Source organism: Prionailurus bengalensis, chromosome E4 (assembly GCF_016509475.1).
Source record: "Prionailurus bengalensis isolate Pbe53 chromosome E4, Fcat_Pben_1.1_paternal_pri, whole genome shotgun sequence".
Classification (NCBI taxonomy): domain Eukaryota; kingdom Metazoa; phylum Chordata; class Mammalia; order Carnivora; family Felidae; genus Prionailurus; species Prionailurus bengalensis.
In genome coordinates, this window is record NC_057360.1 from 56,037,987 (window position 1) to 56,326,344 (window position 288,358).

Sequence of the window (288,358 nt, forward strand, 5' to 3'; positions counted from 1 at the left end):
AAAAACCAGAGGAGTCCACATGTTATGGGTTGAACTGTACCCTCCACCCCCGCCCCCGCAAAGATATGTCCTAACCCTGAGAACCTCAGAATGTGAACTTATTTGGAAATAGGATCATTGCATATGTAGTTAATTAGGATAAGGTCACACTGGAGGGTGTATGTGGGGGGGGAGACTTTAATCCAACATAACTAGTGTCCTTGTAATAAAAGGAGAAGGGAAACACACAGAGAGAAGTGTTATGTGTGGATCCAGACACACACAGGGAGAAGACAGCCAAATGACAATAGATATAGATATTGGAGTGATGCATCTACGAACTGAAGAACACTAAGGATTTCTGGTAAATACCAGAAGATAGGAAGAGGCAAGGAAGGTATCTACAGTTTCAGCCAGAACAGGGCCTTAACAACACCTTGATTTCAGACTTCTAGATTCCAGAACTATGAGAAAGAATTTCTGTTGTTTTAAGTCACCCAGTTGTGGTACTTTGTTATGCAAGCTAATATACTATGGGTGTGGGAATGAACAACAGCACCGTGTGTAGAATGTCCCCAGGCTTCTCTAGATCCACTATGAATAGCTAGTCATGGATGTCAAACCACTGTAATTAGAGGTGACCTGAAGGGGCCAACTGGTTCACCATGAGAAATGGAAATGGTAGTTAACTAACGTGCATTGAGGGCACACATTACCTACACTAGGTCCATTTAATCCTAAACAACCTTTTGAGAAAAATACTATTTTTATCTTTATTCTGGAAAAGAGAAAACTGAGGTTCCCACAGATCAAGTAACTTGTCCAGTATTGCTCCAATAATGAAAAAAAGAGCCAGGAATTGAATGTGGTTGTATATAACCCTAAACCCCCTGCTCTTGAGAGGAAACACTTGGTGAGCCCAGTGATGCCACCAGGGCAACTTTCTGTAACAGTCAGAGGGCCTCCTTAAGCCCGCCGAGCTGCAAGAGTGAAGAGTTGTGGCTCTGGTGTGACAAACACAGGAGTTTGGCATCCAGCTCTCGCAGCTGCCAGAAAGAATTAAACGAAGTGAATGAAAGCAAAGGAAAGGCAATAACAAAAATACCAGCAGCAGCAGCAGCAGGAGGGAGGGCCCAATTACTACTGGTTGAAGTGTGAGGAAAATTAAAGTTGGTGATGGTTCAAGGTTATGTTGAAATTCCAAAGCAGTGGGCTTGCATAACCATGAAACATGGAAATTAAAGTATTACTGATGTTCACGCTGTTTATTTCAGGACTTCACTTTCCGCCTCACTTGTCTCAACGAGTCTCAGTTCAGTCATGCGCTAACCACCACAGAAAAGGGAAAAAAGATGAGAATGTGTGTGGATATGTGTGTGGAAGTGTGCGTGTGTGTGTGTGTGTGTGCGCGCGTGCGTGCATGTGTATACCGTAAATTAGTAAATTAATCAGGAATAGGGAAAACTACAATAAAGTCTAATTTACTTTGCTTCTGGCTATGCCCATTCGTGTTCTGTGAAATAAAGCAAAATGCTACCATTATTCGGTCCCAGCAACTCCAAAATATTTTTTAGGCAAAAGCTTTCTGAATTCACCTACCAAACCACTGATTACTTTTGAGTCCTCACCAATAACAATCATTAGGTTTATTTAGCATTTCCTATGTTCCAGACACAGATGTAATTAATCCCTAGAATAGCCTTTACCAAGAAAGCATGGTTATCACCATTCTGGAGGAGGCAGAGCTTACAAAAGTGGAATCATTGCCCCCCAGTAACAAAGGTACCATGAGGAAGAAGCAAGGTCTGAACCCAGGGCTGACTGTCTGACATGCAGTTTTTCTCCTGCTGTCCTTCCACTCTTTGGCTGATATTGTCTACCCTGTCAACATTTACACAGGAAGTATGCCTATTTTTCTCTATTTTTTGTCTTTTTTTATTTTATTGATTATTTTTTTTACCGTTATACTTATTTCCTTCTTTCTACCTATTTCGGATTTGCATTGTTTTTCTTTTTCTTTCTCAGCTTCCTAAGGTAGAAAGGTCTTATGAATGTCTTGTTCATAAAATATTAGATCCTTCTTTTTAAATATAAGCATTTAATGTTCCATATGCCCTTTTTAGCAAAGTGCAGTTGTTTTTTAGTATTTTATGAATTATGAATTCATAATTGTAGTATTTTATGAATACCAATCAGATCAAGTTGTTGATGGCATTGTTCATTGAAATCTTCTAAATCTTTAATTTTGTTTTCTCAAGTTGTTCTATCTATTGCTTAGAGAAGAGTGTTAAAAGCTTCAACTATAGCTGTGGATTTTTTTTATTTCTCCCTTTAATTCTGTCAATTTTCATTTCATGGATTTTGAAGTTCTTTTACTGGGTACATGTATATATCCTCCTGATGCCTTGACCCTTCTACCATTGCAAAATATACATTTTATATTCCAAAACATATCTGGGAATCTCTTTGTCTTGGCATATTCTTTGTCTGATATTAATACAGATACTCAAGCCTTTTTATCTGCTTTCAACTTACTTGTGTCTTTATAATGAAAGTACATGTCTTATAGATAGAATGTAGTTAAGTCTTGCTTTCTAAAAATCCAATCTGGCAATGTCTCTTTTTTTTTTAAGGAGAGGGAGAGAGAGAGAGAGAGAGAGAGAGAGAGAGAGAACCACAAGCAGGCTCAACACTGTAAACACAGAGCCCTACATGGGGCTTAATCTCATGAACCACAAGATTATAACCTGCGTAGAAGCCAAGAGTCAGACTCCTAACTGACTGAGCCGCCCAGACACCCTTATCAATGCTTTTTAATTGCAGTCTTTAGAACATCTACACTTAATATCAGTTTTGAGACAGCTGGACTTAGGTCTATCATTTTACTGTTGATTTCTGGTTTTCTCCTCAATTTTTGTTCCTCGGTTCCTTCTCTGCCTTCTTTTAGATTAACTGAATATTTTTCTTAGAACTCAATTTCATCTGTTGGATTTTTAGTAATACCTCTCTACATTAATCTTAGTGGTTAAGAAATTATAATACATATCCTTGACTTTTTAGAGTCTAATTAGTGTTAATATTGCATTACTTCCTGTAAAATAGAAGAAGCTTGCAACTATATATGGCTACTTACCCCTTTCTTTGTCTATTACACTGAATTTGTCACATGTATCACATCTATATTTATTATAAAACTCAATAATAAATTATTGTAATTTTTACTTAAAAACTATATGTAATTTTTTTTTTATTTAAGAGGAAAACATCATCTTTTAAACTTGCCCTAAATTTATGATTCCAGCCAGGGCTCTTAAGTCCTTCTTGGAGATCTGAGTTTCCACCTGACATCATTTGTCTCAGCCTAAAGAACTCCTTTTAGCACTCTTCATAGTGTAGGTTTGCTGGTGACAAATTCCCCAACTTGTTTCTTGGCTGAAATGTCTTTGTTCTGATTTTATTCTTTTTTCACCCAGCTTTATTGAAGTATAGTTCATTTTTAAAGAATATTTTTACCCGATATAAAATTCTGTGTTGAGACTATTTTCTATTTAGACCTTAAAAATATTGTTCCACTCTTTTTCTGGCCTTCATTGTGACTAATGAAAACTCACACATAGTTTTAATCAAATTGCTATTCCTCTATATATAATGTCTTTTTTCTTCTGCCTGCTTTCAATCATTTTCTCTTAATCTTCTTTGGAGGAGTTTTCTATAACGTGCAGAGTTGATTTTCTTTATGTTTACGTATTTCTCATTCATAGAATTTTTTGAATCTAAAATTTTTTTTTTCATTTTTTAAATGTTTATTTATTTTCGAGAAAGAGAGAAACAGCGAGAGCAAGGGAAGGGCACAGAGAGAGAGAGAGAGAGATTGAGAGAGAGAGAGAGAGAGAAAGAGAGAGAGAGAGAGAGAGAGAGAGAGGATCCAAAGCAGGCTCTGTGCTGAGAGCACAGAGCCAGATGCGGGGTTTAAGATCAGGTCATGAGATCATAACCTGAGCTGAAGTTGGATGCTTAACTGACTGAACCACCCAGGCACCCCAATTTTTTTCATTTTTATTAATTTAAGTAATTTCAGCAGTTGTTTCCTAAATTTTTATAAATCTTTCTCTACTTACAGGACTACAATTACATATATGATAGATCTTTTGAAATTGTTCCACTAATCCCTAAGACTTTGTTCATTCTTTTGCAAACTTCCTTTTCCTTTGCTTTTTAGATTGGATAATTTTAATTAACCTATTTCCATGTGTACTGTCTTTTTGTTCTATCATTTTCACTTACTAGGCCTATCTAGTAATTTTTCCATTCCCAATATTTTATTCTTCAGTTCTAGAATTTATACTGATTTTTAAAACACTGTATATTTCTCTGTAAGGATTTCACACTTATCACTGATTATGAATATAGTTTTCTTTATTTTTTTATCATATTTGTAATAGCTGCTTAAAAATTCTTGCCTGCTAGCTTCAAATTTGGGATTTTTTTCCCCCCAGGATATTGTGAATGTTTTATTGTGGAGACTCTGGATTCTGTTATTTCCTTCAAAGAGTACTAATCATTTCATGGCAGACAGTTAAATTGGGTAGAATTCAAACCACAAATTTTTTCCCCTGAACTTGACAACAGCAGAATCTCAATTCCCTTCTTTTAGCCTTTGCTGTGCTACATGGAAACCACCCAGTCTGATGGCTTTCTATGTGACTTTCAGCCCTGTAGAACCTAGACTGGGGCTTGCCATGAGGCTAAGATTCCTTAAACATTTGGAAACCACACAGTGTTGTTCCTTCTTCTAATTGTTGACTTCTCTCTAGTATTTCCCTAGTTGGTCACTTTCAAGGGCCTTCAGGCATTTGTTATTTATATTTTATCCAGTGTTTACAAGTATTACCTGGTATTGGGTTAGTCCAGTAGGAGCTCTTTGAGTATTAGGAAAAGCAAAATCTACCATCAGTGAGCTTTGTATGGTCACCCACTGGTACTGATGAGGTTTTTAGGGTGATAGTGGGGTTCGCAGGGTCCAGAGCCAATGGCCAAGAAAGAATTCTTGAAGACATCTTCAGTGCAAAAAGGTGATTCTATTAAAGCACAGGGAAAGGACCCGTGGGCAGGAGGAGCTGCCCTGGGACCATGAGGAGAGACTGGTTATCTACTATGGAGTTAGGGGGAGGTAAAGTCCAGGGGAAGTTTCCAGTGAGATTTTCATGTACCAAAGAAGACTCACAGGATACTGGATGCCTAGCTATGGTCAAGCTAAGGTTGACAGCAAAGCATTAACATTAAGACAGTAGGGAGTTTCTGGAGAAATGTTTTACTCTGCCACCTCAAGTCATCTGTCAATGGGCTGCAGGTTATAAGGAAATTGAGTTCGAACTGCCATTTCCTTCAGCCTTTGTTTCCCACATCACTATGGAGGGGTGATGTTGGGGCTCCAGGAAACGGAGTGTATAGGTTTCTGGAGATTAGGCTATTGATAACATTGCCTTTTTCTTGTGATTTACTAAGATATTTGTAAACAGATGGAGACTCAGGTCCTGCAGTCTGTTAACCTATCTGCTAACCATTTGTTTTTCCCCTTTCCTTTGTCCTCGGACAGCCAGGAGTGCCAGAGGGATATCACACACATCCCACCTGGGGGTGTTTGCGGCCTTCAGCTTGCCTTATGCTCCATCATCACTACTAGGAAGTGATTTGTAGTACAGCATGATTTAGGCTATCTTGATTAATACAAGGTACCAACTGCAGTATTTTTGTTTTGATTTTAAAATACTTGGTTTATTTTGGAAGCAGAGCTTCCTCAGGTTTTAGATTTAAGGTGTTTAAAAATATAATGCCATTTTTATTGGCTTTCATAAGTTTTCTGTGAGGCATTGATCTTGCAAAATAAAATATGTCAGGGTACTTTTCAGAAAGGTAACCCCTGCAGAGTGTGAAAGATTATTTTATTCATCACTGATTTCCCTAGTATTAGTATCATACCTTCCTGCCCATTAAGATCCCTTTGAGACATTCTAAATTTTTTTCCACATGATGTAAATTTTTCTAGACATTTTGTATTTCCCCATTTTATGTGATATTTAAAACTTTTGAACAAATCAGTTAATTCTTTTTATAAGCATTTTGTCTCATAAAAGCATGGTGCCTGTCTGCTTTTCCCTTTCTATAATCTATGTATACTTCCTCCAATTGGAGGAGCGTAGACTGACAAAGCTGTATCAAACAATCCAATAGAATTATAGTAGTAATGAAACAGCTTTGCTTTGAACTTTTAATTATTTAACTTTAATTATTCACTGATAAATTAATGAGCCCCTACTATTGACAAATCCATTATTCTACTCCTATCTTTAATAGGCAAGGGTAGGGCTACCTGTGGTTCACATATTCAAACTGTTAGTAGACAACACACGCAGTTGTCTAGAACATTATATAACATTGTCCAGCTTTATACATTGGGATCATTTACTTTAACTTTAAAAAAATTCTCTAGACAAATGGGGATTTGGGTAATTGCCCAAATTCTTATAGATTCAAAACCTCAATTCCCCATCCTTAAATATCTTTCTGCCTTTTGAGATAAACAGAGCTTTACTCCCATTTATCTTTTATCCCTTCTTCCATTCTTTTATTTACTCTACATCCTTTTTGTTTCTCAGCCCTGTGGTCCCACCTTCCCTCACTGGCTCCAGTTCTGCTCCCCAGGGCTCCCCACTATAATGGCACAGGTTATTATAGGTTCTTCTTTTTATAGGAGAAGAGTAGAAAAGAAATCTATTCTGCCTTCAGGGTGTGGCATCTCACACTGCCGAGATTAATGATTCTATTGGCATTATACAAGAGAGTCTACACCTTTCTCAAAGTCTCACCTAGTACATGTTCAAACCTGATAGAAGAAAGGAGAAGGTGGAAAAAAAACCCAAAAAACATTGTGACACATACACCAGATATTGCAGTAGGTACAGCAGGTCAACCTGGATGAAAACAGCCTAGTGGGAAGTCAGGCATATACACAAATTATTTTAACACAATGTGGAACAGATCAGAGAAACATGATTTACAACATAATCAAATATCCGGAAAGAAGGCTGACTCTGCTACTTTGCCTGGAGGGTTTTAGGAAAGGATGTGACATTTGATTCACAGGAATCTTTGTGACCACATTGAAGACTAACTCTACCATTCTTTATCATAGGTTCTTCTTCATTTTCTTCCTAGACTTAATCACCTTCTTTATTATTGTATGGATTTTGTCATTAAAAAAAAAAGTTAACGTTTATTTATTTTTGAGAGAGAGAGAGAGACAGAGCATGAGTGGGGGAGGGGCAGAGAGACAGAGAGACACAGAATCCGAAGCAGGCTCCAGGCTTCAAGCTGTCGGCACAGAGCCCAACACGAGGCTTGAACTCACAACCCGCGAGATCTGACCTGAGCCCAAGTCAGACGCTTAACTGACTGAGCCCCCCAGGCACCCCGTCACTTTTTATATTCATTCATTTATTGCCCCTTCCCCCAACTTGAATGTAAGCTCCATGAGGGCAGGAATCTGAGTCTTACTCACTGTTAAATTCCTGGTGGCTAGCCTCATGTCTAGAATGTAGTAGATGCTGAATAAATATTTATAGGTTAAATGAATTATAATATAGTTATTTGTCTGTATGACTATCATCTCCATTAGATTGTGAAGCTCTAAGGAAAATCCCATTGTACTCATGTGGCACTTGCTTTTTTGTATGATAGTTACTCCTGTTCTCTCACACATGGTAGGTGCACAATAAGGTGTTTTTGCATCAATAAATAAACACACAAATAGTTATTTATTCTTCCTTTATCCACTGCTTTTATTGGAAGGAAGGTAAAGACATTCTTTTTTTTTTAAACTTATCAAAAAGTTTAAGGAAAAAATAAGCTAAGCTGATCCTACTCACACAAAATAGTTCTGCCACCTCCATCTCCTGGGAAGAAAAACAAAGAAACCCTTTGAGGCCACTTTCTACATTCGATTGGGGCAAAACTGTGACAGGATGAAATATTCAAGAATGCAGCTATTAAATAGAACCCTGTTGAAAAATGTTTTGGTTTTTATCCTTGGACATTTCTTAGGAGATTAGCAGTTTACCAGGTGACCAGAGATGACATTTCCTCCCCGCCAATGTTGGGTACATTCCCTTTGCCTCAAATGTGGAAAACATCTCAAATCTATTCTTTGATGTCCCAATTTTAAGATAACTTCATGAGGCCCTTCACATGGCAAAACGACCAGCATGCGGATGAATCAGAGTCAATAAAAGTATAAACTATTAAGATCAAACACTTTCTGGTTCAAAAAGAAAAAAAAAAATCTTATACTTGGTCACAATCAAACTGTTTTGTTTTTGTTTGTTTTATGCCTTAATAGAACTTTTTAAAGTCTAGTACCCATTTCCCATCATAATAACCTTGGAGTCTTTCACCAGGGTTAAGGAAACTTCTAGAAAGGTCAATCGAATGATCATGAAATATTTGACCATAACCTGTGCTGTGAGTCAATGTTCACAAGGAACAAATGTTGAACACCTACTACGTGCACTGCCAGAATCAGATATTGCATAACCCTGGCTTCCTCACTGTGTGCAACCTAGTAGGAGACTCGGACATCAAAGCAGGCGATAGCAATTCTGCGTGATGAGTACGAGAGCAGGACACACATGTGGTGCCTCGACAGCTCTTAGGAGGGGCCCTAACCCACATGTGACCAGGAAGAGCTTTCCACAGCCACAGATCAAATGCTATAAAAGCTATCCTGATTCTGGTGGAAATCTTGCGTGAGCTGAAGAATAAGAAGTAGAGCGTTTCAGGCTCCAACCAAGAAACATAGTTTACTTATTTAGGATGGAATTTTATTTGCACATCAAGATCTATCCAGCCTGGATTAGGGCCATGTGAGAAAGAGAAAAAAAGGAAAGAAAAAAAAGTCCCAACCACCACAACACTGGCAAAAAAATGCATTTTCACAGGTTAGAATAAAGCAAAACATTTTTCATTCCTGCCTCAAATTTTTGGCACCACCAGGGGACAATTTGCTAAAGTAAAAGGGAAAAGCAAAGAGGAGAACGGCAATGTGCGAGTGGAGTAACCATAAACATCGGAAAAGGATGAGAGTTGTTCGCGGCTGCTCAGAGGCCTGAGTTTTTGAGGAGCCTGTAAGCAGGCTTTCTTGCTCACTTGCTTTGTGTGTCTGTTTCTTTCCTTCCTTTTTATGGAAAGGCATATTTTCCTATCCATTAAGCTTTATAGTTTTCTGCCAACTACTTCACTGGAACAAGTTTTCCCTTTAATTTAACAATGCACATATTAGGCTGTAATGGGCCTGTAAAACCTGCTTCTCAGATAGTGCTTACAAAACGCATTTCTTTAAGACTCATGATGAACAGAAATACAGTATATGCAATCTGGAACCAAGCAGCTCCCACTTATCTTTTAGGTGAGTATGTTGGTGTCACCATCATTTCACCAGAAGGTCAAACTCAATGAGTTAAACATCCCCAGGTTCTGACAACCACATAATCGAACGTGTTTTGGAGGAAGATAGAATTGTCACTGATTTTTCAAGCCCATGTGATCTTCTGTATGGCTTACTCATTAGCTGGGCTCCAAGAAGTATTCATCGTCATTTCCCCATTATTGCCAGACCCAGGGACTTTGTGGCATTTGCTGTAGCACATTAAAAAATGAAGGCTTAAAAAGGGATTTAGAAAGAGAGAAAATTTCTTAATCATGCTTTCATAACTGTTGGTGAACAGTTGGTTTAAATTTCCAAATAACTCTTTTCAAAAGGATAATATCAAAACACATGCAAAAAATAAAAGTCTAAATAAAGCACAATAAATTATTTCACTGCTAAGGTATTAGATTTCAAAGACAGAAGAGAGTACACATAAGGATATTAGAGTGGACTATATTGGATCTTTGGGAATTGCTGTCAGATATTGATGAAAACAGAGAGACTGTAGGAGATCAGATAAAAGAGAGAAATGATTACATTTGGAAGAACAATGTGAAATACGTGGCCAACAGAGATTTCAAATGTAAGCTAATAGCAATCCACGAAAGAACAAAGTTGGGGCAAGTCCCACATCTTTAACCACATTTACAATCATTCAGCATCTGTAAAAATTTTTACATAGCATTCTTCTTCATTTCAAAATTTGCAAAATACATATTTAATAGGTTTAGCATGTCAGCCGGTAATTTCGTCCACAGGCAGTGAAAAGGACTTGTGTTTTCAAAAAAAATGAGTTGGGTTTTGGTGCTTCTGCCCTTTCGAGTCTGCCCAGCCAGCTGCAATCCCTGCTGTTTCCCAGCCCAGAGACGCTGTAAACAATGTGTTCTGTACATTTCAGCATCCACGTTGGCGAGAAAACCATCGTCTAAACCTTTTCTTTCTCCCAAGCTTCACACTCCGTCCACTTGGAACAGAGTGAGTCCATTTTCAGACTGACCACTGTCCTCCTTACCTTACCAAAATCACCAAAGAGAAAGACAGGTGGGAAAGGTTTTTCCAGAACATGTTTTCCTATCTGATAAGAATATTAGCCATTACATCCAAAATGATTGATGATTACTCGAACCGGAAAAAAATTTGAGAAACAAATAATTTAAAAGCCAGATGGGATAGTAACTGGGAAGCTGAGCTGGATCAGCCAGTCCCCCCACAGGCAGGGCTGTTGAATATACCTGGTACTCCAAGCCCCTTCTGTGATGATCTCACTGAAGTCACAGCACAAGTAGCCGTCTGGTTCATTTCAGTTGTATAGATGTTACTTCACTACATAAGGCAAGCTTTTCAAATTGCCCCCACTTGCACTCTGTCCTTTTTTCCTGACCCTAGGTTGTCTGCATTTGGACAATTTAAATTAAAAAAAAGAAGATAGTAGACATCAAAGGCATGCTAGCAGGCCATCCCTAACTGATTAATTAAGAGCACAGCTCTTGCTTCAGGATGGAGCATGAACACCTCGATCAGTAACCATTTGTTTGGGGATTAGAAACCTTTTCTATCTCTGTGAGCAATGAAAAAGCAATACAAAAGGAAATTTGTAGGTGAAAACCTCCCAGGTGCTACCCAAATTTTACTATCATTTATAAGCCCTTGAACTGATTTGATATCAAAACTTTGTTTGGTGTTGTATAAATACAAGTTCAGAAAGCGTTTCCACTCAGCTGATGTTATTTTCTATCTGTAATAACTCCATATTTCCTCCACATTTATGTGATTCTATATTCCAGAGCTTCATAAAAGAATTCTGTGCCTTGCAGTGCAATTACAAAAGGAATCATGCATGTATGGTCTGACATGGAGAGTCTTAGTAGAGACAGTTTGGTTCAGGGGCTTATTCTCTTAATTTGCTTTCTTCAGATATAAAGTCCTCTTAATTTCACTAGCTAACAGTAGTACTGCATTATTAGAGAATTTATAGTAGTGCTTTCCAACGATATCCCTGGGACAGATTTTTGAATTTGTTTCAATCTTGATTACAGTGTACACAATGAACAAAACATATTTTTACACAATGGCAAATCCTAATCGAAAATAATATTGTTTTAGTTTGAAAAAAAAATATTTTTTGAGTAAAGCCTTAAACTTGGTATTCTGAAGGGAAAAAAGGGGGGTACTAAAGAGAACCAGTGTCTTCCTCAAAACAAGTTACATTTTTGTATGAGGTGAGTTAGGTGATATGATGGCAAAGATATAGTCAAAATAACCATGTAGTTAAAATGGCTTCCAATTCCATAATGGATTGATGTCACTGCTCTTGGGGTGGTTTCCTTCCCTGGAAATGTCTCATCACATTCTAGTTTCTGGATTATGGTGCTCTAGCATTGTGAGTAAGTGAAGCGGCTCTGGGGTGAGACAGCTTGGACCTGCGTCCTCAATCAATCCCTCAGCAACTGTGACCTGAGCAAGTTACTCAACCGGAACTGAGCCTCAGTCTCCTTATCTATAAAATAGTGGCAGTATTTCGCCCATCATAAAATTGTTGTGAAATTGAGACAATGTGTATAAACTGCTTCAGTTGCTGCCAAGGATATGGTAATTGCACTATATTTAATATTAAATTGGCAAAGTTTTGATAATAAGAGAGTGATTTTCTGCCGCTTTTAGCAATCTGGCTAAGAAAGATTATAAGCCTTGTAAAATGTGGAAACCCTTTTGTCCTTCCCCCAGGAGAAGACCCTCAGCCTTTCAGCATGTGCTTACCGCTCATGACCTCTTCTTACACCCAGACTATGTGTATTACTATGTTTTTAAGTCAGTTTGACCTTCTCTCCTCTTATACCCATGCATCCCTCAGTGGTCTGAGTGCTCCATACCTTCATGGGCAGGACTTTGCCCCACTGTTTTTATTTAATTTTCACTCTACCTTAATGACCACTCCTCAAATCCAAGTTTATGTACTGTGGAACTATTTTTGTTGTAAATCAAATCCCCAAGAAAAACAATATCAGTAGATTTCTTTCATTTAATATATTATCGAACAATATAAAACATAAGTCTAACCAAACACGTGATCTCAATCTGTAAAGAAATGCCCGTAGATTGACCTGCAAATTTGGTTTCATATCACTGACTCCTCTAAGAAAAAGAAACAAAATAAGAACAGAGTGTCCCTAATGATTACCTTTGAAGAACCTCCCTCATGTGATGATGATATATTCCTCTGTTAGAGGTTTTTCAAATGGATATTTTTAGTTGGTTTCTTATTAAATTGTCTGGTTTTATTCACTTTGAAAGTGAGACAGAGGGAAATATGCAGCTTTCAAAAGGTCACAGATATCAGTTATCTGTTGTGATATAAAAGAGTACCCCAAATGTAGTGACTTAAAGCAGTGACCATTTTCTCTGCTCATTATTCAATGGGTCAGCTGTTTGGGCTGGGCTCAGCTGGGAAATTCTTCTGCTTGTGTTAGCTAGGGTCACTTATAAAGCTGCATTCATCCAGTGACTAAGCTAGGGCTTTATGGGCTAAGTCAGCCTCACTGCCATCTCTGGAGATTGGTTCGGCCATGTCTCCAGCTGCATAGTCTTAGCAGGTGACTAGCTTCCAACAATGCAAAAACAGAAGCTGAAAGACCTGTTGAGACAGGTTCACACGCCATCACTTATGCTTCATTCTGTTGGTCAAGGAAAGTCATGTGACCAAGACCAGGATCATGCATACACAGAGAGGAATTATAGCAGCCATGTTGCAAATAATCTATCATACCACATAAAACATAAACCTTTATAAGAATAAATCAAGTTATGTTTGTTTTCTACTCATTTTCCTGATTTGTTTAGCTGATTTTTTTTACATTTTTTAATGTTTATTTATTTTTGAGAGAGAGAGAGAGAGAAAGAAAGAGAGAGAGCAGGGGAGGGGCAGAGAAAAAGAGGGAGACAAAGAATCCAAAGGAGGCTCCAGGCCCTGACTGTCATTGCAGAGCCTGATGAGGGGTTCAAACTCATGGACTAAGAGATCATGACCTGAGCCGAATTTGGACACCCAACTGACTGAGCCACCTAGGCACCCCTTTAGCTGACTTGTTAAAAAACTATTTATTATATGCTGGCTGTTGATGATACAAAAGGGTATATACATCTCTTGTTCTAAGGGATTTTATTTCTGCCAGAGAAAAAGAAAGAAAGAAAGAAAGAAAGAAAGAAAGAAAGAAAGAAAGAAAGAAAGAAAGAAAGTTATCAGACTTCCTGGATAGTGAGTATCTTACTGACTACATGATCGTGGTTAGTTGTATTCACTGAACTGCTGAACCTGTCCAGGCATTCCAGAGATGTGTGCCATTCAGCACAAAATGGACTGAACAAGAAAGTTTACACGTGTTGTTTATAAACCCAACCTCATTACAGCAAAATAATGGAATCAAGCAAGTCATGAAATATTTTTTGCTGAGATTGAGTCAATTACATTGTCATCACACTTAAATGACTGTACAGGTTTTTGATCCCCATTTGAGGCAGAGTAGAGTGATGATTAAGAACTTAGCTATGCAAAAATAATAACAATAATCGTAACAATATAACACCCTCACTGTAAAATAGAGGCTATAAGCTACCTTACACAATTAAGGTGTAGAATAGAGAATAGGACACAAAGTTTAAAAATCTGTATCTTCATATGTAATAGTATTATTCTATAATTAATAAATGAAAAGGACTCTCTTTCAGAAAGGGCTGAGTAAAGACTCAAAATTTAAATTTACATACGTGTCCATGATTTCTCCCCTTTACCCTCTGCTCATCAAGGATCTTGGAAAACCAGATAAAAATTAATAGAAAGTTGTAGATGTGGCATACTGGTTTGAATTAGGAATCCACCTTCTTTTCTTTTTTTTAAAAAAATTTTTTTTTTCAATGTTTATTTATTTTGGGACAGAGAGAGACAGAGCATGAATGGGGGAGGGGCAGAGAGAGAGGGAGACACAGAATGGGAAACAGTCTCCAGGCTCTGAGCCATCAGCCCAGAGCCTGACGCGGGGCTCGAACTCACGGACCGCGAGATCGTGACCTGGCTGAAGTCGGACGCTTAACCGACTGCGCCACCCAGGCGCCCCTCCACCTTCTTTTCTTGAAACACTTTTTTACTAGAAAAAAAAGTATGTGTGTATTTAATACTGATGATGGCAAATGACTCCTGATTTTTTTATTATTATTTGTGATAGAAACTGTGCTTCTTTATAATGGATGTTGTTTGTTTGTTTGTTTGTTTGTTTTTAATCCCTAAATTCCCAAGAGGTATTGAGTATGGGATAATAGGAAAAAAGAACATTTACTTGACATACCCCAGATTCATTCCAGGGTAAAGCTCTGCCAATCCAGAGACAGGCATCAAAATTTATGGTGTAAGGAGGAAGGTCATATTTCATTGTTTTCATTAAAAATATGGCAGAAGCCTGGTAATGAGGGCCAAATTTCCAATTTAAGAAATGAGTTTTCGTCTATGCAAAAGTTGTGATGCAGTACCAATTAAATAATAGAACATCTCTCTTCACTTAAGGACCCTACCAACCAATGCCAGAAAAGTCTTGCCGCTAACAATGCCTGACTCTAGGTTGTGATTGTTGGACTTTGGTTAGTTATGTCATCACTTGAGCATTATTTAAATATGTTTCTCCTTTTAATTCAATTTCCTGTTGTGTTTTCTCAAAACCATAAATTGTCTCTTAAGAAATTTTACAAAATGCATATTGTTGTCCCGTGAGACCTGGGCTATTCCTCAGCGGGGCACTGCCTGCCAAATGACATTTTTTTGAAAAGTTTTCCCTTTATTGGTTTTGCATAATGATTGCAACAATTCTCATGTAATGAAAAAGAATGAAGAATGCGTGCCCTATTCCAGCACATAGCCGCAATGTTAATGTTAAAACAAAGCAAAGCAAAACAAAACAAAACAAAAACCCACCCTAAAAGTGGTCTTGGACACCCAGTTGTCCTCCTCTCAGCTCCCAGTTTTGGATTCAAGATGTTTTCTGTATTTTTTCCTCTTGTTCAAAATAAACTATTTATGCTCAAGAAAAATCTGTCATGTAGGACATCTGTGGAAAGTTGTTGCGGTCTGGGTTGGACCCCAGCTCCAGTACCAACCCGCATAGAATTCATGGGGGATATGGCTTAACCTCTCTGGGTCCATATCATCTCTTTTGTAAATTAGGAATAATGGAGTTTACTACACTGGATGGTTCTGGAGAGTAAAGATAAGGCCTGTGAGAATGCCTCACACAGTGTGAGCTGAAGCTAAATATAATTCTGTTATCTTGTTCGGGGATGAAACCACCATTTTCTACCCTCAAAGCACAGAGGGTCAATGCAGTCCAGGGGAAGGGCACTGGCCATGGGTGGTGATGAAAGGCAAGCATGCTGGGAGACACTCTGACAGAGATGACCCGATCCCACCCTGCCAGACGCCAGAAAAAGATAACACATATGCATTAAACTGAGTCTTAATTCATTTTTGTATCTACCGTGACACACAATAGGCACCAATTACTGTCTGCTGAATTTTTTTATTGTCCACATATGTATCACTGTGCACAGTAATTTATGACAGAAGTCAGTAAACTATGGCTTGTGGGCCAAATCTGTCCCTCAGTATATTTTTGTAAAGTTTTATTGGGACAAAACCACATCCATTTGTTTAAGCATTGTTTATGCTGCTTTTGTGCTACTATGGGGAGTTAAACATTTGCTACAGAGACCACTTATGGTCCTCAAACCCAAAAATAGTTACTATCTTGCCCAGATTCTGTACAGAAATTTTACCAATCTTTGGCCTATGGAACTGAGTTACCTATTCACTCCTGACTGAATAGAGGGTCTCCTGACAAACCCCCTAATTCGGGTGCCATGTACTCCTTTGAGGATTATGTTTTAATGTAATTGCTTCATTTTCCCATGGGAATTACTGGCTTACTGATTTTTTAAAGGAGATTATAATTTTATCAAAAAAGAGAGAGAGAGACAGTGCCTAGAATTTGCAGTCATTATACAAGGCAGAGTAGACACCTTGAAAAGATGAATGAACAATGCCATAAGGCAGAGGATGGACCAGGGGTCCTGGTGTCAGCCTTTCCATGCTGACTATCAAAATAATGACAACACTTGGGTCACCACAAGATAATAAATAAATATCACTGACTTCATTTTCATTCCCAGCCTTTCTCTGGGTCTGTGAGTCTATTCTATAATGTCACCACATAAAGACACTGGACAACAATGTGACAAAAGAGACACATTCATGGAAACCTGACTTGTACATAGAGTCCTGGTTCTACTATTCATTCTACACCTCTGCTTTGGCAGAATATTGTGTACTGTGCCCCTAATACTCCATGGTCATGTTCTGGGTGTTGGAATATGTGCAGCTGTGGTTGGCTGACCCTCAAGAGGAGCTCAAGTAATCAATAATGGACTTGGGGTCCTCTCTTCTCTATCTGGCAGCTACTTTATACTGTACTTACTGTACAAAGGAAGCCAAGTTGGCATGGCTTTTTGACTATCTCTGCAAAATCCATTTGGATCCATTTCTTTTACTACCATCAACCTGGGGAGGCAAAGGAAAAATCAGCCCTAGGAGTGTGAAAACCACTGTACTTAAAACTATATCCTTTGCTTATTTATTTCAAGTAGGAGGCCACACAGACACAGAAAAACAGCAGGCTCATGAAATGAGATTTAAGGTCCATTCTGGTCACAGGGTCCTCCCTGATGTTCAATCCTACAGGCGGTACTCCTCAACCCTGAAGATTTTCCAAACCTTCCAAGCCCAGGAGAGTTTCTCATGTTGAAAGACTGCAGGATGGGACCCCATAACAATCCCCAGAAAGTTCAGGCAGAAATTACATTCAGGCCAAGTCTGTATGGTACACTCCTCTGTAATTGTTGGGTCTCTTCCAGAAGGCTCTCAACACATGGGACTCCGATGAAGTTCAGCATGTGGAAAGGGCTGAAGCCTGAAGCCTGTGTGTTTGTAATGGAAACACAGCAGTGACCCCGTGATCCATGTCTGTATCTGTGCCGCCATAAAATGTGTTTCTCTAAACAGAGTAGCAGAAGTGCCCGTGATGGGTGGGGGAAGGGAGGTTCTGTTAAAGGTTCCCCAGGTAGGGAGGTAGGAGGGCCTCTTAATAAGAAAACCATGCATTTAAGGAAGCTTTATAGTTTGCAAATGTACTTTCACATTTAAGATTATCAGGATGAGCCTCTGAAGTGGGTAAGGCAAGCATTCCTTTCCTCCTTTTATATATGAAGCAACTGTAATGGAGACGTCCAAAGACTTCCTCAAAATTCATTAGAGACTCTGCCAGAATCAGAGCTAATGTCCTTTGATACCTAGTTCAATATTCTTCCTAATGAATTATTCTCTGATATTTGTTTCTCTGTAACTATCTAAAACTAGCACAGACATTCAAATACAATACCTGTCCTTAAATGAATCCAATGCAAATTCTCTCAAAGAGTGGGCCAACTTGAGAATCAGAGTGAGAAAAGTACAGAAAATAATTGATAATCTTAATTCTTATATTAATAAATGCCTTGAGATGATAAAATTTCTTTTATGGAATAAAATGTCATATAACTTAAAGTCTGAAATGGTCCTTTCATCCTTAAATGGGGATGATTTTATCTTTACTGATGAGTAGGAAAGACAGCTCATCAGGCACTGCTAACCAGTAGTTCTGCCATAACCATCAGCCAGGGTTCGAAGAACTCTGTTACCTCAAAGGACCCACAAACAGCCATGAAGACATCAGTGAGCAGAATAAGGTGAAGACCGAAAATGTGGCCCGCGGGAAAGGTTATTTGGATAGAAGCACACAAATGGCTCTCATCTTGGCACACACACAACCACTGAGTCCTACGATAATCAAGCAAGAAAGCCTTTTAGCTTGCTCCTCATTGCCGAGCCCATCAAACATGCAGTGCGTTCTGCTGCCATCTCCTCCTCACTGCCCAGGTGGCACGTGCACCCCCTAGGTCTCCTTTGTGTCTGCCCAACAGCCTCCATGTTCTCTTTGTCCAAAGCTATGGAAGATGAAATTGGAGGGATCTAGAATATCGTTTCCATGAGGACTTACCAAGTGTTTGGGACTACATGATCCTGAAAAACAAAGTCTATTCAAATCATAAGTAAAAGAGACTTGATAGGAGTCAGTAGCCAAGAAAATTCACTTTATTTTTAAAATGTCTTTTTTAATTTTTATTTAAAATTTGTTTTTCATGTTTATTATTTTTGAGAGAAAGAGACAGGGTGCATGTCGGGGGAGGGCAGAGAGAGACACAGAATAGGAAGCAGGCTCCAGGTTCTGAGCTGTCAGCACAGAGCCTGATAGGGGGCTCGAACTCACAGAATGTGAGATCATGACCTAAGCTAAAGTTAGATGCTTAACCAACTGAACCACCCAGACACCCCTTAAATGTCTTTCTTTAATGTTTATTTACTTTTCAGAGAGAGAGAGAGAGAGAGACTATGTGAGTAGGAGGGGCAGAGAGAGAGGGAGACACAGAATCCAAAGCAGGCTCCAGGCTCTGAACTGTCAGTACAGAGCCTGATGCAGGGCTTGAACCCACGAACCGTGAGATCATGACCTGAGCTGAAGTTGGAAGGTTAACCAACTGAGCCACCCAGGTGCCCCAAAGAAATTCACTTTGAATTAAGTGAACTCAGTGGCCAAACCCTAGCTCCAGGTTGGCTAGGTATTGTTAACTAGTCTCAGGAGCATTCTTTCCATAGATACGTGTGTAATCACAGTGTTCCAGGTACATATCTCCCTTAGAGAGCAAGAATAGGAACATTTTTATTGCATTTCTTTTTGTACTTTTAATATGAAAAAAGCTCTAATTCATATAACATTAATTAAAAATAAATATAGGGGTGCCTGGGTGGCTCAGTTGGTTGAGTGTCTGACTTTGGCTCAGGTCATGATCTCATGGTTTGTGAGTTTGAGCCCCTCATGGGGCTCTGTGCTGACAGTTCAGAGCCTGGAGCCTGCTTTGGATTCTGTGTCTCCCTCTCTCTCTACTCCTCCCCGGCTTGTGCTCTGTCTCTTTCTCTCAGAAATGAATAAACATTAAAAAAAAATTTTAATAATAAATATAGAATTTTTCAGTCTCCCAAATAAAAGCATATCAAAAAATGTTTTGATACAGGCATACGGAAACAGAAGTTATACTAGGCTAGCCAGAAACTTTTTTTTAAAGTTATGTGTTTAAAGAAAAGGAGGACCTAATGGCATAGCTTGGTTTTTAAAGATGATTTAATTCATTCAAAGCATCAGCCTTCTATAAAATATGAACACCCAAAACTGTTCATCAGAGCCATGGTTCATCCAGGTCAATGAACTGGCACAGAGGCTTCATGGATGAAGATGATGGTTGCCTTCTATTTTACCACTTTTCATCATCACGTTCTACATAGAAGTAGAAGGCATCAAGATCCCTGCCACTCTGGATCCTTATGTAGGTTGTACCCTGCATAAAAGGGCCTGAACTGGAGGCTGAAATCTGGCCTGCACTCAAGGAATTCACCTTGCACCTACCTGGAAGAAAGGCACATATCATAGATCAAAGGCACTCATTGAGTCTGCTGGGGTGGGTGTGGGGGGGGTGGGGTGGGGAGTGGTTGTTGGCCATCAGCAAAGTCACCTTTGAATGCAACAAAAGCAGATCAAGAAACGTACTGTCAAAGTCTTCCTTTAGGAAGAGGGTAGTAAGGGGCATTGTAAGAGAATTAGAGGTAAAGAGACTTTATGTCTGATTTAGTATGCAGAGTTGATGAGCATTACCATTGTCACCATAGGTGGCATTAAATTACTATTATCAGCTATGTAAGAATGGTAACTTTTACGTTGTGATAGCACCAAAAATTATTAGAGTCAGTATCTTTGGGTTTTCTCTTTCTCAACTTCTCCCTCCCTTCCTGTCTCTCTGCATACATCACCCATCTGTTCTGAACGCTTTACCCATTAGAGCGCTTAGCAGATTGATCATCATTGTTTAAAATTCTCCGTCTGATAATTCCAACATTCCTGCCATACCTGGCTCCGTTACTTGCTCTGCCTCTTCAAATGGCGTTTTTGTCTTTTGGTATGCCTTGTAATTTTTTCTTGCTAGCAAGAAATAAAGGACTGGGCAAGGGAACTGCTGTAAATAGGCATTAGTAACTTGGTGTTAACATGGGAGGGAAAGTGTTCTAGTCCTATGATTAGGTCTCTGTCCTCTAGTGAGCCTCGCCTCTGAACTGTGAACTTAGGTGGCACAGGATGGCCAGAGTGGGCTAGAGTTGGGCATTCCTCTTCTCTGTGTCAGTTAGCCTCTGATAATACCCCAGCAGGTTAGGCTCTGGTTAACTAGTTTCCCTTAAGGGGAAAATAGAGTGCACGGGTATATTTCAGAATGGTTCTTTTCTCCTCCACCTGTGGATGTACTAGGAGATTCTTCTTTTGTATTTATTGTGGGAATCTGGTGGAGCCCCGGGAGGTAAATCTTAACAATATTGTGGGCCCTCCTGTGACTAGAAGCCGTTTTTAACTCTCAAAGGTGTCCACACCAAGTCTCTGGCAATTCGTCAATGACCATTCAGGTTTCTGGTTCCTGAAGTGGTTTCTGTTCTGAGAAGCCAAGGCACCCTGTATTTGCCCATCTGTCTCTCCAACCGTGGGGACAAGTGGTTTGCCCTGTGTCCTCCCCTCTCTTATGAATCTAAAAAAAAATGTTGATTTTCAGTCTGTTTGGCTTTTTACTTGTTAGAATGGTGACTTCCAAGCTTCTTATGTGCAAACTAAAACCTGGAATTTCCCATCCACTTTCTAAAAAGGAAGGATTCTGGATTGCTGTGACATCTTTTCTGCTTTTTGTCACATAAAATCTGAAAGACAGGTTGCTTCTCCAGATAGTCAGTGGGAAGCAGAATGGAAAATTTATTTTCTGGCATCTAGACTCAGAAAAGCAGAGACAGGACAACTAAGAAACAAAAAGCAGAGAGGATTATTTGAAGAAGAACAACTGTGGTAAATATTTTTAGGGGCCACTATGAGTATGGAATTTTGGGGAAAGGGAAAAATAGCCAAAGAGAATTTCTAAGAAGCTTTCCTCATGTTGTTCAGAGTAAAATCCTGCCTTAAATCCCTTAAGGAAAACTATAGGACAAATCTGCATTATTTCTCAAGGCTTCTCTGAAGTGACTCAATGCAAGAAGTCATACGGGGACTCAGAAATATTTATTCGGGTTATTCCTCTTAGAATTTGGGGCTAATAAAAAGACATTCAAGTATGGACTGCTTGTCACCATGACATTTGAAGGTTAGCAAGCTTGAAAATAGAAAAATTCAACTGCACAAATTAAATTATTTGAAGGCAAAATATTAAAGTTCTTAAAACAACATTTTATTGAATGTAGTGAGTGGGATTCATTTTAAAAATTAAGCCACAAAAGAAAAAAAAACAACAGAAAAGAACCGGCATGGGGTAGAGAAGTGCTTCCTAAGCATAAAGCAAAAACCATAAAGGAAAACAATATATTTTGGAGGAAAAGAAGTTACAATTATCTCTATACTTAAAACACTATAAATAATATCCCGAGGGTGCAGTATTTGCAAAATATATGGTAGACAAAGGGTTACTATCCCTAATTCATTTAAAGAGAAGTTTCTTTATATCAACAGGAAAAAGAGGAGTACTTCATTGAAAAACTAGGCAAAGGACACAAAGAGGCAAATTACAAAAGAAAAATAAACACATGAGTTTATGTTCAACTTTACCAGAATCGCACAATGAGTTCCATTTTTGGCTATCAAATTGGCAAAGGTTGAAAACCAAAATGGATTTGCTGTGATGGTAAGATTATGGGAAACAGGCCCTCGTCTACACTGCCAGTTCAACAGTATTTCTATGTAGTGGATACAACAGTGACTAAGACAGGCAGACCGGCTCCCATTGATGGCCCAGGTCTGTGGGGAACACACTGAAAACAGAGATAGGCATCAAATAGTCAAAACACTTGAAGGCTTTAAGGGTAGTTGCCGGGTACAGTACAAATACGTGATCTACTCCACACCTAACCCTGTGGCAGGGACATGGCTGGCAAGGCTGAAATCCAATCTTTTTGGGGTGGCTGTGACATATAAGTCACAGTTCTGTGTGAAGATGTAATATCTACACAGCAGAACACCCCCAGAGGTGGGGAGGGGACAAGGGTCGGAGAATGGAGCACTTTTTCTCTTACTGCATGTTACGAAGAAACAAAGAAACAAACAAGTAGGAAACTATATTTGCTTCTGAAAAGGAAACTATAAATTCATATGATTTAATACAAAGGCTGACCCGACACGTTGAATGTTTTCATTTCGGCATCCCAAGGCAACTCTTATTTTTAAAAATCATCTCCTTCCCACCCCCTGTTAGCTAGCAATTCCCTCCTCTGGTGCATAAGGGGATTCTCCTCTCTCTGAGGGTCTCCAAGCACAGCCAGAAATGCTTGAATAGCAATTAAATGGTTTCCAGGCCTTGGGGGTCTTTATTTCTAACTTAGTTCAAGAGCATATCCTGGGATGGTTATTGTACTCCGGAAAATGACTCTGTCAAATGCAAACGGATAGGAGGTCCCTGCCTTGTGTTCCATTTTCTTCAGAAATTGTATCATGAAGGAGTTGTCAGCTCTGGTAACTGTCAAACTTGATTTCTGCCATCTGCAAAACTGAGGTGGGAAGATTTTTCCTTTGTAGTATTTCAATCATTCTTTCTGAACAGCAAAAAAAACTCTGTAAGAACTTATTATTAGAGTTTTGTTTCCTCTTCAGGTCTGAATATGAAGTACAGAGGCATGTAGAAATTGAGGCAGAATCTCCAGGAGTTTTTCTCTTCAATGTACTTGGCATGGGTAGGGAGAATTTGGGTTTATTCAACAAGGATGGGTGCATTAGCAGATATAGTCTTCCAAGAGGAAAATGAAAGCGGTTAATATGTGTAAGTATCTTTAAACTGTCTACGTATTGACCCTGTAATTCTAATTCTGGAATTTAGGCTAATAAAGTTAATTAATGAGATGGTCAAAATTTCCTGTACAAAAATGACCTTCTCGGTATCATAATAGTAAAATTCTAAACTAAAATACCATACAACAGTCTGAAGATTACTTAATAAAAGATTACTAGGAAATTAAATACTTGTTTTCTAAGAGGTTTCTGACACAGAAAACTTCTCTGAGCATCATTTAAATGAAAAAGTTAGTTTATAAAGTGCTATGTTTACTATCTCCAAATTTTTAAAACTCATGTAAGGATGAAAATGAGCAAAAGCATATACATTAAAATATTAATAGTAATTTTCCCTGGGTGGTAAAAATATATGTTTTGGCTTATACTTTGAAATTTTCTATACTCTATGAAATTTTTACAGGAATAATTAGAGAAAGTGGATAGTCACTTTAAGCATGACTTCTTGGATTTATACATGTCATTTTATTTCTCAGAATGATGAAAGGGACAAATGATTAGAATCTTTTTGTAACCGTAGGTTATCAGGAAATAATTGTTAAGATTTCACTCTTTCAAAAAAAATAGTCTTTAGATTCTTGGTAGAAAATTGCAACCTGACTGTAGTAGTTCCTGTTATTTTCATTTAGAGAAGATAAAAGAGTAGAATTATATCCCAGAACTGTAAGAAATGATCCACATTTTAGTGTTTAAGTAAGTTATTCCCAGGTGTGGTTTTGTGATGTCCCATCCTGTTATTTCCAATGAATACTTCTGGTATTATTTCATATTTCTCAAAGAATTATCAAAATCTGTGAACCATCTTTTGCCTCACCCAGTCTTTAATGTTTCATATGTAATCTGATGGAAATTCTCTTGGGTGCCTCTTTCCAAGATAATACGGTTATTCTGAATAATTTTTTATAACACATACTACATTTTTAAATTTAAATTATTTTTAATGGCAAAAGCAGTGCCTATTCAGTATGGGGAAATTAGAAAATACAGGTAATATTCAAAAAAGGAAAAGTCTGAATTTCATAAACCCATAGCCCAGAGATCACTCTAAATCCCATGGCCTATCTTTTCTCAGATCTTTTCACATGCATAGATTTTCACGTACACATCACACACACAAACACATTTTTACAAAAACAGGATGAAATCATAGGTACATTTTTGTTGTTCAGTCTTTTTAAGATATGGCAAGCTTTTTTCCAATTCAATAAAAATGTATCTATTATATAATTTCAAAGTATAAAACATACTCAATTATATAATGCTTCTCATCCATTTAATTAGTCCCATATGATAAACGTTTAAATTGTTTCTATTAGTTACCACTCTTCAGAGCACCACAATGGACATCCTCACAGTTCAATCAGAATAAATCATCTCGATCACACTACATTAATTACATAAATGTTGGTGATACGGTCCTGATGCTAACTAACAAAATTACCAAAGAAAATTAATATTTCTCTCCTCTCCATGTGATGGATATTTTAAATTAATGTTTCCTGAATTTGAGAAACGTGTGAACCTCTTTCAAAGGAAAATGTTTCTGCGGAACTCAATTTGGATTTAAGTTATTTTTATCAAGTGCTTCCTTAATACAAACATTAAGTAGATATAAATTACTAGTGCTACAGTAGTACACAGCTATAAAATCAGAACTAACTTAATCAGTAGAACTTCAGGACCAGTACAATTCAAATGAACAGCTTATTTAATGTGCCAAATAGTGTTGCTTTGCTGAAATTAAATTCCATGGCACAGGTTACTTTCTTGTAAGCATAGATGGAAGGCTGTGAGTCTCCTGGGAAGGCTTTGTTCTCTCCCAGCCCCTCTCTTTCAGCCTGAAGTACTGAAAAATGTCCCTTCCTACAGGTCACCTTTATAACATTGAGCCTTCATTTGCTAGTACCCTCATATGAGTGCTGGTTGTCACTCATTACCACCCTCCCCATTCTGTGAGCTCAACAATAAAGCAGCCCCGCTTGGCTTACATGCCATGATAACCCTAGACATAAACGCTCATGGAGGCACTGAAATCACAAGGAGATCAAACAACCCAGGATATGGTTAAAAAAAAAAAAAAAAAAAAGATAGCACTCAAACAAAAATGTAAAATTTGCAAGTTTTTATAGAGAACTCCCCAAATCCCAAAAATACTCTCAGTGATAAAAGCAAAGAAATTGGGTATCACTGATTCACAACAGATTTCCTTCACTCTGTGTGTAAAGAAGGAACTTTAGACTTTCTTCGGAGAGGACAGAATGCTCTAGAATACCAGGGAGTGATTAAGGAAGACAGACGTGCTTGCAATCCTGAACACGTTAAACATAACATACAATTTAGGCACATTAAAGGGCTTGACAAAATCCTGGAAACAGAGTTTCCCAGTGGTTACCTGAACAACACGATTTGGAGACAACCAGATTGAGGATATAATCTGGATCTGACTCTCGTATTTTGTACTTTGGGGTATGTTCCTTACATTCTCCAAGCCTATTTCTCCCCTTTTGAAACTACAAATATACTAACACCTTTCAGGTTTGCTGTGACAGTGAAATGAAGTTTTATGTGTAAAGGAACTGTGATGTAGTATAAAGTCCAAACTCACTGCTAGGGCCCATGAGTCACTGTCTATCTGATAACCATCTCCTCCCATTGTTTTTATAATTTATGCTGGAATTCATTCAACTCTTTGAACATTCCAAACTCCTTTCTGCCTCAAGAACTTTACAAGGGCTGCTCCCTTGCCCCCAGGCCATCCTTCCACCAGAATTCACAGAACCTACTCTTCTATTTCTCCAGTCTCTGCTCAGACAACTTCTGCCTAAAACAATCCCCTTCCCTCACAAAATGAGTCCTTCTCCTCTTAACTCTGTTTTATTTTTTCCCCATAGACGTGATTACTCCCTGAAATTATGTTACGTGTGTATTTCCTTACTTACTCCTTGGGTGTCTCCCTAGTGGTTGCACATAAGTGTCCTGACAGAATAAACTTTTTGTTTCCTACCATACCTCTAACCACAACTGTGTTTTCCCACAGAGAGCACTCAACATTTGTCACTATGTGTGAAGTAAGGTTTGGTATCTTATGGAAGATTGGGATGTACTGTTTCAACACCTAGATCCGGAAAAATATAAATCTTCCATATGAAAAGTTATAAGATACATTAATGTCAACTAAATTTTTACATGCTTAGCTCTGTGATAAGAGCCCTGAAGAATGGGCTCTTATTGCAGCATATATATATATATATGTATATATATATATATATACACACACACGTATATATATATATATGTATGTACACACACACATATATATACACGTGTATATATATGTACACACATATGTATATGTATATATACACTATATGTATATATATGTACACACACACACGTATATATACACACACGTATATATATATACACGTGTATATATATACGTGTGTGTGTGTACATATATATATATACAGAGAGAGAGAGAGAGAGAGAGAGAGGGAGAGGAAAAAATAAATATAGATAGATAGATAGATAGATAGATAGATAGATAGATAGATAGATAGAATATAAATAACAGGTGGAAAGAAAAACATACAACCATAATGACAGTTTGGTATCTTACTCCTATGTGTTTTGCAGGTATTGGCTTAACTCAGTAACAGTTTGATGAGAGACTCTGTTGCATAGTCATTCAGGGACAAAATTTCCTTACGTCTGAGGGTCTGTCCTCCTCTATACTCTTGAATTTCTCCTCATTCAGCCAGTGAGTGAGCAAAAAAGCAAAAAGTGCATGTTTTATATGCACCGAACATGGAACTGTTAGGTATCACCTCTGCTCATATTCAACTGCTGGAACCCAGTCATGTAACCATACCCAAGGGCAGGGAGTCTGGAGCCCATGGTCAGGCTGTGCGACTAAAAGGACAATAATGTAGATTTGGGGACAAATGAAGTCTCTGTCACAGCATTAAAAATAATTGTAGGGGCGCCTGGGTGGCTCAGTCGGTTAAGCGTCCGACTTCGGCTCAGGTCAGGATCTCACGGTCCATGAGTTCAAGCCCCGCGTCGGACTCTGTGCTGACAGCTCAGAGCCTGGAGCCTGCTTCGGATTCTGTGTCTCCCTCTCTCTCTGCCCCTCCCCTGCTTGTGCTCTGTCTCTCTCTGTCTCTCAAAAATAAAGAAATGTTTAAAAAATTAAAATAATTATAATATTATTTAATAGAACTGTAAATCTGGAGATAAATTCTGTCTGAGAGAAGTTCCTGTCATACCAGTGATAAACGTGTCATATCACCAGTTCATTGTCCTAATAAGAAAAAGAACATTCAGTGAAACTGCTTTAGTTTCATCTTTGTTCAGGTACAACAATAAAAGGCATTACCAGGCTGTCTGTTCTCTTTTGGGTCAGTTTAGTCATTCGTGATCTCGCCACATAAATTATTGTTACAGCTCTTGAGATGACAGTCGGTTAGTGCTGGTTTGAGTCTTGTAGGGTGATCTGCCAAGCCCTTTTATAATATTATCCCCAACCCCTGTTTTGAGTCCCCATTTTCACTTACAGCAGCGTTAAGACACATTGTAAGGAAAATCTTGAAAATGTTCATGAGCAGTTTATTTTCAAACCCTTGTATATCTGATATTTTTCTATTGTTTTCACATATGACAGATCCCTTGGCTGTGGATGAAAGGTTGATAAAAACTTGCCCCCCTCAAACATTGTAAACATAGCAGAAGAGTTAATTTTTCTGTTTCTTCAAGTTGTCTTATATTTTTATCCACATAAATGCAAATTGTTTTTTTAATTAATTATGCCAGAATGTATGAGGCTTTTGGATTTCGCAGGCAAACATGCTTTAGCTCCACAAAATTTTCTTTATTTATGTTATTTCTTCTGGTCCAATTAATTTGACTTCTTGTCCTGGGATACCCAGAGTCCTTACATCGGATTCCTATTCTCTGTCCTTCACATCTTTCATATACTTTCATCACTTTTACCTGTTTTTCCTTTTCCTTTCTATTTTTGGAAAGCCTCTCATGTTGACCTGATCCTAGTTTTCATGGAATTATGGAAAATAAAGACACAACAGGGGCACAGAAAGTACAATGTGATGTGCACTGTGATGGAGCTCTGTCTCACACTGAGCGGACCCACAACAGTGGCCATATTTAATTCCTCCTGAAGTGCAAGTCTGGGAAGCCTTCAGAAAGAAGACACAAGTGACAGAGATCTGGAAGGATCAGTACATTTTCATCAGCTGAACAAAGCAGCAAAGGTCAGTAGTAGGCAAAAGAAAGAACTTACTTAAGGACATCATGTGTGATTGCATAATGCGATGTTTTCAGGTGCCAGAGGGAGGTCCGGTGGGGTTGAAGCATAAGCTCTGTAGAAAGGCTGTGGGGCAGGAAGCTGTAATGTTTGTCATGAGGTCAGACTGCAGTCCGTTTCGTGAGATACAGGTGTATCTGAGCTCCAGGCGGGGTTGGAGCAAGGCAGTGGGTGAAAGCCATCGGAGAAAGAAAGAAGACTCCAGCATGCTAGCTTCAAAGACTGGTTGGATGTTTTCTACATTCATGAAGAGAAGTAAAGATAGAGGAGCATATTTGCTGGAAGGTAACTGGCTCCATCTTAAAGGGTTAAGTTTGAATGTCTGAAGGCATTTGGGTCACAGTGTCAGTATGCATCTAGAACCGTGAGCAGTGAACCGAGACAGCAATGAGGACAGGGATGCAGATTTGCGAGGAGATGAGGTAGTTACATCTCAGTGTTTGAGATTACCCAGAGTAAGCATTTCAGTGGGGAAAAGAACCAGTGTGGGACCTCTCAAGAATACCTCTCTTAATTCAAGGAAGTCAAAAAGGAGTTCACGAAGGAGGGAGCCATCAATGGCACAAGTGACTCAGAGTGGTCAAGCAAGACATAGAATAAAAGTTGTCATCCCTCCCATCTTGACATACAGGTGTGACAGCATCAACGGCTCCTGAGGTTTGCAGAAGCCCAAGTGCATTGAACAGAGCCAGGAAGGAGAGGCTAGGAGGAGACAATGAAGCTCTTCCTTGGCCTTGACAAAGCCTGACACATCTTCCCTGATGTATCGTCACCATTCCAGACACCGAGTATTTTTACTTCCAGCAATGTGTTTGCATAAAGACCACTGTCATTTTTTGTTGATGAACTGCAGTGCTGCCCATGAGGGAATAAAGGTGCCCATTTCCCCAGTTCCATCCACACATACAAACTCCTGCCTGGGTATCATGTTAAACTTCCAAGCAGGGCAAAGAAGTACAACAGTGTGTTTCCAATGCAGTATCTAATGTTTTAGAAAAACACTAATAGAGACTGTTTGGCAAACCACTTTATGTACAACAAATGGACTAATACTGTAGTACATCCCCTAGGGCCACGGCCTCCAAAGACCTTTCTGTTGCTCTCATTCTGCCTCCAGATTTCCACTTTTCACTCCCATCTCTTCATCCCATTTCCCGACTCTACTAGGCTTGTTCCAACACTCAGCAAAGGACTCAGAGTTCCTAAAGAGCTGCTGATCCACCAGAGACACAGAGGTACCGATCCAAATCAAGCTACACAACATTTTTTCCCCAATCTCTTCTGCCCCTTACCTCTTCATCCTCCACTATAGCCCCTTGAGATTTCTCACACCTTCTTGTTTTCAAGAACTCTCCCTATTAATTTTAGTTGTCAAGACACAAAAGTCTCAAGTATAAAAATCTCCTCCTTCCCCCCACACACACTCCACACCATGAATTACAATCCACAGTTTGAGTAAATTGCTCTGTAGGAAAAGTATTTGTCCCCATCTAGCCTGTCTTTTTATTTATTTTATATCTTTTAAATCTTATTACAATGTAATAATGCTCACTGAGAAGACTGGAAAATATTTTTAGAAAGTATAACGAGGAAACAATTTGACAGTAATTCCACAAGGCAGAAAACTACAAATTAATAATTTGTTTTTTATTTTGGTGTGGGGCTTTCAACTTTGGCTTTTAAACTGCAAATATCATGCACAGAGAAAAATACACATATACTTTCAGTTAGCTTTTTAAAATTGCACAGATCAAGTACCAACTATACAAAAGAGTTACACATTGAAACTAAACCTTTTTCTCCTGTCCCACATCCCTGGTCCTGTTTCCCAGAGCAACCATTGTTCATAGTTTGTTCTATGCCCTTGCGCAATGTTTGTTCCCTGGAATACAGAAGCATGCAAGTTGTACAAATACATTCACTTCTAAATAAGCTTACTATTGGGGTGCCTGGGTGGCCTCAGTTGAGCGGCCAACTTCAGCTCAAGTCATGATCTCATGGTTCGTGTGTTCGAGCCCCATGTGAGGCTCTATGCTGACAGTTTAGAGCCTGGAGCCTGCTTCAGATTCTGTGTCTCCTTCTCTCTCTGCCCCTCCCCTGCTCACACTCTCTCTAAAAAAAATAAAACAGAACATTAAATAAGCTTACTATCATACTATCCTATAGCTTTTCCTACCTTTTTACTTAGTCTTTTTCTATTTCTCTTAAATATTTTCAGAAAAAATAACTTTTATTAATTGCATATTATTTCTGCATTCATCCAACAGATATTTATCGACCATCTATTATGTAACAAGCATTGTTCTTTGCACTTGCAATATTACAGTGAACAACCCAGAAACAATTCCTACCTCTGTAAGAGGAAAGTATAATTGAACATTTTAGGTTGTTTTCCAGCTTTCTACATTGTAACTATAAATCTTTGTGTGTTTATAATTAGTTAGGATCTATCTCTACAAACGCTTTTATCGCATAAACAGTAAGAACATTTTAAAGTTTTTTCAACAAAAACACCAAATTACCTTCCAAAAAGGCTTATAGAATTTATATCACATACTACCAATAAATAGGCATGGCCATTTCAACACTTCCTGACAAATGGTATCTTCCTCTCTTTCAATTAAGATGAAATTCACCTTTGACCAAGCTAGCAAAATAAAAGTACATGGGGTATTCCAGATGTGTATCCAAAAAAACCCAACCAACCAAAAATCTCTTAGTTTTCAGCCTCAGTACATTTGTATTCGGTATTAGAAATTTAAACCTACACTAATCATTTCTAAAGAGTATTCCTAAAAACGTCTGATACTCCTTATATACAAATACTTCATTAAAAAATAAAACAAAATAATAAGAAGGAAACAAAATATCTTGGCCAAAATTAAGTCATTCTCATATTTTGGGGAAAACAGAAACCTGGCTGCCTCCTACAAGCAGTGATTCATTAATACTAATTGGTGCTTTTTTTCCATGCAAGGGAGAAAACGGTTTTAGATCCTAATCACTCCTCATTACAGTAACAGCAGGCTGTATTTAATCTGCTACTCAACTTTTCAGTTACAGAATCAGTTGACCTATAATTAAAAGACATTTAGGTCTTAGGGGAAAAGAAAAACAATTCCTAATGACAAACAGATAGCCATGATTTAAAACCCTGCCTGCCTCGCCCCCGTCTGCCCACCCTCTGCAATCCGGCCGTCAAACCTGACTCAATTCTGTTCAGGGAAATGGAAAAACTGCTTCTTCTCTGCTCTAAAATTAAAGTATAAGAATGAGCATGTGGTGTTCAGAATTACACACATGTTATACTACAATTACACTTTTCATATTTGATATTAATTTTTTCTTAAATATAAAAGTTGTACGTATTATATTAGAATTTCTGGAAAACATAAAAGACACAGAAAGAAGTTACAAATCTCGCCACAGGAGACAACCATTATTACCAGTCCAGTATGTTTCCTTTCACTCTCCTTTCTATATTTACATTTATTTTTAGTAAACATGCACATATAGTTTTGCTGATGGCTAGAAAATTGACCAGAGACAGGGCTGAGAGTTGATACAAGCATGCAGCCTCCACCACAGCCAGATTGCCTGGGACAGAATCCCGCCTGTGCCTCATTCTACATGTGTGCCTTGGGGCAACTTACTTAACCTTGCTGAGCCTCACTTTCCTAACCCCAAAGCAGTGATAAAAACAGCACACAACTTCTTGAGGTAATTTTGGAGATTAAATAAGATAAGTAAGTATATGGCACGCAACAAGTATTAAATAAATGTCAGCTAGTAGGTCTCTTTAACCTATTTTTTTTTCATTTAAACTTCCTATCATTGTCTCTGTAACTAAAAAGTGTAAAAAACGTCACTTTAAATAGCTGTATGTATTCTATTACGTGGGTAGACAATGTTGAAGAATTCCCTTATTGTTAGGCATTGAGATAGTTTCCAACTTTTCACCATTGCGTATAGTACTGTTCTGAACTTCATTTGTTATTATCTTGGATTATTTCTAAGGAGACTTATTTAGACTGTTAAATACTGAGTTGAAAGGACTGAGCTCTTAAAGCTCCTTGGTACATAGTCTCTCAACTAAAAGTTCTAGAGGTTTCCCCCCACCCTAGCAGGGTGTGGTAGTCTCTGGTTAACAACACATTTACCATCACTGGTTACTATCATATTTTCAAAACGTTTATTAACTGGATATGTGAGAAAATGAATCCCACTGTTCCTTCAGTTAAAAATTATTTTATTAAAGAAGCTGAACATTTTAAATGACTTTAATGTCCATTTCTATCAACTATTTTGTGAATCGTTCATGCATATTTTTTGCCCATTTGGCGGGAGGTATTAAGTTTTATCTTACTGATTGGTAGGATCTATTTTAAAAGAATATCTGTTTTTTCATTAAATATTATAAATCTTTCTGTACTTTTTGTCTTTAAACTTTGATTTTAGTCTTTTTTGAGGTACTGAGTTTTTAATTTTCAGGCAGTTGAAACTTTCCACTTTTCCTTCATGGTTTCTTGTTATTTTTCATTTTTAATGGTTAGGTGGTTTTTTTCATCAAACTTTTCTAACCACTTGTCAAAAACAATCAACACAGTAAGTCAGTGCCATGTTGACTTGTATCTCACATAACAAGTATAACAGTGAAGAAATTCTCATTTCCATATAAACAAGAGAGTATATTTTTGTTAGTAGGTGGGCACTTGCCAAGGCTGATGCAGAATTTCTCTGATCACATTAGTATCTTCATGCTATAGACATATCATGGCAGCCAATTTGAGTACATTAAGCCAATTGCCAGAGATGAATTTCTTTGTAGAATTTCTGTTTTTGAGAATTTTTATAAGAAAGAGATCTAGTGATACAAATATATTTTTCCAATAGTGCTGGGGATGAAGTTGATAGATATGTGACTTAAAACAGATCATGAGGGAAAGAATAGCCTAGATTAAAAACAAAAGTCCAAACAAAAAAACCCAAAACACAAAGTCTACTTGTGAGCACCCAGAGATTTGTAGGAACTTCATGGAATGAAGTACTCAGTATATGTGCTTTGAGGCTTAGCAAGAGCTCAAAGGCAAAAATGACTATGACTGGTTGACTTATGAGGTCTGTCCAGGGGTATCAGTAAAGGAGCGATGAATGTACAGAATGGATGCCCTGGTACTGCTTCCTCTGAAAGTCTGTTCTATTTCCATGGCTTTATAAAGAAAGTTGTTTTGTTTTATATTTAACAAACTCATGCTTTTAAAAATCCTAGCCAAAACCAACCAAACAAACACATAAAAGTTTCTCAGGGAGCTACAAGCATCTCCTACCAGCCCTGGAATATGCAAAATGTGTCTTTGAGAGGGGAACCCACTTCACTAAGCTTCCTTACAAATTCTTTTCAGATTTTATTAAAATAGAAACTCTATTTACTTGGAGTGTTAAACTGTGTCAAACTGGCAAATGCAGTTTCTCAAATGACTTAGGGGCTGGTTAAGGAGTTGTTAGATTATAGATCATATGTCAAGATGATGCTATGTAGGTCTAGGGCACATTTACTTAAAAAATAGTTACAGACACATCCCTGGGTGAAGGGCAGTCAGGAAAAAATAGATTGTTGTTGAAAAGAGTCTTGAAATCATCAAGTCCAGCCAACCCAGGTAATTCTGAGGCTATATTTACAACACCTACATCAGGGGATGGTCTCACTGAAGCTTGAACACCACCATTCATGGGAGCTCTCATGCTGTCAGAGAACTTGCATTTACTGAGCACCTGCCAATTTTTAGGTACTATGCTTGACCCTTTGCACAGCAACCTTGTAAAAGTGATTTTTTTTTTCCTATTTACAGGTGGGAAAATCAGAGAAAGTCATTAAACATATAAGCCAGGATTTAAAATCACATATATATGATTTTCTTTCTATGATGTCATAGGTCTTAGCCTTACCACAAACCCAAACCTCAAAATTTATGAAAGAATAGACCTACTTGTTTAAGTACCATGTTTAATAAATCAAAATCAATTTCACTAATTCACATAAACTAAAGAGCAAATCAATAGTGTTTCATAAAAAGTATCATTTCTCCCCCAGAAGCTCAGGATGTGTCTCTATTTTATTCCCCAATATACTCATTTAATCTGTTAACACTGTAGCCAAACTGAAGTCTTAATTTGCTTACTTTAATGACTATTCTAGATTAATCTGAGTTGCTATTATGACTACCTACATAAAAACTGCTAAAAAAATTTTTAAACTATTTTGAATTTTTAAATAAATGAAATATCTCTAAAACTCACCTCAATCCTATTCTTTTAATTAATTACCATGGAAAGCTCTATAAAGACACAGAAAAAATCAGTTTCTTCGTATTTCTTCACAAACTAGAATTAAATCTTCTCCATCCTAACGTAGTTGATAAATTCATTCTGTAACATGCCCACATGGTTTGTCCCTCTCCTTTATACTTTCTGAAATATTACAGTTTGGCTCACAGCTAGATATGAGCAGAAGGAAATTGGGCAGTAAGGCTGGCAATTACCAGTTCTAAGATGTAACTGCTTATCTGTAGTTAGCAAATGAAGATTTCCTACAAGTGATTTAGGGCAAGATTTGCCAAGTTTAGAACCACTCAAATTTTGTTGGTTTCAAATTCTGAACCAAACTTTAGTCATTGGGTTTATATGGTTTTTTTCTTTCCTAGTATTGGCAAAATAGGACTTTCTGTTTCTAAGAAAACCAGTAATAAAAATCTTCTTGGACATTTAAATTGCTTTACAAAACATTTTGATGATTTAAGTATAAATGAAAAAGAAACATAAGGCTTACATTTCCCTTAAACACACAAGGGATTGTAAATAAAGGGAAAATGTTCATGGAAACATGCTTGGGAATATGCTCAAACTTTGAAAAATAGTTGGGGACATTTGGTGAGCCCAAGTACAGCTGGGTCTTGCTCATCCATGACTCTTTTTTAAAGGTAATGAATTATAAATAAAAACATATATTAATAATTCACATAAGGCCGATAGCAATAGAAAAGAAAAATCCCTCTGCATTAGTCATCCAGCTGGAAAAATTCTAAGACAGACTTGAAAAAATAAAACATGAGAAAACTGCAAAGTTTCATCTCTCACATAACACAGATGCTTTTCCTATGGAACACAACAGAATTACAAAATCCAGATGATTAAAATGTTCAGGATTAACTGACTATCAGGTATGACTGTCAAACTGAATTGGCTCCTATTCTCAAGTATCTGTATCTGAACACTAGAACTTTCCCCATTGGAATATATGAGAGTTCTTTCTCTCTCCCTTCCTCTCTCTCTCTCTCTCTCTCTCTCTCTCTCTCTCTCTCTCTCTCTCCCTCTCTCTCTCTCTCTCTCTCCCTTTCCCTCTCTCTCTCTCTCTCTCTCCCCCTTTCCCTCTCTCTCTCTCTCTCTCTCCCCCTTTCCCTCTCTCTTTCTCTCTCTCTCTCTCTCTCTCTCTCTCTCTCTCTCTCTCTCACACACACACACACACACACACACACATTTGTATCCAGATTTAAAAATCTTTAGGGAGAATGCAATTAAAAACTCTCAAAATGTACCTGTGTTATTAAAAAAGCAATAAAGAAAATAATGTTTGGATCTCATCCCAGATATTTTCTCACTTGACTCAAGGCAGGATTCGTGCTTTCATGTAACTGTAGGCTTAATAAGTTACAAAGAAAGATTTGACCAGAAGATCACATTGGTGTTTCTTAAATCAGGATTTCAGGGCCATGGGTTGTAGGGCTTTGGAGTGATCTGCACTTTTCGGAGGTCCATAAGGGAATTCAGTGAGTTAGCATTATCAAATATCATGTACAAAGGCTACTTCAAGTTCCTTCCTGCAATAAACCACAGCCTTACTAATTGGCACTAATGCAGCTCATTCACTCTTGCATTCACTACTTTAGTATATAATTATTGTACACTTACTACGGGTGCTAAGCACAATACTAGCTAGGCACTAAAGAAATACAAAGTATGTTCCCTGTGGTATAATAAAAAAATATATTTGGTCTTTGTCCCCAGTTCTTGGCACAGATCTCCTAAAACCCTTGGAATTTCCTTAAAGATAGGAGTATGCTTTGTTATTCATAATGAGCTCCTTTTTATCATACCTGAGTTTATGTGCTGAAAATTGACTGATGGTGGGCTTTTAGATAGTTTCCAGGGTGGGGCTGGCCACTGCAGAAATAATACCAAGCACCTGATTAGAGGTTGGATAAAAACTGAAATAATAAGGCTCCAGGAACCTTCATGGTGGTGGGCACATCAATGTGCCAGAAGGGTAGCCTGCCTGGAGAAGGCAGAGAAGCTCTGTACCCACCTCCATCTTCCATTTGGCTATATCTTTTATAATAAAACTACAATCATAGCTACAGAATTTCTGGTGAATTCTGTGATGGTTCTAGAGAACTATCAAACCAGAAGAGGGGGTCATGGGATCCTCTGAATATGTAGTCAAGACAATTGGTAAGAATTACAAATAGCCTGAGGACCCAGGACTTGAAGCTGGCATCTCCAATGGGGACAGTTTTGTGGGACACAGCCTCTTAACCCAGAGGGTCTGTGCTAACTCCAGGTAGCTGTATACAATATGATATTATTTTTAGAATCGAACTGATTTGTTGGATACCAAATTGGTGTCATATAATTGCTGTTGGAGAGTTTCCAGCTGAGTGGTGGAGACTGCCAGATGAAATGAAGTTTTTGTTTTGAAAATTATAACTTGCCCAAAGACTCTCCAGTTGAAACAGAAAGTTTATATAATATTAAACAATTATGAGAGATGAACAAGGAGTAAAGAACAGGCCCACAAGAATTCACAGGGAAATTCAATCTAACTTTTCAATAAAAGAAAATCTCAATTCTACTTAACTTCCAGAGTTGCAGAAGTTCCAGAGGATAGAAAATGAGAAGGAACTTCTGAATTCATTTTATAAAATAAAAATAACATTGATTTGAAAAATATGACAAAGGTTGCATTAAAAGAGAAAACTAGAAACCAATATCATGTGTGAATATCAATGCAAAAACCCAGCAAAAATATCAGCAAAGAGCAACAAGAAGTAATCAAAAATAACACATCATATTCTAGTATGCTCACTCCAGGAAAGCAAGAATGATTTGAAATAAGAGAATCCCTTAATGTAATCTGTTATACCAATAGAGATGGAGATCATATCCTTCAACAGAGAAAAGACACTTGACAAAAATTCAGTACTCATTCATATTAAAAACATTCAATTATTTGTCTATATATCAATGCAAGATACATAATGACTTTAACAAGCACTCATTCATATTAAAAAACATTCAATTATATACATAAATGTAATATATATAATATATACATATAAATGGAAGATATATGAATTTAACATGAATGAGTTAATTTGTATGTGTGTGTGTGTGTGCACTTCACAAAGATCAGCATCTTATTTAATAAAAAAACACTAGAACCTGTGCCTACAAAGTTAGGAAAAGATAACAATGTCTACTACATTGATTTCTATTGAATATTGTGTAGATGTAATAGCCAATGCAAATAGCCAAAAGAAGGCAGTTGGAAACATAAGGACTAGAAAGAAAAGATTATGTCTACCTCTAGGTGACATGACTACACATTTGGAAAACCTGAATCATGTGAAAATAAATGCAAACAAAAAAATGTAGTAAATCAGAGAGCTATAATGTTATAAAAATTAATAGACTTCATAGATTAAAACATAACCATGAAAGAAGATATAATGGAAGAGAAGCCCCATTTGCAATAGTAAAAATAAAAATAAATAAGATACTTAGGCATAAACTTAACAAGAAACATTTGAATTTTACATAGGTAATACACTGTAAAATACAATGGGTAACATGAAGTAGACTTGAAGAAATGGAAGAATTCAACACATTCTTGAATAATAGTAGTCAACATCATAAAGATAAAAGTTCTTCCTAAATTTATTAATTTAACATAATCTTAATAAACATACTGTCAGGTAGTTTTTTTTTCCTCTGGGGCTACAAAATCACAATACAAATTTTATTAGAAAGAATAAAAAAGCAAGAATAGCTAGGAAATCCTTGAAAAAGGAAAGCAAGAAATGAAGACTAGCCTAGCCAAACATGAAAAGATACCATAAAACCTCTATAGTGAAAATAGTGTGGTACTGGTACATAAATACACAGACCAGTATAACAGAAAGAACAATACATTGGTCCAATTATACATACAAGATTATTATATGATAAAGTTAGCACTGCAAATCACTGATTGTAAGAAATATTATTTCATATAAACTGTGTTGAGATCATGGATACTCCTATGGGAAAGATAAAATTAGATTTTTTTTAAGAAGGAAAAATATTTTATTTGTAGTGAACAATAATTCTAATTGGGTTAAGTGATATTACTATTGACCTTAGAAACAATAAAGGCTTTAAATGTTTCTCAGATGCACAATAGGTCCTCTAAGATGATTCTGGCTATTATGTGGGGAAAAGAAAGCATAAAAGAAAATACAAAGGAGAGTACTACACTAATCCAACTGAAAGCGGTACAGGATAAAGGGACTCAGAAGTGGACAGACGCCATTACACCTTGAAGTTAGAGCCAAAAGGATTTGACTTCGGTTTCTTCAGGATAACAGTATTTAAATTGGAGGATTTTTTGATATTTAAGTAAGCTAATGCTTGCAAAATTCTAGTGTTATGATCCATAAATGGCAGTATTACTGTTTGATTGTAGATCCTCTGAAATACCCAAAGGATCTTTGTGTATGACTACTGATGGATTAGCATATGAGAAATGTATTTTTCTTTATTTATTGGAAAAAATTGGTTTACCTAGATCTCCTTATAATTTTAGTTTCAGCTTAATTTTTAAATGTTTCATTTTATAACAGATTTACACTTTCAGAAGAATTCCAAAGATAGTACACAGGGTTCCTATGTACTGTACATCCTGTTTCACTTATTATTAACATTTTATGTTGTTGGGTATTTATTACAATTAATGAACCAGTATTAATACATTATTATTAACTGAAGTCTATACTTCTTTCAGTTTTCTTTTGTTGTGCCTGATGTTGTTCTTCTCTATTCCAGGATCCCAGGATACTACACTACATTTAGTTGTCATATTTCTTTAGGCTTCTGGAGTTTCTGAGACTTTCCCTGTTTTTTAATGACCTTGACAGTTTTGAGAAGTACTGGCCAGGTATTTGGAAAATGTCTCTCAATCAGGATTTGTCGAATGGTTTTCTCATGCTTAGACTGAGACTATGTAGTTTTGGGAGGAAGACCACAGAGGTGAAGTGCCTTTTTCATTATAGCATATCAAGGATACATACTGTTAACATATCTTGTCATTGTTGATATCAACTTTGGCCACCTGGCTGAGGTAAAGTTTCTCAGATTGCTTCACTGTAGTTAGTCTCTTTTGCTTCCTTTTCATTCTGTCCTTTTGGAAAGAAGTCACTAAGTGTGACCCACACCGAAGCAGTGAGGAGTTAAATTCAAAGTACATATATAAATTATTTGGAATTATTCTATATGTGAAATTCATTTAGTCTCTCCAATTTTGTATTACTTCATTCATTTATCAATATCAATACAGATATTTGGCTTATACTTTCAATATAATTCAATTATAGTTTATAATTATAATAATATTATAGTTCAATACTATTATAGTTCAATTATAGTTCAATACTACCTTATTTATGATGTTACTTAAATTGTTCCAGGTTTGGCCATTGGGACCTCTACCCATTGTCAACTGTGGTCCTTTGACACACCCCAACATTGTTGGATTTTTTTTAGCACTGCTTTATTTTCTGGCACTAAAGATGCTCCAGGTTTATCCTGTGTATTTTCTGCCCCAGTCCTAGAATCAGTCATTTCACCATGGAACTCTGGTCCCTTTTACTGAGAATGCTGTTAGAGAACAAGATATGCGTGCTAGGTGGTGTGCTGGTCGCTACTGAGGTGTCCTTGCTTCTAGGCTCTCACTGTTGACATTGTAAGAAAATATATGTGTGTGTATACCAACGTGTGTATCTACATACACCTATAAAAACTTCTATGTGTAAGCATTTGTATTTATCTTAAGCTAATACGAATTCATATCGATATCTCCAACTTTAATCCACTGCCTTATGGATGATTCTAACCCATCCCCTTGTTTATTTTTATATTCATACTGAAAAATCTGGCTCCTACCATCTGTCATCTAGTTAATAAATTTTCCAATTGCAAGTATACATGTATAACACTATTAGAACTGTTCATTTTTACCTCCATGGAATACAACTTTATTAACTAGGGTAAAGTGCTTTAAACAGGGTCTCTTTTGCCCTGTTCTTATGGACTTTTCTCATTTCCAAAGTTACTTAGGTCAGTATCTTTTTCCCCATCCACTTCCATGAGTTATATTGTATTTATAATACAACTCGATTGTTTTATCACATTCCACATTCCATTGTCAGATTCCTCCAACCTATCAAATGATTCTTTGAAAATCTTCATCCCGTGCCCTAAAAGAGCCCCTAAATTTTGCCCAGGTTTTGTGTCTGTCATTAATTTTGAAAAGTTTTCAGTTATTATTATGTCAAATATTAGGCAGATTATGCCTTTTGAAATTGTTCCACAATTCTTGGATGTTCTATTTTTCCTTTCTTTCCTTTTTTTTCCCCCTTTTTTCTTTCTTGCCTTTTCAATTTGGGAAGTGTCTATTGGCCAGTCTTCAAGGTCACTGATTCTTTTTTATGAGCTCATCAAAGGCATTCTTCATTTCTCTTAAAATGTTTTTGATTTCTTGCCTTTCCTTTTGGTCTTTTTCCTTAGGGTTTCCACTTTTCTGCTTAATAATATCCCTATCTGTTCTTGCATATTATCAACTTTTTCCATTAGATCTTTTAACCCATATTAATCATGTTATTTTATTACATTCTTGGAAACTCCAACATCTGTTTCATATTAAGTATGGCTACGATGCCTGCTTTCTCTTCAGATTGTTCTTCTTCCCTTTGGCATGATTATAACTGTTTTGAGAACTGGACATATTGTATGAAGTAATAGGGACTGAAACTTATAGGCCCTTAGTGTGAGGACTTATGTTAATCTGCCTAGGAGTTGGGCTGTTTAGTATTTGCTGAAGCTTTCCAGGGCTTCATATTTTTCTAATGTTCATGCTGTAGTCTTCTCTCTTGATTTTGGGCTTCCCTAAATACTCCTCTTCAGACAGAGTTTCTTCTTTGAAGCTATTTTAGCTATAATTGACTGTATTTTACTGCAGCTCTGTGGGTCGAGTGGTAAGATGTGGGGTAGGAGAAGTATGACATAGTTTTATGATCAGGTCTCAGTCTATTGGTAGACTTGTATCTGCACACTGTAACGAGAGTCTGCACAGATGTTACGCTAATGATGTAGCTTTTTATTTTTCCATTTAAGTGAGAGACCAATGAGTTGAGGAAGTCTGAATGGGAGGAATGCCCTTCAACAAGGTCAAATAAGATTTTAGTAAAGTACTGTCCTCTGAAGACTAGCTCTTTCTCATGGAGAACTCTCTGCACATTTTACAATAATTACTCTTCCCTTGCTTCAACAGAGCCATGAGGGGATCTTTTTGAAATCTTCAACATTAGAACACGGGGTGGGTTCCTGTAGGTATAAGTGACAACAGTGAGGAATTTAACAGTTCATCAAAATTACTATTTAAGTGTTCCTATCAGTTTATGGCTCTGCGGCTCCTTCTCCAAATAAGCAGACTTCAGGTGTGACTCTCTGGAATCCCCTGTCTTTCTAGAATATCCGGTGGCAGTTTTCCCTGAAACCAGTTCTCTGATGGATCCAAAAAGTCACTGATTTTCAATGTGTGTAACTTTTTTTATTGTAAGAATGGGAGTGATGACTTCCAAGTTCTTTATATGTTAAAGCTGAAACCAAAAGTCAGATTCATTTTTTATACCATATACAAGAACAAATTAAAAAAATGAAAGAGATTTTTATGTAAAAACTAAAACCAATATTTTAAAATCAATGATTGGTGAATTGTTCTGTACCTTTGAAGTAGGAAAAAGAATTCCAAACTATAAATCAAAATCTAGAAGCAATAAAAATAAAGTATGTAAATTTGACTACTTTTTTATATAAAGTGTCTTGCCATAGTCAAAGTAAAAATAAAATAATAAAATGACAAAAATATAAGTTATATCAAAGAGTTTACATTCCTAATACATAAAGAACTTTTGAAAATAGAAAACAAAAAATTCTCACTGCCCTATAGAATAAATTAGCTAGCAGGGAGACAACGCACATGAGGAAAAAAGAAGATATATAAACGGCTCTTAATAATAGGAAAAGGTAACTAATCTCATTCAAAATAAGAAAAACGCAAATTGAAACTATCCTGTGCTATTTCTCATCTAATTGGAAAAAAATCTAAAAATATGACAAAATAATTTGTGAGGCTGTGGGGACACATGAACTTTCAATATCACTGGGATGAATGTTAAATGATACATCTCCTGAGGTGGAGGGGATTTGGCATATTTAACAAATCACATACGTGTTTATCCGTTAATCTGAAAAAAATCCATGTTTTATAATCTTCATATTTAGAGACAAAACTATGAAAATATATATGAACAATGCTTATTGCTCCCTGAATTTCTGCTCTCTTTCAAAATAAATTACTTATGAAATTTTATCCCTGTTCCCAGCTTAACTCTCAGAATGTAATTGCTCAAGTGAGTGTCTTCCCAGTTGCTCTCTGACAGGTTAATGCTGAGACAGAGGAGGTAAAGAGAAGATTCTCTAATTGGCTGAAAAACTAGTGCCTCAAAAGAGAAACTGCTGCCCACTTTTCTGTTTAGTACAGACCTTAGTTAGGCCCTTTGTGGAAAAACCATGCAAAAATACTGTCATCTCAGGACCTCACAGAAAGAATGTACATAAATATCATTTAATAGAAAAAAAGAAGAAGCTTAATTTAAATAAAAACATTCACTATCATCCATTGGATTAAAGAAGACATGATATCTTAAAAAAAACAAACAAACAAAAAATCCATCAAGAGAAAATAAGATGGCAGCAACTGTATGTTTGGAGAGGAAAAAACTGTCCCTTCTGAAGGACCTTTCGTGAATGGCAATTAAAACTATTCCTAGCAAAAGAACATGAAAGGAGTCCTCTGGTAAGTGAATGATTCTCTTAGATCTTAGAAATAAACTGATGATCACTCCAAGAGTTTGATGTTAAGGAATTTTCTTATGTTTCTTATGTATTTTAGCAGAAATTTGGGGGAGGCTGAGTTGAAGACTGCCAGTTGACTATCTACTCCATAAACTTTCTCTTTTCATTCTAAATAGTATCTGCAGGTGAAATAAAATGGTTTGGTCCAGTGGGGGACATGCATAAGAATCAGGGTCAGTGGTATCTGACTTCTGGCTTCCTCTTTGACACCTTTATTGTCTACCAAGTTTAGATTGGGACCCTGAATCTGCAGATTCCAGCAACTTTGATAATAAAGAATTGGGATCTTTTTTTCCTCTTTGGGTTAGTAGGAAAAGCCCTGAGCAGAAGGAATGTTTGGTTAGCTTGTGTCTTGAGAACTGCATCTATGAAATTATAGTAGTACAACCCTTGCCATATCTATTGTCAAAGGCATTGGGAACACAAACTAAGATACTAATCACTTTGGGGAAAAAAGTGAGACACTAAGCATCTTTCTCTGGAACCTAGAATTTTGTGTTAAAGTCAACTGAAAAAAAAATCACATATAAAAAAATAGGATGTCGGGGAACATTTTTTTTCTCATAAATCTAAGTAATTCAATATTAAAATTCTGATCACTGGAGGAGAAAAACACATGCTGAATCAACTGTTTACTCTCATCAATGAGAAAAAAAAAATTAAACCCAAATTTTCTCTATTCTTGACTACTTTCCCATTGCTTAAATAACAGGTAGACTCTGGCTTTGTTTTGAGAATTTAATTATTCAGGACTCACTGTAAGAAAGGGAGTAAAGCACAAGGATTGTCAGACCAAAGCACGCAGCAAAAAAATCCACCTATTATATAACTATCTTGAACTTAGAACAGCTGCCAATATCAGTAAAAATATCTGAAGTTTCTGAATAAGATTTATTATTCTCACACATGTGATTTCATAACTTATTTGGTCTAATTGGGTAAAGTCAGCTGTTTTGATTTCTTTTCATTTTTAATTTTTATAATTATTTCCATGCTTTGACTCCAAAAAAATATTTTTAAGGTATGAGTAAATCCAACTATTCTTGCTGCCCTCAAAAAAATTAAAGTACTCATAATTCACATACATTCTTCAAACAGCATTAATTTATTAATTTTTTCTGACCTTTTCAGGAAACATAATTAGTTATCAGGAGTATCACCTATTATCAAAATGGAAACCTCAGTTCCAAGCAGTTACATTAATTCCATGATCACTTACTTATCAATATTTATTCAATAATTAAGTTAACATTCAGTCAAGGAGATAATAAATACTTCCATTTTAAGAGCTGAAGGCTATGAGATTTTCCCAAGGTGATATGATAATTTACTGACAAAATATGCCTGAATTTTTTAATGTGAATCATTCTTTGTCCCTTATCCATCTGCAATCACCGTATCTAAACTTAAGACAAGTTCATATAGCTATATTCCCCATATTTCTTTTTTTTTTTTCTCCTGATTTTCTCCTTTAGAATCCAGTTATAACATGTAGACTATATCTCATAGGTTTTTCTTGAATGGGATTCTTCAGTATTTCCATTTTTCTGGTTTAGTTTTTAAAGTAAGCCTTTAGGGGCACCTGGGTGGCTCAGTCAGTTGAGCATCTGACTTCCACTCAAGTCATTATCTCATGGTTCATGAGTTCCACCCTCAAGTCAGGCTCTGTGCTGACAGCTCGGAGCCTGGAGCCTGCTTTGGATTCTGTGTCTCCCTCTCTCTCTGCCCTTCCCCTGCTCATGCTCTTTCCTCTTTCTCAAAAATAAATAAATGTTAATAAATAAATAAAGACTTTAAATTTAATCATGTGCCAAATTATGTTTTAGTTCTTAACTGGTTTTTCCTTATAGTATACCGGGATTCTCTTTCAAAATCTACTTTTAAATTTTTACTTTGTTTTTATTGTTTTAATTTTGTTTCTACTGTGTGTATATGTGTGTTTCCTTTTAACCCTAGTAGAGGGGAAAAATGAGGTGTGAAGTTAAAATGCATGGTTGTGAAGGCATAGTTTATAGGGACATAGAGAAAGGGAGATTACTAATCAAGAGGGATAATATTTTTTAAAAGCTGTAGGCTCTCATATTTTCAAAACTAATGAATAAATCTAATGTTACCTAAATAGAAACTGGTGGGGATAGACTTAAAATCTCAGTGGTCAGAACAGTCCAGAGCTGGGCTCTCAAGTATACTGCTGCACTATCTCTAATTTGGGAAAGCAAGGTTGAATGAATACTGCAATTTTTTTTTACATAAAATGAGCCCAGTAGTGTGTTTGCCTCTATCTCTGGGCTCAAATGTGATATGTTTTCAGGGTGTAAGCCAATTTCCTTCTTGGTTATGAGGCAAATATTTTCTTGACTCCCTCCCAGCCCTTCTCATTGGAAACAAACATGCCTAGACATGGAGTGAGTGTGAAGGTAAAAGCAATGGGGATAATAATGTAACAAAATCACAGTCCCAAAGTTGAGAATTCCAGTGGCCTGTACAGGGACAAAAACCATCCACCATCAATTAGGCTCTTTGGAATCTAACTTTTTTTGCCTGGATCTGTAATATTATCACAACAATACCTATCTCAATGAAAATGAAAATAAAATATTAAGTACTGAGTAGACAAGCTGAAGAAATAAAATAAGCAGGTCTTCTGATCTGGTTTCTTTATATTGTATGGAGATCACCAGGAAAATAACTACTGCGGCTCTAGTAGAACTCGAAAGCTTGAGAGCTGAAGAGTAAGAGTGATAATGAACACTGCCTGCAAAACTGCTCAAAGTCAATTTAAGAAGATAGAAGCAACGTTTTGAAAAATTCAAGAAAATAATATGAACCTATAAAGAGTACAATGATCCCCTTAGATTTTTAAGTATTTTTAAAAAGTATTTATTCATGATTTATTTGACAACAACACTAGGTGCTTTACAAAAAGAATTGATTGAAGGTTTTACTCTATGCCTGAAACAGTAACGGCACACATAAGATATGAGAGGGCATGAAGACAGACAATTATCTCAGAAAAATATGCACAAAATAATAATGAATATTAAAAATCTCACTTCTGTTGCAACATCTCTTGGTACAAGATCTGTCCATGACTCCTCCTCATAGTCAAAAGGAATTGAAACCCTGTCTTCAAAGGAATTCCTTGTTGGTTGGCAAATATTCCATTTTCCAATTCACAAATAGCTCTCTTACTGTTTTTGTCCAAATTAGAATGGTCCTTATTAATTTTTCTGAGATCTTACCATCCTAAAGGATATGCAACATATGCTTTGCGTGAAAAGATACTATACCTAAATAAAGCCTTCATTAACAGCCTAGCAACTTAATTTCATTTCCTCCCCCTATACCAAAAGTTATAGTTATAAAAATTTAAAGTTCTCTAACTGAGTAAGTTTTCTTCCTAGTCACTGTTTACTTTGCACATAACCCGGAAAAGATTGTTGGCTGCAATTCTTGCGGTGTTACTAAAATATTTCTTTAACGTCCCAAGCTAATATAGTGTATATGAATAGATGACTAAGACAGAAGCTGAATTTTCATATTGTGCTTTATCCCATGGTATACAGGGATTCAAAATTTGGCAGGTTTTTGTAAACACTGAACACACTACAAGAGTGTAAGAGCTTTGGTTCCCTTTACCACTGCCCCCCCAACACACTTTCTCCACTGCTCCATATTTAATTAAATTTCCTAATTCAAGTTCATGTTTGTTCCAAACCATAGAATTCCATTTATAATTCACATATTTTGGTAAGAAAATAGAGCACATTATGTACAAGCATATTTTCCATCAATTGCATTTGTCAACAGAAAAAGATGCTATTGAATAATACTTAAGTATTCATTTATCTGACCCTGAAAATCTAACTCATTTCTACTGAAGCTCTTAGAAACTCCAGCTCTAAGTAATTATTCACTTTGTTTGGTCCAAGTCTACACCTTTAAGAAGTTCCAAAATATTTCTGAAGTAAAAGAATGACTTACAAAATTCATGTGGGAATTAGTCACTGGAGGCTTTTAATCATGTCAAGGTGTTATGCTTCAGTGAATAAGATAAGTCTTGAACAAGTATCTAAAATTTTGCTTCTGAGCTCAAGTAAATCTTACACTAATTTTCCATCACCAGTTCTCAAATTTTACAGTCTTTGAGTTGAGAAAATAAAAGTGTTTTTGAAAACCTAAAGCAAACACAGAGAACTGCAGCATAAATAACTCAAGGGATTATCTTTGGATGCAAAGACTTGTTTCCTTATGATAATTCTAAATAAGTTTTCAATAACTGTGCCTGATTCGCAACCTAAAAATGTCAATCTCTTTACCACATCCTAATGATGTACTCTACTGATTTAGAGTTTAGTCCACCCATTATACTTATGAGGAGAAAAAAAGAGGATATCTTAACAATCTAGACTCTTACAAATTTTATGTATGTAAAGTCAATTCCTAGTTAGCACTGCTATGCCTCATTCATAAAAGAGGCAATTGTTGTATATTCATTCAACAAATGCCCAACAGTGGCTGAACTACACAACCTCCATAGACATGTCCTGTATAGAAGCTTTCCTTCTGATAGGGGGAAAAGTCATACAACCAGGCAATAAATCAATAAATAATTAATTATTAATCTTAATTAATTCTCTGAGGGAACCCAAAAGGATCCTGAGGTTAAATAAATAAATAAATAAATAAATAAATAAATAAATAAATCATGGGGAAAGGGAGGAGGACCCACATATGTTGACTAAACAGGGATTTCTTCTCTGGTGAGGTGATCTGGAAGATGAATATCAGCCATGTGAAGAGCTTGAACAAGACTGTCTTAGGTAGAAGAAATTGTTTATTATGACTTTAAAGTAAGAAAGACCTTGACATGTTCAAGGCATTAAGAAGCATCAAAACATGTGGAAGAGCATGACGAGCTAGGCGTATGAAAAGTATGAAAATAATCTGTTAAATAGCACGTCAAAGGATGTCTTATAAAGATGGTGTATTGAATTCATGCTTTGACTCACTTCCTTCACCTCAAATACAAAGCAATAGCTCATAAGAAAGAAAAAAAAATGGGAGGAAAAAAACATAGGGTGGTTCAAAGGAAAGATAAACATCTTCATGGACTAGAAATGTTGGTGAGTTTAGGTGAAGCCACATACATTATGGACTCCAGGTCTATATGTTGGAAGTGGTGACTGAGAATTTGGCTTTTTGAAGTAAAGGAGACTCAAAAGTCTATTTGCAAGGTACAATTTCCATTTGTTCGTGGTTGATGTATGGGGAAATGATTGACTTTTGTACATGAATCTTGTATCCTGCAACTTTGTTATAACTTCCTATTAGTTCAAGGAGTGTTTTGTTGTTGTTACACCTTTCAGATTTTGTATATAGAAAATCATGCCGTTTGTAAAAAAAAAAGAAAAGAAAGTTTCATATCTCCATTTCCAAACTGCATATCTTTTATTTCCATTTCTTGTCTGACTGCATTAACTAGAACTTCCAGTACAATGTTGACAAGGAGTGTTAGATACAACAACCTTGCCTTCCCCATAATCTTAGTGGGAAAATTTCAAGTTTCTCACCATTAACAATGATATTAGCCACAGAGTTTGTTTGTTTGTTTGTTTGTTTGCTTTTGTAGGTATTCTTTATCAAATTGAGAAAGTTCCTTTCTATTCCTGGTTTGCTGCTAGCTTTTATTTATTTATTTATTTATTTTTTGTCATGAATAGGAGTTGAATATCACCAAGTATTTTTTCTTCACTTATTTATAAGATTTTGTGTATTATAATATTGATATTATATCATTAGTTTCTTCTCTAGCCTGATGATATGGAGGATTATATTAATTAATTTTAGAATTCTGAAAGTCTTATATATATCTACAATAAATTTCACTTGTTCATAATGTATAATTCATTGTATGTATTGTTTAATTTGATTTGCTAATGTTTTGTTGAAGAGTTTTGTATCATGTTCATGAGATATATTACTCTGTGGTTTCCTTTTCTTGTGATGTGTTTATTTGATCTTCTATCAGAGTGATGCTGGTCTCATAAATTAGTTAGGAAATGCTCCTTCTGCTTTTTATTCTGGAAGCTATTGTAGAGAACTGGTATAATGTCTTAAAAGTTTCATAGAACTCACAAGTGAACCCATCTGGGCCTGTGCTTTCTACTTTGGAAGGTTATTAATTTTTTATTCAATTTCTATAATAGATATGGGCTTATTCAGATAGTTCATTCTTTCTTGCATGAGTTTTGTCAGATTGTGTCTTTTCAGGAATTGGTTCATTTGATCTAGATTATCAATTTGTGGACATAGAATTATCCATAGTCTTCCATTATTATCCATTTAATATTCATGAGATCTATAATAATGTTCCTTTTATTTCTGATATTAGTATTTTGTGTCTTCTCTCTTTTTTTCATAATTATCTTGACTAGAGGCTTATAAATTTTATTCATCTTTTCAAAGAATTACACATTGTCTTGTTGACTCTCTCTATTGATTTCTTCTTTCCAAATTTATTGATTTCAGATATATTTTTTATTATTTCTTTTCTTGTTCATATTTTGCATTTAATTTGCCCTTCTTTTTCTAGTTTCCTAAGATAGAAGTTTAAATTATTGGTGTTCAATAGGTCTTCTTTTCCAATATATGTGCTCAATGCTATAAATTTCCTTTTAAGCACTGCTTTCACTTCATCCCATAAATGTTGATAAGTTGTATTTTTATTTTCATTTAGTTCAAAAATTTTTCAATTTATATTGTATTTTCTTCTCATAATTCTTATAATTAACCATGTATTATTTAGAAGTATGTTGGTTAATCTTCAAGTTGTTTGTTATTCTCCACTGTAGTCTGAGAACACACTTGGTATGATTTCACCTCTTTTGAATTTGTTAAGGTGTGTTTTATGGTCTAGAATGTGGTCTATGTTGGAGAATGTTCCATGTGAGCTTGAAATGAATGTGTAATTCTGCTGTTGTTGAGTGAAGTAGTGTACAGATGTCCATTACAGCCAATTGATTGATGGTACTACTGACTTTAACTATGTCCTTCCTGATTTTCTGCCTGCCAGATCTGCCCCTTTCCAGTAGAGTGATGTTGAAGTCTACAACTATGAGAGTGGATTCATATATCTCACTTTGCATTTCTATGAAGTTTTGCTTCCTGTATTCTGACTCTGCTGTTAGAAGTATACATATGAAAGGCTGTTTTTTATATCTTTTTGGAGACTTGTTCCCTTTTTCATTATGTAATGCTCCTCTTTATCTTTATTACTTTTCCTCAATCTGAAGCCTGTTCTGTCTGAAGTTAACATAGGTACTTCATCTTTACTCTGACTAATCTTAGTATGGTATACCTTTCATCATTTCATTAATACTTAAAAAAAATTTTTTTAATGTTTATTTTTGAGACAGAGAGAGACAGAGCCTGAGCAGGGGAGGGGCAGAGAGAGAGAGAGGGAGACACAGAATCTGAAGCAGGCTCCAGGCTCCAAGCTGTCAGCACAAAGCCTGACATGGGGCTCAAACTCACAGACTGTGAGATCATGACCTGAACTGAAGTCAGACGCTTACCTGACTGAGCCATCATCATCTCATTAATATTAATCTATATTTGTTTTTACATTTCAAGTGGGTTTCAGATAAACAACATTTAAGTGAGCCTTGTTTTTTGATCCACTCTGACAATGTTTTTTTAATTAGTGTATTTCAACCATTGACATTTAAACTGATTACTGATATAATCGGATTAATATCTACCATATTTGTTAGTTTTCTGTCCATTGTTCTTTCTCCCCATTTTTGTCCTTATTTCTTTCTCTGTCTTTTTTGATTTTCATTGAGCTTTTTATCTGATTCTATTTTCTTTCCCTTCTTAGAAGATCAGTTATACCTTTTTTTTAACTATACTTAGTGATTGCCTTAGAATTTGCAATTCACATTTACAACTAACTCAAGTCTTTCAAGTAACATCATCTCATCAATAGTACAAGTATCTTATAATAACACAATATTCCCAATTCCCTCTACCAATACTTATATCATTGCTTCCATTCATTTCACTTATACATGAACTATAATAATGCATATGACATAAAAGCACAAACTTATAATACAAAACCATACATAATTAAATGCATTATTGCTATTATCATTTGAATACACCATTATCTTTTAGAAAAATTAAGAATAAAGAACTTATTGATCCGTTAAGAATTTAAAAAACAAAGATTTTATTTACTTGTGCTTATTACCTTTTCTAATGTTCTTTGTTTATGTACATATGAGTTTCTGACCTTTATAATTCTCTTTCTCTCTGAGCAAATTCTTTTAAATTTTCTTGCAAAGCAAGTCTAATGGAAAAAATTCTCTCAATGTTTTAAGTAAGTCTTTATTTCTTCTTTTCTGAAAGATAATTTTATAGGGTATAGAATTCTGGGTTGGTGGGGTTTTTTTTCCTCAACATTTTAAATAGTTCACTGTACTAGTGCACCTGGGTGGCTGAGTTGATTAAGCATCCAACGCTTGGTTTCAGCTTGGGTCATGGTCTTGCAGGTTTGTGGGTTCTAGCCCCAAATTGGGCTCTGCATTAGCAGCTTGGGATTCTCTCTCTTTCCTCTCTCTGCCCCTCTCCCACTTGTGCTGTCTCTGTCTCTCTAAAAGTAAATAAATAAATTTAAAAAAAATGTTCACTATACTCTCTTCTTGTTTGCATGGTTTATAAGAAGTCATGTGGTAATGTGGGTTTTTTTTCCTCTGGCATCTTACAAGATTTTTTCCCTAACCTTTGATTTCTCTGTTTTGAATATGATATGCCTAGGTATTGGATTTTTTGGCATTAATTATGCTTTGGTTTCTCTGAGCTTCCCATGTCTATGGTCTTGTGTCTAACATTAACCAGAGGAAATTCTCATTATTGCTTCAAATATCTCTTCTCTTCTTTTTTTCTCTTCCTTCTCCTACTGATATTCCTATTATGTATATATGACACATTTTGGAATTGTGCCACTGTTCTTGAATCTATTGTTCCATTTTTTAGTCTTACTTTTTGCTTTTCTTTTTTTAAAATTTTTTAATGTTTATTCATATTTTGAGAGAGCACGAGCAGGGGAGGGGCAGAAAGAGAAGGAGACACAGAATCCAGGCTCCAGGCTCTGAGCTTTCAGCACAGAGCCCAATGTGGGGCTCAAACTCATGAACTTCAAGATCATGACCTGAGCTGAAGTTGGACACTTACCAACTGAGCCACCCAGTTGGTGGTAGCAAGTTATGCTGAAACGGAAAGTATTCTGTAGTGCTATGATTAAGTCAGTTTTGGTAAGCCTATGCCTCTGGACTATGAACTTTACCAGTGCTTCTCAGTCTCCCCCATTATTTGGTGGCACAGAGTGGCAGGGGCATCAGAAATGGATATCTCCCTTCTTCTATGTGGAACACTAGATAAAATAAAACCTGAGTATTTCCCTTCTTCTATCTGGAAGAATAGAACAGACTAGAGTTGGGTATTTCCCTTCCCCTGGTAGATTAGGCTCTGGTAGAATAATTTCTCTTGAGCACAGGCCCTGCTAAAATGAAGGGAATGCTCTGGCATATCTCAAAATGGTTACTTTCCCCCTCTCTCTACCTGTAGTATTGGGGGGGAGGGGGTTCTCTGATATTTATTGCGACAACTTGATTGAACTCCCAGAAGTACAGTTGGGGGATCCCTTTTAACTAGGCTTCCTTGCAGTTTTTAGCTCTCAGATTGTACACACAGAGCTTTCAGAAATTCATCAATTATAGTTCAGGTTTTCCTACCTCAATATTGGTTCCAGTTCAGTTTTCTGCTCGTGGGTTTCTGTTCAGGTAAGTTGTATATTTGCTTCTCTGTCTCTCTAATTTGGGGGCAGTGGTTTGTCCTGCGATCTCACTTCTCTGAGAGATGTAAGTAGAGTTGCTGATTTTTCAGACTTTTCAGCTTTTTACTTGTTAGAATAGATTTGCAACCTCTGAGATTCTTAAATGCTGCACCAACAAAAAGAAATTTCTCTCTTCCTCTTTTTCAATTTTTTTTTAACGTTTATTTATTTTTGAGACAGGGAGAGACAGAGCATGAACAGGGGAGGGTCAGAGAGAGAGAGAGAGACACAGAATCTGAAACAGGCTCCAGGCTCTGAGCTGTTAGCACAGAGCCTGACGCAGGGCTCGAACTCACAGACCGTGAGATCATGACCTGAGCCGAAGTCAGACGCTTAACCGACTGAGCCACCCAGGTGCCCCTCTCTTTTTCAATTTTAATGATTATAACTCACTTCCAAATTTCATATGAGTCCATGTTCATGGATAAGAAGCCTCCATATCATCAAAATATCAGTTCTTATCAAACCGAATCTATAAATTTAATTCAATCCGACTCCTAATACCAGCAAGTTACTTTGTTTTTATTGACAAACTGATTCTAAATTTATTTGGAGAAGCAAATTACTGCAGAATAATCAACACCATACTGAAGGAGAAGAACAAAGTCAGGACTGACACTACCCAATTTTAAGACTTACTTTTGATTCATCAAGAGGATAAAATAGTTACAAACCTAACAACAAAGCCCCAAGATACATGAAGCATATGCTAATAGAATTGAAAGGAGAAAGAAACAATTCAACAATAGTAGCTGGTGACTTCAATTGCCCACTTTCAATAATAGATAAACAATTAGACTGATGACCATAAGGATATAGGAGACGTGGCTGACACTGTAAACCAACTAGACATACCAGACATCTATAGAACACTCCAACAAACAATAGCAACATACATATTCTCAAATACACATGGAACATTTTCTAGGATAGGCTACTAAATCAGTCTTAACAAATTCAAATAATTGAAAACATACAAATCACACTCTCTCACCACAAGAGAATGAACTTAGAGATAAATAACAGAAGGAAATTTGACAAATTCAAAAATGTGGAAATTAAATAACACACTTCTAAGTAACCAATAGGTCAAAGAAGAAATCACAATGGAAAATAGAGAATACTTTGACAAATAGGAACAAACACACAGCATAATTTTGGGGATGAAATGAAAACACTATCCAGAAGGAAATTTACAGTTGTAAACACCTACATTAAAAACAGTAAAGACCTCAAATCAATAATCTAAACTTTCATATAGGAAACTAGAAAAAGAAGAGCAAATTAAACCCAAAGCAATCAGAAGGAAAAAAATAATAGATATTACAGTTTGAATGAGCAAAATAGAGAATAAGGAAACAACAGAGAAAAATCAATGAAACCAAATGTTGGTTCTTTGAAAAGATCAACAAATAGACAAGACTTTAGCCAGAATGACCAAGCAAAAAAAAAGGAGAGAAGAATTCAAATTATTAACACCAGAATGAAAGAAGGGACATTGCTCTTAACCTTACAAAAATAAAAAGAAGTATGAGGAAGTATTCTAAATTATTATAGGTCAACAAATTAGAAAATTTAGATGAAATGGATAAATCTATGAATATATATCAAGGATTATAAATCATGAGTTTGTGAGATTTATCCCAGGAATGCAAAAGTGTTTCAATATATAAAATTAATCAATGTAATGCACCATATTGAGAATAAAAGGGAAAAAACACATGATTATCTCATTGAATACTGAAAAATGACAAAATGTAACATTGTTTAATGATTTAAAACACTTAAGAAACTAAGAAAAAATGGGAACTTTCTCAACCAAATAAAGAGTATCTATAATAAAATTTAAAAACAGCATCAAAAAGAGGAATACTTAAAAATAATTTTATTTGTAAAATCTATGCTTTAAAAATCAAAATACCTTACAGAAAGAAATTAAGGAAGACCTAAATAAATAGTAGGTCATTCCATATTCACAATAGGAAAGCATGATGTCATTAAGATGGTGATATCACCAAATTGATCTATAGATTCAGCACAATCTCTATTAAAATTCTAACTGTATTATTTTAATAAATGGACAAGCTAATCCTAATTCATATGGAACTATAAGAGTCCCAATATAGCCAAAACAATCTTGAAAAGAACAATGTTGGAGTACTAATACTTCCTGTACTCATACAAAACCTATTACAAAACTACAATAATTAAGACAATGCGGTACTGGCATAAGGATAGACTTACAGGGCAATGGGATAGAATTGAAAGTCCAGAAATGAACACATACAGCTACAACTTTCAATGTTACGACCTTTACATGAGGAAAAATAGTTTTTTGTTTTGTTTTGTTTTAACAAATGGTGTTAGGAATACTGGATATCCACATGCAAAACAATGACTTTGGACCTATACTTCATGCCATACACAAATAATAACTCAAGATAGATCAATCTTAAGTTTAATAGCTAAAACTATAAAACTCTTAGAAGAAAACAATGGAGAAAATCTTTATGATATCGGATTTTGCAATTATTTCATGAATATGATTCAAAAGTACAGCTAAAAAAAGAAAATAAATTGAACTAAAATTCCCAAACTTGTGTGCTTCAAAGCACATTATCACAAAAGAAAATAACCCAAAGAATGAAAGAAGATATTTGCAAATCATGTGTCTAATCAGGGTTACATCCAGAATATATTTAAAAACTTCTAAATAACTCAATACTAAAAATTAAAAAAAAGAAAAGAAAAAGAAGCCAGTTTAAAAACATGCAAAGAACCTGGGTAGATGTTTCTTTAAAAAAAGATTTAAAAATGGCAAAGAAGGACATGGAAAAATGCTCAATATCATTATTCATCAGGGAAATACAAATCAAAACCACAATGAGATGCCACTTCACACATGCTCAGATGCCTTTAATTCTTTTAATGGAAGATAATAAATGTTGGTGAGAATGTGAAGAAATTGGAGCCCTCATGTATTGCTGCTAAAAATGTAAAATGGTATAGTCTCTTTGGAGAAAAGTTTGACAGTTCTTCAAAAATTTAAATGTTGACTTATAACCTAACCCAGCAATTCTACTCCATGTATATACATAAGAGAATTGAAAACATATGTTACTATAAAACTTAATACAAATGTTCATAGCAGCATTATTTATAATAGCCAAAATGCAGAAACAACCCAACTGTCCCTTCAACCAATGAATGGATACACAAAATTGATACATCCATGTGATGAAATATTATTCAGCCATAAAAAAGAATGTAGTGCTGTTATTATATGCTACAAGTTAGATGGACTTTGAAAATATTATGCTAAAGAAAATAGCCAAGTACAAAAGGCCCCATATTGTATGACTCCATTGATATGAAATGTCCAGAATAGGTAAATCCATAAAGATAGAAAGGAGATTAACTGTTAACAGCTAAAGGAAAGGGAAATGGAAAGTGACTGCCAACAAGCACAGGGTTTCCTCTGAAGGTTAGGAAAATCTTCTGGAATTAGTGTTATTTACCAACCTTGTGAATTCCCTAAAAACCATGAAATTGTACATTTTTAAAGGTTGCTTTTATGGTATATAAATTATATTTCAATTTTAAAAATGAAGAATCCAAATATAAATATCCATTAATATTATCAAGGAGATAAGGATAAATATATTGCATCTATAGAAATATCAAAGCTACTAGTATAAATAGAAATTGCCAGAGAACAAAATTTTAAAACCTTTCAAAAAGTAAAAATTGATATCAAATTAGAAAATAAAAACTCAGTAAAACACAGTGAAGATATAGTTAGCAATATTCACAGAAAATTGGAGCAAAAAAGACAGATGGGAAAATTAAAAAAAAAAAAAAAAAAGACCAGACCAGAGTATACCATACAGAGAAAACAAATAGAGAAAATTTGTTAGTAACCTCATTGTCAAAGATGATTCCAGAAAATTTCCCAGAACTGAAGAAGAGGGATTTTAAATCATAAAAATCCCACACTTAGACATGTTATCATCATTTTTCATTACATTGGGAGCAAAGAGTATATCTTATAAAGTTCTGTGTTGCAGATGGATAATATAATAATTCTTAAAATATTGGGAATCTGGCTTTTTTTCTATTTTTCATCAACATTAAAAACTAGAGATAATTGAATGAGGTTTCCAAAACTCTGAAGGAAAATAATGTCTAACCTATAATTCTAGACCTACTTTAGCTAAAAATAAAGTGTGACGGTAAAACAGAGATATTTTTAAAACAAGTAGGGTTTCAAAAATATTTTTCCCCTGTCACTTTTCTCAGGAATTTACCAAAGAATGTTATTTACTAAAATGAGAAAGTAAACCAAGAAGGAATACCAGGAAAGATAGAGGACAACTAGTCCATATTGGAGCAGATAAGAAAATTCTAGTTTCTTCAGGAAGATTGTGTTGGTAGAACAACTGACTTCTCCAAATGCATTGCAAAAAGACATAGGCAATTAGTAAAAGATGATGTAGTCATTTAAAAATACCTAGAAGAATAAGCAAATGAAAAAATAAGTTAATTTTTAATTATAGAAAAAGCAAATTTTACAGAAAAGAGAGTACTCAAAGTGTATTAAATGGTGCAGCCATGAAACACATTTGCACAGTCCTAAAAATGTTAACTTTATTTTATTTATTTGTTTGTTTATTTATTTATTTATTTATTGCCTATATGTTCTTAAATGTTAACAATATTTGTATCTGACCAAAATTATCATATAAGCCTAATGATAACAGAAGGATGGGAAGATTGGAAGAGTGCGTGGTAAGGTCAGTGTGTGATACATCAGCAAGGTCTTCAGCAGTAGATCATATTAGTACTCAGTAAATACTCACAATACTGATCTTCCAGGGGACATCATTGTGGACTTGGTTTAAGGTGTTAGCCTTGTGTTTGTTTTGGCCAATGAAGTTCATGCAGAAACAACATGAGCAGAGGCTAGCTACCTGCCTGTGTGGTGTGTCTTAGCCTCTCATGGGTATTTTCTCTCAAGAAGAGTATTCCTTGAATGGCCAATGATCCTAGAATGACCCATGGCCAGATCTGAATCTAATCCTCACCTCCTGAGGAAGGACTGCCTGAACCACTTACAGATGGATGACTGAGAAATAAACACTTGATTCCATATCAATTACAGTTTGAGAGTTCTTTGTTATGCAGCATTATTGTAGCAAAACTTGATAAGGAGCAGTCACCCAAATCCACCCTCTTGATTTTTAATTTTTTTTTTTATCATGGGATCACCATAGGTAATGATTAAATAATTTAAAATGAAATATATATATATATATATATATATATATATATATATGACATATAGCATTACATGACAAAAAGATTATCTAAAAGATGTGAAAGTTTATTTCTGGAAAAAGAAAAATGGGGCAAGGAGGGTGAATTTGGACGACCGTTTTTTTTGTTTTTTGTTTTTTTTAATAAACCTGGAGGAACTATTTGATCGTTTACACTGTATGAATGTATAACTGATAAAAATGTTTTTCCTTTTTAAACACAAAGATATAAATTTAAAAAAATAAAATATACACTCAATAGTCAATAACTACCACAATTAAAAGATAAAGTAATACATTATTCAAGAATTTCTCAGAACTGAATTGAAAAATGGCCTGAGTCCATGCTCATATTGAAAATCCAAATATCGAGCAACTAGTTTTTGTTTTTTGTTTTCATTGGTCTCCTTAAATTTTGTAGAACACCTAATTTCCCACCATTCCTTATTCTCAATATCTTTTGGCTCCTCATAACCTCAGACCAATCTCTTCTCCACTATATTCTTTTCGTCCTCTTTATTCTTCCTATTTAGTTTCCTTTGTCCTTTGTAGATTTCTCAAGGATGTTTCACATTGTATGTGACAAAGCACTTCCGGAAAGAACAATTAAATAGATTAGAGTTATTTAAAGGAAGAGTCAGGAGGATATGATAATTACATTTATATATCTCTCATAAACATTATTGATAACAACTAACGATGATTGATTATTGCAGTGCTATCTTCATGAAACAAAGCTATCAGAGTATTTTCAATACTTTAGGAGAAATATGAAACTTAGAATATTTAGGAGAAATATTCAGCTATGTTCTTTTCTCCATTTACATTAGCGACTTTCTCCCAATCCCAAATCCTCAGATATGTGCTCAGTAAAATCACAGCACCACATCTTGATTAAATACAGCTGTATAACTACCCAGAGCATAGGTTTAATAGCAATCTTCTTGTCATCACTCAAAGATATTTTAAGACCTTAATACAAAAGGTTACAAATTAATTATTTGTAATGTTCTAAATCCCTTTACTGAGTCTCTAAAGCTCCCACACTTTTTAAACCCTCACTTCCTAATAAGTACTTAAAAAAAGAATCCTAGAAACACATCACTAATTAGAATTCATGGCTTTGTTTTCTTTTCCTAGCTGATTTACACAGTCTCCTCTCTGCAATCTTCTTTTCCATGCTTTCCCTTAACCTTTCCTATTAGCCCTTTTTCCCTAAGATCCTTTGAAATGGAATGTTAACTAGAGCAGTGAGGAAGTGGAGCATTAGCCCGTCCCTGACCTCTCAGGAACAAACTAACTACTAAAGGCTCTGCTCTTCCGTTAGAACAGAATAATGCCATTGCCTGTAATCCCAATTACTTAATTTGTCTGTAAGAAAATTTTCTGGGATGCCAGGCTTTTGAGAACCAAGATAAAAAGCTTCCTAGAAACTGGTGAAGAAAAGAGAGCAACCCTGTTTTAAAGGACATCTTTTCTCAGCTTGGATTTCTGCCAGAGGTTCCTTCCTTTTGTAATGTCATTCAATTCAACATGGAAGAGAGCGTTTCTTAGAGCCTAATGCCTTAGTAATCAATTTAGGTTTGAATATTTCATAAATTTAGAGCTTCAGGTTTCTGTCCTGGGTGTCCCTTATAAAAGCTGGTTTTTAAGATAATTGGACCTGCTGACTTTCTGGACATTGCATAGTTTTTTATGAGGTATATGATGAGTTACCTATAAAAGCAGAAGGATTTACAGATTTGAAATCCTATTAAATGCACATCAGTTTTAAGAGGAGGACAGGATTAAGCTATACAATATGTATTTCAAATTTTACTGAGCCTAGATATTTGAAAACTGGTTTAAGGTGTTAGCCAAGCCAAAAATGTAGTAAAATTCAACCAATTCTGATTTATACCATGTATTTAAGCCCACTTCCCATTGGGTTCCTTCCCAGAGTGTGCATTATCTGTTGATTGCTTTAAAGTATAGAGCAAGTTCAGCAAAACATTATATAAATGGAAGAGAATTATTCTGCTCTTTTGTATCAAACGGAAATATAACCCAACACTTAATTTATACTACATTTTGTTGGCCTTGCTTTTTGATGTAGGTCAGAAACAAATGTCTTTTAAGTACATAAAAATCAATGAACTATTGTTTTGGATTATAATCACAACACTCATTGATCTGTACTTGGGAGAGATTTAAAGTTGTTCTCAATGCTCTTTTAATGTCTTTGACTTTATTTTCAAATTTCACATATTCCACATAAATATGTTGGTTTATTGAACATCAGACAAACATAGATTAACATAGTTTATTTTCTGTCACCTCTAACAAATATAATGATAGCAGAAAATCTACATATATTCTCCATTTCAACTTTATCATATAGAGCAGATATGAAAGGTTTGTTAACTAAATGCTTGGTGTGAATACCACTGTGGCCAATGTTCTCAAATAAGTTTTTAGTTTTTAGGAGATGAACTGTACTATATTATATTTGGTTTGGTTTAAATAACCACCCCCAAAGTTCAGATAAGTATCTGAACTTTATCCGAACTATCCAAACTTCCTTTAGTTTGTGATTCAAGTCTGAAAATCTCATGAGAACAGATGCTCTTGTAGCTTTCTCTTACTTCCTGCTTCATTGTGAGAACTAGGTTTCCAAAGAAATTCTTACACGCCTAAGAAGTCTGTATGCGTGATGCCCTGGGACTTTTTTCCCATTCAAATTAAAATGTTGTTGCTTTTATCCAGTTGAAATTTCAGTTCTTATCTTTCTTAGTACAGTAGTCCTTCCCCCTACTCCCACCCCCACCCCTCAGCCCAATCCCTGTCTTTGCTTTCCATGGTCAGTTACCTATGGTCAACCACAGTCCGGAAACAGAGGCTTCTCCTTCTAACTTAACATCAAAAGGTCAATAGTAGTCTAACCCTATGTCACAATGCCTGTGTCACTCACCTCACTTCATCTCATCACATAGGCATTTTATCATCTCACATCATCACAAAAGAAGGGTAAGTATAGATATTTTGGGAAAAAGAGAGAGAACACACTCACATAGCTTTTATTATAATAGATTGTTATAATTGTTCTATTTTACTATAATTGTTGTTAATCTCTTACTGTGCCTAATTTATAAATTAAACTTTATAATAGCTAGGCATGTATAAGGGAAAAAACGTAGTATACATAGGGTTCGCTACTGTTAGGTTACAGGGACCCCACTGGGAGTCTTGGAACATATCCACTGTGGATAAAAGGAGACTATTGTATCTCCAAGATGTTCTTGATAGCTTTGACCACTGTTTTCATCTTGAAGCTCTTTCCTCCTTACTCCTCCACGGTATTAGTTCCTCTTGATGCTCTATCTTTTTTTCTCATCACACCTTTTCAGTTTCTGCTTTGACCTTTGCCTAATCTGAATAGCCCCTTCTTGTTTGGTATTTTCCAGGCTCTTCATTAACACAGTAAATGTACACTGAACCCTGTCTGTATGCCTAACACTATCATAGGCACTGAGTTTATAGCAATAAACAAAGCAGGAAGAAACAAAATCCTGCTTTCATGGAATATTAACTTCTAATGGAGGTTAACAGATAAGCAAAACAAAAAAAGATATTAAAATACATAAGATATTTGATGGTTTTAAGTATTATAGAGAAAAAATAAAGCAGAAGGATAGGGGTAAGCCTGAGAGCAGACAAGGTATAAATAGGAGGAAGATCTCAAAGGAAAGATGACATTTGCACAAACACCTGAAGGGGTGAGAGTGAGATCATGGGCTATCTGGAGAGAGACCATTCCAGGCAGAGGAAAAGAGCCGGTGTAAAAGCTCAGAGACTGGCACATACCTGGTGTACCATTTGTCTTACTTTTCTCCTCACTCCGCACATTGTCTTTTCCCATGGACCAAGTTATCGACAAATAGGTTCATCACTCCCAAATCTGTTTCTCTATTACAAGTGCCATATCTCTAACTTCCAGCTGGACATCTCCATCTGAATGTCTTATGAGCATTTGAAACCCCATATATCCCCAAACCTAATGTGTTTTTCCCTCTGACACATATATTGCACTCTGCATTTCTCTTATACTGTTACAAACACTCACTGAGTGATCAAAGGCAGAAGCCTAGAATCCCTTTAAGTTCATCCTTTTCCCTTTCTGTCCACATCTGATTTGCTTTTCCATGTAACACAAATTACTGAGAAACTATTTTGTACTAGCCTCTGGGCTACACAGGCTGTGAGAGGAAGATTAATCAGTTCATTAACTACTTACTTAATTACCTAAAACTTGATATGAAAAAAAAGGAGTGTGAAAAGTTTAGGAAAAGCTGGGAAAATTTAAACCACATTTCCTTTTTGAGTATTATTAAGGAATTTATTGAAATTTATAATCAGCATAAAAATATTTAGAAACAACTTTTCTGATTTTCTGTTACAAATAAAGGAATTACAGATTCCCAACTACATATAACTACCTATAAGCACTCCCCTCAACTCACGTCTACTCTTCTGTCCACTAAGTATCTCAAAGTTAATATGTAAAACATAACTTTTTATTCCCCTTGCCACCTTCTCCCACACCTACCCCCCAAAAAATCCTTGTTCGAACACTCTTCCCTTTTCCTCTATCTTAGTGAATGGCACCATTGTGTTCCAAACTTCTCAGGCAAAACATTTAAGAGTAGTCTTATTTATTTATTTATTTATTCATTCATTCATTTATTTATTTAGAGAGCCACGTGCATGCACGTGCACACGCATGAGAGCAGGAGAGGTGAGAGTATGCTTCTTGCCTCACAGTTATAATGCGGTTGCTGTCATGCTATTCCTCACATCTGCATTCTAGTCAGGAAGAAGGGGGAGAGGAGAGAAGCTGCATCTGTCTTTTTATTAGGAAAGTAAAAGCTTCCCCCAAATTTCCCCTTATGTCTCATTACATAAGAGACAGACTTCTCTGTAAGTCTCCTGGCTTCCAAGTAGGTTAATGACCAACTCTGACAATAAGAGATATTGGGAAACCTCTTATCTAACTTTCAAGCCCTAATACTGGGGAGAGGCAGGGTAGAAAAGGATTGCTTCCTGGGTGAGTCAAATAATCTCTACCACACTGGCCTTCATTCTGTTCCATAAACATACCAAACTAAGTCCTTTGTTAAGGCCTTTGAATGAGCCAATCCCACTGCTAAGAATGTTTCTCTCCCATAACTTTTCACAACTTCTTCGTTTTTGTAATCCAGGTCTCACTCCAGATACCATTGACACCCTTTCTGATTACCCTGTCTGAAACTGTCCCCCAAAACCTGTCACTCTCTATGCCATTGTATGGTTATATTTTTAAAGCACTTAGAATAAGAAGCATGGCAGAATAGAGGAGTAACTTCTCCATCTTTGGAGGATGGAGAAGTAGAGAAAGGAAATCACACATTAGCTGAAAAAGAAAAATCAGAAAAAAAAATTTAAAAATAAAAAAGCTAGCTTCTCTTTCATCAAATATCCATACTGCACATGTTCATTAGCCTCCATATCCCCCTTCGTATTACCCAATTTCCCTTCTAGAGCTAGAAGTAACTGACTATTCTAGGGGTGTTGAGCAGATGACATAGAGATTGCCTGGAAAGGTGGTGCTGTGGGCTGACCCACTGCCAGGGAGTAATTGTTTCAAAAGGATAGCTTGCTTCTGGCATTATATGCTAAAATTGAGACTCTTGACTTTTCAGCCTCCAAAGCCTAAATGTTTGGCATGAATAGCAGAAATCTGGCATTTTCAATGCTCATATGTCCAAAATCTGGAAAACTAGAAAATGCTAAGAGTCTCAAATTGGTGTCCACTTTGGAATATTTGGCCCAGGAAAATGTATATTCTCATGCTGCAGGAAGTTGGTTTGCAAAATGAAGGCTGAATTGAGGCCAAAAAGCAAGAACCATTTGCCAGAGTGTAGATGAAATATGATAGTTTGCTGCACAAAGTTTCTTTTTAAAAGTTATTTGCAGCTGCCATGACACATCTTTAAAATTGTAATATGTAGAACTGTTATTTAGGAATTCCAATGGAGGGAAACAAATCTCAACTGTTTACATTTAAACATGATGTAGTAAGATACTAAGGAATAAATGTAAACATTATAGATTGGACAAAGTATTACAAGTGAAACATGCCTCAAATCAAAGCATAGACTTAAACGGTCCAAAGAAAAGCAGAAATTCTCATTTTCATAGAAAATCTGCATCACTATTATTCTACTGAGCAGACTTTCCTATGGTATGTTGAGAGAAAATACAATGTTTTAGAAAGTGTTTAAGTCAAAGTAATGCAATGATGGAACTCCGCTGCTTGTAAAAGAAAGAATTCTTAACAGATAATAGTACCCTTAATTCCATTTTCTATTTCCTTTGAAGAAAGGAGCATAACCATAGAAACTTGTTATGTGAAATTTACTGGTTAAAAAAACACAAAACATTTGACTTAAAAAGTTAGAAACTATATGTAACCAAGACTGGACTATTAAAATAGATCAAAATATGGCAAGCAGCTAGAAAACAGAGAGTGTTTGCAGAAATGGAGAGAAGAAAGAAAGAAAGAAAGAAAGAAAGAAAGAAAGAAAGAGAAAGAGAGAGAAAAAAAAGAAAGAAAAAGAAAAGGAGAGAGAGAGAAAGAAAGGAGGAAGGAAGGAAGGAAGGAAGGAAGGAAGGAAGGAAGGAAGGGAGAGAGAAAGGAAGAAAAATGAAAGAAAGAAAAAGAAAAGTTAAGAAGCAGTGAAATGCAGAAGGCAAAGGGGAGAGGTTTTTAATTTTACTTTTCAGTCTGTTCTATTGAAGAATAAATTCAAGAAAGTGCCAAGATACAATTTGCAATTCTAAATTTTCTATTCTCTGGAGACATCAGTAGGAATTTAAGGTACAAAGCATAGAGGAATAAAGTATGAAAGGAAATAGGAAATAGTTTATTCTAATAAAGAATATTTTGTGTTTCTCACTGAATTCACACTCTCATTCGGAGAGATGGCAGTTAATGGTAGAAACATCTTTTAAATTCTCCATTCCTTATCTAGTCACCACCCACACTACCATTTCCACTGATTTGTTACTGTTTTCAGGAGAGCCTGCTAATTGAGGAAATACAAGCTTTTAGTAAGAATATACCCATTGGCCTGGGCTGATTTGCCTTTTTGCCGACTTCAGATCATCCTTCACCTTAAAATGAAAAATGCAAAATACCTAACCTCCGTGTGGAGTAAGACTTTCTGGGTTCAGAACTGGCTCTCCCACTTATTCAACGTGTAACTTTAGATAAATCATTTAACATTTCTTGCTACAGTTTCCTCACCTGTATAATAGAAGTAACAGTCCTAACGCCTACCTATAAGGGTGTAGATAAGGGTTAAATAAGATCAAAAAGGTATAGTGCTTACAATGGTACCTGGAATTTCGTAAGTCCTCAGTAAGTCTTAGCTATTATTATGATTACCTTGTGCCATAAGTAACTAGTCGAAGAACAAATATGAGTAAACAAGCAAACATTAGTTAATATTAATGAATTAGCTTCTCTTGTACCCAAATAAACTAAGCACAACATTATCCTACTATCTGATTCTAATCTGTGTTGTACCGAGACATTTCATCCTTACCAAACAGTCCATACTATAGACCAAAAATATAGTCCTTAACATTTGCCAGCCTCCCTTGCAGTTAATTGGAACATATGGCTAATATCTGGCCAATGCACAGGAGAAAGTGATAGATACCTCTACCCATAAAAGCTCCAGCTCTTTCTTCCTCAATCATAGCAGCCTTAGAGGGCGGGCATGTGCTCCAGACGGTGAAGTTTTCAGATGAAGGACAGCATCCCAACATGCATCACACTTTTCATAAATGAGACATACACCTGTGTATATTAAACCACCAAGAATGTATGGTTTTTTGTTACCATAACATTGCCTAGCATAATCCTCACTACCATAGTGGTCAAAATGATGCATAGCTTCATAGTAAAGAAATTAAAAACAAAACAAACAACACAACATTATTCTAATCCCTTAATAATATCCAGGGAAGTCTGCTATCTCAATTAAAGAAGATTCAAAGCCTCCTTCTCCTCTTAATTTCCCAGGCTGGCACAGTGGCCAATTCTGATCCATAGTATTTTTATTTTATTTCCAACCTGGCATTCTTTATTTCACATCTAAGGGGCATATTTACTATGACCTTAACTCTCTGGGCTGTTTTCTGGAGCTAAATATCTAAACATAAACACAACTAGTGGATTTCTGCTGATTCCTTCCTTTGGAGAACACACAACATAAAACATCCATTTGGGATATTAGCTGTAATTCAGGTGGAAATGGTGATGCTAAAAGATGGTTCCTGCATCCCTCAGGGGCCCTTTCATCCATCCCCCTTAGGGTTGCCTCACTGGTTAACATTTATCTCTGTACTTCTTTCTTGTGTAATCATTAGGCAAGATATCATCCTATTATGTCATAGGTTTATTTGAGTTACTAGTGGATTTATGGTTAGTGAAAAGATAGATATACTGTGATAAAGCTAAATTGTTAACTTCATTTGAAAAGTTCTATAAGGATGTCTTGCTCTTTACAGGTCTAAAAAGTTGTGATAAAATACAAATACAAAGTTATCTCAAAAAGGCCAAAGATTTCCCGTGCCCTAGCCAAGAGGCTGAGCACATATTTAAAAACAAAACAAAACAGTGGGCTGGAAAATGAGAAGTCAAGGACTAAGGCTATAATGACGACATGAAGTTTGATTTGTATGTCCTGAGGTTTTTAAGGGCAGACATTGATAGATCAGAGATTTGCCTTAGGGACTACACTGGCCCTATAATCTAAAGTACAGGAACTCTTCTAGGGGAAGGACAAATATAAAAGGAATTAGCTTGAAAGACTCATTGGATAAGGTGTTTTTAGTGTTCAAGAGAAAATTTTTGAAAAAGAGTCTCTGGTACCAGGTTTATTTTTATGACACTAGTCAATGAAAACCTTTAAAAGCCATATTTGCAAAGTTATTTGGATCCAGGCAGCCAAGAGCCCTGGCTTTTGGTATTTTAGTGAAAGACCCAGGGAACAGTCATCATTATTCATGTAAAATTGTGAATTTTATAAACAGAAATAAAAAGAAAGGACAGAATATACTTTAAAAGAGTAAGGCATTCTGAATGATAAAAACACTGTACTTTGCTGTTCTAAGTATTCATCTTGCTTAATTGAAAATACATTACTGGAGAATTTTTACAGTCTTTTTCTACCTGAACAACAATAACCTCTTAAAAATGTGTGAAAAGAATTGCTTGTTTGCTTCTTTGTCCTTAGTTGAATTTGCTTTGGTAAAATACTGATAAACACATTAGCAAAACAAAGTGGAGGAATTGAGTGATTATCCAGATAATTTTGTCTTTATAAGAACTGTTTTCACCTAAACTATTGAAACTATTTGGTCTGTAACATTTTTCAATACTTTGTAAAATGAATTGTAGAGCTAGGTTAAGCAGTTACCTAGACAAGAGATATCTGTGTGGTGAGCTACCACAAACCTTAGGATAAAGGAATTTTTGTTGCTAGTATAAATTATCTAGTTTTCCTGCTGACATAGCTTCTTTTTATTTTACCTCTGAGGATGCAAGTTACAGGAAATTATAGCACTTTGGGGATATTCTAAGCACTGTGACTTTTTCATGAGGCATACTTTACTCACAAGTTTTCTCTGTTTAGGAATTTCTTATTCTTGGTAATCCCCCAGAAGGATAGCCTATACCAGGACATCCTTTGCAAAATCAGTAATTCATTTCATATTTGATTTGTCATCTACATGTGAACCTGGTGAAGAAAATTATCCTGAAGCTTCCTTGGGCACTGTGATGGTTAATTTCATGTGTCAAATCAGCTGGGTCATGGAGTACCCAGATGTTTGGGCAAATATTATTCTGAACATTTCTGTGAGGGTGTTTTTGGATGAAATTAACATTGAAATTGGTGGACTTTGCTTAAAGCAGATTGCCCTCCATAATGTGTGTGCACCTTATCCAGTCCGTTGAAGGCCTGAATAGAACAGAAAGACTGTCCTCTCCTGCGCAAGAGAGAATTCTATAGCATTGTCTCTCAGACTGGAATTGCAGCTTCAGCTATTCTGGATCTACAGTCTTCCACTCAACCTACAGATTCTGGACTTGCCAGTGTGTATAATCATGCAAGCCAATTTCTTTAATAAATTGACATATGCACACACACACACACACACACACACACACACACCCTACTGGTTCTGTTTCTCTGGGAAATCCCAACTAATACAGGTATAAGTATATATCTACAGAAAGATTATCCTGATCTACCCCTTGAGGGGAATATATTAATAGGACAATCCAGATAAGCATGACTCATGCTCAGCAGCCTCTCAGTGATATTATTATATTTTTATAAGAAAAACAAGACAGCCAAAACTATCTGTGATTTGAAAAATGTCATGAGGTCTTTTCACAAGGTGACTTGGATTATGCTTTCTTCTAACTATGGGGAACATTTCTTTGTTTTGTTTCTATCCAACCTACTGAAGAGAAAGATGAAGAAAGAACTTTCTATTCCAAATATCTGATCAACCATCATACTGTAAACTCCTAGAAGATCAAGATAACTCTTTTAGCACTCTTGGAAATGGCCCTCATCCACAATCACATGAGAGCAGATCCTTAATAGATGCTCCTAAAGACATGGACTTAAGAGCAAATACATACATACATACATACATACATACATACATACATATATACATAAAATAATAAAATAAAACCAAAACCTAACCAAAACAAAACAAAAAATATAAAAAACAAATCAACTAAATGTTCAACTTCACAGCATGCACTTTTCCTTCTATGCATCTCTTTAATAATGAAAAAAAAAAGGTGGAGGATGTAGGAGACAAGTTAGAATTAGAATTAGTTGAATGAAAAATGTAAAAATATTAGAGAATCATGGAATTTAGGCACATGCTATCTTGAAAAGCTTCAGAATGGCAATCAAAGGAATATTCCAAAGGTAGGACCTGAACCAATAAAAATCTTTAGGAAAGATTCATGAGACAGAATGAATGGAGTGGCTGAATATACCAGAAATGGAAGAAAAATCCTAGAGTTAATAGATGTATTTTTTTCATTCAACAGACATTTATTAAACACAGACTGTGTCAAGTGCTATGTTATTTGCTAAAGTACACCAGTTTTGAACTTGGATCAAGACACATAATGCTAGGCAAACATAGATGTAATTTTTCTCCTCATGTGCTACCAACAAATTCTCCAGTCACCACTAGTACCACATTTCAACCTTTAAATGCACATACTTTACCCAGATTCTCATAAGTAAGAATGAGTGATAGTTGTTTTAAAAGTATTTCTCCCATCTGAATTTTTGTTTCTAAAGGAACAATAACTTAAGCCAAAGAGAACAGTAGAAAAGAATAATAAGGTTACAGGAAGGAAAAAGGAGACAGAGAAATAGGAGACAGAGAAAGAACAAGATGGGGTAGAAAAAGATTATGGGGAAATACTCAGACCTTCTCATTCTCCTTAAACATACCCAGTACCAGCTATTCTACTGCAAAACACCAAGAGGCACAGGGACAGCCATCCTAACAAAGATTTATCTAAGAATGTTTTTATTTTAATTTTTTGGGGTGTGTGTGTGTGTGTGTGTGTGTGTAGCAACTATATTCTGATTTTATTTGCAAGGGCTAAGATTTAACTTTGCTTGAAGATATCTAAGTCAAAAAACAATAGGACAATAATTTAATTCAAGTTGCTTTGAAACTTAGTTTTCTCCTAAAGAACTCTTTTTTTTTTTTTTTTTTTTTTTAAATTTTTTTTTTTTTTCCAACGTTTATTTATTTTTGGGACAGAGAGAGACAGAGCATGAACGGGGGAGGGGCAGAGAGAGAGGGAGACACAGAATCGGAAACAGGCTCCAGGCTCTGAGCCATCAGCCCAGAGCTCGACGCGGGGCTCGAACTCACGGACCGTGAGATCGTGACCTGGCTGAAGTCGGACGCTTAACCGACTGCGCCACCCAGGCGCCCCTCTCCTAAAGAACTCTTACATCAAGGACAAAATCAAAACAAATGGGAAATATTTAGAAAATGACAACAATAACAAACAAAAGACTGTTAGCACCTAACAATAATGGCTAATATTTTTCCCAATTAACCCACATATCTAAGAAGCTCAGTGAGTAACAAACATAATGAAAAAATAAAACACACACACACACACACACACACACACACACACACACACCCCAGAGAACATCACGATCAAATTGATGTAAAGTAGTAATAGACGCTAAATTCAAAAGGAGCCACAGAAGACACATTATGTACAGAATAAGAAAATTAAAAATGACAGCATACTTCTCATAAATAATGCAATCCATAAAAAAAGTATTAGGAAGAAAAATGCCAACCTAGAATTCTATACCCAGCAAATACCTTTATAAATAAAAGGTAAAATAAACCATTTTTTAGGCATCAGAAAGCTAAGGGTTCACGACCTGCAGATCTGCACTATAAGAAATGTCAAGGAATTTCTTCAAGTGAAAGAAGATTATAACAGTTGGTAACTTTCAATACACAAAGGATAGAAGTGTGCCAGAGATGATAACATATATGAGTAAATACAAAAGCCATTTTTCTCATGGTTTAGTCTCTTTAAAACACAAGTAACTACTTAATACAAAAGTAATAAAAAGTATCATGGATTTTAAAGTACATGGAAATAAAATACATCATAAAAATAGCACTCTAGAAAGGGGAGGGAAAATTGAAGTAACCTGTTGGAAATTTCTTACGCTATATATATGAAGTTGTATAATACTGTTTGAAGATAGACTATAAAAATTTAAAGATTTATATTATAAATCCTAGAGCAACAACTGAAAAACAAGCAAAGAGTTGTAGCTAATAAGCCAAAAGTGAAGATAAAACTTAATTATAAAAGAAACTCAATCATTCTAAAAGACTTAGAAAGAGGAAAAAAAGAAACAAATATCTGATATAATAAATAGAAAATAAATAGCAGGATGGCATATATAAACTTCACCATATCGAAAAGTATACTAAATACAATTTATCTGAACATGTTGATTAAAAGAGCAAAAAAAAATTCATTTCAAAATGAAAAATGAGTCAATTCAATACGAATGTATAGCAATCCTATGTCTATAGAGAACAATAGAACTTTAGAATATGAAGCAAAAAGTAAAAGTAGACAACCCCACAATTATAATTGCAAATTTTAACACTATTGACTCATAAGTGATAGAAAGAAGAGACAGAAAATTGGCAAATCATACAGAAAATCTGAATATCACTATCAAACAACTTGATCTCATTGACATTTATAGAACGTAGCATACAAAGACAGTGCAATGCCATTAATTTCAAAGAACATACAACATAGTCCATAATCTAAGGCATAAAACGAATTTTTAAGTAATTTTAAAAAGACTGAAATCAGATGACATCAGCAAGAGGGCAGAATAGGAAGCACCAGATATTCTCCCTCCAAGGAGATACCAATTCAACATCAATACATGGAACAATTCCCTTGATGAGAAATCCAAAAGCTAGGTAAGAGTCTCCTGCATTCCAGAGAGGCATGGAACCAGCCACATCAAAACTGCTAGAGAAGTGTATGTCACTCACTCACCAGAGCTCCTCACATCAGCACAGCATGGTGATTGAGGGGAAAATCCCAAGTCCTGCCTTCTCCCTGCGGAGAGAAAGAGAAGACTGAAACGTGCATTTAATGTGTAGACTTTTCAGGAGGCTACCTGAGGGACTAGTATTTGCTTTGCCTGAATCTGAGTGCTGGCAGAAAAGGGTCCCCAGTCAGGGGCCACTGACGGGGGAAAAAAAGTGACATTTTGCACTAGCACAGACTCTCTTGCCATAGTCCTTATCCAAGGCTCAGTGTGGAATGAGTGGGAGAAAACTCCCAACTCCTGGATTATCCCCGGGGAGGAAAAGAGTTGAAGCATCCATCCAATAGTCTAGCTTGGGATGCAAATGCTGCTCAAGGAACTGGCTTCTCTCTCACAAGTCTCAGAGAACTAAACTGGTATAAATGCCTGGGGGCACTAGGTGGCTTACTGCTGCTCCAAAGAGCACAGGGAACAACAAACAGGAAAATACAACTCAGCTGCTTTACTCACAGGGGGAAAAAGGGAAGAGTGGAGGGTTTGTCCAATATTCTGGATTTTAGGGTTGCTGCCTCAGGGACTGGTTTCTAATTTCTCCAACTCAGATTGTTGACAGGACCCAATGTACTCCAGATAACTGAGGACTTCTGAGAGCAAAAAATAGCTGGGCAACTTACAGCAACTCCAGAGAATCTACAGCACTACAAACAGATAACAGAGGGTGTAAGGATTTCTAAGCTTCAAGACAAATAAGTTTGTAAAACCTGTTTAACTGGGAATTTACACACACAAGGCTGGAGAGAACATATCCACAGAAAGCTTGGAGAAGTCCCCAGAATCCCTTGTGGGGCTGATTGGTAAAGATCTTTCTCTGTACTAAGACAGTCTATACAGACTGGAAGAGATGTTTGATCCTAATACAAAGTATAAGGCATACAAAGGAACGGTAAAACATGACCCAAACAAAGGAATTAATATATCTCCAGAAACTCACCCTGAAGAAACAGAGATATAGGAATTACATGACAAAGAATTAAAAGTAACTGTCATAAAGATGCTCAATGAGCTCAGCGAAACAAGGCATGAATAAAACTGGAATGTTAACAAAGAGAAAATATTTTTAAAAACCAAGGAAATTTTAGAACTGACCATACAATAATTGAATTGAAAAATTCGGTAGAGGGGTTCAGTAACAGACTTGATCAAACAGAAGAAAGAATCAGTGAACTCAAAAACAGATCATTTTAAATTATCCAGTCAGAGGGGCAAAAAGATAAAAGAATGAATAAAAGTTAAGACAGTCTAAGGGAATTATGGGACACCACCAGCCAGAACAATATACTAATTATGGGAGTCCTAAAAGGAGAAGAGAGAGAAAGAAAGGGGAAGAAATCTCATTTGCAGAAATAATGGCCCAAAAAACTTTCTATATCTGGGTAAGGAATGAGCATCTAGATCCAAGAAGGCCAACGGATTCCAAAGAGGATGAATTCAAAGAAGGATACACTGAAACACATTATAATCAAATTGTTAATAGTCAAAAACAAAGAGAGAATTTTGAAAGGAGCAAGAAAAAAGCAGCTTTGTCATGTATAAGGGACCCTCCATAACACTATAAGCAGACTTCTCGGTAGAAACCATGCAGGACAGAAGGGAGCAGGATGATGTATTCAAAGTACTAGAACAAAAACTAACCACAAAGAACACTATCTATCTATCTATCTATCTATCTATCTATCTATCTATAGCAAAACTGCCCTTGAAAATTGAAGGAGAAATAATAAAGACTTTCTCAGAAAAACAGAAGCATAGGGAATCCTCACCACTAGAACTGCCTTTCAAGAAATGCTAAAAGGAGTCCTTTGAGGTTAAATGAAAGGAGAATAGATAGCACCATGAAAATATATGAAAGGATGAAGCTTGCTGGTAAAGGCAAATAAAGAAACAAATACTGTAATACTATAATGGTGGTGAATCAATCACTTTTTTTATTAAAAATTTTCTAATGTTTATTTTATTTTATTTTTTTTTATTTTTTTTATTTTTTTTTTTAATTTTTTTTTCAACGTTTATTTATTTTGGGGACAGAGAGAGACAGAGCATGAACAGGGGAGGGGCAGAGAGAGAGGGAGACACAGAATCAGAAACAGGCTCCAGGCTATCAGCCCACAGCCTGACGCGGGGCTCGAACTCACGGACCGCAAGATCGTGACCTGGCTGAAGTCGGACACTTAACCAACTGCGCCACCCAGGCGCCCCTATTTTATTTTTTTTAGAGAGATAGACAGACAGAGTGTGAGTGGGGACGGGCAGAGAGAGAGGAAGACACAGAATCCAAAGCAGGCTCTAGGCTCTGAGCTGTCAGCAAAGAGCCTGACACAGGACTTAAACCCATGAACTGTGAGATCATGACCTGAGCCGAAGTTGGACACTTAACCGACTGAGTCACCCAGGCACCCCTACAAGACTCACTTTAGATTTGAAAACACACATAGGCTGAGGGATGGAATAAGATAGTCCATGCAAATGGTAAACAAAAGAGTTCAGGAATGGCCACACTTATAATAGACATAATAATCTTTAAACTCAAAGACTTTTACAGGAGACATAGAAGGGCATTATACAGTAATAAAAGGGTCAATTTACTAAAAATATATAACTGTAAACATATAGGAACCCAAATATATGAAGCAAAAATTGACAGAATTGAAGGTAGAAAGAGACAGCAACACAATACCAGTAGATTTCAATACCCTTTCAATAATAGAACAACTAGACAGAAGATAAATAAGGAGGCAGAAGACTGGAATAACACTATAGAAGAAATGGACCCAACAGAAACATACAGAGTATTTCACCCATTGGCAACAGAATTCACATTCTTCTCAAGTGTATTCAGAATATTTTCAAAGGTGTATTAGGGTCACAAAACACATCAACAAATTTAAGAAGACTGAAATGATACCACATAGATTTTTTTTTTCTGACCACATGGAATGAAACTAGAATCAAGGCAGAAGGGAAGCTCCAAAATTAACAACTATGTGGAAATGAAATAACGCATCCTGAGCAACCAATGAGTCAAAGAAGACATGAAAAGATAAATTAAAAAAATTTTGAGACAAAAACAAAAGTACAATATGACAAAAGATGGCATTCAGCAGAAGCATTACTAACAAGAAATTTATAATGGCAAATGCCCACATTTGAAAAAGAAGATCCCAAGTAAACAACCTAATTTTATATATCAAGGAACTAGAAAAAGAAGAATGAATGGATCCCAATAAAATCAGAAATGAAAGAGGAGACATTACAACTACTGATGCCAAAGGGGGAAAAAAAAGGATTATAAGAGACTACTGTGTGCAATTAAATGCCAAAAAATGGATAAATTTCTAGACATATAAAATGTACCAAGACTGAATCATGAAGAAATAGAAAAATCTGAGCAAACATATAACTAATAAGGAGATTGAAACACTAATAAAAATCCTCCCAACAAAGAAAAGCCCAGGATCAAACAGTTTTACTGCAGAATTCTATAAAACATCTATTTAGAATTAACATCAAGCCCTCTCAAACTCTTCCAAAAAATAGGAATGTTTCCAGACTCATTTTGTGAGGCTAGAATTATCCTGATACTAAAGCTAGACAAAGACATTATAAGAAAACTATAGACCAATACCTTTGATGAATACAGATAATACTTAACAAAGTATTAGTGAACTGAATTCAATGACACATTAAAAGGCTCAATAAGCTATGACCAAGTGGGATTTATCCCTGGGATGCCAGGATAAAAATTAATCAATGTGATACACGACATTACATAACAAAAAATAACAATCACATAATCATCTCAATAGATGCAGAGAAAGCATTTTACAAAATTCAATACCCTTTAACGATAAAAAAATAAAAGTCAACAAACTAGGAATAGAAGGCAATCATCTCCACACAATAAAGTTCACATATGTAAAGCCCACAGCTAACATCATACTCAATGGTAAAAAGGCAAAGGCTTTCCTCTAAGATCAGTAAAAAGATAAAGGTGCCCATTCACCTCATCTACTCAACATAATACTGGAAGTCCTATACAGAGAAATTAAGCAAGAAAAAGAAAAGCCACTCAAATTGGAAAGGAATAAGTAAAATTATCTCTCTTTATTGATGATATAATATTTTTTTAATGTTTACTTTTAAGAGAGAGACCTGGGGAGGGGAAGGAAGACAGAGGATCTGATGCAGGCTCCCTGCTGACAACAGAGACCATGATGTGGGGTTTGAACTCATGAATCCCGAGATCATGACCTGAGCTGAAGTCAAACACTTAACTGACTGAGCCACCCAGGCTCATAATCTTGGAGAACCCTAAAGGTTTCACCAAAAACAACAACAAGAAACCTCCCCCCAAAAAACACAGAAACACCTGTGAGAATAATCAAATTCAGCAATGTTGCAGGATACCATCAACACTCAAAAATCAGTTCCTTTTCTATACACTAACAATGAACAACCCAAAAAGGAAACCAAGAAAATGATACCCATTTACAATAACATCAAAAAGAATAAAATACTTGTGAATAAATTTAACCAAAGAGGTGAAGTGTATTTCAGCACACTGAAAACTATAAAACCATTGCTAAAAGAAATTAAAGAAGACACAAGTAAATGAAAAGACATCCTGTATTCATGAATTAAAGGACTTAGAATTATTAAAAAGCCCATACCTACCCAAGTGGATTCAATGCATACTCTGCCAAATGGCAATTTTTTTTCAGAAATAGAAAAACTATCTGAAATCCAAAAGTTCATATGGAAGCACAGTTTTCAGGCCAAACAATCATGAGAAAAAAGGACAAAACAATCTTGAGAAAGAAAAAAACTAGAGGCTTCACAGTTTCTGATTTAAAAACATTACAAACCTGCAGTAATCAAAACAATACGGTGCTGACAACAAGACAAACATATAAACCAAAAGAACAGAATAGAGAGCCCAGAAATAAATCCATTCATGGATAGTCAAATAATCTTTAATAAGAATGCGAAGACTACACATGGGGAAAGGACAGTCTCTTCAACAAATTGTATTGGCAGTATTGTATTATATTCACATGCAAAAATGAAATTGAACTTACTTTACATTGTATACAAAAATCAACTGAAAGTGAATTAAAGACTTAAACATGTATCTAAAACCATCAAACTCCTAGAAGAAAAAAATAAAGGGAACTCTCCATAACATTGATCTTACCAATGATTTCTTGGAAATGATGCCAAAAGCACAGGCAATAAAAACATAATAGACAAGTGTGGCTATATCAAACTAAAAACCTTCTGCACATCAAAGGAAATAATCAGTAGAGTGAAAATGCAACATAAAGAAAGGGAGAAAATACTTGCAAACCATATATTTGATAAGAGTCTAATATCCTAAATGCATATGGAACTCCTATAATTCAATAAAAAAATAATCAATTAAATAATGGTCAAAGGACTTGAATAGACATTTCTCTAAAGTAGACATACAAATGGCTAATTTGTGTGAGAAAAGATGCTCAACATCACTAATCATCATGTAAATGCAAATCAAAACTATAATGAGATATCACCCCTCCATTACCTATTAGGATGGTCATTAAAAAAAGAAATAAATAACAGAAAATAAATACAAGTTTTGGTGAGGATGTGGTGAAATTAGAGCCCTTGTATACTATTAGTAGGATTATAAAATGTTGTAGCTGCTATGTAAAACAGTATGGAAGTTCCTCAAAAAAGTAAGAAATAGAATACCATATGACCCAGCAGTCCCATTTCTGGGATTTATCTAAAAGAACTGAACACAGACTTTGAAGAGACATTTCTGCTCCCTTGTTCCTTGAAGCATTGCTCACAACAGTCAAGATATGGATACCACCTAAGTGTCTGTCAACAGATGAATGAATAAAGAAAATGTTTTAACATGATATATAGGTACAATAGAATGTTACTGAGCCATCAGAAGAAGGAAATCTTGCTGTTTGTGAGAACATGGATGAAACTGGAGGACATTATGCTATGTGAAATAAGCCAGACACAGAAGGACAAATACTGTATGATTCTATTTATTTATTTGTTTGTTTGTTTGTTTGTTTGTTTGTTTATGACAGTAAGTGAGCAGGAAAGGGACAGAGGGAGAAAGAGAGAGAAGAATCTTAAGCAGGCTCCACACTCAGCGTGGAGCCCAGTGCAAGGCTCAATCCCACAACCCTGGGATAATGACCTGAGCTGAAATCAAGAGTGGGACACTCAACCAGCTAAGCCACCCAGGCGCCCCTGCATGATTCCATTTATACAAGATGTCCACAGTAGATAAACTCAAGGAATAGAAAGTGGAAAGATGGTTGCCAGGGACTGAATGGGAGCGGGATATGGGGAATTTGGTATACAATAGACATAGAGTTTCAGTCATGCAAGATGAAAAAATTCTAGAGACTGGCTCCACAAAAATGTGCATATAGTTAACAATACTATAATATACACTTAATAATTTAATAAGTTAGATTTCATGTTGTATGTTTTTACTACAATAAAAAATATTGCAATCATATAAAGTATGATCTTTGTCTACAACAAAATTAAACTAGAATTCAATAACATGAAGTTATCCTGCAAATCCCATATACATGAAACTAAAACACCATACTTTTTAATACCCTTTTTGTCAAAGAAAAAATTACAAGGGAAATAAGAATATATTTCAAGCTGAAAGAAAATAAAGACACAAGGGTATTAGATCCAGTTCCAATCAGTAGCCAGAAATCACAACATACTGAATAGAGAAAATTTAATGCAAAGAATTATTAACTAGTAAGAGATGATTAACTGTAGAATATGAGACTAGCCAATGCAGAAACCATCTCCTATTTGTAAGCTGAGGGAGAATACACAGAGGAAGAGCTTAAAATTGGAAAGAAATCCACCTCCCCTAAAACTAGTATAAGTTTAAGACTTTGTTGGAGAGAATATAAATGCTATAGGAAGCTGCAACCTGCCTGTGGCAAACAAATTTGCAAGAGGTTGAATCCACAGCTAGTCAGTAAGAAGAGCCACTGAGTGTCTAAGAAGCTCAACAGAGAGTGCAGGTAGACTACAGCTATTCTATCAGGATTACCTGCATAAAGACAATAAAAGGAGTTGAATTAGTGTTGGCTGGCTAGAGCTGGTGCTAAGAAAGAGCTTATATGATGGCCAAGAAATTTACTGTAGAGTATTATGGGGCCAGAGTTGATCCACTATCAGCAGACCAAGAGAAGTTCACTGTAGCGATGGAGTATCTCATCTTCTTTGCAGAAAGTGTCCTCCATTGTGTGCTGGCAGTATGGAGTTGTTCCACTAGAAACAACCCACATGAATGCTGGAAAATTCACTGATGGTTGGCCATTGTCAGGCCTCCCTCATATCATTGGTTGCTATGGGAGAAAAATAAAATCATACCAGAATGAAGACTATTTCTTTTTTGTCTTTTAGTCTTCTACTAGAACCCACTACTGACAAAGCTAACACTGTGCCAACTCATCAAAGGTAAATTTTTACAGGGCTCATCTTCAGTTTCCCAAAAAAGAACAAAGAACAGTGGATACAAAATGAGAAACAATAAATTAATAAACAGCATAATATATCAAAATTTGTGGACTATAGCAAAAACCAGAATTTAAAAAGGTATTTACAATGAAAAAAGAGCATATATTAGAAAAGAGAGCAAGGTTTCAAATCAGTGATGTAATCTTCCATATTAAAAACAAGAGCAAGTTAGGGCACTTGGGTGGCTCAACACCCAAGCATCTGGCTCTTGACTTCAGCTCAGGTCATGATCTCATGGCTTGTGGGTTCAAGCCCCACATCCAACTCTCTGCTCTCAGTGCAGGACCAGCTCTGGATCCTCTGTCTCTCCCCCACTTGCACTCTCTGTCAAAAATAGATAAACATTTAAAAAAAGAGCAAATTAAACCAAAGTGAGCACAAAAAAGGGCACAAATAAAATAAGCATGGAAATCAGTGAAATAAAAAATAGAGATAAAATGGGAAAATTGATAAAACCAAAGATTATCTCTTTGTAAGTATCAATATAATTAATCAACTAGCCAGACTGAACACAAAAGAATATCAGAAATCAAAGAAGAACACTACTACATATCCTACAGAAATTAAAAAGATAATAAGAAAATATTATAAATACAGTCCTATATCTATAATAAAATATAATTCATAGTTCTAAAAACCTTCCACCAAGAAAACCCTACAACTAAATGATTTCACTGGTAAATTAAAAAAAAAATTTATTGACACCAAGAATTCTACACTAATGTTCAGAAAATGCTTGAAGAGAAGGGAATATTACCCAACTCATTTATGAGGTAATCAGCAACTTGATATCAAAAAATAACAAATACTTTACAAAAAAGAAAACCAAACCCGAATATCCCCCCTGAACATAGACACAACAATTATTAATTTAAGAAAAGCAAATTAAGAAACACACAATAAGGTAACATATCATAATCAACTAGCTTTATCTTGGCTTTATCCCAGGAAAGTAGGCTAGTTTTACATTTGAAACTCAATCCGTGTAACTATCTCATTGTTTATAAGAATTAAAAAAACAACAACACTATATGATCGTATCAATAGATGCAGAGGAAACATTTGACAAATTTCAACACCCATTCATGACAAAAACTCTCAGCAAAATAAAAGTAGAAAAAAATCTCCTCAAGTTAGAAGAGAACATTTAAATAGTTTTTACTATAGCTAATTTAATACTTACTGATGAAAAACTAAAAGCTTTCTCTCAAAGACCAGTACCCATTCATAATAAAAACTCTCAGCAAACTAAAAATTGAAAGAAACTTTGTCATTCTGAAAAGAACTACAAAAATCCTACTGCTGACCTTATACTGAATGGTAAAAGAGTAAAAGGCCATAAACAAGGCAAGCACTATGGCTCTCACCCATTCTTTTGAACACTGCACTGGTAGCTCTAGCCAGAGCCAAAGGCAAGGAAAAGAAACAAAAGACAAACAAAAGTAAAAACTTCTGTATTAACAGATGCCATAATTGTTTATGCTGAAAATCCTAAATAACCCACCAAAAACTTACTAGAATTAATATGTGAATTAGCAAGATCACAGTATAAGAGCAATAGTGAAAAACAAAACAAAGAAAACACACACACAAAAACACTTCTATCTTAAAAATCAAAATATTTCAAGAACATAAAATATAAATTATGGATTAAATTGAAGCAAATACTTGCACCTCCTCTGAAAATTATAAATAAATGCTGAGACAAATTAAAGAAAACTTAATAAATGGAGATATATGCTATGTTTATTGATTTAAAAAAAACATGATATTGCCCCCAGATTGATTCTACCAAAGTGTCTTCTCAAATTGATCAGTAGATTTATTTGTTGAAATTGACAATCTCAATCCAAATTCTAGTAGGTTTATTCAGTGAAATTGGCAATTTAATTCTAAATTTATGCAGAAATTCAAAAGAATCTTGAATAGTTAAAAACAATTTTGATAAAGAATAACAAATTTGGAAGACTTAAGCTATCTGATTTCAAGACTTACTTTACTTGTATAAAGGTAGACATACAGACCCATGGGCCAGAACGGAAAGAAGAGATATAAACACATATATAACCAACTGGTTTACAACAAATAGGTCAAGGTAATTCCAAGAGGAAAGGATAGTCTTTTCAACAAATGCTACACAAACAATTGGATATTTATATGCAAAACAAACAAACCAACCTTCCTTATCTCATACAATGTAGAAAAGTTAAATTCTAAATTCACACTACCTCTAAATAACAGAGCTAACTTCTAGAATGAAACAGAAAATCCTTGTGACCTTGAGTTAAAGATTTCTCAGATAGAAATAAAAAGCATAAATGTTTAAAAAATGCTAAATTGGACTTCACCAAAAATGTTAAAAATTGCTCTTCAGAGACATCATGTAAAAAATAAAAGGGCAGGTTACATACTGATAGTATTTTCAAAATATGTGTCTGATAAAGGACTTCCATATGGCATATATAAAGAATACTTTCAAATCTACAATTTAAAAAAATAAATTACAGCTGAAAAATGAGGAAAGATTGGACAAATTCATCAAAGGAGATATGCAAATGGAAGATAAGTATACATAAAGACACTTAACCGTCAATAATGATTAGGCAAATGGAAATTAAAAACACAATGACATATCACTATACACCCACTAAAAGACTGACAATTTCAAGTGCTGAAGAGGATATAAAGCAACTGAAAATTACATGTATTGCTAGTGGAAATGCAAAATACTCATCCACTTTAGAAAATACTGACAATTTCTCATGGACCAACTCCATGTCTCTACTCCTAGGTTTACTTCTATATATATAAATCCTTAAATCCTGATGGGGGTGGTAGTTAACCAACTGAATCTGTCAAAACTTATCAAATCATACTCTTAAAGTTGGTATATTTTTGTATGTATATTACATGTCAATAAAAGCTAATTAAGTTAAAAAATCAGAGCAGCCCAAAGCCTCATCACCTCCTATTTATTTTTATATTCCCAAAAGGAACCAAGTGAGAGGCATCCTTTTGATTCTTTTCCTCTTGAGTAATAAAGTTCTTGGTGTTCTGATGTTGGATTAATCTTAAGGTGTCTCTGACATGTTTCGATTAGACATTCTACTTCAAACTCCTGTGGCCTTACAGAAACAAAAGGAGCTGTTAGGGTACAAACAGACACTCAATAGTTAATATGATTATTATTTTTTTAATTTTTGTTTTAATTGTTTATTTTTGAGAGAGAGACAGAGTGTGAGAAGGGGAGGAGCAGAGAGAGAGGAAGATACAGAATCCAAAGCGGGCTACAGGCACTGAGTTGTCAGCACAGAGCCTGACGTGGGGCTTGAACTCACGGACTGTGAGAGAAAGTCTGATGCTTGTGACTGAGCCACCCAGGTGCCCCGATAGTTAATGTGATTTCTATTGTCTAGGGTAACGTTTCAAAATGAATGTTGCAAAGAAATGCTACAAACTGGTAGACTGAAAATGTATCATCATAAATAGTGTTTTAAAAAGTAATATCAATTGTTTCTTTGTTGGAATACATAATCGTCAGTCATTGGTTTCCTTGAAAAAGCATTAACTTTCAAGTTATTTTCACTCTTTTTCACTGGGGATGCTTGAAATTTTATTCTGTTGATTAACTGAGAAATCTAATCTCAATATCTACCAAAGCCTAGAATTGTTCATGCTAGAAAATCCTCCATATTACAGATATTTTTCCTGCCATGCTTATTAAGCATTATATTTAATTTGTTTTGTGTTTGTATAAGATTTCAAATCACGTACTGGTATTTGGATTTTCTGTGATTTGAAAATAACCTGTAATTAAATCACTTTTGAGTTTAAATAATAATCAGCAAGACTACATAGGATAAGCTATATAGAATTCAGTCTCTTAAAAATTGTGTTAAAATAAAATCACACAGAATTCATTAAAAAAAAACTAGAGTATATTACATCAGAAATTCTATTTCTGTCATTTTTCTAATATAAAAAGGGGAGTCATTCTGAGACTAACTGAAAATGCATACTGAATGAAAACACTTACCTATGAAATTAGGTATTTTCAATTCAGATCTCTATTTGGATAATATGCTTTCCATATTCACACACATTATAATCTTGTAAATATTTTGTGCCCAAGTTTGCGTCCTCATGATGAAAAACAATGAGTTATGAAGAGAAATAAAACAGATCTTATTACTCCCCGGTTTGGTGTTTCAACGATCAGCTTCTCTCTTCCTCTTAAATGTCTGGCTGCATTTTGGTATAGAAAGTTCAGTATCAAGGGAATATATGGGGCTAAAGCTGTACACAGATGTTCACATTTTAACTGTAGCTTGGTTCCCATACTAAGGGTCTTGTCCTCACTTTCCTACTTGCACACTAATTTGTTCAAATCCTGCCTTTTGAGCAGTATTATCTACATTCATCATGTTTATAGCCCCCTGACTGAGAAATCCTTCGTCACTGTACCCAGCCCTATTGCCATACTTGTACCTTGGCCTGACTTGCCATGTGGAACACCAGAGGTTCACTTCGGGAAGGGAGCTCATTGTTTGAATGGACCACATCAGACCCGAGAGAAAAGGATCCCTGTGACCATACAGAATTGGCTCATCAGAGGAAGAGCAGAGATGTGGAGCTGCATGAAAGAGAGAGAGAGAGCGAGAGAGAGAGAGAGAGAGAGAGAGATTGAGAGGAGAGGTGAATTATTTTGTAGTGGAAACAAAGCCAAATGGATTGACAGGGTTCAGGAGCCAGCAGGAAGGTATTGCTGAAGTACAAGCAAGTGATGTCTAAGATTGATGGTGTTGAATTGGGCAAAGCTGCCTGAAACAACAGTGATATTTTCTTTATTTCTCTTGGGGAGGTAACAGGGTCAAGACCTAAACATTGTATATGAACCATTTGGCCATTTTAAACAAATCAACACTCTCAAATCATATCCTGCCCTACCCTAAGGTTCATCTGCCCTGTGTAATCCTTCGGTTACAAAAAAGCACTTCAGAACAAAAACTCAGGCCAGTTGTGAAGACTTCTTTCACCAAGGCCCAGCCTCCAAGCTAAATGGGAGAGTTCTGCCAGCCATCAAACTTAACAGCCTTGAAACATATGCAACATTTCTCTAAGCAAATTGGTTCCTTAATATGGTAAAATGTGCGGCACCCAAGGGGAAATGCTGGTGATCTCATAGCCCAAAACTCATGGAGTCACAGCACTGTATTCCTGAAAAGCACTCATACTTTCCACTTTGATAAAACCAGAAGCAAATACGAGAGTCAGTAGGTTTTGACATCCATTGTTCATTCTCGCTGAACTTTTTCTCTTATATAGCAGAGCACAGTGGTTTAATTCATAGCTTATAAGATTTTAAAAATATAAACCATTCAAATTTTTTTCTATATTAATCAGTGGTTTCTAAAGATCCACAGGGATAAATAAACCTTGCAAGCTGGCAGGGTTTTTTTGTTTTTGTTTTTTTTGTGTGGCATAACCACTGGTAGTTATAAACAGTAAACAAAACATAGTAACCATTTTAAGCACAAGAGATTGCTGTATCACAGGGGGCATAAATCATTAGCTTAATAATTTCAGCAGCAGTGTCTCCAAAGCAAAATTAAGCCAACAGTTCCCCCTGTGGCAATAATGAAGTACTGTAATGTTAAAAGGGGGGGGGGGGGAGGGAAAAGCAACCAAGAGAAGGCATTATTGTGTCTTGGAAATGATTGAAAATCCAAGTTCGATAAATAACTGGAGAAGTCTTGTCTCTGTCCCGATCTTTTGAGAGATGGGAGAGGGGTTGCCTCCAAACCCCACATCTACTCTTGTAGACAGTTTGACAAGCACAAATGCACTTTCATTAAAGCCCCCAATGGCTAGGATGTGCTGTAGGTAGGGCATGAATGTGATGACATATTACCATTGAGAAGATGACAAATTTCTCTCAGTTGCATAGGCAGACATTATTCACAGACTTAGAGCCAAAAGAATGTGAGGCCCAGGATAGGACAGAGACATGACCAAGCTCCTCTCTCAGGGGCTCTCAAGCTACATACAAATAATCTGAAAGAAAACACCTTCCAATTCTGAGCTGGGCCACTGGACCTAGCCACAGAGTTAAGCCATCCTGCCCACCCCACCTCCCCATGAATTTTCCCAAGTGCCAAAGTTCATTTTTTTTAACTGGCTAATGATTTGTTCATTTTGGAAAAGTGTACTTGGCTATGGGACATTATCAGACAAGAGGGATCAAGAAGGTCTCTGTTGTGTTAATACTATAGAACCTTCATTTTTCACCTTGATTTTTTCATCCATTTTATGAAATTAGTATAATCTTGTCATTACCCTTAAAAAAGAAAGCTCTGATTGAAGACAGTTTTCTTTCCCTCAATAATACCATTTCTTTAAGGTAGCACTTTACCTACTAACAACATTCCCTATGTTTTTGGAGCACCTGTTATGGACACAATGATTTCTTAAGACTATATTTGGTTTTAAAAATTATATGATTTGGGGCGCCTGGGTGGCTCAGTCGGTTGAGCGTCCGACTTCGGCTCAGGTCACGATCTCACGGTTCGTGAGTTCGAGCCCTGCGTCCGGCTCTGGGCTGATGGCTCAGAGCCTGGAGCCTGCTTCTGATTCTGTGTCTCCCTCTCTCTCTGCCTCTCCCCCGTTCATGCTCTGTCTCTCTCTGTCCCAAAAATAAAATAAAAACGTTAAAAAAAATTTAAAAAAAATTATATGATTCACTCAAGCAGAAGCTGTATTATTTGCACAAAGTTAAGTACCAGGTTGACTATTTTACTCAGAGGATTGAGGTGGTGATTTGTTTGACAATATAGGGATATAGATTAAACTAGAGTGTATAGGGTCAGAGTCCCCTTTATGGGACGGACACACTGAAGCACTTTAGAAGTGCTTGATAAATGTTTTTTTTCCCCTCATTTTTGTTATACTTTGTTTTCAACTATGACACTTTAGACAAAGTCGTCTTAAAGAATCCAATGACTTTTTTCAGATTTATTTATAGATATACTTTACTTTGGATACCCACACTCTCTTTTATTAATCTGAAATGAGAAAACTGGAAGGAGTGATGGCTTCTCTGCAGCTATTGAAAAAAATATTTTTTTCACCTTTTAAATAAATTACTACATTTTTTCAGTTCTCTTTAAAAAAGAGAGAGAGAGAGAGAGAGAGAGACATCTAGCACAATCCCTATATCATATATTGTGTGACATTGTAAGTATGGCATGGAAGTAACCTTGAGTGCACAGTAGTGAATAGTGCATTTCACTAAAGGTCAAAAAGGTCAAAGCTGGATCCTAAGTAAAACTGTGAGAGAAATGTGTTTGTCTTTATTGTTCCTTTCTCCCTTTTCCAGGATCTCCCTTCTTAGCTCCTCAGTGTTCCACCTGACCTTTTCAAGCACTCCACTGATTAATGCCACCATTCTTATTTAAATTTGGTGGTTCCAAGGTTCTTCATACTTCAGGCTAATAATAGGATAAACACAAAAGGAGGATTTCACACACCTAACTCCAGTAGCCAGAGGTAAACCTATCTGACACAAAGTGCAAGAAAAAGCTAAGAAGGAACCTACCCAAAGTCAGCTAATCAGAATGGATTGCTAAAACTCTACTGTAATAGGCCACAAAGATCCCCCGACCTGAATAAGCATCAAAATTGACCAGCAGTATCCAGAGAGTGGAAGATCATATTTGAAATCGTGTCTGATAAGAATCTAGTATCCAAATATACAAAGAAATCTTACAACTCAACAATAAAAAAGCAATTAACCTAATTTAAAAATGGGCAAAGGATTTGAATAGACAGTTATCCAAAGCAGTTACACAATTTACAAATAAGCACTTGAAATGATGTTCAACATCGTTAGTCATTCGAAAATGATATGCAAATCTAGACCACAATGAGGTGCCACTTGACACCCACTAGGAAGGCAATAATCAAAAGATATACAGCAGCAAATGTTGAGGAGGGTGTGAAGAAATTTCAGTTTTCAAAACTTACTGGTGGGAATGTAAATGTTGCAACTGCTTTGGAAAAACTGTTTGGCTGTTTCTCAAAAAGTTAAACATAGAGTTACCATATGTCCCAGCAATTCCATTCCTAGATATATGTCCAACAAAAACTTGTACACAAATTTTCAGAGCACCATTATTCGTAATAAGTGAAGAGTGGAAACAAGTCAGATGTATATCAACTGATAAATGGATAAACAAAATATGGTGTATCTATGATGGAATAAAATCCAAAAATGGAAATGAAGCATTGGGACATGCCACAACATGGATGAACTTTAAGGCATGCTAAGTGAAAGAAATCATACATAGGACACCAAATAATGTATGTCCCATTTATGTGAATTGCTCAGGACAGGTGAATCCATAATGACAGAAAGTACATTAGTAGTTTCCAAGGGGCTGAAAGGAAGAGATAACACAGTGTGGCTGCTAACTGTACAGTTTCTTTTGGGGGTAATGAATTAACTGGGAATGACAGTTACATACCCTTATGGATATGCTTTAAAAAAAGTGAAATGTACACCTTTAAAAGATGAAATTTATGGTGGGTGCACTGTATCTCAATTTTGTTTAAGTAATAAAGGAAAAGTATTAGTTGCCATTTCTGTTTCAACCTACCTCCACAAAGCTAGTAATTCCCCTTTCCTCTTGCTCTGATTCAATGCAAGGGTTCTAATTAGATAATATCTTTATTTCCTGCTGTGTCTAGAAATGTCTCAGATCCCTAAAAAGTCAAATTGGCCATAGGTTCCTATAAAGAGATTACAGAAAACAATCTGAATGGTATGTACCCCTGTACTCAACCACCTATTCCTAATTTCAGTGGCCATCTTTCTGGGAATACACCCCAACAATCTCCCTTCTCTTACTCTCCTTGATTTTTCTTCAGAGGATTTATAAAAATGAGACAAATTTTTATTTCTTGTTTGTTGCTTGCAGCCTATCTTCTCCTCTAGAATGTAAGCCCTATAAACCAGGAAGTTGGTTTTGTTCACTGTTGTATCCCGACCACCTGGAACAATGCCTGGCACAGAGCAAGGAAAGCACTGAAGAAATGTTTTTGAATGAGATGATTGGAGTAAGTTTCTTTTTTCCTCATCAGATGATGAGGAAGAATAAAAATGGTAGAGGCATCCAATACTCAATGTCAAGAACATCAAGTCCTCCCTTAAGCCTACAGCTTCCCTTTCTCATGGTGATGGACCACATGGTCCATATCCCTGTGGACCTCACCACTGAGCTCTTAGGGACCCCTGTACCCTAGGGCTCCAAATGTCAGCATCCTTGCCTTCATCTTCTGCTTTCTGTGTCTGCTTCCCTCAAAGATAATCCTCAAGTGTTTCTGAACCTAATCTAAACACCTAACCCCTATTCCCAATTGAACTATTTGCTTGATAGTTTGTCTTGGGAATCTAAGGTCTGACCTGGAAATAAATTCTGACTGCTACTGTTCTTGTGGTCAAACCAAAAGGCCAAAGGTCTTTCCCCTTTTACTACTGTGCATTCAAAAGTCATATTTTGGCCAAACAAAACATTCTATTATGAAATATGAGGGGTATGTAAGTCATAGACTTTGGCCTTAGGAAGAAGCTAAACTTGTCACAGAGATCCTCTCAAAATAAAACAAAACTAAACAAAAACAAAACAAACAAAAAAACCCTCTTTGGCTTCATTTTTGATGGTACACTTGTTTTGCCCTAGTTTTATCTTAGGATTTATTTTTAAATGTGACATTGTACAGACCTATGTTGAATTATTCCAGATCATTCATTTCATTTATAGCTAGCTGCCTTTTTATACTTCCGCTGCCATGATGTATTAGGTAGAAGTCTTTACTTTCTTTCAGAAAGTAGGATTAAAAGTAAATTACACACATTTATTTCAAAAAATTAACTGTTCAATCATTTTTAACATACAATTCTCTCACTAGAATCTAACAAGTCAAAGCCCCTGATATTGCTCTCAGGGCCATTAAGACAAAGGGTGGGAACTGCTCCCACCTTTCCACCAGCTCCTTATAGGCTGACTATTCAGAGCTGTCATATGACTCGTTTCTAGTTTAAACTCCATTCCAGTATGATTTCAACTGAACAGAAATATTGGAGGGGAGTGTGGGCAGATTGATGTTTGCCCTCGTCACCCCTCCTCCCCCCGTGATGGCCCTGATGACAACACACATCTGGATGTTTTGAAGCATCTCAGTGATTGATTTGATTTTTCCACTCTTCACCTAGACTTTTGGCATTGCCTAGACAAAGCTATCTCACTTTGGGCTTTAGTCCCCAACTTGCTTCCAACTGCAGGCTACTACACTCTGCTTCACCTTTCTTCTTGGCTACACGCAGCCCGGCCTCAGTATGCCTTCTCCCCCCATATATCATCCCAGCCCAACTGAGCACCAAACTTCCCTCGGCTCCCTGTCCAAGACACACTTCTTCCATGAATCCTGCTCAGGGATTCGTAGTCACAAGTCGCTGCGTGTCTAATGACTCACGTAGAGCTTTACAGGCCATAGCAATGGGTGAAACTGGTATGATTAGAAATGCCAGCCCCCCATCCAGCAATCAACAAGCATTTATTGAGTGCTTCCTTTATGCTTAGCATGCAACCAGGTCCTGAGCATCTAAATTATGGAAATCCACTCTGTAATCTTACCTCCTCCCAGGGTGAGCCATGTGGAACAATCCCACTTCCTTTAGCCAATGCTGACTGGAATGTCTATGTCTTCAAAGGCTATTGTGAAGATGTGTTAGGGATTACAAGGATAAAAAGCATGCATCCCCTGCCCTCGGACCAGTTTCACAATACATATGAGATTCTAAATTATGAAAAAATTGAAATTGTGGGATTAAGGAAATGTTTATACCAATTTTGAACTGAGGAGACATTCCAATTTATTTAATTCTTGCAGAATTGCATAATTTGAAAACGGACTTAATTGCAATCTGTTTCTGTTATCACTATCACCTACAACACCAGTGAAAAGAAACACAAACCCTTCTTTGTCAGTATAATGAGAACCACTCTTGATTCCTTACATCGGAACTTCTAAGAGTGACTTTTGGTTCCATAATCTAAGCAAGCACTGTTATTATCATTTCAAATCTCATTTTCTGTATCTTTTCACAATGCTGTCCAAGTTCATTACATGGTGCTGCTAAAGCTAATGCTGAAAACAAACCCAAAACCAATAACTACTGAGTAGCAGTAAGATAGGATAAAGCACGACAGAGGAAAAAAAATCCACCAACATTCAATTAGGAAAGAGCCCTCAGTGATGTAAAAAGTAACTTCAAAGAAAATATACACTAAAATAATTATAAATTTGTAAGTAAGTTCCAAAGATGCATTCCCCCTTTGGGAAAGTTCGTTTTGAATTATTTGAGTTTTAAGTTGTACAAAGTCTCCAGGAATAACATTTCTCTCATATGAAAAGCAAGTACCCTGTACTTAAATTTTATTTCCCACTGATCTACCTTACAATCCCCACAGTTTAGTTAGAAAAATCCCTTTATTATTCCACACATCCTCTGCCAAGGAAACCAGTATTATTCCTTTCACTATTTCTTTTATTATGCTCCTCTTCCTGTTTTAAATATCTTCACTCTTCCTACCCACTAATCCAAATATACAGCCCAGCTTCAAAGGCCCACTCAAGCCCCACCTCATCTGCAAAGTTGCACCTAACTTAGTAGAGTCATAGGATTTTATATTTGGAATGGAACTTGGAGATTATCTAGTTCAAATATTTTCCAACTGCGCAACATAGAGACATTTAGGAGCCTTTTAAAAAGAGTCAGAAATGGGAAGAGAAGTGTAAGTGGGCAGCTGAGTCCTGGGGCTCTCACCCTCCGATCCAGCACTGCCTTCAGCATTGGGATTATTTTACCTTTCCAAGAAAGAGATTCCAGAGCTTTGCGGGGCAGGAAACTCCACAGTCTAACATGGTAAATGAAGAAACTAAGGCTGTAAATTGAATGTCTCATCCTGGCTTACAAATAGTCTAGGGGCAAAAACAGGCGAAAATCCAAGGATCTTTGGACTCCCAGCCCAGCTACAATGATCTATTTTCTTTCTCAAATTTCCTATTGATGGTTCTTCAGTGTCTTCTGCTAGTTACATATTTGTGTACTGTCTGCCCCATGTGTTGAGGCTCTAGCTGCCTCGTGTCGAGATGTAATTTGTACTCTTCTGTTCTTCTCTAAGCAGAGCACCAGGCTCAGAGAGTATGCTTGCTCTGTCCTTCCTTCCCAGAGGCATGGCCATTCCTGATTCATATATAAAATTGGACTAAGTAACGCTAAGAAATCAACCGTAGGGTATTGACTGAAATACCATAAACCCCGTCCTGGTAACAGAAACTCTCTCTTCGGGGAGCCTGGGTGGCTCAGTCAGTTGGACATCTGACTTTAGCTCAGGTCATGATCTCACAGTTCATGAGTTCAAGACCCGCATTGGGCTCTGTGCTGACAGCTGAGAGCCTGGAGCCTGCTTTGGATTGTGTGTTTCCCTCTCTCTCTGCCCCTCCCCTGCTCACACTGTCTATCTCTCTCTCTTTCAAAAATAAATAAACATTAAAACAAATCTTTACTAAAAACTCTTCTATTTCCAAACAATTCATTAAAGCTAGCATAAATGGTAGTTAGTACAGTCTTTTTTTTTTCATAAAAAATTTTATGAATGTATCTGGCCTCATTTATATTTTTACTGTCACTGTGTTTACAAATCTAGGCTCATCAGTTAAACTCCTTGTTCTAAGTGGCACTGTGTGTTTGACCTTGAGTCTCATTTTGGTGATCTTTTACAATTACAACAAGACACTTTAACAAGAAAAACTGGCCTCTACTACTCTTATAAAAAATTTTTTAAATAATTACAAACTTTCCTCAATTTTTCATCCTTTGTAAGCTTTTCATCCAGTTGCTGTTCTTATGATAAACGTCTTGAAAGGGTACAAGTGCAGATGTTACCTTTCTATCCTCTCCTCTCAGCTCCATCTTCAGTTTCTCTACTATTTACCCCTTAAACGAGGTTCTGCTGCCCCATCTCCCCATCTTCCAAGTTTCATGTGCTCTCTGCAACGTGTTAGACTCCAAATCGACTTTCCTAGAACTGTCTTCGCATCACTGCCTTTAGACCAGGGCAAGAGGAGCCCTCTTCTGGACTTCAGACTTTAGATACCTGCTCTGTCCTTTACAGGATGAGTAGTCTGCAGGCCCAGTAGGATGTGCTCACCTGGAGCCTGCGCCCTCCCATTTAAACTACACTCTGAGTACTCAGCACCACAAAATTCCTACCTAAATCTGGCTGAATCTGCCTCCAGGACCTGAGTGCCTTCTTGAATTTGGGCCTGCATTTCTGATGTATCCCAAGGTACTAGGGATGACCAAGGAATGGTTGTTTGTGAGAAGGGGGATGTAGGCAGTGAGGGTGTGGACAGGGCTTAAGCTTACAAGCTGGAGCTTCCCAGAGGTGCACCTGAAGCCCAGGCTATATGGATAGGGCCAGGGTGGCAAGAAACAGGTATGGAGGCTCTTCCTAAGCCACAGCCACCACATTTTAGCACAGAAAATCCTAACGCAAGCCTAGCCATCAAGGCAATTTTGTCACAAGGTAGTTATGTGGGTAAACTATGTTTAACAGTTTGTGGCTTGATTTATAACTTTTAAATATTTAACATATGGAGTGTGGTCTTCCGTTTTCACTCTTACCCGAGGACCTACCAATCTTAGAGGAAAATGAGTCTTGTCTATCCAAATCCAGATTTCTGAATTCATATTAGTCTTCTTTTTAAAGGTGCACATGCAACTTAGAATATCAAAAGCTAATTTAATGTTTTCCTTCTCATCTGAGACCTCTTATCCATGTTTGTATCTTTTCTTAGTTAATAGAATTAATTATCCGCTCAGTTACCAGCTAAAGGTCTTGGAGCCATCTTCAACTTTCTTCTTCTCCAACTTCAGGATTTAATCAGAGGTAAGATATATCTTATGGCTAAAACACCTGACTCCATCTTCTTGCCACTGATTCGTTATAATATCCATTCAACTGCCCTCTCTGTTTCTGTCCCTCCCTCCTTAATTCACTGACATTTCCACTAGAATGATCACATTCATTGCCTGTCCCCCATCCCTGCTCTATTTTCCATGGAGTAGAAAACAAATTCCTTTCCAGCTTCAAGTTCTTCACAATCCCAATCTACCCTTCCAACCTTATTTTCCATAATCATTCTTGTCTCTTAATCTTCCCACTCATCCACACAGCCATACACATATGCTTTATAATCTAGTCAATCCAGACTATTTGCTAATCCCAGATGATTGGCTAATTTACAAATCTGTCATAAACTTTCACAGAAATCCATATTTATTTAAGCTATTCCTTCCATCTGCACTGCTTTCTTTCTCCTTATACTTCTATAAAAATCCAATTAACTGCTCTATTGCCATCTATTCCATGAAGCTTTCCACAATTACTCTGCCAAAATTACTGTCTCTTATGCTCACATGGCATTTATTTATGCCACTATTACAATACTTACTTTTTTTGCAAGTTATGAATGGATACCTTTGTATCCCTTAAATACAAGTTCCTTTTATGTAGGAACTAGTCTATACTCATTTCTGTGTATTCCTCATGCTTTGCATACTGTCTCACACATAGTAAGCGCTTTGTAAATGTTTGTTTAATTTCTAACCCAAACTTAAAGAGACTGGTTTTAATAAAAAATAAAAAAAAAAACAAGTCACACACCATATTCACTCAGAGAAGACTATCAGAATGTCTTTGTTCTATTCCAACCCAGTGTGCGACCCTCATTTTCTCTATCAGGAAATTCTAAGATTTCTCTCTCCAAAATGGGTTTCACATCTCCTCTAAAAGCTGCAGTGGTGTGTCTGCAAAGCTTGTCAAGAAGCCCTGATAAAAGGCAGTGCGGAGCTGCAGGCACTATTACAAAGACAGGTAGAGTGTTCAATACAGAACCAGCCACCTGTGCGCCCTTGGTTTTCAGAGATGACTCACACATGCAGGCCACAGCTTCCCCCAAGTCACTTATCACCCTGTGCACAGTGCTCCTTGGATGGAGACCATCTGGGATCGCAGACTTTTCCAACCTTAGCTTGTCCAATTTTTCGATCACCTGCTCTGACATAAACCTGGTTTTGTTTCTCGTTTATAGCGTGTCTCCTGGGCAGTTTCTGGATCTGTTTCTGGCATTTTCCCTCAAATCATCTTGGGAATCACAGAATGAAGTTAGGGGAGCAAAAATAGAAGTTGCTGTTTAATTTTCTGTTCTGGGATTTCCATATCCTGTTGGTTTTTAGAACCAGTGACAATAAAATGCTGTCTTTCCTCAGTAAATAAGTAGACGAAAACAAGTTAAGCCTATCAAATATCTAGACAATAATGACAGTATTACAAACTACTTGACAGTTCAGAAGTGACTTTCATGTAATTAATCTAATTTAATTCTTATTATAATCCTGTGAGGTATGAGTCCTGTTTTATAGACCAAAAACAATGGTTCACAGATTTTTTTTTTTCTTTCTTGGGATCACAGAGCTAGTAAGGTATTGAAATAGGATACAAGTCTTCTAAGCCCAAATCCCATGATCTTAAGCATAGTATAACATATAGGAAATAGCCAAATAACTTAAAGAAACAATATCAGCTATCTTCCAAATAAATGATATGTTTTATTTATTTGAAGAGCTAAGAATTATTTAAAGCGTAGTAAACTCTCATTCACATATGTCACAAAGTGTGTTTGTGAAAAAGTACCAAAAAAGGGAAAGAAAAGTCCAAATTGCAGTATTTTAAAGCAGTTTTATTATTGATAAACATGGCGTGTATGATAAACTAAAATGTAAATGGATAATAAGTTAAATAAGGGTCAGTAAAAGAGCAAGGATAATTTGTACTAGGTCTTTATTATCACCTTCAGTTACTAAAGTCAGTATTATAACAATTATTTAAATTATTTAATACATTCTATGTAAAGATTGTCATGGATTTTATAAACGCTAAACAAAGCTTATTACAAGCTGTGCTGAGTTGTGCCTCACATAACAGGATGTTTGTCTTTCCTCAGCATAATTATTTATACTATTTCAAATATTGTTGCCCATTACGATGCACTAAACAAACTGGTCTTTTTACAAGTCAATCAATCAATCTTAAGCCCAATTTTTAAAGACCGAAGTAATTGTCATGGTATTGATAGCAGTAACAGCATCAATTTCTGGTATTACCCTCTTGACTTTGGGCAATAGTTTTGTCATTTTATGCTTGTTTTATTTTTGTACATGTAATATCCACCATGAAGTATGATTTCTTTCCCCTGTGGGTGATAAGGAAGATTGAGGAGGAATGGAAACTGACCAAGGTCAGTATATATATCCTCCGTTATTGCCTAAATTATCTGAGTAGCTATTGATGTCAATAATCTAATCAAATAGAGTGTTTTCACTTTCTTTCTACTTTATGGGAATTTACCCCATTTTAATTCTTGTTTTTTACACTTGAAGTTAATCTTAATTTATTTTCAGTACATCTTCTTTTCTAACATAAATACCTAAGGTTAAAATGGCCACTGATACATTGCGTTAGCAGCACGAAGTGTATTTGTTGGCATTCAGTATTAAATACTGTACAATTGCCCTTATGATTTATTTTTACCCATAAATTGTTTAGACTTGTGTCATCTAGTGTTTAAACACAGGTGGAGGGAATAGGCTATGTGTTTTTATTGATTTCTATTTTTATTTCATGATGATCAATGAACATCATCTACTAAAATACTGACTGGTATTTGTGGAGACTTCCCTTGTGTTCCAATACATGTTTAGTTTGTTTTGTTTTTTAATTTTTACTTTAACTTTCCAGGTTTGCTTTAAAAGACTGTGCATTGCCAAATTATACATGGTTCCGTATATGTTCATTAGATTGAGGTTGTTGTTCAAATACGTTCTAATTTTACTAATTTTTATTTGGTTTATCTATCAGTTTCTGAGAAAGTTGAGTTAAAATTTCTTACTATATTCCTTTTAATGGTCTTACCTGTATATATAAAACATATAAATATAAAATATATAAAAATATATTTTACTTATTTGTGTGTGTGTGTGTATATATATATATATGTGTGTGTGTGCATGTATATATATATATATTTAAATATTTATTTATTTTTGAGAGGTGGGGAGGCAGAGAGAGAAGGTGAGAGAATCCCAAGCAGGCTCCATGCTGCCAGCGCAGAAGCCAACACAGGGATCAAACTCATGAACTGTGAGAAAAAAACAAGAGTTGAACACTCAACTGACTGAGCCACCCAGGCACCCCTATTTATTTATATTTTTGAGACTATTTTCTAGATGTGTTGACATTGAAAATTATTCTATTTTCCTAGAGAAACATCACTTTTAACACTAAGTAATGAAAGAGAATGCCTTAAGCTTGGAAGTCTATTTATTTTGTCTGATATTTATATTGCTACACCAGCTTTCTTTTAATGAACATTTACCTGAGAGATTCTCTTTGTATCTTTCTACCTTCAGATTTTCTACACCATTATGCTTTAGAAATGTCTCCTTTAGAAAATATTTTTTGTTATTCATTCAAAATCAACATTTTTAAAAGGCAAGTTTAGATGATTTACATGTTTTGTACTCACTTATATTTTGGATGTATGTTCTTTTTCTTTGCTTTTTATTTTCTCTTTTCTACCTCTACTAATTCAATTTTAGTCATTTTCTTTCCTCCTGCTAATGGTTTATGTTAAATATTGTTTCCATTTTTTAGTTGTTGCTCTCAAAATTTTCACATGCATGCTTAAATTAAGTCTACATTAATATTAATTTTCTTGAACAATACAAAAAATATTTAATCTTTTACAAAATCTTTCCCCCTAAGTCTTCCATGTTTATGGTATTTAATTCTTTGGGTAAACACCTAGTAGTGCAATTGCTGGATTGTAGGGTAGTTCTATTTTTAACTTTTTGAGGAACCTCTATACTGTTCTCCAGAGTGGCTGCGGATGTTTGCATTCCTACCAACAGTGCAACAAGGTTCCCCTTTCTCCACATCCTCACCAACACCTGCTGTTTCGTGTGTTGCTGACTTTAGTCATTCTGACAGGGGTGAGGTGATAGCTCATTATAGTTTTGATTTGTATTTCCTTGACTATGAGTGATATTGAGCATCTTTTCATGTGTCTGTTAGCCATACGTATATCTTCTTTGGAAAAATGTCTATTCATGTCTTCTGCCCATCTTTTAATTGTGTTATTTATTTTTGGGGTACTGAATTTTATAAGTTCTTTATATTTTTTGGATAACAACCTTTTATTAGATATGTCACTTGCAAATATCTTCTCCCATTCCTGGAAACAGTGCAAGTGTCCACAGACTGATTAATGGATTGCAAATAACTTGTTCTGTGAATGTTCCATAAGACGAGCAAACATTTCTAATAAATTTTAACTTGATAAACAAGCAATGTCTTGCAATATGAGTAGTATGTAATGCCAAACATTACACGATCACATCTGAGCCAATGGTACTTCTTTCTCTCTCTCTTTCTCTCTCTCTCTCTCTCTCTCACTCGCTGCGTGATTGTGGATGATCATCTCCTATGGTCTGATTCTAGGTCTCAGGCCACAGTGTTTGACATAAATCAGTGATTTTTCAGAATGTTGGAAGGTGCCCACAACTGGCACTAGTGTATTTTTTGCCACTTTATGGACAGTCCTTTGTTTTTCCATACAAAAGTAAGCTTAGGAATGCTTTGCTTCATTATAGGTTATTGGATAGGTTCCTTGTTAAAGTTACACGAAAAGTACAAAATTCCATTGAGCCAATAGATAGCAGTGATTCCACTAGTGATAGTGGAAGCGATCCTACACAATGACCCTCCTCTCTTGTCTCCCTCACACCAGCCACAAAGATTTCCAAAGGTAAATTCAGGTTAATTTGTTTATTTTTCTTTATATTTTGTATCTTCTTTATTATTTTGTATTATTGTATTGTAATCATTTTTATATGAATATTTTTGGGTTGTGCAATGAATCATCTGAGTTTTCATGATTTGTTATGGGGAAATTCACTTTGATATACAAGTGCAAATACACACAAATACAAGATGATTCTGGAATAAATTATACTCCTAAACCAAGGTTTGGATAATTATATATAATTATATATACACACACACACACACACACACACACACACACACACACACTATGGACTATTACTCAGCCATGAAAAAGAATGCAATGGTGCCATTTGCAATGACATGGATGGAGCTAGAGAGTATTATGTTAAGTGAAATAAGTCCCTCAGAGAAAGACAAATACAATATGATTGCATTCATATGTGGAATTTAAGAAACAAAACAAACAATATTCTCAAGAGCAGGCAAACCATTTTACACCCTCAATTTACATTTACATCTACATTACATTTTACAAATTAGCAGTTTGCATTCCTACCACATCCTAACACTTGAAATTATCTGCCCTTTTGATTGCAGTCTCCGAATAGATGTGAAGTAGTAGCTCGTTTTGGTTTTGATTTGCATTTCCAAAATAAACAATATTTTTGAGCATCTTTTTCTGGTACTTATTAGTCATTTGTATATCTTCTTTGAAGAAATCTCTACCCTTTACCCATTTTAATTGGATTATGTTTCTATAATTCATTTTGAAAATGTCTTTATAAATTCTACATACAAGGTCTTCATTAAATATATGATTTGCAAATGTTTTCCCCATATTGTGGATTGTTTTCTCACTTTCTTGGTAGTATGCTTAAAACAAAAGTTTTTAATTTTGATGAAAACAAATTCACTTATTTTTAATTTTGTTTCTTGTGCTTTTGTGTCATATCTAAGCATTCATTGTCAAATACGAAGATAAGATTTACCTCTATATTTTCTTCTATGAGTTTTATAGTTTTAGCTTCTACATTTAGATCTTTGATCCATTTTGAATTAATTTGTATATACAATGTGAGGTGAGGGTCTAAATCCATTCTTTTGCATGTAGCTATCCAGTTATTATCATTTGTTGAAAAGACTTTTACATACATTGAATGGTCTTGAGATCCTATATGGAAATTAGTTGACCATAAATACATGGTTTAATGGTTTTATTTTACTTTTCACTCAATTCCATTTATCTATATGTCTATCCTTATGTTAATACCACACTCTCTTGATTAACATTACTTTATATTAAAGTACATTTTGAAACTGGGAAGTGTGAGTCCTCCTATTATGTTGTTCTTTTTCAAGATTGTTTTGACTATTCTGGGTCACTTCAATTTCCATATGAATTTTAGGATAACTTGTCAATTTTTTGTAAAGAAGCCAGATGGGAGTTTGACATGGATTGCATTCACTCCAGATATAGGTCATTTTGAAAGTATTGTTATCTAAAAACCATTGTCCTCCAACCCATGAGCATGGAATGTCTTACCATTTATTTAGGTGTTTTTTTTAACTTCTTTTATAGTTTTCTGAATGTAAATTATATCCTTCTTTTGTTTATTTATGCTCTTTGATTGTAATGCAAATTTTTAAAAAATTCATATTTGGATTGATCATTCCTATTGTATAAAAATACAAATTGATTTTTGTTTATTGATCTTAAACCCTGCAGTTTTGCTGAACTTGTTTATTAACTCTAATAGCATATTCCAGATTTGATGGTGTTTTCTATATACAAGCTAGTGTCATTTGCAAATAGAGACAGTTTTACTTCTTCCTTTCCCATCTGAGTGCCTTATATTTCTTTTTCTTTCCTAATTGCCATGGCTAGAACCTCCAGGACTGTGCTAAATAGAAGTGGTGAGAGTGGACATCCGTGTCTTATTCCTGATCTCTAGAGGAAAGCTTTCAGAGTTTCACCATCAAGCATAATGTTAGCTGAGGTTTTCATTGACACCCTTTACCAGGTTGAGGAAGTTCATTTCTGTTCCTCCTTTGTTGAATGTTTTTATCATGAAAGAGTGCTGAATTTTGTCAATTGCTTCTCTAACTTCTTTTTAAAACCCTCAAAATAATCACTATAATTTTAAGTGTTTCACAGTCAAGCATATTTATGTTCATCCACTTGTTTATAAACTTATAAACTCACCACTGCTTCTTGTATTGCATTCTTTTTCTTTGGGCTTAATCTTGATGGTACTAATGGAGAAGATCTTTTAACAAATCTCTGTGAGTTGCAAGCTTACTCATTCTTTATCTGAGAATTTTTCTCTTTTATTCCCTTTTACTCCTGAATAATAATTATTTAATTGGATATATAGAGAGCTCCAGGTTAACATTTTGTTTCCCTCAGAATTTAAAAAATATCTTTCCACTGTCTTTTTGCTCCTCTTATTACTTATGAGAAGTTGTCATCATTCTAATTGATAACTTTATTTTCCTTTTTTGTTGTTTTTTAAGATTTTATCTTTTAAGTTGATATTCTACACAAAATTAAACTATGCTATGTCTCTATGTGAATTGGTTTTGTTTGTCCTACTTGGGAAATAGTATGCTTCTGCAACCTGAGAATTAAAGTCTTTCTTCAATTCTAAATAATTTTGTCTTTATTTCTTGAAGATTGTCACTCCCCAAGTTCTCTTTATCTCTGTCCCATGCAAGTTCTTCCTAATAAAAGTATCTTGCAGCTTATCATGCTATTTCCCATGCCTCTTACCTTCTTTTTTTAAATTTTTAAATGTTTGTTTGTTTGTTTTTAAAATATAACTTATTGTCAGGTTGGCTAACATACAGCATATACAGTGGTTTTCAGGGTAGATTCCCGTGGTTCATCACTTACATACAACAGCCAGTGCTCATCCCAACAAGTGCCCTCCTCAATGCCCATCACCCATCTTCCCCTCTCACCCACCCCCCATCAACTTTCAGTTTGTTCTCTGTATTTAAGAGTCTCTTACGGTTTACCTCCCTCCCTCTCTCTTTGAAACTATTTTTCCCCTTCCCTTTCCCCCTGGTCTTAAGTTTCTCAAGTTCCACATATGAGTGAAAACATATGATAAATGTTTATTTATTTTTGAGAGAGAGAGAGAGAGAGAGTGTGTGAGAGAGTCCGGGGAGGGACAGAGAGAGAGGGAGACACAGAATCCAAATCAGGCTCCAGGCTCTGAGCTGTCAGCACAGAGCCCAATGCAGGGCTCAGACTTATGAACAATGAGATCATGACCTGAGTTGAAGTCAGGCACTTAACCAACTGAATCACTAAGGCGCCCTTCTCTAACTTCTTCATCATTTAAATTATTGATATCTATGCTTCATTCCAAGTGATTTCTTCAGAACTATAGTTACTAATTCTTTCTTCAGTTATATTCAGTTTTACATATCCATGGAAGGTATTGTTTTTGCAATCACTATATTTTTATTTCAGGTAGTCCCATTTTATTTTTCAACTATTCTTTGTTTCATCAGCATCTATGATCTGCCATTATATCAGATTCCTATTTCTTCTTCAACTATTTTAATATTATATTTAGAGAACCATACTTATTAATATCTTTCAAAGTATTCTATTAAACCATTTCTTAATATCTTAGAGTTATATTCTCTCACTTATCTTTAGTAAGTAATTTATTTCTTCCTTTCATAGTACTTATCAGCAACTGACACAGCAGTATCCATATACCTGGTTATGTGTTTATTGTCTGCCCTCTTACAGAATATACATAGATTCTAGAAGGACAAGTTTGGTTTCTTGGGGTTTTTTTTTGTTCTTTTGTTTGAGTATTTTTTTTTTAGTTTTTGGGTTTTTGTTGTTGTTGTTGTTGTTTTTGCTGCTGCTGTGTCCCTAGTGCCTAGAAACATAAAAAGAATTAATCTGAAAGGCTAAAAGAATACCATAATTTACACTTTTTCAAAAGTGAAAAAAACAGATGCATGTAAATAAAATTTGCTTATGTATACTATTTGAAGGATACATACACCCTCTATATTGGAATATATATTCAAATATAAATATATATTTATTTTACTTATACTATATATTTAATATATTAAATTTATATTAATCTACATTATAGATTTCAATATAAATGTGTATATACACACATAAAAATACACACATAGAGAGAGATAGGGAGGGAGGGGGGAGGGGAAGAGAGAGAGAGAGAGAGAGAGAAAGAGAGAGATCCATCAGCTCATTATCTGATCCAGAAGTATGGACTTATACATTTTATTGCTAAACATCTTAAGTCAAATATTAATGTAAGAAAAGTGGTCCTTCCTTTCAGTAATTTCTCCTAAGAACCTTCTATCTGCAGCCAATCCATAGAGGAAACACAAAGAGCCCTAAAAGAATCTCATTATCTGTGCCATTGCCAGTATCCTCTTAGAATATGGAAGACAGGGCTTGAGGGCAATGATCTCAGTGTAATCCCAGGGAAGAGAATGTAGAGAAAGAGAATGTTAATGCAGTAAATATTCTGATAAACTAGCCCATGCTGTGTATGTCTCAAAATAAGAATTCAAATGAACATCAGGTTTTTAAGTTACCTGGAGGTTTATGTAAAGTGTTGGTGGTTGAAGAAAATAAACATTATTATACCTTAATATATCTTTCAGCTATAAGGTATGATTAAATCTTAGAGAAAAATGTTTTTGAAATAACCAGTTGTACCACCAAAACATTAAAACTTAAAAAATAATAACAGCAGAAGGAAGAAGGAAATGTAGGGATAGAGTTATTTTTAAATGATTTATTTTTGAGAGTGAGCGCACAGGAGTGCAAGTGGGGGAGGACCAGAAAAAGGGGGAGAGAGAATCCTAGGCAGGCTCCACACTGAGCATGGCTCAATCCCACGACTGTGAGATCATGACCTGAGCTGATATCAAGAGGTGGACACTTAACTGACTAAGCCACCCAGGTGTCATGAGATAAAATTATTTTTAAATTTCTGATTGCTCCAAGAACATTACTTTTATTTAGCATTAATTAAGAATGGGTAATTTTGAATAAATGGTAGGTTTTTGAGAAAGTTAAAGAAAACTCAGAGAAGAGGCACATTTTGCTAATCAAGTCACCCGGTTCAGTCACGTGGATTATCAGTGGCATGTGGTGGAAAGAAGATGAAACATGGAAAAAACATTGGAGATGGAGGTCCACCATTTGCTAATTTGGGGGGTTTAGTTATAAATATGCCACATAATATATCAGATCAATGTACTCCGCTTGAATCATGAAACAAATTAGGTAGATACTTGTACCTTTCTTCTTGTTTCTTCTCTTTTCTTATTTTCCTATGAATATATCAGAAATCTTTGCTACTCCTCCTTCAGTTTGATTAACTTGGCTGCTGACATTAGCCAAAGAACAGCCAATCTATTGTTTCATTCATCTGCTATAACCAAAGTCTAAATCAGAGTAAAATAATGCTTAAGCAATCAGAGTCCCTTCAGAGGCCATGTTTAATGAACAAAAATCCCTTTTTTGCATATCTCCTTTTCTACTTCATTTCCTATACATTTAATTAAGATACATAAGCCACACTACAGTCAAATCACACAAATTGTCTCTAGTGTCTGAGAAAATAACAACAGAAACAGTCAGAATGAGGAGTTCTTGGTTTTCATCGCAAAATGGATTTCCCTAGGTCACTTCTGTGACACTTCTATTTCTACAGATTTGTATTTTGTGGCTTTGTGTATTTTCATGGCTTTCTAAGCCATGTGAAAAACACTAGTATTTTTACTAGAATAATTTAACTGGTATGTGACAGCTGAAATTAACAGTTCTCTCTGAGCCCTATAATCTCCTACTTATTTCAAAAAAAAGAAAGAAAGAAAGAAAGAAAGAAAGAAAGAAAGAAAGAAAGAAAGAAAGAAAAGAAAGAAAGAAAGAAAAGAAAAAAAAAGAAAAAGAATAAAACCATTCCTGATTACGGAGAAGAGTTTAATTTGATTTGTGCACCTGGATACTATTTGTGGGACCTTGTTTATTTCTGTCTTCTAATAGAATTTGAATTTCTGTGGCACAGACTATGTCTCATCTCCATTGGCAAGAAGAGACATGAATGCCAATAATTAGCACTTACCTACACTACTTCTTGTCATGGGTCCGCACAGCCTTATTCTACTTAACTGTGAGTGTACCACTTAAGGCACTGAAGTATTCTGCTAGTGGAAAGGCCAAGAAATAACTTTAAATGCTGGTAATTTGTGATTTGACACCAAACATATTTAAGATGAGGTTAAGAGCTATATACACACATGTGCATTATTGGTAGAGTAAACTTTCTACATCAACAAAAGAGCAGTTTTCCACTGCAAATTAATGGATTATAAAGTCAGTAGGCTTTTCATGAAAGCAAATTAAAAAAAATGGGAGCAGAAATAACTTCAATCTTTTAAGAATATTTTGCCCTTAAAACAACTTTCTGTAAAATCACCTAAAATAAAATATAAGCTAACTCTGATTCTATGAGTTCAGTGGAGTCAAATTTAACTTGAAAACATCTTTCATTTCTATAGCTACTTTATTATATTTATACAAGACTATAAAAAATTAATTGGGTGATTTAAGTGAGACAACTGTCACATATATTATGAGCTCTGCATGTGTGTGTTATGAAGCAATGTTGACTATGAGTTCAGCCTTTTACCAATTTATTTAGCCAAGGTTGCTAGAAGTTACTTAATGAGCATGAACACACAAACTGTCAATAAACCTACAGGAGGAAAAGTGGCCCATGACCTAAAAGGACCCCTCTGTTAGGCCAGGGAGATGATGAAGTATGTTAAGTCACCAGTCCCTCTGTGTGATGCTTGTTAATGCTGCCAAGGCACGTGTGGCAAATTTGCAGAGGTGGGGAAGGGGGGGGGGGGTAGGTGGGGAGGAGAAGGTCACACTCTAAAAATTCATCTCACAGAATGTATTAAATAAAAATCCTAAAAAAGTACTTTTTGCCAATTAAAATTTAAGATTGTCTGAATATGTGTAGCATCTAGTCTTTGACCTCTCAGTACCTAAGCTACTCCTTGATTAGACTTGGCAAACTATATTGATGCTTCCAGTTTACTGAAGATTATATTCAGGAAAAAAATCTTACAAGTTACCTATTGAATATATGGAAGGGTTACGAATAGCAGGTCAAGAATTGGGCAGAGCTGGCTTGCACCCTGGCTCCACCATTTACAAGCTGTGTGGCATTAGGCAAGCTGTTTAAACTCCCAAAGCCTGAGTCTCTTTATCTGCTATATGAGGAGAATAAATAATACCTACTGGGGAGGGAATTGTAAGACTATGTGAAATAAAACAAAAATTAATGTACTGTAATTGCCTCAGAAGTATTAACTTTTTATAGTTGTCAGGGTTCTCAGCTGTAAGCAATAGAGATTGACTTTAGTTAAATTAACTAAATAACTAAGTTATTGGCAAGACAGCATTAACGTAGAAAATCAACCAAAAGAGTGAAGAATGAGTCTCTGGCAGAAAACCAAGGGACACCAGTTATAAGAGCAAAGGACACAGGTACCGATATCGCTGGTATTGGATTCTTACTGCCATACCATTGGGTTTCCAACTCCTCCCTACTGGCTGGGGAAGATCTCTAACTGACCCCAATCCCACATCATTCAGAGCCAAAGACAAGGGAATCTTATTAGCTAAGCTTAAGATACACACCCTTATTTTACCAAAGAGTAAATAAGGGCCCCTACTGTTGCTAGAGTGGGAGATAGGGCTGGTCTCCCATCTTAAAAATGTTTCCATACAGGGAGAGGATGGGGTATGGGGCACATCCTCGGCTGTAAAACAAGTCTCAATAAATTTCGAAGGATCAATATCAAAAAGAAAGCATTCTCTGACCACAGTTCTGATTCCGATAAGTTAGAACTCAATAAATAAAGGATAAGTCTTTAAGACCCCATATATCTGTAAATTTTTTTAAGTACATTTGAAAAAGACTCAGCCAAAAAAAGAAATTATAATGGAAACTATGAAATACTTAGAAGTGGATAAGAATAAAAATATCAAAACATAGGATGCAGCAAAACTGGTATCTTGAGATAAAGTTATAGTCTTAAAGTGCTTATTTTAGAAAGAAATAAAGTCGCAAAATCAGTGACCAAACTGTCCAGTTAAGAAGTGACAAACAGAACCATGTTCGCCCACCTCTCTCCTTCTACTTCACCCTCCCTATTCCCTGAGACACAATACTGAAATGAGGCCAATTAGTAACCCTATAATGGCCTCTGAGTGTTTAAGTGAAAGGAAGAGTCACATGTCTCTCACTTTCAATCAAAAGCTAGAAATGATAAGCTTAGTGAGGAAGGCATGTTGAAAGCCAAGACAGGCCAAAAGCTAGTTCTCTTGCACCAAACAGTTAGCCAAGTTGTGAGTGCAAAGGAAAAGTCTTTGAAGGAACTTAAAAGTGCTACCCCAATGAACATGCAAGTGATGAGAAAGTGAAACAGCCTTATTGCTGATATAGGGAAAGGTTCAGTGGTCTGAGTAGACCAAACTAGCCACAACATTCCCTTAATTCAAAACCTAATTCAGAGAAAGGCCTTAAATCTCTTGAATTCTATGAAGGCTAAGAGAGGTGAAGAAGCTGAGAAAGAGAATTCTGAAGTTAGCAGAAATTGGCTTGTAAGATTTCAGAAAAGAAGCCATCCTTGTAACATAAAAGTTCAAGGTGAAGCAGTGAGTGCTAATGTAGAAGCTGTAGCAAGTTATCCAGAAGATGTAGCTAACATAATTCATGAAGGTGGCTATACTAAACAACAGACTTTCAATTTAGAAAAAATAGCCTTCTATTGGAAGAAGAAGCCATCTAGAACTTTCATAGCTAGAGAGGAGAAGTCAATGCCTGGCTTCAAAGCTCCAAAGGACAGGCTGACTCTCTTGTTAGGGGCTAATGCAGCTGGTGACTTGAAGTTGAAGCCAGTGCTCATTTAACATTCTGAACATTCTAGGGCCCTTAAGAATTACATTAGCCTTGGGGCGCCTGGGTGGCGCAGTCGGTTAAGCGTCCGACTTCAGCCAGGTCACGATCTCTCGGTCCGGGAGTTCGAGCCCCGTGTCAGGCTCTGGGCTGATGGCTCAGAGCCTGGAGCCTGTTTCCGATTCTGTGTCTCCCTCTCTCTCTGCCCCTCCCCCGTTCATGCTCTGTCTCTCTCTGTCCCAAAAATAAATAAATGTTGAAAAAAAAATTAAAAAAAAAAAGAATTACATTAGCCTGGGTGGCTCAGTCGGTTAAGCGTCTGACTTTGGCTCAGGTCATAGTTTCACAGTTTGTGGATTTAAACCCCACATCAGGCTCTGCACTAACAGCTCAGAGCCTGGAGCCTCCTTTGCATTCTGTGTCTCCTTCTCTCTTTGCCCCTCCCCCACACATACCTGTCCTCTCCCTTTTTCTCTCAAAAATAAATAAACATTAAAAAAAAAGAATTATGCTAAATCTGTTCTATGCTCTCTAAATGGAACAACAAAGCCTGGATGACAGCACATAGTTTACTGAATAGTTTATTTAGAACTACTGTTGAAACCTATTGCTTAGAAACAAATAATAACTTTCAAAATATGACTACACATTGTCAATGCACCTGGTCACCAAAGAACATTGTGGGAGATATTCAATGAGGTTAATGTTTTGAGGCCTGCTAAAACGATATCCATTCTGCAGCCCATGAATCAGGGAGTACTTTAGACTTTCAAATCGCATTATTTAAGAAATGTATTTGGTAAGTTTGTAGCTGCCCCAGGTAATGATTCCTCTGATGGATCTGGGCAAAGTAAATTGAAAACATTCTGGAAAAAATTCACCCTTCTAGATGGCATTAAGAACATTTGCGATTCATGGGAAGAGGTCAAAATATCAACATGAAGAGGAGCTTAGAAGAAGTTGATTGAAACCATGACTTTGAAGGGTTCAAGACTCTAGTAGGAAGGAGGAAGTTACTTCCAGGAGGAAGTAACTGCAGACATGGTGGAAAAAGCAAGAGAACTACAATTACAAGTGCAGCCAAAAGATGGGACTGAATCGTGTAGTCTCAGGATAAAACTTTCACAGATAAGAAGTTGCTTCTTAAGGATGAACAAAGAAAGTGGTTTCTTGAGATGACATCTACTCCTGGTGAAGAGGCTGTGGAGATTGTTGCAATAACAGCAAAGTATTTAGAATATTACATAAACTCAGCTGTAAAGCAGCAGTTGTAAAGGGTTTGAGAGGATTGACTCTAACTTCGAAAGATGTTCTACTGTGGGTAAAATGCTAGCAAACAGAATTGTATGGGACAGATAAATCGTTAGTGAAAGTCAGAGTCAATTGATGTGGCACACTTCATTGTTGTCCTATTTTAAGAAACTGCTCCAGCACGCCAGTCCTCGGCAACTGCCACCCTGATCAGGCAGCAACCATCAACATCAAGGTAAGACCAGAAAAAGATTATGGCTTGCTGAAAGCTCAGGTGATGGTTAGTATATTTTTTTAGCAATAGAGTATTTTTATTTTATTTTTAAATGTTTCATTTATTTATTTATTTTGAGAGAGAGAGAAAGAGAGAGGACAAGTGTGGGAGGGTCAGAAAGAGAGAGAGAGAGAGAGAGAGAGAGAGAGAGAGAGAGAGAATCCAAAGCAAGCTCCATGCTGTCAGCACAGAGGCTGACGTGGGGCTTGATCCCACAGACCATGAGATCATGACCTGAGCTGAAATCAAGAGCTGTATGCTTAACTGACTTAGCCACCTAGGTGTCCCTAGAGTATTTTTAAATTAAGGTATGTACATTGTTTTTTAGACATCATGCTACTGCACACATAATAAACTATAGTGTAAACATAACTTTCACGTGCACTAGGAAACCAATAAATTCATTTGACTCATGGGGTGCCTGGGTGGCTCAGTCGGTTAAGCACCTGACTTCATGGCTCAGGTTATGATCTCATGGCCTTGAGTTCAAGCCCCACATTGGGCTCTGTGCCAACAGCTCAGAGCCTAGAGCCTGCTTCAGATTCTGTGTCTCCTTTTCTCTCTGCTCCTCCTCCACTCACACTTTGTCTGTCTTCCTCAAAAATAAACATTAAAAAAAATTTTTTTTAATTCATTTGACTCACTTTATTGTGATATTCACTTTATTGTGGTGTCTGGAACCAAACCTGCAATATCTTCAAGGTATGCCTGAATTTATGAAACATTGATATATGAGAGATATATACTGTATATCAGCAGAGAAAGTTGGAAGTCAACAAATGGTACTATGACAACTCATCCAGAAAGAGGAAACATGGAAAGTAAGTCTAGGTAGGTCAAGAAATTCAACGTGAAAAGCAAAGCATTTAGTTGAAAACATAGGAGAATCTGGTTAAGGAAGGCTTTTTACATAAAACACAGAATCACCAATCTTAAAAGAAAAAATATATGATACAAATTAACTACATTAAAATAAAGAACATGTGTTCATCAACAGATATCATAGAACAGAAAAGAGAAGAAAAAACTAGCCACAAACTGAGAGAAAACATACATAAAATTCTTTCCTTGACAAAGAACTGGAGTCCAAAATGCATCCAGAAACTCCTACAAACCAATAATAAAGCACACAACTAGCAAGTCAGGAGAAAAAGTGATATGATCATACACTTCATAGAGTAGGAATGGCTAAATATATGAAACTATGCCTAATATCATTAACAATCAAAGAAATAAATAAGAAGAAACTTTATATCTAATAGATTGGCAAAAATTAGGAAATCTGACTATATCAGGTGCTGGAGAGGCTATTCCCATACACTGCTCGTGGGAGTGTAGATGGGAACGACAACCTTGGTGCCCTGTTTAGCATGTCTTGCAAAGTCAAGCGTTGCATACTCTACAACCTGGAGATTTCACCCCTGAGGATACACTCCAGAGACACTCTTGCTCACAAGCACCAGGTGACCGCAAGATGTGAACTGTTTACTAGCAGTCCTCTTTAGAGTACTGAGCACTGAAAGTCACCCAGTGTCCAAAAGAAAAAGAGATATAAAATGGTAACACAGTCACATAATTGATATCATACAATGGTAAAAATGAGGGAACTGCAATGACATGCAATAACATAGATGAATCCAAGAAGCATAATATTGCATAACAAAACCAAGCCCAGAAGATGACATACAGTATGAGAACTTGCTTGTAAAAATGAGAAACAGGTCAAAGAGACAGTTTGTCATCAAACAGTTTAGGCACACATGCTTATGTGATAAAACCATTTTTTTAGAAGAAAGGATAAATAGAAAATTCACAGGGATCATGGGGAAAGCTCAGATGCCATTAAGAAGACCCAGATAACAGTCAAGATCTGATTTAAAAGGCCTCATCGTGATTTCTCTAAATTAAGCTACACGATCCAGTAAACATATTTCATGATCAAACAATATTCTTATCATAGATTCTTCCCAGGCACCCTCGGTGTTCTCTTTCCCCTCTTCAGGCTCAAGCTGAACCAGGGAGCTGAGGCTGTGATAAGGTGAACATAATTTTAAATGCTAGAAAACAATAAACAAGAAACAGAGTTAAAAGAAAGAGTTGGCAAGTAAACCATTCAGCATTTGGCCAATTTTGGCAAATTGTCCTAGAGCTAGTTAGGAGCAGAATTAGGGCTATCAGTCAGGGGCTACTGAAATGTTCCAGGTGAGGGGTGAAGCCTAGAAGAGAATGTGGTGGAGCTGTTGCAATGTTAAACTTTCTTCTCCTCATGTTCTTTGATGTTTATCTGACTTTCCAGACACCTTGTTCTCAGTGTCTCCACTCTGTTCTGAAATGCTCAGGACTGCTGCTTCACAGTCAGCCCATAGGTGAGAACTATTCACTGAAACCTGGATCTCCCTTGCAAACTTGTAGGTAATGATTACTGATCCTTTCATGCCTTCATACTTCTGGATTATATTCTCTACTTTTTCCCCATTATCTCTTTGCAACCAGTACTCCCTGATCCTAAACTCCTTGCTCCCATGAGCCTCTCTCCATAGATTTCTTAGATGTGACATCAAAAGCATGATCCATACAAGAAAAAAAAATGAGAATATGAATTTCATCAAAATTTTAAATTTCTGCTCTTCCAAAGATACATTAAAACACAAGCCACAGAGTAGGAGAAAATATTTGGAAATCAAATATCTGATAAAGAACTTACATCATAATATAGAGAGATCTTTCAAAATTAAATAATATAGCAAAAAAACCAACTGGGTGGCTCAGTCAGTTGAGGGTTGAGCGTTGAGCATTAGACTCTTGATTTCGGCTCAGGTCATGATCTCATGGTTTGTGAGATCAAGCCCCACTTTGGGCTCCATGGTGACAGCATGGAGCCTGCTTGGGATTCTCTCTCTCCCTCTCTCTTTGCCCCTCCCCTACTCATGTTCTCTCATTCTCTCTCTCTCAAAATAAACTTAAAAGAATCAAATAAAATAAGCAAAAGATTTTTTTTTTAATTTTTTTTCAACGTTTTTATTTATTTTTGGGACAGAGAGAGACAGAGCATGAACGGGGGAGGGGCAGAGAGAGAGGGAGACACAGAATCAGAAACAGGCTCCAGGCTCTGAGCCATCAGCCCAGAGCCCGACGCGGGGCTCGAACTCACGGACCGCGAGATCGTGACCTGGCTGAAGTCGGACGCTTAACCGACTGCGCCACCCAGGTGCCCCCAAAAGATTTTAATAAATATTTCATCAAAGAAGATACACATTTGTCAAATAAAAACATAAAAATATACTCGACATCACTAGTCATTAGGAAAATTTGAATCAAACCCCCCATGAAATACTACTAAACACCTATTAAAATGGCTGAATTAAAAAGACAAAGCATTCCAAGTGTTGATGAGGATACCCAGAAACTTGTGGGTACAGAAACTAGACAATCATTTTGGAAAACAGTCTATTTCTTCAGAAGTTAAAACATGCACTTACTTGTGATCTAGCCATTTCACTCCTAGATACTTACTTGCCCATGAGAAAACAAGGCATATATCCATGCAAAAACAAGTACAAGTATATTTGTAGCAGCTTTACTCATATTAACCAAAAACCAGAAGCAACTAAAATAACTATCTGTTCATCAACAGGTGAATAAATAAAATATGGAATACTCATACAACTACATATTATTCATCAATAAGAAAGAATGCTTATCAGTACATGGAATGGCTTGGATGATTCTCTAAATAACAATGTTACATGGGAAAAACTAGAAAGAAAAAAAGGATACTGAACGTATGTGTGTGTGTGTGTGTGTGTGTGTGTGTGTGTGTGTGTGTAAGTGCAAACTAATTCACAGTGACAGGCAGCAGAGCAGTGGTTGCCTGGGGAGGGTGGGACAGAGATTACAAAGGGGCACATGGTGACATCTGGGATAACGGATGTTGTATTCACTGTTGTTTATGGTGAGGGTTTCATGGGTGTATACACATGTCAAACCTTATAAAATTGTGCCCTTTCAACCTCTTCCATTTACTGTGTTTTTATTATACTTCAGTGATGTTGTTTAAAATGGTAATTCTAAGAAAGAGAAAAGCAGCTCCATTCCAGACATTGGTCAAAGAAGATAACTTCAAATTCCAAGCCAATATCCTTTAAAACTCAGCGAGAGCAATGATGGCTGCATTTTTCATTCATTATTCATCCAGTCAGTCAAGAAATATTTCTTGAGCACCAAATATAGCACTGGAGATATAACAGTGAACAAAATAAATTCCCTGTCTCCAGGGAGCTCATATTCTAGTAGGGTAAATTTGATAACAAGTAAAGAAATAAGGATGTACAATGTCATATTGATAAATATGATAAATAAAAAAATAAAGCAGAATCCTTTTTTCCTGATGCACCAAATTTTCCTCTGAATTCACCTAAATGTATTCTTTTCATGCCCAGCTAGATTGTTTTTATTGAGTGGCACATTTGGAGGGATGTGACCAACATACAATGAATGATCCGTTAGGACCAGTTGCATAGGAGTCACACACAGAAAAAAAGATAACAGGCAAATTGCCTTCTAGTTGATTTTACATGATAAAAATTTTACTTAGCATATAATTTTATAGCACCTCCTACATGCCAGAAACCGTTCTACATGCTTTATAAAAATTTACTCATCTAATTCTCATAATGGCCTTACGAGATTGATACTATCATTATTCCCATTTTCAGGTGGGTAAGCTGAAGTGCAGAAAAATTTGAGTAACTTGTCCAAATCCCAAACAGGTAGTAAATGCTGGAGGCTAAAATACTTATTTTTTTTATTTAATGTTTTTTCAAATGTTTTATTTATTTTTGAGAGGAGGCAGGGGCAGACAGAAGGGAGGGACAGAGAGAGAAGGGGACAGAGGATTGGAAGCTGGCTCTGCACTGACAGTATGGAGCCTGCTTGGGATTCTGTCTCCCCTCTCTCTCTGTTCTTCTCCTGCTCATGCTCTCTCCCTTTCTCAAAATAAATAAACTTTTTTTTTAAGGTGCCTTCTTTGAAACAAGACTTTAATAGGGATGACTGCTTTTTCAATAGATTTGAGCAATGACAGGTAGAATAGGCATATTCCAGGAGAAGTGATAGGGAGGAATAATAAAGGTTAAGAAGAAAGAGTCTTGCATAGAGAAAGGGGGACAAAACAGATGGGTCACAAGCAAATCTAGCCACCGGACTGGGTCAGCTTCTCACACTTATGACACCTGCCTGGACTTTGAAAACATTATCTTCTCAGTTCCTGACCAGGAAGATCATAAGATGTTGGGAAGAGAGAGAGAAAGAAGACCCAGTCTCCGGACAAATAGCTCATTATATTTGTTCATTCATTCATTTGTTTTTCTATCTATCAAACTCATTACAAGTATCTATTATGTGCAGGGCCAGAAAAGGCACAGGGTTATACAGTAAACTAGATACACGGTCTCTGCCTTCCTGATGATTACATTTAACTTTCTAGGAGGAGATGCAAATGCTAAACTATGGATTTAATAATTAATTATTAACTTATATCTGTTATAAATTGTCATAAAGAGTAAGTTCAAGTGCTGAGGAGATATAAACACAATCACAATGTAGAGTTCAATACTAGAAGCGTTACACATAGAGGATTGACTGGTCATAGAAGAGAGTCTCCAAACCGATCTTTGCAACACTGGGGAGATGGGATGAATGGGGGAGGAACAGGTGGGAGTCAGGGAAAAATTTCAGAGAAGGAATCCATCTTGAATTGTTGAGATGAGAAAGAAGGACAGGGACTGTAACTTCCATTTCCTCTCTCCGTATAGGCTGCAGACACAATTAGAGAGAACATTTATCTTCTACCCCAAATTATTTTGCTTTACTGACACATAGGTTTGTCTCAATTTTAATATTCCATTCATCTCCATATGAATCCGGAAAGGCGTGCAGCTCAGTCTGCACTAATGGCGCCACCCTTGCACCATCTGTTTCTAATTAGGTAATTCAGGCTCTCCCTCGGTGAATGACTTAGCATGACTCTGCAGCCTATTTTTTTTTAAAGGAGCCTGATTATTTTATGACACAAACAAGTTACAGGAAACAAAGCTAACCCATGCCCTCCTGAACAAAAAATATATTTCTTACCCATGAACAGATAGGTTAAACCACTTGTGCAAAGTGCATGCACTGACAGCTGGATTTTAGATTTTTTTTTTATCTTTAAGACTGTGCTCTTTGATAAGTCTGAGTGTGCATTTTCTGAGGGCTCTTCCTGCAGAACAATTTCTTTCAGCAGCCTCCTTTGTTCATTTTTATGAGTTAAATCCAAGTTGCAAATAAATGGATCTGTCATCATTTCTCAGAATGTGTTGTTTTCAACATGACCTGCTGATTTTCCCAAGTGCTCACTGTTATTGCGGAGTCATGGTAGCATGGCCCAGCAACCCCTTGCGCTTGCTTTTTGGCCACTGAATCCCTTGCCTTTCCTTTGACCTCCACCCAAGTATACAGCCTTGCATCATTCTTTTCTCCAGATGTCTCTACTTTTTTTTTTTGATTCAAGTCCAAAGTATTTTAACTTGAATTTCTTGACTTATCCCAAGAATAAGAACAGCTGCTGGAAACAAGCCCAATCTTGCACAGTGAATTCTAGGTAGCAGGACTCCCTCACGTGCATAGCAACCTCACTGTCATATTTCTGAAAACAGCCCTTCCACTTTTCTTTTACTCCCTACAGTGTTGTTGAGAGACTCAAATGAGATCAAATACATGAAAGCGCTTTGTATACTGTAAAAATATGAGGGGAGATAACTGTTTTGTGCCTTTCTTCTTTATTTGAATTAGCTTTGTTAATCTGGTAAACAGTAAACTGAATGCATGATTTGTTGGACTGTGATGTAAACTGACTGATTGTGACACCTGCTCTATCTACTTCAAGGTTTCCTCAAGGGATCACTTCCTCCAGGAGCCTACTGTGAACTTCGATTCTCCACTTAGCTGCACAGTGGAGTCAGCAGGGAAGCTTTTCATGCCCAGGCCACATATCTCAGAATGATAACATTACTTGTTCTGGAAGCAGAAGCTAGGCATCAGTATTTTTTAAAGCATCGCAAGTGATTCCAGTGTGTGGTCAAGCATGAGAATTACTGGTCTGTTTCTAAACACTGTGTGCAGATCCCTGTCACAGCCCTTAGTATACTGTACCAAATCTGTGTGTCCATGTGTCCATCTCCCCTCCTGGAGGATAGCCTCCTTCTTTATTTTATTTATTTAATTTCACATCTAGAGTCTGGCACAATGACTAGTACTAAGTGTTCAATAAATGTTAAATTAAATAGAAAAAATTATAAATTGCTCCTGATTCCTCTGGATGATTTTTCCTACTGTACTGACCAGGAAAATGGCTCAAAAAGAAGACTGGGTAAAAGCTGAATTTTTGCTTGTTTTGAATATTTAAAACTATTGGTTGTGAATTTTAAAAGATAGTTGGAAAAACTATTAGAATTTTGTCTCTGAGAGAAAAGCAACATCTTTTTGATATGCAGTGTTTAGCTTTTAGAGTGAAAGTTATGGTGCCTAAAACTGGGTGGTAAATATATTAATAAATTTTAACAATTTTAAAAGAAATGTGTTAGAGTTCTCTAAAAATGATTTTATCCCAGTATTCTAAAACACTCATCCTAAGCACTTTAGTAGCTAATTGACCTTGCAATTTTGTTAAAAATTCAGGGTCCTGGCTGTTAGTACCAGAATTTCAGATTCAGGGAGGCTGGAATGGAACAGAGGCATTTGTGTAGGTAATTCTGTGTTGTTGTTATTGTTGTTGTTTCCTATGCCCAAGAAATTCTTATTCTGTATACAAATGTATACCATCTCAGGCTCTAATCAGTATGTTAGAGAGGCAATATCACAGATTGCCATTTTGAAAAATAAGACCTCACCATCGAAATGCTAGACCAACATCAAAATATCTCTATGGGAAAATATTTCAGGCTCAATATTCTAAATCACAATAAAGGCTTCATTTTCTGTGAAATAAATGGAAGGCAGCATCATTCTGAGGCTCAAATAATATTGTTGGCCATACAAAATTAAATCAATACAGTCAAAACTAGTTAGATCACTCTTCCTTTCAAAAGCACTTTCCTTCATGCCTGTGTTCTCGTCATACGATTTGGTTTGTTCCCAGTTGAAAATGGCTGCCAGTGTTGTCCATCCTACAAGAGCAATTATCAGATCTACTAATATTCTTACTTGTGATAATAGAATCTACTCTAGTTACTTTAAGAAGAAAGGGTTTTATGGGGCGCCTGGGTGGCGCAGTCGGTTAAGCGTCCGACTTCAGCCAGGTCACGATCTCGCGGTCCGTGAGTTCGAGCCCCGCATCGGGCTCTGGGCTGATGGCTCGGAGCCTGGACCCTGTTTCCGATTCTGTGTCTCCCTCTCTCTCTGCCCCTCCCCCGTTCATGCTCTGTCTCTCTCTGTCCCAAAAATAAATAAAAAACGTTGAAAAAAACAATTTAAAAAATAAAAAGAAGAAAGGGTTTTATTATGAGATTTGGGTGGCTCACAGAATCATCAAGAGGCCAAGGAAACAGATTTTAGGCTAAGTTCCAGGACCGACTCCCAGAATCACACTCCCAACTGGCCCACCCAGGAAGCTGACGCCTTTGCCAAAATAAGGAAGCTAGAGATTCAGGAAGCTGCTATTAACAGCTCTGCCACAGAACATTCTAAGAAATGGAGGCATCACATCCATTAGTTTTCTCTACATAATTCAGTTCCAAACTGAAGTCTTCCCCCAGATGCATCTGACTTCTCAAAACCAAATTAAATGGTTTTTCCCAGCAGAAAGGGAATCTACTGTGGAAAGTAGAATTAACTGCAGGAACTCTACAAGTGTAGAAATGGTATTCCAAAGTTTGTGGGTAGTTGATGCCCCTGTACTAAGAAAGTCATCACAACATTTAACTTTTTGCATCCTGAAGCATTCTTAAATGCTATTCCCTTTTTGTTAAATACCTTGAAATAAAACACAGAAATCCCAAGATCTTCCTGTAAGCATCATGGGTGCTTCAAAATCAATGATAGCAAATTTTTTTAGTTTCACTTGAAGTATTCATTCTCCCTTGGAGCTGTGTTTATTTTCTGGTTTTGTGCGGGTAGCAAAGTAGATTTTGATGGAAATATTTGAGTCAGAGACTCCATGCAGAGACTTCACCTCTGAAAGTAAATAGAATTGTTTTTTATCATTTTGTGAATTGAGAGTGTTTTTAAGTGTTTAAATGAAGTAGGGGACAAAATATTTGTCCACAGTGTGAAGTGGAAATAGAACTGCCAATACCCTTTAATTAAATTATGTATGCCTACAGCAAAAAGGGCAAAAAGATGTCAGATGTGACATGCTTACCAACACTGCCTTACATTCACTAGCACATAACTATGATCAATAATAATAATAATAATAGTAATAATAACAAAGAAAAAAAAAACAAAGAAAAGACCATTTGACTTAGTTTACACAAAGCTACCTGACTTTTGGGATGGATGCTAATTAAAGAAATAGACAAAATTCAGTCAAACTTGACAACTATATACAGCAGTATGGGTTTCCTTTAAACAAAAAGGGAGGTGGCTTGAAATTAATACTGGGCTTAGCTCATCGCCTCTCTCTTGTGTGAATTATCTAGTACAAATACAATGCATGTGAAGAACTTCTAGGAGTCCATTATCACTTGCTTTTGGAATCTCTGCATGTGCTCTTGATGAAAACTTTCCAAATCATTTCACGAAACTTAATCTGCCCAAGCTTCCTTTCCAGTGGAATGTTTTCCTTGCCTTATTGAATCACCTGGTCAAGACTTCGAAGTACCCAAAAACCTTTATTGTCGGTAACCTTAGTCTCGCTATCTGGGAACATAGTGAGCTCCTTTGCTCTTGCCTATGGAACCAAGATCTTTTATACAGCTACCTTGTCCCTCACTCCAGATGTATTACCTGATTTCATTCATGCTGAGAAGAAAATAACTGACAGCGTAAGGGTCATTATTTTACCAGAAACTAACAGAGCCAAGTCTTTAAAAAAAAATGGTGGTCCAGAGTATCACCCAATAAATAAAAGGATTTTAATATGGGTTTAGGAGAAATATGGGTACACACACATACAAGAATATATCTCTCCATTTATATGTGAAGCTGAATGTGTAGGCAAAAGAACACATGTAATGCAATTGCATTTTCAGAAAGTCTTAAGCTACACCTTTTTAAGAACTAATAATCCATAAAGGAATAAATTGGCATTTTCCCATTTCTAACTCCCATTGTCTAGGACTCAACTCAAACCATTACTACACAGCTTATAATAAGGCTAAAGCCTCCTGATGGGGTTCAAAGTTTCCAGGCCTTCCATATCACCTCCAGAGTCATCTTTAAAAAATAAATGTTACATTTGGTTACTTCTCAAAATTCTACAAAGGCTCCCAGTTACCCAATGGATAAAGCCCAGATATATCATGATGACATAGCAAACTCTTTAATCAATATAATCACAGCCTATTCAACCCCTACTCAGCCAAAGATTTTAAAATATTTTTACTCCAAAGACTCAGCACTGACCAAGTTTGGAATTAGTCCTGCATGAACCAGTTATACCTTTTGTGGGGGGATCACACCCTTAGGAACTAGTCTTGCTGCCTTAAGACTGGTAACTGGTATATCCTAATATAACCTTCAGCATGCACAAGCCCACCAAGGTTCAGCCTTCTCACTGACCTTCCAATATTTATCTCTTCTTTTTTACTGTGTTTAGACTTTAATTTCCTTGTTTACCTGTCACTGCTACCACCAGGACTCCAACACTATCCTGAAGGCCTACCTACTTAGATAGGTCTATAGAACCCATAACCCCAGGGCAAAAGCCATATGACTGGAGGTTCACCACTGGCTGGAGATATGACCCATGTTAGATAGTCACCTACAAAACACTTTGTTATCACCACCACCTTGAGACTCCTGTTGCCATGTTCTGTTCAATAGGCTAGATTCTTTTTTTTCTTTAATTTTTTAATGTTTATTTTTTGAGAGAGAGAGAGAGAAAGAGTGTGAGCAGGGGAGGGTCAGAGAGAAAGGGAGACACAGAATCCAAAGCAGGCTCCAAGCTCTGAGCTGTCAGCACAGAGCCCAATGTGGGACTTGAACTCATGAACCATGAGATCATGACCTGAGCCAAAGTCAGATGCTTAACCAACTGAGCACCCAGGTGCCCATTTATAGGCTAGGTTCTCTAGCACGTCACTGCCAACCCAGATAGCACCAAATGAGTCTTCTGAAGCCAACATCATGGTTCAATTCCTGAATCCTGGCCCTATCTGTTCCAGGATTACCCCATCTTTACTAGTTTGTACCTAAGAGGTCGCAACACGCATTTGGCACATCCCATCTAAGTTATGGCTCCACACTGTATCCCCTGATTCTTGAATGCAACATGATGCCCTTTTTACATCAGTCCTAGCCCATGTTATTTGCTCTTCTCAGGCTTTCTTTACCTTTTTCCAACCATCTAACTTTTACCAACATTTCAAATGCCATGCGTATGAAGTCTTCATTAAAACCCTAAAACTTGCTCCCACTTGGCATATGCCTTGATTATGGAACTTCTCAGATTGCATTGTAATTTTTTGTTCTCACATATGTTTACCCCAAAAACACTGAGACCTCCTTAAGCACTAGCTTAGTCCTTAACAGCTCCTTCCTCACTCACAGCTGAGACCATATGTGCCCTATAAAAATGTCCCTGGGGCTACTCCAACATTTCATGGAGTATGTCCAGGATCCACTCCCACTCTTTTGTCCAAATCCCATTTTAGTCTAGTGCTCACTTGCTCGTATCCAAATGCCTTATTCGTGGACAAATGGTGGATTCTGCCCCTCTGCCTTGCCCCTTAAGGTTGAGCCCTTAAAGGTTGGCTTTTGATTTTGGTTCCATCCTTGGACCTACTCGAGAAACTTGCTCTTACATCCACTGGCCAGAAACACTCCAGTCTGTGTCCAGCCTGGCCTGTACAGACCCTAACATAGGTCCTGTTTGTGCAGACAGAGACTTTGAACAAAATAAATAAACATACTTGAGATTTGTGAAGCTTTTCCTAATGAAAAAGAACAAAGCCTTCCCCTTCATAAAGAGTAGTTATTGATTTATGTCTTAAAAAGTAGGATGATAAGGGGTGCCTGGGTGGCTCAGTCAGTTAGGTGGCCAAATTCGGCTCAGGTCATGATCTCGTAGTTTGTGGGTTCGAGCCCGTGTCGGGCTCTGTGCTGGCAGATCAGAGCCTGGAGCCTGCTTCGGATTCTGTCTCTCTCTCTCTCTCTCTCTCTCTCTCTCTCTGCCCCTCCCCCTGCTTGCTCTCTGTCTCTTTCTCAAATAATAAACATTAAAAAGAATTTTTAAAAAAGTAGGATAAGATAGATATCTGCTCTGCAACCTATGATTTCAAGCCAAGCGAAGGGCTTTAGAACTTGGACAGATGAAACCCAAAGTGACAAAGGGTAAAAATGAAGACAATTTCAGGTATTAATATATTAATGTGAAAAAGACCATAATATGAATAGTCATGGAAATACTGTAATTATCACTTCATCCCTCATACTTCCCACCCCTTCATACTGACCTTTCTACATTCCTCAAACATGTCATGGCTTTCTCATGCTATTGAGCCTACTATAAACATCTCAAAAGAGTCTGGCTTCTACAGTTTTCCCCCTGATCATATAATTTTCATCTTTCATATTTCAGGTAAATATCATCTTTCCTTGGAATACATTTTTACTTCCTTATTGCACACAGTACTCTTCTCATTAAAGACATTTCTTCTTAATTTGTTGAAAACTCCTATTAGACTTTAAACTCAGTTAGGATAGGGATTGTGAGTCCAGATACCAGAGTATCTGGTACAGGGTGTGGCATTTAGTTCACGGTCAATAAATATTTGTTGAGTGAATGAACGGACAACAATCATTACTATCTCTTAAGTATGATGTGGCTGGTCACAGGAGGAATGACAGCATGTGTACAGATGGAGCTCAAGAGGCTGGATGTGTTTACTTTCGAGGAGGAACAATGGGAAAGTGGGGGAGAACAGACAAGGACTATGGATCCAGTGAGACACTGAGAAGAGACCTTGATGACTGGTAGATGTCATGGTCAGAAGAAAGTGTTGGTATCAAAAGACATAGCTGAGATCAGAGAAGATACTGGTAGATGAGAACACATTCATAAAGAACCTTTGATTAGGCAATGTTTATTAATAGAGGCAGGTAGTGAACCTCAGAGGTGTCTTTGGGAAAGCAACTAGTGAATAGTAACAAAGCTAGAGAGTCAGTACAACATTTCAATTATTTCATTAGAAGCCCACAGGTGTGATACAGAAAGGTTGGGGAATCACACCGTTCAGCAATGTCTGCATACCGTCACAGGAGGGGGCCAGGCAAATACCCCACTGTAAGAATCATGCCACAAAATAATGATTTGGTGTCAGGAGGAAGTTAGAAGTCCAGTTACTAGCGTTATATGGAGACAGCAGCATGGAAACTCATCTTCTGGCTTTTCCTCTTTCCTTGGTCAGTAGATACTACACACAGAAGCCTCAGCTCTCTTTAAAATCAGATTCCATTACTTTCCTAGCTAAAGGCCTTTAAAGGCTACCCATTACACCTAAAACAAAGTCCAAAAACTTATCATGGCTAAAAGGACCCTACTTGATCTGGCTACTGCTGGCTTCTCTAACTTTACCTTGTAATATACTTTTTCCTACAAACTCAGCTCCAGTCATTCTATCTTCCTCCTCTCCTCAAACACATCAAGTCTGTCCCAGCCTCAGGGCCTTTTAGATATTCTGTTTTCTCTACATGAAATCTTTTTTCCTTCATATATTTAGATGACTTCAAGTCAAGTCTTTAGGCAAATGTCATCTTCTCAGAGAAATCTAGCTAAACTAAGGATCATGGCACTACCTATTTTACTGCTTATCCCCCTAGCGTGCTCAATTGTTATGGTCCTTAGCATCTCTTAACATCATACTATGTGTCTATTTTATATCTGTTCTCTCAGTAGAACATAAGCCAGTGAGGGTACAGGCCTTGTCTACCTAGATGATTATTCTGTCTTCAGTGCCTTGTACATTGTAGGTACTCAATAAGTATTTAGTAAACAAGATAAAAATTTTCCTGCTTTTTCCATTGCCAATTTGGTTGTTTTCCATTTCTTCCAATGCTGCATCTGGAATGGAGTAATCAGAATTTTTTTTTTAAACTCCACACTTTAAAGGGATTCTAGGGGATAATAGCATCCTAAATCCAAATTGTCACACAAATCCATCTCAAAGTCTATTAGATAAAAAAAAAAAAAAAAAAGAAAAGCACAAATAAATCCACATGCAAGCTATGCTTTCAAACATAATAGGAGACAACAAAGACCATGAATTTGAAATCCCTATAAATAGAAAAATAAACTTGAAATTCCAACTGAACTTCTACCAGAGCTCCTATCACAGCTGCCAGGCTCTTGGTCTAAATACTAGCAGCAGGAGGTTTTATGAGACCTTGTAGAAAAGACAAGGGGACAAAGGTAAAACACAGGGAAAGAAAATCATTACCATAAAAAGAACAACTATCACTATGTACTAAACTGCAGGTCTGGATTTGGCTCCAACTGTAGGAAGGCATCTTAAAAGCGAGCAAGACCCAGAGGCATCAGTCCTGGACACGCAATGCTTCTAGGGCATAAGGACACAAAGACACAGGGTTGGTACCTTTGTACGAGTGACAGTAAGGGAAAAAGAAGGAAGGAAGAGGAAAATCAAGAATTCCAGAAAACGGGGACACCTGGGTGGCTCAGTCGGTTAAGCGTCCATCTCTTGATTTTTGGCTCAGGTCATGGTATCATGGTTCATGAGATCAAGCCCTGCGTCCAGCTCTTTGCTGGCAGTGTGGGATTCTCTCATCACCCTCTGTCTCTTCCCCTCCCCAGCTCACTCTCTCTTTCTCTCAAAATAAATAAGTAAACTTAAAAAAAAAAGGATTCTCTAAAACAAAAACAAGTCACAAAACACGCTAACCTCTACCCATTCCTACCACCAACAATATCTATTAAAGAAATTAGGCTTCGCTCTTCCAAGAGAAAGGTTGTTACTAAACTAGAACTTCTATCTACAATATTATTATAAGTAGAAAAAGGCAGTCAAACTCCATATAAAGCTACTTTTTGAAGAAAGCAGAAGTTGAGAAACACATTACTTTACCGAATGAAAATTTCTAAAACAAACAAATATGAATAATTATAATACAAACTGAATTAAATAAATGAAAACAAGCAATTAAGGACTTAAAACAATTGGAAATTTTAAAAGTAATGTCAAAATGGATAAAAATGTCAGGGAAAATAAAATGTCAGTTGACCGACACCTTAAGAGATATTAAAGTGAAAAACAAAACATTTCAGAAATTTAAAATAAAATTTTCAAGGTACCAGAGGAAGATCTGAATGAAATCTGAATGAAAATATAGCAAGGGACACAGAAGAAAAGCAAAACAAAGACAAGAGAATGAAAATGAAATAAAGTACAAAGTAAAAATAACTCAGTTATAAAGTGTTGAGCTGAAAGAATAAAGATTGAACATACATGTAACAAAAGCATGAACACAGTTAACATTTAATGCAATAATGTCAGAAAACTTTCCAGAAATAAGAGAGAACCTAAATCTATGTATTGAAAGGCTTAACCATGAGAATATCAGGAATAATTACCCAGAATGATCTATCTTTGAGACAGTGTAGTTATATAGTAAAACTAGACAACTTTAAAGGAAAAAACTTCTCAGGACCTTCAGGTAAAAGAAACAAATCATAAGGGCAATAAAATTAGATTGGTATAAGGCTTCTCTAAAGCAACATCAAAGCATAATAATAGGGACACAGCATTCTTAAGAAATTCAAGAAGAGATGATGTGAACTGAAGATTTTTTTACGTACAAAAGAACTTTTCCAGTTTCACAGAGATAGAAAAACAGTTTTAAATATGTAAGAGCTAACGTAATATTGTATTTACAAACTCTTTCTGAGCAATAATAAGAGAAGGAGCTTCAACTAACCAAAAGATGATTGGAGAAACTTTGGCAAAAGGACTCAAAGTGAACATCTAATATGTAAAATTGAAGATTTAGAATGAAATCAAGGATGAGTCTATGAGTCCCAGAAGAGTAAGAGACTGTTATATGTCCCTATAAAGTAGAAAAGAGAATATGATCATTAATTTTTCCATAAATACTGGAGGGAGTAAAAAGATCTAACTTAAAATTTATAAACCAGACAGAAAACAATAAAAGGGGAATTAAAGGCATTATTAAAGGTATGGATACAAAACTATTAGGACAACAAAACAAAAATGCTTTTTAGAAAGAGATTTTTTAAGAGAGACAAAAGAGACATCGATCATCAAGAAACATAGTATAATATAATGCATGTTAAATTAAAGTAAAATTATACTATATGATAAGAGTTGATGCCAAACAATTTCAGTAGAATCAATAAATATGAAAAAGATTAATTCATCTACTAAGAGAAAAATGTTTTCAAGTTGACTTATTAAGTAAAACTGAACTCTATGTACATAAAAGTGCACTTAATCCAAAAGGCCAAGGGATGAGAAAATTATAAAAGATGCAAGGAGAGATAGAAAGATAGACACACGCCACAGGAGATCTTACTAGATCACTACCAGGACATGGCAGGTCGGGTGAACACAAAATAAGACATGTAAACATCATAATTAATAAGGTAGATTTTATGATACATAAAGAATATATCTTCTTCTATGCCTCAATAATACAGATACCTCCTTCTTCTTAATGGCACAGGGAATATGTAAAAAACTGAGCATGTATTAGATGACAAAGAAAACATCTATAAATTCATAAAAAATCATATCACTAGTAACACTAATCATATTGAAATAAAAACATTGGAAACAAATTCAAAGTCAAAGGACATTCACCTTGAAATTTTAAAACCTACCAGGAAGGGAAATACAAACAGAAATTATAAAATTTCTGAAAAACAATGAGGATAAAATTACAATATAAAAAGTGATGAGAGCAAAATGTCTCACCTTAAACACGTATAACAACAGAATAGAAGAATAAACATAAATAAAATAAACTCTTTTTTAAAAGTTTATTTATTTATTTGGAGAGAGAGATGGTAGGGGAGGGGCAGAGAGGAAGAGAGAGAATCCCAAGTAGGATCCATGATGTCAATGCAGAGCCTGACATGGGGCTTGATACCACGACCACAAGATCATGATCTGAGCGGAAACCAAGAGTCTGACGCTTAACTGACTAAGTCACACAGGTTCCTCAAATGAAATAAACTCTTGTGGCACCTGGGTGGCTCAGTCGGTTCAGCGTCTGACTTCGGCTCAGGTCACGATCTCACAGTACATGAGTTCAAGCCCCTCATCAGGCTCTGTGCTGACAGCTCAGAGCCTGGAACCTGCTTTGGATTCTGTGTCTCCCTCTATCTCTGCCCCTCCCCCACTCATGCTCTGTCTCAAAAGTAAATGAACATTAAAAGTTTTTTAAAAAATAAAAATAAACACACAGAAATAGCCAAGAAAACATTAAAAAGATAGATGATGAAGAAATAGCTGTACCAGACCTTAGAACATACTACAAAGCCTTTTTAACAGTGCTGTCCAATACAGTAGTCATTAGCCACATGTGACTAAATGGAAATTGTCTATATCCACACTGTCCAAAATGGTAGCCACTGGGGCCAGATGGGGCTAAATGAACACTTAAAAGATAGCCAATGTAACTAAAGAACTGGATTTTTAATTTCATTTAATTAAACTAAATTTAAATTTAAATAGCCACATGTGGCTAATGACTACCATATTAAATAAGGATAGTTTTATAAGTAAGTATGGTACTGGTACATGAATTAACAGACCAATTAAGTGGATCATCATGTCTAGAAATAGGTTTGCTCATATAAAATGAATCCAATATTTCATATATATATGTACATATATACGTATATTACATACATATATATATACAGTAAAAGCTTGGATTGCAAGGAAGTTGTTCTGCGAATGTGCCACAAGACGGACAAAAATTTCTAATAAATTTTAACTTGATAAATGAGTGATGTCTTGCAATATGAGTAGTACCTGATGCCAAACATCACATGATCACAACTGAGCCAGTTGTTCTCTCTCTCTCTCTCTCTCTCTCTCTCTCTCTCTCTCTCTGCAGGATTGTGGGTGAACATCTCCCATGCACAGATGCTCAGATGCTCAGCAGAGATCAGTGATTTTTCAGAATGTTGGAAGGTGCCCACAACTGGCACTAGTATATTTTTTGTCACTTCAAAGCACCTATGGACAGTCCTTTGCTTTTCCATCCAAGAGTGAGCCTGGGAATGCTTTGCTTCATTCTAGGTCAGGCTGCCTGCAGACCCTTTCCTCTGCTGCCTTATTGCCAGTTACATTCAATACAGTCTATGAGAAGAGTTTATTAATCCTGTGCTGTAGTCAACATCTGTTAGTGATAGTGAAATTTGTCCTACACAATAACCCTCCTCTCTCTTGTCTCCCTCACACCAGCCACAAAGGTTTTCAAAGGCAAGTGCAGGTTAATTTGTTTATTTTTCTTTATATTTTGTAGTCTCTTTATTGTTTTGTATTATATTACCATATTATAATCATTTTTATATGAATATTTTTTGTTTGTGGAATGAATCAGCTGAGTTTCCATTATTTCTTATGGGGAAATTCACTTCGATATACAAGTGCTTTGGATGACAAGCATGTTTCTGCAACAAATTATGCTCACAAACCAAGGTTTTACTGCATATGAAAATTTGATATGTGAAAGCATTATCTCAAATCAATGGGCAAAGAAGAACTCTGTAAAAAATGGTGCTGAAACAAGTAGATAGTCATTCGGCAAAATGTAAAATGAGATTTATTCCTTACACCATAATCAAGAATGAACTGCAAATGTATCAGTGATCTAAATGTAACAACTGAAGCCATACAAGTATTAGATGGAAACATGGATGAATTCCTCTTTATTAACCTTGGGATAGAGGAAAACTTTCCTATTTTCAAAATCCAGATTCAATACAACACTGATAAATTTGACTATATAAAAATTTAAAAAAAACTTTTAAATAGGAAATCAAAATATCATCATAACCAAATGAAAGACAAATGACAGAAAAACATCAGAGGAAATATCATTTGCAAAAAGATTAGAGTAAAATATTAATATCCATCATATATATAAAGCTTTGAAAAATTGAGAAAGAGGGGTGCCTGGGTGGCTCAGTCGGTTAAGCATCCGACCATGGCTCAGGTCATGATATCAAGGTTCGTGAGTTCAAGCCCCGCGTCAGGCTCTCTGCTGACAGCTTGGAGCCTGGAGCCTGCTTCAGATTCTGTGTCTCCCTCTCTCTCTAACCCTCCCCCATTCATACTCTGTCTCTCTGTCTCTCTCTGTCTCTGTCTGTCTGTCTCTCTCAAAAATAAATAATAAAAACATTAAAAAAAGAAAAATTGAGAAAGAAAAGATTTTATAATCTATGGGAAATGAGCCAAACTATAAAAACATAACTGACCAAAAAGTGGCTTTTAAATGCATGAAATATGTTCCATTTTACTTATATGAAGAGAAATACACATTAAACCTCACTGTGATAACTTTTTTCAGCCATTGTACTGACAAAAAAAAACCTCAAAGGCTTACAATACATTGTTGGCAAGACCTGCTCACATACTGCTGATGGGAACGCAAAATGTCACAACTCTTGGGGGATGGAAGGGATTTGGCAATATTTAACGAAATTCTATATGTAGTTGTCTTTTGACACAGTAATTCCATTTTCTGGAATTTACCCTGAACAACATGAAAATATATGCAAGAGGTTATTCATTGCTTCATTATTTGTAATTGCAAAATATTGGAAACTACCTAAATGTTCAAACATAGGAGACTGGTTGAATATACTATGTTATATGCACACAGTGTAGCAGTTTAGTTTCATGTAGTTGCGAAATAGAGTGAGGAAGACCTCAGTGAGGCAATAAGGAGTTACTTCCAGAATATATTAAGTGAAAAGAGCAGAGTGTAAAAGCATATACTGTATCAATTGTACATTTCCCATATTTGACCATTCTAGCGTGACTATATGAGAAATATTTTTATTCATAGGAAACCCACAGAATATTAAAGAATGAAAGGGAATGATGTATGTAACCTACTGAGAAGTGGTTCAGAAAAGGTAGTGAGAAAGAGAAAGAAAAAAGAAAGGCAAATGTAACATAGTGTTAAAATTGGTGAATCTGGGTGATCTAAAGAAGTGCAGAGGAGAATCCGAATGACGTCTCTTGAGCACTCCCAGAACACCCTCTGTTAGCTTTCATCTCTGTTCATACACTGATTGTGAGTTGCTTAATTCCCATTCACCTTTGTACTCCCTTATTCCAGCAGGATGTGATAAATAGGAAGCTCTCAACTAAAGCATGAATGAATTAATGAATAATAAAGAGATTAGAAGACAGAGGTTATGTGGATTGATTTCTCGAGGGAGGATATCTCAGAGAAGGTAAAATATCTTAAAAATTGCCAAAACTGGAGAAAAAACAGAGTGAATATGGGCAATGAGGACAACTTAGCCAAGGCACAGAGGCAGGTGTGAATCCATAGGGCTGAAGACAGGGCCATTATGATAGAAGGCCTTGGAACAGAATTAGTGGGAAACACATTTAAAGAGCTGATGAAGAGAATCAGACCACAGAGACACTACAAATGGAGGCAAGAAGTTTGGGGAGACACCAGACATTCCCATAGGGTTCTTGGGTAATAATACATAGCTCTTTCTGTTGACCTATTCACGCTGGGGAAAATGGGCCAGTGGTGAAAACCCTCTGTTTCCCTCTCTGACATTGGTCACTGATTGGGCTTAGACTTCCCAGTTGCTCAGATCTTCCTTCTGAATTTTAAGACGAGAATCTACACAGATGGCAGCTTGGTTTCACCTCACCATTACATGGCCACAGGAAAATGTCACCATGTTGCGTTGTGTTTTGTTTTCTTTTCTTTGTTTATCCACCGCCCAAACCACATTGTTTCATGCTCAGAGAGTTTTTGTTCTGATAAGACAGTATGAAAAAAGAAAAAAAAAGATAATCTTAAATAGGTTTTAACTTTAAAGGACAGAAAACAAGAATTTCATCTCCCGTGATTAACTAGGCACAGTTTATGCTCCATGAAGTGCCAAACAAAGCTTAGCCTAAAAAATGTTGAATGCTTCAAGCTGTACAAGCATTTGTTTCCTTGAATGGGCAGAAGTGATTACCATGAACACGGACGAAACTTTAATTGAGGGATGTGCACAGCTGCCTTAGTTACGTAAGGGTTACCAGGTCCACAATTTTTTTTCAGTAATTTTATTTTTTCCTGGAAAGATCAATATTAAACCATGGTGGGTGTATGTCTATGGAAGATTCAACACATAAGAATATAATTATCAGATACAGATAGTGACCAGATTGACTTTAGCACCACATGACAAAGAGCAGAATGGGGAACCACTTAGAACTAAGAGACCAACCCTTTCCCCTGCAGGCCCAGCCAGGGAAGAAAGAACACAAGTGAAATTCAGAAAAAGAAATGGTCAGTCATTCTTTCATTTGATGTGTATGTATTATCATAAGAAGATGTTTATTTTTAAACATATCTATTCTAAACTTGTCTATATCCTCAAATTATTTATAAGTACCTCTTTCAAAATTCCCATACACTCAGTTGTCTACATGCCGATGTACTTGTAAATTACTTTAGTTAAATAACTCCTCATTCAAAAAATAGTTATTAAATATCTAAGAAGTGCCAAATACTACTCTGTGCACTGGGGATATAAGCAGAGAAAAAAAGTCAAAGACACAATCTCTGCCCTCAGGAGCTTACATTCCAGTAGGGAGTGATAAATCTGAAGGATGTATCTAAATATAAAATATGGTGTCCTGGTGATTGCATAGAGTGTGGAGAAAAATGAAGCATGGGGAAGATAGGAAGAGTTGAGGCAGCTGCAGTTTTAATTAAGGTTTTCAGAAAAGTCTCACTGAGAAGGTACTTGAGCAAAAACTTGAGGGATGTGATGGATGAGCCATGTAGACAACAGAGGAAAAGTGTGGGGAAAGAAAGGAGAGAGTGCCCAACACTCACCAGGTGATTTCTCAGAGAGCAAGGATGTGGGCCTAGGGCAGGGAGGGCTAGCGGAAGGGTGATGGAAAGAGTCAGCAAGGAGCCAAGCATGAGCCTTGGCCATTTCAGGTAAGGATGTTGGCTTTTATGCATAATAAACTGAGAAGCTAAGAAAGGATTCTGAGGTAAAAGAATGACAGCCTGACTTAGGTTTTAGAAAGTCACTCTGGTGGCAATGTAGAGAACAGATCACAGGGAAGGAAATCAGGGGCAAGGAGACCAGTACGAAGGTTACTAAATAATCCATAAAGGAGACAGTGCTATCTAGGTAAACGGACCTGCAGTAAAGTGGATGCATTTTGAAAGTAGAGAATTTTTTTTATGTTTATTCATTTATTTTGAGAGAGAGAAAGAGAGAGAGAGAGAGAGAGAGAGAGAGAGAACAAGCAGGGGATGAAGAGAGAAAGAGGGAAAAAGAGAATCCCAGGCAGGCTCCACACTGTCAACACAGGGTCCAATGTGGGGCTCGATCCCACAAACTGTGAGATCATGACCTGAGCTGAAATCAAGAGTTGGACGCTTAACTGACTGAGCCACCCAGGCTCCCCATCAGAGAATTGTTTTAAATCAATTTGCTTTCCTCTTAGAAGAAATCTTTACATTGAGGGAATAGGTGTTTTTTATGAAGGTCTGAAAGGAAGGAATGTGTGGACATAGAACAAACAAAACAAAAAAAAAAAAAGTCTCAGGCTGCCTAAAAGACACAACATGGAAAATCTAGAAGGGAAAGAAGGATACAGAGAAGTAGGAGCACTTCAAAGGGAAATGGGCCACTTTGTAGTTTTTCTTAGGGACTGTGTGAGAGAAATACCTGTTAGGCCACTGGGCTTTTCCCCAGTCCTTGGCTGTTAGTGCTCCATCTGAACCCCAGCTTAATGCCTCTGGGAGAGCAAAACTAAGTCTATCTCTGGGAGCTCTTATTAAAGTAACCAGGGAAAGAGTAAAAGGAGAGAGAACTGAAGACAAAAACAAAGAAGAAATCCAGGGAAAAGAAATAGAAGGAGGAGAGAGAAAGGAAAGAAAACCTTCAGGAAGAAAACAAAGACAGGCATGGACACTCTTCTAACAGGGTCACAAGCACTGGCCCCGGCTGCCACTCTGTGACACTCCTAGTCCCAGCGGCAAACATCTGATGGAAAGCACACAAGAGTATGGTTGAGCAGGGTGAAAAGATTTCTGCCTACCCTGATCTGACAAACTTTGTGCATCTAGGGGACAGACTGGTTATATTTCAAATATAATCATTGGCTTTTTCTGTAATAGCAGAATAAAGACTCAAATGCTTTATACCATCACTGCATTAACTCAAATTGTTTTAATTCCCTTTGATTGTACTGTTATTTTCAGCTAGAGATGTGGAAAATCATTGACTATAGAAATCAGAACTGGATGAGATTCAAACCAAAACTTCATTGGAACCTGGTTAACCTGATCAATTTAGACAGCTAAACTAGATAATTCAAGCTTCCAAGTGGATTTTATTGGATCAAGAAATCATACAAAAATGAGTAATCCAGTTTGGCTGTCGGAATTGATCAAGCAAATCAGATAATTGCAAAATCTCTCCCTTATTTGTGCTATGTAGATACAGTTCAACTGTAGAAAGGTAGCTTTGAGAAATCCTAATGGGATTACATTGGCCGCGGACTTTTAAATTCTCAGCTCTTCTCCTAGCGACTTGTTTGAATAGAAATATGGTTTGCAATCCAGCACTGAGGACAAATGGTGCTGGAGTGTTTATTATTATTTTGTGGGCTCTTTCAGCTTTTTATCACAGTTCATGTCCCTGTCATGATCCGAACGTCAGGTTGCTAGGTCATTACTTTTCTTCCTCCTCTTCTTGACACACATCTGGAAGCTCACCAGCCCTTTTTCTATCCAACCTCTGAGTAGGCCTATTTAGAAAGTCAGTGCCAAGCAGCAATTCTGAGTAACAGCCCTTCTCCCCACTCTGGAATTTCTCCCCTTCCCCTCCCCCAGCACAAACTTTGAACTCCTCTACCTGGCTCTACTTTGGGACTGACACAAGGGAGAGACCGCAAGGCAATGCAAAACAGCGTCACGAACAATGGTGCCTCTACACATCTGACTACATTATACTTGCTCCTTCTACCACCCCATCTCTATCTCTCATGAGTCATAGACCCTAAATCCCATTTGTTTTCCCCTCCCCATTATATAAGTAGTTGCCCTGTAAAATAACCAGCACAACAGTGCTTAATAAGTGCCAGGTACTGTGTTAGCCACAATATACGTATTATATATATTATATATATTAATTATATATTTAATCATTTAATCCCCATTCAAGTACTATGCACTTGACAAGTACTAAGAAGCTATTTTTGGCCACCATTTATAAATGAGGGAACAGAAGTACCACTAAGTAACTTGCTCAAGGTCACACTGCTCACAAGTAGGAACTCAAGGCCAGGTGATCTGGCTGCAAAGCCCATGTTTGTAACTGCTCTCCCTCAACTACATCTCAGCAGAGCCTACTACAGCTATGTGCACATCTCCTGGCCTAGCAAACGACAGAGTGGTTTTCTCTGCTGGTTTCTCTCCAGGAGGACAATAGACCTTCTCCACAGCATGCAGGGAACTTGGAGATTGCCTCTCTTCCCAAGGCCCAGGAGTCATAAGTGTACCCCATGGGGCTGTGAGGGCAGAATCAGGAGTAGTGCTGATATTGCTGGAGCCCCTGCTCCCCCTGAATTCCCCCTTCCTCTGTTCTCAAAGGCCGTGGAACCATTGGAGGCACTAATGAGCAACTGTAAAGTGCTTAATTCTCATTCCCATGGCCAAGAGTCACAGGTTAATGTGAGGCTGGAGATTCTGAGGTGTAGCTAAAAGGAAGCTTACAGGGCTGAAGATTAACTCAACTGTACTTTCTAAGGTGCCAGGCACTAGACCAGCTGTTGGTGTTCTCAGTACCCCTGTCTGTTTCATTCCATGACAATCATTAGCCTTTTCTTCTTTTACTCACCTTGTTTTATTCACTTATTCATTTGGCTTTTATTAAGTACTTATTGGGTATCATGAGATAATGTGCTGAGTTGGAGGATACAAAGTTAAAATATAATCTCTGGACTGCAGTTCCTCATATCAACTGAAGAGCCATTGCATGGTGACTCATACCATACTTGATATCCTTTTTTTGTGGTAATGCGTGTCTCTTTGTTCATACAGGCTCAAAAAAGTAACTCCCTGAGAACCAAACCCTTGACCATTAAGAAACCCTTTTAATACTAAACTGCAGCCAATACTTGCATAGTTTATCAGTTTAGGGCTTTCATTTCTTTGACTCTTGCAGAATTCTCCACTTACAAATTTTGCTGTTGTTGGATCAGAAGAGAGGATAGAGGGTATGTCAATATACATGTCTTAGTAATTGTTCCAAATCAGCTTCTTAGCAGAATCAGTTTGAGAAATTAATCTTTGAAGTCTTGATTTCCTCATTTGTAAAACTGGATAAGAATGTCTAATTTGAAGATTATAGTGAAGATTAAATGAAATCATTGTGTATAAGATGCCTATATAATAGATACTAAAATGGCAGTGGAGAAAGAGGAAAGGAAGTGGGGAGGAGAATTTATACCGTGTGATTTTTGCAGGCATAAACATACAGCAATAGAGTAAACCTCTATGACCAGTGAAGGACCAGGATGATGACTTTCTAAAATAAACAATGGGTTTTTTGGTTGTTTTTAAACTTCGGAGAACTTTGTATTGAAGTGCAGGAAACTTTTCTATATTTTAAGTTCTTTAATTATATTCGCTCTTGGCTTTCTTTTTTCTCTTAGCCTAAACCCAATTCCCACCACATTATTTGGAATGATATTTTCTGTAGTCATTGTTCTCCCAATTCTCTTATGGGAATACAGTGCTTTATTTTACATGTGGTGCTTTTTTTTCTCTTCACTTAAAAATATCTCTGGGACAAGAGATGAGCCCACATATTTCTGCTTTTTAATAAAAAGTCATTTCATAAAGCCATAGTGACAAGTAGATTGAGAAAACGCAAGATTCCTGGTTTCAAAGCCCACTTTTATATTACGTAAAAAGTATTTGAGGCCAAGAAACCACACAGAAAATGGGAAAGAGACATAAATATATTTTATCCGACTCTTAGGAAAATATACATAAGATGACTAAATATGAGTTCAATAGCCGGCTCAGAATACAATAGGAATAATTACAGAGCTGGCTTTGAAAGATAGACAAAAGCATCCTGATCTGGTTTCCTGGGGCTCATGGAAAGCTTACTGTAAGAGACAAAATATATTTAAGAAACTGCTAAAGATCCAGCAATTGAAAATGTTTCAAGTTAAAACCAACCAGTGTTAAGAATAATACAGGCCACTACAGTAAAGTGGGGAGAGGGTATAAAATTTTTACATGCAAAAAGTCTTCAAAAAATTATAGAAATCTAGTACAAGGGGCTTGGAGGCGCCATATGTAAAAATAAGTGGAAGTGAGGCCAGAGATTTTAGCTTTAGCAATGACCACAGGATTATATGCCAAACCACAGGAAAATATTTCAGTGGAAAATAATGGGCTCTTGAAATATATTTTCAGAATAAAGGAGAAAAGGTAAAAGCTGTTCTCCTGAAAAATATAGTGAGAAATTGAAGATGAGGGAGAAGAAATGACATGAATAGTAGTAACCCCAGAGGTTTTTACTTCTTTGAGGAGTACCAAGAGAAGGGGAGCAGGCCAACACTGGGAACCCATTGCCTGGAATAACCGGGAAATGTTTTCAAGTGAGATAGTAGAAATCAAAACCGCAGTGAAGGGGCGCCTGGGTGGCTCAGTCGGTTAAGCGTCCGACTTCAGCTCAGGTCACGATCTCACGGTCTGTGAGTTCGAGCCCCGCGTCGGGCTCCGGGCTGATGGCTCAGAGCCTGGAGCCTGTTTCCGATTCTGTGTCTCCCTCTCTCTCTGCCCCTCCCCCGTTCATGCTCTGTCTCTCTCTGTCTCAAAAATAAATAAAACATTAAAAAAAATTAAAAAAAAAAAAAAAAACCGCAGTGAAAAGGCAAAAAAACTGATAAGGTGAAATATACACCGGGTCTTAATAATATATCATTATTATCAGATTGATAGCATACTCTTCCACTATATCAAAACCTTTTGTAGTAAAGGGATCGTATAAAAAGATCAATAAAACAACTCTTTAAAACAATAAAGCAAACATATACCATATGTTTTAAAGGAAATGAAGAAAAAATAGTTAAGATGTAAGTCTGTTTAGGTCTCTTTTGCTAGATTAGATTAGTAAGAATTCAAAACAGAGGTAAACATTATGTTTCTAAAGGTTGGGAATTTAAAAGCAAAGGAGCCCAGGCAGTACGTACTGAAGATCTGGCAGCTTTCTGGTTAATTTGTTTAATATGCATAGCCTCCAAATCTTTTTTTAACTTGTACTAGTAAAAATTATCTTTCTATAATATTTAACTATGTATTGCCAAGTTTCCACTTTGTGCTTTATGAATATAGCATAAGATATTTCAGCAGTATGTGTACCAATAAATTATGAAATGGAATGCATATTACACAAATATACATTAAATTCTATGGACATGATGAAGAATAGACAGAAAATACTCACACATCTAAACCCTTTCCATATATATCAACTTACTTATTCCTTACAAAAAGGCTGTAAGGTAAATTCTGTTAGCATCCCCATCTTATAAGTAAGAACATAAAGGTTCCAAGATTAGACTGAATTGCCCAAAATTGCAGAGCCAGTAGCTTTTATTTGAATCTAGGTTGTCTGGTGTCCATGGTCTCCTACCTACTGTTATTCAGCCATCAAATAAACAGGGAGATACATACACTTATAAAATCTCTCTGTTCAAAGCATGAAAGCCATGGGATGAGGGCAAAGGAAGGTATATCTAATTGTGTGGTAAGAGTGAGGGAGGGTTAGGAAAGTCTTTGAAAGTTAAGTAGGAATTCATTTAGGTAAGGACAAGGACATTTCTTGCAGGCATAAACATGGCAGGAGAGAACACACATTTGGAGAATGGGAGATTACAAATAATTAAATGTTACTAGTATACAAACAAAAGCATGTAAATTAACTTTTTTGTTTTGCAAACTCGCTGCAAAGTGAGTTGTCCTATGCAAATTTATCCTTTTAATCTGAAGCCAAAAATGTATTCCCTTCAAGTGAAGCAGACTTTCACATTAACTCTAAGAGATTATAACTGATTGGTGTCCTGGAGGTAGATTAAATTTCATCAGGATAGCTGATCACTTCAAATTCCAAATATTTTGATTTTACCAAAAAGTAAAGAGATTAAATATTTGGCCAGTCTAAACTGCACAGAGACAGAAATTTCAAAAATCCAGGTTTCTTTTATATTCTATCTATGTAATCCAGCCTTAAAAATATTCTATCTGCCTACTGAACACCGTTCTCTTTGTTTCCATTAGCATGTATGTTCTTATAATCTGTTTTTAAGTTATTTGGTCATTTAAAAAATACCATATTATGGTCTATTTTCTCACAGAATCTTTAATGAAATAAATATGAATACAAATACAGACAGCAATATAATGAACTAACTCTACATTATTAAAATGGATTAGACTGCTAACTCCTAAATCCGTTAGTCTCTCATAGAGACTCAAAATCATTGGGGTCTTTTTTTCTTTACTTCTTAAACAATGATTCATATTCTCAATGAAATACTTTTCTTGAAATGCTTTAGAATTCCCTCTAAAAAGAGTTTATATTTAATGTTCTAGTGTATAACTGGTGTCCCAAATAAACAGAGCTGGACAATGAGTTTTGAGACTGATTCCAAATTAGTTTTGACCCAACTTCATGAAAAGCATGGAATGAGGACAGAGGAAGGCATAGCAAACTGCATGAGGGGAAGGAGAGAGGGTTAGGAACTTGTGTCATTTCTGCCCATGCTTTTTTGGGGTAATAGACTCTTCTCCACTTTAGAAGAGTTGCTTTATGAAGAAATTCTATAAAATTGCTTTAAGCTGTATAGTAAAAAACACCAATCTTCTGAGTTTATAATTTAGCATGGACTAAACTGAAGTCATGTACACTCCATGAGAGCATGATATATGTCTGTTTTACTTATATTTTACATTTGCCTGCCCAAAACATCTGTGGACACTACTTTAAACAATACTAAATACTGATGCATAAATCAAAATAGTTCATATACTTGAAAGAATTTAAATTCAATATATTGTATAACTTTAACTTCGCCATTCCACAATTTAGCTTCTTTGTAATTGGTCCAAATTCCCTATAGTTTTTTTTTTTTAAGTTTATTTAATTATTTTGAGAAAGAAAGAGAGAGAGAACACATGGAGGGGGAGAGAGAGAGAAAGAGAGAGAGAGAGAGAGAGAGAGAGTATCCTAAGTAGGTTCAGTGCTGCCAGGGCAAAGCTTGACTCAGGGCTCGACCCAACAAACTGCGAGATCATGACCTGAGCCAAAATCAAGAGTCCCTGTAGTTTTTAATAAATTTGAATTATGTCTAACTATGGCATCATTAGTTGAGATAAATTTCATTACTTGGTATTAATATAATGAGCAAGATTAGTAAATTCATTGCAATATATTATACTTATTTATGGATCTGTCACATCACATAAAAATGTAAGTTTAATACAACAGAGAAAATACACCATTAAAGGAGAATAAACTGGAACAGACTCACTAGAAAATGTTAAACTTTTTTGGTGGATTTTGGTTTTGTTAAATTCTTAAATATGTTTGGCCTAACACATTTCCCTTTAATTCCCTTAATATACCCTGTGGATTTCCAAAGAAATGTGAACCGTATGTTTCTGATTCATTTATACTTAACTCATCAACATGTTTGGTAAAAATGATTTGAAGCACAAAGCCCCATGAACAGTTTTTTGTGGGCTCTTTTATTTTAGTTAGTAAACAACTGGAATCTGAACCCAGAAATCTCGGGGCTTCATTTAACACTCAAATTCCATAAAGAATGACAGAGTTCTTAACTGGGTCAGGCACACTTTGCCTTTGACGGCACCTCGTTCCAAATCTTGCAGCTGAGAAGAATTATTTTGATAGTTTACTCTATTTCTTGTCACTTGTATTTTAGAGAATATAAACCTTTGATGGTGCAAAACGTGTCTGAGTCAAGACTAGATGACACCCCATCAGCTGTTTGCTTACTCAGGCCTAGGTAAGTGCAGTAAGTGCCCAGAGACCCTGCTCTTCAGCTGGAGTCCGAAAGGAAGGTTTTTCTCTCTCAGTAGTAAATTAAGAGTAGCAAGCAGTGTAATTCTGTAATCTGCCATGACCCACCCACTACAACTTGTTTATTTATGTGGAAAGAGAAAAAGAAATTTTTACCTGACCTTCTCCAGGATGTGGGGGAACAAGCATAAAATTATCTATTCAATGACTCTTTTCACCAACCTATTTACTCCTCAGTTTTCTAGTCTAACCCCAGCATCTTTGAGAAAGCATAGGAACACATCCATTCTCTTTCTCTACTTGGGAAAACATACACTAAAGTCTAGGTCTGAGTATTTAATAAAAAATGTGTAGTCCCAACATTCTGACTAGTTGCTCTCTGCCATTAGCTTATCACCCCGTGGGGTTTTATTTTTCTCTCTAAAATGGCTGACATCTTGTTTTTTGGAAATTAGCAACCACACCTCCTGTTCCTCCTCCTTCTTCACGGGCATTCCTCCAAGAGCTGTCAGATCCCAGTTACCCTGTGGTTTGTATTTATAAAGACCTTAACACTCTGTAAAACATTAGAGATAATCTGCTTACACTGATGTGTACTTTCCCTCCACCTACCCCCACTACCCCTCATTACCCAACCCCACACCTTCTCTGTTTCTTCTAAGGACTCCTTTGGAAACAAGATCTTAGGTCTAGAGGCATTCCTTTCCTTCTGCTACTCATTGCAAATTAGAAATAAGAATCCTCTGGCTTTGAGATATATGTGATTTCTGTAGAAGAAACTTAAAAACAGAGGATTAGCATGCCAAAATCAGAATAATCCGAAGGAAATGCCTAAGGAGAAGAACAGCTCCCTTTCATCAACTCGCTCTGGGATTAGAGGTAGATGAAGCAGATATGTGTGGTATTTGAAGGAAAAGAAATGTGCTTTTCAACACAGAGCATAAAATCTACCTTCTAAATTTCAGAAGCAAAAGTCCTGATCTTTTATCAAACTACAGGGGTTTAACTTATCGGGGGAAAAAATACAGTGAAAGAAAACTGTGGGGAAATAGGTCCTGAGCCACTGATTTAGAAACATTTCTGGACTGAGGTATTATAGAAAACAAGGCATTAGATGGAAGTGTGTGACCTGTCACTTATAATCATTAAGGACTTTTTTATTCCCCTGTTTGTATAAATTATTCTGCCTTATGAAGGTACAAAGTCTGCATGGCCTCACTCTCCAGGGGGGAAGGAAGAAATTCCTAGGACTTCTATATGCTTTTTTACTTTCAACCTCATCTTCTAAAGCTCTCTCTGAAAATATATTATACAATGTGAACAACACACTAGTTGTGTAGCACATATGTAGATTTTACAGATAAATACACAGATATTGAATGAACAGCCTCAATATGTCCTTTATTTTGTTTTGTTTGACTAGTGGGGATGCATAATCAAAATATGTTTGGAGCTGACTGACATAGAAGTGAATCCTGGACTGGTCATTCTGGAGCTGGGGCATAGGTCCAGACCTGTTACCACGTAGCTGCTTTCCCCTGGACAACTCACTTATGTCTCAGAATCTCCATGTAAAATCTCAATATTAAATTAGATACTGCCTGAGGCCCCTATTGGCAAAATGCTAGTCATGTGTTGTACACACGTTTGCTAAAACCAATAACTTGAAATTCATAGTGACTTGCAACCAAACAGGTTGTAAGGGTGAACAAGATTGTCACCAAGTATAACAGTAAAAAAAACAAATTGAAATCTATTCTCACTTTTATAACGAGGACACCAGTCAAAGCTCCAGTCTACTCTACTAAATGCTTATATGTTGGATACAACTCCATCTCCTTCTCAGGACTTGCCTGGTGGTAAGTTTATGGGCATAACTTATGCACACAGCATAAGAAAAGTTCTTAATGGTCATAAGTTGGGAGCAAATGAAGATTCACCTGTTGAAGATGAAGAAAAAACAACAACATAATTTAGAGCCAGCTTTGATAACTATTCTTCTAGGCCTTCCTTAGTTGCATCTTCATATTTCTACTATACAGAACTTTTTGGATTTTATGGTTTATTCAAAGCCATTTTCTTAAATTCTTACAATTCCTTTTCTTAAATAGAGATTCTTAAATGTATCCCTTGTGAGTTCAGAAAGCCGCTGCTTATGTTCAGTTGATCAAGGCCTATCCTCTAACTACACTGGTCAGCTATAAATAACATGGCATATATTTCATTCATTTCCTTTCAAAAGTAAAAGATCTTTATATGACATATTTCTCATACTATATCTTTCATTTCTTAAAAAGAAAATCAGTGTTAATTTTGAATTTATTTTGAAGTCTTTTTTTTTTATTTGAGAGAGAGATTGAGCACTGAGTATAGAGCCCAACGGAGGGTTTGATCCCACAACCCTGGGATCACGACCTGAGCAAAAATCCAGAGTTGGACACTCAACCAACTGAGCCACACACGTTCCCCAGTGTTTAATTCACCTTGGATCCTTCAAAGTGCCAATCATGATATTTTTCACAGAGCAGATGCTCAAAACATATACTGAATGAGTGAATGAATGTGCAAGAGGAGAGCAGTACCTTTCTAAAACCCAGAAGAGCTTTCCCAAAATGTAATCTGTGGACCATTTGAATCATTTGCTCTTTTGAGGACTTATTTAAATGTACTTTATTGGGCTCCACTTCAAACCTATTGAATCTCTCATTAATAAGCTCACCAAGAGATTGTGGGCATGCAACATTTGGGAACCACTGACCAAAAGCAATGTCGATGTAGTCATTTGACAGTAAGGATCTTAGTGTAGTGGTACAGGGTTAGGGACCAACTGAAATAGTGACTGTAATAATGGTTATAATGTATTGAGTACTTGTGACATGCCAGGTTTTGTTTAAAGCATGTTTTATATAAGTGTATTTATTTAATCTTCATATGAATCCTTATTTATTAGGTACCATCAACAGGTCCATTTTACTGATAAGATAACGGAGGCACAAAAAAGGGTAAGTAACTTGCCCATGATCACACAATGAGTAAATGGTAGAGCCTGGATTCAAACCCAGGCAATGCGGTTCTCAAGTCCACACACTTAACCAGTAGATTAAACTGCCTGACAGGAGAAGGTGGGGAGAACAAAGTTCTAAGGAGTTCAAGGGAGAAAGAGATCACTGTGTTGCCAGAAAAAGAAGTCTTCTATCAGAGAAAAAATTAATGATGTGCTTCTGTGACTGCGAGCTATTGAAACCCTCTGTGAAGATATGATTTGATGGCCTTTTCTTGAAGAGCAGTTGCTTAGCTATTCACATACCCAATACACTCCAATCACCAATGTCATTCTTGGGAGTTGATGGCCCCGGCCGATCTTAGTATGAGCTGTCACCCAGGGGACCTGGGTTCTCAGTGTGGGGAAAGTTTAAGAGGTATAGGGAAGTTCAGACAAAAGACCGGATATCTAAGTGGAATTAAAGATTCCATGTAGGGTATAAATAGAAGTGTAATTTTAGAAAAACATAAATTAATAGGGTGCCTAGGTGGCTCAGTTGGTTGCGCGTCTGACTTTGGCTCAGGTCATGATCTCACGGTTTTTGGGTTCAGGCCCTGCATCAGGCTCTGTGCTGACAGCTCAGAGCCTGGAGCCTGCTTCAGATTCTGTGTCTCCCCCTCTCTCTGCGCCTCCCTGCTCATGCTCTGTCTCTCTTTGTCTCTCAAAAATAAATAAACATAAAAAAAAAGAAAAACATGAATTAATATATTCTTCACTGTGGACACATTGAAAGTGAGAGCAAAGAATTTCTTGTATGCCTTGATGTTGGCCCAGGTTATATGAGATTTATCAAAATGAAAGGAATATGGAAATATTTCTCCAGACCAAGTCATTTCTCATGCAGTTTCCTGGAGGCTGGGAAAAGTCCCTGACTTGAGTCCCTGACTTGGGTTTAGGGTAGTTGTACAGCCAGAGGAGGTGCTGACAGGCTCTTCACACCTCAGTCCTCTCTGACAAGGAAAGGCTAAGACCCATTCACTTTCTTTTCTGCTCTGGTTGCAATTGTCATCAACAAGAGGGATATAATGCCAAATATGCACTTCTGAGGCAGCTTCACGGTGCTCTGTTTCCTTTCCATGAGATATGAGGAACTTTGATCTCGGTAGACAAGGGGAACAGGTATAGAAGAGAACTAAGACCCAGAATTATCTGTGTTGAGATGGACATACGCTTCTAGTCATCAAGCATTTTTTGAATGCCTACTATACGCGGGCATAATGTTAGTCTCCAGTAGGAGCATTTCCTGCAAGTGATGTGGAAAAGTATCTAATAGGGCAAGAAGTAATGGGAATAAGCCAGATTCTGCTCACTAGATCTGGTGAACAAACACAAGAAAGCACATAAAATAGATCATTCTTCTGAGGGATGCCCTTGGACACTGATTAGAGTCCCATGGTAAGGTTTTTAAAAAGAAAGAGAAAAAGTATTCTTTTTCCCTCAACAAGGTACGATTTTTTTTTTTTGAGGGAGAGATAGACAGAGAGCAGGGGAGGGTCACAGGGAAAGGGAGAGAAAGAATCTCAAGCAGGCTTCACGCCCAGTGTGGAGCCCAATGTGGGGCTCCATCTCACAATCGTGAGATCATGACATGAGCCAAAATCAAGAGTCAGGTGCTCAACAAACTGAGCCACCCAGGCGTCCCTAGGATGTTTTTTTTAAACCAAATACTAAACATAAACTTGACAAAGGGGAAAGGTCTTTGAAAAATATGCACCAAAAAGTAGCTTTCAGCATGAATACTTCAATATAACTCAGCATGCATTCAAAATGAAATGTGAATTATTCATTATCAAGGAAGTTCAAAGCCCTTCAACTGAATTTGTTTGACCTGTTTGGCAGCAAAATAAATGTGACGGGTGGTCGGGTTCAGGCACCTGTCCGAATCCAATCACACTACATTTTCTTTTTTTTTTTTTAATGTTTATTTATTTTTGAGACAGAGAGAGACAGAGCATGAACGGGGGAGGGTCAGAGAGAGAGGGTGACACAGAATCTGAAGCAGGCTCCGGGCTCTGAGCTGTCAGCACAGAGCCCGACGCGGGGCTTGAACTCACGGACGGTGAGATCATGACCTGAGCTGAAGTTGGATGCTTAACCAACTGAGCCGCCCAGGCGCCCCAACATTTTCACAGTATCAACATTTAAAAGCCCCACTCATGTTGCATCAACAATAGCACATGGGACCATCTCCTGAACATATGGCAACCAACACGTTACACAAACACGTTAGTTCCACAAGTTAGACTGTAGCTTTCCAGAAAATACAAGCCCAGCAAATGAAGAAGGGATTTGCATGTTGTGACCCAGAGCTCTACCACTTGAAATATATCACATGGGCTTCAGGAGTTAGGATGCATCTCGTTAACAGTTAGTACACTTTGCAAAGGCATGGACATCATTTCCCAGCTCAAATGGCAGAGAAGAGGCTAAAACACAGGTTTTCTGACTTTTAAATCAGTATATTTTCTATTACACTGGATGCTTGCCAGTTCAGTTTTCCATATCACTAAAGGCTGCTTACAGAGTTACCGCACATCGACCCCAACTTTTTTCCTCCTCTCCTTTAATATATAAAGTGTGCCCTCTAGGTCAAGGTAACCTAGATTTGAGTGCACAACTCTGCCATTAACTCTGTGTTCCCAAATAAGTCACCTGAGTTCCCTCAAATCCATTTTTTTCTAACTTGTAACTATATTGACTAAGTTGAAGGGGTTTTGAAAGGATTGTATGAAGATTCTTGAAAATTGCAAGCACCATGCAAGTATGTTAGTATCAATAACAATAATCATCTTTCTGAGGTTAAGGATCATAGACATACTTGTCCAACTGAAGTATCCTGTGTACAGTGGTAATAACTAGACATTATTAAACACTTGCTAGGCATTGGGCACTGTTCTAAACGTTTGTGTAAACTGATTTAATCTTTATCATATCTTTACCAAAGCCTATGAAAGAGTTGCTATTACTATTCCCATTCTACATACAGATATCTGAGGCTCAGAGAGGTCACTAGAGGAACTGAGATTCTAGGCCCAGAGACCCCACTTCATGGTCAGTAATGCATATAATGTATGATATAATTAATAGCAATGTAGCAGTAGTCAGCAAACCCTCACTCTGTGTCTGGTTTCAGAGACCTCATAGACAGAGCCTGGAACCAAACACATACTCGTGAAACACTCTGCTAAACTCATTGATGAGCAGCATGTTCTGTCACAAGTCTCTGAACCCGCCCGCCCCCCCTCCCCCGACAGATGTGTATGAACCTCAGGGAGAAAACACATTTTGTACAGGTGTAATGGGCCATTAGTGGTATCCATTAAGAAACAAATGCTATCCTCAAATAAATAGTTAATGTGGTTTGTTCTGCTCTTGCTTTACCCTTTCTGTGGTCTATTAGGTTTTGATATCAAAATATAACTTGCTGATTACTTTCCCATGAATATAAGAGGAGATGTGGCAAGATTGATGCAAGGCCATGAAGACTACTGTGGGTCTATCCAATAATTCTGCCATGTCACACAAGACCCAAGGAATGGCTCTACTGGCAGATCCTTTCCTTTGCCATCTGCTGAGGCCCCACATTTTTGGCCAGCCAGCAGGCACTCACCCTCTGTAGCTGGTCTGGGTAACAACTTTTAAGGTGTGAAACAATGCAAGCCTGAGACATTAGCGTTACCACCTGTAGCGGGTTGAATATTGTCCTTCTGGTATCTTTATTTGGAAATAGGATCTATGAAGATGTAATTAATTAAACATTCTGAGATGAAATTATCCTGGATTTAGAGTGGACATGAAATCCAATGAAGGGCGGTCCTTACCAAAGAAAAGAGAGGAAGATTTGGGCACAGAGACACCCAGGCACAGAGGAGACAGAGATACAGGCAAGGATGCCATGGGAAGATAGAGGCAGAGATTGGAGTGATGCAGAACAAATCAAGAAACACCAAGGATCACCAGGGCCATCAGGAGCTGTAAGATTCACAGAACAATTCTTCCCTAGACCCTTGGTAGGGGGGATGGCTCCCACTTTGATTTCAGACTTATGGCCGTCAAATTTGCGAGACAATAAATTTTGTCTTTTTAAGCAACCCAGTTTGTGGTGATTTGTTACAGTGGCCTTAGGGAATTAGGGCACCTCTCCTACTGCTTATTCTATAAAGAATTAGAAAAAGGCATTTCAATGACCTTAGAGTTCACTAAAGAATCAGAGATGCTAAATAAAGAACTAAGTTTAAAATTCTGTAAATCATACTCTGCGGAAAAAATTATGCTAATCATACTTCACATACAGAAAACACAAGCCGTTACTGGCAACATTTATTTTCACTTTTGATGGTCCAATAATGAGAACAAAATCTACTTACAGTCGAGAGACTTTTTTCCCTTGTGTAGCATACTTGTACATAATTATAAAACAGCATGCTCTTAAAAAAATATGTTCTACAAAAATAAACCTAAAGGAGATATTTTAGAAAAAAATTAATTCCAAGAATATAATGAAACACTGTCATATTTCTGCCATCAAACAACTATTTCAAGAAATATTTTCATTACTTTTGGTTACTACTGATCTATCTAGCCCTGTTTTAAATCTATTACACAGTAAAGTTCATTTAAAATATTCACTAATCCACATTTTTCCACAACCTAAACCATCAAAGATGATTTTTTTTAAACATATTTTAACTGGGTCCATTTATGCACTTTGGACTATTTTGTCCTGGATTATTACCCAAATGAAACATAGACGAGACCCCAAATTTTCACTTATTAGGAAAAAAAAGCCTGTAAAAATTTTACGCTTTGCAATCAAAGGTAGTGCTCCCAGCACGGTGCCTGCTACCCATGTGCAGCTGTGAATGAAAAAGTTCAAGGTGTGATTAAAAGGTCTTTTTCATATTATCCTCCCTTAAAGGTTTTTTAATTGGAACACAGCCATCATTAACAGAGCCTGTTCACCAGAAGTCTTTGCTCTAAGTGACGACAGGAGCCACCCAACTTCTGCTTCTTCTTGCCAGGTTGATGCCTGCTACTGACGTCTCTCAACAGTGTACCCACTCTGTCCCATGTCAGTTTTAATAAAGAAAGCAACATGAAAATAACTCTGTTTGTAAGCTTTTGACAGCCCGCGGCTTCATCAGAAATTTGGTTTTTCACGGCACAAACAGGAAGCATTGGGTGGATCTGCTCTCTCCTCTGTACAAATACCTCTCTCTCTCTCTCTCCCATCCTCACTCTGGCCCTCCTTTCCAGTTTCTCCACATCCCTCAGTAGCAGGATTGTGTTCTGGTGGCCTGGCCTGAAAACTTTAATGCTTCCTTCTGTGTGTTCCCTGCATCTAATGTGTCGTCAAAACTGAAACTGTGTCCATTTGTGTCACCGCTCTCAGATTTCCAGCTCTCAGATTTCCCATTTCCTGTCACCTGAGTGACACCCTTGGGCACAGACTCCTCCCTGCTGGAATCCCTCACATAGTCTCCTTCCACATAAATATTCCTGAAACATGAGTTTCTTCATGGCATTCCCCTGCTTACTATTTTGTTTGGGTTGCCAACTGTCCACTAGATAAAAGCACTAGTCCCACAATAAGTTTTCAGACCCCTCTACAATGTCGCTCAATTTATGTATCCATCTTTCTTGTAAACTCCAATAGAGCTACTGTTCCAGACAGGTCAGTATCCATACTGCTTCCTTTCTAGCTGTACCTCTTCCTTCTCCAGGCCTCACGGTTACTGTTTCAGCCTGTCCCAGGTTCCCCTTCGACTGTGGGCACAGAATGTCACTCCTCTTACCCAGTGTTAAAACTACCAACTCTTAAAGTCCTGCTCAGTCCTACTTCCTCAGGGAGTCTTCTTACACTACTCTACATAATAATATTCCACCTCTGAAATAATTAACCCCATCCTTTTTGTATACGTAACTTTCTCCCCTTCCTTTTCTCACATTTCCTCATGCTCAACTAAATTGGCTCAAAGACTGGGTTGGAGACCTGCAGGCTTTTTCCTCTCCTTATTTCTCCATCTATCTGCCCTTTCTGGACTTCTTTCCTTGCTCAGCCTATATGGTGTCACATCCTCATCAATATAATCAATAGTCCTGTCTCACCTTGACCTTCAGCCTTGCTATCTCTAATACTGATTAATAACTTGTTTATTTCTTCTGTTTCTTTTCTGTAGCTACTGGTACAAATTTGATGATGATGCAGATTAGCTCCTTTGAACTTTCTACATGCATGTATGGCTATTTAGTAATTCTTCCCCAATCTAATTCAGCTTCCTTTTTCTTTAAGCATTTATGGAGTTTCTTAAGTGCTTAACCTCTTCCCTATTCCTTTCATTCTTAGCAAATGGCCATTAGAAGGTATAATCTTGTTCAGTGTCACTATCACCACATTCACATTTTTTTGTTTATGTATTTATTTTGAGAGAGAGAGAGAACATGGGGAAGAGGCAGAGAGAGAGGGAGAGAGAAAATTCCAAGCAGGCTCCTCGCTGTCAGCACAGATCCCAACGTGGGGCTCGATCCCATGAACCATGAGATCATGACCTGAGATGAAACTAAGAGTCAGATGCTTAACTGACTGAACCACCCAGGTGCCCTCATCACATTCAGATTTGCCTAGATTTCTTTCGGGTCTTAGAGGAAGAGTGCCCCTATTCTCCAGGGCTCCCATTCCCTCCCCTTCCATCGTTTGGAGTTCCATTGTTCTAGTTCACCATTTCCCTTGGCTTCTTCTGTCAATTCATAACATGCTCAAAGCATCCCCATATTTTTAAGTGTCCTTTTTCTTTCCACCCTGTGCCCTTCTTGGCTTTACAAGTAAATTTGTTCAAGGAATAGCCATGTTCACTTTTTTACTCTCCATTCCCAAGCTGAGCCACTGCAATCTGACTCATACTCCACCGCTCTACCGAAACTGCTCTCAAAAACAAGCATATGTACACGATGGAATACTATCAAGCCACAAAAAAAAAAAAAAAAAAAAAAAAGGAATCCTGCTATTTGCAACCACATGGATGGACCTTGAGGGCATTATGCAAAGTGAAATAAGTCAGCCAGAGAAAGACAAATACTGCATGATCTCACTTATAAGTGGAATCTAAAAACAAACAAACTCATAGAAAAGCAGATTAGATTTGTGATTACCAGGGGTGGGGAATGGGGGAATTGGATGAAGGCTATCGAAAGGAGCAAACTTCCAGTTATAAGATAAATTAGTAGTGGGGATGTAATGCATGACATGATGCCTATAGATAACACTGCTGTATGGTATATTTAAAAGTTCCTAAGAGAGTAAATCCTAAAAGTTCTCATCACAAGAAAAAAGGGGGGATTTTTTTTGTACCTATATGAGATGATGGCTATTAACCAAACTTACTGTGGCAATCATTTCACAATAGATGTAAGTCAAGCCATTAGGCTGTATGCTTTAAACTTACACATTGCTGTACATCAATTGTATCTCAATAAAACTAAAAGAAAAAGAAAACCAAAAACATTGCTAGTCACCCCCCTGCTACCTGCCAAATCCAATAGTCTTATTTCATCCTCAGATAGCCCCTCACAGTTGTTTACCTACATTCTTGTTTTCATGACCACCTCCATGCTTCTTTCTACCTTCATGATTCCTCCTGATGGTTTTTCGCTGATCGCTCTTCCTTGGCCTAGCCTCTAAATGTCGGTCTTTTACAAAATTATTCCTACGTCCTCTTTCTTCCTATTACCACTTTTCTCTCAAAATGGTTTCTTTGCTTCCTCTGGATTTATCACAGGATAAGTCCTATGATTTATCTGATTTCTATACACTGATGATTCTAAAAATTTACTTCCACCCCCAATCTAAACTTCAGACATTTCTAGCAGTCACCAAATTTCTGCTGACATCTCAAATAGCTGGCAAGAAGTTGAACTCATTGTTTTCATTTGACACTTGCTCCTTCCTCTATATTCTTTATCTTTGTTAATAGCTGCATAGAACACTTGGAGATAGTCATTTGAGACTATTTCATATACTGCACATCCAGGTCTAGTGGGTAACCAGGTCTTAACCCATTCTACCTTTCCAATATGCCCTCATCCCCATCCTGACAACCTAAATTCAGGTGATTCTTGTATTTCCCTAGTCCATTGACAAAGACTTCTTACGAGTCCCTTTATAAGGAGTCCCTCCCTCTTTCAATCTACTCAATATGTCAGCCCTAAAATTATTTCTATGTTGCCAGAGCTACCTTCTTACATACATGACCATGTCACTTCTCTATTAAACAAAAAAAAAAATTAACTCTGATCTGAAATATGTTTTAAAAACTAGCCTGTCTTTTGTCTTCCAAAGGTAAAATAAGGTCTACATATAAAGTCTGGTTGAGAAGCCCAGTGTGTAACTTTTGCCCATGTGGTTTTTATTTGAGAGACGGTTCCCATTTTCTTCTATTGTTCAAAGGACCAGGTGCTATCTGTGAAACCAATTCTTCCTCTTTCCAGATGCAATTCCCTCTGCTCCAAAAAGGGTCTCTCCTCATCAGTGGTTACATACCAGCCTGACTGGCCTGCTGTGGCAGTTCAGTTGTATCTCACAGCCATGGTTAAAAGATGGAATTTGGGCGTCAGTAGGCTCTCTTAAAGATGCTTCATTTATTTCTACAGAAAAGTCCTTTCACTTGACAATAAAATTAATGTCACTTTTAAAATGCTCTCTGCAATGTCCAGGGTCCTGGCTTCCCATCTGGAATAAGATTATAAGGATTAAAGGAACTGACCTAATTGAAGATGGCCCTGGATTTTCAGGATTATTTTTGAAGATTTACAATTGTTGGTTTGCCTTTTACATGTGCAAACAAAACCATCAAGCCAATTAAAGCTGCTTCCAGTTTTCTCTGACAGCTCAAGAAGGTTCTTATTCACTGTCAGTGCCAGGCTGGGCATCGTGCAAGTCTTAACACATGGATCTCCCCTCCCACCATGGCTGGAAGAATCAAGCATTTTTTTTTTTTTCAAACCGTTGTTTAAGATTTGTAAAGGCTCTTCTGGCTTCCAACGTAAAGCATTACTTAGAAGACTGAAAGCCTGATTCAGGCTTTCTGATTTTTAAGCCTGTGTTGATTTTTAAGCCTTTCGCACAACATAAATATCAAGAGCTTTATCTGAGTTTACTTGTACTGTCTCACTCAAGATGGATCTTAAAAATGCTTTAAGAATCTTCCCCTGGTTTGTCATGTGTTAGGGTGTGTGTGAGAGCAGGAAAGAAGAAGCCAAGGATTAAGTTTGTTTATCTTAAAATTTTTAGCTTGTAGTCAATCACTTCATTTTAATGTGCTGCATCATCCCACAGTAATTGTTTTAACCCATTTCTGCCTTTCTGTGAAATCAGTTTACTTTGTTCTTTTGAAATTGCTCTTGAGAAAATGAGGGACATAAAGATGGGGGGCAATTGTACAAATAATTACATCAAAATCCAACTACTGAAGTAGAGTTTGAGCTTGCATTTTTCTCTACTGGCTCACCATTTCGAGCGTATTTGTCATGGAAGGCCCTGAGCTATCTATATTTTGCAGGATAGAAAAATACTTGGATTAAATGGGTCAATCAGATGATTAACTAATTAATTAACCTTCTGCTTCACTTCTCCTCTGACCTATCACTCTCCTCTGATCAGGGGAGCCAAACATGATATACTGATAGTCATTTTCATAAGACCTTATTCCATGTTATAGAAGTTTTGTGGAAACAAAAATCATAAAACTATAATGTCCTCTTAAAAAAAAAAAGACACCCTCCCCCACCTTAAAGAAAAGCTATAAATTTAGGCCAATATAAACTTGTCAGTGTTCTCCCTCTCGGTTTCACACCAGGGCGTGGTGCTACACAGCTGGGGAGCTGAGCTAATAAGTGTTGAAAAATGAAAAATGCTGCTTTATGGCATCACATAAACTGGCAAAAAGATTACTTTTACCTCCACCCCACTTTCGACAAACAAATGCCAAAATGGAGATGCTGTAAGAATAAGACTTTATGGGATTGGACCCATGGGGCAAACAGAATTGTCTTGTGGGATTTTCTTTTTATTGAATACTATATGTAATAAGAAGTGGCCTAACATTTATAAAATCTAATCACTTTTTGTTCCTTTTTGAACCTCAAAGGGGTCATTTCTAGGAAAGCTGTTGGAAACACTGCATAATGATCTATTTATCCAGTAGTGAAACAGGATTATCCCTTTTACAAGGAGACTGAGCTTTCCCCAACAGTATAAATACCGTAATATGAATGTACAGATTGAGCATTTTGAGGAACATCACATTCAATAAGTACTTATTTACTTATTTATTTATTTTTAAATGTTTATTTTTTTGAGAGAGAGAGAGACAGAGCATGAACAGGGGAGAGGCAGAGAGAGAGAGGGGAACATAGGATCCGAAGCAGACCCCAGGCTCTGAGCTGTCAGCACAGAGTCCAATGCAGGGCTTGAACTCATGAACCGTGAGATCATGACCTGAGCTGAAGTTGGATGCTTAACCAACTGAGCCACCCAGGTGCCCCATTATTAAATAACTATAATAAAGTTTAAAGAGTAATGTTAAGTGCTCTTCGGTAATTTACATTAAATAATATAATCAGAATCCAGTTGTTTTTCTTGGGCTGGTTTGTTTCCTAGCTGATGACCATTTACTCTCACTCACTCATCACTCACTTGCTATTCATTCAACACTCAATCACTAAACATCTATTGCAAATTTACCATTTCCAAGTCACATAGGTCTATTAAATCATGAAAACTCTGCCATTACAGTGAATATCCTAAATTTATCATGAGAAGAAATCCCTTTATTCAGGGCCTAAAAGTCAACTTGGTAGAGACAGAACAAGGTAAGTAAAAAAAGAGAGACAACAGGGTACCTTGTCAGGAACATTCTTTCCCTATAGAGAAACATATTGAACTTCAGTGAAAACAGGAGGAGAGAGCAGCTCAAGGCCTGATCTTCAGGCTTCTAGGTGTTAAGAGTCCAGTGGCTGGGAATTTCTGCTTGTAATATTTAAGGAGCAGTGGTTGTCTGTTCTGCTATGCCTTCCTGATTTTCCATACCTAGAAACATTCTCTCTCCTCTGACCTTGCTAAAATTTTACCTATAACCTTTTTATAATAGTTATTAGTATTTACCTTATAAGTATCCACCTTTTGTCTCTCTACTAAATGTGAGCTCCTTAAGGGTAGGACCAATGTCTTATGTATCTTTAATTTACCAACAGTATTTAGCATAGTACATTATACATAAGCAAATACAGCACCAAATAATATTTATTGTAGTCATAAGTAAAGAAAATTGAGAAAACAAAAAGGCATGCTTAACGTTTGGGAGAAGTCCCATTTCAGTTGATTAATAAATAATAGGGTGAAACGAGGGAATTCTGATTGCAGCTTTTAAAATGTGCAATTACGTGAAGAAGCCACAGAAAAGTGACCTTCTTCAAATCCCCAAAAGCATTTCAGTATATTTTGTAGCATAAATTTAAGACTACAATTACATGAGCTAAGTCATATTACCATTTTTTTGTTCCATAATATAATATAATGCATCACTGGAGTCTTTTCCTCACAAACAAATGCAAATTCTGCAAATGGCAGATGGTTTTCAAGAATGAATCTATTCCCCTGTCATTATTACTGCTGAATTACTAGTCAGTTTACAATTACATACACCAAAATGGTAAGAATAAGAAGGATTTTGGTTAACTACAGTGGGTTCTAACTACTGTCTAGCAAATGGCTATAAAATATATCTTTTTTCCTCATCATCCTGCTGCTATATACTCTGAGCTACAGAAAGGAAAATATAAGTTCTTTAAGAATACAAAACTGTCAATCTATCAGTTCTATTAGCATTTTATCTAATTTGGCTGAGTTTAATGAAAAGTTTCTACTACCAATCCTAAGGTAATAGGTACTAAGATTTTGGTATCTGATTGAACTTTCAGGATAACTAAATATGGGAAGGCAGTTCACCACATCTCCAGGTCACATCTAGGAAGGTAGCATTGATTCTGATTTCACTGTGGAAGAGAGATTATTAGTTTTGTTTGTTTGTTTGTTTTGTTTTTTTTAAGATTTGGACTGTTCAGATTTGGAAAGTGGTCAAGTTTGGACAATTTTACATTAACATGAGACATCTGGATATGTGAGTAATCACTGATTTTGTATCACTGACAATGAGATTTTTTTCATCCACTTGAATTCAAATGATGGTCACTGCAGTAAAACTTTGGGCTAGGCACAAAACACCCAAAAGGCTTACACGAGCTTAAAGTAAATCAACTGCAAACAGCAGGACCTGACAGAAGTGCTCATAGAGCTGCAAGGAAGCCCTTCTTCAAACAACGTGGGAGGTGGGCAAGAAACTTCAGCAGAAAAACTTGGAATGTAGTAATGTGGAATGTGGTGACATCGTTTGAGGAAAGGATTTAGTCAGCCACAGGTCAAAAAAGACAATAATTATAAACAATGACAACCTCTGAGAACAATAGCCATACCCACAAATTAAAGTTCTCTCTTCAAAGGACTTCATTTTAGGCTTCAGAGCCCAAAATAATTCCCATGATTAGCATAATCTTTGAACGTAAAGAATGCTCTTTCTTTTCTACCTTGTGATATAATTTAAAAGAAAAAAAATGGTTCTTTACACTATTTGTGTGTCCTTGTTTTCCTTTTGGAGCCCATACAAATCTTTTAATGAAATCCCTAGAGAAGCATCTTGGATTGACCTTACTGTAAAGATCTCAGAGATCTGTGGAACAGTTAAGAAATGGTTGCTGTTGGGGCACCTTGGTGGTTCAGTCAGTTAAGTGCCCAAATCTTACTTTCAGCTCAGGTCATGATCTCAGAGTTTGTGAGTTCGAGTCCCACATTGGTCTCTGTGCAGAGCTGCTTGGGGTTCTTCTCTCTCTCTCTCTCTTCCTCCCTCCCTCCCTCCCTCCCTCCCCCTGTCTCTGTATCTCTCTCTCTCCCTCAAAATAAATAAGTAAACTTAAAAAAAAAGATTGCTGTTGAGTACAAAGAATATGGCTGAGATTTTTTTTTTTTTAGAGAGAGAGAGAGCACATGTGCACAAGCAGGGGAGAGGAGCAGAGGGACAAAGAGAGAGAGAGAGAGAGAGAGAGAGAGAGAGAGAGAGAGAGAGAGAGATTGAGAGAATCTTAAGTAGGCTCAGCTCAGAGCCTGATTCGGGGCTCGATCCCAGGAACCTGGGATCACTGAGCCAAAATCAAGAGTTGGATGCTCAACTGACTGAGTTACCCAGGCGCCTCAGTGAACTTTTAATATCACACTCTGTATTTTCCTTCTCCTTCTTTCCTTACTCAGAAATGAACAAGTCTCCTTAGTGATGTTACGAGAGAAACTTGGTGCTTTACAAAGCACAACTTGGAAAAAATGTAAGCACCTTTTGTTTATAGCCAGCACCATGGGTCAAAATCAAAATTGTGTCCTGTGTGAACTGAAATAGTCAAGAGATTTCACTTGCTGTGCATTTTTATGTCTTCCGGAAGCTTGCTTTAAGACAAAGAACATATTTGTTGATACTTCAGTCTTTGCTGTGGTCTACTGAACGTCTTAAGACAATAATGACATTGGAGTCTATGTCTATGTGTGTGTGTGTGTGTGTGTGTGTATCAAAGGAGAATGGGATTTGCCTTCTCTACTTCCATTTTAGCATGTCTTCTCTGAATAAGCAACAAATTGATGGTAATTACTTCCCCGAGTGGCTTCCAGATTTTAACCATGTGACTAAACAGAACTCCTCTCTGAGGAAACTGGCAAGAGAGGGGAAACTGTTAGTATATGCAGTGATTTTAATAACTATGAAACACACTTTTTTGTCTATCAGTTCTACTTGCATGATGTAAAACACCTACATTAGGATACTTTTTTGTGCAGAAGGGACAGATTTAAATCTGTATGGCATATGTGGATCTATTCTTTTGTTACAAAAAAGAAGAAATAAGTAGATGAAAGCTGATTACTATTTATATTTTAATGCTTTACTTTTTTTATTTTAGATTTTAAGTCTTATATCCATGCTTTATAGAAAGGGATATACATTCTTATAGTCTGTTAAGTATGGCAAGCCCTTTTAACGTTTTACATAGTCTAGGTAAAAATTGGCTTAAATTGTTTTCAGCTAACATTGAACATTGATGCATTTTACATATCTTTTGTGTGAAGAAAAATAAATAATTCACACTTCTGCAAGTGAAGGTATGTACTATTTCTGACTTTCTTAAAATTATATTATTATTAGAAGTGTCAGCAGGCTTCATGGGTGGCATTTCTCACTGAGAAGCAAGACATGAGTCAATATTTTTATTAGAGTCAACCCACTTGTCTTCATAAACAAAATATTATTAATGTTTTTCCATTTAGACTTCAATGCTAGTAAGAAGAATATACAAATTGCTAGAAGAGAGAAATAAACCACCGTGATAAACAGGTTTTCAAAGACCGCCATGGGCGCAAATTGATGCAAGAAGTTGAGATTGTTAATTAAAGTTCCAAAAGCTGATGTTTAATGTTTTTTAAAAATGTAAAGTATTGAGTAGATTGCTCAGTCATCATGTACTTTTCCTATTGACACAGCTGTAGTTAATGAGATTTTTGAACATCCTCTGTCTATCATGCATTCTATAATGACCATGTAAATATAAACTAGTGGAGAATATGGGAAAAGAATTAAGTGAAAATTCTTTTACAAACACACCCATACATGCATATGCACGTGCACACACATGCATGCACACACACACACACGCACACCCTTTCAGCCTTGCCTTCAAGTGAGAAAATAATTGCAAAGAACTTAGCCCAGGGGCCACATTAAGTGGAGGCTCTTTATTTTTGTTAATACTGTTTTTAGGACCATAGTTTAGAGTGGGAAGTGGGAAAGACAGAAAAGTAAATGGTCAGTTGTGCAAATGCTACTTTTGTGGTGGCTGTGCTTACTGGAGGAGCAGGTGTAAAGGGCATTTGGGCTCAATGAAGACAAATCAAAGGAGGAGAAGATAGACTTAAGTTTTGGCAGGTAAGTAGGCAAGTAAAGGATGGGAGAGGGGAAAGTTACTCCTGGCCAAATGGGCAAAGGCACAGGGGCAAGAGGCAGCACAGCACATCTGGAGAATTCCTGGAGTTCAACATGATGAAGAAACAGAGCAGGAGGCTGGTTGTCGCTGGAAATAAACAGGGAACTGAACAGTTTTTTGAAAACTGGTTTTGTAAAGTCAAACCTTATATCAGATATCAAAAATATCTTTAAGAAACAATTCTGGGAAGAATCCTTTCATACAGTCTAGGCACTGGGAATATAATGATAAAAAAAATCCAGTTTGGCTTCAAGAAGATCAAAGAAATAGACACTCACTGAAATATAAATTATACCATATTTAATTTATCTTGGAAATTTAGACTTTGAGATGCATATCATACTATGATATATATACATATACAGATATACATCTATGCATCTATATATGCATATATAGATGCATATATAAAATGAGGCATTCCTATAAAAATGACCCCATTTGCTTGTTTCCAGGCTTGGATTTGCAAGAATTATCCTAAAGGACAGTGTTTTCTAAATAGGATAACTTTACTTCAAGAGTATGTAAGGCAAGACAATTCTTTGGAATGTAGAAAGAAAATATTAAAGCTTGTTGATATCTTGTTTTTATCCCACACTTTTAAATTTCTACTTTTGTTTATGTTTTGTGTCTGTATAGTTCATTCATATAATTTATAAATAAATAAATATGCACATATAAAATATGATAAAAAAGCTTTTTACTGATAGGGCATACATTGGAAATATTTTGGAGACAATTACCATATACTATACAAGTTAATTATTATTTTTCTCCTACCCACTAAACTGGATGACAAGGTAGCTAACACCAGGTAAACATAATTGTTTTGGTTTCATTGAGGGTATAAAGAAAAGGGGCATCTAAAAGCCTTGTTTAGGAGTGCCTGATTGGCTCAGGTGATTAACTGCCCGACTTCGGCCAGGTCATAATCTCATGGTTCATGAATTTGAGCCTGCGTTGGGCTCTGTGCTGACAGCTCAGAGCCTGGAGCCTGCTTCAGATTCTGTGTCTCCCTCTCTCTCTGCCCCTCTGCCACTTATGCTCTGTCCCTCTCTCTCAAAAAATGAATAAACACTTAAAAAAAAAATTGTAAAGCCTTTTTTGTTGGGAATTTGAATGAACCTGTGGCCATTAATCATACGTGATGTTGCTTTCAAAAACATACAAGCAAGAAGGAGGGTCACACCTGAGATCCATACATTTGTAGGGAATCCTTTAGTGAGTTCGCAATACCTCTAAAGTGCATTCAAAATGGTGTGTGTGTGTGTGCGTGTGTGTGTCTGTGTGTGTGTGTGCACGTGCATTGGTGTCCCTTTCTTTTGAAATGGTCCTTAACTTTAGCTGAATCTTAAAGGACACCATGAACATACCCTTACCATCCTCACCATCACTGAATTAATAGACTTACCATACAACAACATCCTTTCTTCGTGGGCTGGCTGACTGTAGTGCTCCAATCACACATGCCACATTTTAAGCAACTGGCTTTCCTGGATTATGGCTCTTTGTTTGCCTTGTCCTTTATGACCTAGCTCTTCTTTTCACTCAGTGTCATGTCAGTTTTGTCTGATTCCCACCACAAGATTTCTTGATAATGGGTTTTATTTTTTTCAAAGAATTCTGCTTCCTAAGGGAAGGTGGAAACCAGTCCTAATACTGTGATCCTGGCCCTGGCTTTGTTTCCTCCAAGTCTTGGCCCATCCACCCCTAGCTCTTCCTGGAGACTCCCAATATGGCCAATGACATTATGGCAGGTGTTGGAAGGAGTGTAGAATTTCACCCTTTATTCACTCTTTTTTCCTCTAAATATAACTCAATTAAAAGCATAATTTAATTCCAACATGTAATATTTACAATTCTTTTGTGGGTATTTCAGGAGAATACAAAGATCAATAAAACAGTTCTTGCCCTTAAGAAATTGAAACTTACTAGACCACAGGGTTAGCAGGATAAGTATTCAAACTTAGGTTTCTTACCTCAAATCTACTGCACCTTCCACCACAGAACACTCATAACTTTGTCTACAATCAGTTTAGAATTGTGTGTGGGTTTTCAGGTTTTCAACACAGAATATATATATATATATATATATATATATATATATATATATATCCTTAACATAGTCCACTTTGGAATAAATTGCATTTACTTTTTACATGGAAAGACTGATTTTGTATTATCTGATTATCTTTTTAAAAGATTCTTTTTAACTCTTTTTTTGCCTTTACTGGCCTTTACTAAACAACAAGAAAAAGTAGGAAGGGAGAGTAAGGTTGCTAAGTCAGTCTGTCATACAAGGAAGGAGGAAAATGATAATTGCTGATCTTTCTGATACTACTAAATAGGAGTTTGTGCAGTACAATTAAGAGTTTTGAGCCATAATTTTATGAGCAGAATTAAATAGAAGAGGTACATGTATAAAAATAGCAAGTGTTCCATATTTAAACTTTCATGATCCTAGAATCATAGAACTGGTAAGCTTATCAAGCCCTACTCCCTGATTTCACAGTTAGAGAAACACATTAAAGAGATTAAATGGCCTGTTTAATGTCACCTTGTTATTCCTAAAGCTGGAAGAACTCCTTAGTACCATTTCAATATTCTTTTCATTGTATACTGTTACGATTACATATATAGTTCATCTTCTCTTAACTGAATGTATCAGGATATAGATGTTCAGACTGTATTGATAGGGAAATTACTCTTTTTGCTTCACTTCCCTGTCTATGTAATAGATGTATGGAATCCAACAGTCCCCTCAGCAAATGGGAGAGTTTGAAGATTTAACCTTCAATGCCCTCAGGGAAACAGGATCTGGTTAGGAGTTGCTAATAGTTATTGTTCTGAATTTGAAGAGCTCTCAAGGTCTACTGAAGGAGAACAAAGAATGGATTCTAGAGTACACAGGCAATATGAAGATCAATGGAGGGACCCCAAGACTACTATAAGGACTTGGAGAAAGTTGATTAAGAAATATTTCCAGAGAGTAGCTTGGGAATATGAGAACTGGTCAGGGGAGGTGTTCAAAAGGGAGAAAATCCCTTTACTAAATAAGAGTCATATGGCAATGCAAATCACATGTTCCGGTGTCCAGGCGTTTATACTGACCACCCAGCCTATGTTCAAAGGAGGGACTTCCACAGTCCTCACCCTGGGCCTGCACACTGTTTTGGTGGGAATTACTTTGACTGTTAATAGTAAAGCCGAAGTGACAAATACCCATGCTCCAAAACCAAAACTGCATTTAGCCTATATTTGAGTGATTCATGGGTCCACCTTCCCAGTGCTGCCTCAGCCCAGCTCACAATGCCTCAGGTGACCCATCTATTCTAAAAAGACCCCATCTATGCCGTGCATATCTAGTAGGACTCGTGGGATGAAGTAGGGGGACTCCTCTCACCTGTACCTAAAAGGACTGTATCTAGAATGACAAATGCAAGTTGAAGCTCCCAAGAACTGAGGAGATGGCTATATTAAAGTTTATAAACTCATATAACTATTCCTTTCTAAGTTTAGTTTTACTGTTTTAGAAGATATTTATAAGATACTTAAGTTTTTTCTACTTTTTCTTCCATAAATGGATACAAAGGACCTTACTTGGTTAATTCACAAAATTTAACAAATTATCTACCACTGGGCCATTTCGTTTAACGTGTATGTATTATTTACGTTCATGTATTTCTCTGTCCCTTTAAATAATTCAACAGATAAAAAATGGAGGGGATACAACTTGATGCTCAAGATTGAGGAAAACAAGATGCGTAACTGTGCATTGTCTGCATGACTAATGTGAGCTTAACTGTAATCGTTTGAAAGTATCTAATATATTACTCTCAATGACTAATCTTGCAACCATTTTTTTAAAGCCAGCAAGTGTGCCCTAAAGAACTTCAAAGCTCACAGGAGGAGAGCAAACTAAATTCCGACCTTGCCATTTATATCTTTAGATTTCAGAAGATGTTGAAACCCTACAAAAAGGGAGATTATTTTTTGTTTTTATTTCGTTTACTAGATTTTCTTAGTTTAGACACTGAAGTTACCAAAAACAGGGTACATCAAATATAATGGGCAAATAGACTGTCTGAGAGCAAATGAGTAACAACAAAAAATTAAGAGCTACACAAAGAGTAAAAGAATGCCTGAATAAAAATCTTCGAGGGAGAACTTTTTCCCCAAGTTCAATAGGGCAAAAGATCCACCATAAAAGAAGCAAACAACCATCCTGAAACTTAATTACATTTCAAAGTAATGCAGTTACATGAAAGGAACAAAACGTTTTTGTTCAATAGTTTGCCTACCAGATGGCATTTCTAAATATAGTAATCTAAAACCTTCTGTTTGTTCTATAAATAAAGATGAAAGGAATAGCAATAATATCTAAGCATTTAAATCACTGGGAATAAAAGAGCACTTTGATTGGGTTTAGAAAAAATCTAGTTTATTCTAACAATGATCCCGAATCTGGGAAGACTCACGTTCTAGGTGAAACTCAGAATCCCAGCCTTCCGGTATTGCTCTTCCGTCTGCTCAAAATGGTTTTCATTCACATTAAGGAACAAACCAGGAACTAATACCAGGAGACCTGGGGAAATCTGAAAACATAAGAACTCCTAATCAGTAGAGACTCTAAAGGGCTACCGTCCAAATACCAGAAGTATTTTGGGGCTTGTGTGTTGGGGGTGGGGGAGGGTTTTTTGTTTTTGAATTAAAATAGCTGGGGTATATCCTGTCTTATTTTTGTGAGCTAATGTGTAAATGTGTAACGGTTAAGGACCTGGACTTTGGAGTCAGGCCTAATACGTGAGCCCAGGCTTTATGGATAACTGGCAGTATGCTCTTAAGCCGGGTCTTGACTTCTTTGAGCTTCACTGGCAGAAACAGATAGCAATAGTACAGACTTTTATGGGAATTTAGTTATGACAGCACTGGGCACCCTACTAAGTCCCAATGAATTTTGGCTGTTTAGTATCACTGTTAACAATAGTGATATAGCTATATTACATTAGCTATATTAGCTGTATTACTTTAGCAAATAATTACGCTCCTGATTTTCTGCTATCTCGAAGAACACGGTGATGTGCAGCCAGGTTCTCTGGCAGTAATAGAGTTCTAAGAGTAGAACTCAACGCCTTACCTGGCACATCTCCAAGTGGTTTCTCCCAGTGTAACACTGCCCTCTTCTCACTTTGCTCTTCAAAGTTATTGAGAATTCATGTGGGGAAGGCAGGCCTGAAGACAGAAGTATTTTTTTATTTTTTTTTTAATTTATTTTTTTTTAATTTTTTTTTCAACATTTATTTATTTTTGGGACAGAGAGAGACAGAGCATGAACGGGGGAAGGACAGAGAGAGAGGGAGACACAGAATCGGAAACAGGCTCCAGGCTCTGAGCCGTCAGCCCAGAGCCCGACGTGGGGCTCGAACTCACGGACCGCGAGATCGTGACCTGGCTGAAGTCGGACGCTTAACCGACTGCGCCACCCAGGTGCCCCCAGAAGTATTTTTTAAGAATTGGTTGTCAGAGGTCCATCCCAGTCTGTCCTTTCTAATGACTTCATTCTCAGTACTCTCAGCTGACAATCTATAGTCTTGAGTGAAATGACTCGAAGTTCCTTTTGCATCTGGTCAACTAAAAGCATGTAGGACCATTCCCATGGACAGCATTGGTCCAACACTGTGATAGCACAGAGCTTATCTTGGCAACTGGCTGATGATGTTAAGCAACTTAGCCACTTGGGAGTAGGGTGAGTACCATGAACAAATAAAAGGTAAGTTGTAATTGCTTAAATATGATGCCAACTACAATGAATGGAAGGCTGGTGTTTAATGGCACTTAAAGTTCCACTGGGTTGTTTGTTGAAGTTTACACAAAGAAAGAGCCACCTGCTGGGTCTACAGACTTCAGTGTTAGAAGATGTCTATGGTTAGGTCTTCAGATAGAAGGTAGTTCCATTTATTTTTAGTATTTTAAAAATTGTGACGGGGTGCCTGGGTGGCTCAGTCGGTTGGATGTCCAACTTTGGCTCAGGTCATGATATCGTGGCTCGTGGGTTCAAGTCCCTAATGGGGCTCTGTGCTGACAGCCCTGAGCCTGGAGCCTGCTTGGGATTCTATGCCACCCTTGTTCTCTGCCCCTCCCCCACTCATGCTCTGTCTCTTTCTCTCCTTTCAAAAATAAACCTTAAAAAATTTTTTTTAAATTGTGATAAAATGTACGTAACATACAATTTACCATTTCAACCATTTTTAACGTAGAGCTCAGTGACAGTAAGGACATTCACAATGTTGTGCAACCGTCATCACGATTTCCAGAAAATTTTTCATCATCACAAACAGAAACTCTACACCCATGAAACAACATATCCCCATTCCCCCTTCCCCTCTGCTTTTGGTAATCCCTCCTCTACTTTCCAGATACCTCATCTAAGTGGAATCATACAATATTTGTCTTTCTGTGTCTGACTTACTTCACGTGGCATACTGTTTTCAAGGTTCATGTATGTTGTAGCACGTATCAGAATTACATTCCTTTTTAAGGCTGAATAACATTCCATCACGGGGATTCCATCTTATGTGTATACATTTTGTTTACCATCCATCCCCTGAAGGACATTTGGGTTGCTTCCGCCTTTTGGCTTTTGTGAATAATGAACACTGGTGTACAAAATACTGGTTTGAGCTCATGCTTTCATTTCCTTTGCATATATACCAGAGTAGAATCACCAGCTCATATGGTAATTGTTTGACTTTTCGAGGAAAAACTAAACTGTTTCCACAGCTGCTGCGTCATTTTTACATTCCCATCAGCAATGCGCCAGGATTTCATCATCACCAACGTATATTTTGTTTTCCGAATAATAACCATCTTAATGGGTGTGAAACGGTACCTCCTTAGATTTGCTGTGTAAACTGTTTTTTTTTTTTAATTTTTTTTTCAACGTTTATTTATTTTTGGGACAGAGAGAGACAGAGCATGAACGGGGGAGGGGCAGAGAGAGAGGGAGACGCAGAATCAGAAACAGACTCCAGGCTCTGAGCCATCAGCCCAGAGCCTGACGCGGGGCTCGAACTCACGGACCGCGAGATCGTGACCCGGCTGAAGTCCGACGCTTAACCGACTGCGCCACCCAGGCGCCCCTGCAAACTGTTTTTTAAAACTACAGATTTATTATATAGCTGTCTTATTTTGCATATAAAAAGCCACACACATCCTGTTCAAGTCCCAAAGAAGGTGAAGTATGATTGTACCTGTTAAATTTTGAACAGAACAACACCCTTATTTCTCCAAATAAAAAGGCAATACTGACTTTTAGGATTGCAGCTAAAAATCCCACAGCAAACAAATATACCCATTAGGCTTAGAGAAGCTGTCACCTTTACAACACCACCCTCAGCAAAACCGAAAACTCTCACGGAAACAGGACCTGCCTCAGATTTGACCCAGAAGCCAGACAGCACCGCCCTACCGCGCAGGCGCGTCTTCGGGCGCGCGCCCTGCGTGCCTACGTGCGCGGGCCCGCGGGGCGGTGGAGGGGCGGGGCCCACGAAACTCCTCGGGCGGCAGCGATGGCGGCTGCGTCGGGTTCAATTCGCGTGCAGCGTTGCATGGTGTCGCCAGCTGGGAGGCACAGCGCCTCGCTGATCTTCCTGCACGGCTCAGGTGGATTACAGTTTCACGTCCTAGTTTTCTGCTTGGGAATCGTCCTCCCCTCGGGTCCCCCAGTGTTGCCCTAGTGGAGGAGGCGCTGGGCCCATTAGGGCTCGGTGGACTCGGAGAGGGCGACCCTCCTCCCTTCGCTAGCCCTGTGGCTGGGGACACACGGGCCTGGTAATCTGTTCCCAGGCTTCCCCACCGTGTGTTCCCTTTTTCTATCTTGTGGTCACTGGCCCACCGCCCTCGCTGATGTCCCCTGTGTCCCGCCCCTCGGCCATCCCTCCATCTACAATATACTCTTCTTTGCAACCCTTGCTACCCTCACCTACCCCCACCATTGTTCTCCCTCAAGTTTAAACAGAGCAAGTTAGTAAGGTAAGTTCTCTGCTAGAGACAAATAAATTATTTAGTACTTTCCAGGGTCAGCTATTAGTGATTTGGGTTTTCAACCGCATTGGATTGTTTGCCATTGCTTTTCTTTTTCCAGTCTCCCATACTACTGTAGACCTTTCAGACAGCTAACTTAATATTTATTAATACTTTCTGTGAGGCACTGCGCCAGGGCTGGAGTGCCTTTCTCCCTTTCCTCACTTTCCTGCTCCCCCTTCTTTCTTTTTCCTCTTTCCCTCTCTTGTCATTAAGCCCCCAAGATACAGCACCGAGTCAGCTCTCAGTCCCAGGGGTAGATCTTCTCCTTGTACTGCCCGCCTTTAGTGACATGTGCTTAATTCGGTATAGCATTTCTTCCACTCATCTGTAATTACTTACGTCTGTCTTTCTCACTTCACTTTCCCTTCTTCAAGAGTAAGGACCCTTGTTTTAATCTTTGCATCCCTAGTGCTTGGCCCAGAATAAGTTCTTGGGAAATATTTTTTTAAAGAAATGAGATGCAGCCGGTGTCCTCAGGGCGCCTACCTAAAGTTAAAAACAAAAACAATTCAATTAGTTTGAGTCAGCAGTGGACGGGAGATCACAAGATGGTACATGATTTACTGCCAAGAGAATTGTAAGGAAAAAACTGTGGTTAGGCATATTAAGGCATTTGGAAGATGAAGAGCTTGTCAGATTTGACCGAGAACGTGGGCTTTGAGCTGAGACTTTGGTAGGCGTAAAGAGATGGTGATTGGATAGTGAAGGGGATTGGAAAGGTACTGGGTGGAAACCTGGAAATGGGCTGTTGTGGGAAGTATTCTCGCTTTAAGAATGAGTCCCAATAGGCTGAAGTTTGCCCAAGGTCACTTGGCTATTACTGTGAGTGGTCATGGAATTAGGATTCGCACTCAGATCTCTCTGACTTCAGAAGGGGTATCGTGGAAAAAACTCTGAGCTAGGATGTATCACTTTGGAAATAGGAAGAAACTGGCCAAACGTGTTGAAAGGGAAATTTGGCTGCTGAGATATATTTAGAAGGTGAGGTGGGTTGTCTAAGATGACACCAGTGCTTTCCAATTAAGAGACTGTTACTGGTACTATTTTGGGCTCCAGGGGTGTTCATTTATACGCATCCAGAAATTCCCCAATTACCATAATCTTTTTAATAAATAAGTTAATTAGTTAATAATATTTTTAGGAAATACTCCTGGACGTTTCTTTTTTCCACGGGTCGCTTTGCTTAACGTCTATCCTTACTCTTTTCAATTTCAAATTACCGATGTTTCATAAATTGTAAATCCAGATTTGTACAATATAAAAATATTATTTTTTTTCTTTTTTACTTTGGAACAAAGAATTTATCCAAAGAATTCTGCTAATTATGCAAATGTAATGCAATTCCTATATAGTTAGAGCTCCATTGTAGTAAATAAGACCCTTATTGAAAGTATGATTTTATATTAGACTTAGACTTTACTATATGTGGTTATGTTATAGGAGATGTTTGAGTTCTGGTTACTCCAAATATGGTCAAAACAATTGTAACAATTTTACCTTGCTCTTAGAATAAAGTGCCAGCTTTTTAAAAGCAGACCTTGTGAATGGATGAATGGATGTTGCTTTGTGGCATTAAGTTTTGCTTTTTAAGATTGAAGAAGTGAATTTAGAAGCTTTTTTTTTTTTAATTTTAAAAGTCTGACCTTCTCTAGGATATGCCAGCAATAGAAGAATATAGGGGAATGTGAGTAGTACATAGCCAGCTTAATCTGACCGTGTCCTACTCCTAAAATACAAAAGTATCTTCTTTCAGGATGATAAACACAAGTAATAGTTTAATTAGCTTTGTTTAGTTTCCCGGCTTAGATTAATTCACTCTGTTGGATGCTCCTTTAATGGTATTCATATTTGTAATTACTTAATTTAAGGTCTGTATTCCACACTGTGCTATAAGGTTCACACAAACCATGCGTGCCTTGCTTTCTCCTCCTGTAGTAAGTGTCTGCGAACTGAGTTGGCTCTTAGTAAAGTCACCAGTAACCTGTGTGTTGCTAAATGTAATAAACATTTTTCAGTCATCCTCGTATCTCATTATTTCAACTGTTAGCAGCAGCATTCAGTATTCTTTTTTTTTTTTTTTTTTGAAGAGAAAGGCCAGTACAGGAAGCAACTATTAATGTGTTTTTAATGTCTATTTAGTTTTGAGAGAGAGAGAGAGACAGAGACAGGCAGGGGAAGGGCACAGAGAGAGGGAAAGACAGAATCCGAAGCAGGCTGCAGGCTCCAGGCTCTGAGCTATCAGCTCAGAACCCAGTGTGGGACTCGAACCCACCAATGTGAGATCATGACCTGAGCTGAAGTCTCAGAGGCTTAGCTGACTAAGCCACCCAGGGGCCCCATCAGCATTCATTGTTCTTGAAACACTTTCTTGATTCTTTCTACCTGTTTGTTCCTTTTGGTGTATTTTGCATTCTCTTCTATCCATTAATTTTGGGGTTCCTCAGAATTTGGTCCTATTTTTTTTTCATTTTGTTTTTTTTCTCCCCAGCTAATGTGCATATATGCCTAAGGATTCTGTTTTTTCTTCTGTATGGTGATATATATGTGTGTCTCTAAGTTTCCTTTGAGCTCTGGACGTGTTTTTCCAGTGGCCTAATAATCACTCATTCATTAACCCATTCATTCAAGAAATATCTATTATATGGCCACTGTGCAAGGCACTGTTCTAGGCTCCAGGCATATAGTAATGAACGAAACAAACACAATTCCCTTCTGTCGTGGAACTTACATTCTAGTGGAGGAAATATTATAGAGTGAGTGGATAGTAGTAAATTCTAAGGGCAAGGAGGATGGGAGGTATAGGGGGTGATAATTTTAGATAAGGTGGTCAGAGTAGGTCTCACTACAGTGGTGACACTTCAGAAGTTACACTTGAGTGAGGCAATCATGTAGGCTTTGGGCTAGACTGTTGCAGACAGGGAAAAGCCAGGAGAGAGGGTCTGAAGTAGGTTCTCCGACATGGAACAGCAGTCAGGCGTGTTTGTCTGGAGTGAGAGGAGTAGGCCAGGATATCCAAAAGGGTGCTGGCACAGGTGGTGTGGGGCAGGGGTTGGCAAACTTTCTGTAAAGGCTCAGATAGCAACCATTGTAGCTTTTGTGGGCCACGTAATGGCTTCTTTTCTGCTTCCCTCTTCTCCTTTCTTTTCCTTCATTTTTTTAAAATGATTCTTAAAAATTGGGGGAGCCTAGGTGGCCCAGCTGGTTATGTGTCCAACTCTTGCTTTCGGCTCAGGTCATGATCTCATGGTTCCTGAGATCGAGCCTTGTGTCAGGCTCTGCCCTGACAGCGTGGAACCTGCTTGGGATTCTGTCTCGCTCCCTCTGCCCCTCTCTCGCTTGTTCTGTCTCTTTCTCGCTCTCTCAAAATAAATAAAATAAACTTTAAAAACTGTTAAAGTCGTTCTTATGGTCTTTGTCTTCCAGCTGGCTATAGTTTGCTCAACCCCAGGTAGAGGACTTGTATGCATTCTGAAGAGTACCTCACACTCAGCGAGTATAAACCTGCTGATTCATGCATTTCCTATCTCAGTGTGTGTAGTTCCATTGCTCACTCAGTTATCCTGGCCAAAAACCCCACCATCGTCCTTGAAACCTTCCACCATTGACCCCTCATAACTAACCTATCGTCAATGTCTGTTAATTTGATCTCCTAAGTATCTCTGTACATTTCATTGCTAGAACCCTAACTTAAGCATCGGTCACCTGAACAGTAGCCTCCTTATTGATCTCCTCACGCCCACTTTTGTCCCTCCCTTCACACAGCTGCCAGAGTGCCCCTTAAAAGATGGCCACCTTTCTGCCAAAAAGCAGCTAGCTCCGGGCTCTGAGGATTTCTCTAGCCTCATCTTGCACTCCCTGCTCTTTCTCTCAATTCTTCGACGTCATGCTGCTCTTTCCAATGAAGGATCTTCGCATTCGCCATATCCTGTCCGAGATGCTCTTTCCTTGTGCCCTTCCCTTTTCACCAGCCCGTGGACCTTAAAACTTGGTGTCGGCTTGTGTCAGTTGTGCGCTAGGCCTTACGTGAACAAATAACTCAGGGGATAAAGTGCAAAGTGACCTTTGCTCTGCAGAGCTTACATTCGGGTAATGTTATCCCTGAACTCCTTTGCTGAGGCAGTTCTGAATACCATAAACCCTGGCAGCACCAAGGGTCTCATCGTTACAGTGGTTACATTTGCCTTTAATGTTTACGTATGGTTACTCGGCTACTGTCCACTCCTCACAATAAACCGTATACTCAGTGAGAGCAGGGACTCTTTTCTTCCTCATCTTGCCCTCACTGCCTGACACACTGATGTGCATTCATAGATATATTTTGAATTGATGTCTTAATGAACTGATTTAAAAGAAATTAAAAGTTGTCACCTTTAAAATTTCCTCTTCAGGACTACAGAAGATGGACCTATATTTTCTTCCATTTTTTTTAATGGAAATATCCATACCTTAATTCTTGCATGGATTTTGGTTACTTTTCAGCCTTCGGGCGTATAATCATTATTTTACATCATGTAAACAGGTTATCGAAATCAGACTTAGATTTCTTCAAGTTAAAAGTATGCTAACTATCCCTTTGGTAGATTTTATTGCTTTAACCAAGAAAAGTGTTTTAGGTTGTTCCAAGTACAAAAGTTTATATACACTTTAAAAATCTACTCTTTTTAAGGGTAAGATAAAAAATGGCAGTGTTTAAAATCAGATAAAGAATTTTTTTTTAGAAAAAATAATTTACTTCATGTATTTGTTGCTGTTGTACCCTTAAACAGAGGAGAAACTTAAAACTCATAAAGTGATCAGTGCTGAAGTTACGAGTAAAGTAATCTAAATTATTTTTGGCTGTTTATACCTGACCAGTTAATTCATGTTGATAAATTGGTTTCTGTGCAGTTATTTTTATTTATGGAATTTTTTTTTTATTCCCTGTTCCAGCCTCTGTGTGATATGAGAGTTATGGACTGCTTTTAAATACACTGTGTTGTCAAAATGTTTTATCTTAACCTAAATTTTGTGATCCATCAGGTGATTCTGGACAAGGATTGAGAACATGGATCAAGCAGGTTTTAAATCAAGATTTAACATTCCAGCACATAAAAATTATTTATCCAACAGCTCCTCCCAGGTATGCAGTAATTTATCTCACTGCTCAGTATAACTGTAGCATAAAATATATATAAATAGATGTACCAGCTAAATGTTCTTTAAACTTAATTTTGTATTTGAATTGGGGTACTTTTTTTCCAGAACTTTTTATTTTTTCAGTTTTATGATTCAGCCAAGTTTTGCTAGATGAATAACTTATTGCGTTTTTGTAAAGCATTCCCTGAAGCTTTTAACTTAAACTTTGTCCTAAAGAATAGTCTGCTGAACTCAGCTTCCTCTAACCCTGCAGATTGCTGTCTTTCAGATTCTCTTTTTCCCCAAAAAAGAAACTCCAAAAGAAACTTTTTTTTTTACCCCAAAAGAAACTCCAAGAAGCATAAACTTTCAAATAATTTAGTTATGCCACAATTGATAAACTCTGGAAAAAGGTTTTGTGGCATTGTTTCTACACTTAAAAAATTTTGGAAATAATATTAAGCTTTTTGAATCAGTAAACCAGAATAGGAATGTGGAATTGGCTACTTACTAAATAGATTATGCAACCTATAGATGTGTTTAACAAAATGCAGAGTCATGAGATTGATACAGTTTTGAAGTCAAACCGCTTTTTATAATTATTAAATTAGCATCTCCATAAGCTTTTATCCTGAGCACATGCTTTAAACTGGGGTTTCCAAATACTTTTTTGGGTAAGCAAAATAATGTGCTGAGCTGTACAATCCACTAATTTCTCATTATCTGTTCTTGGTTTATTCTTATTAATGACACTGTGTGCTTATGCAAATGTGATTTTTATTTTTCTATTAACTTAATATTAATCAGAACCAGAAGTTCAAGGACCCTTTTGAATGCAATTAAGGTTTTACTTACCTTAGTTGATAGAATTGAAAATGGTAGAACAAAATAATGATAATTTTGTCATAAAATTTAAGAGTCAAAAAAAGTTATTTTAATATAATTTTAGAAGAGTTTAGTAGTTTGGTAGGGCAAATGAAAGGCCTAATGACCAGGGCGCCTGGGTGGCTCAGTTGTTTGAGCAGCCTACTCTTGATTTCAGCTCAGGTCATGATCTTACATTTGTGAGATCAAGCCCCGCATTGGGCTCTGAACTGACAGCACAAAGTGTGCTTGGGATTCTCTCTCTCTCCCTCACTCTCCCTCAAAATGAATAAACATTTAAAAAAAAAAAAAAAGAAAAAAGACCTAATGACCAAGAGGTTATTTTTGTGCTGTAAGTTGAATGTCTTTGAAATGTCAGAAGAGCTTTATTATTTGCTATTGGTTTGTAGTGAAGTTGGGAAGAAGAAAGACAATGGTATTCCTACAGAGACAGAAAAGATAAGTTCATTTCAGCCTAAATATAAGCATAATTAATAAAATTGAATGGAAGATCATTGGAAACAGATTCTAGAGTCAGTACTTTTCAGTTCATGAATTTACATCATCACCAGTTTTGATATATGTTTACAGATAAGTGTATCTCAGACTTTAGGCTGGAGATAGTTCTAAGAATACAACAATCTAAGTATTGTTTGTGGGTGCTGTTGTGTTTAAGTAAAATCTAAAATCACTGAAATATTTCACTGAATGCATAATAACTTTTTGGTATTATATATCTTAATAGTCAGTACATATTTGGACAGATCAAACATTTTAGACCATGCTAACCATGAAATGTAATAGGAGTTACAAATGTAAATTTAAATTTTCTTGATACCACATTAAGAAAAGAAAAAAAGAAATAAGTAAATTAATTTTAATAACATATTTTATTCAACCCATTATATCCAGAGTATTATCATTTCAACACATAATGTATGTAAAATTATTAAAGTGATAATTTGCATTCTTTTATTCATTCTAAATCTTTCAAATCTGGTGTGTATTTTACATGTGTAACACATCTCAATTTGAATACTGATAAATTTACATTAAATAATTATTGACTCAAAACAAAAACACTAATTTGAGAAGATATATGTGCTTCTATGTTTATTATTGCAACATTATTTACAATAGTCAAGATATGGAAACAACCCAAGTGCCATCAATAGATTAGTGGATAAAGATGTGGTATGTGTGTACACACACACACACACACACACACACACACACACACAACCAGGAATATTACTCAGCCATAAAAAAGAACGAAATCATGCCATTTGCAACAACGTGGATGGACCTAGAGGGTATTATGCTAAGTGAAATAAGTCAGAGAAAGACAAATACCATACGATTTGACTTACATGTAGAATATAAAAAACAAACGGGGGGTGCCTGGGTGGCCCAGTCAGTTGACTAATATCAGCTCAGATTGTAACGATCTCATGGTTGTGGGATTGAGCCCAGTGTTGGGATTTGTGCTGAACATGGAACCTGGTTGGGATTCTCTCTCCCTGTCCCTCCCCCACAATATCTCCCACGTTTCTGCACACTTGCTTTCTTTCTCTCTCTCTCTCTCAAAATAAATAAATATTAAAAAAAAAAAAGAACAAAGAAACCAAAAAACAGACTCTTAAATACAGAGGGGAGGTGGGTGGAGGGTCTGTGACATAGATAAATGGGATTAAAAGGTACTAATTTCCAGTTATAAAATAAATAAGTCACAGAGATGAAAAGTACAACATAGGGAATATAGCCAATAGTGTAATAACATTTAATGACAGATGGTGACCGCACTTACCATGAGTAATGTATAGAATTGTTGAATCATGTTGCGTACCTGAAATGGATATAACACTGTATGTTATACTTAAATAAAACATTATATTAAATAAACGTAAAAGTTCAGTAACTGGTTACACTAGCTACATTTTTAAATGCTCTATAGGTATATGTGTCTAGGAGCTACCATTTTGGACAATGTAATTTTAGACTTTTAAAAGGAGTTCCCATACGTTTATGGGACAACTGCTAGGGGCAACTGTTCTAGATCAATTCATCATTTTTACCTAAATTTCTCATGACTGACAGTTCTTGAACTTGTAAGATTTCCTTTTTTTTAATGATGAGGTGATTTAAATTATTCATTCTCAAGCAAGGATGACTCTCCCTCAGAGAACATTTGCGATGTTGGGAGACGTTTTTTGGTGGTCACAGCTGGCGGGAGGAGCAGCATTAGAGGCTACTGGCATCTCCTGGGTAGAGGCCAGGGTTACTGCTATACACCTTCTACTGCATGGGACAGACCCCATGACAGAGCATTAGCCAGCCCCAAATCTCAGGGGTGCCTAGGTTGAGAAACCCTGCTTTAAATTACACCTCTGTCCCACTTATACTAGATGATTAGTATCCTGGTTCTCTGTTAGGAAAAAAAATAAAGTTGCAGTGTGATCAGCTGTTTATATTTTAGAAAAACAAATATCTGAGGTACTTAAAGTATGAATGGCATCATTGTCTTTGAATCAATACAAAAAGAAGTTGAGATTGTACCTAAGAACAGGTCTTTATGTACTAGGCTTTCTTTATTTTTAGATTTAATTACTCAAGGTCAGAAACATTAAATACAAAATTCCACTTTTCTTCAAAATTTACTCCTGATTGAGAGCATGGAATTGTGAAGTTTTGCTTCCTTGTTTTCACTAGTTCTAGGATTCCTAAGATGAAGAAGTAAAAACCTCACAATTAAATACAATTTGTAATTTCCTATTAAGGAATTAAGGAGCTTTTCAAACAATTTTCAGAAAGAATATATATGTCTGCATTGTGGAGTATTACATTTCAGACCCCTATTCATGATTAGAGGTATCAAATTAAACAGTGAAGTGAGACATATATAATTAAGGATAGTAATGCCATTTGATTTGCTATCAATTTAAAAATCAAGTAAGTTTGTAAAATATGTTTATTGCTTTCAGTCATAAATACCAGCACTCTCAACCAACCTAGCAAAGTTATTTTGTTTAAATATTTGGCAAGTTGTACATTCTGTAGCTCTGCTGTATTTCATTGGTCCTTTTCCGTATTGGAAATCCAATGTCACATGATCAAGGATTACCAATGGCTCCAAACCTTTTGACTTTGTGATCTTCTAAATGTTGGAAGGGCTCTTATAACAAGCAAGTATTACAAGCAAGAACTGGTTCAATATTTTATCATATTAGAAAATCTGTTTGAACATTACTGTGAAATCATTTTTCTTTTAGTCTATGATAGTGCAGATATCAGCAAGTTTTAATTCTAGTTGTCTCAGAAACCCAGAGCAATTAGAAACTTTATTCGTTTTAATAAATTTTATTTTTAAAGCATGAACCACATCTCTGTTGACTGAGGATTTTGCAATCTGAATTCATCTTACATCTTATTGCAGTTTGGGTTGGTGCCATTTTCCTTCTGTTTTAATGTATTTCAAGATTATTTTTACTGAAGTACATAGGTATTAAAGGCATTGTATTGAGGTAGTTAAGACATCAGATAGTGTTTACAATTCAATAATATTTTATTATCTTGTTGGATTGGAATTGGTGATGATGCTTTCTTAGTTTCATGGTGAATTAAAATGTAATACATTTTAAGGGTTTTCATACTTTTAGACTTACTCTTCTGTCACACGAATTATCATTTCTTAGTTTTTTCCCATGAAATTATATTTGGTAGTTATGTATTCTCTCCTATTCACAATCTGGCCTCTTTTTGGTATCCCTTTTCCACACTGTTCAGAATGTCCAGCCATAATGCCCTCAGATATTAGGACTATTAGTGGTGATTGTGTATAAATATAGTTAATAAAAATTTGTCCTAGAGGAACATTTTGGCCTTAAAGCCAATTCCTTTTTGTTTAGGGGATTAATTCTCCTAAATTGTATTCTAAGAATAGACAGTTTGCATCATTACCAGCAGTGTATCAGGATACCCATTTCAAATAACACTTGCAAGCATTCATTTATTTTAAAAACAGATTCTAATTTTATTACTGAGAGTCTCTAACGGTTAACAGCTATCCAATAAACAGTGCTTTCAATATCACTAATTCAGCTTAGCTGTTTACTCACCTAATGTGTTTAGATAAGAAGAGAGCTATGTGATTTTTTTCCCTTGTACACTTAAAATTCTTTTTTTTTCTCTTTATTTTTTTAAGTTTATTTATTTTGAGAGAGAGAGAAAGAGAGAGAGCGAGCACGAGCGAGGTGGAGCAGAGAGGAAGAGAGAGAATCCCAAGCAGGCTCTGTGCTGTCAGTGCAGAGCCCAGTGCAAGGCTGGATCTCATGAACCACAAGGTCATGACCTGAGCTGAAATCAAGAATCAGAGGCTCAATCAACTGAGCCACCCAGGTGCCCCCCAACTCAGAATTCTTTAAATATTTTTTCTTGATCACAAAATTGTTGTCTTTACAATGACATCTACTTATAATTTAACAGCCTCTTAAAAGGTAACAAACTAAAAAGAAAAACACAGAGAAGTATCAAAACAGGAACAGAGTACTAATCTGTCGATTGATTCTGAGGTTCATTAATGGATATAAGCTTTGGAAATATATGTATAGTCACATTTATTTTTTATTCATTTTTTGTGCCATTTATATTTAAATGTATTACATATTAATAAAAGTAAAGGTTATGTTACATTGAGTGACAAAAACAGTAATAAGTAAACAAGAAATCTGCTTGTTATTCCTTCTGATTGCTTTGAATTAACATTCTGATATGGGCTATATACAATGTGGAATCTTTGAGAAACCAATACTTCGGTTAAGGAGGAGAAGTGAAGACTTTTAGAAATATGTCATCTAGTGGTGCCTGGGTGGCTCGGTTAAGCATCTGACTTTGGCTCAGGTCATGATCTCGTGGTTCATGAGTTCGAGCTCCACATCGGGCTATGTGCTGACAGCTCACGGAGCCTAGAGCCTGCTTCGGAATCTGTGACTCCCCCTCTCTCTTTGTCCCCTCCCCAGCTCATGCTCTGTCCCTCAAAAAGTAAATAAACATTAACAAAATTAAAAAAAAATATGTCGGGGCGCCTGGGTGGCGCAGTCGGTTAAGCGTCCGACTTCAGCCAGGTCACGATCTTGCGGTCCGTGAGTTCGAGCCCCGCGTCAGGCTCTGGGCTGATGGCTCGGAGCCTGGAGCCTGTTTCCGATTCTGTGTCTCCCTCTCTCTCTGTCCCTCCCCCGTTCATGCTGTCTCTCTCTGTCCCAAAAATAAATAAAAACGTTGAAAAAAAAAATTAAAAAAAAAAATGTCATCTAATTCCTATTTAAAGTAAAATTGTTAAGGCTGTCATTGAAGAATTCATCAGTTCTGGGTCTTAATTTTCATAGGTCTAAAATGAACAGATTGGATTAGACTCTAAAATCCCTTACAGTCATTAACTTTTTGAATTTTAGTTCCCTTCAGATTTTATGCAGTGTAGATAAGAACGAGTAATGTAATACTCAGATTTTTTGCTGCAGTGTTAGACCAGTAGGTCAGAGAACTATCCAAAATGAGTAGCCTATTAAGGATAGATGGAATTACTGTGGTACAGTAGTTAAGAATCTGATCTTTGGATTAGGCAGACCTATGTTTGAATCTAGATTTCTCTACTTAATGCTCTAAGATCTTGAGCAAGGTATTTCACTTCTCTAATGGTGTCCCAATTTCCTGAAGTGCAAAATGGAGGTCAATTGTATCTACCTACCTCAAGGAGTCGTTGTGAGAATATATAATGTTATTGAATATGTATGTAAATTTCTCAACATGATGTCTGACATAAAATAAGCACTCAATGAATGTTATTAATAGTAGTCTATGATATCCTTGTGGCAGGATATAGAAATATCATCCAAAGAATTAATTACTGATAATCCTTGAAGAAATTTTCCAGACGTATGCTTCTGGGTTGTATTTTCAAGGACCATTTGAGTTAGTTTTATTTTCATACACGTGAGTTTTATTTTCGTACTGTTCAAATTTCCAGATGATGTAAAGCTGAGAAAAATAATGAATATATTGAATAACAAAGTGGAGATCTGAAATGATCTGATAGTCTAGAATAGAGTCAGCAAACTACAGCCTGTGGGTTAAATATGGCCAACCCCCTATTTTTATAAATAAAGTTTTATTGGAATACAGCCACACTCTCATTAACACGTTGTCGCTGGTTACTTTTGTACTATAAAGCAGAGTACAGTAGTTGCCAAAGAGACTGTATGATCCACAGAGCCTAAGGTATTTACTCCATGGCTTTTACAGGAAAAGTTTGCTGACCCCTGATCTAAAGGAATAGCTTTCAGAATTTTTTTTTTAATTAAAAAAATTGTTTAATGTTTATTCTTGAGAGAGACAGAGCATGAGCAGGGAGGCGCAGAGAGAGGGGGAGACACAGAATCTGAAGCAGGCTTCAGGCTCTGAGCTGTCAGCACAGAGCCTGATGCGGGGCTTGAACCCACGAACCGGGAGATCATGACCTAAGCTGACACTTAGGTGTCTTAGTGATCAAGACACTCAACTGACTGAGCCATCCAGGCACCCCTCAGAATTTTTAAACCCCAACTCACAATAGGTTATATATTTGACTTGATCCCGTACCTACATTTCAGCAATTAAAGTCTTACAGATGCTAGAGTGTGGAGTTGCCAGAATTATTTACCAAATATAGAAACAATATCTGGGACATACTTATACTGAAAAAGTATTTATTGTTTATCTGAAATTAAAATTTAATTGGTATCCTGTATTTTATCTGCAACTCCATCTGGTTGTTACCCCCGGAGAGTTTGATTTAATTGGTTTGGGATGTGGCCAAAGCAGAAAGATTTTTAAAAGCTTCATTTCTGATTCTCATATGCAGCCAAAGGTGAGATCCACTGGTCTAGCAATCATAAAAGTCTGAACAAGGTCACTGTGGGGGAAATGTAACACAAGCAGTCAATTCAAGAGAAATTCACAGAGCAGAGACTGGGAAATATTGAAAATTAGGGGAAGGGAGAAGGTGGTGATGTGAAGGTAGGGAATCTGAGAAAATTGTAGAGATTGAACATGCAAATGTGTTTTGTTTGGGGCATTTTAAATTTAGCATACTAGCCTGCTGTTCATGAGTTAGCACCCATTTAGAAGGATTTTTTTTTAACTCTACAGTTAAATTGAAAATTGGAAGTCTAAACTGGAAGGCAGTTGTTTTTAAAATACATTGTTCACGATAAGAATCATCTGGGCTGTTATTAAAATGTGGATTTTTAGGTTATGACTTTTTAGATTCGGATTGAGTAGGTAGGAGATAGAGATCGTAATTTGCATTTTAAGGAGCACCACTTTTGATGAGGTAGATTTAAAGTGTGTACCAGCCATCTGTACTCAAGTGTACTATCATATTTGTGGGGAAAAGAAAGATTATAGAATCTTCCTTCCCACTTCTGAAGACTGAAGCAAATTTTTGGGTGTGACCTGACTCTCTATAGTTTTTCTGCATCAGAATTTGAAAGCTATTACTTTGGAAAATGTGGGTTAAATTGAAATGCATTTTTAAAAACAGTTTTGCAAGACATAGCTTTTTAAAATATCTTTCTTACTTACGTGCTTGAGATTATTTGAGATACTATTTTTTTTTAAGTTTTGAAAAAAACACTAATTGAAAGGAAGTAAAAGGAGGGGAAAAGAGAGCTGAATACACAATAAACGTTGGGAAGGTTACATACTATATTATCATTAAATAAAGTATACTTCAAGACATTATCAGTTATAAAAATGAACATTTATAAGCGAAAAGTAGCTATTAAGGAGGAAGACAATAATCCTGCATGGGCATGTACTTAATAATATTGTTTATAACTGACAGAACTAAAGGAAGAAGTAGATTAATCTACAATCTTGGTTGCAGATTTTAATACCCATTCTTCAGGATCTAATAACAACTTAGAAAAATAATGGCTAAGTGGATATAAAATTTAATTGGTACTATAACCACCTTGAACATTGACATTATAGAACTCCACAAAAATGCTCGTAGGATAGTCACCAAGAGATTATATGGAAGACCATAATATAAGTACCAATAAGTATCAAAAGACTGAAATTGTACAGAATATTTTCTGTGACGGGAATGGGATGGAATTAGAAATCAGCAGCAATAAGATAACTATAATACTCCAAAACATTTGGATATTAACAAAATTGCTAAATATGAAATGAAATAAAGGATATCAATATAAATTCTGAAGGCAATGAAAGGAATTATCCTGAATAACTTTATGGCAGTAAAGTTGAACAATTAGAGAAAAGATACAAGTTCCATGAAAAACACAAATGATCAAAACTGAAACAAAAAGTCTGAATACTCTCATAAAAAAAAATTGAATTCATTATTAGAACCTTCACACAAGAAAACTTCAGGTCCAGATAATTCCACTAATAAATTTTATTGAACAATTGAAGGAAAAATAACACAAACTCAGGAAATGGGAACATTTGGTAACACATATTAAGAGACCATTATAGCCTGATAACAAAACTTTACAAATATGTTAAAGAAAAGAAAACTACAAATCAATATCCCTCATGAACATATAGAATTCCTTAATTTAACTTAACTTAAAATAACACTAGCAAATCAAATTCAGCTACGTATAAAATGGATAATACATTATGACCAGGTGGGGTTTATCACAGGAACATTTGAAAATCCATCAGTGTAATCACTGTGTTAACAAAATGAAAGATTAAACAACTGTGTTTATCTTAAAGGATACAGAAAAAACATGTAACCAATTCATAAAGAAAACCCTTAGCTAATTAGGCAAAGAATGAAATTTCCTCAACATAATAAAAGGTGCATAGAAAAACTCTTGCAACCATCATCATACTTAATGATGAAATACTGAATCCTTCCCTTCTAAGATTACACAGGAAGGAGGTCCTTGATTCTGTTCAACATTGTATGGGTGTTCAAACATGTACAATAAGGCAAGACAATGAAATAAAAAGAATAAAGGTTGAGAGAGAAAAGTAACACTGCCTTTATTCTCAGATAATATGGCTGTTTACACAAACATCACAAAGAATCTAAATAACTACTAGAAATAAGTGAATTTGAGAAGACAGTAGGATGCAAAAGCAAGATACTAAGATAAACTGTATTTTTATGTACTCACAACAAACAATATTATAATATGTATTTTTTTACCTTTGTATTACTTTTAACCAATCCATATTTAAAGTGGGTTTCCCACAGACATCATGTTTTTGAGCTTTGTTTTTTCTCTCTAACCAATGTGATAGTTTCTGTCTTTTAAGCGATTTGTTTAGACCATTTACATTTAATGTAATGATAATGTTTGAATTTAAGTCTATAGCTTTTGTTCCTCTTTTCCCCTGTGCTATCTTCTTTATAGATAATTTGAATTATTTTAATATTCCATTTTATTTATCTATTTTTATTTTTCCTGATTGCTCTAGGGATTACAAAATACATACCAAACTTCACCTGGTTAGATTCTTACCAGTTTATATGAAATGCAGGGAGCTTACAACCATATAGTTTCCTTTATCTCTCCTGCTTGTTATGCCTGTCATATGTATTTCATTTATGTACATTGAAAACTCTGTCAAAACATGGTTATAATTTTTGTTTTCAACAGTGATGCATATTTTAAAGAGCTTGAGAGGAGAACAATAGTCTATTATATTTACCAAGTTGTGGTCTATTACAGCATGTCAGTATGTTTTGATTAAATTGTAAATTGCCATTTGACTATAACATAGTCCTTCTCCTCAACCCTATTTAATAGATGTTTTTAATCAGCTAAGTTAGGGGCATATTAAGTAAAAGCCAGCAATTAACTTGCTGTGTTGATTTAAATGGAAAATATTGCTTCATTTTTTTTTTCATTATTAATTTGGACTCTGTTTAATTGAAGTGCTCAATAAAGATTTTTGTTTCTGTAACATACTTTAGTTGTATTTGTAATTAGAGGTTTTCTTGGTTTGGGGCTTACTATTAGAATTTCCATCTTAAAAATAATAGCAATTTTTTAACAAGCCAATTAATGACTTATATGATGATATAAATTGCTCTTGGTGTTTTGAAAAATTCTAAAAATAATAAGATTTGCATAGTGCTTCTACTTTTTGATTACTATTTTTTCCAATGAAGTGTATGTTTATATTTTTTATTAAATGTATTCCAAAACTAGTACTTTTGATTTAGGTGTAGATAACAGTAGATTCATTTTTACTCTATCACTTGGGATTCGATTCCTGTCTGAAGCCCAGTATGAAGATCACTCTCCTGATACCAGGAGATATGTAATTGAAGTACACTTTACTGATAAGGAACCCTACTCAAAACAGCTATTTTGAAGAAATAGTTTTACTTATTTGGTAATTATTTTCAACAGTACATTTAAATACCCATTAGTATGTAAAAGCTTTTTCTTAGAAACTCTTTTTTTTTTAAGCACCTAAAGAAAAATTTGACCTTTTACTAGAAATTGCAATATGGATTTTACAAGAATTAAAGTGAAAAGATATTCAGAGAAAAATAAACTGATTTTAGGTATTCTCTTATTTCTAGCTGACCCACATTATACCCTAGTGTCACAAATGATTATTGACATTCATCATTCAACAAATGCTTGTTCTTAGCACTGAGGGGGATTGCTGTGGAAAAGATAAATGGAAAATAAAAGAACAACTAAATCTATAAATTTCAAATAGTGATAAATTCTGTTAAGACCATTAAATAGGATAATGGGATAGAGGGAGACAGGGAGAGAGAGAGGGAGAGAGAGAGAGTGTGTGTGTGTGGGGGTGTGTGTTGTAGGGTAGAGGGGAGGTACACTTTAAATTGTAGGGTCAAAGAAGGCTTCCCTAAGGAGGGGACATTTGAGCTGAGACCTAAATGATCATTGGGAGCCCACCGTGCAGAAATGGGGCACAGAGTATTCCAGGTAGAGGGAATATCAGATGCAAAGCCTCTGGATCAATAATGAGGCTGTCCTTTCAGGAGAAAACTCAGAGGGAAATGTGACTGGTCCCGGTGATCCTGGTGATTGCTGCAGAAGTGCTGTGGCATGACACACAGGAAGACAGGACCAGGCAGTGTTATCTTAAAGGTTATGAATGACCGTCTTTTTTTTTTTTAAATGTTTATTTTTGAGACAGAGAGAGACAGAGCATGAATGGAGGAAGGTCAGAGAGGGAGGGAGACATAGAATCTCAAACAGGCTCCAGGCTCTGAGCTGTCAGCACAGAGCCGGACGTGGGGCTTGAACTCACGAACGAACCGCGAGATCATAACCTGAGCCGAAGTCGGACATTTAACCGACTGAGCCACCCAGGCGCCCCATGAATGACCTTTTGATTTTATGACTTTTAGAGACCACAGATCAAAACAGAACTTGGTATCAAGCTGAATGTCAGCTCTTTCGTTTTTTCACTTTGGACATTTTATTCCAGCTTCATATGTTACCAGTGTGTTTGATTGATTGATTGATTGATTGAAGGGCCACACAGATGTTCTTTGCCGAGCATATGTATTTATTGTGGTAATGTCTGAGCTGTCTTATACCAGCTAATAAAGTGATTTATTTGAGGGAAAAGGTGAATGAGTATAACATATGTGCCAGTTTGTTTAGCTGTTTTAAGAAACAATCTCTTATGCTTTATTTAAAAGTTATTCTAACATTAATAGAATTATGCATTTTTAGTAACGTTTTCTTAACAAAAAAGTTCTAAATTATTATTTATCTCATTAAATTTTCCCAATTATCTCCTTCAAACAAATTGCAATTTTCTTAGAGAATTGGGAGAATAAAAAACTACTGTATTGGTGAAATTTACGTTGGGAGTCCTCCTCCATGGAGCATCTATCTCTGATTAAGGAAGGCCCTGTCAAAGAGAAAAAGTTAAGTGAGTGTCATTTTTTTCTATTAATGGCTGAGTTCCCAGAATGATTCAGATTTTAGCCTATGATATCATCCTTATTTAAGTATTTAGACAGACAAATAAATACTTAGAGAAACAGCAGAATAAAATGAAAAGGGAAGTAGAAATAATTCCAAAGAGTAACAGTCTAACTCAAGCTTTAAAGTGAGTGTTGTGTATTCAGTTTTCATTCAGAACACTGATTTCAATGACAAATTGAATACAGTTTGGGATTTCATTTTGTCTTACACTGACATTAATACTAGTAGAAACCACCTGCTTTCATTTTCAGAGTACTTTAAGAAAGTTATTCTTAAATAACAGAAAGGGATTCTGGGAGGTGGGAGGCTTGAATGCTTTCTGTGTTCTCTTCCCTTCTGATTCCAATTTATTTACCTCTCTTGAGCCAAGCAGCTTCTGAGGTCAGAAGGCCTGCAGAATGAGGGCGGAGGTAGGTTCTATTGGAGTGCTAGTAGAAATGTGATGGAAAACTATCTCCTGTGCACCCGTTGAAAGCTTGGAGAACAATGCAGGAGAAGCCCTATATGAATGTGGCAATTCCTGGGAAGAGCTCAGTCTGCAAAAATCTTCCCTTATGTCAGATTTATGTCATCAAGTGTTAATTCCCATAGAATAATGCAATATTAATTAAAATCCCACAAGGACTTTTAAGGAGTATTTGAAATGATTTTAAAAATTGCTAAATATTTGATTAATTTCTTAGATAAGTGAGAAAGAATGGATGCCTGAGAAGAGGCAGGACAAGTCTGAAAAGGAGACTGGTTTTGATGATGATAGAGAGTAACTGCATTACTCAACTTCAGAACATCCTGTAAAGCCACTTCAATACGCTCAATAGGATCCTAACACAGGATGGGTAAATACATCAGTAGAACAAAATAGAGCCTTTCTCCACCAGGGTTCTTCACCTGAATCACAAAGCACAGGAAATGGTTTCAGTTATTGTTTTCTTGATTTCCCCAAGGATAATACAGAACTAGTACCATTCCAGATCCATTGAAGAGAAGTCCATTTATTATATATAGTACGTGTTAGACATCAGGACTTAACTCTCACAGAACCTAGTTTGAGAGATTAGATAAGTCAGAACTATAAAATTAAATATATGGAAAAAGTGGAATTTCACCTTTGTGAAAGATGTTTTTTCTTCTTTTAGTAGTAGTAGTACAGACGCAATTGATTATCCGTATGGGAGAAAATGAACTTGAACTCTTTTTTTTTTTAATTTTTTTTTAACGTTTATTTATTTTTTTGAGACAGAGAGACAGAGCATGAACGGAGGAGGGTCAGAGAGAGAGAGAGGGAGACACAGAATCCGAAACAGGCTCCAGGCTCTGAGCTGTTGGCACAGAGCCTGACACGGGGCTCGAACTCACAGACTGTGAGATCATGACCTGAGCCGGACGCTCAACCAACTGAGCCACCCAGGCGCCCCAAACTTGAACTCTTATGACACTTCATATATGAAATAAATTCCAGGAAATTTCAAGACTTAAATATAAAAGTGAAAACGAAAATCATAGAAGAAAATTTTGAATTCCATATGTAAACATGTATGGATTAGAAAAGAGCCCTCTTAAATCAGGAGACCTATAAATTTTAGTTGTTTTTTTGTTTCTTAAGGACAGACTATATCAAATGCAGTTACTTTTATCTGATTTTTAAAAAGACACCATAAATACATAATGTCAATATGTAAAAATAGATGTTAAAAAATACTTAAAGTACAAATGACAACTATTTAAGTGTCAATTATAGACCAAGTGCTCTTCTAAAGTAATAAAATCTAAACCACAGTAGAAAAAAATAGCAAATGATAAAAATAGGTAATTCCACTGATGTTGAGTTCTAGAACAGAAAACACTATTCTATCGTGATAAAAATCCCTCAGCATTTGCCTGGGAAGTAAATGGGAATTGCTGGCAAAGGACCATGATGGAATTTTCTGAGGTAAAGGGAATGTTCTGTGTCATTGTGGAGATGATTACATTGTTTGGTCTTTGACTTATATACTTAAACATGTACTTTTATGTATGTGAATTATACCTCAAGAAAGTTGATTTAAAACTGTAGCTGATACCCTTAAATATTTTAAAGGATGTCAGCACCTATTGCAGTTAGGGCTGTGGACAAAAGGATGTTCTCTTTTCTTGCATAAAGGTGAATTTTTTACAGCCTTAATGGGAGTAACTTTGAAACATCTAATAACATAAAAATTGTATCTTTCAATCCAGCAGCTCTGTTACTTGGACTTTTTCATAGGAATAAAAGTCCTAGTACATAAAAATATATATGCAAATATGTTTAATGCCGCACTGTTCTTAGTGGCTAAAACCTGAGGACCAAATGCCCATTAGTAGGGGAATGGCTGATGACACTGTGGAGCATCAGTATTAATTATACAGCCATTTAAAAGGATGAGTTCCAACTCTATCAGATGGAAGGATATCCATAAGGTCTTGTTAAGGGAGGAAGCATGATGCACATAAGAAAAGCCAATAGGCTATTTCATATTTGAAAAGAAAATAGTGCTGTAAAACATGTCCTATAAAGATATATGTTTTAATGTATGTGCAAGAAACACCTTCGGGGTTGTATATTCCAGATCTAAACATGGTTTACTTAGTGTGAAGGGCAGGATGTGGGGGAGGGGCAGTGGGGAGGTGGAGTGGCACACAGCATCAGTAAGATTTATATGAAAACCCTCAAAACAGCACACACATGTACTTTCCCATATTTGCAAAATATCATATACCTTCATAAACAAGGAGAAAATGTAGGTTTTTATGTACTGTCTTAGAGGGATACTCAAAATATACATTCAGATTTTATATAGTGTATTGCAAAGTAACATTTGTAACATTCATCTTTTTTTGTAAATAAACAAGGCCCTTTGTAGATGAGCTCTTGTTTTTAGATTGCTTTCAGTTTCTCTGAGAAACTTTCCAAATATAATCCTCTTGGTTTCCAGGTACCGAAAGTGGATGTCGGTTTATTTTGGAGTGGTATGATCAATATAGAGAAATGAGTTCTGTTGTCTTCAGTACCACCCATTGGTCCCAAAGAGTGGGTATTACCCAAGGACAGATCTGCAGAGACATTGGAGTCCTTTTGATCCAGTGGATAAGAAAATAAGGATTGAATCTAACTAGTTTTTAGGGTTTACTGAGGTTCCACTTGGTTTTTCACTAAAGAACATACAGGTCTCAGTGTCTTTCAGCCTTCCGTTTTGTTGTTGTTGTTCTTCTACCTGTATATTTCATACTTTTATTTCACTCGCTATGGAGGGTGAGAGTAAACAGCTAACTCTGAGTTGGGCAAAGTGGTAAATATAGGAGGAATTCTGCATCTGTGATCATTATTGGTTTAGATTTCTTGTTATTATGGGTGCTTGAATTATTTTTTTTTGAGTTTATTCTTGCGAGAGGGAGCACGCACGTGCATGCATGCCCTTGAACTGGAGAGGGGACAAATAGAGAGGGAAATGGAGAATCCAAGCAGGCTCCACACTGTCAGTGCAGAGTCCAACACAGGGCTCAAACTCAAAAACCGTGAGGTCATGACCTCAGCTGAAATCAAGAGTCAGATGCTTAACCAATTGAGCCACCCAGGAGTCCCTATGATGGGTAGGTTTAGCACTGGTTGTGTTTTCTAGGGCTTTCTTGCATGGAACATAAATCCTATTTTCACTGTCATGTAAGGGGAAAGAACAGTTGGCCAAGTGGAAAACAGTTTCTTGTATCAAATCCTCTTAACCCTCAACTTTGGAAAACCTTCGTTCTCCATGTTTATTCTTATAGATCCTTGGGTACCTCTGTGTTTATTTAGAGGAGCGTGTAAGATTGTTTTCATTTCCCTTCATTTACCTTTACCAACATAGGACATGAACACAGGAACCCTTAATCCCACTGTAATTGGTTAAAACAGAACATTTGGAATACCTTGACACAATGAATAAGATTCACTAATTATTGTAACCATCCCACCTTATACGTAAATATAAAGCATCATGTAAGATCAGTTTTATTCAGAGCACCCAACTAGAGTATCTTCTCACATAAAACGTGAGTCCAACGAGGCACCCAGCCTGAGACCCAAATGATGCAAACAGTATGGAATATCTGTATGATCATGTGCTTCCAAAGATTACTTGTACCCCCATTCAACTCTGATTTCAAGTTTCCTGATCAACTCTGATTTCAAGTTTCCTGAGAAGATAAAAATAAAAGTTCCAACTCTTGATTAAACAAAAATTTAGCCCCCATTCTAAGAATGATCTGGATGAGATCAAGAAAGCTCTTAAATTATGAACTCATCTTTCATACTTAAGTGCTACAAATTAACCACTTTTTAAAAGCATTTTGGTGAATGTTTTTTTCCACTCTTGAGGTATTAAACTTTTTGCAGAGAGAAAAATTATTCACTTAGCTATGAATACTAAAATATTGACCCTATATTTACAGGGGGACAAGAGGGTGAGAAAGGGCCTAAGGCAAATCAAAACAAATTTAAAAAAAATAGACCTGAATAATCAGTCATTTAAATTGAGCAGAAGAAAATATATGCATGCACACTATGTATTTATTAATTTTATAATTAATTTGTAAATATATATATTAATTTATATATACAATTCCTTTTTTCATGGGGATTTTCTGGAGAATTTATCAATATGAAAAGATGGAGAGAATAAGGAAAGATGATGAGTTAACTATTAGTAAATGTTAATGGAATCAATGTAATTATAGGCAAGTTAATGCAGTATGCCTGAGGCTGCTTTTAATATGAATTCTTTAACTTTTAAAACTTGGAGGAAAATGAAATTATTCAACACACTAGTATTTTAGAAATTGAAACATTCATTTTTAATAACATTCCCTTTTCCTTTTTTTTTTCTTCTTTTTTTTTCTGGTTTTAAACAGGCCATATACTCCTATGAAAGGAGGAATCTCCAATGTATGGTTTGACAGATTTAAAATATCTAATGACTGCCCAGAACACCTTGAATCAATCAATGTAATGTGTAAAGTGCTCACAGATTTGATTGATGATGAAGTAAAAAGTGGCATCAAGAAGAATAGAATATTAGTAGGTAAGACCTTTAAATATTAGTAAGTTTCTTTCACTTTTGCCTATTTCTATACATTGAACTTTACTTGGAATATTATTTAGAAACACCTGTATATCACTTGACCTGTTCATTGTTTCAAATATGAGTTTACATATTGAAGGTTTTAAAAATATTGAAATTAACAGCTCCTGAAACTTTAATTCATTTTCTTTAATAATAACTTAACTTGAGAATTCCATGTTTAATATTCAATTAAAAGATTATTCATTTCAGTTTTTAAAACATTTTATTTTAATTAGCTTGAGTTTTATAAATATGCTTAAACTACTGTTACCATGATTAAGGTAGAGTATACAATCAAAATATAATATAAAATTAATGAAAAGTATACCTTTCAGAGTTAGTGTCACAGGAATAAGGCATTTATAAACTTTTGTTAAACATGTCTTCAGCAATCTCTCTTCCCAAGGGGATATATATACCTTTATATAAGCTGTTTATTCTACTTAATGTCCTTTCCTTTTTCTGTAATCATCAAATACATAAACTATTAAAATCTCTATTTATATAATACATAGGAAAGTGAGATTGGCTGGGTAGAATGTGGAATGGTACAGAATATATTTTGGTGAATGAGTTTTATTTTCAAATACAACTATTCAATTTAAAATGACTTGCATTTAATGATGAAATTATAAAGCAAATTAGCTCTATCATATTCTAAATAACCATAAAATGCACATTGAGATCTTGTATAGACAGAATTTGGTAAATTAGCAAACTTCCTTTGTGTTTATTGAAGTACTGAACTAGTCATTGAGTTGAGAAGCAGTATAAAATGATGAGTAAAATCCATTGTCTTCTGCCTTGCCTTCAACTTCCACTTTTGTTAATTAAAAGCAGTGAGCCCTCCAGCCCAGTAACATCACCTTCCTGGTCCTCTGTTTCAGCATCTAAATACAAAACATAAGGGGGTGCCTGGGTGGCTCAGTCAGTTAAGCCTCCAGGTTGGGCTCAGGTCATGATCTTGTGATTCTTGAGATTGAGCCCAGCACAGAGCCTGCTTAGGCTCCTCTGTCTCCCTCTCTCTCTGTGCCTCCCTCACTTGCACTCACTCTCTCTCAAAAACAAAGTTTGTTTTAAAACATAATGGGAGTGCTGGGAAGACCATGAGGAAAGGCACGCAACTCAGTGTAGGGGTAAATTATAAAACAGTTACAAAACAGAATCCAAAATGTGGGAATGTATGACAAAGTCTGTCATTCAATCATTTAGCAAATATTTTCTAAGTTCCTACTGTGTGCCAGGCATGTTAGATGCTCAAAGGGACACACAGATCAATAAAAAAGGATCTGTCTCACAAATGTTAACAACCTGGAAGAGCCATTAGGTACTTACAGTGATTACTATAATGCCAGCAAGCCTGTGATAAGTGACCTAAAGCAATGTACCTGCTGGCTCTTCAAAGAGAATGATCACGTGCATTTATTACTTCTTCCCAGGACCCATCACAATTCCTGGCACAGAGCAAATGCTTAGGAAATTTATAATGAATGGCATGACCTGGTCAGTGAATTGCTGATTTAAGTAATTAAGTACCACAGGAAATGAAAGCAGAGATCATACCTTGAGGCTATTCAAGAATTAATAGGAAGGTAGCAGTGGCATTTGAGATTTAAGATGCACACATAAATAGTTTTATCTATTGTAGTGTGGAGGTCTAGGCATAAAGAATGATATGAACTAGAAAAAGTAGTGCTTGTTTTTATCTGTCTGGACGTTAGATGGCTTTAGCAGAAAGTCTGTTGTCCAAGGAAAATGCCTTGTTGACTCTGATAGCTGTGCTAAGAGACTGCAGAGCAGGATGGTATAGTGACAGATACAGGTTCAAATGTGACGTCTGCCTTGTTACCACCACATATTACCTACACTACTTTTCTGCTGCCTCACCTGTGTGGGAATAACAATACAACATCTGTTTTCCTGGGAGTTGGTGTTTGTAAAATACTTGGCTCATTCTAGGCTCTCGAATTCTTTCCGGTTCCCCTTCTGTCCTTTATTCTGTGGATGATTGGTGAGGGATGGTCAAAGAAGGTCTGTGAGTCATGCAGCTCGTTAGAACTGTGTGTCAGGAAAACTAATCGGGCAGGAGGGTTAAGTGAACAGATGCGAAGTGGTGTGTGGGGGAAACCAATTCAGTAATTGAACAATTCAGTAGTTGATTCCAAAGTGATTGATTCCGGAGATTCCAAAGTAATGTGATGACAGTGGGAAAACCAAAGATTAGGATAAGAATTTGCTTTAAGATAAAACTGCAAAATCTTTGTACGTAAAAAAGTAGAAAATATTCTGATTAGTACTCAATGTATATGAGCTAAATATTCTATCATGTTGACCGATAACTGCCATCTGCTCGTCTCCTTCCGTCCCCACCTCTTCCCTTCCCCACATCCATCAGCTACTTCGTATTACTCATCTCTGGAAAGAGGCCGTGGGGACTGTTGTAAGGTCAAAGAGCTAATAAGAGTTTTGAATTGGGGCACCTGGGCGCCTGGTCATGCTCCCGCGGTTCCTGCATTCGAGCCCCAGATCGGGCTCTGCACTGACAGTGCGTAGCCTGCTTGGGATTCTCTGTCTCTCCCTCTCTCTCTGCCCCTCCCCAACTCACTCTTTCACTCTATCTCGAAATAAATGAATAAACTGTAAAAAAAAAAAAAAAAAAAAAAAAAAAAAAAAAGCTGGAATTGAGGTTTACTTCATTTCAAAGCCCATGATTCTCCCATTCAATTTAAACATCTTTAAGACTTTTAATACATATTTTCGAATTCCTTTCACCAAAAAATTGTACCAGTTGGTACTTCTCCCACTCCTATTAGAATGTCGATCTTACTGCATCGTCACTGAATAATATTGCCTTGAAACATATTTGCTAAAAATAAGTAAATGGAAAGTCGTAATTAATTCATACTTATTTTGTTATTCTCCATCTACTTCTTTTTGTTGTATTTTAACACAGGAAGGCTTTTCTTAGTTGTCTGTTACTCTTTCCTTTTATGATTTTCTTTTCCCAAATAATGTCTTAGTGTGAGAAAGTCTCTAGAACTTGGATAAATATTCAAATAGGTTTTCTTTTTTTTTTTTTTTTTAATTTTTTTCAACGTTTATTTATTTTGGGACAGAGAGAGACAGCGCATGAACGGGGGAGGGGCAGAGAGAGAGGGAGACACAGAATCGGAAACAGGCTCCAGGCTCCGAGCCGTACAGCCCAGAGCCTGATGCGGGGCTCGAACTCACGGATCGTGACCTGGCTGAAGTCGGCTGCCCAACCGACTGCGCCACCCAGGTGCCCCTCAAATAGGTTTTCTACTGGTTTTCTAGATGTGATTTATTTTTTCCCTGTACTTCTTTGATTCATCTGGAATTTATTTTATTTGCTTTTTACCATATCATGGAGATTTTAATATTTTCTAAAGTACCAAGAGAACCTTGTTAAAGTATAGTCTTATTTAGGGGCTTTAGGTGGCTCAGTTGAGCATTCCACTCTTGATTTCAACTGAGGTTGTGACCCCAAGGGTTGTGGGGTCGAGCCCACATCAGGCTCTGTGCTGAGTGTGGAGCCTGCTTAAGATTTTCTCTCCCTCTCTCTCTCTCTCTGCCCCTCACCTCACTCATGCCCTCTATCTCTCTCTTAAACAAACAAACAAAAAAAGTCTTTTTATAAAGCCATCAGTAATATGGTCGGTATTTTATCAAAACACCATTGAATCTGTAACAACAAAATTTCTCTGTGGGAGCTTTGTAGATTATTACATTGCAAAATTTAAAAAATTGAAATTTATGGCAAAGCCATATTAACATGTTATATATAATAGTTATATATTATTTTTTGAATACAAAATGCTGGAAAAGGAAGATTTTTTTTTAGAATTTTTGAGATGAGATGATTAGCTTCAATAAAGCCTCTTTCTTAGCTTACAATGTGAAAGAGACCACAGAGCACAGACGCAGTGTGCTTTGTTCTTGTTACCTGTATTGTTATTTAACTAGTCAATGAACATAAATCTTCAATAACAGTCTATAACATTACATGTACCCCAAAACACACATGATTCTTGACCTCTTATACTATGACAAAACATTCATCATAATAACTCCCCTTTTTTGTTTGCCGTCTTCTTTACATGGGTTAGCTTCTAATCCTAGATTCACTACTTTGTAGGCATAGGATCTCCTTAACCTCTGTGCTTGGGCGATAATAATATACCTATCTTACAGATGTGATAGTTGAGTTAGTCAAAATACTTAGGAATGTGTCTGGCATGTAATTTTGAGACCGTTTTCTTCCTGTTATTAAACAGTCTTTATGCCATGGTCACTCCAAAGAGCAGAAGGGCCCTACTAAGGTCATGGCTGCCCCTGGGAGACCTTTAGACGGCTCACCACTTCTTCCCCATCATCTGTTTTCTTTCTCCTCAATGGTGTACATGCTGGATTTCTTGCTTTCTTTTTCATACATTATTTAAAAGGAAGTTACTGCTTAATAACTTCCAACTGGTTTTTGTGCTTTTGTAGTATCTATGATAGTACATTTTAAGTGGAGTAAGATTTAAGTGCTATTCGTAACATGTTAACGAAGGAGGGATTCTGTGGGAAGTCAAAGAAAAATGCATTTAAGATTCTGACCAATTTTTAGTACACACAAACACAGTGCACTACAGTGAGGTTGGGTTATTTTTAAAAATTCATTGTAAAAGGAAAATTTAGAAAATTTTAATATTGAAAAGGAAAAACATGGAGATAATAGGTAAAACATTTTTAATTGTTATCCTTATTGATTTTGTTTAACATGTGATAACATTTCTGACTTAGTATCATATAATATGTGCTCCTGGAGCCCTTATCTCTGAGATTATAACTGCAACCAGTGTAAGCTTTATAAAACAACACTGTTCTCTGTATTTGAGTGGGTGGGAGCCTGTTCTGTGTCTGTGGTTTTATTTTAATTAGTGGTATTTTATTAAGCTTAGTTTTAAAGACAATTGCTTTTATAATGTATGTTTTGCAACTATTTGGGGTTAGTCTATCTAGTTTGCTCAGGTCAAAAATGATAGTTCTCATACTAAATTTGATCTCCAAATTGTTAATAAAAATTTTAAGTCTTGGAGTACCGAGAAAACTATCAAAACGTTTATAGCCTGATGAGGAAGGTACAGAAGTAAGGTGTTTTAATACAGTGTATTGTAAAAGTGTATACAAGGTACAATGTGAGCAGTGAGGAAAGAACAAGTAAATCTTTTGGGAGGAGTTAGGGACTGCTTCTTAGAAGAGATGGCTCCAACTGAGTTTTAACGAATGAGTTAAAATATGACTGGTAAACAGAAAGGGAAAGAAAGCAAGGGGCACATCAGAATCTCTCAGAAAATACTAGTTTAGTATGCCATCCAGTCCCCTAGGATTATCAGATTAGATGCAGAGAATGATGTGATCAAGTGTACATTTCAGAAGGCTTATGCTGATAACGCCATAGACGGTTGGCCAGTCTGAAGGCCAGGAGAACAGCAATAGATGCAAGGGAATGATGGCAACTAACACACAGTTTCAGGATTTAGGGAACATGAAGATGAATAAGATTATACTTGAGGACATTATAGTCAACTGCAAATGTTAGCTATGAAAGCAAAATCTTGGTTTTCTAGTCATCGGTGGAAATATATTGCTTTCTTTTTATTTTAGTTTTATCTTAGAGAAAGAGCACGGGAATGCTGAGAGGGGAGAGGGGGGGGGGGGAATCCTGAGCAGACTCCATACTAGGGCAGAGTCTGCTCCAGATTCTCTCTCCCAGTCTCTCTCTGCCCCTCCCCCATGCTCGCTCACGCACTCTGGCTCGCTCTCTCTCTCTCTCTCTCTCTCTCTCCCTCCCTCCCTCCCTCCCTCAAAAATAAATAAATAAACTTTAAAAACATAGTTATTTATTTGATTTTATATATTTATACCACACATGATTCCACAGAGGGTATGACAAAAGTTAGGAGAAAGGCAGCAGAACAGTGACTTTAAATCACTTTCTGATTTTTGACAAGAGAGTTATTAATAAGCCCTGGGATCAAATCTTCTATGCTGAGAAAATTATTAGTAATGCTAGATCATCCTGTCTAATTCTTATTTTATTAACATATTAACATCTTATTTTATTAACATCTGTATCTCTGTTACTATCTGTCTTAAAACTCATTTCCTATGTTTCTGTATAATGTGAGAAATAAAAATGGAGAAAGGTATAAAATTTTTCCCATGTGTACTGTTGTGCTTTAAAAGTGTATATAGTAGTAATACTACTAAAATTGTTGGCATTTATATTACACTTGACAGTTTTTAAATTGCTGTTACTATACATCATAATGTTTTATTTTTAGATAGTGTTTAAATTATGAGGTTGTTTTCATGCACAATATCTCTTTTGAGCCTTGTGATAGGTAGAACAGGAAATTATTATTCTCATTTCAGATGTTAAACTAAAAATCAAACAGGTTACTAGCTAACATAAAATTGAGTTGGGACTAGAACCCAGACCCTTTGACTTGGTTCCTTTTGTACTAGGATGGGATTCCTTTTTTGGCCACTAGGTGGTGATAATTTGTTAAGACAAAACTGACAAAATTTAGGTTTAACTTCGATCTAGGATGTATAGAACCTAAAAACTGATATAACCAGATAATAAGAATTTTGATAATATGAGCATACTGTCAGAATTATGGAGCAGGGAGAATCAAGTGCTCCTGAAATTACACCTGAGTCATTTACATGGATGTTTTAAATGCCAACCATGAGGGAAATGGTTAAGGGAATTATGGTCTATTAATATAATTGAATATTATGTAACTATTAAATGCTATATGTACACATAGAAGGAACTTTGTAAGTATGTGTTCAATTAATAAAATAACGGATTTTATAATTCTGTTGAAAGACTTTCAAGTCAGTATGATACGAAAGAAAAAGCAAGGTACAAAAAATGGTACATGTAGAGGGTTTAACTGTTAAGTGAATTTTTAAAAACATGTTAAAATTATGTATGAAGAGTGAAACTTTGGATGACTCATTTCTGTCTGTAGGGTGAAAACACTTTGTATACTGGGTATATATCAATGTATTAATTTTACAATATTTAAAATAAAAATGAAGGGATAATTGGAATTACCAAGATGAAGATTAGCACCAGAATTTATAGGCTCCCTTTGGGCTGACCTTCTACAAGTTTCTTCTGAAGCTCTTTCTTGACCTAACACTTGGAGAATGATAGCAGTTTTCTATTTTCTTTTAGCATATATGTGTCTTAATTAAACAACTTGTGTTTCTTCAACAACAATTAGAACTTTAAAGGCTTGTAACTGCTGTTCTAACAGCTTTTTATGGAAGATGATAAGTATTCTGTTCACCCTGTAAATTTTGTATTGGAGGAAAATTACAAATAAATATATATTCCCCAATTCTTTGAGACTTTATCATAGCTCAGTCTGAATTACTATAATACATAAGTTTAAATGGAAGAGTTGTTGAAATTTGTAGGGAGGGTAGATTTTATTACATTTTAAAAATCCTATTCAATTGCTGGTAAACTTGAATTATAAGTATTTTTTTCCTCTGGATTTTGTTTTCAGATAGACTAGTTTTCCCAGTATAGTTTTTTATACATTGTTTCTGTTTTATTTTATTTAAAGAGTTCATAAAAGCTAGGTTTATTATTTTTTTAACATGTTTTATTCAGCTTGTTAATCTTAAATGGATGTTGAAATGTTAACTCTTGACGTTTTAATACCTTGCCAGCAACTATAAATATACATTATAACCATTACCTACAATGAGTTTACTATTTGGTATTTACTTATTGAACAGTATATTTTATATTGCATTTTAGTCATTTAGATGGAAATTGAATTCAAATAACTAGTCTTTTGTGTTAAATTTCCTTCTATTAGGAAAAAATACACAAAGTCCCTTTTCATAGTAAAATGTGATGCTAAAGGTGATTGTATTGTCAAAGATGGCTGGTGAGAAATTGCAGATTACCTCACAAGATTATAATTGGGTAAAGGACTTAGATTAAATCTTTCAATAATAAGATTTCAATGAGTACATTTATTTTCATTGTAAATTATGAGTATTAAACATGAGGTTAAATGTCTGCAGGATGCATTTATATTTCTTCATAATGATATATGTGAGAAAATGTTTTCTTTCTTACTTTTGGTTTTATTCTTACTAGACTGGTTTCATCTAGGGGGCTCTGAAACCACACAAAGTAATTAGGTTTCTCTGATCAATAAAAATGAAATGATGGAGGGGGAATTTAATCTGTAAAATTTTTTCAATAAAGTTGTTTTTGCTTATCATGTTCAAATTCTATCTTGTGATGTGATTTTTGTTATCAAAAAAGTTTTTTTTTTAATGTTTATTCATTTTTTGAGACACAGAGACAGAGGTGTGAGCAGGGGAAGGGCAGAGAGAGAGGGAGACACAGAATCCGAAGCAGGCTCCAGGCCCAACCTGTCAGCACAGAGCCCAATGCGGGGCTTGAACTCACAAACCATGAGATCATGACCTGAGCTGAAGTTGGACTCTTAACCGATTGAGCCACGCAAGCACCCCTCTTCTGATGTGATTTTTAAATCTTTATCATATTAAAAGTTCACATTTAGGGGCGCCTGGGTGGCGCAGTCGGTTAAGCATCCGACTTCAGCCAGGTCACGATCTCGCGGTCGGTGAGTTCAAGCCCCGCGTCGGGCTCTGGGCTGATGGCTCAGAGCCTGGAGCCTGTTTCCGATTCTGTGTCTCCCTCTCTCTCTGCCCCTCCCCCGTTCATGCTCTGTCTCTCTCTGTCCCAAAAAAATAAATAAACGTTGAAAAAAAAAAAAAAGTTCACATTTAATGATCCTAGCCTCAATATTTTTATGAAATATCTTCTTTTTGCTCCATTTATGAATTTTGAAGCTTTTTTTCGATTGTTGGTGCAGCTGAGATTACCTAGAACTTCATTGTCCAATATGATAGTCCTTAGCCACATGTGACTATTTAAACTAAATTTAAACTAGTTAAAATTAAATAAAATTAAACATTTAGTTCCTTAGTCACGCTGGTCACATTTAATATGTTCCTTAGGTACATTTGGCAAAAATATAATTCAAGCTCTTGGATTACTCCAAAAAATAAAAACTTTGTTCCTACAGCCTTGGTATCTATAACATAGGGATTTCTTGTAAATCATGGCCATATTTTCACTTTCTGTTCTTACCCCATTTTACCTAAGGCTGAATTGTCTGCCTTACAGCTATTGATTTTTTTCTAAGACTGTGATTCTCATACATTTGATTTATGGGTATAAGAGCTTTTAAAAATTGGAAATAGGCTTTGAGATTGCGGTAGTGGGTCTAGGGCTGAGTCTGGGAATCTCTATTTTCAAGGAGCCAGATTTAGGAATCATTAGCCGGGCGCACTAACAATTCACTCCTGCATTTTCTAAGCTTTACTTTTATATCAAGTCCGATCACCAGATAGCTACATTTCCTGATGATATAAATTTGTCCCCTTACAGAAATATTCTTATGGGACTACAATTACATTTATTCACTGATTAGATAAAATATTTAAGTGCCTACTATGTGCCAGGCACTGTTCTAAGCATAGGGAGGGTACATCAGTGAATAAAACAGACACAAAACCCTGTTCACATGAACCTTATTAGACTACTGAATGTTTTCTTTATGTCCCGGACTTTTTATAAAAGAATCAAGAGCAGAAGTGGCTGTATGTAAAATGTCTGGTTTCGAGTTTTATGTTCAATAAAGACCTACTTGACATATTCCACCCAGGAGTTCAGTGCTAGGAAAAGTTTCTAGTATGATTTGGCATGATCGCTTCTGTTAAAGAATGCTGTCTTGCTACAGGGGAGCAGTTGGAAGTCGAGTCATTCCCCTAATTGCTGCTGCTCCCCCATACCACGGTCTGTGTCCCTCCTTCTCTTTTGTTCTTGATCTCTCATTCTTCAAGCAGCCCCATCTCGCCTCCCTCACATTCCGCCCTCATTTTAGAGATGCAGTTTTATTGTTAAGAGTGGGTTTGAGGGGCGCCTGGGTGGCGCAGTCGGTTAAGCGTCCGACTTCAGCCAGGTCACGATCTCGCGGTCCGGGAGTTCGAGCCCCGCGTCAGGCTCTGGGCTGATGGCTCAGGGCCTGGAGCCTGTTTCCGATTCTGTGTCTCCCTCTCTCTCTGCCCCTCCCCCGTTCATGCTCTGTCTCTCTCTGTCCCAAAAATAAATAAAAACGTTGAAAAAAAATTAAAAAAAAAAGAGTGGGTTTGATTATAAGCAACCTTGAATTTCATTTTATAAGTAAATTGGAGAAAGGGGGGGATCTGAAGGGATGAAGCAAAGAATGGATTTGCTAAGACTGGTTCTGTGAACTTTACAGAAGGCTGAAATTGTGTTCTGGAAGATACGGATTCCTACTCTCAAACTTAAAGTAGGCGTCTGTTTTTACAGAAGCTCTGTAAACTTTGAAAGTCCTTGCTGTTTTGACTTTTACACGTGATTATGAAGCATTTATATATTATAGATTTAAAAACTTGGTGCAGACCCTAGAGATCATCTAGTGCAATTATCTAATCTTATTGGAAATGAGATCCTGGGTTTTAAATAATTTACCCAAAGACACTCGGCGAGAGTGTCACTGGTAGGGTTAGAACTCAGTTTCCTTTACTTCCACGTGGTCCTCTCCCACCAGACTTTGAATTAGAAAATTCATCATGTCCTTTTAAATACGATAAATTTGGGGCACCTGGGTGCCTCAGTCGGTTAAACGTCCGACTTCAGCTCAGATCATGATCTCGCGGTCTGTGGGTTCGAGCCCTGCATCGGGCTCTGTGCTGGCAGCTCAGAGCCTGGAGCCTGCTTCGGATTCTGTGTCTCCCTCTCTCTCTGCTCCTCCCCTGCTCATGCTCTGTCTCTCTCTGTCTCAAAAATAAATAAAAACATTAAAAACAAATTTTTAAATACGATAAATTTAAGAGACGTGTGTAAACTTTGTATTATTTTCACCCAGTAATACATGGTTTCTAACTGAACAGACTTTATTGAGTTGTCACTATGTAGCAGCCACTGTACTCACCACGGGGGCACGTGCAGTGGGGAGGCCAGCTTGTCAGCACGTGTGCACCAGACGGTGGAGACACTTTGCTGAGCTCCCTCATGAGCTCGCAAGCACCACGTCATGCTGGAAGAAAGAACCGTTTCTTACCCTCAAAGATTGCACCACCAGTTTTTCAATCTGTAATATGCAAATGCTTAATGAAGCCCAATCTAGAGAACTAATTTATATTTAATAAATGAAAACGTGATAGCAGTTGTATTTCAAGAAGCGTTTGTTTTATAACCCACGTACTGTATTACATAGAAAATCTTGAGAAGCAAAGACAAGTCTGTAACTAGAACGGTGGCACAACCCAGGAAGTTTAGAATTCTTTCTGCTTACTTAACAGTGAATGTTCACGAGAAACGCTAGTCTTGTCTGTGGTAAGGTCTTCATATCCACGTGGAGCATGGCAAAGGTTCATTAATGTGCACGTTCGTAGGTAATGGAGCTCAGTGTTGTTTTTTTAAGTTTATTTATTTTGAGAGAGAGAGAGAGAACACGCCCACGGGAGAGGGGCAGAGCGAGAGGGAGAGAGAATCCCAAGCAGGCTCTGCACTGTCAGTGCAGAGCCCAACTCTGCCTGAACTCGTGAACTATGAGATCAGGACCTGAGCCAAAATCAGGAGTCAGACACTTAACTGTCTGAGCCACCCAGGCACCCCGGAACCCAGTGGTTTTTAACCTTCTTGGGAATTTGAGGCACATATGCAACTTTCACAGTCGATTTTAAGATGTGTGTGCTGCCTCTGCCCCTGCCAAGCCCATTTGTGATCTCTAATTAACCATATCTGCATCTGTGGCTGGCGTGGGGGCTATTTTGAAAGAGCCTTTCAAGTGGTTCTCATCCATGGTGCACTTCTGCTACTGACGAGACCCTATTATTTCCCTCTGGTATGTTGAAAACCACAGATGTAATATTTATCATACACTGTAATTATTTACATATTATGTGCTTCTCAAAAATCTAGACTTTGCAAGCCTCGTAATCGTCACTCACACATTGTATCCTGGGTCCAAAATGATACTGTCAGTTGGCCCAATAATACTATTAAATGTTATTAAGTAAATAAATAAAATATAAAAATACATAAATAAAATTTAAAAGTCGTTCTATTCTAATAAATACCAGAAGATAGTAGAGAGCACATTAAAGTCTGTTGCAAGCAATCTAGATTCCAAAAGTCCTGGTTTACAACTAAAATTAGGGGTGCATCCTTAAGCAGGTCACCTAATCTTGGGCCTCCGTTCACTTCATCTGTAAAAGTAGATTGTGGTAAATTCAAATTTATAGTCTCTAAGGACTCAGCTTTACACTTTGTTAAGTGAAATAAAGCAGGAGGCTGGAAGCGAGATCTGGATTCTGCACCAGTGTATATTCTTGTATTTCCATAAGAGTGTGGCTGTGTGACTCACTTTCTATATTTATTTCTCACAAAATGTAAATAAGATGCCTTTTAAGTCTCACTCAAACTGGGGACTAGCATCCCTGGTCTCTCCCCTGAAGTTGGGTCACCAGGTCACGTACCTGTCTCCATATCCTGTGACGTCTCTGGTGCCCCCTTGAGGAGAAGGGCCCATGTATTTTCATATATGTGCTACCGAAGGGAGCACAGGACCATGTATTTTAGACTGCATGTCTCCAGTGACTAGCACAGTGTTGGGCACATAAAAGACAATAAAAGTTTGTTAAGTGAGTAAATTATTTTTTTTAACTTTGAGAAAGTTGATATAGGTAAGTACGTTTTTAATTATACCATCACAAATCAGTTTCCAAAACGATATTGTAATTTAGAGATGTTGTAACTGGCTCACCAGATTTTTGATCATCCTCCCTAAAAAATCGCTAAGCATCTATTATATGGCAGACACTGGAAATTTAACTCCTCATGGGGCTCAGAGCTTGGCAAGAACGACAGAAAGATGCATGTTATTAATTCTAGTTGCAGTGAGGACTCCTATAACACAAGTATAAGCAAACTATAAGTAGACACTAGATGTTTAAACAAATAACACTTGTACTATGACTCATATTTTGAACTATGGTAAATATTCTTACTCGTTGAACATGATTTCTTTGTTTAATTCCAGCTCTTTTTATAACAAGTCTCCTTACCAGTGATGACAGATGAGCCCGTGTCGTTTACGCATTGCAGGTCCTTTTTTTAATGAGATCTAAAGTAGACTAAATTTCTTTTTCGCACTGTGTCTCCAAATATTTTAAAACTTGCATGGATGGGGCGCCTGGGTGGCGCAGTCGGTTAAGCGTCCGACTTCAGCCAGGTCACGATCTCGCGGTCTGGGAGTTCGAGCCCCGCGTCAGGCTCTGGGCTGATGGCTCAGAGCCTGGAGCCTGTTTCCGATTCTGTGTCTCCCTCTCTCTCTGCCCCTCCCCCGTTCATGCTCTGTCTCTCTCTGTCCCAAAAATAAATAAACGTTGAAAAAAAAAAAATTTAAAACTTGCATGGAATATTGGCCCAGATGTATCTTGTTCTGAATTATTGTTGCATAGATTCTGGCTTTTTCTGATTAAGTGAATTTTTGCTTCTTTTAGGAGGATTTTCTATGGGAGGGTGCATGGCAATGCATTTAGTGTACAGAAATCATCAAGATGTGGCAGGAGTATTTGCTCTTTCTAGTTTTCTGAATAAAACATCTGCTGTGTACCAGGTAAGTTCCAGATTTTAGAAACAAAACAAAACCAAAAAAAAAGCGTGAAATAATCACACATTGAAACTAAAACAAAATTGATCATGAAGCAATTGCAGTCGATGCACAGAGCACTCCTGGGAATCCATCCCCAATTAGTCATAATGAATATTAATTCCAGCTGGTCATTAATGTTCAGGAAATACCATAGAAAGAATATTATTAAGCATGGTGTCCAAGAGGAAAGGATAAAAATCATATGTATCCCTTACACATAATAAAAATAGAGATGATTATAGCCAGGCTTGTTTTTTTATGTCATAAACATAATCGAAACAAATGACCAATTACATTCCCGACACCTGTCTCATAGCAATATGCTAATATACGAAGCGATACTATAGTGTTGTAACTTCATACCAGAATTAGAAACAGCAGATACAGAAATGAAAACTAGAATGTAATTTTTCTCTTGATGGTGCCTGCATTCCTCCCTCTCTCCACTCTCTATGTAAAGAAGTTTGTCTTACAGAGTCACACGGTTTCTTCAGGAAATGCTTCGACTGTGTTTGAGATGGTCCTGTATGGAGTCAGTGCTGGTCATGTACAACCATAGCTCATTGGTGCCAGCAACTAGCTGGGCCCCCAGTCCAGGACCACCAGTGTGCACCTTAGACCACACCACCACTGCCTCTTTTCCCTTTAAATATTGGAAGTTTTCTGCCCTGTCTGATTTCCAAGAATGATGTTCATCAATGAATTTCTTAAACTTTTCCATTTGTACATCCTGTTCTTCAGGCTCTTCAGGAAAGTGATGGTGTACTCCCTGAATTATTCCAGTGTCACGGCACTGCAGATGAGTTAGTTCCTCATTCTTGGGGTGAAGAGACAAACTCCGTGTTAAAGTCCCTAAGAGTGAGCACGAAGTTTCATAGTCTCCCAGGTGTTTACCATGAGCTAAGCAAAGCTGAGCTAGAAAAACTGAAGTCATGGATACTTCAAAAGCTTCCAGGAGAAATGGAGAAGCAAAATGAATGAATCAAGATTGATTTGTTGACCTACCTGTAATGTCTTTGTGAAAAGTGGTTTTTACTGCCAAATTATACTTTGATAAGTGATAATTAAAATATTATCAGTAAACAATATCAAGTTTACTGACTTATTTACTGGTTATTGAAATGCTTAGCACCATAGAGAGTAGCATCATCTTATTCATGGTAAATATTAATTTAGACATCTGTGTGTTATTTTTCAGATACATTTATAAATATTTGGAGACCTTTTAAGTAATTAAATGATTAAATTTTAAAAATAATGTAAAGTTGGTTTAAGTAAGAGCAATGAGAAAACATGAAAAGGCTTAACATGGCATTTTATTTACAAGTGTCCTATTTTGTTTCCCAATATTCAGGAATATTTTAAATGTGTTTATTATTGATTTCTGATTTAAATCCATTGTGGCCAGAGAGCATATTTTGTGTTACTGTTTTATCTGTATTCATGAAGGTTATTGGCTTGAAGTTTTGCTATTTAATTTGTTTTGTACATTTTTTGGTCTGGATTTGGTATCAGGGTAATACTGACCTCGTAAAATGAATTGGGAGGTGTTTTCTCCTCTTCTGTTTTTTTGGGAGAAATTGTATAGAATTGGCATTAATTTTTACTTTAAATTTTTGTTGAAATTCTCTAGTGAAACCTTCTAGGCCTGGAGATTTCTTTTATCTCTTGACAGCGTACCTACAAGTTTATTATAAACACTTCACACTTAGTACAAGAACCTTCCATTTTCCTCTTCCTGGTCTTTATGCTATTTTTCACACTTTACTTATAAATAGCATGTACCATAAATCTCACAACACATTACTACTCTCTTATTTAAAGTCAGCTTTCCTTTAAATCAACCTAAATAATGACGAAAAAATCTTATATGTATACCTGTGTAGTTACCACTTCCAGTGCTCTGCAGTTATTTTGTGCTGATATGTCTTTCTGGTATCCTTTTCATTCTGTCTGAAGGACATCCTTTAAATAATTCCAGTACAAATCTGCTGGCAATGGATTCTTTCAGCTTATATGTCTAGGAAAGCCTATATTTTGCATTAGTTTTGAAAAGATACTTTCACTGGGTATGAAATTCTGGCTTAACATTTTTTTCTTCAGTATTTTAACTTTTTTTTTTAATGTTTATTTTTGAGAGACACAGAGAGAGAGAGAGAGAGAAACAGAGCACAAGTTGGGAAGGGGCAGAGAGAAGTAGACACAGAATCCAAAGCAGGCCCCAGCCTCCAAGCTGTCAGCACAGAGCCCGATGCAGGGCTCAAACTCATGAACTGTGAGATCACGACCTGAGCTGAAGTCGGACGCTTAACCGACTGAGCCACCCAGGCACCCCTTTTCTTCAGTATTTTAAACATGGTGTTCCACTATCTTCTTGCTAACTTTATTTCACACAGGAAATCTGTTATTTGTTCTTCTACATCTAATTTTTTGGTTTTTTTACTTTTGCTGTTTTTAAGAGTTTATCACTGATTTTGAACAATTTGATTGTGATATATATTGGTCTGGTTTTTCATGTTTCTTATCCTTGTGGTTCCCTCTAATCTTTTTGGGTGTTTCTTTCGTTTCAGATACTCTCCTCACATGCATGTGGTGATTAGTGCTCTAAGTAACCAGGTAGACCATCCCTGGTTCTCTGGAGTTCTCCTTCCATGTAACGTACTCTTCCCTGGGACACTGTCTTGCAAACTCTAACCAAGCTGATCTACTCAGACTCTTAGCTCTGCTTCTCAACATAGGAGTCCTCCAAGCTCCACCCCCTCAGCTCTGTGGCCTGGGAACTCTCTCAAGGCAACAAGCTGGGGCCATCTGTAAAGCTCACCTCGTTTCCTTCCCTTTCTGTCAGAGAACACCGTCTTTTACTGCCTGATTGATGTCCAGTATTTTGAAAAAGTTTGTTTCCAGTATTTTGGCTTTTTTTTTTTTCTTTTGGTTGTTTCAGATGAAAGAATAAATTCATTCCTTGTATTATGTCAGTGGCTGGAAGCTCCACTAAATTATCCTTTAAAGAGGTTTACCTTTCTTTCATTCTTTTTATTTACTTTTCTTCAGTGCCCTTCATTCCTTAATGTGGTTTCAGATTTCCATATGCTATTCTTTTCCTTCTGCCTGAAATACTTCAACATTTATGATAATGCAGGTCTGCCACTATTAAATTCTTTCAATGTATGGCTGAAAAAGTCTTATTTTGCCTACAGTTTTTTAAAGATACATAGAATTCTAGTTTGACAGGGTGGTTTGTTTTTTTTCCTTTCATTATTTTATTATTATTTTTTTTAACGTTTGTTTTTGAGAGAGACAGAGAGAAGAGGGGAGGGACAGAGAGAGGGAGACACAGAATCTGAAGCAGGCTCCAGGCTCTGGGCTGTCAGCACAGAGCCCAACACGCAACTCAAACTCATGAACCGTGAGATCGTGACCTGAGCCGATGTCAGATGCTTAATTGACTGAGCCACCCAGGTGCCCCTTACTTTCATTACCTTAAAGATCTTACATTATTGTCTTCTAGTTTGCGTTTTTTTGTGTTGTTTTTCTTTAAAATTTTTTTTAATGTTTATTTATTTTTGAGAGAGAGACAGAGACAGTGTGAGTGGAGGAGGGGCAGAGAAAGAGGGAGACATCTGAAGCGGGTTCCAGGCTCTGAGCTGTCAGCACAAAGCCCGATGCAGGGCTGGAACTCATGAGCTGTGAGATCATGACCTGAGTGGAAGTCAGAGGCTCAAACAACTGAGCCACCCCGGCGCCCCTTCTGCTGTTTTTTTAATCTTTTTTCCCCTGGCTGCATTTATAATTTTCCTTATCTTTAGTTTTAAGCAGTTTGATTATGACACACTTTGGTGTTGTTTTCTCCATTTTCCTTGTGTCAGGAGTTTGTTGAGTTTCTGTTTTTTAGATCTGTGGATTTATAGTTTTCACCAAATTTAGAGACATTTTGGCCACAGCGTTTTCAAATCTTTGTCTCTCCCTCTTCTCTTTTTTGGGGACTTCAGGCTTACTGATAATTATTCCTTTTTCCTTCCCTTTTCCTTTTTTTTTTTTGTTTTCCTTTTTTTTTTCATTCTTTCACTCTGCGTTTCATTTTGGATGGTTTCTATTGCTGTGTTGTTGAGTTCATTGATGTCCTGCAATGTTTCATTTGTTATTAATCCTATCCACTTTATTTTTTACCTCAGATACTGCACATCTCTAGAAGTTCTATTTTCTTTTATTTGTTGCGTTTTATATTTAATGTGCTCATTCTCCACCTTCTTGAATATATGGGACATAATTAAAAAACAGTTGTAATATTCTTGAGTCAATCATCTCTGTCATTTGTTGGTTTGTTTCTATCAATTAATTTCTCTTTTCATTAAGGATGATATTTTCTTGCCTTCTTAGTGTGCTTCATGATTCTTTATTAGCTCCCAAATGAGGTGAGTTCTACCTCATGAAGTGCCAGACCATTTGCATTTCTATCAATACGAGCTGTGTCACGGAATGCAATTAAATTACCTGAAAAGTACTTAGAAACAGTTTGATCATTTCAGGCTTCCTTTCTGGGGAGGTTTCAGAGCAGCGTTTCTCTGGGACTAATTTGGCCTCACCACTCAAGCAGTACATTCTGGGCAATCCAGCTGACACCTGCCGGATCCTGAGGTTTTACACTCTGACTAGTGGAACTCAAACTTCCCAGCCCTTTGTGAGCCCCAGCGATTGTTCCTTCTGGTCCTTTCTGGTGGTTCATACTCCCCTCACATGCTTCCGATGGTTTGTACTCACGAAGAGGTGAGGTGTAGGGGGCGTGGGGGGAGGGGGGGCTCTGCAGGTCTGTGGCACTCCCCGTGCGGCTCTCTCATGCTCTGCTCTGTGAATTGTAAGCTCCTCAACCTCTTCGGATGCAGGCTGTCCTGGCTCTGTCTCCTCTGCGGGCTCCACTGGGGTCTCCCTCCCCGCACTGCAGCCAGGACGCTCCCTTCACGCAGTAAGCTGGGCCTTTGTAGACCTCGCCTCATTTGTTCTCCTTAAGGAGCTGTCCTGTGCTGCCAGTGTCCAGTGTCTGAGAGCATGCACGTGGTTCCACTGTGTCGTTGTTTCAGGTCGAAGAATAGATCTGCCCCATCTTAGGCATCGTGGTCATAGGCAGAAGTCTCTTTATTTGAAGTTACCGACTCTAAATGTAAAGAGGGAGGGTGGGAGAGATACTGAGAATTTAATAATATCCAAAATCTTTTCAGAGAAGACTGTGCAGGGTTTTAATCATCCCAAGCTTTTAATGACCTTCACCTCCTTGAAGCTTTCAAGGCCTTGGCTTGAATATACACGGTATCACTCTGTTTAGAGCCTTCATGGCTGCATTATCCTAAGAGTACCACATATACATGGCATAAAGAAGGGCATTGGGGCACCTAGGTGGCTCAGTCCATTAAGCATTTGACTCTTGATTTCAGCTCAGGTTGTGATCTCATGATTCGTGAATTCAATCCCCATGCTTGGGACTCTCTGTCTCCCTCTCTCTCTTCCCCTCCCCCATTCGCTCTCTCAAAACAAATAAACATTTAAAAAACAAAAAAGGCATCAGGCCTATACATGTCAAGTGTATACATCCCAAATATAGTATAAGGGAAGGAATCCAGATTTTTTTTTTAAGAATACCTGTCCTGTCACTTAATAATCATGTATTCTGGCATAAGCCTCAGCCTCTGCTATAGTATACTCTTCTGTGAAATTGTTGTCTGAGGATCAAGCATAGAGTATATGTAAAAGTCCTTAATAAAACGTAAAGGTAAACAAATTTAAAGTATTACTAGTATTGGTTAGTATGGTTATAAATCCATCTCCACAAATAGATCTATGCGTGGAAGTTGTATCTAAAATTGTATGTGGATAATCTCCAGTCTAATTCTGGTCCCCTACCCATTGGGCTGATAGGATATCCATTGTGTTATCATGAGCATATGTTCCCAGGGAGGCCCTCCAGTCTCACTGACCTTGAGATACCTATTGTCCATGTGTGGGTGGTCTCTTAAATCCCGATTTTTGAGCCTGAAAAAATATATTAAGGCTGGAAACACCAGGGTTTAAGGTTTTATCCTCCTAAAGAAACCACTCAGTCATTCCTTCCACGTCCCATCCCAAACCCTTCTGTTGCTTTACCCACGTAAACATTTCTGAAAGCAAGGGAGGAAAAAAAAAATGGCAACAAGAACAAACCGTAAATCAGTATCACAATAAATTCTATATGTTCATGTTGGGGAGACTGGAATTTTGCAAGGGAAGAGAGAGAAAGCTAGGATATGAGTGAAGGGAGACTTGTAGTTTTTACTCTATTTCTTCTGTTTGAATTTTTATAATGTACTTTATTACTTTTATGATCTTAAGTTAAATGTTTATTGATTGTATTTTTTCTCAACTGAAATCTGAATAAGAAAAATCATCATCAACAGTAAGGAACTTAAATGTATTCTTTATAAGAAGCTGAGTATTCCAATTGAAATGTAACAAAATGAACTGAGAACAAAATATAAAGCAGACTGACAATTCATGGTACTTTGACGGTCCAGATACCATTTAGCCAGAATATATTTAAGTAAAGTCTTTATCATATAAAATGTATTTCTTGGGGCGTGTGGGTGGCTCAGTTGGGTAAGCATCCAACTCTTGATTTTGGCTCGGGTCATGATCGCACGGTTCTTGAGTTCCATCCCTGCATCCGGCTTTGTACTGGTAGCAGCACAGAGCCTGCTTGGGATTCTGTCTCTCTCCCTCTCAGTCTGCACCCTCACTCACTCACATTCTCTCTCTTCCTCTCTCAGAATAAATACTTTCTTTTTTAAAACAGGCATTTTTTAGTATAAGAGGACAGAATTACCGCAGCCATGCAAACATTTCAATACCCAAAGCATGCATATATCTCAAGAAAATTCAGATTATAAGATACATAAAGACAGTTGGTTCACAAGACTTTGAGTAATCTTAACACACAAAGAGTTAGAATTGTATTTAGAGGGAAGACATGTGCTGTTGCTGTTACGTAGATTATAATTTTACTTTCCAATTTGCCCTTTGGGTGCGCCTGGGTGGCTCCGTCGGTTAAGCTTCCGACTTCGTCTCAGAACATGATCTCATGGTTCATGAGTTCGAGCCCCATGTCAGGCTCTGTGCTGACAGCTCAGAACCTGGAGCCTGCTTTGGATTTTATGTCTTTCTGTCTCTGTCTCTGCTCCTCCCCCACTTGTACACTCTCTCTCTGTCTCTCTCTCTCTCTCAGAAATGAATAAACATTAAAAAAAGTTTTTAAATAAAAAAATTAAAATATGTTTCTGTGGATGTGCACATGGAAACTCCTGTCAAGTAGCCTTAGCATATTCCTACACTGAAGGTAAGGTGCAAACCCATGCATGTGATATCTCTGTCATATTTGTTAACTTCTGCCATTTAGCTGCAACCAAATCAGTTCAATTTGTTCCATACAACACTGAATTAAGACAACTATGAACAGGATTATAAGCACCAGAATGAGGCCACCCAGTAGCACTGAACTCAAGTGTGGACCCCAAGTTTCTGGTCCCATCTACCTGAACAAATCCCATGGACCATTATGGGTTTACCTTAAGAGGCCAGCTGTCCTCCGTAAGTTTCTGCATTGACCTTCCCACTTGGCCATTAACATTAATCCAGACGTCACAGGATGTATGAGCAATTACATTGACTCTGCCTTGGCCTACAAGGACACCACCTAGGACAATGTGTCCTCCACAACCCCATGGCCATGATTTGAGTTGGTACTGAATGTTTCCAGGAAAAGGAGGAATATCATTGATCATTTTAGCTAAAGACAGGCAGAAAATTTTACCAGCTTTTCTAATTGGATGATTCCCATCGTAGAGATGATAGCCCTTAGGCTATACATAAATAACAATCAGTTATCCTCAGTAGAAAGCTTTCCCCACCCACCCACCCCCCCACCCAAAACAAGAATAGCTTGGGGCATGTGGGTGACTCAGTCAGTTAAGCTTCCGACTTTGGCTCAGGTCATGATCTCTGGTCCATTGGGCTCTGTGCTGACAGCTCAGAGCCTGGAGCCTGCTTTGGATGTTTTGTCTCCCTCTCTCTGCTCCCCCCACTCTCAGAAATAAATAAACATTAAAAAAAAATTTTTTTAAAGAATAGTTTAATTTTGGAGAGATCTCTATAGTCATGTGAAATCTATGTGAGCCATTTGTGGTATTTCCTAAAACACTTGAAAATCTTACAAAAGTTTAAGAGTCACCATTTTTTCCAGAGAGACAAGTTAACACCTACTTTATAATCATCCGGCCTCCTAAAATGGGACCAATGTTAGTCAAGGTCACAGATGACACGGTCTCCAGCGTGAACTCCTTGCTCAGCTGGTAAGCCTTACAGTTTCAAGTGCAGTTCGGTAATTGAGTCTAGTCCTTGCTTTTGCAGAGAAGCCCAGAGGTGGTCACCCTGTGCTATTTGTGCACATCGCCAGCTGGGTGGCATTTGCCCATACCGTAGAATGACTAAGTGATAGCTATGGGAATGTGTGTGGGGAATATAACTGAAAAGTGTGTTGATAAGTGGTTTTTGTTTTGTTAAGGGAAGGGTTTGGAACTGGGGCCATCCTCTAGTGTTTGCTTAGACTTCTTAGTAATGTTAACAAGAATGGCAACCAAATTTAATCTTCTGTTGAGAAGTGGCTGACCCAGCAGTCAATTAAATTTAAGGTGCTTATAACACTTTGGGAAAACGACACCAGGGTATTTTCCATCTTGAGGAAAGCTCCACAGGTGGTTCTGAAAGATAGTGATCATTTTTGTCCTTTTTTCCCCCAGAAGTTTCTGGGGTCTGAGGAATTCTCAATTTCCAGAATTGCTGCTTTCCCTCCTCTTAACATGTAACTATGTCCTAACCCAGTAACTGTCACTCTACCAGTTGCCAGCTGTTGCCTCCTCCTACCCATATCTTTTGTCCCAGAAGAATTGGGTACAAGAGGGACAAGGATATTTTATAAAACTTACAGAGACCCATTGTGCCCCACAACTTGGGCCCACATAGACCGCAGTAAGGAGACTTGGCAAGCACTTGTACTCAAAGAGTTAGTGATTATCTTTTTGATCTAAGACCATATCAACACAGCAAATAAATCCATATCTGTGAACCAAAAATAAGTTTGAATCCCCTGCCTCCTTTTGGCTGAGTGGTCTCCTAGAATGTGTACCAACAAAGCCCACCTGGGGTTGTCATTAGGAAAAAGAAAAAGAATCATACTCAAGAATGATTGGGGCGCCTGGGTGGCTTGGTCGGTTAAGCGTCCGACTTCAGCTCAGGTCACGATCTCACGGTCCATGAGTTCGAGCCCCGCGTCGGGCTCTGTGCTGACAGCTCAGAGCCTGGAGCCTGTTTCAGATTCTGTGTCTCCCTCTCTTTCTGCGCCTCCTCCATTCATGCTCTGTCTCTCTCTGTCTCAAAAATAAATAAACGTTAAAAAAAAAATTTAAAAAAAAAAAAAAAGAATGATCAGGAAGAATCCTTGAATATTCAAAAGAGCTCTATATAATCACCCAACCTTTTCTTTCTGACTCTAATCGAGAAAACCTCTGAGAAGAGATGATCCCTTTCTGCGGACAGTTGCATTCATTAACCAAACTGCCTTACTAAGGTGTGTGGATCAGAATAGAGTGAAAGAAGTAGAGCCAGACATTTCTGAGTCTGTTTTTGAGGAAAATCCCTCAATGCTCAACAGCACCAGATCCCAGCGAATTGCAGGGAATGTGAAAAGCCCGTTGAATACCTATCAGCCCATTGTTGAATTGTTTCGTGATAAAAGGCACACCATTGTCAGACTGGAGGTGGTCCAGAAATATAAGCCAAAAGTATAACACAGATTAGTTTCACAAGTCACAATAGTGTGGCCAGTATAAACTTATCAGACTGGAACAGCAACACATAACCTGAAAAAGTGTTAATAGCAATGAGCCACCACTTAGAAACCCCAAGAAGAGGTCAAAGATCAGGTGTAATTGATGTGTTAGAAACAAGTATGGGCAATGCTCCATACTGTGTGGTTACCTTCACTGAGAGACCACCGGGTCACATTTTGTTGGGACTCAAAATTTGGCAATGGCCGCCTATGCTTCTCAAACAGGATCTTTTGCTGTGTACCCAATATAATGGTTGATGTGTTACCATGTCTGGTATGATGATGGTTCCACTAAGCAACAGTTGCAGTCTGGGTAGTGCAGACTCGATCAGCAGCTTAATTCTAGTCAGTTTCAACAGAAAATGGGTCCATCTACATGAGTGACCCAGAGGGTTCAATTAGCAGTCACTATTTGTTTCCTTAATTAGCAGTGCCAAAGAGGGTGTCTAAATTTAATCTTCCAATCTCTAGTTGTTGTTGTTGTGGTTTTTTTTTCAAATTTTTTCTTAATGTTTATTTTTGAGAGACAGAGAGAGACAGAGCATGAGTGGGAAAGGGGCAGAGAAAGAGGGAGACACAGAATCCAAAGTAGGCTCCAGGCTTTGAGCAGTCAGAACAGAGCCCAACATGGGGCTCAAACCCACGAACTGTGAGATCAGGACCTGAGCCAAAGTCGGATACTTACTGACTGAGCCATCCAGGCACCCCAGTCTGTAGTTTTCTAAGTAACAATCCAATAATCAGGCCATGGCAATGACCCAAGAATCAGTAAAAATATAATGAGTTTTACCAGGGGTAGTATTTGTCAGAGCTATAAGAACAGCCTTGAGTTCTGCCTACTGAATGAAATGACCATGTCCATTTTCAGTTCTGAACAGTTGGCCCTGAGGCTGAACAGTTGCAGCTTTCCAGTGGACACCATTGGATTTCAGCTTAGCCAAACCATCAGTGAAACCACCCCAAGCATTATAGACAAACTCTGTGAACCAAGGGCCCCACTGAGCCAGTGACTTTGCTGCAGGTGGTGGAATGGAATAGCCGCCATTTTTTTTTTTTTTTTTTAATGTAGAGCCAAGATGCCTCTGAGGCCAGACCAGCTGCATTCTTGAATGTACCATTCCCATTACTGGATGCTTTTCACTTTGTAGTCATTGAGTCTGAGTCGACCCACCCCAAAATAGAAATATCAAGTTATGGTCACAGTTCCCCCAGAGGTCAAGCATTCAGTTTCAACAAGAGCCCCAGTAAACTAATAGCTGCTTTTCAAAAGAGGTAAGACTAGTAGCTATGATGAAGAGGCAATGAGTCCAAACCCCAAGGGGCATCTCCAAGTGGAGGCTACTTCCCTTTGCCAGAGGCTCCAACTGGCAACAAAGTCAGTCATGGAAACGTGTAGCTCAAAGGGACTGTTGACGATGGAGGGCCCCAGAAGTATTAGCACTTGTCTACATCCAGATCTTCCCAATCAGGCGAAGCCCTTTTTGTTCTTATGAGTATTTGCATACAAGCATGTAAAACGCTAATACCAATTCTATATTCAGCAGTGGAACCCAGAACACCAATACATTAAATAACACAAAGGGTTCCACCCCAGAGTTCGTGTTAACTTCCCTTTCCCACTGTGAACTCTGCCCCAACCCCATTAGTTGAATGTGGGCATACCCTCATCACATGTGCCTGTATCCACAAGAACCACAAAAATTTGAATCCCTTACTTTCCCCATGTTCCCCAACACACTGGATAGATTGTGGCCTTTTATCCTCTTTCAGAACAGGGAGATATCACCCTTGCTCTAATCTCCTTTCTCCTTAAACCAACTGAGGTCAGTGAAAGAAGGGATGGGTCACAGGGGAGCAAAGAGGGAGAGGGCTCCACGTGGTATGCAAATCACGTCCCAGTTTGAAGAGGGATGGCAGCTGCTTGCAAAAATTTATTTCGATTTTAGTTTCTCACTCTTCATGGAATCAGTCTGCTCGGCATTGTAAACCAAATCAAGGATGATAAGAGCTTTAATACCAGTCAGTCAATGCCCTCTCTGTGGTTTTCCATGGGAAATTGTTTCAGGAAAATTTTCTGAGGGGCCCAAAGCTTCCATAAAGCAAGTAGATCACTGCCCACTGCAAAACAAAACAAAACAAACAAACAAAAAGCTCTGAGGCCTTTTACCACCGTCTTCAAACGGATCTAGGTTGATATGACAGACCACAGGACAGGCTGAGTCATAAGGTGGCCCCAAGATTCTACTTCTCTTTAACAAGCGTCCTGCACAATTCCCCCCAATCTTCCAGGCAAACCAGCAAAGGTTCTAATGATTTGCCTAGGTTCTGCTTGTAGGGAGTGCGATTTTCCCTGCCTTCACACTCAATGTAGGTATGTGCCTCTGTAACTGTGGTCAGAAAGAGGGCAGAACCTTCTGCCTGTTCAGACCGAATGTTAGCACTAGTTCTTCCGAAGGGGTGGGCCTGAGGCTGTCCTCCCACTTGGAGAATTAGCAACAACCAGGGCACCATTTGGCTAGTTGTTTGGACCCCTTTCCTCAGCCTATCTATAATTGCTTCTCTAAATTCCCATTAAGAAGAAATAAGATAGCAGGCCATTTATTGCCCGGTTGACCATACAATTTGATCAACATGTTTGCAATCATTTCCCATGAACTTCCTGAAAATTCTGTTAACCACCCTGCAAAGCCTTCCTTCCTTTCTAGTACTCCAGCATTCCAGAAAGTGAGTAAAATTTCATTTGAAATATTGAGTGCCCTTTTACAAAAATGTAAAACATTATTTTAAAGTACATCTCCTTTACACTGCCCTCACATTATTATGTGCATTACCTTTCTTATTTTATTTAGGCCTTTGTTTTTTTGGATTGGTTGTGAAAGCCATATATGATTTTTATACTGAGAATAGAATTAATAATTAATTCTGTAATGAATAGTGCACATCCTGTTTTGAAGAAATAATATTTTGGGCAAAATTTCCATAAGAGGTTTTTGGTTTTGCCCATAAGTTAGTTCAAAGCATCTGAGATCTTCCTTCCTTCCTTCCTTCCTTCCTTCCTTCCTTCCTTCCTTCCTTCCTTCCCTCCTTCCCTTCGTTCCTTCCTTACCTCCCTTCCTTCCTTCCTTCTTTCCTTCCTTCCTTCCTTCCTTCCTTCCTTCCTTCCTTCCTTTCTTGTGAAGTGACAGGCAAATTTGATGCCTCGGCATTTTATTTTAAATTCATTTTAGGGGTGACTTCAACATAGCTTGTTACTTCATTTTTTGTTATTGTACCTAATTACTAATTGGGGATTTTTGTTTGTTTGTTTGTTTTTTGTTTTTGTTTGGTGTTTCACTACCTAATCTTATAGGCACAGTCTTACTTTAGTCAAAAATCACTCTTTTCATTTTCTATTTCCCTCTTTCTTCCCATCCCAATTTTTTCTAGTCAGTTGTTGGCTTGTCCGATTGTAACTAGAGATACATTTGACATATTAGTTACTTGACAGATTAATTTTGGCCACTTCTGGTATGCTTTCTTTTGCCAATGAAATTTTTGAAATTGAAAAATTGGGTGGGGGTGTCTATGAGAGACGGTGAGAGACGGAAGTCTTTCCCCTGGGCATTAAGTATTAAGCCAGTTTCTCTATCACATAACAAGAGAGAAGTGTTAAAACCAAAGTTCACGGCACGCAACTGGCAGAAGCAAATAAATGGCTCTCTTTAAAAATTTCACTTCAACAGCCATAAATCTCTAGTTAAATCTAAAAACAGGATTTTAAAATGGCAAATGAAAAATATATCGATTTCAAATAGTAGCTCAAATGCATTTTTTTTTTTTTTTTTTTTTTTTTGGTTTCTTAATTATCCTGTGAAATGTCAAGTGTGTTTCAGGGCAGCTGGTTAACATTGTCTGAGTTCAGCCATGGAATCAAAGAGTTTTTATTGCTGGAGGGGAATTCAGAGATTATCATTTTACACATATGGAAACCGAGATCCAGCGAAATGATGTATGTATAGTCCTGAATAAGCAGAGCTAAAACATAATTCCTCTTTCTTACACTCTTTCCACAATGATGCAATGCTATCGTGGTGACGTTCAGAAAGTAGAGCTGCAAATTCACATAAATTTCAAATATTTTAATTTTTTTGATATTTATTTTTGAGACAGACAGAGAGAGAGAGAGAGAGAGAGAGAGCACGCGAGCATGGGGGGGAGGGGCAGAGAGAGAGGGAGACACAGAATCCGAAGCAGGCTCTGAGCTGTCAGCACAGAGCCCCATGCAGGGCTCAAACTCACGAACCATGAGATCATGACCTGAGCCGAAGTCAGATGCTCAACCAACTGAGCCACCCAGGTGCCCCTTCATCCCTTTGCAGAGTGCAAGTGGGGGAAGGGCAGAGAGAGAGGGAGACAGAGGATCCAAACCAAGCTCTGTGCTAACAGCAGAGAGCCTGATGTGGGCCTCGAACTCACCAACCTGTGAGATCATGACCTGAGCTGAAGTTGGCTGTTTAACCGACTGAGACACCCAGGAGTGCCTCTCTGTCTCTTTCAGTGGCTCCTTTACTGTTAGTCCCTCAATGTGGAGGCTTCCTGTGGTTCTGTTTTTCTTTTTTTCTCTGAGTAAACTTGATCTTGCATAGCCTCAGACTGCTAGCTTTATCCCTAGCCCTGGATATACTTAGCTCTCATGCTAGCTCCACACCAATGTTCTGGACATCCTGCTGGAGCCCTCCAGCTCCTCCTTGGTTGTCTAGCAGCCGCTATATCTTTAACATATTCAAAACAACGCAAAATGTTCACATTTACCAAATGCGTGATTAGCGTTAAAAAAAGAAAACTAAACTCTCCAAGTTTCTGTTCTCTCTCACCTGCAAAATGGGTTTCTTATGAAATTAAATATGGAGAACCCAGCAGCTGAGAAGTATTGCTTTGTTGTCCGTTCTCAAACTGCTTCTCCTGTTGTCATCGGTTTTAAAGGTTTTTCCTCTACATAATGCTATCTTTGGGTTATAGTCGGCTCTTCCCCACTCTCATCTTTGCACCATGTCAATTAACAAATCCTATGATGTTCTATCAAAGAAGCTTCTTTCCATTTTGGCCTTTAAACCATCCTCAAGGTCTCTGTCTTAGTTCTGGTCTCATCATGCCTTTGGATGGGTCTCCTTGGCTCTGTTTTCTTCTGTCTCTTCATTCCCCAGCATGGTATCAGAGTTATTGGCCTGCTCCACTACCTAAAAACACCATGCTGGCTTCCCAGTGTCCTCAGAATAAAATTATAATGTTTAGAATTCTCTACCTAAGCAGTAAATTCCTTCACAATCTGGGCCCTACCTACTACTTCAGCATTATTGTTTGTCCCTCTTTGCTCTCTTGTCACAGTGCACCAGAATGGACGCACACACACACATACACACATGCACACACAAACTCCCAATGTTTCTACCACACCCAAATCCCCTTGACATACCAAACGTTGTCAAGACTTTGTCTTTAGTATACTATTCCCTCCATCTGGAATGCTCTCTCTTTCTCTCTCAACTGACAAACTCCTAACATTTAAGACACCAGTTTTAAGCAACCCAGTGCCTCCCTCAATTATCTGGGCAGAAGTTGCTCTGTTTCCATGTTTCTGTATTGATCCTTTACATGACGGTCTTCTACCCACTCCAAATTTTGAACGCAAAGGCGAGGGCTATACATTTGTTTTCCCCTTTAGTACCTAGTACTGTGATTGTCACACAATAGACATGTAATAAACAGGTCACATAACTATCATGTCCTGCTAGCATCTCAACTAAGATTTCTTTGGATGTTCTTTTGAATTTATTTTATGACAATCTAAGGATTTGGTCCTGTCCTCCATGATAGCTTCCCCTGAGGTTAGATTTAATTTTTAGGGAAATAATGTTTTACAGTCAAAATGTGGGGACAAAAATAAAAAAACAACAAAACCCACTCGTATGCATTCTGCCCCCCATCCGACCCACAGAAGCCAGGTAGATCCTTCCTTCTCAACACAGTGCTCCAAGAGCCACTATCAATGTAGGAAGTTGGCAGCTGATGTTCGGGATAACAAGTCATTAGAAAACTCAGGGTGGATATCACATGACCTGAAATTCTGGTCCCACTGTGTGGCTGACAACTCTGAGATGCAGGTGGTGGCACTTTATGTGGTGTCTTGCATGACATAAATATTTAGCAATTAATTGTCTATTAGTGAATGATGATTACTGAACTATTTTTGCCTCATTTTCTCTGCCCAAACAATAGGGCAGGTAATTTCCAAGCTACTTTTGATGGTTGGTGTAAGAATAAATATAACGAGCAATGTGAATTACCTGGGAAAAAGTTTAAAATCATTATAAAAAATAGTTTCATTACATAAAATATTATGTACAATGAAGTATTCAACTTGTAAAACTAATTTAGTGTCCTACAGTTGAGTTATAACAACTGGAAACATAGGATACACTAGCATATTTTTTTAAACTTCAAATGTATATAATAAACAGCTATAAGTAGAGTACAAAGAACTTTTTTTTCTGAACTGTTTGCAAAAAAAAATTGCCAATAGAATGCCTCATCATGCCAGAATACTTTGGTGTATATTTCGTACAAACAGGAACATTCTACAGTTCCATGGCACAACCATAACAATCAAGAAATTCAAAATAATGCATTACTGCTATCTATTCCTCATGACATTAGATCCCCATTGACACTTGAAGCTTTTAGGCCAGTTATTTTGGTAAATTGGATTTTTCTGATGTTTCATTATGATTATATCTGACTTAATTACTCTCATGCAGAAATATAGAAGTGACAGAATATACTTTCCATTGTATCCTATCAAGCAATTCATGGTTTCAATTTATCTCATTACTAAGAATATTCACTTTGATAATTTTATCAATATGGTGACTTCAGGATTGTTCACTATAAAGTTATCCTTTTCCTTTTTGCAATTAATTAATAAGTATTTTGTGATGAGGTACTTTGAGACTATGGCAGTATGTATTTCTTCATGAAAGTTTTACTTTGTTTATTTACTTATGTCGGAATCAACTCCTGGATTCCTATGTGTTCAATTGGTTGTAGTATGCTGCTGTAATATGTTTTATTTTGGTTTTTTTTGACACTGGCATTGTCCCAGAATTGGCCATTTGGAGCCTCTCTGAGTTGGCTTTGGTGTCATTTTTACATTTCATTCTTTGAAAACTGTATTCTTTTACAGCTAAAATAAATGTATCAGGCTTATCTTGTACTTCTGTTGCCCAACCCCTGAATCAATAATTTCTCCAAGGAATCATTTCTGGTTCTAATTAATGAAGCACTAAGTAGATTTCTTCTGTTGGGGAGTTGCCATTCCCAGGCCCTCAGTGGAAAAAACTGGGGATGAACGTATGAATACTCATGTACACGTATTTACAAATATTATATATTATGTACATATTTATATATATTCTATATTATGTAAATATATTTATATTGTGTGAAACCATATGTACCATATGTGGAACCATAAAATGTGGAATATATATAGGCTATATATACATAGAGAGAGAATATACACATACACATATATATGTAATAAGTTTATATATGTACCTCCAATTGTAATAATAGTGATTATTCTATTCCTGAGTTGTTTTGGAAACAGCTTTTACAAACCCCCAATTGTAACATTTTCAGAATTTTTGCCAATTGGTTGTTAAACCACTTGTAGCTTGAAAATGGCCATGATGGGAATCTTTACACCATGGAAATTGTCAAACACTCCTGTCTATGTGTTTGATTTGCATATTTACAACTGATATATTCAATCTTATTTTTGAAAAGGAGACCAAATTTTCCAGTGACTTGCTATATATCTTCTCATTGATATGATTGATATCATCCCATGAGCACCAACACCAGAATAGATAACCTGATCATCATCTCCCCTAATTCTGCTTCTATCCCTAATGTTCATCTTATCATAGCTAAGAAGGCAGCTTTCCTCTCAGTTCCACAGACAAGGAATAATAGAATCATTTTTGATTTCCCCTTCATCTTAATCTTCCTAAATCTAGCCCCCAGGTTGTGTTGAGTCCATCTCTAACCTGTTTCTTATGACTCTTTACTTTTATAATCCCAGTTATTCATTGGCTTATTTTAGGCTTTTGCTTTTTTCTTGCCCAGTCAATTGAATGTTTCTCTTTCATAAATTTCTTATCTTGAATGAGAGATAGATACGATAATCAAATACCTTCTCACTTGTCTGAAATATATTCCAAATGAAAGTTATCAGTACAGAACAATATGGCTACACAAAACCTGATCGAGTATGACTTAAACAGTAAAAACAGTTGCTAACCTCACATAGGAAAGTTGGAGAAGTGTTCTCAACTTGGTATAGCTGTCCAATGCTATCATTAAAAACCCAGACTTTTTTTTTATCTGTTCCCTCTGCTATTCTCAACTATTGACCTTTTCCCTGACACTTGGCATTCTGTGATCACAAAACGGCTGCCAGAGCACCAAACAATCCATCCTCACGCCACAGAAAAGTCATGGCATAGAAAGTAGCCTCACTTGTCTGTCTTTCTTCAGGCAACAGTCTGTCTCAGAAACTTCCCAGCTATCTTTTCCCTACCTCCTACTTTTCAAAACTATGTTACATGGCCCCAGATCCCTTAAAAAGAAGTCATAGTCAGCCAAAGTTCTTTGGCTTTCCAACACTTTTTTTTTTTTCAAGTTTGAAGCTTATACCAACTCTACTGTGTTTCTACTGGGTAATGATATGTGGAGAAAAACCACATCTGTTCTTTCTAAACTTGTTCATACCTCTTCACAAGGACCCAATTCCACCAAGATTACAAAATATGTGTTTATTAATTCAATGAGCATTCAATGAGTATTATTTTAAATACTAGTATTTAAATATTATTTTAAATACTAGGGTAGTTAACAAAACCGGCAGAAATTCCTGCCCTAAAAGAGCTTACATTCTAGTGACATATCTGTTCTCCATTAGAGGAAATCTAAATCTAAATCAGCAGTTCAGAAGACTTTCCAGAATTACCTTAACTTACTTCCTGCCACTATGCTTTACTCTTTCAAAAACAGGAGCTGGGTGTTGATTCTGGTGTGTTTTGATTCCGACCTAAATTCTATTTTTCCTGGCTAATATTTCTTAGTTTGTGAAATGAACTTGGGCTTTTTCCTATTTTTAAGTACTAACATTCACAATGCTATTTTTGCATTTTTGGGTTCATTTTGGTCAATTATAGTGTTGAGACTTTTGTAGTCTTGCACTTTGAACAGCCACTCTTCCTTAAATTTAGTGTGTCCCACTTGAGGAGAAACTTATACTTTAAATGGAAACTTTTGCCGCACAACATGGATTTGGAAAAGTGCCACAGGAATGTTTTTAGATTGTATAGGACTTGGCAATGAAAATAACTGGTTGAAGAATGACATTAAAAAATAATCTTTGGATTTTGACACCTTATGGAAGAAAAGAGAAAATGTTATTCTATCGCTCTTTCTCCATGATATGGTTTTCTTAAAAAGGAGAACTGTATATGTTTAACTAAACAATAACTTACCCCTTAATGTCTACTTTAAAAGGACATTTTATCAGCTTGGATGCTTTGGAACAGCATGTAATAGAAAACACAGACTCTGTCTTAGTCCACTAGGACTGTAATAACAAAATACCACAGACTGGGTGGCTAATAAACAACAGAAATTTAGTTCTCACAGTTCTGGAGACTGGAAGTCCAAGATCAATATGCCAGCATGGTCAGGTTCTGGTGAAGAGTCCCTTCTGGGTTGCGGACCGATGACTTCTGTCTGTGTCCTCACATGGTGAGAAGGACGAAGGAATCTCTGTAGAGCTTCTTTTAGAAGAGCACTAATCCCATTCATGAAGGCTCCTCCCTCATGGTTGAATCACCTCCCATGGGGCCCATCTCCTAATATTACCACATGGGGTCTTAGGTTTTCCATGTATGCATTTGATGGGGGGCTGGGGAGATACAAACACTTAGCCTATAGCAGTTACTTGTTACTTCACATAACAAGAAGTCCACAGGTTGGGCAGGCTGTATGCAAAGTGTCGTCCACCATGCAGCCAGGCTGTTGGGGACCCAGGGGTAGGACCACTTTCCTGTGATGCAGGTGGCTTTGTGGCGAGCCGATACCTCAATAAAACTGTATTCTTCCAGGAAGGAAGAAGTTGGAAAGAAAGAAAATGGTTGCCTATAAGTCAACAAAAAGTCCCAGCACACCTGCAACAGTAGAAAACTTTCTTCTCAATAAGGACCGCTACACTTTATCAACTAAGATACATATGATTGCTTTCCCCACATGATGTAATTCAATTTATTATTTCATTTTCTACAGTTACATGAATGTTCCCCAAGCTTCAAGAATAGGACTCATGCCTCATTGGATCTCTGTGATAAGTAGTTATCTGGCAGTATTTTTTTCTTTCTTTTTTTTTTTTTTTTTGGTATTTTTTTTTCAAGTGCATTTCTAAGGACTTTTTAACTCTTAATCTTGGCAACAACTCTTTGAGATAAGTAGTATTATTATCCCCAGTTTATGTGTATGTAAACTGAATGAGTAAAATGAATGAGTAACTTGTCCAAGGTCACCCAACTAGAAAATGTATCTTTAACTGTTTGGAATAAAGGAAAACCAGAGGTATCTAAATATTAGTCAGATCATTTGCCCTGAAACAAGTATTGTCAACACACAGCAAGATTTTTGGAGAGCGTAAAATTTCCCTTCGAAAATTGGAAGAATCTTTTTGAAAAGTGAAATTTAAATTTATCTTTAGGACAAACTGATGCTATTAAGACTGCAATCCCTTGGGGCGCCTGGGTGGCGCAGTCGGTTAAGCGTCCGACTTCAGCCAGGTCACGATCTCGCGGTCCGTGAGTTCGAGCCCCGCGTCAGGCTCTGGGCTGATGGCTCGGAGCCTGGAGCCTGTTTCCGATTCTGTGTCTCCCTCTCTCTCTGCCCCTCCCCCGTTCATGCTCTGTCTCTCTCTGTCCCAAAAATAAATAAAAAATGTTGAAAAAAAAAAAAAAAAAGACTGCAATCCCAAAGGCTTTTTAGCTATGTAAATAAAAGATGGAAGATCTTTCTCTGAAACAGAGGCTGTTAAGGTAATTTAGCTCTGAGGAGTGGCAGTATTATGCAGGCATTACATTCCATACCATAAATATTGACTGAGTGAGTCCTCTGGGCCAGAGGCCACACCAGGCGCTGGGCTTACAGAGCTGAACAACCAGGATGTGGTTCTTGTCCTCATGGAGCTTACAACCTAGTGGGAGACACAAAAAATACACTCGTCAATAAATGTTAATATGCTAGATAAGACGTTCCTACTATCTAGGTATTTTGCCAGAAGTTCCAAGCCTGAGATATTACACACTCTAAAGGTGCTACTTTCTTGTTCAGAGAAGAAAGACAGGGTTTGAATTAGTGGTGAGTACATATAATACAAAACAAACAAATAAGGTAATTGTTAATTCCAAGGATACAAGTTATGTAAGGAAAGAAATGTAGTCGTGGAATATTACATATCTTGGCTCTAAGCAGAGTTTACATAATTAAAATATTATAAGCAGCAATCACTGAGAATATACAAATGTTACTCAAAAGTACATAAACACAGTAAGAAAGAGAGACAAAGACAGGAGAGACATAGAAAGACAAAGAGAACAAAACAGATGAAGGGAAGATGGGAAGGAAATAAATAGACAAGACGGATGATAGGCAGGCAGACAGACAGATGGAAACTAGGGGGTGGAAAGAGGAGAAATATACGTGTGGTGGGGACAGATAATAAAAAAATCTCAGGTAAAAGAAAAGGATAAATCCACTCTTCCCTCCTGAGAAGATGATAAAATCTAAGATTAAAAAAAATAGTTAAAAATATACTATCTAGAGATGTGTAGATAAAAATCAAAAGAATCAAAAGAACTAAGCAGGGACTAATATTTGTGTAATGAGCTTTATAAACTAAATTTGAAATGTTAATAAAAATAAAATGAACTATGGGGCACCTGGGTGGCTCAGTTAGTTAAGCGTACAACTTTGACTCAGGTCACGACCTCATGGTTTATGGGTTCGAACCCCGTGTTGGGCTTGTGCTGACAGCTCAGACCCTGGAGCCTGCTTCAGATTCTGTGTCTCCCTCTCCCTCTGCCGCTCCCCCACTCGCGCTCTCTCTTTCTCAAAAATAAATAAACAGTAAAAAAAAAAATTTCAAAAGTAGCAGGTGCTTTCTTAGTACAGTGGGCAGTGCGTCAGTCCCATAAAAAATTAAAATAAATAGGGGCGCCTGGGTGGCACAGTCGGTTAAGCGTCCAACTTCATCCAGGTCACGATCTCGTGGTCCGGGAGTTCGAGCCCCACGTCAGGCTCTGGGCTGATGGCTCAGAGCCTGGAGCCTGTTTCTGATTCTGTGTCTCCCTCTCTCTCTGCCTCTCCCCCGTTCATGCTCTGTCTCTCTCTGTCCCAAAAATAAATAAACGTTGAAAAAAAATTAAAAAAAAATTAAAATAAATAAAATAAAAATGAACTAAAGGCAAATAATATATGAAAGTATTTTATAGCTGCTAAGACATTGAATCACATCAGTATTTTAAGTCATTAGAATTTTATGGAGAAGTCATGTTTCATTGTCCAAGAGAATCTTTGTTGTTTTTCCTTTTGGCTAATATCTGAATCTGTGTAACACCTACTAATTTTCCAAGTTTGCTCTTATGAATTGTCATGAACCATCACTTACTAACTGCCAAGTAGGTTCCTTTGGCCATGTGATTGGTTTAGCAATGTCAATTCATGATCAAAGGAAAACTAGGTTAGCTAGAATTGTATTGTCTTAACCATTAATTTTCAATAGTGTCCAAAAACAAAGGGAGTGCTGGGTGTATGGGTGGCTCAGTCAGTTGGGCATCTGACTCTTGATTTTGGCTCAGGTCATGATCCCAGGGTTGTGGGATTGAGCCCTGCGTTGGGCTCCGCACTGAGCATGGAGCCTGCTTGGGATTCACTCTCTCCCCCTCTGGCCCTCTCCCCAGCTCATGCTCTCTCTTTCTCTCAAAATAAATAAATAAACTTTAAAAAATAAATAAAAATAAAAGCAAAACTTAAGTAAACTATGTATTAATTTCATATAATTAAAAATCTTGTGTAATTGTAATTAAAGTTTAGTAGGTGGCCTCCAATCCTCAAATGCAATATCTCTCTGTCTCCTTTAACTTCATTCAGTTACCTCAACTGCCTTTTGATGCCTGAAGTATTAGCAGGGATCCACACTTGTTCAGTTTAAATTCCTGTGAATTGGTGCAAAGAAACTTTTTAGGGTGCTAGTGGGAAGTTGCTCTCACTAAGGGCAGTTCTAGGTGGAGAGATGAATTCTGCAGGAGAACGATGCCCAGGCATATTTCAACCCAACATTTATGCCATACTCACAGAATCCCACTTGGCCACCCACCCAGGTGGACAGTATTTTGATTCAGAAGTCATTTTAGAGGTCCTTTTAAGAAATAACTTGTCAAAGTTTAGTTACATAAATCCTTGAAAATAGCTAATAAAACTACTAACAATGACAGCTAACTTGTATAGGACATTTCTAAATAAATATAATTCTGTTTTTAAATTAGTCCCTCTTGCCAGTATATTGAAATGCTTGGAATTTTAAGTAAATCATCCTTAGGATCCCTTAACAATTTTGTACAGATGGAGGGCCACGTGGGTGAATATCTTGCATGCATGGGGATAAGATCCAGATGGCGAGAACGTAGAAAGGGTTGTTAGAAACGTGTTGGAGGAGAGCATTGAAAACATCAAACACCGTGATTGTAAGCTATGGAAATAACTGTCCTAAACTCTAAAACAATGCAAAAATATGAAGATGTCAAAAACTCATGGCATTTTCACTTAGGCTCTCTGGACTGAAAATATTTGTATTTTCTGTCAAGAAAAGACTTGCTTGAATATATAAATATATTCATACAAACATGCATATTAGTAAACATACATATGTATGTAATCTATATTACATGTATAGTATATATTACATATATTACATACATTGTGTATACATATGCATACATATGTTTGTGTGTGTATTTGTAGGTATATAGGCTTTTTAGAGGAAAATGTCATTAGTAAATGATAGAAAATATTCATTATTAAAATTTTATTTACTAATTTTCTTAATACCATCACCAAAGCTAGAAAATATAAAAATAAAAAAGATCATCATTTTTTAAACAGATGGGAAAACACTCTCTGGGGACATCCAACCAGACTGATGTTTTGTCTGCACCAATTTTTTTGCAAACTATTTGGCATTCCTTGACAAGCTTGGCTTGCTTCCCTTACATGTTCAACATCAATATCTATGGGCAACTACATATATGTTCACACAGGGGTAAAGGCTATGTCAAACATCTACCAATATATATCTGTAATTATTTCTATGTGGCATATGCTAGCTGACTTATTTTCACTAAATACTAAGTTCTTTCAGAAATAGATATTTTTCTTATGTTCCCCATGATACACACATAGAAAATAGCACAGAATTTTTGTGACACTGTAGAATCAAATATGTATATATTTGAAATTATTTGTGTTTCCAACCACAGTTATTTCCATAAAACTGGCCATTAGGTTTCAGGAGATAAGTTTTCTCTTGAAATTTTAATTTCTTAGCTGTCATAATGTATTTATTTCAGAAACATCTTTCCTTTTAAATAAACAAGTATTAGGATATCATCTAAAGTCTGTGAGGTTTCAGGAGGATATTTATTTATTTATTTATTTTTAATTTTTTTTTTTCAACGTTTATTTATTTTTGGGACAGAGAGAGACAGAGCATGAACGGGGGAGGGGCAGAGAGAGAGGGAGACACAGAATCGGAAACAGGCTCCAGGCTCTGAGCCATCAGCCCAGAGCCTGACGTGGGGCTCGAACTCCCGGACCGCGAGATCGTGACCTGGCTGAAGTCGGACGCTTAACCGACTGCGCCACCCAGGCGCCCCATCAGGAGGATATTTATTACACAGATTTGGAATAAGGTGGTATTCTTTACATCAGATGACTTCATTCTTCGGTAACCCAACAGTAATGCCCAAGGTCAAATAGCCTCACTGTAGTTCATTTAAATACACACTTTTTCAAAAATAGTGTGACATGAGGTTGGACCCTGATATTACATCATATAGAAAATTAATTCAAAATGGGTCAAAGACCTAAACATAAAAGCTAAGCTATAAAATTCTAGAAGAAAACATAGGGGAAAGCTTCATGACATTTCATTTGGCAATGAATTCTTGCAAATAACACCAACAAAGCCAAATATAGATAAATTAGACTATATCAAAATTAAAAAAAAAACTTCTGTACATTAAAGAACACAATCAACAGAGTGATTTCCAAAGGCAACCTATGGGATAGAGAAAATATTTGCAGAGTTATTATCTCATAAGCAGTTAATATCCAGAATATATAAAGAGCTACAGCTCAACAACAACAAAGAATAAAAAAAATGGACAAAGGATTTAAAGTAGACATTTCCCCAAGAAGATTCACAAATAATCAACAAACATATGAAAAGATACATAACATCACTAGTCATTCAGGAAATGCAAGTCAAAACGGTGAGTAATCACCTTACACCCATTAGAACGGCTACTATCAAAAAAGAAAGCGAGTGTTGGCAAGGATGTGAAGAAATTGGACCCTTGCTGCATTGTTGGTTTAAATGTAAAATGGTGCAGCTGCTGTGGAAAACAGCATAACGGGTCCACAGAAAATTAAAATAGAATTACTTTATGATCCAGCAGTTCTCCTTCTGAGCATATATCCAGAAGAATTGAAAGCAGAGTCTCAGATATTTTTGTACATCCATGTTCATAGTAACGTTATTCACAGTAGCCAAAAGGTGAAGCAACTCAAATATCTGCTGGTGGATGAATAGGTAAATACGATATGGGATATATTTACAATGGAATTTTAAAAGGAAGAAAATTCTAGCATGTGCTACAACATGGATGAACTTTGAGGACATTATACTAAGTAAAATAAGTCAGTCTTAGGGGCACCTGGGTGGCTCAGTGGGTTAAGTATCCAACCTCAGCTCAGGTCAGGATCTCATGGCTCATGGGTTCAAGCCGACAGCTCAGAGCCTGGAGCCTGCTTCGGATTCTGTGTCTCCCTCTCTCTCTGTTCCTCCCCTGCTCTCACCCTCTCTCTCTCTCTTTCTCTCAAAAATGAATATTTAAAAAAAATTTTAAGTAACATAAGTCAGTCATAAAACAATAAATACTGTAAAATTCCTCTTAAGTGAGGGATCTAGGATAACTAAACTCACAGAAACAGAAAATTGAGTGGAAGAGAAGGTATTGGAGAGTTGTCTAATGGATATATAATTTCATTTTGCAAGGTGAAAAAGTTCTGGAGATGGGTCGCACAACAATATACTTAACACTACTGAACACTACAAATGGTAAATGTTATTTGACTACATTTTTTTTTTAAAAAAGATACAATGAACAAGTGCTTTCCAAGGGAGTGATAATCCTTGCCTGTACTGTACTCCCATATACAGGGGGACAGAGGCTGTGATAGGCATTCTGAAGAAGAGACATGACATGGTTTGGGGGAAAGCAAAAAGGAATACAGCGGAAAAACTGTCACCTCTGGGATCAGTTAAACTAGGGTTTAACCATATTAAGCATTGTTATGTGGAGCCAAGGTCGCTGAATAGAACATTCTGGTTCCTGGCTCTTCTGTGTTAAAGAGAGGCAAAAAGGTAAACCTTATAAGACTGTTTTGAAGATGAATTGATATGAGTTTGCTAATACAGAGCCTAGAATACAGTTCCCAATACAGAGCCTAGAACAAAGAAAGTACTAATATATCGTTGCTGATATTGCTATAATTATTACTGTTCTTCAAAATGATCTGCTTCAAATCAAAATTGTTTTGAACTTTGGAAAATAAAGTAATAATATACCAGAGTTTATATTTAATAGATGGAAAAGTATGTAAGTTATTGAATCAATAAATTACTGGTGAGTCTAAAAAAGTACAAATCCATCTCTGTTAGATAACTTTCTTAAATAACAGTTTCTTTCCCTAATCAAATAAACAGTACTCATCGAAGACTAAGTCCCACATTTACTTATGCACAGAGGATAAACCGAAGATAGTCAGAAATGTTATAAATTTTGGGGCGCCTGGCTGGCTCAGCTGGTTAAGTGTCTGACTTCGGGTCAGGTCATGATGTCATGGTGTGTGAATTCAAGCCCCGCATCAGGCTCTGTGCTAACAGCTCAGAGCCTGGAGCCTGCTTTGGATTCTGTGTCTCCCTCTCTCTCTGCCCTGGCCCCCCTCGTGTTCTGTTTCTCTCTCTCTTTAAAAAATAAAATAAAATAAAATAAAATAAAATTAAATTAAATTAAATTAAATTAAATTAAAATAAAATAAAATAAAACAAAACAAAATAATTTCAAAAAAAGAAATGTTACAAATTTTAAGTTAGTGAACATTGAAAGTTATTTTAAAAAATGATCATGAAAACCTGCACATTAAACTAGAAAAAAATGATTTCTCCTCTGTTAGTAACTGTTAATAGCTCAGCTCCGTGGTCTTTCCTACCTGCTGCCATGGAACAACTGGAGACCTCAGTCATCCTCTTCCCGTAGAATTCTTACTAATTATTGAAATATCTTTTATTAGGTTCCTTTGTAAAACATAACATTTGACAACTGAGCTTGTATTTATATCACTCAGGGACCTGGGTTGGGTGTATATTTGGAGTCTCTAAGAGAAGTTATATTTGCAAGCAGATAATGGATGATGTCATATCCAGCCTCTAGTTGGGAGGTAAAATGACAGTTACATCTTTTCTGTATGGGTTTAAGATTACTCATTTCTTCATCCTTGCACTTGATAAAAATAAGAATGTGATAAAGATCAAAGTCACTCAAAAGGATTTTTTTTTTAAGTATTAAGTTTTCACACTAGCTTTCTATAAAGTTCTTATATAATGTAATACAAGATCTCTCATTTGTATACATCACAATTCACTTTTACTAAGATGTCCCAGGGGCACCTGGGTGGTGCAGTTGGTTAAGCGTCCGACTTCAGCCAGGTCACGATCTTGCGGTCCGTGAGTTCAAGCCCCGCGTCAGGCTCTGGGCTGATGGCTCATGAGCCTGGAGCCTGTTTCCGATTCTGTGTCTCCCTCTCTCTCTGCCCCTCCCCTGTTCATGCTCTGTCTCTCTCTGTCCCAAAAATAAATAAAGGTTGAAAAAAAAAATTTTTTTTTTTTAAATAAAAGATGTCCTGAGGAAAAGATTAATTTAATTAAAATATTACTGGGGCATGACTGCTAAACATATGGTTTTAGATGGCTGACAAGATACTTTGCAGAAATTGAAACAACTACACCATTAAATCATACATTAACTGATGTATTTGCTCATGGCTACCTCTGTAAGCAAAAATGTAAACATCTGAAAACATAAAGGTGACATTCTTGAAGCACAAAACTTCTTTCACTGAGAATGTACACTTTCTAAAGTTAATACTGAGGCATCTTTGATTACTACCAGACCACACCGAATGAGAAAGTCAAGTTGTCAAGCCAAGCCTTTGTTTACAGAGCATAATCTAATTACCCAAGGATCAGTGTGGGAAAATAGGCCAGGATCTGACTTGACATCAGGGCACTTTTAATATTTCAGACAATCTATTTTACATTCAGCCTCAGAGTGTGTGACTCGACCAAAAATGTTTTTGCAGAGTAACACAGAAATCAAGTTTGCCATCACTCCTGTGTATGTGTACCCACAGGGCCTTCACAAATAAAATTACTTACTTCCTACATGGTTTTCTAAGACATATTCATTATGCGTGTGAGCCTCTGAATTCAAGTAGAGTCTTGGCATCAGGAAGACTTCTCAAAGCCAATATGGAGATTAAGTACACCATGCTTGTTTTATATATGAATTGCCAGCATTTAAAAAGTTCCTGCCTACCTTCTGGACATTTATGTAGGGAGCCAAGAGAATAGGTTGACACTGTGAAGTCCCATCATCAGGGAAAGGACTGAAGGCATGGCTCTAGGGTTCAACATTCGTTTGGAGTTCCACCAATACTGTTTTCATTATAGTGAGCTTAAATAAGCATTAGCGGCCTTTCTATCAAAGAAATTAGTTCTTATGTGAATGGCCTATAAATAAGATTGTTATACAGTGGAATAATAGGAGCATATAATGAAACTTGATTTCCAGCCAAACAAACATATGGACATTAAAAATTTAAAAAAGGAAAATGTGCACTATATGGGTCCCATGTGGGATGATTGAAGTCATCCACTAACATGTGTGTCTGGATTCTATCCATTTAGGAGCACAAGATTCTTTCAGGCAGGGGACTGCTCTTACTGTCTAGGGGTGTTGGATGTGAGAAGATGTGGTTTCCTGTGGGGAGAAAGAAGGGTGAGGCAAAGTTTTCAACAGTTACCACGGTTTTGTTCTACACATTTTTTTGGATAATGGGATACTAAGAATCAAGGCAGTATTAACAATTACAGCATTCAATGTTGTGTCCAAGCAAGTAATGATGCCTCTATTTTGTATGAAGGGTTATCTAACAAATACCTCCATAGTTTTAGTTATCTACATCAGGCCTCCTATTAATTTCATATATTCGCTTATAGACATTTATTCATTCAGTCAAAACCTGTATTGAGTATCTACCAATAAGACAATTTCTTAATAAATAAAAAGGATCACTTTATGTAGCTCTACCAAAAGAGTCCATTCATTCATATAATCCTACTAACAATACCTAGAAACACATACCTAATTTTCTGTGATAGCATAAAGGACCAAAATAACGAACTGAATTATAGTTGAATAATCCACTTGAACTTTTTATGAACTTTAAAATCCGTGAAATGCCAGTTGAATATAAGAGAAAACACTTTATAGGTTGTTTATTTTTTTTTCATTTAACACCTAAAACTATATGGGTTCAGAGAAAATGCTATATAGAAAGTGATGCTGCTAATTGAGTATTTTGAGAACAGAGGAAATTAGTGGCTAAAACAAAATAAAGTCAAGTCAGCACAAATGAATATGCACACCCGCTGGAAATTTTCTACTACAATTGAGGTTGAGAAAATTTTGAGTGAGCTATTATGCTAAATAAATCATCAGTGGAATAAAACACAGATTTTATAAGCCTCCAATTTCACTATTTTATATTTTCTTTCCAGTACAACGGAAAATTCTTTTTATTTTTTTCAGGTAATGTTATTTTGGGGATTATATTGACCAAGCCGTAGCTCTTAACAAAGACTCAGACCTTTGTGTGGGAGAAAAAAGTGGTAGCGAGAAACTGACTACACTTACCAAAGATTTTGTCAACACATTTTATTGGATAATGGAATACCATACATCATGACATTGGCCGTATTAGTAATTACAACCAATGGCATTATCTCAGAGCTGTAATGATGGCTCCATTTTATACACAGTCATATTAGTTGTCTTACTGATGGGTCCATTTTGACTATGAACTTTCTGCTACTCTTGTCTCCATCTCCCCTCTTCCCTTTGGTCTTTTTATTCTCTAGATTTTTTTCAGCTTAGACTTTCCTTCCTCCAGGAATTTTGGGAGCACCCTGGATTTCCTCAGAGTACCTTGTACTTCCTCCTTCATTTCACCTGTGTTCTAATTTCTGGTTTAATATTTGTTCACCTGTCTAGCCACACACTCCCCGGTGTATGCTGTATGAGGGCAGAACTATCTCATTTACCACTCTCTCCTCAGCATCTATCATAATTCCTGGCACATAAACACTGCTCAGCATATGTTTGCTGAATGGATGAAATAATGAGTGAATGAAAAATGAATGAATCGATGTATGAATGAGAATCTGTAGACCTGGCTTCTAGATGCTGCTATTAACCATTTGTCTGGCTTTTGGCAGATCACTCACATCTCTCTGCCTTTGTTTCCTCAAGTTCAAAATGAGAGCAGTAGGCAAAATGACTTCTAAAAACTTTACAGACCTCAGTGTATTTGGTCCTGTGATGAACGCTCCCTTCAGAATACCGCTTCGCTTGCCTGATGAGTGTTTTTCTGGACTTCATATGGCACATCGAGGGAGAATTGCTTCCATAAGCGAATGTGTAGTTAACAGCCCAAGTGCACCCCATTTGCTTAGCTTTTGAAGCAAAGTCTTGAACTACCACAGACTCTGTACATAGCATCTGCTGTGCAATGTTGAGACTATCACAGAAAATCAAATCGTAGTTAATAAAATACAGTGGGGTCCTATTTTACCTATCCCAGAACAGATAAATTACAATGTAAACTTCATCTCATGTATATTTTTCATTAGCCATTAAAAAAATAAGTCTACTATAAAACAAGACAACTGGAGTACGAAGATGAACATATAATCTCATTGTCATCATCAGATAAATATGTTTTGGCCACTGTCTATATGAATTCAAACAGAAAAAAGAATAGAAAGAAAAGAATAATATGGTGGATATTGAGTATAGAGAGAATGACCTTGAGAAGGTGTTCAAATATGCATGGATTATGTACTGATGAGGGTCTGTCCCAGGAAATTAGTACATCGGGAGAATTACTTTATCTTTTGATTTGTGTCTTAACTGGTCTGTTCCTGACCCAGCCAGGAAGACTGTCAGATGATAATAGCTAATCATTCATTCAGAGTTTACTATGTGTCAGGCACCATGACAAGAAATGTATTATTATTTCCAGTTTGCACATTAAGAAATTATAAAATATATGGGAGTACAGTACAGAGAATTGAGAAGAAGTTATCTGAATAAAGCCCAAGCATGTAGTTACTGTGTGTAGTGCCTCTGCTAACTGCTTGCTATGGTTATATTTCCAGCACTCAACATAGTTCCTGGCATATATATATATGTATGTGTGTGTGTGTGTGTATACACACACACACACACACACACACACACATACATATATATATATGATTAATAAGTTAGTAAATAGATGAATATATGGGATTCCAGAAGTAGACAGAGAGGGCAGAGAAGGCCTTTATCAGAGAAATCAGAGAAGCACTCTTTTACAGCATAGAGAAAGGATTTTGTGACAGATGTACATTTGTGACTTGCAATGTAGGGTGTGTGTGCATGTGTGTGTGTGTGTGTGTGTGTGTGTGTGTTCTCTTGTGCTAGCACATGTAATAATCTTAAAATGATAAAGTCTAAACTTAAAAGTGAGATTTCGGTATTATATTCCAATTTATAGCCAAACCAAATGTGACAGGATATAAACTCCTGACAAGTTAGGATTGTAATGGAAATCTTGGCAGTTCTTCAAGTATGTTTCTAGAGTATATTGTAATATTTTAACTCTTCGTATTTATGCCTGGAATACAGTTAAATTACAGCATTTTCTCCACAGGCATTTAATCCAATAATTATAATTGAATCTATTCAGTTGCTCCTTTTGATGTGATCCCTGGGCTTTTCCCTACTCACCAGACAGTATTCAATGGATTTGCAAAAGATTCATTAATATAAAATATTTTTAACCAGGGCAAGAAAAGGGTCACAATTTTTCCAGTATCATTAAGCACTTGCCAAACAATGACTCCGAATGGGAAAAGACAATTCGATGTACTAGGAAATCTAGAGGTCCTAGTTTTAAAACATAGGAACAAATATAAACTGGATTCTGTGGCATACCACACTGTAGTATAGTTTTTATGGCTTCATAATGCAGTCGTGAAAGAATCACTGATGGTAAACTCTGATATTACTAGTTCCTTTGTATATCTTTCTGGGACTAAGAATTGGCAATGTTAGTAAATTAGTGAAATGTACCATGGAAATAGCCTAGAGGAAGTAGAATTTATAAATGTGTGCATACTGAAATTACATGTTTTTAAAGAAGCATAGAAAAACCCTTAGAATTATCAAGGCATTACTTTAAAATGAAACTACCCATGACATAATGATAGACCTAGGGGTTTACACTATTTTAAAAGATTTTCTATGAAATGTATCAGAGTAAAAATTCCTTGTAAAGTGGCACAACTATGGCCCAAATGCTTAAGCTGGGACATATTCAGATTCTTAAGTGTATTTGCATATAAATAAATTCTCATTTTTATTTAAGGTTTTTAAAAATATTGTTAAAATATAAACAGAACTATATTATCAAGATGGAAATCAAGTGCAAATAACTTTTCCTCTCTATGATTTTTTTATGTTTTTTAATTGTTTTTTAATGATTTTTTAATGTTTATTTATTTATTTTGACAGAGAGAGAGAGAGTGCGTGAGCAGGGAAGGGGCAGAGAGAGAAGGAGAGAGATAATCCCAAGCAGGTTCCATGCCCATCACGGAAACTGACATGGGGTTTGATCGCACAAACGTGAGACTGTGACCTGAGCCAAAATCAAGGGTTGATGCTTAACTGACTGAGCCACCCAGGTGCCCCTACTCTATGTTTTTAAATTACAAATCCCAAGTTCCCCAAAATGAATATTTCAGAGGTAAGTTCTTATATTGAATTGTATTCAATAGTTCAAATAATATTTATTAGAGAGAGAAAAATGAGTTGACCTCTGAGAACTTAGAAAAATGGGTAGTGTTTTGTGGTAAGATTGCCCAGATGTTTCCAATTCTGTTCTCTCTTTCTGTTCATTAAAGAAGATCACATAACCCTCCTCCAATGGAATGTGGGCACTAAAGATGTTTCATCACTTCTAGACCTGACCTTAGAATGTTCCTTAAGATCTTTCATGATGTTTCCCCTGTTGACATGACATGGAGTGCAGATATCCATGATGGTAAAGCCTCAAATACAGGAGAATCCTGGATTTCTGAGTGTCCACTTGGAGGGAAATCACCATGGAGAACTTATCCCACCTACATAAGACTATGACACAAGTGATAAGTACGATATTATTGTATCGTCTATTGATATTTGGAACTGACTTACTATAATAGCTAGTTTTAATTATCCTAACATACACAGAAAGGCTTCTATCCAGTGGGGTGGATAGTGAGACAAAGACCTAAATTACAGGGCATTGGTTTAGCACTTGGGCATGAGCTCTGCAGAAACAAAGCAGACTGGATGGCTAGAAATTTTTAGCCTCCTTGAGCTGTAAAATCCAGTTACATTTAGAAGCTAAAGAATAAGAGATGGGACCTCTGAGCCACACTGGCCCAGTAAAACTTTCAATTTCATAAGGTGACGAATAGCTGTCAGTGGAAGAGACAACCAGTCACTACCTGAAACAAACAAACAAACAAACAAAGCTCTGAATTTATTGCTTACTAAGAAGAGGAGAGCGGTATATAATCCATGAGCAGAGACTTGCCTCATGTACACAGAGTTTAGGGCAGCACTGAGTTCAGGAACTGGCAGGTCTTCAGAAACAGAAGTTGGAGATTGATCCCTAGTGGTAAAATGAGTAATACTGTTGTTGACTGGCTATCTTTTAGAAGGGTGTGCATTGGAGTGAGGGTGTTGTAGATTGGCTTTCCAAGTGCGATTACAGAGGCAAAGTTGTCATTTCACTGATTTAAAACCAGTACAAGTTGTTACTCCTTGCTATGGCCATAAAACAATTAATCTTTTCCTAGGGGATTAGGAACTTTTTATTTTCAGTCTAAGATGAAATTTTTAAAATATGTTTTTCTCACTCATGGATTTCCATAGTCCTAAAATAATCACTATTCAGTTGAGAGACAAGGGCATCAGATAGAGGAAGCAAAATAAAGCAATCTAAGGACTATATCTGGAAAAGAACATTAGGTATGCTTATTGACAAGTTTCACTGAAACAGGACCAACTGGATGTAAGTCAAATAGGTTAAAAGCCTACTAAGTTTTTGAAGGAATTGTATTGTGAGAGAAACCATGAACATGGCCTTTCATCAACCCTAGTCCTCCAATTTTCCATGACCACACGGTTGGCATATACCTCAATGTCCACCTCCAATAAGTCCAAGGAGAGATACAGACCACAAAGAACATACAGGAGAGCAGAACCAGGGTCCACGGAGAATAATAGACAAAGCACCCCCTTCCAGAGAACAGAAGCAGGGCCTATTTAGACAATTTCGACAGCAGGGACTTTCACAATGTCTGCCTTGCTGAATTTTATCACGGCTATGGAATAGCAATTGTCATGTGCCTTCCACTCTTTCTTTTTCTGAATGGGAGATTTTAATTATCGTTTACCAGTCCCTGCTCCATCACTATATATTGGTTGAGGGCATGGGGTCCCCACAAAATTGATCCCAAGTGAGTCTCTTCATAAAAACTATTAGAGAATAATACTGTAGAAAAAAATATGTATATATCCATGAGGAAGAAGAGGGATAAAAAAATATGTTAAGGAAGTAAATCAGTAAGAACTTATTGTTACAACTAAGTATTGCTTGGGCATCCTTGGGTGGCTCAGTCAGTTAAGCGTCCAACCCTTGATTTCCGCTCAGGTCATGATCTCACAGTAAATGAAATTGAACCCACTTCCAGCTCTGCACTGATAGCCTGAGCCTGGCTGGGATTCTCTCTCTCCCCTCCCCTGCTCACACTTATGCACACACTCTCTAACTCTCAAAAAATAAATAAATACACATAAAAAAAAAAAAACTAAGCATTGTTGTAAAAAAAGTTCTAAAACTAAAATCTCATGATATTCACAAGTTATTTAGAGATGGACAAGTAGCAGTGGAAGTTAAAAGGAAGTTTGTGGAACAGTTTGTTGTTGCATTTACAGTTTTTCTCCATCAGGCATGCAATTTGGGGCTTTGTACTGTAAAGGCACCCTAGTCCCATGTGAAGTAAGGAGCACCAATGTGTGTCAGACCAGGCATCTGCAGGTTGTGCTAGACCAGCTGTCCCATATTGTAGACCTCTTTACAAAAGCAACGAGGGACAGAGAAGAGAATTGGTGGGAGGGAATGCTGACCTCTTGGATCCACATGGTTTGACTATCGGTTTTGTGCTCCCTAAACATGTGGTCCCGAGATGGCTCTACATTTCTAATTACATGTGTTCTGATCACGGCTTTAAATTTTCGAGAGGTAACGATTGGCTTCATCCACTGCTATAAACTGAATGTTTATAATCCACTCCTCAAATTCATATATTGGGGTCCTAATCCCCACTGCGATGGTATTTGGAAGTGAGGCCTTTGGGAGGTAATTAGGTTTAGATGAGGTTATGAGCATGGAGCCCCATGATGGGATTAGTGTCTTCATAAGAAGAGAAAGAGACCAGACCTCTCTTTCTTTGTCTGTCTCTTTGTTTCTCTGTTCCTCTGTCTGTTTCTGTTTGCTTCTCTGTCTCTCTGTTTCCTCCATGTGAGGATAAAGCAAGAAGACAGCCAGCCATCTATAAGTCAGGAAGAGGGTTCTTACCAGAACCTAATGATGCTGGCATCCTGATCTTGAACTTCTAGAAATGTGAGAAATCCACTTTTGTTGCTTAAGCCACCTATGGCTTAAACTATGGAATTTGTTACAACAGATCAAGCTAACTGAACACTCACAAAAGGATAATGAACTTTATTTACAAACAAATTAAAATTAATGGAAATGTCTGTTTTTTAGGATTGAAGCAAAGAAACAACACAGTAAAATTTTTGCAAACCCAAAAGCAACGGAGAAAACTGAAAAGCCTGATGTTTGGAACACCTGTCTCTAGGAATCAATTTTGATCATAAAACTAAATGAAGCCTAGAGTGTTTTAAGACTTATATTTCCATCTTACTATCAGAAAGGAGCAATGGAGCAGTGGAATGAAAGCATAATAAAGGAAGACCAGCTTCATTAAGCTAGAAGAAGAAAGGGATTTCCTTAGGAAGAATGTTGAGATTTTAGGCAGATGAGGCAAATGCACCAAAGAAAACGAGATCTGATAGCATGGGCTAGAATTATGGAAAGGGAAAACATATCCAGGTGTAGCTACTTAAAATAATAATAAAAATGTGGGGAGGGAGAAGAAGGATTTTAGTTACTTATATATCAGAAAGAGTGATTAAGGCTCAAAGAAATCTACCAGAGAAAGGCAGGCAAGATCTCATAGATCAGACTAAAAAGAATTCCCTGGAGGAACCATAATCAGGAAACTATTGATATGGATCCTCTTAAAGTTATTGATAGAGCCAATAAGTCCAGTTGGAAGACCAGCCCTTGAAAATTAAGCATTATTAAGGGACATTTGGATGACATGGTTATAGTAAGGGGGAAGCAATTATTGCCTATGCCTCCAAGAACCATGCCCAATAAGAAGGACAAAGGCAGGCACAGGGAAGTTAAAACACTCAAAGGAAAGCCAGGCAGTGTAATGACTAACAGAGTGGGCCTGTGTCAGAAGTGGGTTTGAGGGAGGGTACCTCCTGAGTAGAATTACTCAACTTCTGCCATTAATGTAGCATAAATTATTTAAGCCCTGGAACATTCCAAAATGGAGGGGGGTTTCTGCCTTGTGGAGGACATGGTGGAGGGATAGGTCCTGATAGGCAAAACCTCAGAAGCGTCAAGAGCCCTTTTGGTGAGGAATGTGCAGAAGGGGATTCTCCTGCTGAGACACATGGAGAAAATGTCCCTGAGAGTCATGTTTTCCTGTTCCTACAATTTCATACAGAGGCCACTGAAACATCCACGATTCAGGCCTTAAAATGTTTATTTGCCATAAATGTATTATTCATTCATTCATTTAGGTATAGACCTTGAGAGAGCTCTTCAGTATTGCATTACAATTTCAGAATTACAGGGCAAAAAGGGGAAATCAAGTTACAACTTAGAAGCATTTGAATCCACTGGGCAGAGAGGATTTAGCATTCCAGGATGGCTCAGACAACTCAACTTCTGGAGTCCTAAAGGCACTTCATCAATGCTCTGCTGTAGTTGCAGATGGAATCCCAGTTCCACTCAGGTGCTGGAGTGAGAGGAGTAAACTGGGGGGAGTGGTTTTCAGATTTAATGATTGTGAACTTAACTTTTTCCTGCATTTTCGCTTAGAGCGAGGAAATTTTTACTTTATCAATTTTATCAAACCCGCAGATTTGATAACAAAAGAAATTTCATCATCAAATTTGAAGCATCTCTACATTGACTTACTATGGACGACCAGAGAATCCATTATTGTATCATTTTGTTTTATGCATTTGCTCTGGTGAGCTATATGGACCTACGTGTCTCCACATAATTTGGAATAGGGAATAGAGTAATGGTAGAGTGATCAGATAACTATCTTCAGATAGAACCGGGCTTGCCGTTAGTTTGATTAGTACAAACTCCGACCCATGTCAGCAACAAAATCTAAACTGCACACTGTAGAATGTAGATACACAAGAGAGGTTAGGGGTCCATGAGGACAGGAGCTGGACTATCATGAGGGAGTGTGTGTGTGTGTGTGTGTGTGTGCACATGTGTGTGGCGAGGTGGTGGCTAGTCATACCTCTGGTTTATTTTAAGCTTAATGGTTAAGAAATGAAAGTACCAGAGAACGTTCGAAAGGAACTGCTTTTCCCTTTGCCTTCTGGTTCTCTAAACCCTTTGGCTAGCACACAGTTCTGGCAGCTTGCCCATCTCTTACCTGCTCCTGAAGGAGGACTGAGTTATCTGATTGATGGATGGCATCCATGGTCCGGGTTTGTCAACTGAAGGGAACTGATCCACCGGCGGAGAGCCCCAGATCAATTTGAGACAGGAATTCTGCTCTAATTCTGGATGTTTCTGCAGGCAGGCTAGCCCAAGTTCTCAACTTGAAATGGAGGAGCGAGTTCTTTTCATCAAGAGATGTGAAGTCGTGTTACCCAACTGATCTTATTGGGAATAAAGCTGATATTTTCATCTCCATCTGGGTCTGATTTCTCAAATGCATCTGAACGTGAGAGGGGAAGAAAACAATATTATTAACTGCTTCCCTAAACATCAACCCCCCTCCCTATGCATCCTACGTTATTGCCTCAGCTTGGGGTGACTGACACCAAAACTTTCCCCCTTTAGGACAAACAAATGCCTGACAAGTAGACTTAACCCTAATTTACATTTTCCATAAAAAAGGAAGAACATGCAGTGGAAAGGCAGAAACGTACGGTGAGTCACAACTACTTCGGGTCCATTGCTGGGTCCATCGCAATGTGAGCATGCGCACAGCAAACCATCTTCTCTGAGCTTTTCTCTAAAAAGCAGCTAGTATTGGGCCCAGTTCAACAATTGATTATTATTTTTAGTATTAGTAATAACTTCTTAAGCAAAAGCAAATTTTTGAGATAACGTTCCATGGTTTCTAGGTCATCATATTAATTCCTTTTAGTCCGGCCTTTGCCCCTGAAGAACGAGTAATCGAATCCAAACTAAAGAAGTTTTGCTTTATTTGCTAAATAAAAAAGTGCAATGTAAAAAATCGTATAAAGGAACATCTGTCAAGGGAAAGTCATACGTTCTTTACTTGGTAAAGTTCTAGTTTGTGCTCCGTTATTTATGGGACAGGTTTAAGATCATGTTGGGTGGCCCAGCTGTTCCTCCTGTGCATTAGGAATGTTGGGCCCTGCATACTTCTTAAATCCAAAAGCAATAGCTCTTTCCCTTATGATCCAGCTCAAGATGGAGTTAGAGTTGGTTGGACCAAAAGTTGAGCAGGGCCATAAACCAAAGCTGGGCTTTGCTTCTTCTGGTTTGCATGCTTTCTGTGGTTTATAGCGTGATCGGTAACCAGGAGAGCTCCATACAAGCAGCTCATTGCATCTGGGTAAAAATGTATGCAAAATTATAAACACTGGCAACAGCCTCAGCTGAGAGGAGGCACCATGTTTATTCAAGGATATGGCATGATAGTAATCCAACTTCTGGCATATGATTTATTTTTTAAGGCCAAAAGTCAAATGACCCACGTTAGAAGGCTTTTATTGAAGCCTCAGGCATGTAGTGCTCATTTGATTTTTAGAAGAAATCAACAAGACGCGTAGGTGAGTAAAGGGGGAAAGGGTAGAGAGGGTTAAAAAAAAAAACCTCTTGCTAACATGAAATCCATTTTAGAGATTTTTTTTTAATCTTTGAAAGAGTGATATTACTGGACCAAAGGATAGCCTCTCCATAAAGAAAACACTATACCACTTCTCAAAGTCATTCTTAATATGCATCTAAAGTTTCATTGTTAAAGAGTCAAATTTTCCAAATCAGAGAAAAGTATTACTTCATGGTTCCCAAGTTTCCAATCACTTAACGTATGAAACATTGAAGTTTAAGAGTCAAACGCTCCAAGTGAAAAGCATCTGTTTGATGTCGGCGAGGTCTCTGACAAATTCAGTGTTAAAAGACTCTTTGTGCTGTTCTTTGAAAATATATCACTTTGTAATAAATATCTGGGCTCTGACACACTCAGTGATGAGGTTTGCTTTATAGACTTATGCAAGAGGATCTGTTCACCGCACCTGGCTCTCTATGAGATGAGAGTGGCAGATTTTAAAATCTAAATTAACATACAGCTTCACATTTAGGTGCTGACCTAAGGATCTGTATTTTCTTTTCATTCAGAACATACATTCCCACAAGAGTCAAAGCTCCTGGCCTTTCCAACTTTATATTTCTTTTCCATTTCTGGAAAAGAAGATACCAAATTGTAAAAGAGGCAAGAGGTTAAAGCTGCTGAAATATTACCTATGGAAGGGGCTGACTCCATGTCATTATGGTGCATGGATTGCGAGATTGTTTGTACAATTATTTCAGCCACTGCGGGGGCTGGTTGATTTGCACGGAGAACGAATTCAATGTGAGATATTCTATTTTGTGGTTGTTTCAAGGCATGGAGGCCATGGTAAAAATGGGTATCTTACTCAACATTGAGGAGTATTGTGATGGTCAATTAGTAACACATTTCATTAGGAAAATTGTATTCTATGTTCACTATAGAATCTTCAGATAACACAGATAAGCACAAAGGAAATGAATCCCTCTGCTAGAAATAGTCACTTTGGCATACACTGATTTCTCTTACACACACACACACACACACACACACACATGCTCATGAGCTGGCTCAACATGTGCCTTATTTTTTTCCAGTATCTGGCCTTTATAAAAATGGGATCATCTTATTTGTAGTCTTTCTTTTATCACCTAACATCACTAATCTTTTTCAGATTCATCCATATTATTGAGTGTAATTCATTCCTGTGTAATATATTTCATAGTGTTAAAATACTACTATTTATATGCATTCTGCTGATAGCGATACATTTGAGTTGTTAAGAGGTGTGTGTGTGTGTGTGTGTGTGTGTGTGTGTGTGTTGTTTTTATGAACACCACTGACATGAACATTCTTGTGCATGTCTCCTGATAAGTGTACAAGAGTCCCTATTGTGATCCAGAAAATACTGGATCATAAATTACGCCAACGTTTGGCTATGCAATAAAATATCAATTTATTTCTCGAAGTGGATTATACCCAAGACTCCCACTCAAAGTATATAAAAGAGCATTAAAGTTGTGATTGTTTCATATGGTTACCCATACTGGATTTTTTCTTTTTTCTTTTCGTTTTAGCTATTCTTACTTGCGGGGGTGTCATGGTATGGCATTGGGCTTCAATTAGCATTTCTCTCATGACCAGTGAAGCTAAGCACCTATTCATGTGTTTAGTAGACATTTGGATTTTTTTTTTTTTTTTTTGCGAAATGTCTGCACATATCTTTTACCCACTTTCTACTGGCTTTGTATTCTACTTAATGAACTGTGGGAATTTGATAACACATTTTGAGCTTGTTGTTGAATAAATTGGTGGCAAATATTTTCTCCCATCCTCTGATTTTACCATCCCACTCTTTTTATGGTATCTTTTGATGAACAGAAACTCTTACTTTTAATTTAACCAGTTCATTAAATGTTCCTGTTTTAGCTGGCACATTTTGTGTCTCACCAATTGTGTTTAAAAATACATTTGCCTTCTCCAAAGTCACAAAGATATTTTCCTATGTTCAATTCTGAAAGTTTAGCTGTATTACCCTTTATAGTTAGATCTACACTTTCTCTGAAGTTGATTTTTGTGTGTGGTGTGGTAGGATTCAAGATTCGCTTTTTTTCCATATAAATATTCAATTTACATAGCATCATCTACTGAAATGACTATGCTTTCCTACCACTCCCCTGTTAGTTTTGTCAGAATCCCGTGCCCATACATATGTGAGTCTGTTTCCCTCGGTTCTGTTGGCCTATTGCATCAGTGGCTCAAAATATTCATATTATTTTATAATAGGTCTCATGCTGGTAGCATAAATCTTCCAACCTTTTAATTATTCTTGTAGTTAGACTTGACTGTTGCAAGCCCTTTGAATTTCCTTTTAAATTTTAGAATCGGCACGTCACTATCCACAAAAAAGTTGACATTTCGGCTGGAATGTATTGAAGTTATAGTTCAATTTGGGGAAAATAAACATCATTACAATAATGACTTTTGCTTTAAATGAACATGGTATATATTCCAATTATTTAGGATTACTTTAGTTTCTCTTGATAATGTTTTGAATTTGTTTAATTATTTTTGGTATTTAATGTAGAGGTATTATATTTACTCACAGATGTATGCTGATTTTTTATTTAAACGTAGTTTTTAAATTTAATTTTGTCTTTGTTTGTTGCTAGTATATAGAAATACAATTTGTTTTATTGATCTGGTATAAGGCAAACTTGCAAATTTCACTCATTAATTGTAAGAGTTTGCTTGTACATCATTTGGGTTTTCTATGTTTAAAATCATTTTGTCTCCAAAATTGCAATTTTATTTCTTCTTCTCCAATTCTGAAGGCCTTTTATTTCTTTTCTTGCCTGTTGCACTAAGTAGGATCTCTAGTTCAATGTTTGAGCTAGAGTAGACAACAGTCCCATTGCCAATATCAAGGGAGGAATCTTCCAATAAATAACAAATAAAATGATGTAGGGATTTTATGGATACACTTCATCAGATTAAGGAAGTTTTCTTCTATTCCTAGATTCTAAGTGCTTTTAATCATGAATGGATGTTAAATATTATTTTTCTATTAGAAAGATGATAAACATGAAAGAAAATCCACATGATCTTTCTCCCTTTTCTCTGAATGTGACACATAACATCGATTGAATTTTGAATTTTAAAACCCATTTGGTCATGATGTACTATTCCATTTATGTATTGATAGAATTGGTTTGCTAATATTTTATTTAGGATTTTTTCATCTGTTTTAATCAGATAAATTTGCCTGTAATTTTCCTTTTTATAATGTTCTTATCAGGGTTTTCTATCAAAGTTTAATTGCATCATAAAATGAGTTAGGAAGTGTTCTTTTTTTCCTATTCTCTAGAAAAGTTTTTATAATATTGGTTTTATTACTTCCTTAAATATTTGGGAGAATTCACAAGTGAAACCATCTGGGCTTAGAGTTTTCTTTGTGGGGAGGTTACTTAATAATGAATCCAATTCCTTAATAGGTAAAGAACTATTTTGATATTCTATTAATTTTTGTGTTAGTGTTGGTAGGTGTATTTTTTAGGAAATGTGTACTTTTATCTAAATTTCAGATTTATTGGTATATAATTGTCTATAATTTTCTCTAATAATATTTTTAATATCTATACAAAGCCTAGTAATGGCCATTTTTATCAGAAGGCTAATTTGAAGCCCCCTGCTTTAATAATCAGTCTTTTTAGTCTTGCTAATTTTCCTTTTGAAAGAACCATCTTTGGCTTTGTTGATCCTTCTGATTGGATGTTTGTTTTCATATTTCACTAATTGTTGCTGTGACCTTTATTTTTTTTTTCATCCTTTTCTCTATTTGATTTATTTGCTGTGATTTGTCTATTTGTTTAAGATAGGCATTCAACTGTTCCTTTAAGCTTTTTTTCCCAATATATGTATATTTAAGACTACATGCGTCCTTCTCTGTATGGCTTTAACCACATCTACAAGTTGTCATATTTTAACTACCATTTGATTTAAATTGTCTTTCAACTTCCGCTGTGGTTGTTCTTTTTAAACCCCATTTGATCATGATGTACTATTCCTTTTTATGTATTGCTAGATTTGGTTTGATAATATTTTATGTAGAATGTTTTCATCTATTCCATAAGATAAATTTGCCTATAATTTTCCTTTTTGTCATGTTCTTGTTGGTTTTTCTATCAAAGTTTAATTGCATCATAAAATGAGTTAGGAAGTGTTTGAGTTAGTCACTGGGTGACAGTTTCTTAACATTTATTAAATTCTTAAATTTGGTTCTTGAATTTTTACTTTTGGGGTTTAAATTTGCTTCTTTTATGTATAGATTCCAATTTTATGCTGATACCCTTGACCTTGTAATTACAACTGTTTTGATATCCACATTTGAAAAATCTCATTTTCCAATCTCTTGTGCATCTGTCCCTATTGTCTATTTGTTTTTCTCTTGGTTTTCATTTGATCTTGTCCCCTGGAATGGCTGACATTTCATAGGAAATCATGAGAAATCATCTGATGCTTTGGATGCTGTTATCTTTCTCCAGAGGATTAACTCTATTTTATTAGGCAGTTGGCCTAGGGAAAGATTATCATAATCCAATCATATATTAAGCAGACTTCATTAGTTTTCAGTCTTTGCGAGATTTGGTTTCTATACATTTGATTGCTAACACTGGCGTGAATCCCTTCAAGGATCTGAGTGAACATTTTATATGTGTGACAAAGCCTGCCCCCTTGGTAGTTTCTGAAGATCTTTATTCCCCAACCTAGTAAGATTGAAAGAAACTCTGCTCACCTTAGTGGCTTCTTCATTTCTGACTTGCAGGTTACCAAACATCGTAGGAAGAAAGCTGGAGATGGCTGTTTCACTCACCTTTCTGTTCTTCCCTTCATCATTGTAGCTTGTTCCCACCTGTTCATGCTGCCTTGCCAGTTCTCTAGTATTTTAGGTCTGCTTTTTAAAGGTGTCCAGGGTTTCAGTCATTCTCACTTGGATGGTTGTGCTAGTCTGAAGCTATTGCTAAATTTTTAAATATGAAGGAATGAATAAATACTTCAAAGCAAAGAGCAAAAATATAAAAAGAATGATACTATCAGATAAAATGTGCAAGATCTAGAGAGTAGATCAAGGAAACTAGCCTGAGAATACATTCCAGCATAAGAAATAAAACCCATGAAAGAGGGAAAATAATTTAACATGGGAAATTTATCAAGGATAAAAATGGGTTTCTTCCATATTGAAGAAAGACCTGAACCTAAAGCTTAGACAGGCTCAATGTGTTCCAATGTGGCACAAGACACATCTTGTCATTTTCTGAACACACTTGCTGAACTCATAGGCTAATAAAGAAAAATCTTCCAGGCTTCCAAGCAACTTGCCAGGCATGCAAATTAAAACCACAAAGAGCTATCACTCGCTAGGATGATTATCATAAAAAACACATAACAGCAAGTGTTGGAGGAGATGTAGAAAAATTAGAAACCTTCAAAGACCGTTGGTGGGAATGTAAAATAGTGCGGCTGCTTTGGAGAAGTTTGGCAGATCCTCAAGAATGAAACATAGAGTTAACTGCTAGCCCAGCATCCGCTCCTAGGTGTATCCTAAAGAGAAGGAAAAGTTTTGTTCACATAACAACTTACATATGAAAGTTCACATATTTCAATTTGTAAGTGAAAATGATCATTTATGCCTATCAGCTACCCATGTTTTTCTTTTCTTTTGAATACTGCTATCCATATCCTCAGGACCAGCGTCTTTCAAGAGCCAGCCCATATCCAAGCCTGGAATCACACATTATTGGTAAACGGGTCAATAACAGCTGAATATTAATTACTAGTGATGGTGTCAGAGAAAGAAAGAGAAATCGGTTTTTCACACTGATGGCTGTACACCTATCACTCCCGCTGATCCCTTTATCTCTGAGTCTGTCTCCATGTGACACGTAGACATGAACGTTTGGGCTGGGTGGTGGGCAGTCTGGAGTAGTGTGGGTGGGATTCTGGACTAACCTGGCCTTTTAGATATTCATTTCTCCTATTTGGTGTTTAAAAGGTCAGTGTGTGAACCACTTCAATGTCTCCCACTGTTTTCCTTTGCATTTTACAATGCCTGTGTGAGCTCCAGGAGGGAGCACATTTATTGTGCATGCCGTTCAGTTTAGATTCCACCAGAGCAAATGATTGTAACAACTCAGAGGAAAAAACTGGAAAATAAGTCCCTGATGTAAAACTGGTCACAGGGCCAAAACAGTAGTGCCAATTATGAGTTCAGTGCCTTATGCACACTGCAATGCCAACAACCTTTTAAAATATATGTAATTTATTGTTGGTTTGGGCAGGCATATTAATATTTGTTCTCAAGCAGCCAATTGTCCTTGTATTAAAAGTTAATATTGAAAATTTCAATTCACTTTTGCTAATTTTACTTTCTTTTGTTCTTAAATAAAGGGTGTTAACGGCAATAAATTGGCCAAAAGAAAAGGTATGCCCAGAGGGCTGACTCAGCATGCGTGTGAACCTGGGGCACACATAGCACTTTCTATAATTTTCTAGCTGGTGTTCGTTTCCTTGATTACATGTATTAAAACCGGTAAGCCAATCACTCAAACAATAAAAGCTTATTACATTCTTCTTTTGTTGAAGTCAGGGATCCAGGTCTCATGAAAGTCTTAAAAGAAAGAATATGATACCTGCTTCTACATCAAAGAGTTTCCAAAGACATGGATATAAGCAAGGGAACGTTAAGCCATGATACAATACATATTCAACAGTCCACTATATAATGACCAAAACAATTGCAAAGAAGTACCTCATTGTAAAGCAGATTGCGTGTGCCAGTGTGCAAATAAAACCTAAAGGATGTGAAAGATAAATAATTCTCTAAAAATGGTCCCTGTTATTGGCTATGTCCGAGAAAGATCAAAGGGAACTTAGGGATAAATTAGTTAAGCTGGAAAAGACCACTACAATTATTCTTTGAAAACAAACTTCAAAGCTGCAGGAAAACTAGTTTTTGTGTAAGCATTCATAAATCCTGGCATTTCTTCTTAAGCAGGACATGAATTCTCTTTTTGTGTTTCCCAAACCCTAAGAGGAATCCTCGGGAGTGACACAATCAGAGTCAAGAGAACACAGGATCATTTCAAACACAACCATTCGTTAATACCCCTGGCAATATACCACTTACTTATTTGTATCAAAATGTACCCATCACATAAACTTAGGACATTTTCCAAAGAGCTAATGACATGGAAGTACTGGCCAAAGTCAATAACAACAACAAAATAACCTGCCAGCTTTAGCCAACCCTTATCTACTTCAAGTACAGAGATTAAATAGTTCGAGTCTGGATGAAGCCCCAGTAAGCTCAGCTTTTGCCAAACCAAGAAAACTGAAATGTGGAAAGAATATGCCTCTGCTTATCTGTGAGATGCAGCTATGCCTAGGGGCGACTCGGACATTAATATCCCTTCAGTGCCTCTTATGGTTCAGCCTTTTGCTACTTCCTTTGCTGATGATATGTCCTCTGAGGACCTCTGATTATTTCATTTTTTGGTCACTGAATCACTAAATATTTGTTCCTATTTTGCAGATGAAGAAAGCCTTCTAGAGAATAAGTGTCAACACGTAATTTACTCAAGATCACCCAGTCAGCTAGTAAACTGCAGAGAAGAGATTGAAGCCAGATAGATATGACGCCAAAGTCATGTTCTTTCCTTCTCCATTCAGGGGCTCTCAAACAGGGGCTCCATCAGAATCATCTGGGGCTCTCAAATGTATTTCTGAACCTGATTCAAAGTTATTTAAATTAAGTTTTCTGTGGTGGGGCCCAGGGAATCTATTTCATCAAGGGTTTCATGTGATTTTGATATGTAGCCAGGTTTAGGAACAACTAAAATACAGCATTCTAGTTTTCGAACTCCTAATATAGTTACTGATCCAATACCCAACAATTTATTTGACAACTATTTATTGAGCACCCACTGTGTCCCTGGCATTGTTACAGGCATAGCAGTGAGCAAAAATTCCTGCCCTCCGTCTAGCTTGGGGGTACAGGTGGGGCACAGGAGACAGACAAAAACGCGATAAACAAGAAAGTTATACATTGTATTAGGAGATGGTTTAAATGCTAAGGAAATTAAAAAACAGAGAAGTGTAACAGGATCCATGAGGGTAGGTATTAGCCAGGTGGTCAGTGTTGTCTTGCCTGTAAAGGTGACATTTAAAGGAGGTAAGGAATGAGCCATGTGCGTATCTGGGAAGAATCACCAAGCAGATGGGACGGTAGGCACAGAGGCCCAAGGACAAGTATGTGCCTGATGAATCCAAGAAATATTGAAAAGGCCAACGTGGGTGGAGGAAGGGAGCAAGAGAGAGCAGTGAAAGTTGACACTGGAAAGGCAAGGAAGGGAAGAACCAGGTGGGCTCATGTTGGGTCTTACAGGCTATTGTTAAGTACTTTGACGTTTGCTCCAAATGAAAGGAGAAACAATTGTCAGGCTTTGGTTTAAAAACTTATGATGAACTAATACATGAAAAACAAAGAATTCCATTTACAAAGTCCAGAAGAAGATTTTGAAAGAGGTCTGGTCCAGACTCCTAAGAAAAGGCAGGTGTTTTACTATATTATTCCAGGGAAATAGTTACAATTTCACATGAAAGGAGGCTTCATTATTCTTTAGTCACCCATCTACTTTATTCAACTATTCATTAACCAAATATTTATTAAATCCACAACCTACCCTGTGTTAGGTGCTATACTAAGTGCAGAAGGCTTTATAGGATTTATGACTTGGCCCCCAACGTGCTCCTGGGCCTCAGCAGCGGTGTATGTGGTCCAGATTGCCTGTGAAGTAATTGTTTATTCCCAACCTAATTACTTCCATTGTAATTAAGCCCCCTTTCCTTTGGCTGATTGCCGATAGGTGATGTGGTCAGTCAACACGGTCACCAGGTTTATGTCTGTGACAAGATATGGCTGGCAGTATCTTCTAAGGGCTTATTGGGAAGGAAAGGCGGCATATGCACAGGTTCACCTGCATGGGAATACTGGAGATTATTGGCAGAGAAGAAGGAGTATCAGAACGGAGGGCATGAGCAGGAGAAAGGGAAAAATGTCTCGTTTCCTGGGGTTGAGGGCAGGGAAGAGGGGGAGAGTGTTGCTTGCCACTTTTGGGGAGTAGAAGAGAAGCATGAATCAAACTAGCTGCTTTTACTTATACAGCATATATTTTGAATTTATTTTATTACCATCGAATAAGGAAATGCTTTAGAGCAGTAGCAAAACATGGCATGGAGACAGGCCAAAGAAAAAAATCTCAACATAGTGACTAATTCTTTTAAGGTGATTCAGTTTGCAGACTTCACAGGTAGTGGAAACAGTGTAGTAATGCACAACCTGACAGAATAATAGTCACCTCAGTTTTCTTACTCAGAGGGATAAACAACCAGGGACCAAAACTGTGATTAATATCTTAATTATGCTTTAATACAAGGATATTTTAGTGGCCACTTTTAAAAGATTTGTCTTTGTGTTTTACCTTTAGGCCAATAAATCTATGCTGACTTTATGACCTAATGATTTTGTTTTATAAACATGTCAGCTTAAGGAATGATTCGAGCACATCCTACCTTCCCCATCCAATTTTTTATTCCTAGCGATTTAAACTGATAATCTGAGTTTTTTTACTTTGTGTGGGGCATCTTGATTATAAATATATCCTAAATCATAATTATAAACACATCATCCCATGAAGAAACAGAAAATCTCTCTGATATAGAGACATCATTTTCTAAATATGTTCTTGCCATTTTATCATTTCAAGAATAAAGGGAAATAGAAACACAATGAAAAAATCATAAAGGCACCTAACCATCCTTGATTTTTTAAAAATCACTTATATGAGATAGAATGCTTGGCTGATGGTTCAGGTCTGATAGAGTATAAGTCTCCAGGTTAGATATGGCTGATGGAAAACAGAACGTATAGTCTAAATTCAGACCTCCCCACATCACTAGCAGAGTCCAGATTAAAGAGCAGCAGAGTAAAACCAAAGCCCATACTTCACTCTGTTGGAGAAGTTGAGTGGGACCATGCTAAGGGAAAACAAAAAAGAAAAGAAAGTCTTACCTGTCTTGTATGTACTTGCAACTGCTCTTTATTCCCTTATTCAGTACTATTATAAAGATTCTGTTTCCCTTTCAAAAACTAGTGGGACGGGAGTAGCTTTGTCTTGGGGCCTAGCCTGTGCTAATCTCCACAGCGTGAATGGGGCTGAATGCATGTCCACTCGTTCATGTTTGCTAAAGTGTTTCTCTTCTGAAGACATTTTCTTCAGGCATTTTCCATCTTCCTGACCGGGAGGCCAGCTCCACGAGGTTAAAAGCATATCATTTTTTGTTTTGTTTTGTTTGGACTTTTCTGGTTGTGCCCTGAAAAGAATTAGAAAACTATGGTCAGTTAAAAGACCATACAGGTAATTCAGGCATATGGTGAGCTAATGTTTGTGTTTACTATTTTATGAAACTAACTTGCTAGTCCCTTTCTTTCCTTACTAGACTCTTGTTAGGATCTTACTGCCTTGATATCTGACGCCTTTTTCCAGTGCAGTATAAGCGACCTCCCACCAAGGAATGACACCCAGAACCACAGGTAAACCTTTAACATCTCTTGCAAAGAATAAGATTCTAGTATCAGGAATGATGTAGCAGTTCAGGTATAGAGGAATGAAGAGATCAACAAATCCTGATTCTCTAAAACAACTTTAATGCTGGACAAATTTGACAAAAATAATCAATCCAGTGAACTGGAAATATATAGCAAAGCAGTCTGTGAAAACCAGCAGGTTTGCTGTTGAAGGAAGCTACCTTTATTTGGAGTGGAAGGGGGGAAAACCCAGGCCCAGAAGCAACTGAGAAAAGACAAGACTGTAGCTCTACTAGCCTGAGGTTTTGGTTTCTGTTGGGATGTAGTGGAATACCAGAGGGCTAGACAGGAAGATTCTGGAAATAAGATAGCCATTGAGGGCCTTGATAAGCATTCCATGCATCCTTGGCTGTCTGGAAGCCTGTACTCATGAGGTGGAGACCTCAGAGGGCCCAGCAAAAAGTAAGAATGGAGGCAGATATGAAAAGGGCCCAGACTTGGAATGGATTCCCCAAACCAAACACAGATCCACTAACAGAGAGTGGGAGCAGTGTAGACATGAGGTGTTTGAGCACGATGTGTGCCAATCTCATTGACTGACCACTAAACTGTACAGACACAGGGGTTACTTTAGGAAGGCAGACTCAAAAAGGACAATAATATATATATTTTTTAAACTCTGAGAAGAGACATCAGTAGCCATACACTGCAGGGATGATAGTTTCTGCAGATTAAGCCTAGATTAGTTCATTTTTTTAAATAAAATAAAAGGGAAAGTAAGCAAAAAACCCCAGCAACAACAGAAAAACCCAGGATAAAAATAAAATTAGAACAAGAGTTGTCATATTATCTAAACTGTCCAAGGGACACGTGGGTGGCTCAGTCAGTTGAGTGCCGACTTCAGCTCAGGTCATGATCTCACAGTTCGTGAGCTTGAGTCCCACGTCAGGCTCTGTGCTGACAGCTCAGAGCCTGGAGCCTCCTTCATATCCTGTGTCTCCCTCTCTCTCTGTCTCTCCTTCACTCACGCTCTGTCTCTCTGTCTCTCTCAAAAATAAAATAAACATAAAAAAATTAAAATGTCCAATTTTCAATAAAAAATAATAAAACATGCAAAAAGCAGAAAAATAAGACTAATACTCAGGGAGAAAAAGAAGCAGTCAATGAAAATGGACTCTGTGAAGCCCTATAAGTTGGATTTAGTAGATAAAGACTTCAAAGCATGTATTATATAATGTTCAAAAAATTTTTAAAGAACAGAAAATACGCTAACAATGATTCAGTATAGAGGGAACACTGATAAGGAAGTCAAATCTATTAAAAAGTACCAGACAAAACTTCTAGAGTTGAAAAATACAACCACCAAAACAAAATATTCACGAGATCGATTCCACAGAAGATTTGCCATGAATGAAGAGTTAGTGAACTTGAAAATGGATCAAAAAAATTTATCGAATCTGGAAAACAGAAAGAAAAACAATTGAAGACACGTTAAACAAATCCTGAGACCCGTGTGTCACTACCAATCATAATAATCCTGTGTGTAATGGGGAATCACAGTAGGAGAGAGAAAGAAAAGGACATAACAAATATTTGAAGAAACAACTGGCTGAAAATATCCCAAACTTGATGAAAAACATTTATCAATGGATCTGAGAAACTAAACAAATCCCAAAGAGATTTTTACCTAGACACACCATAGCTAAACTATTGAAAGTCAAAGAAAAAGAGATTATCTTGAAAGATTCCAGAGAAAACTCTAGTATCAGGAACCTAAATGCCTAGTAGGTGCATCAGTGATCCAGGAGGCTGGAATAGATCTCAATCCATGAACCCAGATTCCTAGATCTTACAGTAAATACAAATGAAATCGTGGAGCCCTCTTTCATCCTGATGTTCTGATGCGTACCTTTGAATAAGGGGTTCTATATGTTTTTGGAAAAGAGATTAGTAAAAAAGATCCATAAATGACTCTATATCCAACTTGACCTTGATCAAGTAATATGGGCAACAAGACAGTACTGATTATGTTCGCAATGTTCTAAAGAATGAAAATTCTACCAAGAGCAATGATGGAATCCTAGGGAGAATGCCTTGGTGACCACAGGCAACCCATTCTCCCAGGAATGAAAACAAACAGACAAAAATCAATTCTGGATAGTTTAAGCATGTGAAAATAGTATAGCTATGTCTTTTCCCAGGTTGCTAGAGTTTAATGACTGTGGCAGTTGAAAACCTGCTTTTAAATGGGTGGATGGATTATGAGAGCAGAGTGTACAGCTCGTTTCAAATAAAAGAAGAAGCTTTGTAATTAAAAAAATGCTTAAGGTCAAGTCTGTACCTCCTTATTCAATATTAACAAGCAAACAAACAAAGAACAAAAGTTCTCTGAGTTTTAATACCATGTGTTCAGATCATTTAGTGTGTTTTGCTGTCCACATGAGCTCACTTTCTGGATAATTGGAAAGTTAAGTAATTGCCTAGAAAAGGTAAACATTTGTTAAAGTCCTTAAGAGGAGACTTAACTTATTTGCTACAACTGCAATAAAATAGTAGTTTGTGTCAACATAAAATCCTTCTTGTATCTATCATATGATGTCATGTGGAACTGCCAACACACAGTTTTTGATGTAAGACTTTTTCAATATACTTCATTCATGATCAGGACTTACATTGTGATATCATTTTCCCCCTAAACTCTGAATAAATAAATAAAAGTGTGTTGACTTTGATTTATTTGTGTTTTCCTTAGGCACCTGATGATGATGACAGCTAAGGAAGATTCAATTGACTGGTGTGATTGATAGATTTAAATGGCTAATGACCAAGGAGGTGGGACATTTTCAGTTCCAAATGAATAAGCTAATTCCTTCAGTATTTATGCTCTTCCTTGGGGCTCATGTTGTGCTGCTGGACATGTGTTCCAAAGTAGTCTTCCCTTTATAAGTTTTTTCACTTCGAACAGAATTGTTTCTCTGTAAGCGAGGGCTATATATTCCCCTCCTCCCTTTCTGTACTTCTCACAGGGCTTTTTGGATGTGTTTTAGAAGTGTTGCTGACTAGCTGGCTGAAAAGGGACGGGGAAGAACTTGGATATCGAATTTGAACCGGATCTCGAAGGATTCTGAATGAAAATGCAATACAATGCGACAGCAGAGTCAATAACTCCAGGCACTGAAACCAGCAATGCCATATGCGTACAGAGGGGAATGGTCACTGCTTATGTAGAGGAACAACAGCCTGACTAATTCATGCAGGAGGTGAGACTGGGGCCCAGGAGGAGACCCCGAAATTACAAATGGAAAATGTGGCCATTTACCTCACCGTTTACCTGAAGAAAACTTGAAGCGTGAAAGACCTACTTTTGCATCTTTTAGGATCTAAGTGGAATTGGCATGTTTTAGGAAGTGAGTTCCATTTCCTATATTTCATTTCAAGGATTCATCGTCTTCAAGAGCCAACAAAGGGATGCATTTTCCTTAACATTTTCATGTAAGATGATCCATAAAGACTCTTTAAAAGTTCATATGCTCACCTCGTATTTCAGGCTTTGACAAATGATTTTATTATTATGAGTTTTATATACTATTCTTCAAAGAGTAACTCTCTTTTCTTCAATGTTGTTTCATCAATAAAAGCTACTTCTTCTAAATAATTCTCATTGCCCCTTCAATCTCATGAGAACCTGTGCATAAATCTAAAGGAAGATATTGGGATTTTCAGAGATGGTGTTCAGTGTATATTCTCAATTTTCCTCTCCTTTCCTACCTCCTCCCACTTTTCTCTTCCTTACTTTGGGAAATTTCTTAGGGAAAGAAATCAAGACTTTCTTGACTGTTCTTAGGCCACAGCAAGTTTTCCTCATTTCACATGTCCTTGACTTCAGTGTCTGTAGCTACTACACTGGCCCTGCTCTTCTGCGTGCTGCCTGATAATTATTTTCCACATGCTTCGGGGACACCCCTCTAGTCTCTCCACCAGGTCCCAAGTTCCTCAAGGACAAGGGCTGTCCTTCACCCCTTATACATCTCCAGTGTAATCTCATATAATTTAGAAATGATTATCAACTAAATGCACAAACAAGGGAAATATATCCATAATTTTCTATGTATTTGGAAACACGGACTACATTGTGCTCACTCTAATCTACATTATTCTCATCAAATTTTAAGTACATTTTCCATTATCCATTTTCCATTATTCCACTAAGTGAAAATAGCAAAGTCAATTTCAGAGAACATTTTCTTCTAACAGCAAATTATAAATCTACATAAATCTTAAGGGTATTTCTATAGAGTAGGTCAAGAATGTACTATCTATTAAGGGAAGCTACAGGTAAACAAAATGTATGTTCCATCTCCAGTTATTAACCATCATAAACATTAAGTTATTCACAGAAAATTGGATATAACATGAGATATAAAATAAAACACAAATTAAAAGTATTAAGCTCATCTTAAAGTTCAAGTTTCCAGACTCTAGCTTTACTCTTTGTCCCCCAAACACCACTCCAACTAAAACAGTCTTGAACCCTTGAACTTCACCTTTCTGCTGTTGTTTGTTCAAAAGAGACATAGAAGTTTTTTCTTCCAGAAAATTGGAGCAAGCAAAATCAAAGATATCATCTGTGATTTTTCATCTTGACTAGTAGAAAAGAGTAATCCTTCTGTAATTTTTTGAAACATTTGTGATGCGGTATATGTAACATTAAATTATTAATGCAGCCCCCCCTCCCCCCTCCCCTTTGGAACTGAGAGTAATTTCCTCTCCAATTTTCCTCTCACTCAGTCAATTCATTTTTAGGCCGGGTCCTCTTGAAGGAACAAAACATTAATTGGATTTGCCATTGTGTCTTGGACTGTTTTGGTGACAATTTTTCGTGACAGGGAAAAAGAGTTGCTAATTCATTGCTTCAGGAAATGAAGGGCTAATAGCCTCACATCTGGTAAATTATGGTCTTCCTGCTCATTGAGGTGGCAACAGTACACACAGCATTATTTGGAATTAAGAAAAAGCAGCGAAGGAAATCAATTTTTACCTTTGCAGTGGATTCAAAAAACCAAAAATCCAGTAACATGTTCTTTATAAAAGCATCCATTGTTGAAGACACAGAATTGAGTCAGCCACAGGGCAATTTGAGCAAAAACCCTTCCAGCATCCTAATGGAAACTTTGACTGGTTGGTGGACTTAGATCACGTGGCTTAGCTTCTTTCTTGCCCCTGAGGGCGGAGCCCTGTCTTGCCACTGGGGGTGGGGCTGTGTGCAAATTACCATATTTGCACACACATAATAATACAGTCTTAAAGGCCTCTGGGGAGAATGACAAATAAAGATTGATTTTGCTTTGAGTGGGGATCATGCTGTACATTGACTGGGAAAGTCGGTCAGTCTTCTGCATGACACCCGGACTTTGATTTGCAAAAAGGAAGTAAAGAAAGGGTGGGTGAAGGTGGAAATTCCCCAAAGGACGTATACAGGACGTGGCAGCCTTCACTATGAATTACAAGAGTTCAGGAATAGAATTTGAAGTGTCTCGCCCTTGTCATTGTCCCAATGGTGGTGTTGGGGGCGAATGGCTTTTATCACATCAATACCACATTGCACCAGCAACTTGTGAAATCACCCCGATGACTCTCATATTCGTTCCTGTCCAGGTCCAAGAGAAAATGAACTACGATGACCAAAAAAGTAAACTGGAGGGTTTCAACTGTAGGTATAAGGAGTTGGTGAAAACAAACCTAACATCTGAGAAGGGCACCAGTGCTTGAAAACAGGGCTCTTTCTGTCCTGACAGAGCAGTGACAGCACAGCACAGCGTAGATTTACTCCCTCCTAATCCTCTGTAATCCCCAGTTTGGACAATTAATTTCACAAGGGGTCATGCACTCTTCCTATGTATTTCTACTGAGAGCTTTACAAGGTGGACATGTGTCCATCGTGATGCATTTTGACGGCTCCTTTCCCCTAGAGCTGAGACTGTTCCTTGATTATGGTAGATAAGTTTTTGTGTTGTAAATGGAGTGTAGCTAAAGTGTTCCCTTGGTCACAGATCACAGAAAACAGCATGTGCTTAGGAGGGAGAGAGAGAGGGAGAACAAGGCTGTGGATTTAGAAATGATTTTGTTTGTCTAAACCTGGGCCTGGTTCCACACAGAGGACACAAACAGGAAGTGAGAGGAGAAGCAGAGTGAGTTCAAGTCAGGATGTTACACTAAGATCCGCCAGCTGCAGTCAGAACTAAGAGATGTAGGGGGAGCACCATATTTTAGGCTCAGAAACTGGAAAACAAAACAACAGAGTCTGCCTAAGGCTTCAAACACCTGCTGTGTCTGATGCTATTTACTTGGTTTGACTGTCACTCACGAGATGCCTCATGTTCAGATGATGGTTCACCTGAAGGTATTTAACTAATTGGCTTAAATAATTGATATGTTATATCTAACCTCATCTCTTAAAATCAGAGAATCAGCACTGCGATTTTTGAAAATATCCTAGCAAAGCTTAGAAAATTATTTCAGTTGATTGGCTTCTGTCCAGAAACAAATTTGGGGCCCTCAAAGAAGTTAAACTTTTCCAGTTTGATTGTTTTCAAGGAGAGGGATAATTCTTTTTGTTTTTAAGTTTTAGAAGAGATGTGGGAATGCAAGAAGATGTAAATATATAACAATAAACATTATTCTCAAAGTTCAAATCTGGGATAATACATTTTTAAATAGTTTTCACATTTATTATCTCATTTTATCCTTCTGGCAAGCTTGTGATTTTGCAGGTGCTGACATTCCCCCTTCTGCCATAAGAAAATAGAGGCCAGGACTATGTAAGTCATTTTGCCAAGGCTCTCGACAAGGTCAGAACTAGAACATAACATAACCCTATGATCTTCTCCATTAACCCCATTGCTGCTGAGTTTCATCCCTTTGTAGGGGAACCGGGACTCTTTGTATTTCAGAGACTCCTAATGTGTTCCAGGCACCTTAAGTGGTAGGAAGGCTATGTGTGGGGTGGGGAGCTTACTAGATAGCAGGCCTTTTCAAAGCACTTCTATATACATTATAATTCATTTAAACATTACCACAAGCTTGTAATATCCAAAATACTGTTCGGAGGTATTTTACAGATAAGAAAAATGATGCTCAAAGAGAAATTTGCCAAATTCCACACAATTCATAAGTGATAGAGTCGGAGTTTGAGCCCAGGGAGTCTGGTGCCTAAGTCAGGGCTCTTGCCCCACCATTCTTTATTTCTTCTCTAATTTGTGAACTTCCTTTTTGTCTCCTTTGATATTGAGCACAATCTGTGCCACATAAAAAGCACTTAATAAACCATTTGTGGATTGGGACAGAAGATATGACACCTGACATTTTGTCTACTTGCCTCTGAGCCTAGGATTGGGTTTTTAACCTCTGCACTATTGATGTTTGGGGCAAAACAATTCTTTGTTGTTTTTTTTTTTAATATTTTTAATCTTTATTTGTTTTTGAGAGAGAGAGACAGAGTGTGAGCAGGGGAGAAGAGAGGGAGACACAGAATCCAAAGCAGGCTCCAGGCCCTGAGCTGTCGGCACAGAGCCCGATGCGGGGCTCGAACTCACGAACCGGGAGATCATGACCTGAGTCAAAGTCAGACGCTCAACCAACTGAGCCACCCAGGCGCCCCCAAAACAATTCTTTGTTATGGAAACTGTTCTGAGTGTCATAGGGTGTTGAACAACATCCTTAGCCTCTACCCACTAGACACCAGTAGTGCCTCTCCTCACGCCTATCCCAGTTATGATTATTGAATGTGTCTCCAGACATTGCCAAATATCTGTGGAAGTGGTGGAGATTGGAAGTCCTCAGGTTAAATCGAGAGCACGAGAAGGAGGTACAGTCCTGAAAGGGGGTATGGCTGGTAGGGCCTTTCCAGGAATCCCATGTCAAGAGTATTCTCACTTGACTGCCTTTTCTCAATACAGCCTTGGGAAGGCAATGAAGAGCTCGTGTGTCTTTACCTCCCCTCATGGCAGCTGGGAGATACTGCTTGTTGAGATGACATCCTTGAATCTGGGCAATATTCCAACTGTAGTCAGGACAGCATGGTGAAGGGGGGCGATGGGGGGTGGATCCCTGAAAGGGACAGGATTGCATAGTGTTACTGATGCTCCTATATGACTACATGCCGGTACATATAGCATATTTCTGAAAAGAAAAGAAAGGACGGAGGCTTTCTGTGAAGTTAGGGGTCTGATGCCCAGATGAACTGAGAAGTACACACTGGGGAGTCAGGACCTGACTTGGAGATGATGTTGCTTTGATGTATAGCTGTAAGGGACGCTAGATGGAGAAAATCCAGAACTTGCTTATCTTTCAGCATGGGAGACATTTGTGTGTTTTCTGAGTCATCTGACACACAGAGTGTAGGACTTTCCTGATGGATAAGGAAACCTGATGTACTCATTTGTTATAACAATGAGGTCATTGGAAGACCCATAAAACTGAAGTTTGCTATCCAAGTTCGGATCTAGTTTGTTATTCAGATAGCAGTTCCAAGGTTATTTAACAAGTCAGTTTTGACAAGTTGAATTTCTTTATAGGATGTTGGTTGAATTGCAGCATAGCCATCCTGTCATGAATGGTATTTTCAAATGTGTGGAGAAAACCAAAGTTGAGAGGATTTTTCGCAGTGAGATTTATACTTTCTTCAAATGGAGACTTTTCAGATCAGATTTTCATCAGAGATGTAGGAAATAACTCCAAAATCTCCCTAGCCATGTCTAAAAATCACACCAGACCACCCCCCCAAAAATGAGAAAGAAGAAATTGCAGATAAGCTTGCACCTTAAAGAGAGCTCAAGATATTTGAAAATCTGGTTACAAATACACCAAATATCTTAACTTCGTTCCCTGAGGTTAAGTGGTAGAAGAGAATGAATGCTATGGAGACAGATGATTCCTAAGGGAAATCACCAACAATTTTTCAAAAGTTGATGAATGAATGTCCTTTTCATCACTCCCTACTGCAACATGGAGTGCGTAGGATTTAGGGAAGTTCAGGCTGTCGTCCAAATCCCTTCTGGACCTTCACTGAGCCTCATAACTTTTCTGAGCCTCATTTCCACATGTAAACATGTAGATAATACCTATTACATAAGGCTTTTTGATGCCTAAAAAAGATATTTTTGAAATTTAGCAAAATACTTGAACTGGTCATTCCATAAATAAAAGCTATTATCATAATATTATTACCCCTAATATCTTTATGACAGCGTGTTTAGACAAGTGGACATCTTCTTTTCCAAGATTTGAAGCTGCATTTTATTCTTCCTGTGAAACTACGATTTTTCCTATTTTCCTGAGATGTATACAGAAAGAAGATGAAGGGAAAATGACTAATTTTTTACAGTTATTGGAATCATGTTAAGAAGTTGCTAATTACCACATTATACATTCTGAACAATGGATATGTTTCATCACAGAAGAGCACACAAGTTGGTTTCCATAGCATCAAATCACAAATAGTGACGAACACAATCTACTCTCATATCCATCAATTTCTTGCCAACTTAACAAAATCTCAATTCACCATTTTGAGGACCCTCTGCAAAGGGATTCCAACATTTTAAAAAGTCAAATACTTACAAGGTAAATGAGATTTTATTACTTAATTTTATAGGAACTACCTAGGGTGGTTGAAGTGATATTCCACTAAGATCCCCTGATCAGGATGGACCTGACCGTTTGACTCATAGGACAAAAAACATACCTAGCATCTTTTCTTTTTGTCAGGCAGCCAGATAACTAGTGGATAGACACATGCATTTAACACCATCCTTCTTTCCCCCACCTTGGTCCCCAATGTCAGTACAAGAAGAAGAAGAAGAAGAAGAAGAAGAAGAAATGGAAGAAGAAGAAGAGGAGGAGGATAAGGAGCAGAGGAAATTCTTAGTTCATAAACATAAGGAGAACCAGTGGAAAAAGACAGTAATGGATTAAAGATTTTGATACATTTTTGAAAACTGGAAAAGGGTAGATGTAAACGGAAAAACAGAATGGAAAATCTAAGCACCTGTCAACCAGAGAAATAAGAAGTGAGCTAATTCACTCTGTAAAACCCCAGAAAGGCTCAGAATTTGAATGATTTAGGTTCAGCAGAGGATGGAATTTAGGGGAAGATATGGATCCCGGTCTCTGCCTGCACCCCATACAAACACGTAGCTACTATTAAACCACTCTCCCAACAACAACAACAACAACAACCACCACCACACACACACACACACACACACACACACACACACACCCCAGATGGATGAAAGGATGGATGGATGGATGGATGGATGGATGGGACCAGAGGATTATACTCTGGAGAAACCAAACAAGGGAGGTTCTTAATGGGGGCAATCAAGAAAAACAATGCTGGGAATGGCCTTCCCTCAGCTACTCTTTCTCTATCCGCTTCTAGGGTTTATAGTTTTCTCAGTTGTCAAACCCATGCTGCTCCCTCTATACCTACCCTCTTGCTCCATTTCTGGCAGAAGTTGATTTTTTTCCTGGATAACCACAGAAAAAAAGTTTCTAGGTAAGCATTCTGTGCTCCTCAATGGTAGGTCATCCACCCACCAAGGACCTGCAGTGGTCCCTGTCAATTACCACCCCCCTTATGCATTCAGTACCAGCATTGTTTGAGCAGCTCATTCTTACATATAAATGAACAGACAAGAACCAGAGACATAAAGACCAAAACAAACAAAATAAGCAAATAAAACTCAGATAGACAAAGAGGACCTAGATGGATCAGAGTCAATACAGAAATCAAAAGTAAACTTAAAAAAAATTATAATATATTAAAGATGTGAAAATAAAATTCAATCCATAATATAGATACAGGTCACTTTTCAAAAAGGATCAGAGAACAAGAAATAATTCTTATTTATTAAATACAAAAACTGAAACTAAAAATTAAATAGAAGTTTGTAAGGGTTAAGGAACTCCCAAAAGTAGAACAAAATTAAAAGAAAAAAAGGAAAAGGGAGGGAAAAGATAAGAAAAAATAAGGAATCTGTCTCCAGAGTTTAACAGCTAATAATTAAGAGCTCTATAAAGAGAAGGGGGGAAAAATGAAGGGAAGATATTATCAAAGAAGCAATTTTTTAAATTTCCAGAACTGAAACTTGTGTGTCTCCCTATTGAAAAGGCACAGGGATGTAGTTAGGGCAATGAGTGAAAAAAGACAAAACCTCAGGTAGGTCATGAAAAAATTGAGGACACTTGAAATTGGAAAGAGATTCTAGAAGCTTCCAAAAGAGAGGAGGGAAACAGTCAAATATGCAAGAATGGTCTTTGGTTTCTTAATAGCATCTGAATCTTAGAAGACTGGAACAAAGCCTGAAAAGTTCTGAGTGATAATGTGTTTCAACCTAGAATTCTATTTCCTTCCAAACTATCAATTATAAGGATAAGACATTTGCTTTTTAAAATAATTTTGTCATGCAGGAAATGGTAAAAACACAAAACAAACACCCCACCTTCCTTTTTATTCTTTCTCAGGAAGCTATCAGTGAAAAGGTTTCAGCAAAACCACAGGGTAAACCAAGAAAGAAGATGCCACAATTACTCCTTGGCAGAGAGAGCTGGAGAGGAGCCGCAGGGTGACTGCGGACAGGTCTGGCAAATGACCCACCTGCAAGGGAAGGAAGGAAGTGGGGCTCCAAGAAAGAGGGGAGCAGCGGGGAGATGGGACTAATCTGTTTCAGCGAATGGATTATCAACAGTCTTGTGGCAGAGATATTGGGATGACTGGAAAATAATTAATATGAGGGGTACCTGGGTGGCTCAGTCTGTTGGGCGGCTGACTTCAGCTCAAGTCACGATCTCACAGCTTGTGAGTTCAAGCCCCGCGTCCGGCTCTGTGCTGACAGCTTGGAGCCTGGAGCCTGCTTTGGATTCTGTCTCCCTCTCTCTCTGCCCCTCCCCCACTCACACTCTGTCTCTCTCTCTCAAAAATAAACATTAAAAAAATTAATATGTGGTAGCACAAGGTGAGTAATTTGCCCAATGTTACCTGTCTGGCAAATGACAGAGCTGGGATTATAACTGAGCAGTCTAGTTCCAGAGCCTGGTTCCAGGACCTGGTACAACACCACAAGGAAATGACCATAGTACGTGCTCGTCTGCATGTCGTTTGTGAGGGTAACTCTACTGTTGATACGATCATAAATTCTGGCCTAACTTGGTTGGGAGATAGTGTTAAGGAAAGCTAAGAGAGAGAGATCTAAATCCTTGTAATCCATACCTAAAATGATCAATGGAAAAACAGCAGGGCATGCATTATTTTAGAACATGGAATTAAAGGCAAAGAAGAAACAGAGAAATTGAAGATTTGCCTCTAGGAGTAGGACTCAGGTGTAGAAAAGGATGGAAAGTGAAAACATCCATTTTTCATTGTTAGCTGTTTTGTGCTATTTGAATTTTAAATTCTACACTGATTACTCCGGTTAAAATAAAATTAATGATACAATAGTTCAAAATCAAAACAAAACTTTTTAAGAAGAGGTTTTATAGTGATTGACAATTGCCTTTTATAAGCCTTTGGGCAGAAGAGAGGCAAAAATATTTGTTGGGAATGGTAGTGTAGTTCAATCTTCAGATTACCTTGTACATCCCAGTATATATTTTTTAAAGCGTTTTTTTAACATTTATTTATTATTGAGAGATAGAGTGCGAGCAGGGGAGAGGCAGAGAGAGAGGGAGACACAGAATCCGAAGCAGGCTCTAGGCTCCCGCTGTCAGCACAGAGCCCGACATGGGGCTTGAACTCACAAACTGCGAGATCATGACCTGGTAGGACGCTCAACCGACTGAGCCACCCAGGCACCCCCATCCCAGTATATTTTTAAGTAAAAGTTTATATTGCTTCATCTGTGATCTGTGGGTAATGATTTACTCATTGAGTACCAGGAGTCAAGATCAAGATCAATTTTATCTCATTATCTCAATCATATCAGAAAACATCTTGTCAGAAGGTACTATCTCATTCATAATATCAGAAGAGTGACAATACAGTGGGGAACATACATGCTCTGTGTCTGGGCACTAGTCAGATAATGGAGACTCAGAATAAAATTGCTCTCATGGCTGAATGAGCAGGAGGCCTAGTTATCAGAACCACTAGAGAGCAGATAACCCCAACGAACATGCTGCCATTTTCATCGGGTTCACAAAAATGAATAAGAACAATTATACATGTACTGAATACCTATTCAGCACTGTTCTTAATTTTTTTTTATATTTTAACTGATTTAATACCACCACATCCCCGTACGTCAGGGGCTACTCTTATCTCCATTTTACAGATGGGGAAAATTGTCATCAAGGAGACATCAAAGACCTTGCGTTGGCCCACAGTTAGTACATAAGTGAGTAGATGTTGGAACCCAGGCAGCTTGGTCTGGATTGGAAACCAGACAGCTTGGTTGCTCAATTTATTCAGCAACAAAAAGGAATGGGGTACTAATACCAGTTGTAACATGGATGAGCCTTGAATACATGCTAAGCAAAAGAAATCAGACAAAAAAAAAGGGGCTGTACGTTGTATAATTCCATTTATATGAAATGTCTAGAATACACAAGTCCATATGGACAGAAAGTAGTTTGGTAGTTCCTAGGTGATGGGGAGAGAGTAAAATTGGCAGTGACTACCTATTGGGTTGAGGTTTTCTTTGGGGTGAAAAATTGTTTTGGAGCTAGATAGATCTGGTACTTACACAACACTGTGAGTGCGTGTACTAAATATCACTGAATTATAAACTTTAAAATGATCCAAAAAATAAAAAAGTAAAAAGTAAAAAAATAAAATGGTCAATTTCATGGTATGTGAATATCATCTCTTTAGATAGATAGATAGATAGATAATAGATAGAGAAGAGAGATAGACAGATAGGCAGATACAGATATACACACACACACATACAAACCAACCAGCAGAATGCATTTGGAAGATTACGGTTCCCACAAATAGCCAGATAGCTGAAGCTCAGGGGCCACATGTCCACCGGGGGTTTGCCCACTGGGGTGTCTGTACAACTCCCAGAGGTGCTGTCTCCTGCCCCAGGGAGCAGGGAAGGGGGCCTGGTGTATGAGACCTGTAGCTAGTGGCCTCACCTGAAGTGACAAACTGGGGAATCCTAAGCCCTGGAAATCATTTGAGGAGCTACAAGCAGGAGCTGTATACCAACAGGCAAGGACATATTCTAATATCTTCACAAGCTAATGCCAGCTGAATCTCAACTCTGATCAGAGCCAAACTCTGGGTAAACTTTCAAAACAAGCGACACACTCTCTTTGTTCATATGACACGTAAACAATCAGTTCCATATCCGTGGCTTATGCTAGGGTCCCTCACGGTGGCTAAGAGAAAACATCAAAGGTGTTTTTGCTTAAAACGCCTTCTCTCTGGACTTTGCAGCTTCCTTCTGCACAGTGCTCTGAACCTGAGGATTTTCTCTCTTCCCCGAGTGAAAACAAAGCCCCCCAGATGTCATACTACACAGACCTGGGACACTGGCACCTCAGCTCATTGGTCAGAATCCACCAAGAAGTGAAGCTCCATCATGAATGCAGAAAAGCATCCACTCCTTTGCCTGCTCAGGCGACATGCAGCTCCAGGAAAACGCCTCTTGTCTTTTGCTCCATAAAGCCTTGCCTGTCCTATGTGTGGTAGTTCTGGCTCTCCATCCACTTTTCCACGGCCCTCCTCCCCCTGCTTTGGGATACTTCTCTGTAGTGGGTTCCTTCTGCCTTTCCCACATTCACCTGCTTTGCTGAATGAACCTGCAAAAGAATGGAAGTTAGGAGTTGGTAAGGAGGGACACAAAATGAGAGAAAAACACACTGTATCCACTTGTTCATTTTGCTCTGTGATGTATAAGGCTCAGATGTCTGACTTCGTAACTTCTGGAGACGGGCTATTGGCCTCAGTTTTGCACCCGAGAACACCAGTAATCCTCTCTTCTCCTGGACGCAGGGATAAAGATGAGGAGGAATAATAAGCACCCGCTTCTCACACCTTCCAGTCTCCCCTGTCTGTAAATAATGTAACTGGTTGAGCAGAGGGCTAACTGGTCTACAGAACCGTTTTTCAGAATTACTTATGTTGCTACCCCATGCTAAGCAGATGCCAGTGCAGATGGCTGCCAGATAAAAATTTTAAGATCACATTCACTTTGATTTGTGAGAATTTTAGTAAAATTAAGCTTTGAAATCAACGTACGCTTTTAAAATACTGCATTCGTTATAAAATGCCATTACGCACACCCTCATTTAAATCATTTTGCTTGCGTTGGTGAGAAAATGTTAATGCCTTAAAGAGTCTGGCTGATAAACGTAGGCCGTTTTCCTTGGAGGGAGAGAGGGCGCGAGACTATTGGCACACGCTACTCTTTGTTTTCTTTGGCTGTTTGAACCCTCTTAGGGAGGTACAGGGCCCGGGGTGTGAAAGTGAGATCCATTTCGGAGGGCACAAAGCTAGAGACAAGAAGGCGGTGACCAAGAAAAATCGATAAGCATCAGAGTCCATGCTTAATGCTGAAACCCGATCATAACTGAATCTGTGCAACCGCCCAGTCACCGTGATTTGAGAAGCAAGAAAGGCCACGAGAGGTGTGGCGAGATTAAATAAGGCGATACGCGTGAAATTAATCTGTAAGTCGTAAAGCGCAGGGTGTAGCGCTGAGAATTGCCAAGTGCCACGTATTTGTATTCTTATCACAGAAGGCAGGCTCTGTGGGGAGAGTTTTTATTAGGTACGTTGGGAAGAGAAAATAAAAGAAATAGAATGCACAGTCCTTGTGCCTAAGGATTTTGCAGATTAATGGAGAAAACGGGGCAAAGAAGCTAGCTCCAGAAAAGAATGCATCACCTGCAGAAAAAAAAGTCTATACCTATAAGCCAATAGGCCGCAGAATGTAGGAGTGGTCAGAGAGAAGGCTTGTGTTGAGTGAAGAGTCTTTAGTTCGAGAAAGAAGCACTCAGTCCTCACTCACATTCTGTTTTAGCTGTTTTTCTTTCTCTCAAGTTCTTGGTGTTGTCAAGAGCTTTCAAGGGCATTGTTTTCCTTAATTTCCAGAATAACTCGTGTCCCATTCATTTTACAAATGAAGAATCTGTGGTTCAGAAGAGTTAAATAACCTTTCCCAAGATGACACGATTAAGTGACCAAACTTGGGTTTAAAGCCCAGTGAATCTCTCTGATACTGAAATCACTTGGCCACCCGGCTTCACTTTGGAGGAATATGTGTATTCATCAACTCTTCTTTAATGGAATGAGAAATAGCGTCTTGGGGCCAACGCTGCTGATCCCAAATCCTCCATGCCCACGGACTCTGAGGTTCAGGGGGAGTTGCTGGTGAGCTTGGCTCTGCTCGCTAATGCCAGATGCTTGAGAGACATCTACCAAGGAGAAGTCACAGGTCATTTTGTTTTCTTGCTAGAACTTGTCAAAATACTCAGGTGTGGTGCCTTGTTTCTCATGCCTGAAGAAGAAGAAGAAGAAGAAGAAGAAGAAGAAGAAGAAGAAGAAGAGGAAGAAGGGGAAGGAGGGGAAGAAGGAGAAGAAGAAGAAAGAGGAGGAGGAAGAGGAGGAGGAGACGAAGTGGGGAGAGGAAGAGGAGGAGGAGGAGGAAGAAGGGGGAGGAGAAGAATTGAACATTCTGTGGCTCTCTTGTACCATGTCATTTGTACATACATTTTGTTTCTCCTAGAGTGTTTGCTTCTAGAGTTTGCATCTTACCTCTAACCATAGCTGTGTGAGTTGTATTTGTATTCTTCAAGGCACCTTGCACGTGGTAGGTACTGACAAAGTTTTGTTGGATTGCTCTAGCCACGGGGCAATATGGTACAGGAGTTAAGCACACAGTCTATAGTAGAAAACATGACATCAAATTCCACATCCATTACTTACTGGCTATAAAGTCAAGCTGCTTGATATCCTTTTTTTTTGTTGTTATTATCTATAATCTGGGGGATTAATAGCACCTACTTCATGCAGCTGTTGACCAACTAAGTAAACTTGTATAAAATGCCCAAAACAGTACTGGCATGTAGTAAGTGTCAGATAATTGTATTTAATATATTATTTAAGACAATGATATATGGTATCAAAAAAAGAGAAAGGAAAATACTTAAATAATCTTTACATATTGGATAAATTTTTATGTAATTTATGTAATACAAGACCAAATGATCTCTAATCCAGATATTGCCATTTAGGATTTGAGTCTTCTGGGTACTCATTTTGGTTTATTTGTTTGTATTATCTGGAGATAAAAGAAGCAAAAAAGCATACAAATATGTGGAGGTAAGTGCCAACTCTCAATATTCTCCACATTGTACTGTGGGGAACATTTAACATCTGACTTCCCTAATGATTCTTCTATCGTAATAGTAAGAATGTTTATTATGTTTTATGGGCTACGCATTAACCCACTCCTTCCCTAATATTCAGGCTTCACCAGGTCTCCTGATCCTTGGTGAGAATGGAGGTAAAGATGATGACGCTATCACTGTACCCCCCACTCAAAGATAAGAGTTCTCCCTTAGCCTCTTAGCGCTCCAATTAGGTTCCAACTGAAGCCAAGTCTTTTTCTTCTATATACTTAGATTATAAATTAAACATATCTGTTGCAGGGTTACAAATCTCCTCACAAGCCATTTATATGTGCCGGGGAAATGCAGCTTCCTGATTTTGTGACAAAATGCTCTCATTGTCATTAAAAATCTCCACCCACTGGTAGCAGCGTTGGAGAATAAAGCTTTCCCCCAAAACAAGTTTGCTTGATTTTGTTTTCTCAAGACTGGTTGTAGTTAATACGATCACTGAAATAGTTTACACATCCCAGATTCTTATGAACACCTTTCTTGCCACTGTCCTTGCTCCATGTAAGAAGGTGCCTGGGTGTGTGCTGAAGGCCTGCGTGAGCTCCGGAACTGGCCTCTTGCTCCTGTGGTACCATAGCAATGCCCTTGTCTCTCCTGACACCTCCTTCTGCTGCTGGTTCCTGATCCCCACATTTGAGCTAATTAGGGTCCAGTTTCCTCCTCGCTGACTTCTTCACCTCTCCTGGCAGTGTTGGCCTCCTGAGGTCTTGGTGTGACTTTATTTTGGTTCCCCCATCCAGGTAGTCTGTCCTAGCCTTCCACCATGGAAGACTTTTCCACTAACCATGGTTTTCCCTTATGGTGGTCCCAGATTCTCAACAGTGACACATGCCCCATTGGGAGCAAGTAGGAATTGCTGAGTCCTCCCCCACACTACTTGAAAACCAGTAAAATGGTTTAGGAAGAGCTGACCTTGAGCATTCTGTCTGTCTGTCTGTCTGAGCAACGGGCACTTTGGGCACTGTCTCTACCCTCCCCTGCTGGTGCCCCGGGAGCCTGTAGGGCACTGTTTTCTCATAGTCCCAAGACAGAAATTCAAACCAGGCCCCTCTACACTCTTCAATTCCCCAGCATGCCATTTCTTTCGCACCTTCTAACTCTCTTCTAGCTGTATCCAGATCAATTTAAAAACTATATCTTTAGGAAATTCAGTGAGCCCTTGAAGTGTGCTATACACGGCCAGACACGGTGACTACAATGCTGAATGAGGCACATCCTCTCTCTTCATCTACTGGGGGGTTGGGATTACATAAGGAAGGTATTATAAAAATACTTATTTTATAGTTGCATGCTGACAGAAAGGCTTCCTGGGCACCCAACGTTTCACCTAGACTGGCAGATGGGGTTTCAGAGGAGGCTTCTTGGGGTAAGAGTCATCTGGTTTTCTCTGACTCCACCCAAAAGGCCTGAATTGTGAATGTCTTGTTAATATCCCAGAGGCCCCTGGCATGGGGACTTCTTGAGGGTTCTGCCACTTTGGAGCTCTGGGCCCAAATAATTTTTATCTTATAAATTCACTGATGAGGGTATGTAGGCCCATTGCCTCTGACCATCACTTTGTCAGACTAAAAAAAATATCAGTCATCTAGTTTACATCTAGGGTGGAACAGCCCATAGGAGATGAGCTCTTTTAGGAGATTCTGAGCATTCCCTCAGCAGAAGAGCCAGAAATGAGAACAGCTGTTCTCCACAGAGTTTTGACATTTCTGGTCTTAGTAAACTATACAAAAGTTGAAAAGGAAAAAAAAAAAAAAAAACAGAGGAGGCGGAGGAGAACAAAAATAGGAAGGTATAGGGTCCACCAACAATGGCTTGATTCTGATATTACATAAAAGAGGTTGGAATAAAACAATTCTGTTATCCAAACTTAACAATTTTAATTATTACACTCTGGTTCACAGTTGAAAATATAGTCTCGCCCCCCCCATCTTTCTCCCTTCCTCAAGTTCTGCAATTTAGTGCGATCATATCATTGGAGTCATTGTTTTCCCCATCAGTCACATGTTTTGTTATTTTATTTAAATATGGAATCAGGAATTCACATTGAAGTGAAACATCTTGTTTCCTATGGCTGAAAGCCAGAAAGAGCCTGTCTTTGGAAGGCTGATCACAAAACACAAAACAGCGTTTTTGTATAAAGTCTGTCCTACTTGATTTCACCACGTGATTAGTAACCGATCATGACTGAGCCACTAGACTCGTGCATACAGAGAAACTAACAGCTTAGGCACCTTAATACTCTGTATATCAGAATTAGTACCTATTGAAGAAGATTGGATTGCAAATATGGCATCTGCAGTTAAGAAAAACCTAAGGTTAAAGCAGAGATTTCGCCCTTGGACAAAAGGATAAAAACTTGTCTTGCACTATGGAGGTCCGACTTTTCTGTCGTGTCTTCAGAGCTCGTTCAGTCTTCATATATCCTTTGCCCATCACAGAGCAGCGTGCTCTGTGGCACTGATTCTTGGGAAAATATCCAAGCTGCAGATTAACCCCTAAGCAGCTCAACTATTTTCTCAATGTCTTCTTTTTTTCAACCACCATTAAAATGGAGAATTTGCTGGAGAAGGTTAATGAAGTAACATTTCATGAAAGAGAAGAATTTTGATGAACAGTTTGATAAGAGGAAGACGTCCTCAAACTCAGCCAGTCACATCCGTATTAACTCCACCGTGAAGATGTCCTAAAGAGGGCAAACATGCAACATTTCTCTAGAAGGAAACCTGCTTTTCTCCCTTTCACCCAGACTCCAAATCTCCATGACTTCTACTCTTTCCTGACTCCCCGTATCCAGTTAGCCAAGAGCCCTTATGGATTTTTAACATTAAATGTCACTCGTGTCTGGTTCTCATTCTGTTGCATCTGTCCACAGAGGCCTGGTTCATTTTCTTAAAATAGCATTGACATCATATCAGTCCCCTGCTCTTCATCAAGAAGAGAACAAGAAAGAAGCTCCTGACTACAGTGTCCGAGAAGCAGCCTGAGCATAGCCCTCCATTACTTACCTCTAATAATAACAGGGACCCCTATTCTTGTCAGACTGATGTAGTCATTGTTTTTCAGGTATGCTTTCTTTTTTCCCATTATTCCTTGTGCCTGAAGCACCTAATTCTTGTCATTCAAAATCTACCCTTCCTTCACATCTGGTGGAGATTCTTTGTGATAACTCTTCTACTCCGTGGCTTGGTACTTAAGCACACAGGCATTGGAGTCAAGCTTTCTCGTAGTGCAGGTTCTCACAACACAAAGAGGTTTACTGAACTGTTCTTAGGATCAGTACCTTTGAGGGAGGAGAGAAAGTAATACTGTACAGAGGGAGAAGTTGAACTGCAATGCAGTTGCTACAGAGGCTTCAGCCAATCCTTCTGGAAGCTCTGAGTCTGGGATGACTTTTTCAGAGTTTTCCAATTGAGGCAATCGTATACCCCACCCCCACCCCAGCCCAGCTACACCTTAGGTGAGGCAGCTCCTTTCAGGCAAGGTCAAGGCCCGGAGATCCCTGCTTTAGGGGAAATGAGTGCCTTCTTTGGTCCTGAAAGAAACTCTGGCCAGCACACCACAGTGTCTGTCACAAAACTGTGTTCACACTGGCCCTTTCACTTACAGCTGTGTGGTTGCAGGTGAGTTGCTTTCTTTTCTTCTTCTTCTTCTTCTTCTTCTCCTTTTTTTTAATTTGAGAGAGAGAGAGAGAGAGAGGGCAGGGGAGACAGGCAGAGGGTGAGGGAGAGAGAGAATCCTAAGCAGGCCCCATGCACAGCACGGGCTCGATCCCACAACCCTGGGATCCTGACCTGAGCTGTAATCACGATTCCAATACTCAGCTGATTGAGCCACCCAGGTGCCCCTGCAAGTAAGTTTCTTAACTTACCCATGCCCTTAGCTTATTTCACAAGAGTGAAGAAAATAGCACATTTTCTTTTTTCCTAAAGATTATATGAGATAATCCATGAAATGAGTGAATCAAAGAAAGAGCTCAAAAAATGTTAATTATCATTATAACATTTATCACCACGACTACTAGACATTTACATATGCTGCCTTACATTGCCCTTTAAAAGTTTTTAATTATGGCTCACTTCACAATTATTCACAGCACGTAACCACTCAGAATCATGGAACTAGTTTATGAAATCTCTGAGGGCAGAGATGGTGTCTTTCTATTTTTACACTGCCTCCTACATCTCCCACATGAGAACATCGTTGTGAATTTGTTTGATTTGATATGATCTGGATTTAGCTTTGAGGTCATGCATTAGCAAAGAGAGATACAGTTATAAATTCAGTATTTAAAGGAGAGTTACAACCTCCCAGCTCTGAGATCCTCTGTTTTAACCAACATTCATTATCAGAAAATATGTCTGTCCCCAAAAAGATGTGTCATGTGGTCATTTTAAGTTCCATTCTCTTCACCTTGTCTTCACTGCCTTAACTCAGGGCCTCCCCACTGCCTGCTTCTTTGTCCTCGGTCTATCCCTCATCTCTAGTTATTTCCCAAACTGCACTATCATTTCACGTTACAAATCTCATCAGGTGATTCTTTTAGTTCTCTTCTGGCTTTCAGAATCAAGTCCAAAACCCATGGTATTTGGAAAATCATTGCAATGAGGACCGCCCCCCCAATTCCCCAGCTTTCTAGTCCCCAGCAATACCCTTTTTCTCCAGCGAATGGATGCTGAGCTCCAGCCTCACTGACCTGTTCATTTTCTGCACCATATCACGTAGCCTTTCTTGCCTTTAAAATTGCTTTTGCCTCTTTTTTAGTGTGCCCTTGCTCTCATTTCTCCAACTGGCATATAGTTGGTGAAATCAATATATGATAAATAATGCATACATGCATTTCGAATTTGCCAAATTCTAAAGTAGTTCTGTGTCTTTGAGATACAAGGAGAGTGGCGTCTGGCATTCTGAAAATACATGAATAAGTAATCATAAAGAAATAATAATTTTTAAGAACTCAGTCTACTGAGTCTACTGAGCTGTTTGCAGATCAGCTGAGCTTCAGTAGCTTGGGCCAGGAAGATGCCTTTTGTGGCCAGGGAACATGTAGGTTTCTGGTTCACATCCCAGTCATGATCCTGTGAAGAGCTCCTGGGAGACTACACATGGGTAAAGTCTTCAGTCTTAGCATGACTGGGCACCCAGTTGGCAGTCATAACCCAAGTAAAGGGTAATGAAAGTGACTGCCTTGGTGCACGGTTAGTTACTTAACCAAAGGGTTAAGCACTCAGGATTCTAGAGGCACCTGCAGAGGGAATTATCCATCAACCAGGCACATAAGTGAAAGGGACAAGCTCATGAAAAAAAAAAAATCACTCTGAAGATGGGTAGCTTGGAGGAGGTGAGGGACACAAACCAAACACCCTTCCTTTATGAGTCACTTTCGAAGGTTATTTAATTTTTTTTTTTTTGCTTTGTTTTAAAAAATTATGAGTTAAAAGGCTCAAACAGCCTAGGGAAGTAAATCCATGCATACTTCTAACATTAGTTAATATTTACTAAGAAATCATAGGTTACAACAAATTAAACTTTTTGGCATTCTTACTGAGCTTTTCTGGCCAACCATGTTAGCGACTGTTCCTACAGATAGTTTATAACCTTATTTTTTACCCTTCTAGAGCAACCAAAGTGCACAGAGTTAGAAGAACTCTGGGTTCACGTGGTTCTTAAGCCAGGGTCTTAAGAAAATGGATTGGAGGTTGGAGAATCGATCAGGGTGAACAGGCAGACACTAGACATGCCCACTAATAACTGGGAAAAGTGAGTTAAATTTCTCCTTGTTTGAGGTGGAATTCCTTCATATAAACCTGGGCACCCTCCGAGAGAAATGCTTTATAGTCCAAACTGATGTTTATTTTGGACTCCGTTTCTCTTTCAGCTTTCAGTTGTGACCTTAGGAATGAGCTCACAATTGGAAGCAAATCTGTCTTCTGTTTCTACTGTTAAAGAATTACCTACCCACTGAAAAACCACATAGGATTAACAATGGCCTTGTCCCAAATATATGCTTTTTGGAATTGTACAAACTGTATTTATGATGCTAGCAAGTTTCAGTTCAACTGCTGAAATATTTCAATAAGAGTGATTGAATTCTTAGTAAATGGAATGCTTCCTCTGTTCAATTTTGGCCTGTTGAATGCTGGAAGGTGGGTAGGTCTGACCCATTCATTACACATATCTGGGTGATAGGAAAGGCAGGCCTTTGGATTTTGATGCCATGTATGTTTTTGGCAGTATCTCAGACTGAAATACTATGAATCAAAAAATGGCCTTTAAAAGTTCTTTTTAGCCTCCTAGTCTTGAGACATGGTTAGGGCTTCTGAATGCTTACTCTAGTCATATAATTCATGATTTGGTAGGGGCGCCTGGGTAGCTCAGTCGGTGAATTCATGATTTGGCATATCTCTTTTGTGGATTTTAGCTGGTATTGATTCAAAAATATCTGATGACTTCAATTTCCAGACTCACCAAAGCGAGTGGTAGTGTTTTTGTACTTCATTGATCAGATTGTTGAATAGACTCCAGGTTATCCACATTGGATTAACATCCCAAACTCTGTGGATGGGGTGGAGAAGGTAGAAGGAACTAATATTCATTTGCTCATTTGTTCTTCCAACAAATTTTTCTTTGGTACTGACCAAATGCCAAGCTGAGTGATTTACATATAACATCTAGTCAACTCCTAAATATTCTATGAATTTTATAGGTATGGAGACTTAGGCTCAGAAAGTTTAAACTACTTGTAAGCGGAGGAGGTAGTAAGCGAGGGACCTGAGGTTTGGATTTCGGTCTGCCATTAAAAATAGCGAAGGCTTTTCTATTACGCACGCTCCCTCATGAATGTGTCATATGTAGGAAAACACCACCACAGCTAAAAGAAGGAAGAAGAGTCTGATTGGGAAAAACCAATCCCTCTAGCTACTAAGGGAGTGAGAATATACCGCCATGTAAAAAGCACCTCCCTCCTCTTGGTCATGGTGCTGAACGTCTGTCTCCCCCATCTTCCTTCTGTCCTCCCTTTCCCCACCACCCAAGGCGTGTCATGAACTCCCACAGCAGGCACATTAGGGAACATCATTTTGAGAGTGCTCCTCGAGCATACCTCTGACAGACTCTTGCTTTGAATCGCCTCAACACATTTCAGAGGAGAGGATTCAAAAGGGAGTTTTAAAAAGAAGCAGACCTAGAGTTGCACAGAGGCAGCAAAGACACCCTTGAGGTCATTCTTCTCTTTTTTCTACACTGATGTATTCTCTCCAGAGTGATAATAATCTTTTTTGAAATGCAGGTCTAAGACGGAAGGAATTTTTATCTGGAAGAGTAATATAAATTAGCTTTGACTGCCAGTTTCCACTGATTATTACTTTCCAGGCGGAATTCCTACAAATTCTTGAGGCATGACCTCCAATGAAAAAATAAAACCCCTTTAAAAACTTGTTGAGAAATTCCAGATAACTTTCACAAGAGATTTAATTTTAGAGCATTAACACAATCTTGGTTGGAAAGATAAAACTACAATGCAGTTATTTGGTAAAAGTCATTACTTCACAATGAAGTCATTGGAGATTATTTTACTGTGCTTATCTGTCCCCTCTCTCTCTTTTTTTTTTTTTCTTTTAAACTTGGTTCCTTTCTCCCCAAACTAATTTTATTATGCATTACTCAGTGCACTCTGGATTCACCCTTATAAAAGCATAAAGTGTTTCAACAGATAGCCAGCTGGAGGCAGCCAACTTGAGATTCAACCTACCGGTATGAGCAAACGTTGTGATTGGTTCTTACATCTTAGTAATATGTTCTAGGCATTATTGCCTACGTATGGTTTGGGGAACTATAAGGGAAGGTTCTGGGGTTTTGTTTTTTCAACATGATATGAAGCAATGGATTCAAAGGGATTTCTGTATATCGTTGAAAGAGATTTAGGGGTGAGGAAGTGAGAGCCTGCATACTAGTATTTACTGCAGGCTTGATAGGCGACACGTGTGAAGATGTGGGCGGGGTCTCGTCCACATTGGACACATGGCGAGAGCGAGAATCGGAAAGGTGAAGTGATTTGTCCAAGGACTCTCGCCCTCTCAGCGGTGGAGCCGGAGCAATTCAAGCCCAGGAACATCTGACTGCAAGGTTGGCCTCCTTCCCACGGCAGGGTGTTGCTCCTTCTCGAGCTGGACTAAATGCGGATGGGAAAACATGAAGACTGGGGCTACATGTGCAAAACGTATCAGTGGTCCCAAGTGGCCAAAGGGAAAAAGATGTCATTACTTACCATTTTCCCCAAATTTTTCATTTACTTCAATTCAAAGTGTCATTTAAATTATATAATGTTATTGTATACATAATCAAGACAAATCAGTATCTGGTAAAAAAAAAAAATACGTACATATGAAACTATATGTAGATATATGATACCAGATAGATAGATAGACGGATAGATGATATAGTTTTATATACATCTATGCCTTTATCCTCTAGTATATATATGAATATGATCACATGTGAATTATCTTTTATCTTTCAGTACCTAACATGAAGAAGTATGAATTCACAGTTATCCTGTGAATATAATGATTATTATTAACATAAAACTTCCCTTTCCTGTTTTAACATTTTAAAAACAAAACCGTCACCTGATGTCCATGAGTAGGTGGAAAAGAGATCTATAAAATAAGAAAGAAAAGGGATATTGTGAACCTTTGATACTCTTTATCCTAAAATGTTCTCATTTCCCCGAGAATAAGCCAGCGGTGGAAATGATCTTTTAGATATTTAAATGTTTTTTAATTCCTTTCAAGAACATTCACATTTTACCACTTGTTATACAATAAGTCAAAATGAGTGGCCTTTCCAAGAGTAATTCAACATTATTAATTCTCAAGGGATGAAATCTCTCAGCATAATTGATGTTACATGAATCTATTCGCTCATTAACCTCATTGATTGAGCATCTTATTTATTCAAGGCATTAGAGACACAAAAATAAACAAACACATTCTCTTCTCTAATCTTTGCAGTATTCTAGGGAAACAGGCATAAAAACATACAATTATGGTACAGAATGGGGAGGATTATGTCCGATGTATAAACAGGCGAGTGAGTATAGCTGGCCTTTCTGACCTCCCAGATGTCCAGAAATCAGAACTATATGGAATGAAAATGATGCCAGAATATGTAGGAAAGTTGTGAGGAAAAAATGCAAGCTTGTTTTTATTCCATTTAGACCAGGTTCCTTTCTTTTAGAAGGCGCTTCAATCAATATTTCTCCAACAAGAATCTAAAGCAGTTTTACATGCATTTTGTCTCTTAATCTTAAGAGTATTTCAGAGATGTGGGAGAAAGCAGGTGCTTGTATCAGTTCTAATTCCTACGTGAATGTCTATCATATCTTCAGTTACTTCCTAGGCAAGATAACAGAATCCTGTTCAGTAGAATTCCTTAGAGTTTTATAACTCTCCAAAAATTTCTCTGAACCCTTCTTTTTTTATCTGATAGAACTCTCTCTCTTTCTCAGATATACAATTTAACTCTCTTTCATTTTCTATTCTTAATATCTTGTAAATGCCTCTTCACTTTTTTTTTTTCAACGTTTATTTATTTTTGGGACAGAGAGAGACAGAGCATGAACAGGGGAGGGGCAGAGAGAGAGGGAGACACAGAATCAGAAACAGGCTCCAGGCTCTGAGCCATCAGCCCAGAGCCTGACGCGGGGCTCGAACTCACGGACCGTGAGATCGTGACCTGGCTGAAGTCGGACGCTTAACCAACTGCGCCACCCAGGTGCCCCAATGCCTCTTCACTTTTTATTACTTGCGAAAAGTGGCCAGTAACTCATTCTCCCTTTTAAATTTTCTTTTTTTGTTATTGAAAAAAATTTTAAGTTTGTTTATTTATTTTGAGAGAGAGAAAGCATGAATTGGGGAGGGGCAGAAGAGGAAAGAGAGAGAATCTCGAGCAGGTTCTGTACTGCCGGAGCAGAGCCTGATGTGGGGCATGAACCCACGAAGCCGTGAGATTATGACCTGAGCCAAAACCAAGAGTCAGACAGTTAACTGGTTGAGCCACCAGGCGCCCCTTAAATTTCCTTTTTTATTTCACAATAATTCATATTTGTTTTGGAGAAAAAAAACTACAAAATACAGATTATCAAAAGCAAAGAGAGGACCGTGTGTGTGTGTGTGTGTGTGTGTGTGATGTGATGTGAATGTGTGTGTTGAGAATAGGGACTCTAATCAGAAACAGGTACCACAGATACAACAAAAAAGGACATGGGCACACCAGGAGACAATGGACAATAGTATTAAGGCTGCATCTTCCTCCTGACTTTGCCCTACAATAATCCAATAATTCTCCCATTTTTAAACTACCATTATTCCTGTTCCTTCTTCGTTCATGTCCATTTATCTCAGCTCAGAAATGTTACGATAATTGTTACATGATCTCCTTCTTTCTCTTTTTTCAATCTATTCAGATTCAATTTCCTAAATGAATACTTTCAAAGAATCACTCCCCTGGGTAAGAATTTTTAATATCTTCACTTGTCTTATGGTATAGAGTACCATCCGAGGTCCTTAACATATTCTAACAACAGACTAACTTCATCTTCATTTTTTACCATTCTCCTACATATACCTCCCCTTTCCACAGATCAGAGACTTTTCCCCATCATTGGAGAAGCAGGGTCCTGGAAATCAGACTGATCTGGGCACACATCCTGGCTCCATCACCAAGGTTTGGGAATCCGGGCAAGCTGATTCATCCATAGAATAGAGATAATAGTCTCCTTTCAGGATTTTGCTGGAAGATAAATGAGAAAGATACCTGAACATATTATTTGATTCCCCTTCTATGCAATCAGATTGTCCCTTGCTCTTTCCCCTCGGGCATCTTTGCCTGGGATACCCCCTGATTCGCATCCTTGTATTCTCACTTGTTGTTTTTCTCCTCTTTGAAGATCTTCCAGGTCATTTCAGCTCACAGGAATTTCTGCCCTTCCTCTGAATGCCTAACACATTATGTGGTTTCCTGCTTCACAATCCACCATTTGCTGGTGAGATCTCTGAGATCGTACTCGACATACCATCTTGTTTTATTATTTTTCTCCTATATGTAGTGTTCCATGCAGTCCTGCTTTGTTTCCCTAAATAGACTGTGAGCTCACCAAAGATAGGTCCTTCCACTCTGTATTCTCAGTGCCTCACAAATGGCAAAGCGTAGATGGTACTCAGCTATACCTTTACTGAATTCACATTATGTTCTCTTCCTGAGGCCTGCCCCCTAAATCCTTATCCACAAAAGAGAATTCATTGATCAATTGATTCATTCACTCATTGACTCATTGGTTTTCCAAGAAGATGTATCAAATGTTTGCTATGTACCTGACAATGATTTAGTCACCCCAGATAGGGCCATAAACAAGAGAGTCAAGTTCTTTGTTTTCATGGATCATCTTTCATTCTAGTGGGAAAAGCACACAACTCAAAGGTAAGCAAATAAATAATTTAAGAGTCATAAATACTCTGAGGGAAATAAAATAGGGTGACAGGAGAGATGGTGACAGAGAAGCAGGGCTCTGCCAGGGGTTATGCAGGTTAGCCAGCACTTTTTGGACATGGGACAGATGATTCGCATCTGGCAACTGACTGTCTTCTGTCACCCAATGGCATTGATGGCTTCTCCTCATCTATGTGCAGAGCACAGAATGTGTGAGCTCGAAGGGTACTCAGTAGTTATAAAGTCCAGGAATTCTCAACTATTATTCCATTGCCCTGTGTTCATTCAAAGTGAAATCTCACAGGAAGGTCCATAACCTCTGCGTATTTTCATAGTTGCATTGGAAACCTTGGATCTGGTCTCTGCTATTTATGGAAGTGGAGGTACAGTTGGGGCCTAGAGCTGAATGGTCAAGAGTTAGATGCCAGGCAAATATACATCTTTTGATAATTGTTTGGCTCATTTGGCCATCATTTGAAACCATTTCTTATGGGTATGATTTATTGCTCTACTTCCATTTTAGAAGATGGTATTATCCCATGTATTCACTTAGTTTTTTCCCCACACTTAATTCCAAGTAGCTTTTGTTTGTTTCCTAAGGCCGAACCAGTGATAGGGTTAGGGTATACAGCTTTTGAGGAGCCTCAGCTCTAAATTACCTGGTCTTGTCTTTTTGGTCCTCAGTGATCCTTTGTGCCTCAACTATAGGATTTGACCCATTTTGCCTTGTATCATCACCATCTACAGCCTTCTACAGAAGACTTCGTATCTTCTACAGAAGACCGCAAACCGTGAGCAGAAACTGTGTTTTAATCTTCGCGGTGCCCACCGAAAACGGTATCTTGCATCAGAGTAGGTGCTAAATGTCTGACATTAAATGTCACATTCTGACACACATTCAAACAGAGAGAGGTATTGAAATATTATTTTGAGAATTGATAACATCATCGGCATATGTGGGTAGCCTCCCCAGGTGGCCGACTTGCCAAGGAAAGCACTCATTTGAATGTGTAAGATCTGGTATGTCATCAGAAGCAATTAGTATGACTTCATCATCATGGCACCTATTTAGTGAGTGACTGTTAAGTTATTCAGACAGGATAGTAGGTGCTTTGAGTGAGACTCAAAAGAAGCACAAAACAGAGCCCACGTCTTTAGCAAATTAGCAGTTTAGATTGGGAAGCAAGAGTCCAAAAATGTAAAGTCTATGTAATTAAATTCTAAATTATGTAGTGAAAGTAAGTGAGGCAGAAATCCAAGAAGCCATCACTAAGTGACAGCTGCGGAGCGTAGGGAAGGGACCAGACCGTGGATTGCCATGAAGGCACCAGGCACTGCTCTGAGGTGCCAGACCATCTACACAGACCTCTAGGGGAAGTAAAGGCTAGTCCATAGGAGCTCACGACACAATGAACCAGTTTGAAGAAGGAGGAGCCAAACTGACTTTCACTTTTCCCTATCCGGTGCCTGGGTGGCTCAGTCGGTTAAGCATTTTTCCTATCGGGAAGAGCCTTGGCTTGCCACAGTACCTCAGGTTTCAGAAATCCTAGTGTCAGATGTTGTTCCTAAAGGAGAAACATTCTGAGCACTTGGGAGAATGCGAAATTGTCCTTGAACAGGAGGAAGTCAGCCAAAGAGTTCCCAGACATTACTCACTGGTTCGGCATATCCCACAACCTACAAGGCTGTCTTGTGCCGTGTCACCGAGGGGACCGCAGTTTGTTCATACATGGACTCTGGCTCAGTAAATTCAGAACGGAGAAGGAGCGGGTTTTCTGATATGAAGATGTGAGACACATGCCTTGAAGGGAGAGATTACAAAAGAAAAAATGTTAGAGGACAGGCAATGCCAGGTGATAGATAGACTTTGCCATGTATCACAGGTAAGGAGACAAACCATCCAGAGCTCTAGATACAAATATCTCTCTCCTGAAGTATACAATTCCTTAAAATTTTTTTTTAACATTTATGTATTTTTTTTAATTTTTTTTTCAACGTTTATTTACTTTTGGGACAGAGAGAGACAGAGCATGAACGGGGGAGGGGCAGAGAGAGAGGGAGACACAGAATCGGAAACAGGCTCCAGGCTCTGAGCCATCAGCCCAGAGCCTGACGCGGGGCTCGAACTCACAGACCGCGAGATTGTGACCTGGCTGAAGTCGGACGCTTAACCGACTGCGCCACCCAGGTGCCCCAACATTTATGTATTTTTGAGGGAGAGAGACAGCGTGAGTGGGGGAAGGGCAAAGGGGGAGGGAGACACATAATCAGAAGCAGGCTCCAGGCTCTGAGCTGTCAGGACAGAGCCCGACGTGGGGCTGGAACCCACGAGCAGTGAGATCATGACCTGAGCCAATGTCGGACACCCAACCGACTGAGCCACCCAGGAGCCCCGAAGAACAGGCCTCTATACGGTGATTCTTAATTGGGATCAAAAAACATATAAAGTGCTGTTCTCATAGGCCATTAGCCTGAGGCAAGAAGTTATTAAGAGGTTAGAAAAGGGGCACGTGGGTGGCTCAGTCAGTTAAACGTCTGACTTCAGCTCAGGTCATGATCTCGTGGTTCATGAGTTCAAGCCCCGCATCGGGGTCTGTGCTAACAGCTCAAAGCCTGGAGCCTGCTTCAGATTCTGTATCTCCCTCTCTTTCTCTGCCCCTCCCCTGCTCACTCGCTGTCTCTCACAAAAATAAATAAACGTTAAGCAAAAAAAAAAAAAAAAGAAAGAAAGAAAAGAGATACCCTGAAAGATGCCTCTTTCCCAAGCCTCTCCATTTATCTCAAAAAGATGTTTGGCTATGAAAGTGGGTGGTACCTGCAGAGACTTCCCAAAATTATTGTCGAGGCCGCAATTGCTGATGCGAAACACTAGAGTAACTGTGCTTGTCTTAACCAGCGCACACGGCTCGGTTATGCAGAATAACGGCACACTGAAGAGTGCGCTGTTCGGTGCATTAGAGATTTGTTGCAAAACCCGAAGTTTAGACATAGAAGTTTATTGACTGTATGTTGGGCTTTGCAACAGATGCCGTCAGGATAGAAAAGAAATACAGGGCTGATTCCTCCGTTGAGAAGAACCCATAGTTGCGGTGACCATGTGTTCTTGGTAATAATAAGCTCTTACCTTCAACATCACCACCACCACGGCACTACCCTGATTCCACTTTGTTTATACAGTGTTTTTTTTACTTAACCCAAGGCTGTTGGTGGTATCTTCCTCCCATTTCCAGATTAGGTCCGATGATCTTCATACAAGAAGAGTAACTTAATGTTTGGACACTCTGAGAGTCCCCACTATTATCTAGAAGACAATGAGCTCTACACATGGAACTGAATTCACAGCAGTCATACACACATATAGATGCATATACATGAACATTACCATCTTCAGCATAGACCTTGAGAGTACAGGGTTGGAAAACTTGGAAAATCTCTTTGCAAATTGATTTCAGCAAGTGCATTGCATTCTTTGGATTCTTTAGCTCTGGCAAATATTTATCTTGTAAAAAAATAAACTTTGTAAGTAGATAAAAGTTTTGGGACGCTGTAATAGGTAATTCTATGTGTCAACTTGAATAGGCCCCAAGGTACCTGATGGTCAAATATTATTTTGGGTGTGTTTGCCAGGGTGTATCCAGATGAGATTAACATTTGAGTATGTAGACTGAGTAAACCAGATCGAGCAGATTGACTTCTCTAATGTGAATGGGCCTCATCCAATCAGTTGGAAGCCTGCACAGAATAAAGAGTCTGAGTAAAAGCGAATTCCTTTTGCCTGACTGCCTTCAGGCTGGGGCTTGTTTTTGTTTTTTGATTGTTTGTTTGCTTGTTTGTTTTTCTTTCTTTGGACTTGAATAGAAAAGTCAGTTCTTCCTGAATCTTGACTCTGTTGCACTTGGACTAGAACAACACTGACTTTCTTAGTTGTTAAGCCTCTGGACTGGGGCTGAGACCATAGCATCAATGCCCTAGGCCTTCAGCTGCCAGCTGTAGATCTTAGGACTGTCAGCTCCTTAATGACATCAGCCAATTCCTTGTAATATATCCCTCTCTCTCTGTCTCTCTCTCTCTCTGTCTCTCTCTCTCTCATTTTCTTTGTCTCTACATGTATATATACACACACATATATACACATATACACATTCAAAATCACATATATATATGATATATATATGATATATATTATAAATATATGATATATATATGATATATATTATAAATATATGATATATATATGATATATATATTATAAATATCTCTCCATATATATGGAATATAGGAGACAGATCCTATTGGTTCTGTTTGTCTAGAGAACCCGATGAATATAGAGCCCGAGGAACACATTAGCTGACAAGCTGGAAATGAAATTTTGTTCACATACACCCCAACAGATGTATATATAATAAAGACCCCTTATTTTTTTCATAGGCTCAATAACTGGTTTTGAAAATCATTTTAAAGTAGGAATTCCAAATAGGTCTTGAACAATGGGAGTATTTAGCAGACTCCACTGCCTGACCACCAAATCTGTTTCTTCCTCTTTCTGAGAATATAGCTTGACTGCTTTTTCTGTGTGAGTTCTGATGTATACTACTTTTAGTTATGGCCCATAAACACCCCCCACCCCCGCCAAAGCACACACAAGATTCCTCATGCTCTTTTCTTCCTTCCTTCCTTCCTTCCTTCCTTCCTTCCTTCCTTCCTTCCTTTCCTTTTTTCTTTTTTTATGTTTATGTATTTATTTTTGAGAGAGAGAGAGAGCACAAGCAGGGGAGGGGCAGAGACAGAGAGACAGAGAGAGAGAGAGAGAGAGGCAGAATCTAAAGTAGGCTCCAGGCTCCAAGCTGTCAGCACAGAGCCCAGCGCAGGGCTTGAACTCACAAACTGTGGGATCATGACCTGAGCGGAAGTCAGGCACCTAACCAACGGAGCCACCAACGCACCCCCCCCATGCTCTTTTCTGTTCAGTGGTGACTTTAGTCATGTATTGAAGGTGGTGGAACATGAGATGGAAGGAGCCTGAGTCCCTCCTTCCAACTGGAGGACACTTGATCGGGAACATCCATTTGTGATTTT

The 288,358-nt window shown here is 37.4% G+C and overlaps 1 protein-coding gene and 1 long non-coding RNA gene across 2 annotated transcripts; one reads left to right on the forward strand and one right to left on the reverse strand.

The window, feature by feature from the left end:
* Positions 1–72,651: 72,651 nt before the first annotated feature.
* On the reverse strand, positions 72,652–164,059 carry LOC122475772. The gene is made up of 3 exons (XR_006295303.1): positions 163,956–164,059; positions 163,297–163,413; positions 72,652–73,094 (listed from the first exon to the last, which is right to left on the reverse strand). It is a non-coding gene; the product is annotated as an uncharacterized LOC122475772 (long non-coding RNA).
* A 2,279-nt stretch (positions 164,060–166,338) lies between these two features.
* LYPLAL1 (lysophospholipase like 1) lies at positions 166,339–207,003 on the forward strand. Its single transcript, XM_043569472.1, has 5 exons — positions 166,339–166,480; positions 171,923–172,022; positions 189,787–189,956; positions 203,670–203,785; positions 204,563–207,003. The coding sequence occupies exons 1-5, from the start codon at positions 166,387–166,389 to the stop codon at positions 204,800–204,802; spliced, it is 720 nt and encodes a 239-aa protein (XP_043425407.1). The 5' UTR covers positions 166,339–166,386; the 3' UTR covers positions 204,803–207,003.
* The last annotated feature ends 81,355 nt before the right edge of the window (positions 207,004–288,358 follow it).

What these genes read in the sequence shown, in the direction of transcription:
- LYPLAL1 (XM_043569472.1), top strand. Translation starts at nt 166,387, where the DNA reads ATGGCGGCTGCGTCGGGTTCAATTCGCGTGCAGCGTTGCATGGTGTCG. An exon ending in GATCTTCCTGCACGGCTCAG is followed by an intron (nt 166,481 to 171,922) that starts GTGGATTACAGT and finishes GTGATCCATCAG; the next exon opens with GTGATTCTGGACAAGGATTG. An exon ending in AAACATCTGCTGTGTACCAG is followed by an intron (nt 203,786 to 204,562) that starts GTAAGTTCCAGA and finishes CCTGTTCTTCAG; the next exon opens with GCTCTTCAGGAAAGTGATGG.